At 44.0% G+C, this 237592-nt stretch overlaps 10 protein-coding genes across 26 annotated transcripts in view; 8 read left to right on the top strand and 2 right to left on the bottom strand.

Moving 5' to 3' along the window:
- Positions 1-8381: 8381 nt before the first annotated feature.
- Positions 8382-17630, bottom strand: tspan12 (tetraspanin 12). Its single transcript, XM_033614126.2, has 7 exons — positions 17015-17630; positions 15891-15973; positions 15192-15327; positions 12069-12134; positions 11037-11144; positions 10790-10933; positions 8382-9275 (listed from the first exon to the last, which is right to left on the bottom strand). The coding sequence occupies exons 1-7, from the start codon at positions 17078-17080 to the stop codon at positions 8943-8945; spliced, it is 936 nt and encodes a 311-aa protein (XP_033470017.1). The 5' UTR covers positions 17081-17630; the 3' UTR covers positions 8382-8942.
- A 3238-nt stretch (positions 17631-20868) lies between these two features.
- ing3 (inhibitor of growth family, member 3) lies at positions 20869-30626 on the top strand. 2 transcript variants are annotated; one of them, XM_033614862.2, is made up of 12 exons: positions 20869-21005; positions 21126-21197; positions 23610-23710; positions 23903-23968; positions 27126-27222; positions 27314-27385; positions 27877-27993; positions 28078-28215; positions 29059-29085; positions 29426-29618; positions 29910-29948; positions 30147-30626. In XM_033614862.2, the coding sequence occupies exons 1-12, from the start codon at positions 20978-20980 to the stop codon at positions 30184-30186; spliced, it is 990 nt and encodes a 329-aa protein (XP_033470753.1). In that variant the 5' UTR covers positions 20869-20977; the 3' UTR covers positions 30187-30626. The 2 variants fall into 2 exon arrangements, with proteins under 2 accessions (XP_033470753.1, XP_033470751.1); XM_033614860.2 differs by having other exon boundaries at positions 28078-28241; positions 28895-29085.
- Positions 30627-43013: 12387 nt separating this feature from the next.
- On the top strand, positions 43014-79412 carry cped1 (cadherin-like and PC-esterase domain containing 1). The gene is made up of 20 exons (XM_033614872.2): positions 43014-43989; positions 51800-51974; positions 53968-54062; positions 54153-54322; positions 55620-55767; positions 56177-56304; positions 60217-60289; positions 62135-62323; positions 62621-62725; positions 64750-64871; positions 64949-65016; positions 65315-65501; positions 65582-65750; positions 72700-72799; positions 72888-73024; positions 73110-73330; positions 73408-73509; positions 74679-74766; positions 74875-75021; positions 76768-79412. Exons 1-20 carry the CDS (start codon positions 43759-43761, stop codon positions 76987-76989), a joined length of 2877 nt encoding a protein of 958 aa, XP_033470763.1. The 5' UTR covers positions 43014-43758; the 3' UTR covers positions 76990-79412.
- A 700-nt stretch (positions 79413-80112) lies between these two features.
- Positions 80113-94556, top strand: wnt16 (wingless-type MMTV integration site family, member 16). Its single transcript, XM_033615159.2, has 4 exons — positions 80113-80488; positions 92658-92884; positions 93245-93534; positions 93653-94556. The coding sequence occupies exons 1-4, from the start codon at positions 80397-80399 to the stop codon at positions 94109-94111; spliced, it is 1068 nt and encodes a 355-aa protein (XP_033471050.1). The 5' UTR covers positions 80113-80396; the 3' UTR covers positions 94112-94556.
- A 2452-nt stretch (positions 94557-97008) lies between these two features.
- Positions 97009-148812, top strand: stab2 (stabilin 2). 2 transcript variants are annotated; one of them, XM_033614207.2, is made up of 69 exons: positions 97009-97098; positions 98551-98675; positions 98952-99067; positions 102162-102247; positions 102446-102512; positions 102696-102791; positions 102891-103013; positions 103135-103331; positions 104063-104190; positions 104270-104403; positions 106173-106252; positions 106423-106572; positions 107073-107216; positions 107297-107359; positions 109561-109677; positions 109760-109813; positions 109893-109973; positions 110172-110324; positions 111064-111126; positions 111208-111309; positions 111430-111516; positions 111644-111755; positions 111855-112032; positions 112212-112305; positions 112441-112599; positions 114526-114621; positions 114723-114815; positions 114901-114948; positions 116378-116511; positions 116599-116701; positions 116969-117046; positions 117154-117243; positions 117327-117434; positions 119054-119185; positions 119272-119400; positions 119498-119560; positions 123126-123224; positions 123310-123505; positions 123592-123687; positions 124387-124444; positions 125291-125364; positions 126150-126275; positions 126853-126926; positions 127016-127087; positions 129723-129842; positions 129974-130018; positions 130098-130190; positions 130374-130529; positions 130832-130960; positions 131113-131172; positions 131528-131704; positions 132154-132243; positions 132325-132471; positions 139004-139063; positions 139146-139269; positions 140018-140167; positions 140242-140346; positions 140427-140534; positions 140684-140877; positions 140956-141097; positions 141238-141371; positions 141454-141616; positions 142279-142385; positions 142790-142909; positions 142996-143142; positions 143753-143863; positions 144019-144150; positions 145135-145245; positions 148389-148812. In XM_033614207.2, the coding sequence occupies exons 1-69, from the start codon at positions 97012-97014 to the stop codon at positions 148446-148448; spliced, it is 7650 nt and encodes a 2549-aa protein (XP_033470098.2). In that variant the 5' UTR covers positions 97009-97011; the 3' UTR covers positions 148449-148812. The 2 variants fall into 2 exon arrangements, with proteins under 2 accessions (XP_033470098.2, XP_078021467.1); XM_078165341.1 differs by lacking the exon at positions 106423-106572.
- Positions 148813-150158: 1346 nt separating this feature from the next.
- ovch1 (ovochymase 1) lies at positions 150159-158414 on the bottom strand. 3 transcript variants are annotated; one of them, XM_078165342.1, is made up of 14 exons: positions 158252-158409; positions 154823-154934; positions 154541-154624; positions 153914-154097; positions 153759-153834; positions 153499-153688; positions 152338-152477; positions 152113-152263; positions 151993-152034; positions 151676-151901; positions 150963-151120; positions 150750-150848; positions 150472-150608; positions 150159-150353 (listed from the first exon to the last, which is right to left on the bottom strand). In XM_078165342.1, the coding sequence occupies exons 2-14, from the start codon at positions 154860-154862 to the stop codon at positions 150192-150194; spliced, it is 1689 nt and encodes a 562-aa protein (XP_078021468.1). In that variant the 5' UTR covers positions 154863-154934; positions 158252-158409; the 3' UTR covers positions 150159-150191. The 3 variants fall into 3 exon arrangements, with proteins under 3 accessions (XP_078021468.1, XP_033470375.1, XP_078021469.1); XM_033614484.2 differs by lacking the exon at positions 158252-158409 and adding an exon at positions 155426-157225; XM_078165343.1 differs by lacking the exon at positions 154823-154934 and having other exon boundaries at positions 158252-158414.
- An 84-nt stretch (positions 158415-158498) lies between these two features.
- Positions 158499-168261, top strand: parp12b (poly (ADP-ribose) polymerase family, member 12b). Of its 2 annotated transcripts, none has more exons than XM_033615189.2 (8): positions 158499-158943; positions 160040-160175; positions 162331-162583; positions 162677-162772; positions 163172-163298; positions 163381-163540; positions 164937-165057; positions 165163-168261. In XM_033615189.2, exons 1-8 carry the CDS (start codon positions 158618-158620, stop codon positions 165348-165350), a joined length of 1407 nt encoding a protein of 468 aa, XP_033471080.1. In that variant the 5' UTR covers positions 158499-158617; the 3' UTR covers positions 165351-168261. The 2 variants fall into 2 exon arrangements, with proteins under 2 accessions (XP_033471080.1, XP_033471082.1); XM_033615191.2 differs by having other exon boundaries at positions 158519-158943; positions 162710-162772.
- A 1836-nt stretch (positions 168262-170097) lies between these two features.
- On the top strand, positions 170098-204180 carry LOC117249494 (UPF0606 protein KIAA1549). 3 transcript variants are annotated; one of them, XM_078165077.1, is made up of 21 exons: positions 170098-170777; positions 172311-172525; positions 178466-179764; positions 179852-179934; positions 180429-180728; positions 183147-183333; positions 183519-183578; positions 183760-183911; positions 187225-187402; positions 187492-187676; positions 187751-187956; positions 188174-188301; positions 188540-188554; positions 188715-188911; positions 189007-189242; positions 189343-189478; positions 195945-196139; positions 196331-196383; positions 196465-196592; positions 196761-196915; positions 197100-204180. In XM_078165077.1, exons 2-21 carry the CDS (start codon positions 172372-172374, stop codon positions 197322-197324), a joined length of 4272 nt encoding a protein of 1423 aa, XP_078021203.1. In that variant the 5' UTR covers positions 170098-170777; positions 172311-172371; the 3' UTR covers positions 197325-204180. The 3 variants fall into 3 exon arrangements, with proteins under 3 accessions (XP_078021203.1, XP_033471078.1, XP_033471079.1); XM_033615187.2 differs by having other exon boundaries at positions 195945-196238; XM_033615188.2 differs by lacking the exon at positions 188540-188554 and having other exon boundaries at positions 195945-196238.
- A 2000-nt stretch (positions 204181-206180) lies between these two features.
- On the top strand, positions 206181-234988 carry svopl (SVOP-like). Of its 5 annotated transcripts, none has more exons than XM_033614492.1 (16): positions 206181-206307; positions 228166-228263; positions 228517-228608; positions 229213-229311; positions 229816-229887; positions 230785-230909; positions 231011-231074; positions 231701-231826; positions 232886-233014; positions 233094-233167; positions 233256-233452; positions 234050-234161; positions 234333-234414; positions 234521-234610; positions 234688-234801; positions 234880-234988. In XM_033614492.1, the coding sequence occupies exons 2-16, from the start codon at positions 228167-228169 to the stop codon at positions 234889-234891; spliced, it is 1485 nt and encodes a 494-aa protein (XP_033470383.1). In that variant the 5' UTR covers positions 206181-206307; position 228166; the 3' UTR covers positions 234892-234988. The 5 variants fall into 5 exon arrangements, 4 of the variants coding, with proteins under 4 accessions (XP_033470383.1, XP_033470381.1, XP_078021466.1 ...); XM_033614490.1 differs by having other exon boundaries at positions 228514-228608; XM_078165340.1 differs by having other exon boundaries at positions 228502-228608.
- Positions 234989-236437: 1449 nt separating this feature from the next.
- The window catches only part of LOC117249600 (protein-methionine sulfoxide oxidase mical3b-like), a 50903-nt gene continuing 49748 nt past the window's right edge, over positions 236438-237592 (top strand). For all 6 annotated transcript variants that reach the window (XR_013490390.1, XR_013490393.1, XR_013490392.1 and 3 more), the window contains exon 1: positions 236438-236494. The gene's annotated coding sequence lies outside the window, so the exon portion shown is untranslated. The remainder of the gene's footprint in view (positions 236495-237592) is intronic.

Raw genomic sequence — 237592 nt, 5'->3', positions numbered from 1 at the left:
CCCCATGAATGACAATTCATTTAACTTGAAGTTAAGAAGATTGGGTTCAGAAAAGTTGAGTTACTGCGGTTAAGTTTAGGAAAAGAAACATGAAGTTCATTTAAAGTTCACATGGTTCTTAACACCGCCCTCCTGGGGAAAGTCCATCCACCGCCCCAACCTGCCTCCTTAAAGGACCACTTCCTTCTTTACGCCACTTATTAGTCACATGATCACAGGCTTCCCAAATGTGTGGGTTATACATGAATTACTGGCTCTGTTTTGGTGCATTACTTTTTGTTGTAAAGTGTTTGAACTTGTGATGCATGTGTCGACCCACAGCCCGCAGGTTCCCTGGGTCGACCTTTGGGTTGGATGATTCGGATAAGCTTGGTAGAAACTATTGTGTGTTTCTGAGTATATTATAACCTACAGAAACATTGTGCAGTAATCCAGCTTCCACCTTCTCCTCCTGTCTTTCAGTCATCAGCGCTGTCACCTCAGGCTTTCTGTTATTCTGCTTTTGACCTGCAAAGTCTGTTAAAGTCCAATATAGCTAAATCTCTCTGGTCATAATAACATCATACATAGCAACAAACACAGAGACGTGAGCTTTCTCAGAGCACATGACTTTAGGACATAACAAAATAGTTAAATATATGAACTTAGTAGTTTGATTTTTAGCATTTTCTTAAATGTAGAGATGGATTTCAAGACTTTCAAGCACTCATCAAACTCGTTCCAGAGCAGCGGACGCCTGCAAGCAATGGACAAGCTAGTACTTTTAAGTCTTCTCTTCTTCCCAGTGATGAGATGTTTTTGCTGGTGTCATAAGCATGACCAGGGCTGCAGACTGGGACAAGCTCAGACAACCTTAAATTTGTTTTATGGATTACCTGGAACATCATACATGCAGTTTGATACAGATTTATCTCTGTGAGCCGGAGGAGACCAAAGCGATGGAAGAGAGGGCTTGTGGGGGCATTATATTTGGACCAAGACACAGCTCGAATGATCTTTTTTTGAAGACTTTATAATTTTTTTTAAATAGCTGGGGAAGGTATTGCTCCATATGACATTAAAGTAGTTGATATATGGTTCAAACAGAGTTTTGTACAGAGAAAGAAGTGCTGATAAAGGAAGGTGAGACCTTATTTTGAAAAAAAGACCAACATATTTAGATAATTTGGAAATTAAATGTTCTATATGCAGTTTAAAATTTAAGGACTCATCTATTGTTGAGGCTACTCGAGTTAACTCCTTATCATTTATTTTGAGACGTATGTGATCCATATCAGATGGCTTTTTATTGGATGTAAAGACAACGAAATTAGTCTTTAAATGTTGAGAGAGAACTTATTACATTTGAACCAAATATCCATTTTCTGTAATTCAGCATTGGGTAATTTCTGTAATTCAAATGTATTTGTATGTGACAAAAATAAATTGGTCTCATCAGCAAAAATGACTTTGTGTAGGATTTTAGAAGAATTTACGAAATCATTAATATAAATGATGAAGAGTAATGGCCCCAAAATTGAGCCCTGGGGGACCCCATATTTGATATCCATATTTTGCGATTTTTGGTTATTTATATTTACAAATTGTTGCCTACTAGAAAGGTTTAATGACCTGCTTGCTGTACATTATCCTGATTATCACACAGATGCTACAGAAATCAATAATTTGACACAAAATATTGATTTAAAAATGATTTAATTTCTCCCTCCAGAGTCTGTGATCAGACCTGCGTCCACAGCAACAGTCTGTTATTCATAGCCGTGCTCTGCTGTTCAGATATATCAGACCGCTGTAATGGACCAATCAGAATCAGCCTTGTAATAAGTTCTGATCAGATATGATTGATAAAAATAGAGGAGTGTGTAAAGTGAGACTCTGTGCCCATTGGACGGCTGGACTTCAGCACATTAACAGATGTATCGTCTCCAGAAGTCTCAGAGTGGAGCACTGAGGCTGAATGAACTATTAATACTGCGTACAGTGGTGGAGGTAGAGTTTCATACATGTTGGAGTCAGGAGCTTTTCACACTAACCAGCTGACACCCTGCCACCGTGTGTGTGTGTGTGTGTGTGTTATGTTCAGGGACAGCTGCAGGGACTGGAGGAATGTGTTGTAGGTGAGATGTTGAGTTTCAGACAGTCGATCGACTGTTTTCAGGCCTGAATGTTGATCTCAGCAGTTTGGATGGGAACCAGCAGCCAGTGATATGCTGAGCTTCTGCAGCTACATGTTCCCTCAACTCTTCAACAGCCACGACTCCACCGGCACAACCTCCAACTGTAACAGGCCGAGAGTCCTAGAAAATGTTTTATGCCTCGTTTCCAAACAGTTTGGTTTGTGTCTGTCGCTGTGTAGTCTGCGAAGTACACAAAGAAGTGCATCTCTTTGCTAAGGGATAAAAACGGCATTTTTATCTTTTCATCTTTTAAAATATGTTCATGGAGCAGCACAGAGACAGAAACAGGACCATAATGCAGGTATAAGAGAAATAACTGAGGAGGTCGGCCTGCAGGTGTGGAGCCGGCCCGTCTCACTCCCATCTCGTCGAATACCACCACTTTGTAAATGACTTCGGCATCAGAAACCGACCAGTTAACGCCTTGTTTCCACTGATGTATGTGTATGGAGAGTCAACAGGAGGTCCATTCACTCCTATAGGAATCTTTGTGATATCTGATGTACCTGTGAAACTCCTCCCCTCCATAATATTTCAGTCTAGACTTTGCCTCGAGTATGTTAAAACAATTGACCTATGGCTAAGCCCCGCCCCCCTCCACTCACTCGGACACACTATCAACATTCAGTGAGCAGCGCTATGGCAGGTGTCACAGTACACGACATTTCACAGGAGGCAACTGATGATTTTTGGGGACATAAGGATCAGATGTCATTGAGAAGTAACCAAAAGGGCCTAAACTACGCATTGGAGGGATATATTCATCATTTTATTGTTGAGAAGGTCGATGAAAAGCTTCAATTACAAGCCAGAATTTACAGGTCACAGTGTACGCTTGTGAACCGCATCTGGTTGCCGTCACCATCAAAGACAACAAGTTAAAGTGCCACTGAAGTTAAGGTTTTTGGCTCAGAATATGAGAAAAGGATAACGGCCTTTTTACCATCTTTACCAAGAGTGTCTCTCCGTTAGTTTGGTGCTACAGTATTTACACTGAATCATTCAGCATAACGTTTGCCAACCTTTGTTATCTCTGCCATTACAGATAAGTTAATGAAGCTAAGCTCCAGAAGTTAACGTTAGCTTAACTAGAGCCCTTTGGACAACAGCTAACAATGATGTACGATCACCAAAGTACAAAACTAGAACAAAATAGGCTAATGAACTCCCAGCAAACAAGGTGACATGATGAACAACGCAGCTAGGAGCTAACGTTAGGCTAACTTTAGCTAACGTTAGCTAGAGATGTTAAAGATAACTTTATATTTCTTTCCAGCAAAGTGACAATATGTTGCCTCAAACACAATGTTGACTTACCTTAGAACAGATGTAGACATCATTGTTAATCTTATTCACGTTGAGTTGATGTTGTGGTCTAACGTTACCACACAACTTTATCCAAAGGAGACACTTTTCTCGCTTGAGATGTGGTTTAAAGTGTAAAAAATACACCTGGTCGCCCAGCCTCTCAGGATACCTTGTGTCAGAGTTGCATGTACCCCATGCACACCGTTTGACCATTTTTAAACTTCAAATCTTCCTGTAATGCATTTCAACGGACGTCCAGGCAGAGGATGTTCGAGTGTATGGGAATGGCTATACGCACTGTGATTGGCTCATCGCGTTTGACCATGTGACCTTGTGCTAGCTTAGCTAACAGGCTGCTAACGGGCTAACAGGTTTTTCTTTCAGTTCAGTTTGTCTGATTAAAAAGAACATGTTTAACTAGATTTGACACACTGTGAATCTGAGTAATGTTATTCTACTAAAATATGGTCATACCTTATACAGTCAGAGTCAGATCGTCATTATGACTCGTTCAGCCGTTCATACATCTTAATGAACTATGTCACAGATCTTACTGAATACCTGGCAGGCCAGCATCTTCACTTATTTGTCGCCACACAATTCTGGTCCTGTTTTTGTCCCGGTAATGTTCCAACTGAATTCTTTAAATTACTGGGTGTCAAAAAACAAACAAAATTAGCCCCTCCCCCACGGCTACAGGTAGCTTCTCTGAGGTTTCGATCCATCTGTAAAGAAGTGCACTTCCTTGCGCCGGACACTAGAGGCATCATGTGTACATTTACAGATCTACACACACCAGTCACATACGTAACGCTAGTTAGTAATGAACTAGCGTGCAACACCGCAGCGGTTCCATTGACCGTCGGACCATGGAGGTGTTGGATTTTTCCTACTCGGGCGTTGACAAGATGGAAGAAATGGAGCATAACAGTGCCGGAAGTAGGAAATAAATTGCAATCGCAGTTGTAAACAAACAATATTTCATTTATTTATGCAAAAGAAAAATAAGCATAAGCTTTTTTTCCACTATTAAAAGTGATTGTTGAACATAGGTTGATTTCTATGTGGTTGATAATTACTCTATATTTTCAAATTTCGCGTTCATTTCTATATCAGCTCTTTCAATAGTACACTACTCAACTCGTCTCAGTTCAGTTGGTACAGTGACAGTCAACATGAGAGATCTTCGCAGGAATATATTGCTAGCTCTTCTGCTAGATGACTTCGCCAACAGCTCTCGCCGACAGCACACTAGCTAGCCGCCCGCATCTGGCCAGGTCTGTCAACAACGGAACCTCGCGGCATTGTTCTGGGGGTGGGGAATGCGTTGGGGAAATGCTTTGTTAAAACAGGAAAAATAGGTTGTGCACCCGGCGTAAGTGAAACCAAGGTGTAATTCTGACTCCACCAGCCACAACCGAAATCGTCAAACACCGTTGCTCTGTTTTGATTTCCAAAAGGTGTCACCATCAGCCGCAGATGGATGACCTACAACCAATCAGTGCAACACAATGTGACGTAGCTCTTCCTCACTATGCTAGTTTAATGTTCACCATCGTGTTGCTAGCACAAGGGTGCACAAGCCAAAAATAACATTGTCACGTACTTTGCATAAAGCACGAAGGTTTCACAAGTTGTCAATCACTGAATCAAACCTGCCCCATATCTGTTAACCACCATCACCATCATATTTTTTGAAGGGGGGCCAATATAATAACTTAACTGGTCAACAGCCAAACCAAGAAAAAATCCTCACCATCACAACCAGAAATCAACCTCAGAGATAAAATCTAAACTTCTCTAAAGTTCTCATCAGTAAAATAAAATCTCCAAACGTAGTTTCACAGAAGTGACGCAGATTACAAACACTGGCAGCATCACGTTAGTTAGTTAGTTAGTTAGTTAGTTGTGCTGCAGGGATCATCACGGGTCACAGGAATGGTTTGATCTGACTGGTGAAACATGTTGAAATGAACAGGCCAGTGACATATAGTTTTCACCCAACCCATCGTCAGAGGAAGTTGTGTATCGTACATTTCTGCAAAACGCAGATACATTACATCTGTAAGTTAGCATGGAGCAGATTATGTTTGAGCACATGCAGAATTGGTGCCACAAACATTGGTGAAAACATTGTGAAGCGTCGTTGGTGTTGAACAGCGTCTGCAGCTCGGCAGGCATCTCTCTGAGGTGTCTCTCCATCCGCCATCCCCTCCACCTGCTGATGACACAGTCAGCTCAGATACTGCGTCACTTTACAAACACTGAGATGATACTACGTATGAAACGTACAAATGTAACGTACCTGTGGTTTGCAGAAATGTACAATGCCAACGTTTCCCTCTGGAGACTGGACTGATTCATCATCACCGCTAGCTGATGTAAAAATGGAGCGCTTGTGGTTATTGGGAGCGTTCCTGTGTAGACATGGACTTTGGATTGGGACAGTTGGTGACTGGTGATACAGTTTGAAAAAATCTCAAACCTCCAAATTTGCTCCAGTGTTGTTTAATGAAGGCGGAGGATAAAGAGAGGCAGGTGTGTTTGTTTTTAGTGAAATCAACAGGAGGCTTCGTCCCTCCTCATCATGTTTACAGCAGTCCCCCCGCCCCGCTCACCTGGTGACCAAATCAAACGTCCACAGTTCGTCGTACAGACAGATCCTGCTTTAATGTTTATTGCAGAGAGAAAACGATCAAACATCATTAAATATAACACCATGCACATTTTCTCAAATACAACCTGACACTCTGAAAAACATGTGAGCTCGTCTCTTCTGACACGACTTGACACCCGACAGCAGCGACTCGCGTCTTTACAGTTCAGTCGACATGGAGATGATTCTGTGTCTGAACCCGAAGAGAAGACGTCCCTCAGACAGTGGTTGTTTCCATCAGTGCTTCAGTTCATGTTCTCGTCCAGTGACAAACCACAAAGTACCAAATAGATGGACCAGAGTCCATCAGGATCTATGACAGGACCCGCTCAGGGGTCAAAGGTCAGAGTTCATTAACAGTCTTCGCTCTGTGCCTCATCATCATCACTGCTGTCCTCATATCTGCAGTGAACTCAACTGTTCGTGAACTCAGTCATCAGTTCTGTCAGTAATCGTAGTACAACTCGTCAAGTTCATATCTGATATCACAGTGACATCACTGAATAAAGAACCACCAATCAGACAGAACGGAAACAAAGCTCGGTCATGCATCACATAAAGCTAAAATATAACTCTTAAGTTATTGAGTCATGTTGGGTCCTGGATCAGCGTGTCCTCACACAACCGTTCATAAGACGTCCTACTAAATATCGGATGGACACTAGAAAAAGTTACGTACTTAATGTAAAGTTACGGATGTTAGGTTTAGAAAACACAGTGATGATGAACCTTAAAATTACTTTAAGTTCACGTGTTTCCAAACACCGCTCCCCTTAAGGAAAGTCCTGTGCTTTGTAACACACCACCTCAACCTGCCGCCTCATACGACCACTTCCTTCTTTACTAGCGTTGGCCTTTTGGTCATGTGATGGTAGCTTTTCCAAACACGTGGGTTATGCACGTGTTTGGAAAAGCTACCAAACACGTGCATAACCCACGTGTTTGGAAAAGCTACCATCACATGACCAAACACGTGGGTCATGCACATGTTTGGTCATGTGATGGTAGCTTTTCCAAACACATGGGTTATGCATGAATTAATATTCATTTATTCTCCTGTTATGTACGAAAATAGATACTTCTTTTTCAAATGCTGTAAATGTCACCGCCCTCACACACATCATTACGTTTAGCTGACACACACGTGTGGTAACGTTTAGCCAACACACACACGTAGTTACGTTTCGCCAACACACGCACATGGTTACATTTAGCCAACACACACATGTGGTTATGTTTAGCCAACACACACACATAGATACGTTTAGCCAACACACACACGTGGTTATGTTTGGCCAACACACACACGTGGTTACGTTTAGCCAACACACACACGTAGTTACGTTTGGCCGACACACACAAGTGGTTACGTTTAGCCAACACACACACGTAGTTACGTTTGGCCGACACACACATGTGGTTACATTTAGCCGACACACACACGTGGTTACGTTTAGCCGACACACATGTGGTTACGTTTAGCCAACACACACACACGTGGTTCCGTTTAGCCAACACACACACGTGGTTACGTTTAGCCGACACACACATGTGGTTACGTTTAGCCAACACACGCACACATGGTTACGTTTAGCCGACACACACGTGGTTATGTTTAGCCAACACACGCACACGTGGTTCTGTTTAGCCAACACACACGTGGTTACGTTTAGCCAACACACACATGTGGTTACGTTTAGCCGACACACATGTGGTTACGTTTAGCCAACACACGCACACGTGGTTCCGTTTAGCCAACACACACACGTGGTTACATTTAGCTGACACACACATGTGGTTACGTTTAGCCAACACACGCACACGTGGTTCCGTTTAGCCAACACACACACACGTGGTTACGTTTAGCCAACACACACATGTGGTTACGTTTAGCCAACACACACACACGTGGTTCCGTTTAGCCAACACACACACGTGGTTACGTTTAGCCAACACACACACGTGGTTACGTTTAGCCAACACACACATGTGGTTACGTTTAGCCAACACACACACACGTGGTTGGGTTTCAGAAAAAGAACAGGTTTTGCTTTACAATCGTACAGGAAGTGAACCTCCTGGGCGACCAGCCATGTATCATGCTGACATGAAAGGATGGCTTTTTCCATCAGTGTCTGACGCTGGAAGTCACTGACCAAGCGCTGGTATCCGATGACTTCGGAGTAGAGGATGGCACTAGAGGACGGAGTCAAAAGTTTCACACAGCAACAAACGAGGTGAGGGTGGAGGAGATCGTGGTCATGTACCTTCAAACAGAGGTAGTGCTGTAGACGGTGGTGGTCTGTGAGGTTGTTAAATACATCACGACGTGTTGATGGCGAATTCTTTTCTCTATATATTATTTTATATTCCTGATTTGTTCCGTTGTGCCACTATTTAAATATCTTGTTCGTCTCCTACTGTCGTTTCTTACATGTACCACAATACACCACCTCCATGATCTGCAGGGGTTCTACTCTACACAGAGTACTGACAGAAGGCTCCGTCCCTCTCTAAAATCAAGCATAGACGAGTCTTACTGGCTTGTGATCGTGCGGGATTTGTCTGAATTTTGTTTTTCATAGGAAAAATGTACGAACAGTTTGTGAGCAGCCTGTGTAGATACATGAAGACGCAGAGTTTGTGTCTGGGATCATGCAGAGCAGTTGTCCGTGTCCTCAGATGTCAGTTGTGACCTCGTGGAGTCAAACGTTCTGATTTCTGACAGAACTGATGAATAAACTGATAAAATAAGACTTTAAATCCTTGGATGCGTTCAGGCCGCAGCGTGACGCCGTCTGCTACGACAGCCGCTCCATCTCAAACTGGAGTTCGCTGGGCTTGGCGGCAGCGGTGCTTGTCATCACGGCACAGCTCTTGTTAGTGCGGCCACAGCCTGACTGTGGAGCTTCAGCTGAAGGTCCGTGTGTCACTGTGAGGGGGGTGGAGTCGTCTGGAGCCGCCAGTGTGGTGTCCAGCTCTGGCGACTTTCGGCCATAGTAAAGCGCCCACAGCAGCGTGAGGGTGAGCGCCATGGCCAGGATCTGAGCCACGCCGATGGACACGCCCAGGAAACGCAGCGCCTGCAGCTGCTTCGTCCCTCGAATGAAGCTGTAGATCTTCGGACCGCAGCCCTGAAACACAAGCAGAGGAAAAACTGTCAGCGGGAATCATCACGAGGCATTTAGCTCTCGTTCTCAGGACTCTACGAACGCAGCTCAGCCTCACAGTTAGTGTCCCCCAAGTGGACACTCGTGGTACTGCAACAAAAAAATTCCCTGCAGCCCAGAAAACCTAAACTTTTGATCCATACAGGTTTTAAATTTGTAAAAGTTTCCTTGAGCAAAGAAAGGCGATTTAAAAATCATGATGTCATTGGAATGTAAAGTCTGTGAGTCGAGCAGGAATTCGTGGGTGGAGCCTGCAGGAGGAACACCAATGCTCATATTCAAAGTAAAGAGGTAAACCCAGGGTTTGAGAAATTTAGCTTTTCTATTTTTAGTTTTTGGGGGGTGAGGTTTGCTTTTTTATTTTTTTTTCATGATATTTTGCTTTATTCATTTATTTCCTTATATTTATTTTGGTGATATTTTGCTTTTTTTATTTATTTATTTTTTGTAAAAATTTAGCATTTTTAATTTATTTTTATCCATAAACAGTTTATTAATTGATTACATTTATCAGGAGGTATGTACTGATGTTTTGGGTTTTCTTTTTCTAGAAACAGTTTTGGCACTGGGCCAGCAGCTCCACTGGAATGACGCCATCTTGTCGTCCAATATCCATTTATTATTTTATATCTATGCTCAAACTCCAGGCTTCACGAATAAACTAAAGTCACTGTCACTTCCTTTTGTTCGCTCTCAAGCTTCTGTCAATCAGTTTAAACACTTCCTGTACAGACGCTTCACAATAAAAGCCTTCAGACAGCCCATAGAGAGCATCATCCTGTTTTCTCCTGATCGGCTTTTATTGTGAAATATCTGGAGGAAGTGTTGAGTTTGATTGACAGATGGTTTTAATGGTAAAGAAAAGAAACTACTAGATGTTGTTTCAGTCACAACAATATCAATTTTATCAGAATTTTTGTTGTTTTTTTATATATTTAATTTTCATATTTTTATATTTCATATTTGTAAAAAAAAAATCATCAGAAAGTGAAGTCTGTGAGCCGAGCAGGAACGTGAAGGGATAAACATGACTGTGTATATTCCGAGGGCCGCATACTGTGAAGTAAAACCTGGAAAAAAGAAACTGTTTGTGGTGTAAACGCTGACGAGTGGCGAGCGACTAAACAGGCGTCATCTTGTGGTCAGTTATGTAATTATTATACATGTGGCACTAATCATCCTCCATAGATCTGTCACAGTTTGATGACTCGGTTTAAATTCTTTATGTCTCGTCTTTCTGCTGCAGTGGAGTCACATGAGCAGTGGACGATGACAATGACGATGATGATGGCTCCACACTACCAGAGATGACAGATGAAGAGGAAGAGGAGGAGGAGGAGGAAGCTAACAGTCACAGCACACATAACAACAGGTGGACACAGTAGAAACCTGCTGTTACAGTGATGAACGTCTGTGATTGGACGAAAGCCCCTCTGACTCTGTCACCTGTCGTCCAATCAGAGGCGGCGGTGTCTCACCTCTTGGTGCAGGTCGCTGAGGTCGTGGTAGTGGGCGTGGCGAGCACATCCTGGATACTGATTGGAGCAGCAGGAGTCAGGTGGCCACTCCATCTCTGTCATCTCCAGCCAATCAGTGAAGTAGATCACACCGCAGCACTTAAACTGTCCACAGGTAAACACACACCTGTCAGCACACGGGTCACATGACCACCACAGTCTGTGTGTGTGTGTGTGTGTGTGTGTGTGTGTGTGTGTGACCTCTGACCTCGGTCTGGAAGCTGTTCCAGGTGTGTGTGAGCCACTGGTAACGCTGCAGGCCGAAGTTTGGCATCCGAGACTTCAGGCTGATCATATCAGAGCGCTGCACCGACGGCTGAACACACACCCACACACACACACACACACACACACACAGCTTCAGTCTATCTCAGAGAGGTGTCACACCTGCTCAGGTGTCTCCTCCTGTGTGTGACCTGAACCCTGCAGTGTGTACCTGAGGGCAGCAGAGGTGGGCGGGGCCTGTGATGTGATGGCCTGCGTTAGTGTGTCCCCGCTGATGTCACCAAACTGAACGTCTCTCTACAGTTTATGGACTGTGAGGTCATCACCTGTCCCCAGGTCAGCCAGGTGCGTGTGTGTGTGTGTATGTGTGCGTGTGTGTGTGTGTGTGTGTGTGTGCGTGTGTGTGTGTGTGTGTGTGTGTGTGTGTCAGCTCTGTGCTGATAAGAAACCATTCATCCTGACTACAATACCCACAACCCCCTGAGGCAGGTGAGGCCTGTAGAGACAGAGCTCAGGTGAGATAGTGAGGTCAGCCTGCAGGTAAACAACAAACAACAACAACAGCTGCTGCTGCTCAGTCTGATGATCTGATGCTGATGCTTCTTCTGCGTCTTAATTTAATGTCGTTGTTGACATGATTATAGAGCTTCATGTTGTGTAGTTATTGTCTACTTGTTGTGTACCTGTTGTGTCCTCGGTGTGTTAGTTGTGTACTTGTTGTGTCTCAGTGTTGGGGTGTGTAACAGGATCTGATCTGAGAGCAGCGTGTTTGACATTTCAGTTTATTCTTAGCAGTGAGACGTGTTTGTAACTGAACCCGTCTGCAGCTGCTCACTACCTCCTCTCTGATTGGTTCACTACACACAAGGGGGCAGAGCCAACACTCACTCAGTATTATCATGTTAGGAAAAAAAACTACAGCAGAGTGAGAGGGACAAAAACCTGTCACATCATCATCATCATCATCATCAGTAGTGTTGTCATCTGACATAACGTGATATGTGCATGTTGTCACCTCGTCATAGGTCCACACCGCGCTCGCCAGCTCCACGCAGAAGATCACCAGCAGACTGCAGAAATACTGAAACACAAAAACACACACATGTTCAGACTGTGTGTCAACGACCTTTGACCTCACACACACACACATACACACACACACACACAGAGGTAAGACTGCAGGTAGAAACAGTGGAGGTGAACGGTACACTGTCAGAGAATATTTACATGCTGAGGGTCAAAGGTCAGAGTCATCAGAAGGACGTATTTATAACTGACCTCAGATCTGCTGCATGGAAACATCACACAGTGACTTACTCCTGGAGGCCAGGTGAGTGACTGTGTGTGTGTGTCCTACAGGTGGCGCTACACTAAAACAGATTTAATCTATTATCGTTCTGTGTGAAAGGTTCACTCATGGCATGAAGCAGAGTCGTCTCATCTTTAAGCCGTCTGTGTTCAAGGGACAGGCGTCAGGACGGGATCATGGACAGGACAGGTGAGACGTTTGATGACATGTTGAACAGGATTTAACTTCTGCAGTGAATCAACACCGCACCTGCAGCGTCAGCTCTGAGTGGACACATACGCTACATACTCTTCACCGTAGCCTAAAGGTGCAGACACACCAAACCAACATCAAAGAACTAGCAGCGACGAAAGCCAACTGTTGCGTCGTCTACGTCGCCTCACGTCGCCCTGTGTCAGTTGCATTTGAACACACTACACGGACTACATCCGACGGCCAAGTAGCACGTACGTTCTGCGCCTGCGTGAGAGAGAGCGGAGTGAGAGAGTGGTACATCCTGTCAGCCGAGGGGTTTCCTATCTGTGCAGCCGAGCACCGCAGCACCTCCACGGACTATTACATCCAGACGGTCCCGGTGTTTCCTCCGCAGGCTCCACTTCACTCAGCTGCCCGATAAACCCGCTGCTTCTTTCCACTTTAACCTGAATAACAAACCAGGGCTCGGTGCTCCGCTTGGATCCAAACGGAGAGTCGGGGCTAGCTCAGAGACTAGCGGAGGCTAACTGGCTGTGCTTCCCTCCGGTCACGCTGCGGCTAACGCTCCGCTAGCCGCTCCCAGCTAGCTCCGGTTTGTTATTCAGGTTAAAGTGTGAAGAAGCAGCGGGTCTGTGGGGCAGCTGAGTGAAGTGGAGCCTGAGGAGGAAGCACCGGTTAGCCCCGGTTTCACTACAGGCAGATTCACTCGCTACAGGGGTGAGGAAATAAAACCTGAACAGCCAATCAGAGTGATCTCTCTCACCGACAAGCTCCGCCGACGATTCAACATGCTCGATCGGCTGAAAAGCCGCCGACGCCGAAGTGCCGACGGTGCGGGACACACCACAAAAACTAGGCCGACAGACGCTCACCGACGGCCCGACTTTGGTCGACGGCCGACCGTCGGCTTGGTGTGTCAGGGCCTTAACGTGCAGCTCCTCGGAAATGTAACCTCTCGTCACAGCGACACAGACTTCCTGTTTATGTTTGTAAACTAAAAACCACTTCCTTCAGTGGAAACGAAGATTTTATTTTCTTTGATTTCACAGATAAGAAACAACAAATGAAGTCCTGTGTGTGATTTATCCTGACTTCATATGAGTAGAGGAAAACTGTTAACCACAGGGCTAACTTATACCATGTAAAATGCCATAGGCTTATGCTAATAATGTTAGCATAAGTGTTGAAAACGTGTTTAGTATAAGACAGTTGTTTTGTCAGTGAACCTTGTGAGCTGTAATGGAGCCGAATTTTGTGACATTACCTTTGTTAAATGTTGCTGTTGTCCCTGGCTTCATATGAGAGGAGGAAAAGTCTGTTAGCTGCTAGGCTAATGTATACAATGTAAAATGCCATAGACTTGTGCTAATAATGTTAGCATGTTGTATTTGTGGGGAAAATGTGTTCAGATAAAGACAAGTGTTTGTCTGTGAATGCTGCGAGTTATGATTATAATGTTATTGTGGGTGATGTCGTCTCCCAGGTGTCTTTGCAGTGACTGAGGGACAGTGGGTGATGTTGTCTCCTGGGTGTCTCCGCAGTGACTGAGGGACAGTGGGTGATGTCGTCTCCTGGGTGTCTCCGCAGTGACTGAGGGACAGTGGGTGATGTCGTCTCCCAGGTGTCTTTGCAGTGACTGAGGGACAGTGGGTGATGTTGTCTCCTGGGTGTCTCCGCAGTGACTGAGGGACAGTGGGTGATGTCGTCTCCCAGGTGTCTTTGCAGTGACTGAGGGACAGTGGGTGATGTCGTCTCCTGGGTGTCTCCGCAGTGACTGAGGGACAGTGGGTGATGTCGTCTCCTGGGTGTCTCCGCAGTGACTGAGGGACAGTGGGTGATGTCGTCTCCTGGGTGTCTCCGCAGTGACTGAGGGACAGTGGGTTCACTTCCTGTCTCTGCCTCTTGCAATAGCTCAACAGACTGAAGCTGCTCTCTGTCTCCCATCGTCTCGTCTTTCAGGGACAATCTTATCTCTTCTCTGGGGGACAATGGAGACACCTGACACCTGGCCCCGCCCCCCCAGGTGACAGCAGACAGGTGATGCGTCTCACTGAGCGGAGCAGAGACAGACCGACCTGTGTTCAGAGTTCACCTGCAGCTCCTTTCATCTCTTGAACAGGTGACAGGAGGAACCAGGTGAGACACAGGTGGACGTGTTTACCTGCTCTGCTGTTACCTGGTTACTGTTTACAGTCATTAGTAATCTGATTACTCCTCTACTCCGCCTCAAACTGGGCCCTTCTGTCAGATAAAATGTGATGAGTGATTTTTGTCAGGAATGATTATGACAGGTTTTCTCCAACACTTTGTGTTTGTTCGTGAACAGGAGATCGACTGTCTCAGATTTGTGTTCATCATTTATCGTACATTTGTGAATAAAACAAAAACGTACGCACAAATGTAACTGCAAGGAGGAAAACTAATGGACATGTACATTTATCCTGCCAACACACCTTCATAGAGCAGTTCATATCAAATTGTATTAGCGCCCCACGAATGACGTCACATCCTTAATGTACAGCTGTGTGATTGACATAAAGTCACTGAGGTTCAGTTTACGGACAGAAACACGGTGACTGACAGTGGGTCATCTCTCAGCTGATTGGCCATACAGATAACAAGATGAAGACGTACCCAGGACAGCAGCAGCAGGTTGCATCTGAGCGTGCCGCAGTATCCCACCATGGCCACGATGATGAGGAAACAGCACACGGCGATGATGACGGGATGAACAGCTGGAGAATATGTGAGGACGGCTGCTTCCTCCAACCTGTACACACACACACACAGACACAGAGGACAGACGTTTATTCACTTACGGATTTATCTGTCTCTGCTGCTCCGACATGAGCCCAGCAGCTCGCACAGTGACCAGACACAGTTTGATCCAACATGGACGAGTCCTCTCTGGGTCCCCTTAAAGACTCTGTGTGACTGGAATCTACACAAACAATGATTTATCTCCACCTCTGTGTGAGTCATGCTGGACAGAGATCAGGGGGGCCGTGGGATGTTGGTGTCAGATGACCTGGTTCATGTCACATAGACCTCAAGGCTCCAGATCCATCAGGACTCTGGTCTTACTGGTTGGGACTCACCTGGTGTGTGTGTGTGTGTGTGGGACTCACCTGGTGTGTGTGTGTGTGTGTGGGACTCACCTGGTGTGTGTGTGTGTGTGTGTGTGTGGGGGGGGGGGGGGACTCACCTGGTGTGTGTGTGTGTGTGTGTGTGTGTGTGTGGGGGGGGGACTCACCTGGTGTGTGTGTGTGTGTGTGTGTGTGTGTGTGTGTGTGTGTGGGGGGGGGGGGGGGGGGGGGGGGGGGAGACACTCACCTGGTGTGGGCTGTCAGGGTCAGGACGGTGTTCAGAGAGTCTCTGATCCAGGCGGCCACTCCCAGCACACATGCTGACATCAGCTGGAGACACACACACACACGCACACGCACACACACACACAAATAAACACACATGGATCAGTTTCTGCTGCCCACAAATAACATCTCAGAATGTCAGACATGCTCTCAGACAGACAGACAGACAGACAGACAGACAGACTCATGGCAGCCTACTTTACTAAAAACTTCAAGATTTCTGTAAACTAACTGTAAACTTTACCCTGAACTGCTCACCTTAACTTCCATGAACACATTTCACTGAAAACATTATTTTTTACTGTAGACATCAACTTCAGCTGCAAACTGCAACTGCAAATTTCAGCTGCAAACTTTAACTTCAACTGCAAACTTCAACTTCAGCTGCAAACTGCAGCTGTAAACTCTCACTGCAAACTTTAAGTTTAACTGTAAACTTGAATTTTCAAAGCAAACTTAAAGGTAATTAAATGTTCTGTGTTCACCTTCTACAGAGGGACACATCAGGTCAAAGTGTGGCTCAGATTCAGTTTGTAACTTCCTCCGTTTTTAATGTGACACGAAACATCTTCAACATGTTCATGTGAAAACCTGACCTGAAATGACTCTGTGTGTGAGACAGCTGTTTCCATGTGTGATGTTTCACATTTCACATGTCAAATATCTCAAAATCCCAAATGTCTGTGTGTCAGATTATTACACACACACACACACACACACACACACACACACACACACACAGTTTCTCAGAGTGCACCGTGTGAGGTCATCACGTTTGAAACATTTCAAAATGATTTCACATGTTAAACTGAGTGACGTCACACATCCGACATGTGAAACCAACATCAGTCATTTGATTTAATCTCGTCTCTGTATTTGAATTCATGTCATGTTTAAACCACACGTGCATTAAAGTGAATTCATCCCAGTGACATGTGATGATGTCACATCGAGGCTCGTGCAGTTTTCACATGTGGAGTGTCATCATTTACACGTCACGTTCTGTTTGAATCTCCTCTGTAAAGACACATGTAGCTGACAGGTAACCATCAGATTATACACGTCATCCAGCAGCTGCTCGCTCACCCAGAACAGCAGGTTGAGCGCGTAGAGCAGACAGCGCAGACACCTCACCGCGTCCTCCCGAGCCATCCCGACCGGAGCTCCGCCGTCCGGCTCATCTGAGCCCGGGACACCATGGCAACATGCTCACTGCAAACACACAACACGGAGCGTGGAGACACGGCAGTGCAGATTATCACTCATTAGAGAGGAGCCTCTTCTCAGAAACTGCGTCTGCTCCGTGCGTAAAAGCCGCATTCCGCTGCCTGCGCGTCTCCACTCGGCTCAGTCCGGAGTCTGGTTTCAGCAGCTCGGGTTTATCCGTGAGAAGCTCCAGGAAACTTCCACAACAGGTGGTTTCTTACTTTCCCTCAGCCCCGCCGGGATGATGGAGTGTGCGGAGCAGCGCGCAGCGGCGGCGCTGACATTTCCAAATCAATCATCACTCACGGAGCGGGACGCGGCATGAAAACGCACCGTGCGGGTCACGTTAATGACGCGTTCTTCCGCAGAGTTACGAGTTGACAGGACTCTGCTTAGACGATCCAAAACTGTGAGCGAAACTCCCCCGCTGAAAAACACAACCTTTAAAATGAAAAGCTTTAAACCATCCAGCAGAGTGAGATAAATCCTCTCCAACGCGCTCCACAGCGACAACTTTGTGAGTAAACGTTTCCTCCGCTGCGTCAAAGCTCCAAACGGCCGAGCTGCGGTTCTCTGTGTCGGCTGTGAGTGTAGCCGGAGCCCGGGGCAGTGTGGAGGGGGCGGTGCGCTGTCCCGTCCCGTCCTGCCGCTTCTTCTTCTTCCTCCTCACTAATTAAATGCGCACAGCAGCAGCAGCAGCCTCCCTCCTCCTCCTCCTCCTCCTCCTCCTCCTCCTCCCCTCTCCTTCCCCCGTCAGTCAGTGAGTCCTGGGGGAGGACAGAGGAATGTGTCCGCCTCCAGCCGCAGAGCCGCGGGGTCAGCAGGCCAGCAGGCTGAGAGTGTTGTTGTGTTGAAGAGGATGAAGCTGCGCAGACACACGGAGGCCTCTGCTGGCAGACAGAAGGGGGACACACTGAGACAGACAGAGACAGTCAGGAGGACAAACAGACAAGGGGACAGGGGCTGGAAACTCTGTGTGTACCGACGGACACAGCTCCATACACAGACTGTGTGGACACAAAGTATCACATAACTTATTTCCTGTCCACATACTTTTGGACACCAGTTTGTGGACTCAAACTTCTACATAAATAAACTACATGGCCAAAAGTATGTGGACACAAACTGCCGTTTATTTATCTAGTTTTTGTCCACATACTTATGGCCAAAAGACCCAAACCACTGGATAGGTGGTGTGTTGTGTCCATATAATTCTGGTCATAAGTTTGCGGACACAAACTAATAAATAATGAAGGATGTGGCCAAAAGTTTAAGGACATCGCCAACTGACTGGCCAGAAGTATGTGGACACAAACTAATGTGTGTCTAGGAGTTTGTGTCCACATACTTATGGCCAAAAATATAGACTATACTGGATAGGTGGTATTTTGTGTCCACTTACTTTTGGACATCTTTATGTGCACACAATTAAATCAATAAAAGTGTGCACACAAAGTGCTCGATATATAGAGTATTTGGCCATAAGTATGTGGACAGAACCTTCTGTCTATCTAGGAGTTAGACGTGAGTGAACACCAGTGTGAGCATGAATCACCTGAGTAAAGTCATGTGTTCATAAATTAACCCGAGCTGACTTTATGTTTTAATGTCAGGCTGAAGAAAAGAAAAACATTTACTCACTTTAATAATCACATTTAATTATTATTATTATTATTATTATTATTCATTATTGTGCAGCAGACAGTTTCTGACGGACAGTCTTTTAATCTGAAAATATTTAAAATAATTATTATAGTACGAGCCATTGAAGGAGCTGCAGGGTTTGTCACATGAAGTTATGTCAACAACAAATTGTTCCTATGATGCAAATATACTTTTTAAAAATGTATTTATTCATTTATTTTAATTTATTGCTGCAAAATCAAAACAGTGGCGACATTACAAGGACAAAACTGAAATATATATTTGTATACACACACAGTGGCGCAAAAAGTGGGTATGCACTATATGCGGCGCATAGGGGCGCCGCGCTAGAGGGGGCGCCAAAGCGATGAGGGGACAATTATTTCCAGTCGGCATTTTCTGTATTTAACAGCTGTTTGTGCATGTGTAAATGATATGATCAATAACAGAGGCACGTCACTGATTAGACGCCCCTCCGCTCCTTCACCTCCCCTTTGGAGTCTTGGCCTTTAAATCCGTCATAATACTGAACGTTTTTTATCGTGATCTGTGGATTTACTCTATTCACTGAACTACTGAGGCACCTGAAGTAAGAATAGAAGAGTGTAGATCAAGTAAATAATGTGTAGATTCTTATTTGTGCATTTAGATGGCAAATGACCTAAAGGGAGAAAAAAGGGCTTAGACCTGTGAGGGTTTTTAACTAGATGGTGAATCATAAAACAGATAAATTATAGAACTTGGGAGTGATACACTTGAGTTTAAATGTCTTCACTCGGATATAACACTACAGTGTTATATCAGTTCAGCTCATATACAGTTCATGTATGAGCAATGATCGCTTGACCCAGTTAGCAGTGATCTCTATTGAAAACAGTGTGGCACGGTCTATTTCATTTGATGCCATTCTTGACAAATGGGCGAGTGCAAAGGCACGACATGTAACAATTTAGTGGTAACATTGTTACATAGAGAACAAACTGTTGTTCAGATGTCATAATTTCATATTTCCACTACAGAGAATATATTGAGCACTGGGTGCCGCTGCTGTTACATGTTATTACATTATTATGCATTATTTTTTGTTTTTGATTGAGCTGATCACCTGCTGTACTATGTAACTTAAAATAAAAGTCTGTACTAATAGTCTTATATTTTATAAGTCCATGAATCAATAAGATTTACACAGGTAAGCATTATGAACAAAATCCGGTCGGGGGGGGGGGGGGGGGGGGGGGCTGTAATGTGTCTGCATACCCCTCAGAAAGTAGGTAGTTGCGCCCCTGTACACACAAGAACAGACAAAGAAACTAAGGTGATGTACACTTGACAAGGTGTTTATACATGTACGTGTATAAATTACAGGTGCTTATCATTGGTATGAAATATTCTGTATGTCAAAAAATACAGTTTGCTTGAAAACAAAACCTTTTTTATGATCGTGGAAACAAAACTGAAAAGTCTGAACATTCTGATGATTTAATAAAAATTATTTTATTTGTCCTTCAAGCAGCAGAAATATAAATAAAACATTTAAAAATACAAATGTGAAAACAAGAATTAGCCTAACAGCAGCACATCTTCAGTGTTAAATTAAATACTTATAACTGTGATAAAGTTTCTTTGTGGGTTTAAAGATCTGTTAGAATATGTAAATATTTTATATTTATTCTCTAATAATTATTTCAAACACTGATCTTTTCGCAGCAGCAGCCTGTAGCTCTGCAGCTCTCACACACTGTACACACATCAACATCTATACACACATATTTAAATTAGAATATAATGAAATAAAACAATAAATACTTCATTGTTTTATTTTATATTTGTCCTACAGCAATTTGCAAATATATTTGTAAAATAATATTCATAAAAAAATAATTAATTTTTTGTTTGATGTTAAAAATGTGGACATTTACAATAACATAAAAAAATAATTAAAATAAAATAATTTTTCCACCAAAGAAACGATCTGCGCATGTGTCCAACTACAACTCCCATAAGGCATCTGTTCTGAGGACGCAAATCAACGCCCGCGTAAGATCCAGCCAATCAAAGCCCCGGCAGCCGTGTGCGTCATCATCTCTGACCTCAATATCTCGGTGTATTTTTTTCTGAGGGAGAAAGACGGATGCTGGCGGCGCCATATTGAAAGAAGAAAATTGTCACATAAAACGTTAAAACGCGAAAGTTCCCGCCATGTTGTACCTGGAGGATTACCTGGAGAGTGAGTATGGGACGGTACCGGAGCGGCAGCGGCTCCGTGGGCCCGTTTCTGACCGTGAAATGTGTGTGTGTGTCCGGCCGTTAGCCTAGCCGTGCTAACTGCTGTTTGTCCTCCTGGCAGTGATCGAGCAGCTTCCCATGGATCTCCGCGACAGGTTTACGGAAATGAGAGAGATGGACCTGCAGGTTCAGAGTAGGTACAGCCCGCCGGTTACCGGCGCATCACACCGGGACCCAACACACAGATACACACGTTACTAACACACACACACACACACACACACACACACACACACAGAGCAGCTCCGTAACGATTCATTCACACATGAAACATCAGACTCCATCACTCTGTGGTTAGCATGAGAGTTAGCATAGCATGCTAACAGCTAACAGACTGAAGTTAGAGTTTATTTACTGAACACAGCTGTTTGTTGTCTCTGCTGCATCACACATCACTCTGACGTCACCTGAGTTTATTTAACTCACCTCCATGATGTGGCAGCTGCACATAAACTGTAGACTTGAGGTGTGATGTCAGTATTTCTCACTGCAGGAACACTTAATGTGTTTGACTGTGGAGCCTTCATGTTTTGGACAAACAGCAGTCAGTGCAAACAACAACACAAACAATGGACATAAACTAAACTATAATCTCTTATGAAGATGTAAAATAAATGTTTCTCACTGCAGGAACACTTAATGATCTTGTGTTTAACTGTGGAGCTTTAATGTCCAATCAGTAACATAATGTTTCACCAAGAAGCTGCAGCAGCAAACAGGAGAAAACAACACAAACAATAAAGTAAACTAAATCAGTGGTTTTCAACCAAAGCACAAACCAAGAGCTCATCTCTGTGACTCTACAATGTGTGTTATTATCACTCTTATAACCACGTAAATGTTTGTAATTTAACAACCTTGATATAAGTAAATAAAAACATTTTTTTAGGAAGAGCTTGTCTCGTTGTGAGGAGATGTGTGTGCACAACACACTGATTACAAATCAAATTAAAATGAGAAACTCATGCAGGTCATAACATGTGTATGGGCTCAGTTGAGCATCTCAATAATAATGTGTGGTTAGCACAAAATCCCACGGCACACCTGGAGGCACACCTTGTGAGAACAGATGAACAGATGACCTCCTGTAACACAGAGGACAGAAATGATTTTATTTATTCTACACCTGATTATTGCAGCTCCTTATATTCATGTTTGGGCCCTGATCACACAGGACGTGTTGTGCAGGTTGTAAAACACAAAGCACACGGCACTGCCTTTTTTTGTTAATATAATGCTACTAGTAAAGCTTTTTATTGTTGCCAGGCAACCACCCCATCACCTTCTCACGCTAATCTTCCTGTGTCATCAATCTACAGTTTGTGTATCCTGCAGTAATCAGTGTGTAGCTGCTGCCATGTTGAGGCAGAGGGTGCTGTCTGTAGCTCTGGTTGAGGGTGAGAGGCTGTCAGCAGATAAACAGAGATCTGTGTGGGTACATGAGACCCTAAAAAAGAGGCTGGATCATGGGGAGTACCACCAGTTGGTCCAGGAGCTTCTCCTCCATCATGGATGTTTACAGGCAGATTTTAGGATGACTCAGGGGCAGTTTGACAATCTGCTGTCTATCATCAGGCCGTATAGCTCTGGGTATCCAGCAACCACTACCACCAGTTTCTCCTCCATTGTTTACCAACTATAAACTTGTTGTCATGACCACCACAGAAGCCCCGCCTCTCACATCATCCCGTTGGACAATGGGGAGAAAAACAGAGATGACATGGAGCGCTTTTCTGCTCTGAGTTGAAGTTTTTTCAGCTCGAGGAGTTCAGAGCGCAGGAACAGCAAGCAAAAATCTTTTATTTCATCATTCTCATTAAAACCGTGATATAAAAGTGAGCACGTCACACGTGTCTGAGCATCACGGCACCGCCTTCCTCTCCGTTTTAGAATTAATCTAAAAATGTTGTTCCTCACCTTTAAAGCACGACTCGGACCAGCTCCTGAGTTTATGATGGATGTCTTAATGAACCCAAACGTACTCTGACATCATCACGTCAGCCGTGTCTTCTGTTCGCAGGAAGGATTTAATAACCAGACGGTCTAAGGCACTTTCAGAGCGCACAAACTGTGGAGCGCACTTCTTGTTCAGATACCATCCTCTACATCTGTATCCACTTAAACACATGTTTATAGGTTGGCATTTCTATAAGGTCCCAGTGTTAACTGTCTGTGTATGTGTGTGCTGAAGTGTGTGCACAGAGCATGTGTGTGTGTGAAGGTATATTTACACGTTTGTTTTTATCACTTTACAGACTTACAGACAGTTTTATTGTTTTTGAAAGGTGCTTTATAGTTACATGTGTTATTATTATATTAATCCTGAGGAGACTTCAGAGGCTGTGTGATGCTGTCATATTTTCTGAGGTGGTTAACACATCATTGAACTCTTGTTGCAGCCCTGGATCACACAGGTCTGAGTGGCTGCTGAAGCTACAGATGCTGCGTTCTGTCTAAACTGAGTCATTGTCTATATTTTATAGGTTATAGATCTGATCTGATGTTAATGTTCTCTCAGTAACCATAAACACTGTGTCTCATTCAGACGCCACGGACCAGCTGGAGCAGAAGGTGATCGAGTTCTTCGTCAACGCCAAGAAGAACAAACCTGAATGGAGAGAGGAGCAGATGGAGGTCATTAAAAAGGTCAGAAACACATTTGATGACACGCTGCTCTGTGTGTGTGTGTGTGTGTGTGTGTGTGATGTCACATGTGATGCTCCTGATCTGTGTGAGTGTTGTCATGTTAAACTAACACACTGTCACAGATCATCATGTGAACGTTTCGTCCCTCCTCTGCAGGAAACAAAAGGTTCATGTGTCCTCACTGTGTTTCAGGATTATTACAAAGCTCTGGAAGATGCAGATGAGAAAGTCCAGCTGGCCAATCAGATTTATGATCTGGTGAGTGAAGAGTTAAAGTGTCCTCACTGTCCTTCTACATTATAATGTGTTGTAATAAGTGATGTACAGTCAGAGCAGATACTGATGGTAGGGTGCAGGATAATATCTGCATGTCACTGGTATCAGCTGGTGTTGGCTTTAAGGTGAGATATAAATTATGACACGTGAACATGTGGAAAACATCAGGTGAGTGATCCAGCACAGGTAACAGAACAACATGGCTGAGTCCCACAGTGCTGTGCTGTCCTCTCAGCATCCACCAACTCAGCTGCTAAGCTAGCAGGCTAAAGTCCACACTGGTTAAAAGTTGCTGAAGCAGCTAGCTAGATGCTAACAGGCTCCGTGTTTACAGTCAGTTCCTGTTATGTTTTAGTGTATTATCATGTCTCTGACTGTGAAATAATAAAATACGTTAAATAAAAGTTCAGATTGTTTGTAATCACACTCCTGAAGATGAAAATGTGATATTGATTGAGACAGTGATCCATCCTGATTGATCAGTGATCGGATTGATCACTTTAAATCTTCAGCAGGTGATGAAACATGTCGACAGTTGTTTGAGCTCTGTTTGATTTGTGTCAGTGTCACGGTGCGTCACGTATTCAGTGTGTCATCATGTGTTGATTATTATTGATCCATCACAGAGACGCTATTGTTGTTGTTACAGCTGGGGGGTATTCCATCAAGCAGGCTACAGGCAAATCCAGGCTTAAATGGCCAAGTCTGGCTAATGTGAGCCAGAGTTCTGTTCCATCAAAGTGGCTAAGATTAGCCTCACATCGGTAACCATGGAAACCATGGTTCTGGCTAAGCCTGATACATCGAGCGAAACTCAGGTTTCTGTTCCATCAACCTGAGCCACAACTCCGTTCCATCAAGGTGGTTAACCTGAATCCCAGCCTAGTAACCATGGTAACTTATGCTGCCGGGCAATCCTGGTGTGTAGCAGGATTAAGGTGAGGATTAGCTCCATTTATGATCAACACATGTTCAATAGACAAGAACAGACACCTAAAAGACAGTTCTGCCAGAGCTTTACACACTCACAACTGTCACGTGATGATAAAATAATATGTAGATCATAAAATATATAACATAATTAATAAAAAAAAACAAATTAAAATTTAATAAAAAATAAGATAATTAAAAAAAACACAACAGTAAAGCCAAAATCAATTTAATAAAAACAAAACTATAATAAAATGAAACTGAGGCATTAAAAAAAGATTGTACATGAATATGTGATTGCCCTCCATCCCCACCCCACTGTGTTTCCAATTGGCTAGCAAATTCACAGCCAATTAAGGTCAACTGACACCGGCCAGAGAAGGAGAGGGACACACCCAGAGAGACACAGAGACAGAGAAAGACAGAGTAAATTAGGAAATAATGGCATGACCCTTCATCGAGGATCCTGTTGATGAGGAGGCCCACATTGTCCAGAGCCTTCCAACCACCACCAGCCCCAAGGGTCTTCCAGGACAGGACCAACCCGTTGATACAGACAGACTCCTATCTGTGGGAGAGGTACCGGTTCAGCAGGCAGAGCATAGTGTATCTATGCAGTTTGCTGGAACCACACATTATAAAGGTCACATGCTGCAGCCAGTCTCTGACCACAGTGCAGTCAGTCTGTATTGCACTGAGGTTCTTTGCTAGCGGTACATTCCTGTATAGTGTTGGTGATGCTGAGAGGCTAAGTAAGGCAGCTGTTTGCAGAGAGGTAAAAAAGGGTGTATTTTCTATTCATTTTGATTATTTCTAGCATCACCATACATCATGCATAGGGCTTGATTTGTTCACATTAACATATGGTTATCTTTTATATTTATGAATTAACCATGACGCAAAGCAACCACATTAAAATGGGACACACACCATTGTGGTCTGTCTGTTCCTCATCCTATAGCACACTCCATACATTTAAGGGGATTTTCCTTATTTTGATATAATAAAGGACAGAGCTCACAGTTGACTCCCACATGATGAGGAATAGATCATTGATTCACTCTCACCTGCATTCACTTAATAGTTTTCCTCATCTCCACTGAACTGATGGATTTGCTAAATGTCATTTTCTACAATCAATAGATAAATGTAATGTGATTATTTCCTATAAACTGATCATTTCCGAAATGTCATAATCTACAATCAGTGATGTGATAAATGTGATGACTGACATAAAATAGTTTGATTAAATGCATCATCTGAACTTTACATAGGAATCAGTAGATAAATGTGATAAACAGTCTGTCACTAATATTAATTTACACGTGGTGAATTTCATTAGGCAGACTTGAACTGTCAGATTTAACAGGTGTTCTTATCTACATATATTTTGTCCCTTTGATGCAGGATTTATAGAACATGATATTATGCTGACATGCTGAATTTTCTTCGTCACTTGCGCGTTAAGCCTGTCGGAAAGATATATAAACACGCCACCTCCCTTGCTTTATTAATCGCTGCAGTATTGCCTTTGTTCCTAATCATGTCCTTATAGTCCTCATACTCTTCCATAAGGAGCGTTTGCTCTGCCGTAGAAAAAGCCTCTGCTCGCTCCTTTCCTTTGCTTTTTGACATTTTGCAACATGTTCGGCACTCGACTAGTTTGGGTTTTTTTTTTTCCCTGGGCGCGTGCATGAGTTGAGGCTTAACAGGTGAGGCTTGAATTAGTGTCAGTTGGAGCCAGCTGATTTCACTTGATGGAACGGGTTGGAGCTAGATTTGGAGTTGGAGTTTAGTCAGACTTCAAGATTACACCTTAGTCTGAATATTCTTAGCTACGTTGATGGAATACCCCCCTGATGATGATGATGATGATGATGATGTAAAGAAATAAACAACATGTGCAGAGTTGTTTGTCTTCAGAGTTCAGTGTTTGGCTGTTGTTGACTGTAACATCCAGCAGGTGGCAGTCAGAGACTTGATTCACTCCTTCACCAGGAGACACATGAACAGTTAAAATCACTCAGTAATGTTCAGACTGTTGTTTTGAACTCAGCTTTGTGTGTTTGTGACACCTGAACATGAGGTGACTCTGTCACAGACCGACCTGCTCGTGTTATTGATCGACAGATTGATCCTGTGAAGAGACGAGAGACGTCTTGTTGTCCTCTGCTCAGTGGTTTGTAATTTGATGTTGTTGTTTGTCCAGGTGGACCGTCACCTGCGTAAACTGGACCAGGAGCTGGCCAAGTTTAAGATGGAGCTGGAGGCCGACAACGCCGGCATCACAGAGATCCTGGAGAGACGTGAGTCACTCGCAGCTTTAGATTCATCAGACACGATTATTTATTTCAGAGAAGGTGTAGTCAGTTTAACTTCCTGTCTTCTTGTCCCCAGGGTCTTTAGAGATGGACAGTCCATCTCAGCCGGTCAACAACCATCACGTCCACTCTCACGCCACCGCTGAGAGTAAGTGTGATCTCTGTCTGTATATCTGGGTCAGTGTTTACCTCCGTCCCTCCAAGATGTTACCATCACACCCATTAACGTGAATTCAGCTAATCCCAGTGAGTTCTGCCCTGTGACCTCACAATATGAACACAAATGTGACTTTTTAAAACAGGTAAAATCTCATTTAATTCAGTGTCAGTGTGAGATCAACAGCTGCTGTGAGGTGTCTGCCCCAAACAAATACAACAAGTAGAGATGGGATCAGGTTGTCCTGTTTTAGCTCGAGCTAATCAGGCAGACAGAGCAGGAGGAGAGGGAGACAGTCTTCTGCAACAAATAAAAGAGTCTATCAAACATCACAACACACACTGCAGTTTCTGAGATTTCTCAGTGAAACCAGACGTAACAACTCCGCAGACATCCTGTGAGGTCCTGGAGGGACAGAGGACACTCTGTGAGACACGTCAGGTGTTGGACAGTTTGATTAATGAGTGTGGTGTCTCTGACAGAGAGGAAGTACAACGCTCCGACTCACCACACTACAGAACACGTTCCAGAGAAGAAGTTCAAGTCTGAAGCTCTGCTGTCCACGCTCACATCAGATGCCTCCAAGGAGAACACGCCAGGTGACCACACACACCTGTACACACCTGTCTCTGTTTGTCTCTCTCCTCTGTCTCTGTGATAACTGTAGATTATGTCCCCTGCAGGTTGCCGTACCAACAGCACGTCCTCGTCCACCAACAATGTGTACAGTGTGAACTCGTCTCAGCCTCTGGCCTCATACAACCTGAGCTCTCTGCCTGCGGGGCCCGGGGCCGGAGCTGGGGCCATCACCATGGCTGCTGCTCAGGCTGTGCAGGCCACCGCACAGGTCAGGAACTACACACACACACACACACACACACCTCTGGCTGGTCTTTCCTCAGGATGTTCCCTTAAACACTTTAATCCTCAGGTTGTGTTTGTATCTTACGTAATTTCTTAACATCAGTCGTCCTTAGCAACTTTAAAAAGAAACTTAAAGGAAAGTTTAGAGAACCATAATGGATACTGAACCTCAGCGAAGCGTTCTTTATCATTTTTCCAGTCTGGTACTGGGGAAGTTTTGGGTGGTGCATCAAGTCTCAGATGCTCTCAGTTATTTCCTGAACACCTTCATCAAGTTTCCACCAGAGCAGAGCACAATGCAGACTCCCAACATTTTCCTTCTACACTGGGTTCCCCAAACTGTGTGCGCATGTCAGCAGGGTTCCTACAGTCGTGGAAAACCTGGAAAAGTCATGGAACTGCAGGAACAGTAAAACCTTAAATCCTGATGATGAACTCTTGAGATGTGTCGTGCAGCTGGCCACAGTTTTCATATCCTGGATGTTAATCCTGTGACGTCCAAAGAGATTGTCATGACACTTATTTAAGATGATGGTCCGTCAAAATAAACTAGTCTTTTGTGTTTCGGACTGTTGGTGGATCAGCACTGTAATTTACAGTCTGTTGAATGTGTTGATGTGCTGGTGGTGTTTCCAGATGAAGGAGGGCCGGAGGACGTCCAGTCTGAAGGCAAGCTACGAGGCCATCAAGAATAACGACTTCCAGCTGGGCAGAGAGTTCGCTCTGTCCCGGGACAACACCGGATACTCCTCCTCTGCTCTGGCCTCCACCCTCACCCAGACCCTCACCCCCACCACCGCCTCCGACTCCAGGGGACGCAAGTCCAAGTAAGACACACACCTGCACACACACACACCTGCACACACACACACCTGTGTTTAATAAGCAGAAACTGGTCTGAACATAACTTGAGACCAAAAAGTTTAGTAAACCGATTTTTTAGATACAGATTTCATGGTCTGTGACTGACGTGTACATTTATAACAAACATGTCTTAAACTAACTGTGTATGTTCACATAGATATAACACCTGTGTCTATCAGGGACACCTGTGTTTAATTATTCTTTAATAAAACACACACAGGAGCATGTACAACACATGAATGAGAATCAGATTCTTGTTTCAGCTGATTAATATGGTCATTTCATTTCTGTGTTTTTTCCCAGAAGCAGCATCAAGTCTTCCAACCACCAGTCCTCTTCATCGTCCTCCTCTTCCTCTCTGTCATCCTGCTCTTCGTCATCGGCGCTGGCTCAGGAGCTTTCCCAGCAGGCCTCAGCGCTGCCCGAGGCGGAGGCCAACAGCCAGGTGGACTGGACCTACGACCCCAACGAGCCCCGATACTGCATCTGTAACCAGGTACAACCATTTATTTGTTCACCTGTCGGCAGGTAACCTCATCTAGTTATTCACCTTTCAGCAGGCGCTATCCTGGAATGTGCTGTATAAATCCAGTGTATCATTATTAGTGTTATTAAAAATCAAAGAGAGAAAAAGGAAAAATTTAAGGATATATGAGTGTAGAAATTTAAATATACTGTTTCCACCTGTACCCACAGCTCACACTGACCAGTCAGTGTGAGCCGTGGGTGTGATGTCACAGAGATCAATAGCTGTATTGATTGAGATGATGCTGTTTGATATTTGCAGGTTTCTTATGGAGAGATGGTCGGCTGTGACAACACAGACGTGAGTATCAGCTCAGCAGCTTCATTAAACACTTTCATTATAAACTCAGTATTATTTACATGTTTGACTCAAACTGTCTGAACATCAGTCATCAGATTGTTAATGACTTTGTTTGTCGTCAATATTGATCTTAAATTAACTGTTTGATCATTTAATAATCAGATATTATATTAACTTAATGTTTGTGTTGTTGTTCAGTGTCCGATCGAGTGGTTCCACTACGGCTGTGTGGGTCTGACGGAGGCTCCCAAGGGGAAGTGGTTCTGTCCTCAGTGTACGGCCGCCATGAAGAGGAGAGGCAGCCGCCACAAATAGACTTTAACCTCCAGGTCGTCCTCACAAACAACAACACCACCACCACAAAGGTCAGAGGTCAGAGGTCAACCGGCCGCTCACAAACAAGACACTAAAAACACTTCTCACAGTTCTCAGATTAAAACCACATATCAGCCTCCAAACATCCAACGCCACCACGAAACGCTCCGCCTGGCGTCTTTATCTCACTCTGTGGGATTATTTCAACATCCTGAATTTATTCAGCATCAGAATTCTTGATGTTCCACACTGAGATTAATCTCATAACTCACATGTTTTAAACACACTCCACCATTTTATGTTTTTCTCCTCATAAAACAGAACATTTAAAAACTCTCCGTTAATTCTGGAATGTAAAAATAACCACTGATCAGACGTCATCATGCATCTCATTCCAGTTTACTGAGGACGTAGTGACAATAACCTGAGGACGTAGGACGTAGTGACGATAACGTGAGGACGTAGTGACGATAACGTGAGGACGTAGTGACGATAACGTGAGGACGTAGTGACAATGACCTGAGGACGTAGTGACAATAACGTGAGGACGTAGTGACGATAACGCGAGGACGTAGGATGTAGTGACGATAAGGTGAGGACCTAGTGACGATAATGTGACGATAACGTGAGGACATAGTGACGATAATCTGAGGACGTAGTGACGATAACCTGAGGACGTAGGACGTAGTGATGATAACGTGAGGACGTAGTGATGATAATGTGAGGACATAGGATGTAGTGACGATAACGTGAGGACGTAGTGACGATAACATGAGGACCTAGTGACGATAATGTGACGATAACGTGAGGACGTAGTGACGATAATCTGAGGACGTAGTGACGATAACCTGAGGACATAGTGACGATAACGTGACGCTAACATGAGGACGTAGTGAAGACAATCTGAGAACGTAGTGACGATAACGTGAGGACGTAGTGACGAAAATGTGACGCTAACATGAGAACGTAGTGAAGACAATCTGAGAACGTAGTGACGATAATGTGAGGACGTAGTGACGACAATCTGAGGACGTAGTGACGATAACGTGAGGACGTACTGACGACAATCTGAGGACGTAGTGACGATAACGTGAGGACGTAGTGACGATAACGTGAGGACATAGTGACGATAATCTGAGGACGTAGTGACGATAACTTGAGGACGTAGAGACTATAACGTGAGGACGTAGGACGTAGTGACAATAATGTGAGGACGTAGTGACGATAATGTGAGGACGTAGTGACGATAACGTGAGGACGTAGTGGCGATAATGTGAGGACGTAGTGACGACAATCTGAGGACGTAGTGACGATAACGTGAGGACGTAGCAACGATAACGTGAGGACGTAGGACGTAGTGACGATAACGTGAGGACATAGTGACGATAATCTGAGGACGTAGTGACGATAACCTGAGGATGTAGTGACAACAATCTGAGGACGTAGTGACAGTAACGTGAGGACGTAGTGACGATAATGTGACGATAATCTGAGGACGTAGTGACGATAACCTGAGGATGTAGTGACGATAACGTGAGGATGTAGGACGTAGTGACGATAACGTGAGGACGTAGTGACGATAACCTGAGGACATAGTGACGATAATGTGAGGACGTAGTGACGACAATCTGAGGACGTAGTGACGATAACGTGAGGACGTAGTGACCATAACGTGAGGACGTAGCGACGATAACGTGAGGACGTAGCGACGATAACGTGAGGACGTAGTGACGATAACCTGAGGACGTAGCAACGATAACGTGAGGACGTAGGACGTAGTGACGATAACCTGAGGATGTAGTGACGATAACTTGAGGACGTAGTGACGACAATCTGAGGACGTAGTGACAATAACGTGAGGACGTAGTGGCGATAACGTGAGGACGTAGTGACGATAACCTGAGGACGTAATGACGATAACGTGAGAACGTAGTGACGATAATCAGGGGACGTAGTGACGATAACCTGAGGACGTAGTGACAATAACGTGAGGACGTAGTGACGATAACGTGAGAACGTAGTGATGATAACCTGAGGACGTAGTGACGATAACCTGAGGACGTGGTGGCGATAACCTGAGGACGTAGCAACGATAACGTGAGGACGTAGGACGTAGTGACGATAACCTGAGGATGTAGTGACGATAACTTGAGGACGTAGTGACGACAATCTGAGGACGTAGTGACAATAACGTGAGGATGTAGTGGCAATAACGTGAGGACGCAGTGACGATAACCTGAGGACGTAGTGACGATAATCTGAGGACGTGACTCAAGCTTTTTTGATCAAAAGATCAAATGTAACGTTGAGGCGGACCACACAGACGGACACGGAGAGGTCAGAGGTCAACCTGTCAGGTCAGCTAGTGTATTTAAATCCAACTGAAAACAGGCCGGCCGAGCAGATGATCGACATTTCTTAAAAAAAAAAAAAAAAAAAAAAAAAGGTCTGTTATGAGATTAATCCTGAAAAGTTTGGATTTAATGTCAGAGTGACAAAATGAAACTGATGAAAAAATATGTCGTCAGTAAATAAAGTTCAGACTTTATCTTCACGTCTGACGTCACTCAGAAATATTAGTTTGATTAAATGATCAGAATTCAGACTTTTTCCCTTCAAAACTCACTCACACTAGAATTTAATTCAGACTTTGAAAATCTCAACTTCATGTGATCAGAAGTCAGATTTGTTTATTTGTGTATATCAGTTCTTTTATTATTCTTTGTGAATCTTGAATTTATTTTTGTGAAGATTTTGAGAGTTAAGACTTTAAAAAGATTGACAAAATGTTGAGACCTCTCAAAAAAATTATTATTATTATTATTTTTTTATTTTTTTTTTTTTAAAAAAAGAGAAATCAAATCTGGGATTTTTTTTTTTTTGTTGTTGTTGTTTTTAAGATTTTGAGATTTAAATCTTGTTATAAACGGCATTTAGTTGTTCTGACCTGAATCCAGACTGAAGTTTATTTTTGTGGTTCGGACATAAATCACTGAATTCAGACGTCTTGACTTAATAAAATTTAATTTGCAGAATAAATTTAAACATTTATCTCTGGTGACAAAATTTGGAGGAAGAAAGTTTCTCAGTTTGAGTGGAACTCGTCCAGATTATGACTCCATATGTTTTTTAAAAACTGAGACTTGTTGAATTTCTGTGTAATATCTGAGAACAGTAACAGAAGTTAGTGACATCATCAATGATGTCACAGTGATGTGGCCGAGCTCCTCTCCTCTGGTGGGATGTAAAAAACTACAAACATGGCTGTTGGACTACAACTACAGGAGCCTGATGAACCTGTTTGAACCGTTAACATTAAGATGAACTGTGTGTGTGTGTGTGTGTGTGTGTGTGTGTGTGAGTGTACTGACAGGATGTTAAAAAAAAAAAAGGTCCAATAAAATCAGATGTTTTGGTATCTCCTTGACTTCTGTTTATTTGTGTGACTCTGTGGTGTCTGTGGCTCAGAGGCAGAGCGGTGGTTTGATCCCCGATTCCTCCCGTCTACATGTGGAAGCATCTGTGGGTAACATTTTAAACCTTACATCACTGAGTGGCACTGTGTACGGCAGCCTGGGCCACCAGCGTGTGAACGTGTGAATGTGACATGATGTCAGAGCACTTTGACCATCACTTTAGTTTTTATATGACACACACTTTTAGTAATGACTTTAAAAATATAGATTAATTTGGAGCGGATTATGTGAAGGTCATATATTCTAATCCTCACTTCCTGTGGGCTACAGCAACACTAAACCCCTGAGCTTGCCTGAGAAGGACTAAATGCACAAAGCTGCTATTTTTAAATATCCCATGGAGAGAGACTCTCACTGCAGCCTGTTCTATTTTGTTGTGAAAATGTGGGCGTGCAGCCTCGTTCTGTGGACGATAAACCAGGTGCAGACTTCCATCTGTGTCACCGCTGATGAGGAAATACAGCGAGTGCTGGACGGAGCAGTGAGTGACAACAACCCCGCCCACATTTAAGAGGACTGTCTGAACACACCGAGGGTCTAGGTACCATGTCTGAAGGCTTACTGCTGGTTCCACAGGGTTTGATGGAGACGGGCTGACGCAGCTCTGATCAAATCTAAACCCAGATTCGTCTCTGTGTTTCCTGTTTCTCTCCTCACATTTCAACAACATAATTTAACTTCCTGTCTAAGTGTCATATAAGATCGTTTCAAACAGAAAAGTTCACGTCACGTCACGCAGCAGTGGGAGCGTTAATTGGTCCTCTGTGGTGCAGTGCATTCTGGTAGTTGTAGGTGTTCTGCTTCTTGAGGAAAAGTGAACTTCACAGTCCTTCATCTGTTTCCTGTTTCCTGGGCTCATGTTGGACCAGTTGAACAGTATTTGTGTCTGTGCTGCAGAGACAGATCAGGTTAATGAACAGACGTCTGTCCTGAGGTGAAACACGTCTGTAACCAGAGTCAGGAACATCTGAGGAGGAGATCTGAATCACTGATGTTCTGACATGAAGCTGCTCGTTCTTCTCAGGCTGTGTGACGGAGGCGACTTCATGCAGCTCAAAGCAAACAATCTGAAGTTTGATTAAAGTGTGATGAAGTCATAAAATAACTATAACCATGACAGATAAAACTGTGATTAAACAGATTTAATATCTAATTAAAGACCTTAGTGATTATCATAAACAGACCCATCAGTGTACAGGGAGTGCAGCTCTCCTGCAGGTGCAGCCTGAGGCCACCAGGGGGCGCCACACACCAGGACCTGAAGGACACGTGAGTATTTGCTGTGGATTTTTATCATGACTTTGTCGAACCTCCCACTGATGCTCTGTGATGTCTCAGTGTTCTAGTCGTTAAAGATGCAGCAGTAAACTGTGGTGTTAAGGTTTAACTCAGAGTTCCTGTGTGTCTTATAGCGGGTTATATAGAGGTTAATATAAAGACAGACAATAACTGAACATGACGTTAATGCATTTTTATCATTAAACCAAACTATGACGTTTTTTCCCATTAAAGGGTTTTTTTGGGGAGTTTTTCCTGATCAGCTGTGAGGGTCATAAGGACAGAGGGATGTCGTATGCTGTAAAGCCCTGTGAGGCAAATTGTGATTTGTGATATTGGGCTTTATAAATAAAATTGATTGATTGATTGACTGAAGCTTCGGCTTGTTAAACCTTAACATTCATAATGTTTGTCAGCTCTCTTTAAACTAAACTGAGCACTAACAGGAAGTGACAAAGACTCAGGAGATGAACTTTATCCAATCCAACTTTATTTGTAAAGCACTTTAAAACAACCACAGAGTACCAAAGTGCTGTACAGAAGAATAAATAAAAGACAAAACAGCTCGCACAAGGCATAAAATACAAGTAAAATAAATTAAGAGACATAAAACATTTGTAAAAAAAAAAGAAAACAGCTATACAATAAAAACAAACAATAAAATAAAATAAAATCAACATCTTACAGGGTGTCAAAGGCCAGGGAGGAGAGATGGGTTTTAAGAAGAGACTTAAAAATAGAGAAGACGCCTGTCTGATGTGCAGAGGCAGATCGTTCCACATTTTAGGAGCTGCCACAGCGAAAGCACGGTGCCCTCTGAGCTTGCATTTAGTTTTTGGCACACTCAGGAGCAGCTGATCAGCTGATCTGAGAGAGCGGGTATGTGAATACATATGCAGCAGCTCAGAGAGGTAGGGCGGGGCACGACCATTTAGGGATTTAAAAGCAAATAAAATAATTTTAAAATGGATCCTAGCGTGTATGGGCAGCCAGTGGAGTGAGGCTAAAATGGGAGAAATGTGCTCATGTTTACGTGTGCCAGTTAAAAGACGTGCAGCAGCGTTCTGAACCATCTGGAGACGGATGATGGAGGACCCACTAACCCCCACATAAAGTGCTTTATGGTAATCCAGCCGAGTGGTGATAAAGGCGTGGATTACTGTCTTAAAGTGCTACCTTGGAAGAATTGGCTTTATTTTGGCTAGCTGCCTAAGTTAGAAAAAGCTTGATTTAACGACTGCTTTGATCTGATTGTCGAGCCTGAGATCAGAGTCCACTTTAACTCCCAGGTTAGCGATGTTCGGTTTGATGTACTGGGCCAAGGAACCCAGATCTAGACAGAGGGTTTCAGTGGTGCCACCAAAAACCATCACTTCTGTCTTCTTTTTGTTAAAATTTAGAAAGTTCAGAGCCATCCAGGCCTTTATGTCATCAAGACACTTAAGTAACGGACTGACAGAGTATGCTTCATATTTTTTAAGAGGCATATAAATCTGAGTATCATCCGCATAGCAGTGACATAAAATGCCATGCTTTCTCAGTATGGAACCAAGCGGGAGGAAGTACAGAGAGAAGAGAAGAGGGCCTAGGACTGAGCCATGTGGGACTCCACATGACAGAGGAGATTAACAGGAAGTTTTAAACTGACCTTGAGTTTTATATTTGTTCATCATCTTGTGTTTAAATCATTTTAAATCTACTGTGTGTGTCACACACTTTAATCTCTGTTTCCACAAACTAAGACACAGCTTTTATTTTACATGTGTTCAGTTTCCTGTTAGTTCATACAGACATGCTCTGACCTGAAACCTCCTGTGTGACGACACGCTGCTGTGTGTCTGTCCATCAGTGAGGCTGTGTGTCTGTCCATCAGTGAGGCTGTGTGTCTGTCCATCAGTGAGGCTGTTTGTCTGTCCATCAGTGAGGCTGTGTGTCTGTCCATCAGTGAGGCTGTGTGTCTGTCCATCAGTGAGGCTGTGTGTCTGTACATCAGTGAAGCTGTTTGTCTGTCCATTAGTGAAGCTGTGTGTCTGTACGTCAGTGAAGCTGTTTGTCTGTACGTCAGTGAAGCTGTGTGTCTGTACGTCAGTGAAGCTGTTTGTCTGTACGTCAGTGAAGCTGTTTGTCTGTACGTCAGTGAAGCTGTTTGTCTGTACGTCAGTGAAGCTGTTTGTCTGTACGTCAGTGAAGCTGTTTGTCTGTACGTCAGTGAAGCTGTGTGTCTGTACGTCAGTGAAGCTGTTTGTCTGTACGTCAGTGAAGCTGTTTGTCTGTACGTCAGTGAAGCTGTTTGTCTGTCCATTAGTGAAGCTGTTTGTCTGTCCATCAGTGAGGCTGTGTGTCTGTACATCAGTGAAGCTGTTTGTCTGTACGTCAGTGAAGCTGTTTGTCTGTCCATTAGTGAAGCTGTTTGTCTGTCCATCAGTGAGGCTGTTTGTCTGTACGTCAGTGAGGCTGTGTGTCTGTACATCAGTGAAGCTGTTTGTCTGTACGTCAGTGAAGCTGTGTGTCTGTACGTCAGTGAAGCTGTTTGTCTGTACGTCAGTGAAGCTGTTTGTCTGTACGTCAGTGAAGCTGTGTGTCTGTACGTCAGTGAAGCTGTTTGTCTGTACGTCAGTGAAGCTGTTTGTCTGTACGTCAGTGAAGCTGTTTGTCTGTACGTCAGTGAAGCTGTGTGTCTGTACGTCAGTGAAGCTGTTTGTCTGTACGTCAGTGAAGCTGTTTGTCTGTACGTCAGTGAAGCTGTTTGTCTGTCCATTAGTGAAGCTGTTTGTCTGTCCATCAGTGAGGCTGTGTGTCTGTACATCAGTGAAGCTGTTTGTCTGTACGTCAGTGAAGCTGTTTGTCTGTCCATTAGTGAAGCTGTTTGTCTGTCCATCAGTGAGGCTGTGTGTCTGTACATCAGTGAAGCTGTTTGTCTGTACGTCAGTGAAGCTGTGTGTCTGTACGTCAGTGAAGCTGTTTGTCTGTACGTCAGTGAAGCTGTTTGTCTGTACGTCAGTGAAGCTGTGTGTCTGTACGTCAGTGAAGCTGTTTGTCTGTACGTCAGTGAAGCTGTTTGTCTGTACGTCAGTGAAGCTGTTTGTCTGTACGTCAGTGAAGCTGTGTGTCTGTACGTCAGTGAAGCTGTGTGTCTGTACGTCAGTGAAGCTGTTTGTCTGTACGTCAGTGAAGCTGTTTGTCTGTACGTCAGTGAAGCTGTTTGTCTGTACGTCAGTGAAGCTGTGTGTCTGTACGTCAGTGAAGCTGTGTGTCTGTACGTCAGTGAAGCTGTTTGTCTGTACGTCAGTGAAGCTGTGTGTCTGTACGTCAGTGAAGCTGTTTGTCTGTACGTCAGTGAAGCTGTTTGTCTGTACGTCAGTGAAGCTGTTTGTCTGTACGTCAGTGAAGCTGTTTGTCTGTACGTCAGTGAAGCTGTGTGTCTGTACGTCAGTGAAGCTGTTTGTCTGTACGTCAGTGAAGCTGTTTGTCTGTACGTCAGTGAAGCTGTTTGTCTGTCCATTAGTGAAGCTGTTTGTCTGTCCATCAGTGAGGCTGTGTGTCTGTACATCAGTGAAGCTGTTTGTCTGTACGTCAGTGAAGCTGTGTGTCTGTACGTCAGTGAAGCTGTTTGTCTGTACGTCAGTGAAGCTGTGTGTCTGTACGTCAGTGAGGCTGTTTGTCTGTACGTCAGTGAAGCTGTTTGTCTGTCCATTAGTGAAGCTGTTTGTCTGTACGTCAGTGAAGCTGTTTGTCTGTCCATTAGTGAAGCTGTTTGTCTGTACGTCAGTGAAGCTGTTTGTCTGTACGTCAGTGAAGCTGTTTGTCTGTACGTCAGTGAAGCTGTTTGTCTGTCCATTAGTGAAGCTGTTTGTCTGTACGTCAGTGAAGCTGTTTGTCTGTACGTCAGTGAAGCTGTGTGTCTGTACGTCAGTGAAGCTGTTTGTCTGTACGTCAGTGAAGCTGTTTGTCTGTACGTCAGTGAAGCTGTTTGTCTGTACGTCAGTGAAGCTGTTTGTCTGTACGTCAGTGAAGCTGTTTGTCTGTACGTCAGTGAAGCTGTGTGTCTGTACGTCAGTGAAGCTGTTTGTCTGTACGTCAGTGAAGCTGTTTGTCTGTACGTCAGTGAAGCTGTTTGTCTGTCCATTAGTGAAGCTGTTTGTCTGTCCATCAGTGAAGCTGTGTGTCTGTACGTCAGTGAAGCTGTTTGTCTGTACGTCAGTGAAGCTGTTTGTCTGTCCATTAGTGAAGCTGTTTGTCTGTCCATCAGTGAGGCTGTGTGTCTGTACATCAGTGAAGCTGTTTGTCTGTACGTCAGTGAAGCTGTGTGTCTGTACGTCAGTGAAGCTGTTTGTCTGTACGTCAGTGAAGCTGTGTGTCTGTACGTCAGTGAGGCTGTTTGTCTGTACGTCAGTGAAGCTGTTTGTCTGTCCATTAGTGAAGCTGTTTGTCTGTACGTCAGTGAAGCTGTTTGTCTGTCCATTAGTGAAGCTGTTTGTCTGTACGTCAGTGAAGCTGTTTGTCTGTACGTCAGTGAAGCTGTTTGTCTGTACGTCAGTGAAGCTGTTTGTCTGTCCATTAGTGAAGCTGTTTGTCTGTACGTCAGTGAAGCTGTTTGTCTGTCCATTAGTGAAGCTGTTTGTCTGTACGTCAGTGAAGCTGTTTGTCTGTACGTCAGTGAAGCTGTTTGTCTGTCCATTAGTGAAGCTGTTTGTCTGTCCATCAGTGAAGCTGTTTGTCTGTCCATTAGTGAAGCTGTTTGTCTGTCCATCAGTGAAGCTGTTTGTCTGTCCATTAGTGAAGCTGTTTGTCTGTCCATTAGTGAAGCTGTTTGTCTGTCCATTAGTGAAGCTGTTTGTCTGTACGTCAGTGAAGCTGTTTGTCTGTCCATTAGTGAAGCTGTTTGTCTGTACGTCAGTGAAGCTGTTTGTCTGTCCATTAGTGAAGCTGTTTGTCTGTCCATCAGTGAGGCTGTGTGTCTGTACGTCAGTGAAGCTGTTTGTCTGTCCATTAGTGAAGCTGTTTGTCTGTACGTCAGTGAGGCTGTTTTTTCTGTCCATCAGTGAGGCTGTGTGTCTGTCCATCAGTGAGGCTGTTTGTCTGTACATCAGTGAGGCTTTTTGTCTGTCCATCAGTGAGGCTGTGTGTCTGTCCATCAGTGAGGCTGTGTGTCTGTACGTCAGTGAAGCTGTTTGTCTGTACGTCAGTGAGGCTGTTTGTCTGTCCATCAGTGAGGCTGTGTGTGTCTGTCCATCAGTGAGGCTGTTTGTCTGTACGTCAGTGAGGCTGTGTGTCTGTCCATCAGTGAGGCTGTTTGTCTGTCCATCAGTGAGGCTGTGTGTCTGTCCATCAGTGAGGCTGTTTGTCTGTACGTCAGTGAGGCTGTGTGTCTGTCCATCAGTGAGGCTGTTTGTCTGTCCATCAGTGAGGCTGTGTGTCTGTCCATCAGTGAGGCTGTGTGTCTGTACATCAGTGAAGCTGTTTGTCTGTACGTCAGTGAAGCTGTTTGTCTGTACGTCAGTGAGGCTGTTTGTCTGTACGTCAGTGAAGCTGTTTGTCTGTCCATCAGTGAGGCTGTTTGTCTGTCCATCAGTGAAGCTGTTTGTCTGTCCATCAGTGAGGCTGTTTGTCTGTACATCAGTGAAGCTGTTTGTCTGTCCATCAGTGAAGCTGTTTGTCTGTCCATCAGTGAGGCTGTGTGTCTGTACATCAGTGAAGCTGTTTGTCTGTACGTCAGTGAAGCTGTGTGTCTGTACGTCAGTGAAGCTGTTTGTCTGTACGTCAGTGAAGCTGTTTGTCTGTCCATCAGTGAGGCTGTTTGTCTGTACGTCAGTGAAGCTGTTTGTCTGTCCATTAGTGAAGCTGTGTGTCTGTACGTCAGTGAAGCTGTTTGTCTGTACGTCAGTGAAGCTGTTTGTCTGTACGTCAGTGAAGCTGTTTGTCTGTCCATTAGTGAAGCTGTTTGTCTGTACGTCAGTGAAGCTGTTTGTCTGTCCATTAGTGAAGCTGTTTGTCTGTACGTCAGTGAAGCTGTTTGTCTGTCCATTAGTGAAGCTGTTTGTCTGTCCATCAGTGAGGCTGTGTGTCTGTACGTCAGTGAAGCTGTTTGTCTGTCCATTAGTGAAGCTGTTTGTCTGTACGTCAGTGAGGCTGTGTGTCTGTCCATCAGTGAGGCTGTTTGTCTGTACATCAGTGAGGCTGTTTGTCTGTCCATCAGTGAGGCTGTTTTTTTTGTCCATCAGTGAGGCTGTTTGTCTGTACATCAGTGAGGCTGTGTGTCTGTCCATCAGTGAGGCTGTTTTTTCTGTCCATCAGTGAGGCTGTGTGTCTGTCCATCAGTGAGGCTGTGTGTCTGTCCATCAGTGAGGCTTTTTGTCTGTCCATCAGTGAGGCTGTGTGTCTGTCCATCAGTGAGGCTGTGTGTCTGTACGTCAGTGAAGCTGTTTGTCTGTACGTCAGTGAGGCTGTTTGTCTGTCCATCAGTGAGGCTGTGTGTCTGTACGTCAGTGAGGCTGTGTGTCTGTCCATCAGTGAGGCTGTTTGTCTGTCCATCAGTGAGGCTGTGTGTCTGTCCATCAGTGAGGCTGTGTGTCTGTCCATCAGTGAGGCTGTTTGTCTGTCCATCAGTGAGGCTGTTTGTCTGTACATCAGTGAGGCTGTTTGTCTGTCCATCAGTGAGGCTGTGTGTCTGTCCATCAGTGAGGCTGTTTGTCTGTCCATCAGTGAGGCTGTGTGTCTGTCCATCAGTGAGGCTGTGTGTCTGTCCATCAGTGAGGCTGTTTGTCTGTCCATCAGTGAGGCTGTGTGTCTGTACGTCAGTGAGGCTTTTTGTCTGTCCGTCAGTGAGGCTTTTTGTCTGTCCATCAGTGAGGCTGTTTGTCTGTCCGTCAGTGAGGCTTTTTGTCTGTCCATCAGTGAGGCTGTTTGTCTGTCCATCAGTGAGGCTGTGTGTCTGTCCATCAGTGAGGCTGTTTGTCTGTACGTCAGTGAGGCTGTTTGTCTGTCCATCAGTGAGGCTGTGTGTCTGTCCATCAGTGAGGCTGTTTGTCTGTCCATCAGTGAGGCTGTTTGTCTGTCCATCAGTGAGGCTGTGTGTCTGTCCATCAGTGAGGCTGTTTGTCTGTCCATTAGTGAGGCTGTGTGTCTGTACGTCAGTGAGGCTGTTTGTCTGTCCGTCAGTGAGGCTGTGTGTCTGTCCATCAGTGAGGCTGTGTGTCTGTCCATCAGTGAGGCTGTTTGTCTGTCCATTAGTGAGGCTGTGTGTCTGTACGTCAGTGAGGCTGTTTGTCTGTCCATCAGTGAGGCTGTGTGTCTGTCCATCAGTGAGGCTGTTTGTCTGTCCATCAGTGAGGCTGTTTGTCTGTCCATCAGTGAGGCTGTTTGTCTGTCCATCAGTGAGGCTGTGTGTCTGTCCATCAGTGAGGCTGTTTGTCTGTCCATCAGTGAGGCTGTTTGTCTGTCCATCAGTGAGGCTGTGTGTCTGTCCATCAGTGAGGCTGTTTGTCTGTACTCTGATCGCTCTCTGCTGATGAAAATAAAAATGTTTCCTCCTCAAACCTCTCCACAGTGAGTCCAGTGTGGAAATATGGACGAATAATAACAGATATCTGTAATTAATTTAAGATCGTCTTCTGTCCCATCTGTTTTTTTTTTCAACTTCGTTTTTTTCCTGTTTTTTAATGTTAATTATTCCTTCATGTATTAACAGGTGATTATTAATTATATAAACGTAGATCATGAGGACTTTAATTTACTCTTTAGTGTCACTGCACGTGCTCCAAGACTACACTCACCACTGGAGGGAGGAATAGAGTTGGTGTGTGTGTGTGTGTGTGTGTGTGTGTGTGTGTAAAACACTGAGAGACAGTTTCATTGACTTTAACCCCCAACACACACACACACACACACACACACACGTATATATAAACAGGGTGTGTGTGTGTTTTCCAGAAATAACTCAGCCTTCAGAGTGTTTCAGCGGGAGGGAGGAGGAGGAGGAGGAGGAGGAGGAGGAGGTGCTGACCTCCTACTGAGCAGCAGGATCAGAGTTTTACAGTCCAGACTGAAGACCAGGACGCAGACTGATCCTGGATCAGAGGAGAGGAGTTAAAGCAGAGAGGAAGAGGACTGAAACCTGACCTCCTCCTCTTCTCCTCCTCTTCTTCTCCTCCTCCTCCTGCTGCTGCTGCTGCAGACTGAGAGTTAACTCAAACCAGATGGTCTCTGTTTTTAACTTCTCTGTGACGACACAAACTTCTCTCCGCGCGGAGCCGTGACCGCAGCTCAGTCTAACGGAGTGTGTGTCCTGATCAGCTGACAGGACGGAGGACAGAGACAGCAGACACTGGGACACAGCAGGAGGACACTCCGAGGAGTCTTCTGTCCATCTCTAGAGCACATGATGTCCATGAGGAGGAGGCAACATGCAGCTCGGCTGCTCTGATACCAGCTCCTCTGCTCCTGGGATCAGCCCGCTGCGCACCCAGACTCCGCCTGGACTATCACTGATTTAAGACCGGACTCGGTTTTTACCGGACCCTCTTTGGGTTCACATGAGACTGGACTCTGTTTCAGACTCTGAAGGATCCTCCTGTAAATTCGGCTCCGGTCTGATCCATCAGAAACCTCCTTATCTTCCTAACTCAACAGTCCCGTTACTTTGATGTGCGGAGGGAACTTTAGCGAGGAGCCTTCAGAGAGGAGATGAAGGAGATGAAGGAGATGAAGGTGATGAAGGTGATGAAGAGGAGGGAGGTGAAGTGATGCGGTGCCTCCTGGCTTCAGCCGGGATGCTGCTCCGCCGCCGCTCCTGCTCCTGCTCCGGGCCGCTGCTGCTCCTGCTCGGGGTGTCGGTGTGTCTCTTCTACCAGACCCTGATGGTGGCCCGGAACCGGCTCCGCTCCGGACACCAGCAGCCCGCAGCCGCCCCCGACACCCGGGTCCTGATGGAGGAGGAGACCAGGAGGGTCATCGCTGCTCTGGAGACTCTGCAGGTGGGTTTACCTGGCCTCCAGGTGTGTGTTCACCTGTGAAGATGCTGATGTGACCTGCAGCAGATGTTTAACTGTCACACTCCTGACTGAGTTTTTAAACTGCTTCACCAAACTCCATTTAAATTTCTCGCATTTAAAGGTTATTTTATTGATAAATATACGATATGACGTCATCACATCATCGGATAGTATCGTTTTACAGTCCTTCAGATCTCCTCACAAATTCTGCTTCTTCCACCAGCAGCCTGACAGATTTTTAAAGAATAAATGAACTCCCAGTTTTAAAGAAACTCCAGGTGTTTAATGTGCAACAGTTTTCCAGAGCTTTCTGCTGAGGAAGACTGTGGAACTGACTGAAAGCTCTGGGAAGAGTTTGAGTTCACTTGTTGTAGTTTTATCCAACTCCAGCTGTTTGACACACACACTGACTGATTCATCACTGTACTTATTTAATTTCAGCATTTACCTTTAACAAACTTAACATGATAAACGTGTTAATCACCAAACCTCACTGACAGTCCTGACGTTTTAAAATTAGTTTGGTCGATGCAAAGTTTTTCTTGCACTGACGAGCTGAGCAGAGACTTTGTCAGACTCTCATGGGTCCATCTGTGAATTCAGCTTGAATATAATGCGTCAATATCATTTTTAATTTCAACTAAACCAACTAAATGTGTCTCCATCATGCAGCTGGACTCACTCACAGAGCTACTGTGGCACCAAACCTCATCTGGAAACAGGACATTTTAGGATTTTGTAGACCTGTAAATATGGAGTCAGAGACATTTGGCCTCAATATAATAATAATAATAATAATAATAATAATAATAATAATAATAATAATAATAATAATAAAAAATTATACATTTATTTGATACAGCAGCTTTCACAGAAATGGAATTCACAAAATAAGATCAATAAAAACAAAACACAGAGCAGATACACATCAGGAGACACACAGAGGACAGTTAAGGGTGGTCTTTAAACTAAACCAGTCACTAAAAAACACTGGCTGAACTATCATTAGCCCAGTTTCGGGTCAAACTGACTTCTGTCACTCAGTGTAATGTTCAAGTGTGTTGGTGAAACAGTGGACGCCACAGTCTGACCTGCGTGATGACATCAGAGTCGATGAAAAACCTGCTGCACAATGTTTCAGGTTGGCGACCGAAACAGACGTAGCGTTAACGTTAGCTTGTGGTCAAGATGGCGGAGCTGTGTCCTGCTGCTGCCCCGTTAAACATGTTAATGGAGCACCGGTGTCTCTGCGCGGCAGTCCCAGCTCACTGACAGCGCCGGGTAACATTACTTAAAACTGATGTTAGTCATGTGGTGACGTTACACTTTAGCAGCGGTGTTGAGATGACGTTAAACAAAGCACCAGTTTCACTGGCGCTGATATCTTAGAATGACTAACGTTAACGTAACGTTAATAAGGCCTTTGATCCCACTGATCAAGTGTCTGACGTTAACGGATAAAATAACGTAAATGTAAAGAGAGGGTTAACGTTAGCGACTGATGTACACCAACCGTTAGCTTAGCTGACTGATGCTAACGTTAGTAGATTATAAAGACTTTGGTTCATTTAGTGGAAATTTATTTATATTAAAATCGGCCAATCGTTAATTTCAATCAGTAAATAATGTGAGTTTAACATTAACGTACGTTCAGCACACAGCTCTTCTCACAATTTGCACGATGAAGGGGTGGAGTCAAGGCGGGAAAATGACCCAGTGATGGTGAAGACAAACCAGTCACATGTGTACTGGGCCAACAGGTCAGAGATGTGAACCAGTGTTTGGATCATTATTCATTTAGAGTTTAATCTCTGGTCTGATGAGAGCAGCTCAGTGGATCTGTCATCCTGTCAGAGACATGTGTTGAGCCTTTAACCCTTAAACTGACAGATTTGAGGACGGACCTCTGAATGGACAGTGTCCCTCAGGAGGACAGACAGTGTCCCTCAGGAGGACAGACAGTGTCCCTCAGGAGGACAGACAGTGTCCCTCAGGAGTATAAAGAGGCATCATGGTGGTCCGTGCTGCCTTCAGGCTCCTCCTGTCTCATTGTTGCAGTATTTTTAGATGGTGACAGATCAATGGCCGCGTGCAGCTGGGTTTTATTTTACCACAGGATGATTGACAGCTGCAGGGACCAATCAGATCACAGTATCCCGTCAGTATTTGTGTGCTGGGTATTTTAAGTGTGTCCTGCTGCTCAGTGTCCCTGATATAAATATTTGTGTCATTAATCAGCCCAGGATCCAGTTACTGACAGATACTGAGTGTAAACTGACACACACACACACACACACACACACACACACACTGTCAGGTTGTTAATCTTGTCAGTTTAGTTGGTTAAACTGGAGCTGATCCTGTTTTATGAGCTCTGTGACTGTGAGGAGACGTCAGCTCTGTGAACGTGTGTGTGTGTGTGTGTGTGTGTGTGTGTGTGTGTACACGTGCAGGTTTGAGTGTGTCCAGGTGTGTTTTTACACCTTAAACATGTGAGTATTGTCCTCTACGATAGGTGGAGATATGCCCCCTTTCAGCTTGTTAGTATTGGACCTTTTTCCTGTTGACCTATTACGTCACAGACCAAACAATGGACAAACAAGTTAGCTACGGTTAGCTAGCAGCTAACTGCTACCATGGTGGACAACTTTACAGCTCTGTACATTTGGTCCGTCCAAAAAGTCACGGCTCTGGATGTAGATTTCTCCATGTTGTTACCGGCTTCTTCTTCTCTTACACATTTAATGCTATTGGACTTCCGGGTCAAAGCCCGGGGCGGAAACTGTGGAGCATGCTCAGAGCGCCTCGGCCAGTTTGGGTCTGATTGACTGTATACATGCAGGAGTCACATGATCTGGGTGTGTTAGTCCCACTGTGACACATTCACTGCAGGAACATTTCACTCACACTGACATGTTTACGTCTGTTTTAAAAGTCCGGTTTAAGTCAGACTAACATGTTTACGTCTGTTTTGAAAGTCCGGTTTAAGACACACTAACATGTTTACGTGTATTTTAAAAGTCCGGTTTAAGTCGCACTAACATGTTTACGTCTGTTTTAAAAGTCCGGTTTAAGACACACTAACATGTTTACGTCTGTTTTGAAAGTCCGGTTTAAGTCGCACTAACATGTTTACGTGTATTTTGAAAGTCCGGTTTAAGTCGCACTAACATGTTTACGTGTGTTTTAAAAGTCCGGTTTAAGTCGCACTAACATGTTTACGTGTATTTTGAAAGTCCAATTTAAGTCGGACTAACATGTTTACGTGTATTTTGAAAGTCCAGTTTAAGTCACGTTAACATTTTTACGTGTATTTTGAAAGTCCGGTTTAAGTCGCACTAACATTTTTACGTGTATTTTGAAAGTCTGGTTTAAGTCACATTAACATTTTTACGTGTATTTTGAAAGTCCGGTTTAAGTCGGACTAACATTTTTACGTGTATTTTGAAAGTCCGGTTTAAATCGCACTAACATGTTTACGTGTATTTTGAAAGTCTGCTGTAAGTCGCACTAACATTTTTACGTGTATTTTGAAAGTCTGGTTTAAGTCGCACTAACATGTTTACGTCTGTTTTGAAAGTCCGGTTTAAGTCGGACTAACATGTTTACGTCTGTTTTGAAAGTCCGGTTTAAGTCGGACTAACATGTTTACGTCTGTTTTAAAAGTCCGGTTTAAGTCGGACTAACATGTTTACGTCTGTTTTAAAAGTCCGGTTTAAGTCGGACTAACATGTTTACGTCTGTTTTGAAAGTCCGGTTTAAGTCGGACTAACATGTTTACGTCTGTTTTAAAAGTCCGGTTTATGTTGGGACGTTTAAACCAGTTCAGAGTGTTTTCACAGCTGCAGCTGAAACTGGTTTCACTCTCTGATGTCTCACCAATAAAATCATGTTCATATTCTAACTTGTACTCTGCAGGAACTCAAAGCATCAGAGGACAAACTAAATATTTGTGTCCTGGGTCAGTGGGAACTCTTCATATGTCTTTATGTTTAATAAGTTTAACTGATGATGAATGTAAATCTCTAAATCTCTTTCCTCAAAATATCAGTAAATACCAGTCAGTTTGATATTAAACTGTTGACATGTTGTAAAGAGATGATGACGCTTGGTGTGAAACAGGAAGTGAACACACAGTTCAGGTCAGATTTTAATACACACTGTAAACACACACACACACACGCACACACACACACACACACACACACAGAAACATGACGGAGGTCTGTTAGAGACCTCAGATCAGCGGCTGTAGAGTCAGCCGAGTGCTGACAGACAAGTCATGTGACCAGAGCCTCAGGTCATGTGATGATGATGATGAAGACTCGCTTCATCAGTCAGTGGAATGAGACCTCATTAGAGTTTCTGTTGGTGGACACAGAGTTCAGCTTCGTCCTCCTTCACGGACTGAACGCAGTACGATTACTCTGATTGCTTGTACTCTGATTACTTTTACTGCAGGACATGTTCAGCTGCAGTTTCTGGTTCACACTTTTAATCTATAATCAATAATCAGGTCATTTAACATGAACTACAACAAGAACTTATTTAACAGAACTGAAGTTAATATTATGTTTTATGACTTTATTCTTTACATGTTTATCATGACTGATTAATGACTGAATGATTTGAATGTTTATCAGTTGAACTGATTTATTTCTGTACTTAAATCAAACTCTAAATTTCTCAGGTTCAGTAACTCGTTAAAATGATTCAGAAATGGCCGACGTGTTAAAATAAAGAATATAAACATTAAATTATTTTAATGACACGTTTGAGTCCCTCAGTGTCTCTGCGAGAGTGTGAAGAAGTCAGACAGGAAACAGTTTGACTGCCAGCGTCTGTGAACTGACCTCAGATCTGATCTGAATACTGAAACACACACAGAGTGGAGTAAACAACAACAAGTCAACAAACAAACATGTCAGAGCGCTCCTTGTCTGTCTGCAGGGGAACTTTCTTCTTCTGTGGTTTCAGACTAACTGACGCTCTCTGGTGTTTCATGTCTTCCATCAGAGACTGTGACGACGTTTAAAGGCTCAGTTTGTCAAAGCAGTGTCACTGTTGAACTACAGCACACGCACACACGCACACATGCACACGCACACTTACATACACACACACGATACATATTAACACAGAGTGTGTGGCCTGTATCTGTAATATTATTTTTCAGCCAACAGATGTTTAGTTATCGACCTGGAGTGTGAAAGTGTTTTTTATGTTGCAGATGAGCTCATTATACAGTGAATGAGTGAATGAGTTCTTACACAGTCACAGTGACTGGCAGCAGGTCAGAGTGAGCGGGGCTACAGGAGCTGTTGGCTGTTGTCACTGAATCCCTCAGGACTTATATTTAGACCCTGTTATCTGAAACACACACACACTGAGACACACACACGCACACACACACACACACACACACACAGTCAGTTTAATTTCAGGTGATTAAAATGATTGATCAGGTTAAATCTTCAGCACATTAACACTTTATATTTGATCATTAACGCTGATATTAATCTGTTCAACATATTTTAGTTTAAATATCTCAAACAGCTGAACTCCTGATTTGACTCATTCATGTCTGAAACATGAGGAGCAGCATGTTAACATGTTAACAGAGTGTATTACAGACACATAACAACATGGCTGATTATTTAGATCAGTTAAATTCTTCCTGTTGAAACAATAAATCAGTGAAATTAAAAAGTAAACAGAGTTTGTTCTGAGCTGTCAACTAAAGTGTCGCAGCATGCAGAGCGTGATAATCCTGTGTCATACCTGTAAATCATCCTGAGGATCATGTGTTAGTCAAACAGCAGACATAAGGTCAGGATGAAGCTCCGTCCTCGTCTTCATCACCTCCTCCTCTGACTCCTGCAGGACAGGATGTCTCATTCTGTCTCGTCTCTCACACATCTGATCCTAAATGTCAAACTGCAGACCGCCGCTCTGTCAGAGACACACTGAGTACTCAGCTCCAGAGTAACTAACACAACACAGTCAGAGTACTGCTGTAACAGGAACAGGTCCTGCATCAAAGTAAAGGTTCATGGGTACTGTCAGGGACGTGTGGTTAAAGTATGTTTCCTCTGTTTAAACGAAAATATGAGAGAAGTTTAGAGGAACCCCTGTCGGCCCTCTCTCAGCTCTCTGTCAGCCCTGTGTCATCCTGCTATCGGCCCTCTGTCGGCCCTCTGCTCGCTCTCTGTCGGCCCGCTCTGTGTCGGCCCACTGTCGGACCTCTGTCTGCCTCCTGTCGGTGCTCTGTCAACCCACTGTCAACCCACTGTTGGCCCTCTGTCAGCCCTCTCTCAGCTCTCTGTCAGCCCTGTGTGGTCCTGCTATCGGCCCTCTCTCGGCCCTCTGTCGTTCCACTATCGGCCCTCTGTCGGCCCTCTGCCCGCTCTCTGTTGGCCCGCTCTGTGCCGGCCCACTGTTGGACCTCTGTCTGCCTCCTGTCAGTGCTCTGTCGACCCACTGTTGGCCCTCTGTCTGCCCTCTCTCGGCTCTCTGTCGGCCCTGTGTTGTCCTGCTATCGGCCCTCTCTTGGCCCTCTGTCGTTCCACTATCGGCCCGCTCTGTGTCGGCCCACTATTGGACCTCTGTCTGCCTCCTGTCGGTGCTCTGTCAGCCCACTGTCGGCCCTCTGTCTGCCCTGTGTCGTCCTGCTATCGTCCCTCTTTCGGCTCTCTGTCAGCCCTCTGTTGTTCCGCTATCGGCCCTCTGTCAGCCCTCTGTCGTTCCGCTATCGGCCCTCTGTCGGCCCTCTGTCGACCCACTGTTGGCCCTCTGTCGGCCCTCTGCTGTCCCTCTGCTGTCCCTCTGTCGGCCCTTTGTCGGCCTTCTGTCTGCCCTCTGCCGGCCCTCTGTCGGCCCTCTTCAGCAGCCACGAGGATTAAATTAATTTTGACTCATAAGTATGAATAAAATTTGTTGACAACAGCCCCGTCACAGAGTGTCAGACTCTCCTAACTCCGTCACGTCATGAGCCCACACCCTGGTTTCCTCTTAGTTTCTCTGTGTGATGTTAAAGTGATAACAGGTCAGCAGGATAATCTGCAGCTTGTGTGTTAACATGCCGTTACGTCATTGTTCCACCGATATCATTAAGTTATAATTGTTGTTGTGGTCATCTGAGTGGACGCTTCAGTCTGAGCTGATATGAACAGACGTTTGTTTTATACTCAGAAGAAGAAGAAGAAGAAGAAGAAGAAGAAGAAGAAGAGAGAGCTGGAGTCAGTTCAGAGTCTGTTGACCCACAGAGATCAGTGTGATGGAAACATGAGGAGGAGGAGCAGGAGCAGGAGGAGGAGCGTCCACGTTTCCTCTCACATGGAAACAGTTAGTGAGCTCTGACAGATTGACCAGAGTTCAGACTGAAGAATCTACGTGTGGTTTTTACTGCTGAGGAGCTGCAGACTGGTTCAGCTCAGAGAGACGAAGATTATCAGTGACTGAACATCAGCTGTTTGTGTCTTTAATATGTTTACAGGAAAAAGATCCTTCATGTAGAGTGAACAAAAAGACAAATAAAAAACAGCTCAGATTGTGTCTCCTTCCTGTCAGTAACCTGCAGCAGACAGAAGTCAGACCTCTGACACATCATCATCATTTCAATCACTCTGCAGCAGCAGTCGCTTTTTTTATTCCTCCAGTCTGTGTGCTAAGCTAGGCTAACAGTTTCCCTCTGCCTCCAGTCTGTGTGCTAAGCTAGGCTAACACAGGGTATCAGACAGTGAGCTGGGGGTTTGTCAGGAGGGTGAATAACAAGCATCGCGTCTCTCCTCAGGTCCAGGTCTGGTCCCAGCAGCCCCCCCGGCGGCGGCGGGCCGTGGTTCTGACAGGTCGTCACCAGCTCTCTGACCCTGAGGTCCAGCTGTACCAGCAGGTCCTGAAGAACCTGGACTACCAGGTCCAACTGTCCAGATACGCTGAGACCAGCAGCGTCCTCACAACCAATCATGGTAACAATCACACACGCTGCTGTTTTTATATTTAAATGAGTGAACATGTGAAAAATACAAAGGCTGCAACTCCTGGACTGAGACACATTATAACATTCACCAAGGTCTGATGGGAACTGTAGTCAGACAGGTTTATTCTCAACAGAAACAAATATATAAATGTAAAAATCAAACTGATATTTTCTGTTTTTACATCATTAAGTTTCTAAACATTTACACAGAAGTTTGATTCATGTTCAGACACACTGATGTTTGTCTCTACAGATCTGAGGCCACAGGAAACACTTTACTGTGTGTGTGTGTGTGTGTGTGTGTGTGTTAATGTGTGTCCTGCAGGGTGGAGACTTCCTGTCAGCAGCTGCAGGACAAAATGGAGACACAGTTTAAAGCTTTGTTCAACAGAAACAGCAGAAAGTTTAACTGTAGTTCATAAAAACATTTTAAATCTTTATTTAAAACGCCCGTCAGAAATCAGGTCTTTATTTAGTGTCTGAAAACGTCTCATCAACAAACTGTCCTCTGAAACACACTCTGACTCTGAACCCACCAAAACATCATAAACAACAGGTGTGTAAACAGAGGGGGCGGGGCCTAATGCTCCTACCAGCAGGTGAAGAAGAAGAAAGAGTCTTTATGACCTCATAAATCACAGAGAGAGCAGCTGCTCCTCACTCACATGGTTCAGTCCATCACTGACAGACCCTCTGTGGTCACATGGTTCCGAGGTCGACACTTGTTTGTTTTGCTATGGAAGCTAACGTTAGCTAATGTGCTAAAAAGTTAGCGTTGCAGAGAAATCCAATCTTCCTCTTAATCCCTCCCCAGTTTCTGATGAGGTGGACATGATAACCCTTAATACACATAACCTTATTCATCCCTACAACAGGAAATACTTTTTCCCTAACCTGATATGAAGTGTGCGCTGCACATGTGAGCATTTTTGATGATGGCCTCCGTCCAGTCCTTTGGTCTTATCACATTTAACCATAGTTGTCTTTGTTTTTGTTGACGGGCAGTGGCGGCTGGTTTTGAGTGTTACTGGTGTGTAACTGTGGTGTTACTGGTGTGTAACTGTGGTGTTACTGGTGTGTAACTGTGGTGTTACTGGTCCTCTGCAGTCTCCCTCTGTGTTGTTGGAGAAACTTCTCTGCAGAGACCAAAACAGTGGAGTCTTGAGCCAAAGCTCACAGCAGAGCCTTTCCTGTTTCCTCCACAATCACTTCCACATGTTCCCTCTGTGTGTGTCTCCATATTTGGTCAAAGTGTTTCCTGTTTCTCTCCCTCTTTGTGTCTGCTGTTCTTTTTTTGTCTAAGCTTTACCCTGCGTCTGTCGACAGTGAGCTGAAATAAAGGTTGTTAACTTTAATCACATGTTTCAGACCAACGTTCATGTCGTCATCTCTGTGTTTTGACTGTGAGACGCAGTGAGAGGCTGAACTTTAATCCGTCTGCTCGTCTTTTCTTTACTTTCATAGTGCTCATTTTAACTTAACGTCCTTAAACTCATCTAAATAAATAGTGTAGGAGCAGAAGAAGACGGAGGAGGAGGGAGTACTCTGATATAAAGTAAAAGTACAAACACCACAGGGTACAAATACTCTGTTCATCAGTTTCTGGAAAAAACTGATGGGTCAGAAACACGACTGCAGTGTTTTGTGGGAAAACTCCATTAAAGTACTTATTTTACTTAACTGCAATGTCTGAGTAAATGTACTCAGTTACATCAACAGTTGGCTGCAGAGGAAGAATCTGCAGCAGTGATTCATTCTCTGTGGTTACAGGTGTAACTTCCTGTCTGTGTCTCCGTGGTTACAGGTGTGGTTACAGGTGTAACTTCCTGTCTGTGTCTCCGTGGTTACAGACGTGGTTACAGGTGTAACTTCCTGTCTGTGTCTCCGTGGTTACAGGTGTGGTTACAGGTGTAACTTCCTGTCTGTGTCTCGGTGGTTACAGGTGTGGTTTCAGGTGTAATTTCCTGTTTGTGTGTTTCCAGGTGTGAGTGGGTGGAGCCTGCTGCTGTGTCTCAGTAGTTCGGAGAGAAGCTGTCTGAGGAGGATCTCCTTCTCTCACGTGCAGCACCATCAGACGGTGAGACTCACCTGTGCGCCACAGACTGACTGATGGTCACATGACGTCACCTGAGTCACTGTGGACTCACCTGTGTCTCTGTGTCTGCAGGTGAACCTGTTGCCGGGGGTGATGGAGGCGTTCTCTGATGCAGGTGGAGGTCTCTGTCACTTCTACACTCGCTCACACCTGACAGGGTCTGAATTACCCATGAGGCCACATGCCTGTGGATCGATCAGTCAGAAGCTTCAGGTTCCTGAGGACTCAGTGGGAGGCGACAGGTGAGAATATTGTCAGAGCATCACAGGTGAGCTTCACCTGACAGGATATCACAGGTGAGCTCCACCTGACACAGGTGAGCTCCACCTGACAGGATATCACAGGTGAGCTCCGCCTGACAGGATATCACAGGTGAGCTCCACCTGACACAGGTGAGCTCCACCTGACAGGATATCACAGGTGAGCTCCGCCTGACAGGATATCACAGGTGAGCTCCACCTGACACAGGTGAGCTCCGCCTGACAGGATATCACAGGTGAGCTCCACCTGACACAGGTGAGCTCCACCTGACACAGGTGAGCTCCACCTGACAGGATATCACAGGTGAGCTCCGCCTGACAGGATATCACAGGTGAGCTCCACCTGACACAGGTGAGCTCCGCCTGACAGGATATCACAGGTGAGCTCCACCTGACACAGGTGAGCTCCGCCTGACAGGATATCACAGGTGAGCTCCACCTGACAGGATATCACAGGTGAGCTCCACCTGACACAGGTGAGCTCCACCTGACAGGATATCACAGGTGAGCTCCACCTGACACAGGTGAGCTCCACCTGACAGGATATCACAGGTGAGCTCCGCCTGACAGGATATCACAGGTGAGCTCCACCTGACACAGGTGAGCTCCGCCTGACAGGATATCACAGGTGAGCTCCACCTGACACAGGTGAGCTCCGCCTGACAGGATATCACAGGTGAGCTCCACCTGACACAGGTGAGCTCCACCTGACAGGATATCACAGGTGAGCTCCACCTGACACAGGTGAGCTCCGCCTGACAGGATATCACAGGTGAGCTCCACCTGACAGGATATCACAGGTGAGCTCCACCTGACAGGATATCACAGGTGAGCTCCACCTGACACAGGTGAGCTCCGCCTGACAGGATATCACAGGTGAGCTCCGCCTGACAGGATATCACAGGTGAGCTCCACCTGACACAGGTGAGCTCCACCTGACACAGGTGAGCTCCGCCTGACAGGATATCACAGGTGAGCTCCACCTGACACAGGTGAGCTCCGCCTGACAGGATATCACAGGTGAGCTCCACCTGACAGGATATCACAGGTGAGCTCCACCTGACAGGATATCACAGGTGAGCTCCACCTGACACAGGTGAGCTCCGCCTGACAGGATATCACAGGTGAGCTCCACCTGACAGGATATCACAGGTGAGCTCCACCTGACACAGGTGAGCTCCACCTGACAGGATATCACAGGTGAGCTCCACCTGACAGGATATCACAGGTGAGCTCCACCTGATCTCCTGAGAACTGTTCCTCTTCTATTGTCTGACAGTCACTCACCTGTTGGAGCTCCACCTCCTGCTCTGGTTGCCATGGTGAATGTTTACATCCTGGTGACCTCCATGAAGCCACTTACTTCCTTCCTGCATGACATCAGTGTGGTAACAACCAATCAGGAGCAGCAGGGACGACCCACAAAGGTAGAACACCTGGATTTGTTTTATTTTATCATATTTATTCATTTTGTTTTAATTTTTTATGTTTCATTTGTTTATTTTTTGAATCAATATTCTTTTCTCTTATTAATTTAGCTTTTAATTTATTTTATTTTATTATGTTTTATTTGCTCTTTTATTTTTTATTTTTTGTTGTTTCATTTGTTTGATTTTATCAGTTTTCTTTTACTAATTTTGTTTTTTATTTATTTGCTTGTATTTATTTTATCTTACTTATTTTGTTACGTATTATTTTATTTATGTGAGTTTGTGTTTTGAATGAACTGAACCTTTTCCTCTGCTGGTCTCTGCCGCCCTCTGTTGGTCTCTGCCGGTCTCTGCTGGTCTCTGCCGCCCTCTGTTGGTCTCTGCTGGTCTCACCTTCACCTCTCAGCTCAGGAACTTCCTGCTGCAGCAGGTGGGCCCGACCACCTCCCATGAGGCTTTGGGGCAGGTGAAGAAGGTGATAGGTGAGGTGCTGCAGGCCGCCATGTTGACCAATGAGAAACAACAAATGAACGGGTAAATCATCCTCTCTGTACTTCCTGTTTTAATCATCAGCACCTGAGTCCACTGTCCAATCAGCTGCATCAGTTTGATTGATCTCATTAAGGTCGTTCAGAGTTTCTCTGATTAATTAGTCCCGCTGAAGACTGTGTTTTATTCTGAAGGGCTCCTGTAGGTGTGATGAACTCTGTGAGCTTAATTCAGGTTTTAGAAGTTCAAACTCTGAATAGCCAGACAGGAAGTATTGAATGAATTTCAAAGTAAACGTCAGGAGAAATGTTGTTGTTTATTTATTTTTTTGTGTCTCTAAAACGTGTTGCATCAATGAAAGCAGAGACATTTCTCTAGACTTTTACTTTGGCGGGACGCTGCTTCCTCATCCTCACTTTGATGAACAGAAAAACTCTATAATGAGAAAAAGACTTTTATTTTGACAGGAACTGTGTTAATGTCTCCTTTGGTCCTGTTTTTGTTTGTTTTATTTTGAAAGTCTGATCTCTTCCTGCAGCAGCTGAGGGATGTTGTGGATTATTGGTGGATTATTGATGGATTATTGATGAATTATTGATGGATTATTGATGGATTATTGGTGGATTATTGATGGATTAATGGGGGATTATTAATTAATTATTGATGGATTATTGATGGATTATTGGTGGATTAATGGTGGATTATTAATTAATTATTGATGGATTATTGATGGATTATTGGTGGATTATTGATGGATTATTAATTATTGATGGATTATTGGTGGATTATTGATGGATTATTGGTGGATTATTGGTGGATTACTGATGGATTATTAATTAATTATTGATGGATTATTGATGGATTATTGGTGGATTATTGATGGATTATTAATTAATTATTGATGGATTATTGATGGATTATTGGTGGATTATTGATGGATTAATGGTGGATTATTAATTAATTATTGATGGATTATTGATGGATTATTGGTGGATTAATGGTGGATTATTAATTAATTATTGATGGATTATTGGTGGATTATTGATGGATTATTAATTATTGATGGATTATTGATGGATTATTGGTGGATTATTGATGGATTATTGGTGGATTATTGGTGGATTACTGATGGATTATTAATTAATTATTGATGGATTATTGATGGATTATTGGTGGATTATTGATGGATTATTAATTAATTATTGATGGATTATTGATGGATTATTGATGGATTATTGGTGGATTATTGATGGATTAATGGGGGATTATTAATTAATTATTGATGGATTATTGGTGGATTAATGGTGGATTATTAATTAATTATTGATGGATTATTGATGGATTATTGGTGGATTATTGATGGATTATTAATTATTGATGGATTATTGGTGGATTATTGATGGATTATTGGTGGATTATTGGTGGATTATTGATGGATTATTGGTGGATTATTGATGGATTAATGGGGGATTATTAATTAATTATTGATGGATTATTGATGGATTATTGGTGGATTAATGGTGGATTATTAATTAATTATTGATGGATTATTGATGGATTATTGGTGGATTATTGATGGATTATTAATTATTGATGGATTATTGGTGGATTATTGATGGATTATTGGTGGATTATTGGTGGATTACTGATGGATTATTAATTAATTATTGATGGATTATTGATGGATTATTGGTGGATTATTGATGGATTATTAATTAATTATTGATGGATTATTGATGGATTATTGGTGGATTATTGATGGATTAATGGTGGATTATTAATTAATTATTGATGGATTATTGATGGATTATTGGTGGATTAATGGTGGATTATTAATTAATTATTGATGGATTATTGGTGGATTATTGATGGATTATTAATTATTGATGGATTATTGATGGATTATTGGTGGATTATTGATGGATTATTGGTGGATTATTGGTGGATTACTGATGGATTATTAATTAATTATTGATGGATTATTGATGGATTATTGGTGGATTATTGATGGATTATTAATTAATTATTGATGGATTATTGGTGGATTATTGATGGATTATTGGTGGATTATTGATGGATTAATGGGGGATTATTAATTAATTATTGATGGATTATTGGTGGATTAATGGTGGATTATTAATTAATTATTGATGGATTATTGATGGATTATTGGTGGATTATTGATGGATTATTAATTATTGATGGATTATTGGTGGATTATTGATGGATTATTGGTGGATTATTGGTGGATTACTGATGGATTATTAATTAATTATTGATGGATTATTGATGGATTATTGGTGGATTATTGATGGATTATTAATTAATTATTGATGGATTATTGATGGATTATTGGTGGATTATTGATGGATTAATGGTGGATTATTAATTAATTATTGATGGATTATTGATGGATTATTGGTGGATTAATGGTGGATTATTAATTAATTATTGATGGATTATTGGTGGATTATTGATGGATTATTAATTATTGATGGATTATTGATGGATTATTGGTGGATTATTGATGGATTATTGGTGGATTATTGGTGGATTACTGATGGATTATTAATTAATTATTGATGGATTATTGATGGATTATTGGTGGATTATTGATGGATTATTAATTAATTATTGATGGATTATTGATGGATTAATGGTGGATTATTGATGGATTATTAATTAATTATTGATGGATTATTGATGGATTATTGGTGGATTATTGATGGATTATTAATTAAGTATTGATGGATTATTGATGGATTATTGGTGTATTATTGATGAATTATTGATGGATTATTGGTGGATTATTGATGGATTATTAATTAATTATTGATGGATTATTGATGGATTATTGGTGGATTATTGATGGATTAATGGTGGATTATTAATTAATTATTGATGGATTATTGATGGATTATTGGTGGATTAATGGTGGATTATTAATTAATTATTGATGGATTATTGGTGGATTATTGATGGATTATTAATTATTGATGGATTATTGATGGATTATTGGTGGATTATTGATGGATTATTGGTGGATTATTGGTGGATTACTGATGGATTATTAATTAATTATTGATGGATTATTGATGGATTATTGGTGGATTATTGATGGATTATTAATTAATTATTGATGGATTATTGGTGGATTATTGATGGATTATTGGTGGATTATTGATGGATTAATGGGGGATTATTAATTAATTATTGATGGATTATTGATGGATTATTGGTGGATTAATGGTGGATTATTAATTAATTATTGATGGATTATTGATGGATTATTGGTGGATTATTGATGGATTATTAATTATTGATGGATTATTGGTGGATTATTGATGGATTATTGGTGGATTATTGGTGGATTACTGATGGATTATTGCTGGATCATTGATGGATTATTGATGGATTAATTGTGGATTATTAATTAATTATTGATGAATTATTGATGGATTATTGGTGGATTATTGATGGATTAATGGTGGATTATTGATGGATCATTGGTGGATTATTGATGGATTATTAATTAATTATTGATGGATTATTGATGGATTATTGGTGGATTATTGATGTATTATTAAGTATTGATGGATTATTGATGAATTATTGATGGATTATTGATGAATTATTGATGAATTATTGATGGATTATTGTTGGATTATTGTTGGATTATTGCTGGATTATTGCTGGATCATTGATGGATTATTGATGGATTAATTGTGGATTATTAATTAATTATTGATGGATTATTGATGAATTATTGATGGATTATTGGTGGATTATTGATGGATTAATGGTGGATCATTGATGGATTATTGATGGATTACTGGTGTATTATTAATTAATTATTAATGGATTATTGGTGGATTATTGATGGACCCTTGGTGGATCATTGATGGATTATTGATGGATTATTGACTGATCATTAACTGATAGCTGACTGTGTTTCAGGTGTGTGTTGTGTTACCAGCTGTTGACCTTCACTCTGCTGTTCAGCGGCTCCGTCACACCTGTCGTCGTCCAGGTAACACACACACACACACACACACACTGTCAGACACATGGTGTTTCAGGTTGTTTCATTAGAACAAATGAAACCAGCTGATGTTTGACGAGTTCAGACAGAGGACAGATGTGTCCGTCAGTCATGTGACCTGTCAGAGGGGTCTCCACCCTCAGGTTGAGAACCACAGTGACTCAGTGTAATAACTATAAACACACTGAGCTCTGATCTCTGTCCTGCTTTTATTTTGAAAACACCCTGAGCAGGAGCCTGTTTGTTGTCACATGAAGATGAAGATGATGATGATGACTTATTGAAACAGAATAAAGAGTGTGTTGTTCCTGTGACGATCACAGCTGATCTGTGATCAGTGAAGCAGCTGAAGAACATCATCATCATCCCATCATCATCATCATCATCACACAGACGAGGGTTGTGGTGTCCCTCAGAGACTCAGTCCTGGACACTTTGTCTCGTCTCTCTGTGAACACACCGTCCTCTGCTGTCTGCACGTGTGTTTCACCAGACGCAGCGGAGAAATGTTAAATCACAATTTGCAGAAGAGACTGATTAGGCAGTGTCACCGTTGCTATGGTTACAGAGGCTCTGACCTGCAGGAGCACCATGAGCGCGCTCACTGACCCACTGACTGACCCGGGTGTTAAACTACTGAGTTTATGGATTAATAAAGTCTCACGTGTGTCTGATTCTGTTTCCGTATGTCAGTCCGTGTGGCGCTGGACGCACATGTATGAGCTCTGTCACTCTCCCACAGTGAGACAGGAACTGATGCAGAAACCTTCAGTCAGTGTGCATGTGGGCATGTGTGCTCGCTCCACCACTCAGCAGAGCTGTCAGTTACAAGTACCGTTTTACAGACGGTGCAGGACATGTGTGTCATCACAAGATGAAGAGCAGCGACAGAATGGATCAGATCTGAGCGACATTAAAAGGACCATCGTTTATTAATGTCTCTAGATTGACTCGTTTCACTCAGTCAGAGAACACTAGGAGAGCGTCAACATTAAATTATTGTTCCCCCATTCAGGTTAGCAGAGCACTAAACAGGAAGTAGACAGCTCAGCCAGGGGAAGTCTCCAGTGCACCTGATCTGTGGGGCCTCAGGAACTGAGTGCCCCCTAGTGGCCACTGACAGTACTGCAGTAACTGGTATGATGGTATGATTATGCGTGTGTGAACTTTACACACAGGAAGTTGAACTTTCTTGGCTTCATGCACCACTGAGTAACTCTGAGTGAAATGAACAAGGTCCTGCCTCCAACGCCGTGTCCAGGTCTCTTCATACGTCCATATGTTCCAACTCTCTGACTGTGATGACTGAACCTTCTGGGTACCCATAGTGCACTTTGTCAGGGTCAGTGTGGACGCAGAGATGCAGCATTACATCATCTTTTAATAACTTCTCAAATCTGCAAACACAAAGGATGCATTCACTGTCCCTTAAGACCTTTCCTCCTCTCCTTTCCTAGCCTTCTGTGTCGCCTCCTTCATTTCCTAATTCCTCATTTTCTTATTTGTCCTGTTCTTTCCTACTTCCTTCTGGTCTTTTCCTTTCCTTCGTTTCCTTCTTATTTCCTTCATGAACTTGTCTTCCCTTCTTTTCTTTCCTTTCCTTCCTACCTCCTGATAGACTTCCTTATCTCTCCTACCTCCTCCTTTGCTTCCTTCTCTCCTTCCTCTTTTATTGACAGATGATGAGTATATCATTATTTTACATCTTCAGGTGGACAGACTGTCCTCAGATCAGTTCTCCTTCAGGTGTACCGACGGTAAACGTCCAGCAGAGGTCAGCGAGTCCTCAGCTGCTCTGTGATTGGTCAGCAGGATGTCTCTGTTCTTCTTCAGGTGGAGACTGACCTGACGTTTTCTTCTCTGAGCGACGACACGTTTGACGGACAGATCACCAAAGACCTGATCCTGGAGGACACGCTGCACTTCCTGCTGCCCACGCACGCCCACCTGTCCTCAGAGACTCACCTGTCCTCAGAGACTCACCTGTCCTCAGAGACACACACTCAGACGGAGGGGAGACAGGTGAGAGTCAGTTTCATTTACAGTGAAAAGAAATAAATTATTTTTTAAAATGATCTGAAATAGAATAAAAAACTTCTCAGATCAGGTTTTTTTTCTCAGTTTCAGGATGTTTTAATATCAGTTTGTTAAAAATAAATATTTATTTATTTATTCTAGAAAATAAAAATGTTAGAAAATCTTTTTAAAGCAGATTTGTGTTTACAGATTAAAAAAAAATAATTAAGTATTAAATTTTTTAAAGATGCTGAAGAAGCTTAAAGTGTATTTGTTTTGTTCTGTCTGTCTGTGTGTGCGCAGTACGGTGGCTGCAGAGGGACACACGGGGTCTGTCTGTCAGAGAACGAGTTTCTTCTTCTGCTCCAGTTTCAGAGACAGATGAAGATGCCTTCAGGTTTCCAGCTGGTAACGAACATTTGTTTATTTTAATGTGAAAAATATGTGTTTTATTTTGACGGCACAGTTGGATGATGATGTCATCATACAGTACATGCCAAAAGTTTGGACACACCTTCTCATTCAATGCGTTTTCTTTATTTTCATGACTATTTACATTGTAGATTCTAACTGGAGGCATCAAAACTATGAATGAACACATGTGGAGTTATGTACTTAACAAAAAAAGGTGAAATAACTGAAAACATGTTTTATATTCTAGTTTCTTCAAAATAGCCACCCTTTGCTCTGATTACTGCTTTGCACACTCTTGGCATTCTCTCCATGAGCTTCAAGAGGTAGTCACCTGAAATGGTTTTCCAACAGTCTTGAAGGAGTTCCCAGAGGTGTTTAGCACTTGTTGGCCCCTTTGCCTTCACTCTGCGGTCCAGCTCACCCCAAACCATCTGGATTTGGTTCAGGTCCGGTGACTGTGGAGGCCAGGTCATCTGCCGCAGCACTCCATCACTCTCCTTCTTGGTCAAATAGCCCTTACACAGCCTGGAGGTGTGTTTGGGGTCATTGTCCTGTTGAAAAATAAATGATCGTCCAACTAAACGCAAACCGGATGGGATGGCATGTCGCTGCAGGATGCTGTGGTAGCCATGCTGGTTCAGTGTGCCTTCAATTTTGAATAAATCCCCAACAGTGTCACCAGCAAAACACCCCCACACCATCACACCTCCTCCTCCATGCTTCACAGTGGGAACCAGGCATGTGGAATCCATCCGTTCACCTTTTCTGCGTCTCACAAAGACACGGCGGTTGGAACCAAAGATCTCAAATTTGGACTCATCAGACCAAAGCACAGATTTCCACTGGTCTAATGTCCATTCCTTGTGTTTCTTGGCCCAAACAAATCTCTTCTGCTTGTTGCCTCTCCTTAGCAGTGGTTTCCTAGCAGCTATTTGACCATGAAGGCCTGATTGGCGCAGTCTCCTCTTAACAGTTGTTCTAGAGATGGGTCTGCTGCTAGAACTCTGTGTGGCATTCATCTGGTCTCTGATCTGAGCTGCTGTTAACTTGCCATTTCTGAGGCTGGTGACTCGGATGAACTTATCCTCAGAAGCAGAGGTGACTCTTGGTCTTCCTTTCCTGGGTCGGTCCTCATGTGTGCCAGTTTCGTTGTAGCGCTTGATGGTTTTTGCGACTCCACTTGGGGACACATTTAAAGTTTTTGCAATTTTCCGGACTGACTGACCTTCATTTCTTAAAGTAATGATGGCCACTCGTTTTTCTTTAGTTAGCTGATTGGTTCTTGCCATAATATGAATTTTAACAGTTGTCCAATAGGGCTGTCGGCTGTGTATTAACCTGACTTCTGCACAACACAACTGATGGTCCCAACCCCATTGATAAAGCAAGAAATTCCACTAATTAACCCTGATAAGGCACACCTGTGAAGTGGAAACCATTTCAGGTGACTACCTCTTGAAGCTCATGGAGAGAATGCCAAGAGTGTGCAAAGCAGTAATCAGAGCAAAGGGTGGCTATTTTGAAGAAACTAGAATATAAAACATGTTTTCAGTTATTTCACCTTTTTTTGTTAAGTACATAACTCCACATGTGTTCATTTATAGTTTTGATGCCTTCAGTGAGAATCTACAATGTAAATAGTCATGAAAATAAAGAAAACGCATTGAATGAGAAGGTGTGTCCAAACTTTTGGCCTGTACTGTATATGTCATCATAAACAAACACAGTATAAATACTGTAAGTGAACTACTTCCTCTTTAGACAGGTAAAGTATTCAGATAATAACTGATAGTCTCGTGTTTGGACTCAGAGCACAGACAGAGGGTTTAGTGAACATAACGATGATGTCATCAAGAGGAAACGTTTTATTTTATATGTAAACTCGTTATTTATAATCATTATATATATAATGACAGTTAAAGTGGTCCCAGTGTGGAGCCCTGTGGGACTCCACAGTGAATCACAGAGGGGTGAAGCACAATGACTGATCATATTATTTGTTCTCTCTGTCTCTGTAGTTGTATCCCAGCACCTTGTCCTCCTCTTCCTCCTCCTCCTCTTCCTCTGGTCCCCTCAGTGTCTCAGATCTTCAGATCAGGATCAGTCGTCACTACGAGCTTCAGAGGAACCAGAGTCACAGGTGAGGATCAGTTGGCTGATATTTATCTCTGTTGTTGTTAAAGACGTGTGATGAAGTTTATTTCCTGTTTCCTGTAGAACCAATGAGACAGAAGAACGGACCAATCAGGAGTCAGCTCTGTCCTCCTCACAGGACAGGTCTGAAGGTGAGACGATAGTCTATTCAGTAATTATTAATATGTGAGACAGCTGGAGTCCAGATGTGGACCGCGGGTCAGGTCTGTCCTCAGCAGACAAAAAAACTTTATTCTGAAGTTTGATGAAAAAAAGATGAACGAACACAAAGTGCTTTTATTTTTAAGTCCAGTTTCCTGCTGTAGCATGCAGAGGAATCACACTGATTGAGTGAAGAAGAAGAGGAGGAGGAGTTTATCTTCGTCTCTTCTATGATCTCTCTGCTGCAGCTCCAACAGCTGACTGACTGACTTCCTGTTGTCCTCTCAGGTTCCTGTGTGGACCCCCACCTCAGACAGATCTACACCGACCCCCCCCTCACTCTGACTCCGCCCTTCAGCCCCTGGGTGAAGGAGTATCGTGCTGAGGTCACCTTCGACACTGTGACGGTTCGGATCCGACCGCAGCCCGTCAGCTCGGCCTGCAGGGTTCACCTGGACGAGCACCGAGGGCCCAGGTGAGAAGAGACACCTGACCCTTGAACCCTGACCTCTGACCTCACAGCTCAGACTACTGAAGGTTTCCTTGTATGTCCAGGATGGCGAACTACCCGGTTGGCCTTGGAGACAGCAGGATCAGCATCCTGGTGACAGACACTGCCGAGCCGGAGCCCGTCGTCATGACGATCTACACCGTGCACGTGTACCGTGAAAGCCGCCCCAGTCTGCCCATGTTCGGGGATCATGTGATGTGCAGCTTCCTGCAGGTAGGTCAGCTGTTATTGGCTGCTGGACTGTCGGCGGGGCGGGATGTGATTATGTCACATCATTGCTCAGACTAAAGGTGTCTTCACACTGACACTATGCGAGTTTTTCACACAGTGAAATTACAGAGTCAAAGCAAAGACACAAATAGTGCATCTTCATGTATCGCTGTGATTCGCATGATGCTGTGATTCGTGTGATGCTGTGATTTATGTGACGCTGTGATTCATGTAACTCTGTGATTCTTGTGATACTGTGATTTATGTGACGCTGTGATTCATGTGACGCTGTGATTTATGTAATGCTGTGATTTATGTAACTCTGTTATTCGTGTGACGCTGTGATTTATGTGATACTGTGATTTATGTAACTCTGTGATTCCTGTGACGCTGTGATTTCTGTGATGTTGTGATTTATGTGACGCTGTGATTCCTGTGACACTGTGATTTATGTGACGCTGTGATTCCTGTGACGCTGTGATTTATGTGACTCTGTGATTTATGTAACTCTGTGATTCCTGTGACGCTGTGATTCGTGTGACACTGTGATTCGTGTGACGCTGTGATTCGTGTGACGCTGTGATTCGTGTGACGCTGTGATTTATGTGACACTGTGATTCGTGTGACGTTGTGATTTGCGTGACGCTGTCATTTATGTGACGCTGTGATTTATGTGACACTGTGATTCGTGTGACACTGTGATTCGTGTGACGCTGTGATTCGCGTGACGCTGTGATTCGCGTGACAGTGATTCCTGTGACGCTGTGATTTATGTGACACTGTGATTTGCGTGACGCTGTGATTCGTGTGACACTGATTCGTGTGACGCTGTGATTTATGTGAGACTGTGATTCGTGTGACGCTGTGATTCATGTGACACTGTGATTCGTGTGACGCTGTGATTTATGTGATGCTGTGATTCATGTAACTCTGTGATTCGTGTGACACTGTGATTCGCGACACTGTGATTCGCGTGACGCTGTGATTCGTGTGACACTGATTCGTGTGACGCTGTGATTCGTGTGACACTGTGATTCGCGTGACGCTGTGATTCGTGTGACACTGATTAGTGTGACGCTGTGATTTATGTGAGACTGTGATTCGTGTGACACTGTGATTCGTGTGACGCTGTGATTTATGTGATGCTGTGATTCATGTAACTCTGTGATTCGTGTGACACTGTGATTCGTGTGACACTGTGATTCGTGTGACACTGATTCGTGTGACGCTGTGATTCATGTGACACTGTGATTCGTGTGACGCTGTGATTTATGTGATGCTGTGATTCATGTAACTCTGTGATTCGTGTGACACTGTGATTCGCGACACTGATTCGCGTGACGCTGTGATTCGTGTGACACTGATTCGTGTGACGCTGTGATTCGTGTGACACTGTGATTCGCGTGGCGCTGTGATTCGTGTGACACTGATTAGTGTGACGCTGTGATTTATGTGAGACTGTGATTCGTGTGACACTGTGATTCGTGTGACGCTGTGATTTATGTGATGCTGTGATTCATGTAACTCTGTGATTCGTGTGACACTGTGATTCGTGTGACACTGTGATTCGTGTGACACTGATTCGTGTGACGCTGTGATTCATGTGACACTGTGATTCGTGTGACGCTGTGATTTATGTGATGCTGTGATTCGTGTGACACTGTGATTCGTGTGACACTGTGATTCGCGTCATGCTGTGATTCGTGTGACACTGATTCGTGTGACGCTGTGATTTATGTGAGACTGTGATTCGTGTGACGCTGTGATTCATGTGACACTGTGATTCGTGTGACGCTGTGATTTATGTGATGCTGTGATTCATGTGATGCTGTGATTCATGTAACTCTGTGATTCGTGTGACGCTGTGATTCGTGTGACACTGATTCGTGTGACGCTGTGATTCATGTGACACTGTGATTCGTGTGACGCTGTGATTTATGTGACACTGTGATTTGTGTGACGCTGTGATTTATGTGATGCTGTGATTCATGTAACTCTGTGATTCGTGTGATGCTGTGATTTGCATGATGCTGTGATTCATGTGACGTTGTGATTCGTGTGACGCTGTGATTCCTGTGACGCTGTGATTCGCATGACGCTGTGATTCATGTGACTGTGTGATTCCTGTGATGCTGTGATTCCTGTGATGCTGTGATTCCTGTGACGCTGTGATTCGCGTGATGCTGTGATTCCTGTGACACTGTGATTCACGTGACGCTGTGATTTGCGTGACGCTGTGATTCATGTAACTCTGTGATTCGTGTGACGCTGTGATTTATGTGACACTGTGATTCATGTGACTCTGTGATTCGTGTGACACTGTGATTTGCGTGACGCTGTGATTCATGTAACTCTGTGATTCGTGTGACACTGTGATTTGCGTGATGCTGTGATTCATGTAACTCTGTGATTCGTGTGACGCTGTGATTCGCGTGACGCTGTGATTCGCGTGACGCTGTGATTCCTGTGATGCTGTGATTCATGTGACGCTGTGATTTGCGTGACGCTGTGATTCGCGTGATGCTGTGATTCATGTGATGCTGTGATCGTGTGACGCTGTGATTCATGTAACTGTGATTCGTGTGACACTGTGATTTGCGTGACGCTGTGATTTGTGTGACGCTGTGATTCCTGTGTCGCTGTGATTCATGTGATGCTGTGATTTATGTGACGCTGTGGAGAACAGAGAGCCACTGATGCAGTGTGGCCTCTGATCTTTGATGTTAAGATCAAAAGCTGCTGACGACAGGAGGAGCAGAACAAACCTGAGTGAAGCTGTTGGCTCGTCCCGTCTGACCTCATGTCCTCTCTCCGTCTGTCTCTGTCCTGTCCTCAGTGTTGTCTCAGGACGTCTCTGTGTTTGTCTCCTTTAAAGGAAGCAGCAGCTTTTATAATCTGATGACTTCATCGGATTATCGTCCAGGTTTCCTCAGAGTCCTGTCAGATCAGATCTGAGATCAGCTCTGAGATCAAACACAGGATCACCATCACATATTAAACTGAGAAAATGTTTTTCTTCTGTTTGACTGTCGAGAGTTTTTTGTTTCCAACAGTTTCGCTCTGAATAAAAATCTGTTTCATAACTGCAAACTTTTTATCTGACTCCAGGTGTATTCATGAAGCTTCCTCGTACACAGAGTCGCTCCTGGTGACGGATTTGTGACGTTTTCTTAAACTTTCCCCTTGAAGCTAAGACGAGGTCCTTGATAAAGATTAAAGTTATTCACAGAGCGTCTCAGACCTTGAAGAGCTCCTGAGGAGACAAACTGTTGGGAGCAGCAGGAGGAGTTTAAGAGATTCTGAATCAGAGGAGAAAATGTCAGAAACACAAAGAGGTCAGAAATATTCTGCAAACACTGGACGACAGAGGAAATGAAACACTACAGATGAGATCCTGCAGAGAGAATATATGTGTGCTCAATCTAATCAGGGAGACGCACACATTTCAGAAACAAAATGATGACATCATCACTGAGGTATGTGAGGTCAGAGCAGCAGTGATGAGTTGAGTCTGTCTCAACCTTCATCAGCAGTGATCACACTAACACTGACACTGTCACAGTCTGCAGTTCATCTCATGTCCACTGGGTGTCCTCACACCTTACAGCCTCACAGAGGGGCGTGTCTCTGACAACCAATCACATCACACCTAGCAACAGAGTCGACCACACCTCCTCACTGAGGTCACAGTTTCTGAGAACTTTCCTGAATCACTCCTGAGCTCTGACTGTGTGACGGAGTCAGAAGCTCTGAGGATCCTCAGAGTGTCTGAACACGACCTCTGATCAGCTGCGATCTTTGATGTCAGTCTGTCTTTATAAAATACATCATGTTGGTTTCAGTCCTCGCCAGAGTCTGTTTCATTATTCACAATATCTGCTCTTTTAATCGCTCTTTCACCAAGAAAAAACAAACAAAACTAAAATATAAAAAAATATATAATATTCTCACAAAATAAACCATTTACCAAAAATAAAATATATAAAATAAACCCACAGCAAATCAGCCAAATAATAAAATATAGACCACCAAACAACAAACTCATTTGATCCTGAAACAACAACAAAAATACAGTTTATATGTTTTTCCATTTAATATAATAATCTAATATATGTACATGAAACTAAACCGCAGGCCTAATTAAATAAAATAAATCAGCCTTGTTTATAGTTTGAAGACAAAAACGTAGAACGTCATGCTGTAAATATGAGTTTGAGTTTAGTGACATGACGTCTGCTGCTCTACATCATTGACAGATAATAACTATTAATATAATAAACTTTATTTGTGCAGCACTTTTTAACCTCTTGCACTCCACCCCCATTTTGTAGCAAAAACGCCTAAAATGACATACCCAAATTAAAATGACTGTAGCTTCTGAACCGCTCTGACTACATGCATGCATGAGGTCTTGCCAGAAAGAAAACTCCCTGAAGTTTCTTGTGAAAGTGTCAGAAACACTCTAGGTGATATAGAGACAGAGTAATGGGCCTCTGAAGTCAGTAAAAAGTTGAAGATTTTGCCTAAAATAAAATAAAAAGTGTGTTTCAGGATGAATAACTGTCTGTGGCTTCATCTGAGCAGGTAAATGACACTGTGGGGCTGTAGGCACACTATCAATGAACACTTGTTTCAAATTTGAAGAAGACTGCTCAAAGTATGACCATTCTACAGTGTTTTTACCATGAAAAGATCCAGGCGGAGCTCCAAATGACAAGTGGGTCACTCGGCTTCAAAACAGTACTATCAGTGATCAAACAACACTCAGCCAGCTTCAAACATTGTACCTTATTGAAATCAGGTGTGATTATGATAGCTGATGTTGTTTATGACACAGAAACACCATAAAATATCACCAAATAAAGCCATATGAAACGTGAAAGTTATGATCCCACTTTCTAGACGGTATATCTCAGCCAAAAATAGTGGTAGGAGTGAGACTCTTACCTTTTATAAACCAGCTAAGTCCCCGCTAACAGCTCCACATAAGATCGCGACTAATCCTTTAACTTTTCCTGTCAAAAAACGGCATGACATGACTTGTCACCACTCATCATGATTGTGGGCTTTGTGTGTTTAGGCTGCTCTGGTGTGAAATACATAATAAATAAAAGAAAAACGATGTTATTTTTGAAAAGTCGAGAGCTTCCGGAATCCAGCAATACCAAACATCACATGGTTTGATGATGTAGTGCGCCTGGGAGATACCATTTAACAGAGGAGGGGGGGAGCGAGGACGTCAGCGTCCTGGTGGAGTTAAAGTGCTTTATGAGACAGATAAAATAGATAAAAACATTGATCATAAGAGCTCATAAATCAGAGTGTAATGAAAATAAATAAATAATACATTTGATAAAAACAGATTTATTGTAAAAACCTTCCTGTAAAGTTTGTTCTGAACGCAGACTCTGAGTGTGCTGACCTCACTTCCTCAGGTGAGGAGATCAGCTGCGGCGACGCTCCAACAGAAAACACCTGGTTTCCTTTGGTAACCAGGCGAGCTGTAGGAACAGGTGGGAGAGTCGCACCTGAGGAGAGCAGGCGGCGACTGGGCGTGAGTAATGTGTGTTGGAGCGAGGTCATGTTGGGCTTTAAGAAGGATTAGTAAAAGTTTAAAATCAGTTTTATACATTACAGGACGCCAGTGTGGCGTCGAAGGGTGAGAGTTATATGATGTGGTCTTGTTTCTTAGAGTTTTGAATGAGCTGCAGACAGGAAGTGGCCTTGAAGTTACAGTGATCCAGACGTGACGAGATGAAAGCATGAATGACTTCTTCAAGGTCGGCTTCAGATAAAAAGTATTTTACTTTGAAATATTTCTAATTTGATGAAAGCACCATTACATGACCTCGTTTATTTGTATGTTGAAATGGAGCTCAGACTCAAAGATGGCGCCCGGATTGTGGGCAGAGTGCTTCACAATGGAGGACAGGCTCACAAGGGTCAGAGGTCAGAGGCCAATAAAGGACCTCAGATCAGAGACTGTCGGAGTCACTGCGGAGCATAGCATGAAGTTAAAGTGAGAGATATTTAATAAACGACCCTGAGTCCAGGTCACGTTGTGTTCATGATAATGACCTCGTTCTGATCTGATGTTTGTTGTCAATAAAGTTCTCCCCGGAGCTCCGTCAGGCATCGGACCCTTGTGGAGCCTCCGTCATGTGACCATGTGACCATGTGACGCTCTCTGAGCTCTCAGTCGGCCTCTTGTTGGGGATGAAAGGCGGCGGCGGTGTTTTTGGTGTTCCTCAGTGAGTGTCGGCGTGTTGTGGTGGCGTGGCGGCGGCTGATCTCAGAGCAGCGTCCCGTCTGTTTGAGCGCCGACTCTGAGCTCAGGTACGAACAAGAAAATCCCTGTTAAGTTTTCTTGTCGCACTTTGTTGCTAGCTGCGACGCCACCGTGCAGAATGTGACGCCTTGGCGCCAAAACCTGCAGCAGAAGAAGAAGAGTGTGTGTGTGTGTGTGTGTGTGTGTGTGTGAGGACGTGTGTGTGCGTGGTGGCGGTGTCTCTGTAGTCGGGGCCAGACGTGGCGGCTCCCACGGGGCCCCCGAGCTGAGCCGGTCGGGTTTATTTGACCTCTGACCTCTGACCAGGAGAGGATGGAGCTCACCACAGATTTGTGATGAAGGAGAAGAAGGCGTCCATGATGAAGACAGGAAGAGAAGAAGAAGAAGCTGCTCAGATATAAAACCATGCTCCTGATGCATTCTGGGAAATCTCTCAGTAAATAAGTTGTTTATGTGATTTAGTGATCGTCTGCAAATTGACTTTCTGGACCTGTTGGCATGTCCCGTCCTGTCTCATCCTTACCTGTCCTGTCCTGTCCTGTCCCATCTTGTCTTGTCTTGTCTTGTCTTGTCCTGTCTCGTCTCGTCTCGTCTCGTCTCGTCTCGTCTCGTCCTGTCTTGTCCTGTCCTGTCCTAACCCTGTCCCGTCCCTCTGTCTTTCAGGACTGTGGACTGCTGGTCCAGCCCAGTCTGTCCTGTGGGCTCCAGCCTCTCGTGGACACTCAGAGTTCACTTCACGCCTGCAGCTCAGGACACGCCCCAGGTCTGATGTCACTTCCTGTCTCCTGTGAGGACACAGTAACCTATCTGTCCATCAGTCTTTGACTCTGTCTCTGTCTCATCTGTCCCAGGGCGGTGGGTTGTCCCGTGTCTCAGCTGCTCTGACAACAGGACATGTGATTGGAGGGAGGTTGCCTGGCGACCAGACAGCTGTTACCATCCATTAGTGGACCGCCTCCTGCTGCAGGACTGTCTGACGGACAGGAAGGTGAGCTCAGCTGATCAGACGTCACACTAGCGTCCTCCTGACGGTGTCTCACCTGTGGGACGTGTCTCCTCCCGTCTGTCCTCAGGTGCTGTTCATCGGCGACTCCACCAACCGCGGGATGATGTACTTCCTGATGGAGCGCGTCAACTCCAGTCTGGAGGACTGGGGGAAGGCTCACGACACGCTGGTGTACAGGAACCTGAACGGGGGGCGGAGTCAGGTCAGCTACTCGTACTATCCTCAGTTCTGGTTGGAGAAGACGCAGAGACCCACTTTCAGACAGGCGCTGCTGCAGCTGATCGACAGGTGACGGGAAACACTCTGATGGACGACTCAGGTAAGGTCATGTGATCATCATGTGCTGACCAGTGTCTCCTCTGAAGGTCACGACCTCTGGTCAACTCCAACCGGACAGTGCTGGTGGTGGGAGGAGTCCAGTGGCTCAACACCAACCACCTGAGGATGGTCAGAGAGGTGCTGGACAGGTGAGCAGACGACACGTCAGGTAACACCGAGACAACCGAGACAGTCAGGTTTTCATGTTGATTAAAGTCAGTTGAGTTTAATTCTAAATTATTTCAAGTTTTATTTCCAGTTTCTTTTGATCCAGAATGTTTGAGATGGTTTTTGGCGTTTTACTGAAAGGAAATGAGAAGGTGAGCAGATCGATCCCAAAACATCAAGACCCTCGATTCTACACTTTTATTTTGGAGACTGATCCTGCAACAACAGGATCAACATCAACAGGGATCAGTTTCCGTGTCATCAGATTTATCTCTGCAGCAGTTTCTCAGCTGTTTCTGTTTGATACATAACCGGTGGAAAATCTTTGAAGTATCCCTTTAAGGTCTCAGGGTTCAGACCGTAGATGTTTTAAGAGACCTGGGGTCTCATTTATAAAACCCAGACTAAATATGTCCGTACGAACAAAAGCCAAAAAATATTCAACAGTTTCTACGATCAGGCTCCACCTCACCGTCTGTGTCGCTGGTTTCCTGTAAGCAATGTTTATAAATGAGAGACTTGGGTGCAGCGTTGGAGGCGGGGCCCTATTCAGAAAGTTGCTCAGTGACACATGAAGCCAAAAAAGTTCAATTTCCACTGTATAAAATCACCTGGATCTTCCATATCATTCGGCCCATAACATGACCGCACCAGGAACTTTCACCTGCCGAGCGGCTGACTTCCTGTTTAGCACTCTGCTAACTTGACCGGGGATAAAACGATTTAATCTTGCAGACTGAATGGATCAAACCCTGATAGTGGGAGGAGTCATTTCTCGGGGTTGTGATGCTCAAAAAAATGATCCACTAATTTAGTTGTCTCGTTCAGGATGGGAGTCAATGGGAAAAAGTCTGTTTGGGTCGCAGGGTGTCACATGACAGAACAGGAAGTGGTAATATCATGTTTGGCCACTATGTAAGATTGCCTTTAAAGCCCGGCACTGATCCAGGTGCCTGGTTTGGACTCTGGTTGGGTCCAGAGTCCTGCACCAGGTTAGGTACCTACAGGTACCTGACTTAGTTTGGACCAAGGTTGGGTCTCCTGAATCCTATCAGTCCTACTGTCAGTCAGCACAGGTATCAAAGTCAGATTTGTGGTTACTATGACAACACATGGTGACTGTCTCCGTCGTCCTCCTCCTCCTCCTCAGAGAGTCTCTCAGTGACATCCTGGTGGTGGTGAAATCTTTGGGGATGGGTTTCCATCTTCCTGTGGACGGGATCCGGTCTCTGAGTCTGGTATGTTTCTACTTCCTGTCCTAACACACGGCAATAACAGAATTATTAATCGTCACAGCTCTTTATCCTCACACTCTTTAAAGACTGAACCTGGATCTGATATTTCAGCCAGAGATCCAGGATCTGTACAGAGAGAACCAGAACATCATCACCACAGCAAAGCATCATGGGTACGAGGTCATCGACACCTTCAGCATCACCATGGGTCGATACAAAGAGTTCCTGCAGGGAAGATGTGCCTGCCACTTTCATGAGGTAACGCTGCTTCATACATCAGATAATAACAAGTTTATTCATCTCAGGAACATAAAGAACCTGATGTGGAGTTCCTCAGGGTACAGTACTCGGTCCTCTGCTCTTTAATCTCACCTCAGAGTTTACAGAGTGCACCAACTGTTTTCTAATGTGCAGTCTCTACAGAAAAATGACAAATTAAAAATCCAAACAATGTCAAAGTTGAGAATATTTTATTCACTTGTCGTAACTTCTTTGGCTCATGAAGTATTACAGAGAGACTTATTTGGAATAAGGAAATAAAACACCAAAATAAAAGTGATGTACCGAGGCCTGTGTTTAAAGATAAGTTAAATTTGAATCTGTTTATTTTTGAGGAGCAGCATGGACCACACAGACCACAGCATCCTCAGCATGAAGCTGTTTCAACATTGTTAAGAGATAAAAAAAAACATTTCTATGAAACAAATAAAAAGAAATAAAACCAGCTGTTTCCGTTGACTCAGGAGATCAGATCTTTCCAGCAGTAAACACTCAGATTCAGCACTTCCACTTCCTTTTAAAACTGTGCTTTGTGTTTGTATTTTCCCATCAGATCAGCCGGCGTGGGAACGTTTAATGACCAATTAGGCTTTTACTGGTTCATAAAAACCAAACTGGGAGCAGCTGCTCTGTCCGAGGGGAGAAAATACATCTGATGTCTGCAGAAATGTTCACGTTGTTTTAAAGTCGTTTGTGTTTTGTAGTGACTGGATTTTATTATAATTTAACTGATTTATGTTTAAAATAAATGTTAAAAGCTTTGTTGGATCCGTAATATAGTTTTTCTTTGTTCATTCTATCCTTCTCTAAACACAAGGTAAATATTAATATACTCATGCACTTATCAAAACTGAAAACAGGGTGGAGCATTGTGTGTGAAGGACCTACAGGTGAGCTCCAGGTGATCAGGTGTCTGAAACAGGAAGCAGTTTTTGACCATGTTATGTGAGCGTGTTGTGAAAAGCATCAAGTATTTGGGTGGAAAACTGAATTTGCTGAATGACATAATGTTTTGAATATGGACAGTGCTGCTATATTATGGTGCGCATGTGTATATTGTACTGAGAATAAATATACCGCTAAATCCAAAGAGACAAAGTGTACTGGACATAAGTTGATTTTCAGCCCCGAAAACATGTCCGGAACAACTTTACCTGTTGGTCCCTCAGTGGCTCGTTTAGGCATTTTATTTTGTTAAAAAGTCACAACAACCTTTAAAGTTTTAAGTTTTAGGATGGAAAAATGTTGTAACAATGTTTTAAGGTTGTTTTAAACGCTGTTGAATGAACAGAACCTTCAGAACTAATCCGACTGAACTCAGGAGAATCTATCTATCTGTAAAATTAAACGTTATTAAGGGAAATGTGTATGCAGTCCCTGTGGGAGATATTATGACACAGCATGATGTCAAACATCACTTTACACACATATTTGACTTTATTTTTACATTCATACTGAGGTTTTTATGTGCAAATTAAAAATGTGAATAAAAACAGGTGGCCGGAAACAGCGTCTAAACTGCAGCTGTAGTTTCAGCTTCACTGACGAGAACTTTCGACCAGTGAAGTCAGCTTTCATCTCATGATTCAGAAACATCCAGTGAGAATCAGCTGAGCCTGACGAGGATGTCCTGGACCAATCGGAGGAGGTGTGATGTCATGAATCAGTCTCGTTAACATACACTAAAGACCAGGTGTGTCTCTTCTTCTGCTTCTGATGTGACAGGTGGAGAAGTTTTGGTCCTCCAGGACTTCAGACGACACGACGTCCACGACCAACAGAACCAGATCCTTCAGAACTGCACCTGAACTCAGCAGCCAATCAGCAGTGCAGGACCTGGATCAGGAGGCGTGGCCTAAAGCCTCGTCCTATCATGTGAGAGGACCAGTGAACCAGGTGTACTCTGAGATCCTGCTGAGCCGCCTGTGTCCGAAAACCAGGAACTAAACACCTATGTGTGTGTGTGTGTGTGTGTGTGTGTGTGTGTGTGTGTGTGTGTACCTGAAGGTCAGAGGAAGTCAGTGAAGCTGAAAGAAGAAACAGGTGTGACTGTTGTTTAGTTTTTTTAGAATAAATGAAGACTCTCACAGAGACAGGAAAAGAAAAGCAAAGGTTAAACGTCCTCAGATGGCGCCTGAGGTCGGAACGTACAGTAACTCGTCTCTCTATGCAAAACAGAACCAGACACAACATCACCATCGTCAGCCTTTAAAGCACCTGAATTGTTTCCTGGTGTTAATGACTCATCACAAACACTGAGGAGTTTCTGTCGCTCAGCAAGAACTCTGCTGTGTCTCTTGTTTCTAACGTCGCTGCTTCTTACTTATGCAAATATGTATTATATTAAAACGCACACAGATTCTCTTCAGATGCACCACAGCTGCTTTCTGCTGTGCGTCAGCTGCTTCCTGATCTGAACCGACCAGTTTCTGCTGCTTTTAGTCACAGCTGCTGCTTTCTTATGAGTATTTACTGGTTTCTATTGAACACCAGCTTTTTTCTATTGTGTATCAACTATTTTCTGATGAGTATGAACTAGTTTATAACGCAGACTGTAAATAAGAGTTGGAGCTAGTCTTAGTTCACACCAGCTGTTTTTATAATGTGCAGTATTTTTTATCTGAGGTGCAGAAACAATTTCCACTTTTAAAGTTCACCACTTACTTTCGACAAAACGCACCAATGTTTGATCTTTAAGGCACCACAGTGACTTTCTGTGCTAACTAGTATCTGATGTGTACTAACCAGCTTCTAGTAGCCTCCAGATAGTTTCGTATGTATACTAACAGGTCTCTATACTGCACTAACTAGTCTCTGATGTACACCAGTAAATGTGCACTTGCTAGTTTTCTTATGTGCAGTAACTAGTTGCTAAAGCATGCTTACTAGTTTCTTATCCATACTAGTTCCCTATGTGTACTAACTAGTTTCTGACGTGCATTAGCTCATTTTGGTATGCATACTAACTAATTCTCTATGTGTACCAACTAGTTTCTGATGCATACTAACTAGTTTCAGATGTGTAGGCTACTAGCTAGTTTCTTATCCATACTAGTTTGTGATATGTATAAGTTTTTGTATGCAAAGAAACTAGTTCCTTATGTGAATGAACAAGTTTCTGATGCTTATTAGCCAGTCTTCATATGTATACCAACTAGTCTCTGACGCACACCAGCTGCTGCCACCTGTACACCAGCTAGTTTTTCTATGTGCAGTAACAAGTTTACAAAGGAACACTTAGTAGTTTCTTGTCCATACTAGTTTGTGATATGTATTAGTTTTGTTATGCCTGCTAACTAGTTCCTTATGTGAAATAACCAGTGTCTGATGCATACTAACTATAGTGTGCCACCTAGTTTCTGATGTACACCAGCTACTGTCTAATGTGTACTAGCTAGTTTTCTCATGCGTAGTAAATAGCTTATGAAGCATGCTAGCTACTTTATGATGCATGCTAACTCATTTCTTATCCATACTAACTAGTTTTTATTGTGGACTAACTAGTTTATTTTCCTTACTAGCTTCTGTAGTGTATTAGCTAGTTGCTTATGCATGCTAACTAGTTTCTGACTAGCGCACTAGCTAGTTTATTATCCACACTAGTTTGTGATAAGTATTATTTTTTAAGCATACTAACGTCTCTGATGTACACCAGTTACTGTCACGTGTTCTAGCCAGTTTTCCTATGTGCAGTAACTAGCTTCTGCATACTAACTAGTCCCTGACGTACAGAAACTAGTGTCAGTGTAGAATAAGTCTGATCAGTTTGTGTGTCTGATGCAGTAACTAGCCTCCTGATGTCAGACAGTGTTTGTCTCTCTGTGGTCAGACGAAGGTCGTTGGTCGTATTAATCATCAGATCAGACTGATGTTGTGCCTCAGTAAGCTCCGCCTCCTCGTGTCTCTGTGCCTCCTCCTTCTATATTTATATTTATATACCTCAGTCAGTAAAGTTAATGTGTATATATGAGCTGATACTCAGAACCAAAGACTGGATGATGTTTATCATGTCACAGAAGAAGTCTTATTTGTTTCTCTGCTCATGTTTCTATATTTTTCTACAGATGTTTTTATTGTGTCTTTAATCTCTGTAAACATGTTTACAAACAACAGATATGAATATTTATGTGAATGTTAGGATCCGCTCTGCTCCATGAAATATGACACACACACCATTTATCACAATGTGAAGAACAAAACTTTTTATTCAGTTTATATTATTCAGTTTAATAATCTTCTTCATCATCACTGCAAAATCTGTCTTTTACTTCAATCTCTCACAGATTCACCTTTTTTATTAAAAACAACTGTGTAAATTGTGTTTTTATATATTTTAATATTTCCTTTTCCATAAAAGTTTTATCACCTGCTGCTCTTCTCGTCCTCCTCTCTGGTGTCACTCATCTTCATCACTTGGTCACTTCTGGGTTTTGATGGGAAACAACAAACGAGAGGAGCTCATCTTCATCTGATGAACTAAAAAAATTTGAAAAAAAAGCTTAACGTCAAAGTTTCCTCTTTGACACTTGAAAAAAAGTTGTTCTAATAAAAAAGAAAAGTCAGTTGAAGTGAAAACTCTGAAAACAAAAAGCTAGTTGGATAATAAACTATTTAATAATTAATATAATAATTAATGAATTGGTTAAAACTGATAAAAAAAATTGTGGTTAAAATAAGTACTTTGTGATTTAAGTGATTCACTTCACATGTAATTTAACTACCAACATTTACACCAAACTTCACTCATCAAACCATTTTAAATGTTAAATTAATTCTTTGGAGAAACTGATTAATTTTGTCAATCATGACGTCACAAGTGTCAAATCAGCAGATGAATAATGATGCAGGCAGAGCAGAATTCACCACTAACTCCCATCAACTCATAAAATATCTGAACCTCAGTCCTACATTTTAAACTTAACATCACAAAGTTAAATTGACAGAAATCTGAACGGACTTTGGTTTGGTGTTTTGGCTCCTGCAGTGTTCTGTCATTGGTCTGAACCTCAGCACCAAACTCCATTCAGAAATCAAACACTTTAAAGTTTTGTCACCTCGGTATAAAAACAGTCCTCAGTTTGTCTCTTTGATCCTTCTGTCCGTCCAATGAGCGTCCGGCTGTGACGTCAGCTGCCGAATATGATTCTGGTCCAATGAGAATCCTCTGGGACTCGGACTGGTCCGCTCGGCTCCGCTTCTTCTCCTGCAGAGCCCAGACTGTCTCCAGGAGAGACTTCATCGCCATCATCTTTATTAATGTCCCTCTGAGATCAGGATTCGGTATGAGACAGACAGACGGATGGACAGACTGAGATCAGGACTGAGACCCGCAGCCTCACATAGATGAAGAGGTCATGGAGAGACGGAGCTGTGGAGTCCGACACATGTGCACTCTGAGCCTGCTGCTGGTCTCCGTGTGTCCGCTCTGCTGCAGAGCCTCCTGGATGTGAGTATCAACCCGGACCCGGTGCCGGATCCGCTGCGCGCCGCTTTTACGCACCAAACTCCTTTACAGAAACATTCAATTTAAGCAAACCAGCTCCTGCACACAGCTCATAAACCGTCTCCATCTGGATCCAAATAGTCTTTGTCCGTAAAAACACAGAAACAAACTGAATCTGTCCTATGGATCACATGGATCACATGGATCAGGTGGATCAGGGTGTGTTGGTCTGATCTCAGCCGGACCCGGAGCGCGCCGCTTTTACGCACCAAACTCCTTCACAGAAACATTCAATTTAAGCAAACCAGCTCCTGCACACAGCTCATAAACCGTCTCCATCTGGATCCAAACAGTCTTTGTCCGTAAAAACACAGAAACAAAGTGAAGTTAAAAAAAATAATCTGTCCTGTCGGTCCAGATGGACCTGGTCTGGTCTGGTCTGGTCTAAAGCTTCCTGTGTGTCTGCACAGATTATAATTCTCTCCGCACCCGGTCCTGGAGAGATGATCTTAAATCTGACCTCCATCAAATCTGTTCAATGTTTAATAAGTTATCAGAAACGAGTCCGACGGCTGGATGTTGAGGTGCCCGCGGTGTGGATTTATGAGCCTCCTCAGGCTCTCTTAACTCAGCAGGAGCTCTGCTGAAGACAAACTACATTTCAAGGCCTCCCTGAGAGTCTCCTCCTGCAAACACCTCCTCACATTGTTCTTTAGTTTATCAACTCTGTCTGAAAGTCACACAACGTCTCAGGAGGAAACACTCACAATATGGTGAACTGGTTTATTCATTTGGACACGAGCTGGAGGCCGCGCGCGCGCTACGCTGTTAACTGGAGGTCTGAAAAATAAATAAATAAACAAATAAATAAATGATCAAACGTGAAATCTTTCTCTTCATGTGCAGCCCTCCACGTGCAGCTGCTTGACACAGCCCGTTTTACACTGGTTATTTCCGGTTTTATAAAGGATGATGATGATTCTGTTTATTACGTCATTGTTTTAATGATTATTTGGCGCCTGATTTTTTATTTATTTAACCCCAAAGTCCCAAGAGAGAGCTGACCGAGAGCAGCCAATCAGAACACATTAAAATCAGATGTAATAATCTGGTTTTATATTCTGTGTGTGACGACAGGAAGACTTTATATTCTATTTTATTCTTTTTAAAGAAATGTCCATTTTAAGGCTTGTTGTGTCTCTGATCTGTTCGACACTATAAATATTATAAATCAGTGCATCATCAACTCGTTAACTCTGCACATGTTCGGCCTCGTGCTTTAATAAACATTCAGTATTTCCCTTCAAATAAAAAATAATAATGACTTTAACAAAAAAGTCACATTTATTCACAGCTGATATAAAACTGTCTGTTTGATTTAATAAATAAATAATAAACCCGGTTTGTTTACGGTCCAGGTCCGTCCCAGTGTCACAAAGTCAATAACACAACCTGTCTGTTGTCTGTTTATCTGACAAACATTAAAAGTGATTTGTATCTGTGTTTTGTTTTGTGTCCACACGTCCAGACTGAAAGACATGGACACATGACAAAGACACGGAGACAAACTGCCTCCTGTTGAACTCCGTCAGTGACAGAGAAAATAACCTGCACAGACCGATGAACACACCAGGAGACAACAAGTCTTCTGATCCATGTTGTGACTCGTCTGTCGTGTCGTTTACTCAATCCACTCAGAGACATCTGTAAAATATGTTACTGACACTTTTTATCTTTATCTCAAAGCTCCTTTAAAGCAAAACTCAAATCTGAACCAGGTTTGAAAATTAAGAATTTATTAAATAAATACAGAATATATCTGTCTGTGAGCGTGTCTGGGCTGAAATATGACTTTACTGCAAATACACCTTCAGATGTGACGAAGACAAATTAAATGTTCACTGATGTCAAATTTATCTTCTGAGCCAGTCTGGAACAGACTAGAAAGAACTTTATTCATTTTAAATTCAGCTGTCCAGCAGCTCAGGGTAAAATAAAATACGTTAAAATAAAGTGAGGGCACAAATAGACATGTTCTGTAACTCAGCTGTTTCACACAAAATCACAATTATTTCAATAAAATCCTCCCTTTATTCTTCATTATCATCCCTTTATTCTTCACGATCATCCATTTATTCATTATCCTCCCTTTATTCTTCATTATCATCCCTTTATTCTTCATTATCCTCCATTTATTCTTCATTATCATCCCTTTATTCTTCATTATCCTCCCTTTATTCATTATCCTCCCTTTATTCTACATTATCATCCCTTTATTCTTCATTATCCTCCCTTTATTCTTCATTATCATTCCTTTATTCTTCATGATCATCCATTTATTCTTCATTATCATCCCTTTATTCTTCATTATCATCCCTTTATTCATTATCCTCCCTTTATTCTTCATTATCATCTCTTTATTCTTCATTATCCTCCATTTATTCTTCATTATCCTCCATTTATTCTTCATTATCATCCATTTATTCTTCATTATCCTCCCTTTATTCTTCATTATCCTCCATTTATTCTTCATTATCATCCCTTTATTCTTCATTATCCTCCCTTTATTCTTCATTATCCTCCCTTTATTCTTCATTATCCTCCATTTATTCTTCATTATCATCCCTTTATTCTTCATTATCATCCCTTTATTCTTCATTATCCTCCATTTATTCTTCATTATCATCCCTTTATTCTTCATTATCATCCCTTTATTCTTCATTATTATCCATTTATTCTTCATTATCCTCCCTTTATTCTTCATTATCATCCCTTTATTCTTCATTATCCTCCATTTATTCTTCATTATCTCCCCTTTATTCTTCATTATCCTCCATTTATTCTTCATTATTCTCCATTTATTCTTCATTATCATCCCTTTATGCTTCATTATCCTCCCTTTATTCTTCATTATCCTCCATTTATTCATTATCCTCCCTTTATTCTTCATTATCATCCATTTATTCTTCATTATCATCCCTTTATTCATTATCCTCCCTTTATTCTTCATTATCATCCATTTATTCTTCATTATCCTCCATTTATTCTTCATTATCATCCCTTTATTCTTCATTATCCTCCATTTATTCTTCATTATCATCCCTTTATTCTTCATTATCCTCCCTTTATTCCCTTTATTCTTCATTATTATCCCTTTATTCTTCATTATCCTCCATTTATTCTTCATTATCATCCCTTTATTCTTCATTATCCTCCATTTATTCTTCATTATCCTCCCTTTATTCTTCATTATCCTCTCTTTATTCCCTTTATTCTTCATTATTATCCCTTTATTCTTCATTATCATCCATTTATTCTTCATTATCCTCCCTTTATTCTTCATTATCCTCCCTTTATTCTTCATTATCATCCATTTATTCTTCATTATCCTCCCTTTATTCTTCATTATCATCCCTTTATTCTTCATTATCCTCAATTTATTCTTCATTATCCTCCCTTTATTCCCTTTATTCTTCATTATCCTTCCTTTATTCTTCATTATCCTCCATTTATTCTTCATTATCATCCCTTTATTCTTCATTATCCTCCATTTATTCTTCATTATCATTCCTTTATTCTTCATTATCCTCCATTTATTCTTCATTATCCTCCCTTTATTCTTCATTATCCTCCATTTATTCTTCATTATCATCCCTTTATTCTTCATTATCCTCCCTTTATTCCCTTTATTCTTCATTATCCTTCCTTTATTCTTCATTATCCTCCATTTATTCTTCATTATCATCCCTTTATTCTTCATTATCATCCCTTTATTCCCTTTATTCTTCATTATCCTTCCTTTATTCTTCATTATCCTCCATTTATTCTTCATTATCCTTCCTTTATTCTTCATTATCCTCCATTTATTCTTCATTATCCTCCATTTATTCTTTATTATCCTCCATTTATTCTTCATTATCATTCCTTTATTCTTCATTATCCTCCATTTATTCTTCATTATCATCCCTTTATTCTTCATTATCCTCCATTTATTCTTCATTATCATTCCTTTATTCTTCATTATCCTCCATTTATTCTTCATTATCCTCCCTTTATTCTTCATTATCCTCCATTTATTCTTCATTATCATCCCTTTATTCTTCATTATCCTCCCTTTATTCCCTTTATTCTTCATTATCCTTCCTTTATTCTTCATTATCCTCCATTTATTCTTCATTATCATCCCTTTATTCTTCATTATCATCCCTTTATTCCCTTTATTCTTCATTATCCTTCCTTTATTCTTCATTATCCTCCATTTATTCTTCATTATCCTTCCTTTATTCTTCATTATCCTCCATTTATTCTTCATTATCCTCCATTTATTCTTTATTATCCTCCCTGTGACCAGTGGATGTGAGTGATCTGTATCAGCAGCTCAGTGCACTGTGATGTCTTCTGTTATAGTTAGTTTGCTGACATATACGTAACAACTAATTTGGCCAGTATTTATATATCCACTTTTCCCCTCCTAATGTCAGTGATCATCATCAAGTCTCTGCTGCAGATGAATTAACATCATATTATACACACAGACTGTGATGGTGACGGCCCACCAGCAGGTGGAGACATGAAACACTGTTCAGTATCTGTGATATTCAGTCATTGTGCACAATAAGAAAAAACAGTCTGTCGGCTGATCCTGACAGTTCATTTTAAAGCTGATATCAGCTGATACTGATGACGTGCTGATGTTATCATTCATCCCTAATTCTCGTACTCATACTCATCATCCTCCGCTTATCCGGGTCCGGGTCGCGGGGGCAGCAGCCTCAGCAGAGAAGCCCAGACAGTCCTCTCCCCAGCCACCTCCGTCAGCTCTTCCGAGGGAACCCCGAGGCGTTCCCAGGCCAGCCAGGCGATGTAATCCCTCCAGCGTGTTCTGGGGTGGCCCCGAGGTCTCCTCCCGATTGGACATGCCCGAAACACCTCCCAAGGGAGGCGTCCAGAAGGCATCCTTACCAGATGCCCGAACCACCTCAACTGGCTCCTCTCGACGTGGAGGAGCAGCAGCTCTACTCTGAGTCCCTCCCGGATGTCCGAGCTCCTCACCCTATCTCTAAGGCTGAGCCCAGCCACCCTGCGGAGGAAACTCATTTCGGCCACTTGTACTCGCGATCTCATTCTTTCAGTCACTACCCAAAGCTCATGACTATAGGTGAGGTTTGGAACGTAGATCGACCGGTAAATCGATAGCTTCGCTTTCTGGCTAAGCTCCCTCTTCACCACAATGGACCGGTTAAGCGCCTGCATCACTGCTGACGCCGCCCCAATCCACCTGTCAGTCTCCCGCTCCATCCTACCCTCACTCATGAACAAGACCCCAAGATACTCAAACTCCTCCACCTGAGGCAGGACCTCCCCCCGACCTGGAGTGGGCAATCCACCCTTTTCTGGCTGAGGACCATGGCCAATGCTGATTCTCATCCCAGCCACTTCACACTCGGCTGCGAACCGTCCCAGCAAGAGCTGAAGGTCACTGTTCGATGGAGCTAGGAGGACCACGTCATCCGCAAAAAGCAGGGACGAGATCCTCCCATCACCGAACCTGACACCCTCCACCACTCGGCTGCGCCTAGAAATTCTGTCCATAAAAGTTATGAACAGAACCGGTGACAAAGGGCAGCCCTGGCGGAGTCCAACCCTCACCGGGAACAGGTCTGACTTACTGCCAGCCACGCGAACCAGACTCGTGCTCCTTCGGTACAGGGACTGGATGGCCCTTAGCAAGGGGCCACCAACCCCATACTCCCGGAGCACCCCCCACAGGATGCCCCTGGGGACACGGTCGTAAGCCTTCTCCAAATCCACAAAACACATGTGGACTGGTTGGGCGAACTCCCATGCCCTCTCCAGCACCCTGGCGAGGGTAAATAGCTGGTCCACGGTTCCGCGTCCGGGACGAAAACCACATTGCTCCTCCTCAATCTGAGGTTCAACTATCGACCGGACCCTCTTCTCCAGCACCCTGGAGTAGACCTTACCGAGTAGGCTGAGGAGTGTGATCCCCCTGTAGTTGGAACACACCCTCTGGTCCCCTTTCTTGAAAATGGGGACCACCACCCCGGTCTGCCACTCCATAGGCACTGCCCCTGATGTCCACGCAATGTTGCAGAGACGTGTCAGCCAGGACTGCCATACAGCATCCAGAGCCTTGAGATATCCTGGGCGAATCTCATCCACCCCCGGGGCTCCGCCTCGGAGTTGCTTCACTACCTCAATGACTTCTGCCCCAGAAGTTGGACGACCCGCCCCCGAGACCCCCGTCTCTCTTTCCTCACTGGAATATGTGTTGGTGGGATTGAGGAGCTCCTCAAAGTATTCCTTCCACCGCCGGACAATGTCGTCAGCAGCTCCCCGTCCCTACTGTAAACAGTGTGAGCAAGTTGCCGCCTTCCCCCCCTGAGGCGCTGGATGGTTTGCCAGAACCTCTCTGGAGCCGATTGATAGTTTTCCTCCATGGCCTCACCGAACTCCTCCAACGCCTGAGTTTTTGCCTGCGCGACTGCTGCTGTTGCGCTCCGCTTGGCCCGCCGGTACCCGTCAGCTGCTTCCGGAGACCCACAGACCAACCATGCCCTGTAGGCCTCCTTCTTCAGCCTGACGGCTCGGATTACCGCCATGACTGGCCCCAGCGGCCTTGCGGCCACAGCTCGCAACCACCGCCTCGACAATGGCAGAGCGGAACAAGGCCCATTCGGACTCAATGTCCCCCTCTGCCCTCGGGACGCGGTCGAAGCTCTCCCGGAGGTGGGAGTGGAAGATCATCTGGACAGGTTCTTCCACCAGGCATTCCCAGCAGACCCTTACTGTTCGTTTGGGCCTGCCAGGTCTGTGCGGCGTCCTCCCCTGCCACCTGATCCAAGTCACCACCAGGTGGTGATCAGTTGACAGCTCTGCTCCTCTCTTCACCCGAGTGTCCAGAACATATGGCCGCAGGTCAAATGATACGACTACAAAGTCAATCACTGACCTGCGACCTTGGCTGTCCTGGTGCCACGTGCACCGATGGACATCCTTATGTTTGAACATGGTATTAGTTAGGGCCAAACTGCGACCCGCACAGAAGTCCAATAACTGAACACCACTCGGGTTCAGATCGGGCAGGCCATTTCTCCCAATCACGCCCCTCCAGGTCCTGCTGTCATTGCCCCAAGTGAGCGTTGAAGTCCCCTAGCAGAACAATGGAGTCCCCGGTCGGGGCACTGTCCAGCACCCGTCCCAGGGACTCCAAAGAGGGCGGGTACTCTGAACTGTTGTTCGGCGCATAAGCGCAGACAACAGTCAGGACCCGTTCCCCGACCCGAAGGCACAGGGAAGCAACCCTTTCGTCTACCGGGGTGAACCCCAACGTACAGGCAGAGAGTCTGGGGGCTATCAGAAAGCCCACCCCGGCCCTCCGCCTCTCACCCGGAGCAACTCCAGCAAAGGAGAGAGTCCAATCCCTCTCAAGGACTTGGGTTCCAGAGCTGGAACTATGTGTCGAGGTGAGGCCAACTATTTCTAGCCGGTAGCGCTCAACCTCTTCCACAAGCTCCGGCTCCTTCCCCGCCAGAGAGGTGACATTCCATGTCCCAAGAGCCAACTTCTGTAGCCGAGGATCGGACCGCCAAAGCCCCCGCCTTGGTCTGCTGCCCAATCCACATAGCACCGATCCTGCATCCCTAGTTATAATGCAAAATTAATTTTATACATATATAGGCAACCATCAAACCTCAGTTAACAGCCTTAACAGGCGATTATTAGCTTAAACCAGGCCTTCATTAGAGACAGGCCTTCATTAGAGACAGGCCTTTATTAGAGACAGGCCTTCATTAGAGACAGGCCTTCATTAGAGACAGGCCTTTATTTGAGAGAGGCCTTTATAAAAGACAGGCCTTTATTAGAGACAGGCCTTCATTAGAGACAGGCCTTTATTTGAGAGAGGCCTTTATTAGAGACAGGCCTTCATTAGAGACAGGCCTTTATTTGAGAGAGGCCTTTATTAAAGACAGGCCTTTATTAGAGACAGGCCTTCATTAGAGACAGGCCTTCATTAGAGACAGGCCTTCATTAGAGACAGGCCTTTATTTGAGAGAGGCCTTTATTAGAGACAGGCCTTTATTTGAGAGAGGCCTTTATTAGAGACAGGCCTTCATTAGAGACAGGCCTTTATTTGAGAGAGGCCTTTATTAGAGACAGGCCTTTATTTGAGAGAGGCCTTTATTAGAGACAGGCCTTCATTAGAGACAGGCCTTCATTAGAGACAGGCCTTCATTAGAGACAGGCCTTTATTTGAGAGAGGCCTTTATAAAAGACAGGCCTTTATTAGAGACAGGCCTTCATTAGAGACAGGCCTTTATTTGAGACAGGCCTTTATTAGAGACAGGCCTTCATTAGAGACAGGCCTTCATTAGAGACAGGCCTTTATTTGAGACAGGCCTTCATTAGAGACAGGCCTTCATTAGAGACAGGCCTTTATTAGAGACAGGCCTTTATTTGAGAGAGGCCTTTATTAAAGACAGGCCTTTATTAGAGACAGGCCTTCATTAGAGACAGGCCTTTATTTGAGAGAGGCCTTTATTAGAGACAGGCCTTTATTAGAGACAGGCCTTCATTAGAGACAGGCCTTTATTTGAGAGAGGCCTTTATTAGAGACAGGCCTTTATTAGAGACAGGCCTTCATTAGAGACAGGCCTTTATTTGAGAGAGGCCTTTATTTGAGACAGGCCTTTATTAGAGACAGGCCTTCATTAGAGACAGGCCTTTACTTGAGAGAGGCCTTTATTTGAGACAGGCCTTTATTAGAGACAGGCCTTCATTAGACAGGCCTTTATTTGAGACAGGCCTTTATTAGAGACAGGCCTTCATTAGAGACAGGCCTTCATTAGAGACAGGCCTTTATTTGAGAGAGGCCTTTATTAAAGACAGGCCTTTATTAGAGACAGGCCTTCATTAGAGACAGGCCTTCATTAGAGACAGGCCTTCATTAGAGACAGGCCTTTATTTGAGAGAGGCCTTTATTAGAGACAGGCCTTTATTTGAGAGAGGCCTTTATTAGAGACAGGCCTTCATTAGAGACAGGCCTTTATTTGAGAGAGGCCTTTATTAGAGACAGGCCTTTATTTGAGAGAGGCCTTTATTAGAGACAGGCCTTCATTAGAGACAGGCCTTCATTAGAGACAGGCCTTCATTAGAGACAGGCCTTTATAAAAGACAGGCCTTTATAAAAGACAGGCCTTTATTAGAGACAGGCCTTCATTAGAGACAGGCCTTTATTTGAGAGAGGCCTTTATTAGAGACAGGCCTTCATTAGAGACAGGCCTTCATTAGAGACAGGCCTTTATTTGAGAGAGGCCTTTATTAAAGACAGGCCTTCATTAGAGACAGGCCTTCATTAGAGACAGGCCTTTATTTGAGACAGGCCTTTATTAGAGACAGGCCTTCATTAGAGACAGGCCTTTATTTGAGACAGGCCTTCATTAGAGACAGGCCTTCATTAGAGACAGGCCTTTATTAGAGACAGGCCTTTATTTGAGAGAGGCCTTTATTAAAGACAGGCCTTTATTAGAGACAGGCCTTCATTAGAGACAGGCCTTTATTTGAGAGAGGCCTTTATTAGAGACAGGCCTTTATTAGAGACAGGCCTTTATTTGAGAGAGGCCTTTATTAGAGACAGGTCTTTATTAGAGACAGGCCTTCATTAGAGACAGGCCTTTATTTGAGAGAGGCCTTTATTTGAGACAGGCCTTTATTAGAGACAGGCCTTCATTAGAGACAGGCCTTTATTTGAGAGAGGCCTTTATTTGAGACAGGCCTTTATTAGAGACAGGCCTTCATTAGAGACAGGCCTTTATTTGAGACAGGCCTTTATTAGAAACAGGCCTTTATTAGAGACAGGCCTTTATTTAAGAGAAGCCTTTATTAGAGACAGGCCTTCATTAGAGACAGGCCTTTATTTGAGAGAGGCCTTTATTAGAGACAGGCCTTCATTAGAGACAGGCCTTCATTAGAGACAGGCCTTTATTTGAGACAGGCCTTCATTAGAGACAGGCCTTCTTTAGAGACAGGCCTTCATTAGAGACAGGCCTTTATTAGAGACAGGCCTTTATTAGAGACAGGCCTTCATTAGAGACAGGCCTTTATTAGAGACAGGCCTTCATTAGAGACAGGCCTTTATTTGAGACAGGCCTTCATTAGAGACAGGCCTTCATTAGAGACAGGCCTTTATTTGAGACAGGCCTTTATTAGAGACAGGCCTTTATTAGAGACAGGCCTTCATTAGAGACAGGCCTTTATTAGAGACAGGCCTTCATTAGAGACAGGCCTTCATTAGAGACAGGCCTTTATTTGAGACAGGCCTTCATTAGAGACAGGCCTTTATTAGAGACAGGCCTTTATTTGAGACAGGCCTTTATTAGAGACAGGCCTTTATTAGAGACAGGCCTTTATTTGAGACAGGCCTTTATTAGAGACAGGCCTTTATTAGAGACAGGCCTTTATTTGAGACAGGCCTTTATTAGAGACAGGCCTTCATTAGAGACAGGCCTTTATTAGAGACAGGCCTTCATTAGAGACAGGCCTTCATTAGAGACAGGCCTTTATTTGAGACAGGCCTTCATTAGAGACAGGCCTTTATTAGAGACAGGCCTTTATTTGAGACAGGCCTTTATTAGAGACAGGCCTTTATTAGAGACAGGCCTTTATTTGAGACAGGCCTTCATTAGAGACAGGCCTTCATTAGAGACAGGCCTTTATTTGAGACAGGCCTTTATTAGAGACAGGCCTTCATTAGAGACAGGCCTTCATTAGAGACAGGCCTTCATTAGAGACAGGCCTTTATTAGAGACAGGCCTTCATTAGAGACAGGCCTTCATTAGAGACAGGCCTTCATTTGAGACAGGCCTTCAGTAGAGACAGGCCTTTATTAGAGACAGGCCTTTATTAGAGACAGGCCTTCATTAGAGACAGGCCTTTATTTGAGACAGGCCTTCATTAGAGACAGGCCTTTATTTGAGACAGGCCTTCATTAGAGACAGGCCTTTATTAGAGACAGGCCTTTATTAGAGACAGGCCTTCATTAGAGACAGGCCTTTATTTGAGACAGGCCTTCATTAGAGACAGGCCTTTATTTGAGACAGGCCTTCATTAGAGACAGGCCTTTATTAGAGACAGGCCTTTATTAGAGACAGGCCTTTATCTGAGACAGGCCTTCATTTGAGACAGGCCTTTATTAGAGACAGGCCTTTATTAGAGACAGGCCTTCATTAGAGACAGGCCTTTATTTGAGACAGGCCTTTATCTGAGACAGGCCTTCATTAGAGACAGGCATTTATTTATCTTAATGTGTCACCACACGGGGCAGTAAAGAGACTGTCTGATGTATGGTGTGTTCTTAATGTGACAATAGTTACCTTCAGACTGTAAAATGTTCCTGATGTCTTATTGGTTGTAACGTATTTAAGCCAGAGATATTGGATAAAGCGAGATACCCCACTCAGCTCACGTCCTGATTCAGTGACGTCAGCGCCACGCCCCCGTAGGAGACTTGCGGCAGCTCTGAATGTATTGTCGTCAATGAGGAAAATGAACGTGATCACAATTTATGGTCAATTCTTTCGCCTTATAGTCACTAAAGTAAATATTGGGTTCGTTTTCCACAAGCCACACATCTTACCAACATTCTGACACTAAAGCTGCATTTTTCATCCGCACAGATCAAGAGAAAGTTAACTTTGTTTGAGCCCTGTCCGTCTCAGAAAACAAGTTCTCGCGAGATCTTGTGATCTTGATAAACAGGCGGTAAAATCACAGTTAGCTTACAAACAGTTATTTACCGCTAGTAATAAATAAAAAATGCCCAAGCTTTGTGCAACAATAGGCTGCAATAACAGGAAGAATGTATTTTCATTCCACCTGCTTCTTGATCCACATACACAGACATCCACAGAGCCTCTGTTCAACACTGTGGGGGGGGGGGTTGAGAGAGAACAGGCTCTGATTGGAGGGAGAGCTGACCACGCCCACTTAGGAGACAGGAAGAGTAACCGTTATCTTAACATTGGATAAGCCTACAGTGGGGTATCTCCTTTATCCAATATCTCTGGTTTGACCCTGTCCCCTGTGATGCAGTGTGTTTATGCTCCACCCCCTGTGATGCAGCAGGTTTTATAAGGTGTGTTATCGTCCTCAGGTGGTTGGGCGTGACCTCGGCGGGCCTCCCAGAGCAGCGGGGCTGTTCTGACCTCCCTCTGAGCCACAGACAGAGAGAGCTGTGCCGTAAGAAGCCCTTCCTGCTGCCCAGCATCCAGGACGGCGCCCAGCTCGCCATCGCCGAGTGTCAGAGTCAGTTCAGACACGAGAGGTGGAACTGCTCCACCACAGAGCAGCCGTCAGTGTTTGGATACGAGTTAACCAGCGGTGAGGAGCGTCAGGAGGTGTTGACTGACTGTCTGTGTGTGTGTGTGTCTGTCTGTGTGTGTGTGTGTGTGTCTGTGTGTCTGTGTGTGTGTGTCTGTGTGTGTCTGTGTGTGTGTGTGTGTGTGTGTGTGTGTCTGTGTCTGTGTCTGTGTGTCTGTGTCTGTGTGTCTGTGTGTCTTCTTCACTCGCCCTCAGCAAACACATTTAGTTTGATCTTAAATTCAAATATTTGAGGTTCTTCCTCCTGGATCAGGACTTGGTGATGTGTGACATCACTGTGATGTCACCCCGACCCTCTGTGATGTCACCCCGACTCTCTGTGACGTCACTCTGACCCTTTCTGTCTCTCTCGTCCTGTAGGAACCAAAGAGACAGCGTTTATCTACGCGGTGATGGCGGCGGGGCTGGTCCACGCCATCACACGCTCCTGCAGTCAGGGGAACATGACGGAGTGCGGCTGCGACACTCGGCTGCAGGGCGGCGGCTCGCCGAAGGAGGGCTGGCACTGGGGCGGCTGCTCGGATCAGGTCCAGTACGGCATCTGGTTCAGCCGCAAGTTCATCGACAACAGTGTGAAAAACACGTCGACCAGCAGAGGAGGGTACACGCTGAGCACCTGCAACCAGCACAACAGTGAGGCCGGACGACAGGTGACGCCGCCGCCGCCGCCGACAGGAAACACGTGGTCATTTTTAAATTCATAAAATAACATGGTGTTTGTTGTTGATCAGACTCTGACAGGTGACGTCTCCGCTCTCTGTCCTGCAGGCGATCGTCAGGACGATGTCCACGCACTGTCGCTGTCACGGCATCTCCGGCTCCTGTGCGTTGAAGACGTGTTGGAAGACGGTGGCGGCGTTCGAGCGCGTGGGCGTGTACCTGAAGGAGCAGTACGAGGAGAGCGTTCAGGTGTCGGACCGCTCGAGGAGGAAGACGAGGAGGAAGGATCGGCACCGCCTCGCCGTCGATATGCATCAGCTCATCTTCTTCAACAAGTCGCCAAACTACTGCGTGGAGGACCGGCGGCGGGGCATCGCCGGCACCAGAGGACGCCGCTGCAACCGGACGTCCACAGGCTCGGATAGCTGCGTCCTGCTGTGCTGCGGCCGAGGGTACAACACGCACCTGGTGAGACACGTCCAACGCTGCGAGTGCAAGTTCGTCTGGTGCTGCTATGTCCGCTGCCGCCGCTGCGAGAGTATGAACGACATGCACACCTGTAAATAACAACAACAACACACCTGTAAATAACAACAACAACACACCTGGAGAAAATGATTAAAGAAGACAGGAGACAGATGGGAGCCTTTAAGGACAAACTGACACGTCATGTTTGGACGGACGTTATTGGACTGTCCTTTAACCCACTGGGAACGTTTCTATGGAAACAAGCTTTTTAAAGTGATGATGTCATCACTGAATGGACCAAATAAGGAGGATTAGAAAGACATTTCGGTTCATGCGGACCAACGCGTCTCATCCCAGCTCATCAAACACCACCGCTCTGTCAGAGGACGTACACATCTCAATGTGACGTTCAGGGATGACGTGTTGATTTAAGCTTGTTACACATGTTGGGTCTTTTCAAAATAAACTTCAGTTTTCACAGGAAATGTTCAGTTTCTGCTCGTTACTCAGACTCTTTCAAAATAAAGTTACTCTGTAAGTGAAACACTTTGGGTCTCGTTCATGAAACGTGAGCAGATTGAATTTGTGTGTAAACTGTTGTCAGAAGGAAATTTATTCATCATGTTCGTCGCTCCGATGTTTTTATAGGAATTAATAACTGACTGATCGTAGTGTCGACAAGATACTGAACAGAAATGTTGTTAGTCATTATTAGAAATTACAGTTTTTGCTCTGTAACGTTCACAACACACAGATGTGTGTGAAACACATCAAACATGATAGAAATAAAACACTTATTTAAAATGACTTAAAACAAACGTGTAACACTAAAATAACTTCTTTGGCCTCTGAACGCAGCACAGTCCCAAACTGCAGGTGATTCTTCTTTAATGATCACAGAAGAAACATTATTTCAGGTTTGGTTTAATAAGACCTGTGGATGTCTGACTCCGCCCCCAGCGGGCAGCGTGTGAACCTGAATCTGTCAGAGAGCTGGAGGGTGATCCTGTGATGATGAGGGTCACTGTGACATCACACTGTCATGTTTTGATAGTGCTTGTCTCTTTAACAACAGAGACAAACGATGCTGAGGCAGAGACGTCTCTCTGATGATGTAAGCAGAACACAGCTGAGTGGGCGGAGCCTCCTGTAGCCGTTGTGCTTTGTTGCATCAAGTTTCATGTTGAACTATTTTAGTTTAACTTTTTGGACGGTTCTTCCAACAGACGACACAGAGTTGACGCACCTGTTAGCTCCTCCCAGGCGTTTGGTTCACTTGTCCCTGTCACTGCTAACAGAGGAAAATAAAACAACACTTCAGTCTCAGTGTCGGAAAAGCTTCTCTCTCTTTACTGGCTCCAAGTGTTCGCAGGTCAACAGGATGCACCTGTCCATCGTAGTTATCACCTCCTTATATGGTCATCACTGGATATTCATGGACGGGGCTGTATGCTAATCACTGGCTAGTGAATAGGCTCCTTCCTGATGACTGAATATAAAAATACATTTAATTTTTGTCAGTAATCTTCATGTACATCTTGTGTGTCTGACAGTGTGTAGTGATACAGCACAGTGATGTGACACCTCCGTGATGAAGAGTGAGAGCAGCAGTTTAAACTGACCTGATCAGACTGGTTTCAGGTGGAGGAGTCTTCATCACTCTTCATCCCTCTGCTTCCTCCTGCTGGACAGACGGAGCAAAGACACCACTGACAGACGGACAGACGGAGACAACACTGACGGTAAAACACACACTGTCTCACACACAGTCCTCAGCACTCGGACCAAATTCATCAACAGCAACAACCTGTTCATAAAAAAAGAGGAAGCATTAAAATGATCACAAAGATAAATCAGATTTTATAGTTTTATTTTTTCTTTATCAACCATCATCATCATCATCATCACCATCATCATCATCATCATCACTTCATAATGATTCATAATAGCAGCTCATTCTAAATGATGTAGTCACGTTCAGGCTCCTGGATGTTTCTGACTGTGGAATTTATTTCAGAGTGATTTATGATGATCTCTGTGTTTCTGCTGCTGTGTGACGAAGCTTCAGTGATGATAAACTCTCTGATCATATGATATGATATATATATATGTGTGTGTGTGTGTGTGTGTGTGTGTGTGTGTGTCACTGCTGTCACACAGAGCTGACAGTAGTTTGGATCATGTGATTAATGATGATGAGTTTAAAACAAACAACACCGTCCTGTTAGTGCGACCACTCAGCAGAACACACTCTGTGTGTGTGTGTGTGTGTGTGTGTGTGTGTTTGATGACGGAGCAGAAAGTTTCAGGAAAGAGAAAACCAGCGACAGATTCGTTTTACAGTCCAGGATTTCCTGCTATTCTCTGGACACACACACACACTAACTGTGATGCCCTTTGATTCTTGATCAATCACAAAAGTGACTAAACACCAAAACATTTTATAGAAACATCAGAGAGTTATTGTTGTTTGATATTTTTGTGTCCTCAACTGTCAGATTTATTTTTTCATCTTGACACGTTTCAATGCTGCAGAAACACTCTTCACACTGAGTTCATAAAGTCCTGCAGACACAAAGTTTAATGTTATTATTATTCATATAGGAGGAGCAGTGAAGGAGGTCTCAGCACGAACAGATGCTCCTCACAGAGAGAACGTTTTTATGTCACTTAAACTTTTCTGTCACGTTCATAAAAACAGTGACGTCGTCAAAGATTAAAAAACAAAATGTCGTTTTTCTGTAAAACATGAACTCAGATTATTTTTGTTTGGTTACGAAGAATTTAAAAAAAGAAACATGTTGATCTTCCTCGTCTGTGTCGGTGTGTAAAAATAATCTGACTCAGCAGATTCCTCTGAGTCTCACTGGATGTTCAGGAAACACATGGAGGGAGAGGAGGAGGAAGAGGAGGAGGAGGACCTGATGGAGGAGGAGCAGGGGGAGGAGGAGGATGAAAAGGAGGAGAGCCGGTGACAGACAGAGCTCAGATCAGACGTCATGGAGTGCTGTCGGAGTTTGAAGCTGCTGTTTGTCCCTCTGATGATGATGATGATGATGAAGATGAGCTCAGCTGCGTCTCCTCAGGTACAATCTGATCTTCATCTCTGATTTTATCATGAACGTGTTTGACAGCAGGTACAGGAACACCATCATTAAATATAAAGTTGGTTAATTTTCTTCAAAAGTAAAAAGATGATTTTTAATATTTCAGCTCAGTGAATGTGTTTGTGTCAGCCTTCATCATCATCATCATCATCAGCTGCAGCATCTTCATTTAGAAAACAAGTTTTAAACTTTATCTGATACTTTGGAAACTATAAATCTGACGTAGAGTGCTGCTGTGAAGTCTTCCAGGTCTGTTCCAGGTCTGCTCCAGGTCCTGTGTGTGTGTACGAGTGTGTGTGTGTGAGTGTTTCCTGGGTGGATCAGATGGAGCTGATAACCACAGCAGTTGTTCCAGTAGTTTCCTGTTTACGCTCCATCACGCTCCACATTAACATGTCTGATGTCTGTGATCCTGGAGGTCCTGGAGGTCCTGGAAAAACACTGTCTGTTTCTTTGTATTTTAGAATGAAAAAGGACAGACAGACAGTTCATGTGACCTGACTCATATCTGAAGAGTTAGAGTTCTCAGATCTTTCTGGATCAAGTGTAGGTCCAGATGTTGATGGAAACATTTACACTTAAAGTCGTGGTTTGTGCTCAGTGAGCAGAGAGTGTGAAACTGACCTGTGATCAGTGAGCAGAGGCCGAGCGCTGCTCGTCAGATCAGATCTGTTTGTTTGTTTGTTTGTTGCAGCATCAGATTCAGAACATGTTTACAGAAAACACTGAAGCTGATGTGAAGCAGTGTGAACATGAAATATATCGTTCTGGTTCAGATGAATCCTGGAGCAGGTTTTAATGTGGACGAGTCAAACTTTAACATTTAAGTGTGGCTCATGAACGTGGTTTAAATCAGGCTCAGTCAGAGTGAGACTGTGGACTCTCAGACTAAGTGACAACACCTGGGTTAAAGCTCATGACCTTCAGTACAGGCTGATGCTGTTGGTCTCATGTGACCATAAAGACCAGTGATGGGGAGGAAAACACCATTACTGGTGTGAATGTGGAGACCGAACTGAGGCAAAAAGAATTTGTCAAAATACAAACTGTGTCAAAGTGACAGTAAAAAGCAAAGTGCTGCAGAGCTAAAGAGGAAGTGACCGAGCTGCAGTTTGAGTTCAGTGTAAACGACAGAGAACGACAGCTTCAGGTGAGGTGTCCTCATAATTATCTTTACTTCATATTTCTTACATTAATGTTTTAATATCCTGAGTGATATCTGCCTTTATAGACTCTGCGGAAGAACCTTTTTCACATGTCATCCTTTTTAAACAAACTGAACTCAGTCCTCTTAAAGTGCACCAGAAAGTGGAGCAACAGAAAAAGGCTTCAGTCCTCTTTATATATATATATGTCACATTATATTATATTGACATAGTTCTGTTCTTCGCACTAACGATGATAATGATGATGTGACGCTGTTTGTTTCAGAACTTCTGCTCCAACTCGACGGTGCTGAGGACTCGGACGGCGTGTCACTCGTGCAGCATCAGCATGTTGATGCCGTGTCCGTCAGGATATAAACAGACGCCACGATCCACCGCTCAGGACTGCAAGTGAGTTTTTTTACAACGCTCCAACAAAAGCACCTGCAGAGAAACAACACAGAGGTTCAGACATCATCACTCACTACAGACAGTGTTACACACACACACACACACACACACACACACACCAGCTGATTCACATTTAGATCCAGTTTAAAGTTAGTATGTGTTCTCTCAGCTCCAGAGTTCAGTTCTGCAGCAGGTTTATTACCTGGAGATGTTCTGATGTAGAACAGGAATAAATCCTGATTGTGTGTGTGTGTGTGTGTGTGTGTGTGTGTGTAGGTACCACATCAGGACTCCCAGTCTGAAGCTGCTCATCAGCGGCTGCTCCTTCGAGTGTTACCGGGACGAGGAGGTGAAGACCTGCTGTCCTGGTTTCTGGGGTCCGGACTGTAACGGTGAGAACACAGACACATGATACACTGATGGAGGTCTGAGGTCCAGATACCTGCTTGTGATGCCTCGATCAGTGTTCACTGAGGCTTGATGTCGACCTGTTGGTGGCGCTAAACAACCAGAATACATGTTGACATCATACATACGTTTCTGTAAACCGCAGATATGTTTCAGTGTTATGTTGCAGATATGTTGGAACTTTGTGTTCTTACAGCTCTGTGGTTAACATGTGGTTCTGTTCAGGCACAGAAACCTCTCAGTTTGGGTTAGAAAAAGATCAGGTTTTGCTTTTTGGAGGGAAAAATCTCAGCTGGAGAAACAGTGACAGGAAATAAAACCATCCAGTGTTGTGTGTTGGTGTTGAACAGTGTTTCCAGCTCGGCCAGTGTGTCTCTAACATGTCACACCATCCACCGTCCCCTCCACCTGCTGATGACACAGTCAGCTCAGATACTATGTCACTTTAGAAACACTGGTATGATACATATTAAACATACAAATGATCTGTGGTTTCCAGAAACGTACAATGCCAACATGTTGCACATGTGCAGACCGTGCTGCTGTGGGGGACAGCTGACGGGGTCATTAATGTCCTGAGATCAGTGTTAATTTAGACCTGCTGTAAAGAGCAGGGGCACCAGGTACTAGCCCTGAGGTAGTCCACAGTGGGTCTTTACATGTGGGGTAACAGTGAATCAAAATGGACACCACGTCCTGTCTCCTAGCAACAGTCAATGTTGGTTTCTTTCGACCACCTACGTCTACCCAAAAACTGTCTGTGCCAAAACCTGACCAAACTTTAACCACACAGCTGTCGTCAGATTATTATCAGGAACTCATTCAGCAATTGTTCGGCTCCACTGATGGAACATCTGCTGATTGAAACCTATCGAGATATTGATCTTTAACACTCTTACTTTTCATCATAATAATGAATGAATGAATGAATGAATGAATGACTTTCTTTTGATGAAAACAAAAACTAAAAACAAAAAAAACAAAAACAGACATGATGAAAAGGAAGAAGTGAACTCTTCTATAATCCTCCTTCTCTTATTTAAACATGAAATTGTCAACAACTCTCCCAAACTTATTGAACCAGCTGTGTATCATGCCTACGCGAAAGTCACTCTCTGACCCTGGAAGTCACTGACCAAGTGCCGGTTTTTGGTGACTTTGGAGTGAGACCGCGTTGATTTTAATGTTTTTTTTAAATTTAACATAGATCATTAATATATATGAGAGAATTTTGGTCCCAGTACTGACCCCTGGGGTACACCAGAGGTACTGTTACTACATCATGATTTAAAATAATCGCATGAGTGAACTCTGCAGCATCCTGAATGTAAGAGGCCAGCCACCTGTAGAGTCACACCTGTGGAGTCACACCTGTGGGGTCACACCTGTGGAGTCACACCTGTGGGGTCACACCTGTGGAGTCACACCTGTGGGGTCACACCTGTAGAGTCACACCTGCAGAGTCCCACCTGTGGAATCACACCTGTGGGTTCCCACCTATGGGGTCCCGCCTATGGGGTCACACCTGTAGAGTCACACCTGCAGAGTCACACCTGTAGAGTCACACACCTGTAGAGTCACACCTGAGGACCTGAGGCTGCTCTGATATATAAGACTGAATCCGTAGACAGGATGAGCTCAGTGACAGAGGAGGCGTCCAGGTGACACCTCCTCCTGTCACATGTGGAGTGTGCAGTCCTGCAGGAAGCAGATGGTCCTGCAGGAATCAGGACTTCCTTCCTCTCTGCAGTGTCTCAGTCAGCAGCAGGACACAAATGTGCTGACGGTCACACATGGAGCTGAGCGACCACCTACGACCATCAGTGTGTCACCTCCTCACCATGTCTTAACTCATAAAGACCACTTTGTTTTAACCCTTTGAAACCTGACAGCAGACTGGCCTGATTTATTTTAGAAACATGGGAAGCAGACAACGAGCAACCAAAGAAAAAATGGCCCCAAAAAAAATAGCAAGAAATTATAAGGAGAAAATTCAAAAGAAGAAAATTTGAAAAATTTGCTCGTTGCCTTTCTTCCCATGTTTTTGAAAGAAATGGCACCAACCTGCTTCAGCAGTAACAACAACAAGACAACACAACATCAAATCATCGCAACAATAAAACTACAACATGAGGATATAACAAGATATAGTGTTAGCTCAGGTGATTTCATCTTAAATGTAAAACCATCAAAGCTGTGACACTGTCTGACCTCACCTGGGACACAAACACACTGACTGATGTCGACCAGCAGCTCCTAAGATCACTGAGGTTAGTCTGGCTGTGACTAGAGCAGAGATCCGTCTCACTGTCAGCTGAGTTCACAATAGTTTAATGTAAATGGGTTTGTGAAGTCCAAGTGTCTCCTTTATAAAACAATATTTACGATCCATACTAAAAATGTACCTACAGACAAAAGCCAAAAACGGTGTGTGCCAAAAAAATATTCAACAGTTTCTACAATCAGGCTCCACCTCTCTGTCTGTGTTGTCAATTCCCCGTCTCCAAGACGTCTGTAAGCATGAGTCAAAGTTTCTCCCATCAGGTCTGTTTTTATAGATCACAACTCCTCTGTGGGAAGTGGCGTACGCCTCTTTCAGGTCTCGTTTGGTACGTACAGTGTTTATAAATGAGAAGAGAGATGATTCTGCAGCAGCTGTGTGACGGTCTGTGAACTGATGTTTTGATGTAGTTTTGCTGTTGTTAAAGGTGGACTGAGAGAAAAACCAAATATTCTCCATGAACTCATCGTGGGACAGGATCAGTAACTGATATACAGATGGTCATGTTGTGGGTGAACTGTTCCTTTAACTCAGACACGTCCACAGGTAGACACAGTGTTAACTCGTCCTGATGACAAGTGTTTGTTCTGAGAGGAGGAGGAAACAGATCTGTGGAAGAAGTGATGACTCGTAGAGATAAGAGAGGAAGAAGATAAAGAGAACGAAGAGAGGGAAGAGGTGGAGGAAGGAAGTGGAGGGATGGATCTGTTTCCTCACAGAAAATACAAGAACAACGTTGTCACAACGCTCCGCAAACGTCTGCTGACTGTTTCCTGTTGTGGATGTTTGTGTTTCAGAGTGTCCTGACAGTGCTGACAGACCCTGCAGCGACCAAGGAGTCTGCTCTGACGGACTGGGAGGGAACGGAACCTGCAGCTGTCAGGTGACCCACATCCCGCCGTTAGGTTCTACCTGATCTCTCTGAGGAGGTTCTGTGGTTTCATAGTGGTAGTCAACATTCAAGATGTTCTAGTTCCCACTGAAGACATTCTTGCACGTAGCAGTGTATGTAATGTAATGTTTTCCTGACATTAGTGTGTGTGTGTGTGTGTGTGTGTGTGTGTGTGTGTGATGATCTCAGGTGGGTTTTGCAGGAACTGCTTGTGAGGATTGTGCACCTGGTCGATACGGAACCACCTGCAGCTCAGGTAACGTGTTATGACATTAATAAATAAATCACATCAATTAATTCTTCGCATTTATTTCTCGTGTTCTTCTTCTGTTGTCTCTGCAGTGTTCTTGTGTTCTTCTGTTATCTCTGCAGTGTGTTCATGTGTTCTTCTGTTGTCTCTGCACTGTGTTCATATGTCCTTCTTCTGTTGTCTCTGCAGTGTGCTCATGTGTCCACGGTCTGTGTGACTCTGGTTTGAAAGGTGACGGTAGATGCACCTGTTTTTCTGGATATAAAGGTCCAAACTGTGATCAAGGTCAGTCGCTCTGTTGATGTCTTCACACTGATTATTATGGAGTCTTTATTTTACCATGTGGTTGCCAGGATGTCACCTGTAACCTGTGTTGTGTTTCAGAGTTACCTGAGTGTGCCGCCCTCAGCTGTCAGCAGAACGCTCGCTGTATGGAAGAAGCTCTGACGGGACAGCTGGTGTGTCAGTGTCTCCCTGGTTACCAGAAGTCAGGAGCTCAGTGTTTATGTGAGTTTATAAAGAATCATCAGGCAGTCTGGTGTCTCATAGGTGATGTCCAGGATGTTTTACAAGTGTCTGTTCTTTACATTTTAAGACCGGGATGTCGTTGTGATGTTTGTCTCCTCAGCAATAAACCCGTGTGTCCAGCGGGTCTGTCATGTCTACGCCTCCTGTGTCCATACTGGTCCTAACCAGCACGTCTGTACCTGTAATGAAGGATACAGCGGGGATGGACGAGTCTGCATGGCCATCGATCCGTGCCAGAGCAAACAGGGAGGCTGCTCCGCCGAGTCGGCACGCTGCATCTACGACGGACCAGGGAACGTGAGGACACACTCTGGTCAGGGACGAGATAAAGATCAGGAGCAGGATCAGGATCAGGATCAGGAATCAGATCGCAATCATGACCGATAAACAGGACCAAGATCAAGTTCAGAATCACAAGATGTTTCAGCAACAGATTCAGAAACTAGAACAGAAATATGATCGTCAGATTTATATTTATAAAGACAAATATCACAAATCACGGTTAGCCTCCAAGGGTATTAGAGTGTACAACGTCCCACTGTCCTTGGACCCTCTGTCCTTGAACTTTCTGTCCTTGGACCCTCTGTCCTTAGATCCTCTGTCCTTTGATCCTCTGTCCTTAGATCCTCTGTCCTTTGATCCTCTGTCCTTGGATCCTCTATCCTTGGACCCTCTGTCCTTGGACCCTCAAAGCGGATAAGGAAAAACTTCCCCAAACAATTAACAGGGAGGAAATGGAAGAAAGGAATCAGGATTGAGGTCTAAGAACAGGACCAGCAGTAGGAACAAGATTAGATTTAGGAACATTAGTGGTATCAAGATTAGGAGAAAGATCAGGAAGAAAATAAGGTTCAGGATCAGAAACAGGATGAGAATAAAGAACAAGACTGATAATAAAGAGCAGCTATGTGTTAATATGAGATGATTTTATTGTCATATTGTTTTACGTGTTCATGTTGTGGCTGTAATGACCACTGCAGCCTGCTGGGGGCAGCAGAGGAAATTAACCCTGTGTGTTTCCTGTTCAGTCTCATTGTGAGTGTCTCCCTGGTTTTGATCACCTGTCGAACGGCGGCTGCAGCCTGAAGGATTCCTGCACACCTGCTTCCTGTCACAAGAACGCCAACTGCACCACGGTGGGACCAGGACAAGTCGAGTCAGTCACCTTCTTTACTTCTCTCCTGTTATCTGCTCGTTGTTTACATATCTTTAACATGTCCAAACATGCCCCTCAGCTGCACCTGTCTCCAGGGTTACCTTGGTAACGGTAAGGTCTGTTACGGGGACATCATGGAGCGTCTGAACAGTCTGAACACGAAGCCTGGAGGACAGTGGAGCGGTCAGCTGAGCAACGCCATCACTCTGTTCGGTAAGAAGAGAATTTATTTTTAAGTAGGCTACGTTTCACTGGACAAATGTTTTTGTCCACATGGGAAGAGACGTCTGTAGGAACATTTAGATTCTTTGATGAAACAGATGAGACAGAAGGTGTTCATCTGTGAACTTTTGACGTGTTGGATAGAGCCAGGCTACCTGTTTCCCCCTGTTTACAGTCTTTATGCTAACCTAAGCTAAGCTAACCCATAGCCTGTATTAAGAAGTGGACGTAGCACCTGTCTCTGACAGGTGATGTCAGTGCCGATGTGCCTTAAACCTGCATTCTTTCTAATGTCCAGCAGGGGGCACCTCTATGAGTCTATGAGTAAATGAGTCTATGTCTCACTTCATTTATGACCTCAGTAAAAGTTTTCTTGTGGTCTCAAGATTTCTTTGATACAGCTCAATGTTCATTTAGTAAATTATGGTTCCAATTACAGTAAAACACCATAAATCAGGGGAGTAGCTACCTTCTGATTGACAAGTCACTACCATGGTGACCCCGCCCATTCTCACTCCCAGCTCTTTAAATACCGCCACCTTGTTAGCTGATCTTGGTGTCAGACACTGACGCACCAAGACACTCTTCATGGCACTGGGCAGCAGCTATTTCTGAGTCAAACAACCTCCAAATTTTCAGTCAGCAACCCGCTGTTTGGTTCCTGTGTGAAACCAAAAGTCAGTGCAGTTATTTTATTGAAAACGTAGTGTGCTCATATGTGTAGCGTGCCACTCTAGTGACAGATGTCATGTGAGGTTACATTAGGAAGAATCGCATGTACTTTAAGCCAAACAATGATTTTTCTAAATGTAACCACAAACTTTTGTTGCCTGAACTGAAGGAAGGAAACATAAAAACAAAGTGTTTTACCCACATTGTAAGTTTATTTAGAAAAAGACACAATGCATGTAACAGGCGTAAATTTGACTTGCCGTCCCTGAACATCCAAAACAGACGTAGGAGGACACCTAAGCTAGTGTGTCATATTTTGATGTGACAGATGAACACATCCTCACTGCGACCTTGTCACATGTCCACGTTTGGTCATGGACTTTCCACGTCCACATATGACGTCCAAGGTACCCTGGGTGTGTTGGTTGTTGACGTTCTGGGACGCCGTGTCAACTTCAGCCTGTTACATGCATTGTCTGTTTTCAACATACACTTCTCTGCACCCTTTCAATGTTGTCCTGCTGCCTTTCTTGCTGACGCTGACAGGTGCTGTTAAACAATAACGGCAACCAGCTGTGTATCATACAGTTTTTGTTGGTGTCTGACGCTGGAAGTCACTAAGCAATCACCATATTTTGACAACTTCAGAGTGAGACCAAGTTGGACAGAGCACTGGTGTTTGGCAAGTTGGGATGAAAACATGTTGGGTGACCTGTCAGTCAGAGTAGAGGTGTATCAAAGCGTATCCATGGTGACACTGTATACATTCAAATTGGTGTGAACTTGTGTTTCTTGGGGGTGTTTTCTGTATTTTCATCTCAGAACTTTGATTGATTGATTTGATATTGTCTAAGGGTAGAGGCTCTTCCATGAGCCTGTTTAGTTCATACGTGTGTGTGAGATCATGTGTGTTTGGATTCAGGTTGTTCTGTTTCAGACGTGTCGCTGCAGATTCGTTCATTATATTTCACTGGCAATATAAACAGAACTGATTGACTGAACTCTACCTGTCTCTTCAGTTTTTGTCACGTGAAGTCAGCCTGACGTATCGTCAGTAATAAAACACAAACTGTCTTTGTGTGTTTCAGGTTCTGTTTCGTGGTCTCTGCAGAATCTGGGTCCTTTCACAGTTTTTGTCCCGATCAACAAAGGCTTCAGAGGAACCTCCGTAAGATCTCGTCTGTCTGCTCTTTATTCATTCAGCCAGAGTCAACGCTCGTTATACTTCCTGTTGGCTCAGACAGTAGTTTAATTTGAAGTTTCATTCAGATTACATCTTCACAAGGACATTGTCTGAATAAAAAATAAAAAGCACACCTCTGTCCGTCTGTTGAGCAGGTGAGGACTCTGACAGCCGACTCGTCCAAAGCTAAGTACCTGTGTAAGTTACACCTGGTTGCCGGGGTGATGCCCTTTGACACTCTGAAGAAAACCGATGTCTTCTACACTTTGACTGGAAAATCAGCACAGACTGACACATCGGAGGGGGTGAGACACACGGACAGGCTTCGTCCATCAGCAGGAACATTTTAATAATGACGATAATGTTCTGAATAAGTTTTCAGGACGAACAAAGGACGAACTCAGATGTTAGAGAAACTTTAGAAACAAACAAAATGAAGCCGTCATGAGGAAAAAACAAAAGTACTTTCAAGAGATTATGAATTACATTTTTCTCTCCTGTCTCATGTCTCAGTTTAAATCTTAATAGCATAAATTGGATTATTTAACTCTTTAATGTGTGTTTCACCAACATGGACCCTGAAAAGGAAACAGACACAAGGTTGTAATAAAAGTTACTAATGAATGAATAAGTTCTTTAACACAGTGATCTGAAGCAAACTCAGACTTTAATGTTGTTAAATAATTCCTGTCATTAGAGAAGTTTCACGATTGTCTTCTTCGTCTTCTTCTTTGTCCTCTTCATGACCTCCACATGTTTGGATCATTAAACACGTCTTTAAACCATCTGTGTTGTTCTCTCTCAGGACTCTCAGACAAAGATCCGCATCCACGGCAGCAAGAAGAGAGGTGTGATTGTCCAGGCCGATTTCCTGGCGTCCAATGGCATGATCCATATCATCAATAAGGTGATGGACAGCGTGGCGCCCACCGTGGAGAGCGATCCACAGGTGAAACCATGAACTGATGAACTGTATGTGTCAGTAAGTCACTCGTTCATCGGCTTGATCGCTGACTTGTGTTCTAACAGGAGAACCTGATGAAGATCATCTCTGACTACGGAAAGTTCGACAAGTACAAGTCGTTATTAGAGGTACGTACGCTTCAGGTTCAGGTTCACGTTCGGAGTCGGGTCTCTCTGCTGACTCTGACAGACGTATATAAATCTGATAACATATTAAACATCCTAATCACATCAAGGGAGCATAAAGTTCTGATGTTTCCATCATATGAAAATCATTCTGATCAGTTTTAAGTTAAAGTTCTGTGATCATCAATATTTACTGAAATAATGAGGCTGAACACACGGAGCAGTAAAACTCAACAACGCTGAAATATTTCACTGATTAATGTTCGAAAGTAGCTGCAACTGAAGAAGGGTGCAATTATCATCTGTGTAAAATGTTTCAATATCTGTACCTCTGAAACTCTGTATTTGCATAGCTGTGATCAGTCTCTTCCTCCTGTTATCGAAACTGATCTGAAGCTGAATCCTGAGGTTGGTCTTAAAGAGTTTTCCAATAAGTAATCAACAAAGCAACATTTGTTCAACCTGAAAATATCAACTTTTAATAAGACACCACCCATTTCCTGTTTAAGACAAACCCACTTCCTGTTCAGACTCTTATCTACTCAGAATACAATACACATGGTGGTTGACTTGCTCACCCCTAAATGAAACTCAAGGAAATAATTTGTCATGAATTTTTGTATATGTATGTATGTATATATGGCTTTATGTAACCATGTAGGTTTGTCGGCTAAATGTAACCACGTGTGTGTGTTGGCTAAACCTTATCATGTGTGTGTGTGTTGGCTAAACGTAACCACGTGTGTGTGTTGGCTAAACGTAACCACGTGTGTGTGTGTGTTGGCTAAACCTATCCACGTGTGTGTGTTGGCTAAACGTAACCACGTGTGTGTGTGTTGGCTAAACCTATCCACGTGTGTGTGTTGGCTAAACGTATCCACGTGTGTGTGTGTTGGCTAAACGTAACCACGTGTGTGTGTGTGTGTGTGTGTGTGTGTGTGTGTTGGCTAAACGTAACCACTTGTGTGTGTTGGCTAAACGTAACCACGTGTGTGTGTTGGCTAAATGTAACCACGTGTGTTTGTTGGCTAAACGTAACCATGTGTGTGTGTTGGCTAAACGTAACCACGTGTGTGTGTGTGTTGGCTAAACATATCCACGTGTGTGTGTTGGCTAAACGTAACCACGTGTGTGTGTGTGTGTGTTGGCTAAATGTAACCACGTGTGTGTGTTGGCTAAACGTAACCACGTGTGTGTGTTGGCTAAACGTAACCACATGTGTGTGTGTGTTGGCTAAACGTATCCACGTGTGTGTGTTGGCTAAACATAACCACGTGTGTTTGTTGGCTAAACGTAACCACGTGTGTGTGTGTGTTGGCTAAACGTAACCACGTGTGTTTGTTGGCTAAACGTAACCATGTGTGTGTGTTGGCTAAACGTAACCACGTGTGTGTGTGTTGGCTAAACGTAACCACGTGTGTGTGTTGGCTAAACGTAACCACGTGTGTGTGTGTGTTGGCTAAACGTAACCACGTGTGTGTGTTGGCTAAACGTAACCACGTGTGTGTGTGTGTTGGCTAAACGTAACCACGTGTGTGTGCCGGCTAAACATAACCACGTGTGTGTTGGCTAAACGTAACCACGTGTGTGTGTGTGTTGGCTAAACGTAACCACGTGTGTGTGTTGGCTAAACATAACCACGTGTGTGTGTTGGCTAAACGTAACCACGTGTGTGTGTGTGTTGGCTAAACGTAACCACGTGTGTGTGTTGGCTAAACATAACCACGTGTGTGTGTTGGCTAAACGTAACCACGTGTGTGTGTGTTGGCTAAACGTAACCATGTGTGTGTGTCGGCTAAACGTAACCACGTGTGTGTTGTTGAAGGAAAAAAACATCAGTTGGTGGTGTTGTACTGACGTAGTGCTTTTATTTTGAAAGAGACTGTATCAAACTGTACATTTCCTGTGAAAACAGAAGTGTATTTTGAAAACAGACAATGCATGTAACAGGCTGAAGTTGACACGGCGTCCCAGAACGTCAACAACCAACACACCCAGGGTACCTTGGACGCCATATGTGGACGTGGAAAGTCCATGACCAAACGTGGACATGTGACGAGGTCACAGTGAGGATGTGTTGGACAACAGCTAGTGAATAAAGGAGTGTGACAGTGACTGAAGGAGAAGTCTGTACTGTGAGGTGGATGTTTTGAGGTCTGTGAACTGTGAAGCCTTCCCACAGTGGATGTTGTGTTTGTGTGCAGAAAGCCGGCCTGGCGTCCGTCCTGGACCGACCTGGTCCAATGACCGTCTTTGCTCCCAGCACTTCAGCCTTTGACTTGATGCCTGAAGGTCACCTGCAGCACCTGAGCAGTGCTGAGGTCAGAAACTACTTTATTTTAATGAACACTTTAAATCTAATCCACCAGAGTGATTAAAGAGTCTTTTATTCTGAACCTTCAGGGTCACTACAAACTGGTGGAGCTGCTGAGGAACCACATCGTCTCCTCCACCACGGTCAGTCAAACTTTGATTTAGTAAATCTGTTCTGTGTCCATCAAACATTGTGATGATGACTTATGTTCTTTGTTTGAAGCTGGAAGTCTTTAACGCCGTGTCCAACCCCACTATCACCACGATGGCCAATCAGATCCTGAGGATTAAAGTGACAGAAAATGTAAGTTTGGATCTTTCTGTCCGTTTGACTTCATCTCAGGGATACTTTGAGTCGTTCCCTCTGTTTTAATCCCTGTTACCATGACAGCAGCTCGTTATCCTATATCAGGACTGCCTCCAAACACCAGTCTGACAGTACGAGTAGGGACGAATCAGACTGGTCCTCCATGTTTGTTTGTTTGTTTGTTTTCTTGTTCAGGGTCAGATTTTGGTGAACGGGGCAGCGGTGTTGGAGGCAGCAGTGGAAGCTAAAAACGGCCGTCTGTATCTGCTGGATGGAGTTCTGACTCCACCCTCCATTGAACCTGTGCTGCCCCATAGATGTGACATCACCGAGAACAAGATCGTCAAGGTGAGCTTCAGCGGTAGCCATGTTTGTTTTCAGTGTTCCTGTTTACATCCTTGTTTTTTTACAGCGTCCATTTTACTGTTGATTTACTCATAGAAATCTGATGTCCAGTCTGCGGGTCTTCACGTTTTTTTCATTTGATGATTATGAAATGTCAGCGGCTGATGTGTTTGTTGTTGTTTAGGTGATTTACTCATATGACAAGTTGTTGTAAAGCGTTGCTCCTCATGGTTCCATTAATGGTAAACATTTGAAGATCCAACCACCACAGCAGGCTCAGTAAACACTTCTGTCAGACAAACGACAGCAAAGAGCTCCTGACCTTTTGATTGACACCTCACTGAGCCAATAGGAGCTTCCAGTGCTGTTGTTAAGGCCTCAATAGCCAATCAGAGCTGAAGGGACACATTTCCTGTAGTTTTAAACTGATAGGGTCAACGGTCAACTTCACTGTGACATCATCATCATCATGTCATGTAACAATCAACAGTCAATCAATGGATCCATTTTATCCAAACCTTCTTCTGGAACTTTTTTATTCCAGCCTCTCAAATGTGACGTCTTCTCATGGCACCAGAGATTTTTAGAAAGAAACCTGGGATGGAGTCCATTTTTGGTTCTACATATTTCTACATATTTATTCTCGTGAGAGGAGCCTCATGAACGTACGACTCCTTCTGTCCCAAAAAACGGAGAATACTTTTCACCATCTGAGATGTTTGACAGTATCTTTTGTTTCCAGGGAGAATGTGTGAGCTGCTCTAAAGTCAAATTGTCTCAGTGCTCGTCAGGAGGAGTTTATATGGTAAGACATCTCACTCTGTTCATTTTCTCTGTGTTTGTGAGAGAGTCTGTGATCATGACAGTGCATCTCTTCATCCATCAGGGCTCCTCCACCTACGGATGTGTTTACATCATGTCCATCAGCACACCGACTATTCGCATCCCGGCCACAGGTTGCTCGCCGCGCTGCAACACCACCGTCACGGTAAAGTGACACAGCGATACGAAGAAGATTAGATCATATAAGAATCAGCTGTGATGAAGATGACTGAAAACAAACGTGTGCGATGTTCTGACTCTGTGACGTGTCTCTGTGTTTGTTCAGACTCCTGCATGTTGTAAAGGTTTCTATGGTCCAGACTGTAGACCGTGTCCTGGAGGATACCAGACCCCCTGCTCCGGACACGGTCAGGTCAGAGTCAACATCCACACATTGCAAACACCAAGGTCATGTCCTCTACACGCCCTCATCATCAATATATATATACAGTTACCATCACAGAAGGTTTCTGAGGAAATGAAGTGTGTTTCTGTCGTAGTGTTCGGAGGGTCTCACAGGAAATGGAACGTGTATCTGTGATCTGAACTTCGGAGGCTCTCGCTGTCAGTACTGCACCTCCTCCAACAAATATGGACCAAACTGTGACAGAAGTAAGTCTGTCTCCTCTCTTCCTGTGACCTCATCCCGGTAGATGTGATGTCATGATGATGAAGACTCACCTGTGTTAAACCTCACCTGTGTGTCCGCAGCGTGTCCCTGTATCCATGGACAGTGTGACAACCATCCAAACTCAGACGGGCGGTGTAAAGTCGACTCCTGTCAGATGGGTTTCACCGGTCCGTTCTGTGAACGCAGGACGGCGGCGTGTGGCGTTGTTCAGTTTTGCCATGCCCATGCAGACTGTGACTTCAGCCAGCAAACCCCCAGGTAAGCTCATCTGCATCAGACTCAGGTTTACGTCTTCATCGTTAGATGACGAGATGTTTCCTGTTTCCGTCTCAGTCTTTTATTTTGTTGAAGTCTTCTGTGGTTTTTGGTTGTGCTGCTGACGACGTTCACTGCTCACCTTCTTCATGATGACCTCATTATACTCTGCGTGTTCTCAGGTGTGTGTGTAAACCTGGTTACCAAGGAGATGGTATCACCTGTGTGGAGTCCGACCCCTGTGCCCCACCCCTCCGTGGCGGCTGCAACATCAACGTACGTCAGATTTAATAAAGTTTTTAAAAAAGGAGGACATTAAAGACAAGCTTCTTTATACGAACCTCCGATGTCCACTCTGTCCTTTGTCCTCACTGCTGTGTCTGTGTGTCTGCGTCTTTGTGCCCCCTGCAGGCTAAGTGTATAAAGACAGGAGCAGGGACACACACCTGTCAGTGTCTGACCGGGTGGAGGGAGGACGGAGATGACTGTCAGCCAATCAACAACTGTGACGGAGCAGACAGAGGAGGCTGTCACCCCAACGCCACCTGCATCTACGTGGGACCTGGACAGGTGATGTCATCTGACCCTGTAAACCCTTTCTGTTCAGGTTCGTCTCTGTCCTCTGTTGTCTGACTCAACTCATGAGCCATGACAGAGGACAGAAGACACACGGTGTCTGTCTGTAGTTTCCCACCAGGCCCATGAAACACATGATCTCCTTCTTCTGAGCAGGGGGAGGAAACTGTTCAACAGCTCGGATTCTTTGTTTTACTGGACAAACTGAACTCAAACCACCCGACCTTAGTACATCTCTGTCGCCCTCTCAGACTCACACTTGGTGAGGCTGACAGCGAGATGCTTCTCAGCCAAGCAGCTGAATGGAGCATGGATGAGCTCCACATGAGAAGTCCACGTATCTGAACAGACAACAACATCGTCTACAGTTACAGTCCAAATGATCAGCCCTGACGAACTGTGGAACAATATCCGGAAATTCTGCCCAATGTTTGCATCATTCATAAAACTTTACATAGCAAAACATTCATCAGTGTTCAAAACACCCAAACATTACCTAAAGGACTCCAATGAACAGGACTATAGGCACTGGAAGACTTGACTGAGACGGACTGCTCTTAAATTCTTGATAAGAAGTAATTTCATCATGTCAAAAAGGAAAGAAATCAGTCTGGAACTCAGACAAAAGACAGTGGATGCTCATCTTAAAGGGGGAAAGCTGAACTGCCATTTCCAAGCGTTTCACAGTGTTGCACAAGGACACAAACTCTGGTAGAGACAAACCTGAGCATGGTCGAAAGGTTTCAGAAACTTAAGAGAGGAAAACAGTCCGAGACGTCTGCAACAATCCTCAGCTCTCTGCCAAGATTGTTGCTGAACTGGCCTCTTCTGGACTTGGAAGACTGTTGTGAGGGTTCTTCATTGTGGTGGGCTTCGAGGTCATTGTCCAAGACAACGGCACACTGAAGTTTGCCCGTGAGCACTTAAAACATAGACATGAGTTTTGGAAGTCTGTCCTTTGGTCTGATGAGACTTAATTTGAGCTGTTTGGACACATGGATGTTGACTTTGTCTGGCGGAGGAAGGGCAAGGCCTTCAACCCTGAAGAGTTGCCACAGTTAAACATGGTAGGAGCGTGTTGCTGTGGGTCTATTCTGCTGCTGTTCAGGTTGAACGAAATACGATTATGTCGACATGTTGAAGAATAATGTGAAGAAATTTGCTGCCAGTCGAGCCTAAGGACATCACTGGGTCTTCCAGCAAGACAGTGACCCGAAGTATATACCCAAGTCAGTCCAGAAGCTTTTGAAGGACACAAGAATAAAGGTCCTGGAGCAGCCCTCTCAGCCCAGATCTCAATCCTGGTGAGAATCTGTGGCGAGAGCTTAAGGTTCATGTTCATGCTCGAAAACCACGCAGTTTGGATGAGCTGGAACAATTTGCCCTGGAAGACTGGGCCAAGACCCCTCAAGAGACATCTGCTGACCTAGTTTAAGTTCTTGAAAGGTCACACTATTGACTGTTAAATGTCAGAACTAATCATTTTGGCCACGTAGTCATTCTTGTTTTTTCCTCTTTCAGTTCAGGTCATCATTAAAATATCTCAATCAAGTTTAGTGGAGATTTTGTCTTGGTTCTTTTGGAAGCAATTAAACTATAAACACTTTTGGTTCTGGTCATTGCCATAGAAGAGTTTAGAGTTTTATTTAATTTCATAAAGAGGGTTAATCATTTACCTGTGAACAGACTGTTCGTCCCTTCAGATCTCTCAGAACTCTGGTTACTAGCTTCAGAAATGTTGCGGAGCATTACGCATCCTAGAGACCTGACGTTAGAGGAGTACGACCTGTTTGGTGTCACAAAGCTGCTCAGAAATACCTCCAGTGTTTGAGTATAAACCATGTCCGATCAAACATGTGCTGTCAGTACTGTCAGCTGACACAGATCTTCCTCCTCTTCCTCTTTTTCTCGACCCAACAGAGCGACTGCACCTGTAAAGCCGGATACAAAGGAAACGGGCGAGACTGTGAAGCTGTGAATCAGTGTGTGACCGTGAACGGAGGCTGTCACTACCTGGTGAGTACCAGAAACCTTCAAAACCATCAGACTTATAACAGACTGGTGATGATGATGATGATGATGATGATGATTAAGACAGTAACCTATGGTGTGTTCAGGCCAGCTGCCGCCTGCTGTCCTCTCAGTGGACGTGTGTCTGTGATGAAGGTTACGTTGGAAATGGACGCTCGTGTTACGGTACAGTCGTTCAGGTGAGAGACGTGATCAGCGTCTTCATGTGTTCATGTTTCTGTATCTTCACCAACAAACCTGAGTCTGTGTTCCTGATGCATTCAGGTGCTGATGGATCTGCCTGACGTGTCCGAGTTCTTCACGTGGACCACAGTGAGTATCAAACCTCCGAGTCTGAAATATAAAACTCGCTGATCAAACCAGAATTTATTTGTTTTTTTTTTATATAATTTGTCAGCTAAATATGAAGACGGACAAACATGTGTAACTCAAAGATTATCTTATCTGACTGTAGCTAACGGAGAACGTATATCACAGGTTTATATACGTATGATAGTGAAACTCACTGAGCACTAATCACACATTTACACAAATCACATGTATCTCAGATTAAAACATTTATATATGTGTGTACAAACATTTGTGACGCAGAGTAATGAGATCATATATCACAAATTTATGTGTCTAACAACAACTAAACTGCGATGTACACCCTAATACATGCCCATTTAAGGTGTAACATATATACAGATTACATACAACTTAAAGACAGAGTCCAAGGAAAAAACAACTTGTTGTCGTATTAAATATCATTATTATTAATAATCATCATATTATAACCGTCTTATTTGAAAGGTGGCGTCCGTACCACGCCTGAAGTCACTGAGCTCTTCAAAATGACCCATGTTGTATCACAAATGTTTGCAGATGCAGACTGCGAGGCTAGGTGCTTGATGTTATTCACCTGTGGTAACGAGTCTGATTGAAACTCCTGACATACAGTGTATGTTTGTGTTTAATGCATAAAACACAAACATACATTTGTATGTAACAGTAACTGTGTGTGAGTCATGTGAGTGAATCACATGTAAAGTTATGTAAAGACAGACAGCGTGAGGGATGCCACATGAATGACTCAAAATATGTAGACTAAGCAGCACCAATAAAGCCACTAGCACGATTTTGCATTGTACACTTGTTTGCAAGAGCTTTAAAAACGCTAATTTCAGTGACCAATTTGTGCCACAATAGCCAATCAGCACTGAGATCCTCCAGGGACATATGACGCAGAGGACATACCAATGGAAGTTCATTCACTGATTCAGCGATTTCAAGCGCCTATGACGTGTCAACACAAAATATTCCAACTCTCAAACTCACATGAGTAATGCAACGCTAAGTTTGCGTCCTGTTTGGTGTGAACACATCATAAGAGTCCAACGTCTTTTTGACGTCACGTTAACACCCGGTGCCAGCTCAGAACGTTATCAGTGTAAACACAACAAAATGAACTTATATCATAAATATACACACATGATGTCAAAGGTGTGAATATTTAAAGACATATGACACTAATCTGCAGACAGAGATGAATGTTTTGTGTCTATCACAGATATATATATACATACACACATATATGTATTTATATATTTATATATATATATATATATATATATATATATATATATATGATGTGCACGTACCAGCAGCTGTTTATTAAGATTTATGTTGAGCTCATGTTTTTAGCCTCAGTGAGTCTTTCTGCTGGTCTCGGTCTCAGAGATGATCTCTTATATTCCAGGACTCGGGTCTGTCCTGGTCTCTGTCGGATCAGAACGTCACCCTCCTGGTTCCGTCTTCAGCCGCTGTCGGCAAGATGTCCTCAGAGGACAAAGCCTTCTGGACAATGAAGGGGAACCTGCCGAGTCTCATCAGGTGACACCGCCACCACAAACTGACATTTAACGAGCCTCATGTTCTGATGTTCAGAGTGTTTTATTAACCATCTGTCCTGTTTCACAGAAACCACGTCATCCCAGGTAACTATCCGTTATCCAGTCTGAGCAGAACTTCCTCTCTGACGTCCCTTCTCAAGACAACACTTCCTGTTTCAACAACCAATGAGGTGAGTCCACAGAGGAGATGGTTTCATGTTGTGTCTGCCCACTAAACCAGATTAAAGTTTCATTTTAAATATAAAACTCAAAGTCTGACTGTTACCAAACGTCCTGTCACCTCTGCTGGTTTCATGTAGTTTATTAGTTATTTATTTATAGAAGAAACCGACTCTGTGTGTGTGTGTGTGTGTGTGTGTGTGTGTGTGTGTGTGTGTGAGAAGGTTTTATTTTGTAACACTGATGTTCAGATTTGATCAGAGTGTTTGTTCTCTCAGCTCACAGCTGTCGGAGGAGCAACCATCATCACATCCAACGTAGCTGCTACCAATGGACTGATCCATGTCATTGATAAGGTGCAAAGCTAACGATGCTAATGATGCTAATGATGCTAACAATGCTAACGATACTAATGACGCTCTAAGCCGACAGCCTAGTGGAACTTGTGTTTGTGTGTCTGCAGGTTTTGGTTCCTGACAGGAAGCGGAGTGAGGGTCTGCTGGCGACTCTCGGTCTGAGGCCAGAGTTCTCTCTGTTCACATCGTATCTCATCGTACGAACACACAAACACCTTGTTTAACTCTGGGGTCACATCTGTGATGTTTGTTTACAGTGTTTCTCTGTCGTCTTCTTCAGGATTACAACTTGACGGACGAGATCGAACAGGCGGACGAGTTCACCGTCTTTGCTCCAACAGACGCTGCTGTTACTGATTACCTCAACAAAATGGCTGCCACTGCCCTGGTACAGTACAGCAGGATGAAACATGTTGAGGAGTGTATTCACGATAAACTGGACAGGGTCCTCGTTAACCCTCTGAGACCCACATTGACCCATTTATGTATTATTTTGTGGGAGACAGCAGGTCAGCATAGAAGTGCTTTACATCACCTTAAAGATGGAAACCTGAAGATGAATTTGAGATGCAGCTCAGCGTTGTGTGTCAAGTTTTTATACTCGTACATCTGTAATGAACATTTTGTTTTGGTTCGGCATCTATTCAAATTGTCAACGTTTAGAGTGTATAAGGGCTCAGATCATTATGAGGAAGTATATGACAGCTGTTCCAATGGTCATTTATGTCTCATAAGCTGTTGCAGCAATTTTTGGATTGCTACTATTTGTTACAGAGTTTGGGTGTGAAATTTAAGTGAGTTTTTATCCCTCAAGAACTGATAGAAATGTTCAAAAATCTGCTAGAATATCACATTAACACTGAGACCGAGAGGAACACCACAGAAAAAAAAAATCATTAAAAGAATGCATTTGTAGTTTGTGTCTGTGATTATGCTCAAGGTCACTAGAGGTCATTATATACACGCAGGCCAAGTTTAAAAGAAATGGTACCACTACAATAAGATGGCTGCTGTGGGGACTAACATCATCACACATCAATAAAACTGGGCTCATTGAATCCACAAGAGTCTCATCTTTCCAGTCAGACCTGACTGATGTGATTCCAACACAGTTTATGGAGCCCAGTGAGATATTCAGTTACAATAGGTCAGAACCACCGTATGAGACTAACATAAAGTGTGCATGTCTGTAGCTAGGCTAGCATAACAAATTCCTCAGGTCTTCTAGATTCATATTATACCTGTATCATCATTTTATCTTCCTCCAGTTGGACAGTTTTGTTTATGTTTGTTACAGAAGTGTAACTTGAGACGACTCCAACTGATGCTAGTGAGTAACGCAGTGTACAGGGCAGAATACACTGAAATTTTACTTCGTAACAACTCTGTGGTTAACGTGTGTTTAGGTTCAAAGCTACCTGGTTATAGTTAGAAAAAGATCATCTTTTGGCTTAAAGTACCTGGTGTAGGACTGTCCCTGCTGTGAGTGCAGCAATGTCTTGGTAAAACAACAACTACTTTTTTTTTTATGACAATATGCCTGCTGGACACATGGTGATGTTTTTTGTTCCACAGTCCCCGCTGTAAACACAGCGACAAATTGCTGAAAAACACCCATGTTTGAAGGCTAAAAAGCCACTGGAAACACAGCAAAATGTCTGTAAAAAAACCCAACTGGTTCAGTAGTTTGTTGGTGCTGAACAGTGTCTGCAGGTGTCTCTCCAGGTGTCTCTCCAGGTGTCACACCATCCACCATCCCCACCACCTGCTGATGACACAGTCAGCTCAGGCACTACGTCACTTTAGAAACGTTCTGCATTTAATGCAGTGAAAAAAAATATTTTTCTATCTTCTCTTTGTTCATGAGCAACTTCTCAGGAAGATTTTGATGCTGGATTAACAAAGTCAAGTTGGTCCAAATGAAGCAAAAATAAAGTATAAGCAGTGATTGAAAGCTGTGATGTGTACATAAATGTGTCTGTGCTTTTATTTTGATGGCGTAAACAGGATGTGAATACGACTCGTTACCATGTGGTGGCGTCGGAGCGTCTGCTGAAGACCGACCTTCAGTCTGGAGGGTACAAACAGACGCTGCTTGGATTCTCCTTCCAGCTCGGCATCTTTCCCCGAGACGGAAAGGTCTGATCAATAATCTCTCACATGATCACATGATCAGCTGATCGATACGATCTGACCTGTGTGTGTGTGTGTGTGATTCTCATCAGCTGTTTGTGAACGAGGCTCAGATAAACTCCTCCAACATCCTGAGTGGTAAAGGAGTGATCCACGGCCTGTCGGCTGTCCTGAACATCAACAGGAACCGCTGTGATGACGCCACGTACAACAAAGTCCTGGTGAGGTCATCACATGTCACATCACATGTCATTATCAGTGTGACTGTGAGTAGTTTCACACTGACACCAACTGAACTTTGTCTCTTCTCTCCAAAAGGGAACTTGTGTCGACTGTTTGTTCCCGCAGGGTAAAATCTGTCCCAACGACACCGTCCCAGACGTAAGATTTATGACTAACACTCAAACACATGACATCATATTATTTATATGATGTTTAATTTTGTAAATTTTGACAGTAGTCAAACAAACAGTCCAACAGACTATCAGACTGTACGAACAAAAGTTTCAGCAGCTGTTAGATTTTAAACTCTCTAACAGGAGGTGTTGTTACAGTTCGTCCTTGATCACATCTGTTAGTTTTATCAGGATTTAAAATTTTGGCTCATAAAAACCAGAGCAAACACACAACAGGCAGAAAAAAAACTCAGTTTATATGCAGACGACTTGATTTTATATTTAGGTGAGCCCAGTCTCACTCTGAAATACAGCACCTAGGCAGTGACTTGCGGTGTCAGAAACAAAAAACGGCGTCCTTTAACATCAGCATGATATGTGACCAGATGCCATTATAGTTATTATGGCGGCATCAGGGGAAAACACAGCGGGACAAGGTCGCAAGTTAAGGCAGCAAAAGTCCAAATGGTTACGTTTAGCCGACACACACACGAGGTTACGTTTAGCCAACACACACACACGTGGTTACGTTTAGCCGACACACACACGAGGTTACGTTTAGCCAACACACACACACGAGGTTACGTTTAGCCAACACACACACGTGGTTATGTTTAGCCAACACACACACGTGGTTACGTTTAGCCGACACACACACGAGGTTACGTTTAGCCAACACACACACACGTGGTTACGTTTAGCCGACACACACACGAGGTTACGTTTAGCCAACACACACACACGAGGTTACGTTTAGCCGACACACACACGAGGTTACGTTTAGCCAACACACACACACGTGGTTACGTTTAGCCGACACACACACGAGGTTACGTTTAGCCAACACACACACACGAGGTTACGTTTAGCCAACACACACACGTGGTTATGTTTAGCCAACACACACACGTGGTTACGTTTAGCCAACACACACACACATGATTACGTTTAGCCAACACACACACACGTGGTTACGTTTAGCTGACACACACACGTGGTTACGTTTAGCTGACACACACACACGTGGTTATGTTTAGCCAACACACACACACGTGGTTATGTTTAGCCAACACACACACGTGGTTACGTTTAGCTGACACACACACACGTGGTTATGTTTAGCTGACACACACACACATGTGGTTATGTTTAGCTGACACACACACACACGTGGTTATGTTTAGCCAACACACACATGTGGTTACGTTTAGCTGACACACACAAACGTGGTTACGTTTAGCTGACACACACGTGGTTACGTTTGGCCAACACACGTGGTTATGTTTAGCCAACACACACACACGTGGTTATGTTTAGCCAACACACACACGTGGTTACGTTTAGCTGACACACACACACGTGGTTATGTTTAGCCAACACACACACACGTGGTTATGTTTAGCCAACACACACACGATTACGTTTAGCCAACACACAAACACGTGGTTATGTTTAGCCAACACACACACGTGGTTACGTTTAGCTGACACACACACACGTGGTTATGTTTAGCCAACACACACACACGTGGTTATGTTTAGCCAACACACACACACATGATTACGTTTAGCCAACACACACACACGTGGTTATGTTTAGCCAACACACACACGTGGTTACGTTTAGCTGACACACACACACGTGGTTATGTTTAGCCAACACACACACGTGGTTACGTTTAGCTGACACACACACACGTGGTTATGTTTAGCCAACACACACACACGTGGTTATGTTTAGCCAACACACACACACGATTACGTTTAGCCAACACACACACACGTGGTTATGTTTAGCCAACACACACACGTGGTTACGTTTAGCTGACACACACACACGTGGTTATGTTTAGCCAACACACACACACGTGGTTATGTTTAGCAAACACACACACACATGATTACGTTTAGCCAACACACACACACACGTGGTTATGTTTAGCCAACACACACACGTGGTTAAGTTTAGCTGACACACACACACGTGGTTATGTTTAGCCGACACACACACACGTGGTTATGTTTAGCCAACACACACACACGTGGTTATGTTTAGCCAACACACGTGGTTACGTTTAGCCAACACACACACGTGGTTACGTTTGGCCAACACACGTGGTTACGTTTAGCCAACACACACACGTGGTTATGTTTACCCAACACACACACGTGGTTACGTTTAGCAAACACACACACACGTGGTTATGTTTAGCCAACACACACACACGTGGTTATGTTTAGCCAACACACACACACATGATTACGTTTAGCCAACACACACACACACGTGGTTATGTTTAGCCAACACACACACGTGGTTACATTAAGCTGACACACACACACGTGGTTACGTTTAGCCAACACACACACGTGGTTACGTTTGGCCAACACACGTGGTTACGTTTAGCCAACACACACACACGTGGTTACGTTTGGCCAACACACGTGGTTACGTTTGGCCAACACACGTGGTTATGTTTAGCCAACACACACACGTGGTTACGTTTGGCCAACACACGTGGTTACGTTTGGCCAACACACGTGGTTATGTTTAGCCAACACACACACGTGGTTACGTTTAGCTGACACACACACGTGGTTATGTTTAGCCAACACACACACACGTGGTTATGTTTAGCCAACACACATACACATGATTACGTTTAGCCAACACACACACACGTGGTTATGTTTAGCCAACACACACACGTGGTTATGTTTAGCCAACACACACACGTGGTTACGTTTGGCCAACACACGTGGTTACGTTTAGCCAACACACACACACGTGGTTATGTTTAGCCAACACACACACGTGGTTACGTTTAGCTGACACACACACATGTGGTTATGTTTAGCCAACACACACACACGTGGTTATGTTTAGCCAACACACACACACATGATTACGTTTAGCCAACACACACACACGTGGTTATGTTTAGCCAACACACACGTGGTTACGTTTAGCTGACACACACACACGTGGTTACGTTTAGCCAACACACACACGTGGTTATGTTTAGCCGACACACACACACATGATTACGTTTAGCCAACACACACGTGGTTACATTTAGCCGACACACACACGTGGTTACGTTTGGCCAACACACCCACGTGGTTACATTTAGCCGACACACACACACGTGGTTGGTTTTAGGAAAACAGAACATGGTTTGGCTTTACAATCTTACAGGAACTGAACACTAGCCTCCTGGGTGAAAGTTAGTGGTTGTTTGACCCATCCACCGGCACTCCCACCCACCCTCCTCGGACTTTCACCACCCGAACTTTTGTTGTCCCGCTGCGTCTTCCCCTGACACCGCCAGGCGCTGTTAAACAATAACAGCTTTTTTCATTGGTGTCTGATGCCGCTGGAAGTCACTGAGCAAGTGCCAGTATTTGACGACTTTGGAGTGAAACCAGGTTGAAAACTAATGTTGATGCATGATGAATAATAGAAAATGTTGGATTTTTGTTTCTTAATTTACGGGCTAAGTTATAGAAGAGAATTCGAGCTGCCTTGTGATGACTTCCTGTCGTCTGCAGAAATCAGTGAGGAGGAGGAAGTGTATGTTCACTCGGATGTTTGAAGAGGAGCGGCTGCTGTCCATCGGTTGCAGAGCCACCTGCCTCCAGAAGAACATCGTAAGTCCCTGCTGCTGCTACTGGTCAACAGAAAACTAAAGCATGTATCAAAGAAGAAGATGAAATAATAAAAACGTGTTTTCAGGTGCGGAGGTGCTGCAGAGGGTTTTTCGGGGAGCACTGTGAGCCGTGTCCAGGGCCAAAGGGTCAGCCCTGCTTCGGTAACGGAGCGTGCTCAGACGGGACGAATGGGACTGGAGTGTGTCAGTGTGATAGAGGTTTCACTGGGACCGCCTGTGAGACCTGCCAGAGCGGCAAATATGGAGTGCACTGTGATCAGGGTCCGAACCCCTCAGACTGTAAACAGGAAATACAGAGTACATGTGTCTGTGTCCTCTGATCTCACCGTCACTGTGTGTCTCTGCAGACTGCGGCTGTAAAAATGGCCGCTGTAACGAAGGGCTGAAAGGTGACGGGACGTGTGAGTGTGATGTTGGCTGGAGAGGAGTCCTCTGTGACGAAAGTACGAACCCTGAAACCTCCGAGACATTAGCCCCTTTTCCACCAACATTTCCAGGAACTTTTAAAATGTATTCAATCAGGCTGATGATGTAGATGATTCAGCGTGTGTCCTGTATTTGGCTCCGCCAGCTCATTGGCTGGCAACATCAGTGCTAGTGTGAAGAGTTGGGCTGTTTGTCTCAGCCAGCAGCTCAGTGTAAAGTCTTTTAAGTGTCAAACTAAGTTAGTCTCCACACAGACAGCTGTCATTTGAGCTTATTAGGAACAATTCACTATCAGCTGAACTAGCGTGCTGTCCTTGTGTCAGACATATTAGGTATAAAATCATGAGCTCATCATCTTTTATCATCATTTATACGTCATGTTTTTATACATTATATATTCATACATTATGTTAATATGAATTATTCATCATTGAATTTTAATCTCTCTGAGAAAACATGTATTGATAAAACCTGTGACCAGATATTGAAGTCAACATCTTTATAATATTCAGACTTGTTTAATTCAAATGTTTCATTTTAAGATACTTTGACTTAAATACTTAATTCTTTATAACTTTTTGTCACATAAATTTTCTGTTTTATTCTCAAAATATCCCAAATTTTCTCCATAATTTTTAAAGATCTGACAGATGACACTTTGTTATTTTGAACCTTTATATTTTCTGATTTGGTTCTTTGTGTGTTTGTTGTTGCAGAGATCGAATCTAAAGCTGATGAACTGTGTGGATCAGTCAAATGTCACACCAGCGCAAAGTAAGTCACACACACACACTTCTTCTGTTTGGTTGAAACTATTCATAAATACTTTGTTACCTGAGAATCAGTCACAGCGTTCAACCAGGAAACTCAGGTCATGATGTCAGAGACGCAGGGGGAGGAGCCAGAGTTTGGAGTCATATCACATTATAACTATCTTTGTTGTTTCAGCTTTGATTCTAAAATCCTTCAGCCAAATTAAAAACACACATTACCTGATGGTTTTATCGAAATGTTGAGCAGATCTCAGATCTGTCTGTCATTACAGGAGAAAGATGTGATTGGTGTCCTCGTCCATCACCCGTCAGAATCATCAGTAACATGCTGCACTATTAACCATCTGATATCTGGGCTCATGTATGTTTCCTCAGATAGCTTCTATATGTTCATTTCCTCCTCCAGAGTTGACAGACAGACGCCATGATGACAGCGTCTGTGGGGCTGAGTGTGTTGTGTTGAGTAGATTAAAGTTAGCAGCAGGTGTAGCTGGTTAAAGTTACCTGTTGTAGTTCAGGAGGTGACCTGTACTAATGTTCAGGATTATAATGATGCAAACTAACTGTATAATCAAATGTTTTCATTCTGTATCAGACGTCAGCGTTAGCAGCACGTTATTTGCCAGGTGTTAAAATGAGAGGTCATTAACGAGGAGGAGGTGATCCCATCCTTCTCCCATGACTCCTCCTGCACTCTCAATGACTTCATGAGCCTTTCCTTCCTTCATAGTCTACCTTGTGTTAAACCAGGAGGAAGTTGTGTTTGAGTCGAGATGTTTTAGCTTCTTCCACCGTCTGTGTTTCTGACACTAAACTGATCCATCACTCTGACTCTGTGGTCCGACAGTTGTGTGATCAGACCGTCCAGTCCTCAGTGTCTCTGCGCCGCTGGATTTGAAGGAAACGGGACATTTTGTCAAGGTAACAACTCAATTCAGTTTTATTTAAAAAGCCCAACGTCACAATTCACAAATTACCCAGGGGGCTTCACAGCAGACGACACCCCTGTGTCTTTAAATGCCTCACCAGAGAGTGTGGTCTGAGTTTAACATCAGGAAACTGGAGCTCATCCAGGATTTTTTGTTGTTTATGTCTCTTTTGAAGTTTAGTTAATTGATTACTTTCTTCTGGCTTCATAGATAAATACAACTGAGTATCATCCGCATAACAATGGAAATTTATAGAGTGATTTCTAATGATGTTACCTAAAGGAAGCATATATAGAGTAAATAGGATTGGTCCGAGCACAGAACCTTGTGGAACTCCAAAACAAACCTTAGTACGTAAGGATGATTCATTATGAACGTCAACAAACTGAAATCGATCGGATAAATAAGATTTAAACCAGCTTAGTGCAGAACCTTCAAATGTTCCAGTCAATTTAATGGTGGGTTCTGTCTAATAATAAAACAAGTGCAGAGACGAGTCCTGACACCTGAACACCTTGTTCGTCTCACCTGAATAGTGATCTGTGTCTCCAAGGTGAACGAAGAATCTAAAAACGAACGATGAATTAAAGTAAACACCCTTCACATTTAATTACAGCTATGTATCAGACCCAACACACAAAGGTGGAGCTAAAGATACTGTAGTCTGATTGGTCAGTAGAGTGGGTTTGATGATGATGATAATGATGATGATGATGATGATGGTGATGGTGATGGTGATGGTGATGATGATGATGATGATGATGGTGATGTTTCCAGCCACAGATCCATGTGCGGTGGATAACGGCGGCTGCAGTCTGTATGCCGTCTGTAAGAGGACTCGACCCGGGCGGAGAGACTGTGTCTGTAACCGTGGTTACTCCGGAGACGGACTTGTGTGTGTTGGTGCGTTCACTGTATTTATTATATCTTATCATTTCTGTGTTTAAACAGAGCTGATCTCTGAGTCAGGGCGTGTTCAACCTGCTGCTCCAGTCTGAGTTATTAAGAAAATCTTTTGTTTCAAAATAAGTAAAGGAAACACGTTTAAATCCAAATTAAATTCATTTTAAATTATAAATGAATAACGTTTTAAAATTAAGATGTATCAATCCAAAAAAAAACAGAATGAACGGATACAAAATTTAAAGTGGACTGAACCAAAATTACAGCCAGGTGATGAAAAAGTACTGCAACACAAAATACTGCAAAGGAAAGCTAAGTTACTGGAACTTCATGTAAAAATAAACTACTGTAAGTATTGTAATAAAATGGAAACATTTTATTTGAGAATGCAGAAGTACTTCAGGTACTGCAAAAATATCACAAGATAACAAAGTACTGTGACGTAATGTGAACAGTATTTGAGGTTGAACCATTTTGAATTCTATATGTATTTAACACAGCAGTGTGTACTTCAGGTTCTTTGAATGGGCTGTGTGATGTGTTCGAGTGCTGCAGGACTTCTGTGCTTCTCCTACAGAAATAAATCCCTGTCTGGAAGGAAATGGAGGTTGTCACACCAACGCAGAATGTGTTCACGTCGGACCAAACAAAGTAAAAAAAAGATTCACTCTCTGATTTTAATAGAAGCAACTTCTTTTTATTACTGTGGTCATGTTTGTGATTGAATTCATTTTGTCCAGACTTCCTGTGCGTGCAGTGAAGGTTACTCAGGTGATGGACGAACCTGTAAGATGATCAACTTGTGTCGAAAGGTGAGTTTGTCTGAACTCTGAATGGATTTAAACTGAGTGTGTGTGTGTGTGTGTGTGTGTGTGTGTGTGAGGGAAAACATAAGTATTCAGAGCAGTGGCGGCTGCTGGTCTTTCAAGGAGGGGAAGCTAATTTTCGGCCTACATCATAAAATGTGTCCATTTATTTATATGTAAATTCTACCCTCCGTTCCTTTTCAAGAAAATGATCTGTGACCCTGTCGTACCAACTAGGCGTCTTTTCCAGGGACTTGACCAGTGCCCTCTCAATGGCCAGCAGAGCTAGGCTGCTTAAACGGCCTTGGCCCATTGTGTTGCGGGTGTAAGACTTGAGCTGCTTTAAACAGGAGAAGCACCTCTCTACACCTGCAGATGTAGCTCCAATTGTTGCCACTAACAACAGTTTGTACAGCTGAGGCATTGCATTATCCAACTCCATGTCTTTAAGAAACAGCAAGAAATCACACAGCTTTGCCCTGTTGCCCTGCAAGTCCTGGTTTGAATATAGGACTTGAAGTTCAGACCTCAGTCTCCCTGAATCAAAGAACTGGCCATAACTTTTCAGGACACTTTGAAATGCCTCCTCTGGAAACACTTGTCTCATCTCATCAAATTTCCCTGGATTGACTAATTCCAAGAAGCGCATGCTTTCCAAATTTGCAAAATGCCGAGGAATCTGCTCTGTGAGATTGTCTAGGATGGCCATGTACAGATTTCTGTAGCACTCCTTGGGATCCTGCAGTTGTGACAGGCGGCGCTTTCTCATGGGCTCAGCTTGTGGGTCTGATGTGAGATCTGCTGCTTTGGCATAAACAGCTTGGAAAGCCCCCTCTGACCTCTTCTCTTTGACAAAAGCAAGAAGAGACTCGATTCTTTTCTTGCAGTACAGAACATCCATAGCCCTCTGCTGGACAATATCAAACACCACATCAGTCTCAGAGAAGATTTGTTCATATGTGTACAACATGAACACAAACTCAAAATCATCCTCCAGTTTCATCACAAAGTCTTTGGCACAATCTAATGTGTCATCATCCATGGTCTTATCTGCAATGATCTTCTCAAAAGTCTGCAGGAGGGCATCATAATTGTTTGCCACAGTGCTCACTATCCGTGATGTGAAATTCCATCGAGTAGGAGCATTTCTGGGCAACCTTGAACAGCCTGCAGACTCAAGAAAAGACGTCCTCTTTGTGGATTTTGAGAAAAATGTGGCAAACCCAGAGAGTGATGCGAAAAATATTCTGCACTCAGACAAGCATTTAGCCCCCTGAGAGAGCACCAGATTCAGTCTGTGTGCATAGCAATGCACAAACATTGCACTGGGAGCTATTGCTTTAACTTTGGCCTGCAAACCATTGAGAGCTGAAGCCATGACAGCAGCCCCGTCATAGGTTTGTGCCACAAGTTTCTCCCTGAAATTGTAGCCCTGCATGTTCTCATTCAAGACCTCAAAAACAGACTGAGCATCTCTCCCCCCAGAAACATCAAAAAATCCAATAAAGCGCTCCTGAATTTTACCTGCGCTATCCACATAGCGAACAATGACAGAGAGTTGGGCACGGTAAGCTATATCAGTTGTTTCATCCACCTGCCATGCAAAAAAGGGAGCAGCCTGAATTTCATCTTTGATCTCATCAGAAACAGCGGCTGCAAGAGCAGAGATCAAGTCATTTTGGATTGCATGGGACATACCAGAAAACACAGCTGATGACTGGAATTGTGTGGCCAGGACAGAGTTATATTTAGCTAATGTTTCTGTAAACTCCCTGTAATTCCCTTGTTGGATGATTCACCACTCTCATCATGTCCCCTAAATGACAGCTCCTGACGGCCAAGCAAGGAAGTCACATCAATAAGGCGGTTTAGGAAGGTCCTGTTTTGTTTGACTGTTTCATTATGTTTTGCCACTTGAATGCGAGCACCTTCATTGATTGCATGCTCAACCCTGACTCTGCCCAGGCAACTTAACCTTGCACATGCACTCACATGTTCATTGCTCTTTTCATGCCTTTTGTATGCCCTGTCAAAGTTAGATAGATCCCCAAAACCCACTTTTGACCAGACAACACATCCCTGAGATGGTTTCATCAAGAGGCATGGCCAACAGTACATTTTACATTGCCCCATAGACCCCCAGAGACGCTGAGCGTCCGATGGGCGGGACAAAACCGAGCATTTATCCAATGACTGTCTAGTTTCGCTGCAGTGGAACAACCCACTCTATACTTCCCCAGTGAAGTCTTTGGATGCTGAGCTTCCACTGTTTTAATGCACTGTGACGCTACGGGAATGAATGAGAAGAAAGTCGCATTAGTGACCTGTGATAAGTAGCTGACTCTGAACAGAAGTTGAACGCGTTCTAGCGCATATTAAGTCAATGAAATGTAAACACAACAGTACATATTTGACCACTTATTTTTTGACATTTTAGGGGAAGCTGAGCTTCCCTTGCAGTCTTAGAGCAATCGACACTGATTCAGAGGTGATGTAACAGTGTACTGAGGGGAACAGTAAAGTACTGCACAGGACCAGGACAGTACTGTGAGTACAATGAGTTTTATTAATCTAGACTGAAACCACATGTACGATCACAGTACTGTTACTCAGTGACGTCTTCTGCTTCTGATGTTCCCAGAAAAACGGCGGCTGTCATCAGTACGCCTTCTGTAACATGACGGGTCCAAGTGTTCGTACCTGTGCCTGTAACAGAGACTTCATTGGAGACGGCGTCACCTGTAAAGGCACCGTGGCAAAGGTCAGCTCATAGATTTATGTCTGATTCAGATTCAGATTCAGAATACTTTATTAATCCCCGGGGGGAAATTGTTTATAGATATATGTACAGTAGCTGGAGGACTGTGATGTATAATGACGGACTTCTTGCAGGAGCTCCTGGGGAGGAAGCTGAGAGACTTTTACCACGGTCTGATGGTGAGTGACATCACACCGTTGCCTCCTGCAGGTATAAAACCAGACAAACTCAGAGATAATAATAAACCTCTGATTTCAGATAGCGGAGATTTCTCTGAGAGGTCGTGGCCCATTCACTGTATTCCCACCGAATGCTGAAGCCTTCGCCACAGACAGAAGGAGAAGCAGCACAGTGAGGATAAATGTTTTGATTCAGACATTTATTCAAAGTTAAAATAGACAAGTTTTCTCATCATGAAGTGTGTGTGTGTGTGTGGGGGGGTCTTGATCCTTGTTGGGATAGAGGGGTAGGGTTTTTTTTTTTACAAAAATCATCTGATCTCTGTTATGTCTTCCTGTCCTTTCATGTCTGCAGTTGCGATCGACGATGATGGAAAAGGGCAAAGAACAGTTCGGCGCCGTCTTGCGCAGCCATATTGTCATGTGTCACACACTGCTACCTGCCGATCTGAGCCGACCCAGAAACCTGACATCTCTGTCTGGGTTCGTCCTGACCACCAGGTCCATCCAGGTGACCAATCAGAGAGCAGAGTCACAGTCTGGGTTCTGAGGCTAACAGCAGAGACTAAGTTACAGTTGATCTAATAAGAATCTCGACTTAGTGTTTCTAAAACTTTGTTTCATTTAATGCAGTCTGGATCCATTTAATCTCCCTTAAAAAAAAAAACTTAATTCTAATCCATGAAATAATACCTTAAAGAACTCCTGATGTTAGCTGTACGTTTAATCTGAATTTAACGGAGAAGTTAAAGATGTTGAAGTTATGAAATGAAGTCCTTTGGTCTTGAATGTTTGTATGATGGATATTTTCAGGGCAGCATCTTCATCAACGATGCTAATGTGACATACAGCGATGACATCAGCGTTAACGGGATCTTCCATGAGATCGACAAGGTTCTGTTTGCTCCAGACCTGGACAACAAAAGACCACCAGCTGCTCCTGTAAGAGCACAACTCAACAGTCTGAAAATGTTGATAATGTTTGAGATATTTATCCGATAAATGGATCAGTTTGTTTTTAATGATTGTCTGACTGTCTGTAAGTGAACTATCCAATGACATGTCAAACTCCTTTACGTGAATGTTTTTCTCAGATGAACCTGACGGATGTGGCAGAAAGTCACGGTTATCAAACCTTCTACAAACTGCTGGAGGTGAGGAAATCAAACTCTGTTCTTCACTGAAACAATAAAATGTTTAAATCTGTTGAAGAAACCTGACGAGGTTAATGTCGACGTGTTTGATGATTTGTTCCTTCAAAACATTTTATTTTTTCTCTCTGTGGACTGACTGGATTTCATCCAGGTTGCTTTGGATCTGAGATCTGTGGATATGCTTCAGGTTTTAAACTCTTAAATACGATGTTGTGGGAGCTCTGACAGACTTTGGATATCAGATTGTTTCACAGTAAAACTCTCCACATGTCAGGTTTATTTCCTTCGACCTTCAGGAGAATAAATTCGAACACGGAGCACGCTAATTGTTACTGGACCTGTGCGTTTGTTTCAGGAGACAGGTGTGATGGACCTGGTGAATGATGGGATGTACCAGCCAGTGACCGTCTTCCTGCCCTCAGATGGAGTCATGGCGTCTCTTCCACTAGAACAGAGGGACTTCCTGCTCCATCCAGGCAACCGTCCACAACTGGTGGAGTACCTGAAGTACCACATCCTGCAGGCCCAGAAGGTGATTCAAATAATGGCCAATGAGAACTGTAGGTCAGCTTTGTGACTCACTGGTCTAGACTAACTTAGAGTCAGTTTATAGACCAGGACTGAACTGGTTCAGTTAAGTGGTGATTAAATTTAATTTCAGATCGAACACTATACCAAGAGTTTTATGTACAGGTCTAATTTGGCAGCTGTGACTTCTGATAAATGTGCGGAGGAACAATAACAAGGACAGATGTGAAAATTAGTCAGCATTTTAGCACTCTCAGCTCTCTGGATTTTTAATTTGGTGTTTTGTTCTACAACATAAAATCCCTCAGTTAATTATCCACTCTGAATTTAGAAGCTTTTATGTGTGTTAAAAAAGATGGTTGCTAACAAGTGTCTAAATAAGACTACAGAATGTCACCTGAATCTGACACTTTGAAACTTATGTTAACTGACACAGTGAGACTGTTGTTACAGATCTACGCTGAAGGTTTGATCCATCTGGACTCAGTGCGGACTCTGCAGGGCTCGCCGCTCTCATTCACATGTGGAGGGACAGACAACATCGTGAGTACAACAGAGACGTTATAAACAGAAGAAGAGGTGACAGCGGGCGCTCATTGATGCATTTGTTTCTTCTTTGAACAGGGAGAAATCTTTATTAACGACGGCAAGTGTCGGATCATTCAGAGACACCTCGTCTTTAAAGGTGGGATCGCTTACGGGATCGACTGTCTGCTGACTCCGCCCAGCCTCGGAGGACGCTGTGACCTACAGACGACCTTTGACCTTCAGGTAAATCCTCACTTCACAGGCTCTTGGTAACAGCAGTAACGACCGACTCCGTCTGCTGCCTCCTGCTGAAGGTTTTTCGGCTCTTTAAGTTTCTCCTGTGTTCATTTACCAAACCAATAAGATAGTCTTTATCAGCGATGCCTTTCATGATAATGGTACACAAAATAAATTGCTTGAAAATTTAAAAATAAACAGCCTGATGCTTGAGGTTTGTACCATAGTTCAGATTCAGCTGCGGCCTTTGTTGAATTTCATGTTATCAGCTGGAGGTGCAGCTGCCTCTCCCCCACAGGGCTGTAGGCTCCATAGGAGTGTTAAAATGTGTTTGTCTTGTTGTGTTATTGGGAGCCAGAATAGAAGGAGTCATGGCTCAAAACCAGCCGCCACTGCCCGTCAACAAAAACAAAGACAACTATGGTTAAATGTGATAAGACCAAAGGACTGGACGGAGGCCATCATCAAAAATGCTCACATGTGCAGCGCACACTTCATATCAGGTTAGGGTGCGTTGGTAAATTCAGTCTGACGCTCTACACTAAAATGAGAGCCCTGTTGGTGGAAGAAACGCAGCGTTATATTTCTACATGAATGAACCAACGGTCACTCCGCTCGGCGCTCTGCTGCTCCGTCTCCACAGACAGAGTGTCCAGAGTGCGCTCTGCCACTCTGAGAGTGCGCTGCTCTGGATAACCCAACGCTACATTCAGACAGCGCTCCCAATTTATCAACGCTCCAGTTTGTGTCAGAGCGCACTCCCACACTCAGAATGAGTGTTTCTGAACGCACCACTCACATCATCTTCCTCCATCGTCTAAAACAAGACAACACAACTTGTTAGCTAGCGCTAGCTAATGTCTGTGGAGAACTGTTTTGCCTCCAGCTAAGCCCCGCCCACCAAAAAATGTCACACTGTTTACTAACAGTAAAAGGACCTATATTTCGGAGCGTATCTATGTTTCCCGGGTTCTGTGTTCCCTGCTTAAAGGGATAGTGCACCCAAAAATGAAAATTCAGCCATTATCTACTCACCCATATGCCGTTGGAGGCCCTGGTGAAGTTTTAGAGTGCTCACATCACTTGCAGAGATTGGCGGGTGGAGCAGCTAGCACACTTAATGGTAGACGGTGCCCCAGACTAACGTCCAAGAACACAAAATTGAATCCACAAAGTATCTCCATACTGCTCATCTGTAGTGATCCAAGTGTCCTGAAGCCCCGACATAAAAAGTTGTTTGGAAAAACGTCATTTGAACTCTGTTTTTAGCCTCATTGTAGCCTGTAGCTCTGACTGCCTCTCTGGGCACCGCGTTCACGTGTGCGTGCCTGCGCGAGACCAGCGAAAGCATGAGCTTTGCTCACCCATGTTTACATCACGTGACACGTGCACTGCAGGGAGAGACAACAGTAGCCACAGTCGCTAAAAGATAATTTGCACTACGGTCTTTCAGCAAAGTACAGCCCAACATGTCTGAAGACTTTGCAATTGAGGAGGAACAGCATTTCTTTGTTGAGCCGTATTTGTTTGAGCCCGAGTATACGGACGGAACTCAGGCTACTGGACGAAGCAGCCGCCGCAGCTCATGAGCCTCAGCCAGCCGCAGAATACCGGAGTCGAGCACTGGAAACCTGGTGGTGTAGTTGTTTCAAATGCAAAGCAATGCCAACGGATGAGGAAAGTCTTTGCTGCTCAGACTGGGAATTGGCGATGCCTGCACTTGAGAATCTTGACATCAGTACTGACAAGACTGCTGTTCTTCAGAGACTGTGCATCACCGATCACCCTGAGCGCGCACACGTGAGCGCAGAGCACAGAGAAGCAGTCAGAGCTACAGGCTACAATGAGGCTAAAAACAGAGTTCAAATGACGTTTTTCCAAACAACTTTTTATGTCGAGGCTGCAGCACACTTGGATCACTACGGACGAGCAGTATGGAGATACTTTGTGGATTCAATTTTGTGTTCTTGGACGTTTGAATCTGGGGCGCCGTCTGCCATTAAGTGTGCTAGCCGCTCCCCCGTTGATCTCCGCAAGGGATGTGAGGACTCTAAAACTTCACCAGGGCCTCCATCGGCATATGGGTGAGTAGATAATGGCTGAATTTACATTTTTAGGTGCACTATCCCTTTAACCCTGCAAAAAAGGTTCTATGTTCCCTGGGTTCTTTTAGTAAGCGGGAAACACTGAACCCTTTTTGGTTGAGCGGGGAACATAGAACCTGGGAAACATAGGGATGACCCCTTTGGTAAAGTGTCTGTCAGTCAATCAATCAATTTTCAATCAATTTTATTTATAAAGCCCAATATCACAAATCACAATTTGCCTCACAGGGCTTTACAGCATACGACATCCCTCTGTCCTTATGACCCTCACAGCTGATCAGGAAAAACTCCCCAAAAAACCCTTTAACGGGGAAAAAAAATCGGTAGAAACCTCAGGAAGAGCAACTGAGGAGGGATCCCTCTTCCAGGACGGACAGACGTGCAATAGATGTCGTACAGAACAGATCAGCATAATAAATTAACAGTAATCCATATGACACAATGAGACAGAGAGACAGAGAGAGAGAGAGATGCAGGTAATGACAGTAGCTTACAACAACATTATTGAAAGTAATAATATTATAGTTATAGTTCTGGCTACTGTGGTACAATATGTTGAAAGTATGTATTAATATCTGGCAGTATACATGTGTGACAATAGTCATATGTGTATAATAACAGTAGAAGTATGACTAATGACTAATGATGGCAGCAGCAGCAGGAGGCATCTGGCAGGACCACGGCAGCAGCACAACCACACACGTCACACTGTCCAGGCACCGCTGTGATATGAGTTAATCTGAGAGACAGTGGAGCACAAAGGCTCCGGAGAAGAAGCCGAGTTAGTGACATCCAGAATGGCCAAGTTAGCAAGATGCAGTAATAGAATACGAGAGAGAGAGAGAGAAGGAGAGAGAGAGAGAGAGAGAGAGAGAGAGAAGGAGAGAAGGTGCCCGGTGTATTATAGGGGGTCCTCCGGCAGACTAGGCCTAAGTCAGCCTAACTAGGGGCTGGTACAGGGCAAGCCTGAGCCAGCCCTAACTATAAGCTTTATCAAAGAGGAAAGTCTTAAGTCTAGTCTTAAATGTGGAGACGGTGTCTGCCTCCCGGACCGTAACAGGAAGATGATTCCACAGGAGAGGAGCCTGATAGCTGAAGGCTCTGGCTCCTGATCTGCTTTTGGAGACTTTAGGGACCACGAGTAACCCTGCGCTCTCAGAGCGCAGTGTTCTGGTGGGATAATATAGCACTATGAGCTCTCTAAGATATGACGGAGCTTGACCATTTAGAGCTTTATAAGTTAACAGTAGGATTTTAAATTCAATTCTGGATTTTACGGGGAGCCCGTGCAGAGAAGCTAAAACAGGAGAAATATGATCTCGTTTCTTAGTTCCTGTTAGTACACGTGCTGCTGCATTCTGAATTAGCTGGAGAGTTTTTAAGGACTTACTAGAGCTACCTGATAATAGAGAGTTACAGTAATCCAGCCTAGAGGTAACAAAAGCGTGGACCAATTTTTCTGCATCTTTTCGGGTCAGGATAGGCCTAATTTTCGCAATATTACGCAGATGAAAAAATGCAGTCCGTGAGGTTTGCTTTAAATGAGAATTAAAAGACAAATCTTGATCAAATGTTACTCCGAGGTTTCTTACGGTAGTGCTAGAGGCCAGAGCAATGCCATCTGGAGAAACTATGTCATCAGATAAAGAGTCTCTGAGTTGTTTGGGGCCAAGAACAATAACTTCAGTTTTGTCTGAATTTAACATCAGGAAATTGGTGCTCATCCAGGTTTTTATGTCTTTAAGGCAGTTATGGAGTTTAGTTAATTGATTACTTTCTTCTGGCTTCATCGATGAATACAACTGTGTATCATCAGCATAACAATGGAAATTTATAGAGTGATTTCTAATGATGTTACCTAAAGGAAGCATATATAGAGTAAATAGGATTGGTCCGAGCACAGAACCTTGCGGAACTCCAAAACAAACTTTGGTACGTAAGGATGATTCATTACGAACGTCAACAAACTGAAAACGATCAGATAAATAAGATTTAAACCAGCTTAGTGCAGAACCTTTTAGGCCAATTAAGTGATCCAGTCTCTGCAGTAGAATTTGATGGTCAATTGTGTCAAACGCTGCACTAAGATCTAATAAAACAAGTACAGAGACAAGTCCTTTGTCTGAAGCAATCAGAAGGACATTTGTAATTTTAACTAGTGCTGTCTCAGTGCTATGATGCACTCTAAATCCTGACTGAAATTCCTCAAATAAATTATTATCATGGAGAAAATCACACAGCTGGTCTGCGACTACTTTCTCAAGGATCTTTGACATAAAGGGAAGATTAGATATTGGTCTATAGTTGGCTAACACCTCTGGATCCAGGGTGGGCTTTTTTAGTAGAGGTTTAATTACAGCTACCTTAAAAGACTGTGGTACATAGCCTGTTAATAGGGATATATTGATCATATCTAATATATGAGTGTTAACTAAAGGAAAGACCTCCTTAAGTAGCCTAGTTGGGATGGGGTCTAAGAGACACGTTGATGATTTAGATGAAGAAATCACTGCGGTCAATTCTTGAAGTGAAATTGGGGAGAAGCAATCTAAATATATATTAGGTCTTACAGCTGTGTTTGAGGTTAGATAGGTACTATCTGAGGACAGGAGGTCATGAATTTTGCTCTAATAGTTAGAATTTTGTCATTAAAAAAGCTCATAAAATCATTACTGCTAAGGCCTAAAGGAATACAAGGCTCAATAGAGCTTTGACTCTCAGTCAGCCTGGCTACAGTGCTGAAAAGAAACCTGGGGTTGTTCTTGTTTTCTTCTATTAATGCTGAGTAATAGTTTGCTCTGGCATTGTGGAGGCCCCTCTTATAAGTTTTGAGACTGTCTGTCCAGACTAAACAAGATTCTTCCAGTTTGGTTAATCGCCAATTCCTTTCAAATTTTCGCGATATTTGTTTTAACCTACGGGTTTGAGAGTTATACCAAGGAGCGAACTTTCTTTGCTTTTTTAACTTCTTTTTAAGAGGAGCTACAGAGTCAAGTGTTGTTCGCAGCGAGCCTACGGCGCTATCGACAATATGATCAAAGTCGGTACAGGAAACCTCTGTTACTGAAGGTATTGGTATTGAATTTAACGACGGAGTAATCTTTTCCTTAAATTTTGCGACAGCACTATCTGATAAACATCTAGTATAGTAACTGTTGCTGAGTGGCGTGTAATCGAGTAAAAAGAAATCAAAAGTAATCAGATAATGATCCGATAGCGAGGGATTCTGTGCAAAGACTTTTAGGTTATCAATTTCAATTCCATACGTCAGAACTAGATCGAGGGTATGGTTAAAACAGTGAGTGGGTTCATGTACACCCTGACTGAAGCCAATGGAGTCTATTAATGAGATAAACGCGGTAGCCAGGGAGTCATTATCAACGTCGACATGAATGTTAAAATCGCCTACAATAATAACTTTATCTGATTTAAGAACTAAACTGGATAAAAACTCTGAGAATTCAGATACAAATTCAGAATACGGGCCAGGAGCACGGTACACTATAACAAATAAAAGTGGCTGCGAGGTTTTCCAGGTCGGATGTAAAAGACTAAGAACGAGGCTTTGAAATGAATTAAAATCTAGTTTAGGTTTAGGGCTGATTAACAGACTAGAGTTAAAAATGGCTGCAACTCCCCCTCCTCGGCCGCTGCCTCGAGGAATGTGGGTATTATTATGACTGGGAGGAGTGGATTCATTGAGACTGACATATTCATCTTGACACAGCCAGGTTTCTGTGAGACTGAGTAAATCAATATGATTATCTGATATTAATTCGTTTACTAACACTGCTTTAGACGATAGAGACCTGATATTTAACAGTCCGCATTTAATTCTCCTGTTTTGTCTTTCTGTCACAGAAGAGGTTTTAATTTTTATGAGGTTGTTATGCACAACTCCTCTTTGTTTAATTTTAGATTTAAATAATTTAGGTGGTCGGGGGACAGACACCGTTTGTATAAAACTATGAAAACTATGGCTAGGTAACTGAACTAGAAGCTCAGAGAGGCGTATAGGACTGCGACTCTGAGTCCTGGTCTCAACTCTGGGTTGTCAGGGATTTAAATTACTAATAACGTCTGCCAGGTTTCTAGAAATGAGAGCAGCTCCATCCAAAGTGGGATGAATGCCGTCTCTCCTAATAAGACCAGGTTTTCCCCAGAAAGTTTGCCAATTATTAACGAAACCCACATATTTGCTGGACACCACCTGGACAGCCAGCGATTAAGTGATGACATGCGGCTAAACATGTCATCAGTGGTCAGATTTGGGAGGGGTCCAGAGAAAACTACGGAGTCCAACATCGTTTTTGTCAGTGAGGCCACCAGGGGGCGCTGCTGCACAGAGGACTTTAAATGCTTGGGAACTCTTTGATGATATGAGTGGAGGTTTTATTGATCTCATTTCTGTGTGGTTTCTTCTTCTGTGGTAGATGAGCTGCGGACTGTGCACCACCTCGACCACTCGCTGTCCCAAAGGGTCCAAACAGAAGGTGAGAGTCCTCATCAGGTGACACAGGTACAGAGTAAACCTCATCCATCAGTGTGTCTGACTCCTCTCTGTTGTGTCTGCAGGAGGTTCAGAAGTGCGACCTTCCCTCCGTGTTCGTCACTAAGAACACCGGCTGTCGCAGCGTCTGCACTGTCAACTTCTGGCAGCCGAAGTGTTGTCCTGGTTACCACGGACGAGACTGTCTGGGTGAGATGATGCCGACATTTAGACCAATTGATAGAAACACTGCCAACCAAAGAAAGGATCCATGATCCAGAGAACAGTTTCTGACTGAACAAACTGAAACAGATGAGACGTTAATAAAAACAGCTCAGTATCTTTTTACTTAATTCAAAGTTCTGAGATACAGTAAGTCCAGTCTCTATAAACAGCTATGTGCATGTGTAGGTTTACAGACTGTAGGCGAGGTTACCAAACCAGGCTGAGATGCCATACTGCAGGACGCTCTCAACTAAGGCACAGTAGAAGAGGAGCAACACTTTCTGGCTGACTCCAAAGGCCCTCTGCCTGCGGAGGAAGTGTGGGCGCTGCTGGACCCCAGTGAAAACTCCATGTTAGTTGCACTATAGGAAGTCTTGGTCCAGATATCAACACCAGAACCCCCAGTACCAACCCCCAGAAGCTAAACTGTCTCATAGTGTGTTTGACTGTTGTTTATGGTGGATGGTGTTTGGCGGTGGGCAGGGTGTAGCGCGGAGAGGAGAGTTGATGATGGCTGCACTCATTGTGTCGGAAAAAAAAACAGCTGATGTGAAACAAAGGATCCGATCAGACTTGATATGACTCGATAAAGTGAACCTGGCGCTTCGACAGCCCTGATTTGTATTTTGTCATAACTGTCGCATGATGTTCATTTGGTGTCACATGACTATTATGACATCATGAATATGTTAATCAGATGCCATGTTGTGTTTGTCTCTGTCTGCCTTCTCAGTCTGTCCCGGTGGAGTCGGCTCGCCCTGCAGTAACCACGGGAAATGTGACGACGGTCACCTTGGCAACGGTACATGCACCTGTGATGCAGGTTTCGGGGGTGTGGCCTGTGAGCTGTGCGGTTTCGGATTCTATGGAGCATCCTGTAAAGGTGAGCAGCGGTCAGACCACTTCCTGTTTAATGTCTGCAGGTGTCCTAACAGATTGTTTCCCTCTGGTTCTCAGCCTGTAACTGTTCAGAACACGGGTCATGTGACGACGGACGTAAAGGTACAGGTTCGTGTTTCTGTGAGGCGGGCTGGACCGGAGAGCGCTGTGAGATGCCACAGGGTGAGTTCATCAGGACGCCGTGTCGGTGTGTGAGGAGCTGTGTGCGTCATCTCTACAGGTCGTGTCTTTGTCCCCTCCAGGTGAAGTCTTCGAGTGTTCTCCACCCTGTTCTCCAAAAGCCGTCTGTCAGGAGAACAACACTTGTGTTTGTCAGCGATTCTACGAAGGAGACGGACTCACCTGTACAGGTAGATACACAAACTATACAGTCAGTCCAGTGTCCAGAGGAAAATGTTTTCACCGTACGTTTCTGCAAACCGTGAATACGTTTGTTTCTTACGTAGCATCTCGATGTCTGTCTGTGTGTCTTCCTGTCTGTCCATCTGTCTGTCCGTAGTGATGGACGTGTGTTCCACCTGGAATGGTGGTTGTGCTAAAGGAGCCAAATGTTCTCAGACGGGAGAGAAGGTGACCTGCACCTGTCCTAAAGGTTATTCCGGAGATGGCTTCACCTGTCAGCCCATCGACCCGTGTGTCTCCGGGGTCAACGGCAGCTGCCACGAACACGCCACCTGCACCATGACGGCTCCGGTGAGGACAACACGGCGTGTGTTTGACATGTTGGGACCGTGAGTGTGTTGTAGTAATGTAACGTATCTGTGTGAGCAGGGGAAGAAGAAGTGCACCTGTAAGGACAACTACATCGGAGACGGACTCACCTGTGAGGTCAAACAGCTGCCAATCAGCCGCTGTCTCCAGGACAACGGACGATGTCATCAAGACGCCAAATGTACCGACCTCCACTTTGAAGGTATAAAACATCATGACAGGTGCTCAGAAGGAGGGGTTTAAGTCTCATGTGGACATCCCCGTGTGTGTGTGTGTGTGTGTGTGTGTGTGTGTGTAACTATAAAATGAGTGTGTGTGTTCTGCTGCTGTGTTTGTGTGTAGACGCGAAGCTGGGCGTGTTTCATGTTCGTTCAGATAAAGGTCAGTACAAGATGAACTTCAGTGCAGCTCAACAGGCCTGTGACACAGAGGGCGCCAGCCTGGCTACGTATAATCAGCTGTCCTACGCTCAGCAGGTCAGTGAACACACCACAGACACAACACCTGCTCCTGCTCAACACCTGTAGAAACACATTTACCTTTCCTCGCCTTCCTCAGGGCGGGCTGAACATGTGCTCCGCCGGCTGGTTGGACCAGGCCCGGGTGGCGTACCCCACCACGTACTCCAACCCCAACTGTGGCTTTGGACACATCGGCATCGTGGACTACGGCGTCCGCAAGACGAGCGAGAAATGGGATGCCTTCTGCTACCGGATGAAAGGTGAGACAGGAAGAGGAGGGGCCACAGTGAAGAGCGCAGTGTTCAGTAGTGATGTAATAATAATAATGTAATAATATCCTGAGAGGGACATCAGACGGCTTCAGAACTCAAACTGGTGTGACTGTGATGTATCGATTGTCAAAGTCAATCAATCAATCAATCAATCAATTTTATTTATAAAGCCCAATATCACAAATCCCAATTTGCCTCACAGGGCTTTACAGCATACGACATCCCTCTGTCCTTATGACCCTCACAGCTGATCAGGAAAAACTCCCCAAAAAAAACCCTTTAACGGGGAAAAAACAGTAGAAACCTCAGGAAGAGCAACTGAGGAGGGATCCCTCTTCCAGGACGGACAGACGTGCAATAGATGTCGTACAGAACAGATCAGCATAATAAATTAACAGTAATCCGTATGACACAATGAGAGAGAGAGAGAGAGAGACAGAGAGAGAGAGAGAGAGAGAGACAGAGAGAGAGAGAGAGAGAGAGAGACAGAGAGAGAGAGAGAGAGAGAGACAGAGAGAGAGAGAGAGAGAGAGACAGGTAATAACAGTAGCTTACAACAACATTAATGAAAGTAATAATATTATGTTAAGTTCTGGCTAGAAGTCAGCAGATAGCAGTCAGTCTGTTGTTTGTTTGTTTGTTTGTTTCAGAGGTGAAGTGTGAGTGTAAACCCGGTTACGTTGGAGACGGTTTCAGCTGTACAGGAAACCTGCTGCAGGTCCTCAGATCCACACCGACCTTCTCCAACTTCCTCACAGTGAGCCACAATTTAACATGTGACTGTTTTAAGATGAATCACATGATGATACAACCGACCAGAATATACAGGAAGTGTTTTTAGTTTTAATCTTTGTCAGTTTGGTCATGAAGTCTGAGGAGGCGTTGGGTCAGATAGAGACTGGAGGTCCACATGACCAAATCATGTGTTTATTCTGTAACTAAAAATCAACTATTAAATTAAATGAATAATTTATTTCCTTTGGTATTTTTTATATGCAGATATTTAATGATGATTGTTGAGTAATATGTACGTTGATGTTAACCAGTGTCAAGTCTCTGATCATGTGACAAGACGATATGTGCACGATCGCATCAGCACCAGGGCCCGTTATAATAACACACCACTGGTGGCCACTTATTAAACTTTATTTCCTCCTGCAGCAAATCCTGAACTGCTCCCAGGTGTCTGATTCAGGGAAACACTTTCTGAAGCGTCTCAGTAACCTGACGGTCCAGTCAACACTGTTCGTCCCCGACAACACCGGACTGCCTGAAAACCAGGTGAGTCATTCACAGAGGTCTGTCAGCAGGTGCTGTATCTCTGCCTGTTCATGTGTCCTCACCTGTCCGTCCCTGTGTCCTTGCAGACTCTGTCTCTGAGGGACGTTGAGTTCCACCTGTCGGAGGGTCAGGCGCTTCCTCTCAGCCAGCTGAAGAACGGCAGTCGCATCAGGACTCGTGTCGGCAGTCTGACTGTCCTCGGAGTCGCTGACCTGCTCAACCCGTCGGCTCTGGTCAGATTTATTACTGTGACTGATCACTAGAGGGCGACACCATCCTGTCCCATGAATCTATCATCTCAATTAGTGGTTATAAATATCTGATCAATCAACTGTCAGGATACTCACCACAGACACTTCACTGTGTTGTCACATATCATTTACATGTTTGACATTTATCCTTGATGTCGTCCCAGAGTTCTGACTTTAGTTCAGTCACATCACTCACATTCAGTCACTGTCAAGAGATTCAGTTTAACCTCTGCATGTTGTAGCACAGGTCAGAGTACAGGACGCAATTAGCAAAGTGACACTGGTTTAAAATGGCCAACTTCTGATAACCTAAATGTAGCTGGGTGTCAGCAAACAGCTGCACATCATGATCATCAGCCACCCTCATGTGTGTCAGAGGCAGTAACAAGCAAACAGAAACCACAACAGCTGACTGTGATTGGCCGAGACTCCTGTCGATCAAATCAAACATGATTTCCTTCAGTGAGTTCTTAATGTAACAAAGATTGTGTAAAAACAGGAGCTGGTGTCGATGGTTCAGGTTCAGGTGTCAGACACAACAGATACTTTAAAGAGTCTCCACTTAAATGTTTTTTATTTTTAATCTCCTCAGTCGTCCTGTTATATCAGCGGCCGCTTCGTCACCAACTCCGACATCCTGGCTTCAAACGGCATCATTCATGTTCTCCAGGGACCACTGAAAGCCCCGCCCCCTCGCCAAGAGGCAAGTGATGTCACAACAAAACCATATTTACTAATAATAGTAACGGTGTTTATTAATCTGATAGATAACCTGAGTTTAACAGGTAAAAGTGTCCTGGTTTGTTATTGTGTTTTCCGTATATGACGACTGACGCTGGTCTCTGATTGGCTCTGCAGATGCACGTGGCTCACAAGGCGGGGCTGGGGGTTGGAGTGGTGCTGCTGATTGTTGTGGTGGCAGCAGTCATCTTTGTAGGATACCATTTCTACACCCACAGCACCAAACCATTTCAGTTCCACTACTTCAAGGTCAGAGTTCAGTTTGTCTGTCGACCTGACGCTGCGCTTACATCATCTGTCAGTGACACATGTCTGATGGTGTCAGGAGAACATTAGTGTTAACACTGATCACCGTCAGTGTAGTATGAACACATTAATGATTCTTTTAATAATATTATTGTAAACATTGTTCCGTTAGTTTAATATTTATTATGATAAATCTTTGATCATTTGATAACATTAGTGTAAACAAGTCTAAACAAGATACAGAAAAACTTGTTCATGCTTTCATTTTCAGCAGGCTGGACTATTGTAACGGTGTCTTCACAGGCCTGAGTAAAAAATCAATCAGACAATTGCAGCTCGTCCAGAACGCTGCTGCCAGAGTCCTCACCAACACCAAGAGAGTGGAGCACATTGCACCAGTGCTTAAATCACTGCACTGGCTTCCTGTGTGTCAAAGGATAGACTTTAAAATCTTGTTACTTGTCTATAAAGCACTAAATGGTCTCGGGCCTAAACACATCTCTGATATACTTGTACGTTATGAAGCATCCAGACCCCTCAGATCATCTGGAACAGGTTTACTCAGTGTTCCCAGGATCAAAACCAAACAAGGTGAAGCAGCCTTTAGTTTCTATGCTCCCCGCCTGTGGAACAAATTTCCAGAATATCTGAGGTCGGCTGAAACTGTCAACTCATTTAAATCAGGGCTTAAAACATTACTATTTACTGCAGCTTACCAGTGAACTAGATATGTAACTTATTGTTAGGATAATCTGTAGCTATTGTTTTTATATTTGTCTGCTGTTGCTTTATGTTTGCTTTTTAAATGCATTTTCTGCACTGTTTTTAACTATTTATTGTCTTGCTTTTAGCTTTTGCTTTTAATGATCTATTGTTTTTAATGTATTTCTCTTGTAAAGCACATTGAATTGCCTTGTGTATGAATGGTGCTATATAAATAAAATTGCCTTGCCTTGCCTAAGATGTTTTTCCTGGTGTCTCTGACAGGAGGATGAAGAGGAGGAAGAAGCTCCGCCTGCAGACAACAGCCACAGCATCACTAACCCGGTTTATGAAGCGACTCCAGAACCTGTTGGGTCCAACACGTCTGATGTCACAGTGAGTCATGACCACTGACCCTCAGTAAACACATCAGTCATCCGTCCATGAGTCAGATCAAAATGTTGGTTCATAGCTTCCAGTTCCTTCAATGTAAAAAAGTTCCTGCCGGTTGACAGGAAGTGACCGCCATGAGACGGTGTATCATCTCTAGTCAACAGCTCTCTGTGCTTCTGATCTGTAACGTCGACAGGAAGTGACCGCCACGAGACGGCGTATCATCTCTAGTCAACGACTCTCTGTGCTTCTGATCTGTAACGTCGACAGGAAGTGACCGCCACGAGACGGCGTATCATCTCTAGTCAACGACTCTCTGTGCTTCTGATCTGTAACGTTGACAGGAAGTGACCACCATGAGACGGCGCATCATCTCTAGTCAACGACTCTCTGCTTCTGATCTGTAACGTTGACAGGAAGTGACCACCATGAGACGGCGCATCATCTCTAGTCAACGACTCTCTGTGCTTCTGATCTGTAACGTTGACAGGAAGTGACCGCCATGAGACGGCGTATCATCTCTAGTCAACGACTCTCTGTGCTTCTGATCTGTGACGTCGACAGGAAGTGACCGCCATGAGACGGCGTGTCGTCTCTAGTCAACGACTCTCTGTGCTTCTGATCTGTAACGTTGACAGGAAGTGACCGCCATGAGACAGCGTATCATCTCTAGTCAACAACTCTCTGTGCTTCTGATCTGTAACGTTGACAGGAAGTGACCGCCATGAGACGGCGTATCGTCTCTAGTCAACGACTCTCTGTGCTTCTGATCTGTAACGTTGACAGGAAGTGACCACCATGAGACGGCGCATCATCTCTAGTCAACAACTCTCTGCTTCTGATCTGTAACGTTGACAGGAAGTGACCACCATGAGACGGCGCATCATCTCTAGTCAACAACTCTCTGCTTCTGATCTGTAACGTTGACAGGAAGTGACCGCCATGAGACGGCGCATCATCTCTAGTCAACAACTCTCTGCTTCTGATCTGTAACGTTGACAGGAAGTGACCGCCATGAGACGGCGTATCATCTCTAGTCAACGACTCTCTGTGCTTCTGATCTGTGACGTTGACAGGAAGTGACCGCCATGAGACAGCGTATCATCTCTAGTCAACAACTCTCTGTGCTTCTGATCTGTAACGTTGACAGGAAGTGACCGCCATGAGACAGCGTATCATCTCTAGTCAACGACTCTCTGTGCTTCTGATCTGTAACGTTGACAGGAAGTGACCGCCATGAGACGGCGTATCATCTCTAGTCAACAACTCTCTGTGCTTCTGATCTGTAACGGTGACAGGAAGTGACCGCCATGAGACGGTGTATCATCTCTAGTCAACGACTCTCTGTGCTTCTGATCTGTAACGTTGACAGTAAGTGACCACCATGAGACGGCGTATCATCTCTAGTCAACGACTCTCTGTGCTTCTGATCTGTAACGTTGACAGTAAGTGACCACCATGAGACGGCGTATCATCTCTAGTCAACGACTCTCTGTGCTTCTGATCTGTAACGTTGACAGTAAGTGACCGCCGTGAGACGGCGTATCATCTCTAGTCAACGACTCTCTGTGCTTCTGATCTGTAACGTCGACAGGAAGCGATCGCCGTGAGACGGCGTATCATCTCTAGTCAACGACTCTCTGTGCTTCTGATCTGTAACGTCGACAGGAAGCGATCGCCGTGAGACGGCGTATCATCTCTAGTCAACGACTCTCTGTGCTTCTGATCTGTAACGTCGACAGGAAGCGATCGCCGTGAGACGGCGTATCATCTCTAGTCAACGACTCTCTGTGCTTCTGATCTGTAACGTCGACAGGAAGCGATCGCCGTGAGACGGCGTATCATCTCTAGTCAACGACTCTCTGTGCTTCTGATCTGTAACGTCGACAGGAAGCGATCGCCGTGAGACGGCGTATCATCTCTAGTCAACGACTCTCTGTGCTTCTGATCTGTAACGTCGACAGGAAGCGATCGCCGTGAGACGGCGTATCATCTCTAGTCAACGACTCTCTGTGCTTCTGATCTGTAACGTTGACAGGAAGTGACCGCCATGAGACGGCGCATCATCTCTAGTCAACAACTCTGTGCTTCTGATCTGTAACGTCGACAGGAAGTGACCACCATGAGACGGCATATCATCTCTCGTCAACAACTCTCTGTTCTTCTGATCTGTAACGTTGACAGGAAGTGACCGCCATGAGACGGCGCATCATCTCTAGTCAACAACTCTCTGTGCTTCTGATCTGTAACGATGACAGGAAGTGACCACCATGAGACGGCGCATCATCTCTAGTCAACGACTCTGTGCTTCTGATCTGTAACGTTGACAGGAAGTGACCGCCATGAGACGGCGCATCATCTCTAGTCAACGACTCTCTGTGCTTCTGATCTGTAACGTCGACAGGAAGTGACCGCCATGAGACGGCGTATCGTCTCTAGTCAACGACTCTCTGTGCTTCTGATCTGTAACGTTGACAGGAAGTGACCACCATGAGACGGTGTATCATCTCTAGTCAACAACTCTCTGCTTCTGATCTGTAACGTTGACAGGAAGTGACCGCCATGAGACGGCGTATCGTCTCTAGTCAACGACTCTCTGTGCTTCTGATCTGTAACGTTGACAGGAAGTGACCACCATGAGACGGCGCATCATCTCTAGTCAACAACTCTCTGCTTCTGATCTGTAACGTTGACAGGAAGTGACCACCATGAGACGGCGCATCATCTCTAGTCAACAACTCTCTGCTTCTGATCTGTAACGTTGACAGGAAGTGACCACCATGAGACGGCGCATCATCTCTAGTCAACAACTCTCTGCTTCTGATCTGTAACGTTGACAGGAAGTGACCGCCATGAGACGGCGTATCATCTCTAGTCAACAACTCTCTGTACTTCCGTTCTGATTTGCAGCTTTTCAGACTTATTTTATGGCTGAATATAATTTGTAGCTTCTTAAAATCTGAATGAGGATAGTGATAGTGAGATACTGGCTACAGTGAAGCCAGTTCAGACCGCTGACACTTTTCTCTGCAACGTTCTAAAACTTGGTCTGAACTCTTTGGTCTGAACTGTTTGTTTTTTTAAAACGCAGCATTAAACAAGATGACAGAATTAAGCAGTGAGGACATTTCCTTGTGTGTTTGCAGGCGGAGGACAAACATGAAGTGGTGAACAGTGGATCGTACGACCTGCTGTCAGAGAGCTGAGTGGGAAACTGTTGGGGATCAGGTCCTCACACCTGTCGTATACCTCTGTGATCTCAAAGTCCTCCAACCGGCTTCAAACTGTTTCATCTCAGACTGTCGCACCAGGTTTTATTTTCTCCTCTGATAACAGACAGCAGCTGTTCAGTCCCAGACTCTCAAGGTTTGTCTCTCTGAGCACTGAACTGAATCATGATGTGTTCAGGTTCTCAGAGTCAGAGTCAGACTGTGAGGTTTTTATTCCAGAACATGAAAGGAGTCATTCTACTGAAAATAAATGTGTTTTTAGATTATCTGCAGACATGAAAAGTTACGTGAAGAATCTCAACTGTGAAGTTAAAACTTGATTAAAAGAGTGTTAAAGGTTTGTGCTCCAAGTTGTTTCTACTGTTTGTGTCGTGTTAAGTAACATTCACTGCCTGGTTTATATTCAGTTTTACTTAAATCACAATTTGCCTCAGAGGGCTTTACAACAGTCCATGTTTAAGACACCAGCAAATCTCATTGGTGAACTCCAGTGAATATCCTGATGTAGGAAATATGTCTTTGAATGAGTAAATATGAAGATGATTAGTTGGAAGACTGATAAATAAAACGCATCATCATGTATCGTAAAAACATTTCAAAATTTCAACCTAAAAAGTTCCAGCTGAATGATCCTGATTAGACGACTTTCTGTCAAAGTTTAAGACTGTAAAGAAAAATAATTTAGTCTAAATCAATGAGCCAAAACCAAACAGAACTGAGTTTATTAATTTGACCATGAGAATATTTTTAGTTCTGTCAGTGTTTTTGTTTTAAAGAATTTTTTTGTAAAAGTGCACCAACAATCCTTCAGGCTGCTGTCAGCCCTAGAGTGGTCTCCTCTGGTCTGAATCAGGGACTCATGTTGTTCCAAAGTTGTATAATTGCCTAGAGTTGGTTCGTGTTCTCACGGCAGCATTTACAAGAGGACCAGATCAAATGCCTTGTGTGAGAAAGCTGCTCTTGATTGGTCAGAATTTCCATGTGGGAAAAATCCAGGAAGTAAAGCAAACGTTGAAGAAGAGTACACTTGCAAGATAAATGTGACACTTTCTAATGTCACAATGGAGGGACAACTACGCAGGTTGATTTTAGCGCTGCTCATCGTGGACTATATTGCTGTCATTGTTCATTTTAGTCAAACCATACAGTTTGAAAACGAGGCGCGGCTCCAACTAGAAAACAATGTTTTGATGCATTGGATGTGCTGAATGTGCATATAAGGCAGTACAGGAGGAGGTGCACATTAATAATCCTCCAGGACTGTAACATGCTCATGTTTAACCCAAACAATGTGTCATGTGACTGCATTTGCTTCACATCCAGGTCGGAACACCTTCTCACCACAAACCAACCGCACCAGAGTTCCTTTGGAACCAGACTGAGACCACCTCTTCAAGAAGGTCTCGGTCCGGTTGTTTTGGTGTGTTCACACCTGCACAAACGAACTGAACAGGACAGGTGTGAACACACACCCAGTCTGAGCCAGAAACAAACCAAAAATAATCTGAACACTTTTCCCTCCTAACTCAATGTTCACTCTCCTTCTCCAGAGCTTATATTTTAATACTAATGTCATAATCAAATCCACAGCTGTCTGATGAAGATGATGTGATGTGGTTGAAAGCTCCAGAGAAGCTGATGAGTGAACTTTGAGTCTCCGTCAGTTTAAAGATGACAAACAGCTTCCAGTTAAAAGAGTTTATTCTCCAACACAAACGTTCAGATGTCTTCAGTCAGCTCAGTAATCCACGAGTGGTAATCAGATACTCTGGAGAAGATGGCCGGTTTGTCTGCATCACACCGCCTGCTGCCCCACGTCACCACGCCAAACAGGAAGTAGGCACCACGTTTCCGACACAGCAGCGGAGCTCCAGAGTCGCCCTGCAGACAGAAACCAAACATCTGAATCTGAATACTCGACTCTATTGATGACACCTTTTGTGTTGTCATGGACTCTGAACATGTGATCAACGGTCTGACAGGGTGTGGGCGGAGCTACCATGCAGGAGGCGGAGCCTGCAGGATGTGTACAGATGTGGGAGTCAGTGATGAGTCCTCCTCCCCATTTCTCCCTGCAGCTCGTCTGGTTCACCAGAGTCAGCATGACGTGATGCAGCCGCTCCGGATCAACGTCCGCTACACGAGAAACAAACGTTATCTTTGTGTCATGACGCTGACGACGTTAGAGGACGTCAGTCTGATCGTCTCTGTCGAGGATTCAGCTGTTTTATCTCACTAAGTCTTTTGATCGTGTTTCCTGTTGTGTGTGGAGAGTACCTGTTGCTCTCGGGGTTCCCCAGCCTGTCGTGACACAGGACCAGCTGTCATCGAGCTCCTCGTCTTCATCAGGGACACAAACTGGAGACACGTCAGAGCCTGGAGACAGTTTCAGTGTTTTATAAAACACATGACACACCTCACACAGTACCTGGTGTGACACTACAGAAATCTGGAAAATGTAGGTGTGCTTTATGTTTCATGTGTTCCTACTGAATCTGGCGGGCACGCTGAGGCGGAGCAGCGACAGGTCAGATTTCGGGGGGAAGCTGCCATCCTGCGGCAGGTTGAAGACCTCGTCCACAGGGACGGTTTGAGACGATGAGAAGCGGAGGTCATGAGCTCCCAGAACCACCACGTCCTCTTTAGCTCTGCAGGGACAAAGAACAGTCAGCAGGGACAGCAGCAGAAGTAGGACTCGTGACCAATGTCAGAGACGGAGATGGGCGGAGCCTTCTGTCCGAACTCTGCGTTCATTTTGTCCATATTTGTGCACGTTTTCTGGAAGATTTCAGATACAGATGAAACAGGGCAGAACCAGCAGAGATCGTGGAGGCAGTGCAGCGTATTCAAAGATGATGAAGACATTTTGAAAATGGTGGAACAGAACGACTCGGTAATGTAGAGAAAATATGTATTTAATGACCTCACAGACCGCCGCCATCTACCATACGGCCTCTGTTCATAGGTACAATATAACGACTTCCTCCACCGTTGCCTTGTTTGTTGTTGTGAAACTTCTGACTCCGCCCTATAGTGCCATCTATTGGCTGCATCTATGACATCATAAAGGGCACATGGAAGTATGAGAGTGGAGATGTTTACAATGTTTAAAACTGACAGATTTATTTTTGCATTAAAGGAGGGAATAAATGAGCCTGTCATAGCAGCAGTAGGAGTCGTAGCTGTAGTTGTAGTGGGTTTACCTGGCACTGCAGTGCTGTGCGGTGAGGACCCAGCGGCGGTGGATCAGTGCTCCACTGCAGTAGTGGCGTCCGTTGGATTGCAGGCTGACCTGCCAGGGCCAGAAGAAGGGGCAAGACTCTGTTAAGTTCCCCACAGACACGTCACCGTCCTGGGACACTGAGAGAACAGCGAGGCCTGGAGGTGTCTGACAGCTGGACCTCTGCTGCTGCTTCCCACACCTGTTCTCTGTAGTCCAGGTGGACAAACAGTCACACTGAGGGTTAGATCATGAAGCTGGACGCTGGATTCTGTCTGCAGAGTTTAAATCAACACCAACCTTCAGCTGTGATTTCATCAGCATACATGATACCTGGATCACCTGTGAATGAAACACATCATGTGACCCGTCTGTCTCAGGTGAACTCTCAGGTAGGTGTTGGTTACCTGTGACACATACTCATGATGTCAGACATCCACTGAATTTGTAGCTGGAGTCTGGCGTAGACTCCTGGTCGCCTGGCTCGTCCACAGCCGATCCCCCAACTCACCAAACCTGCCAGCTCGTACCTGCTGCCGGTGAAGCAGGACAGAGGACCTCCAGAGTCCCCCTGAGACACAGACAGGACCGTGTTAGAGACACCATGAGACAGTCATGGGACACGATCTGTCCCTCAGGTTGTACCTGGCACGCATCAGCTCCTCCTTCTTCCCTCCCAGCACAGAACATGGAAGGTCTCATCCTGCCGCGGTAGTAGTGGTTACAGACATCAAGGGGCAGGATGGTGACGTTCACCTCCTGCAGTCTGTTCACTCGAGCTCCATCTGAAGAAGAAGAAGAAACATGGAGAGACTTTGGACCAGCTTCAGATGCTGTCTGAAACCCTTTGCCACCAGATCAGCTCTGGGTCTTGAATTGGGTCTGTTCAGGACTCTCTGAAGGTTGGTGCTATGTAGAGAACCACGTTCCTACCTGAATCATTGTAATTGAGGATGTGTCGTCAACAGAGGGCATTGTACAACAGGGGTAATCGGTAGTGCCAAGATGGCAGATCACATTGTTTACCTGTAGACTTTTGATCTGTTACTACAGATGTTTGTTTTGATCTAAAGACTGAGACAAACGGTGCTTCTCAAAGTCCAGGATGGATCCTTTAACAGCTGAATGTCAAGGAAGACATTCAGCCGAATCCCACAGAAAGTCTGTTCCAATGTCGAGGATCCTTCGATTTCTGCCATGGATGAGTCTTTCTTTGAGAGAATTTTCAAGGATGCAGTTTTGTATCCTCACTGGGCATAAAGTACCCACAATTCTTTGTGCACAGTTTGCCAGAATTGAAATGGAGCCTCTTTAATAACCTGGGCACTTGCTAGCCTGTTCCAATGTGTGTTCATTGAATGCTGGGAGGGAGTCTTGTCTAGTGTCTGACTTGGAAGGACCCACCCTACCAAGGAAACATGCTTGACTTTGAGAAGCACTGGTGGAACCCTAACCCACCACATGTACTTTGGTTCTTGAACCATTTCTGTTCAGGATTCTTGGAACCTTGGTGCTATCGAACAAACCAGCTAGACTTTCCACCAGCTTTGAGCTGAATCTTTGTAATCGAGGATGTGTCATCAACAGACGGTGTTGTACAACGTAAGTAAAGCGCTGTACCAAGATGGTGTCATTTACCTGTGAACTTTGTCCTGAAATTACAGATGTTTGTTTTTATCCAAAGACTATAACGTACAATTTTTGGTGCCACCTGGGGAGCAGCTTTTCAGGCTCTGAACCACTTTATTTGAAGCTGGGACAAAACCAGTCTGATGTTGGTGTAAAGGGGTGTGAACAGGTCCTCACTCTCTCGGGTGGAGCCCCAGCCGGTGATGGTGCACTTCTTGAAGGGCGGCAGTGGGGTCAGCCAGATGTTGATGGGTCTGACGAACTGGTTGAAGACGAGCGGCTGCTGCAGCTTCAGCAGCGCCATGTCTCTCTCTTTGGTGCGAGTGTTGTAGCCGTGATGGTTGATGATCATGGCGACTCCAACCAGCTGACAGGAAGTGAAGACTGGAGTCAGAGCTGATCCTCTGACAATGCGTCAGAGTGTTAGTGTGTCTCACCTGTTGTCCCGGTTCGTGAGGATTATCCAGGTCGTGTTTTCCAGCCAGGACCGTCCAGAAGGAAGCTTTGTTGTACCTGCACACAGGTGAGACAAGACGCATGTCATTCTCAGGGTGGGTTTAATGGACCTGTGCAGCTGCTGATGACCTCTGACCTCTTGAAGCAGTGAGCGGCAGAGACGACCCACATGGAGCCGATGACGGCTCCTCCGCAGGCCGGCATGGAGGCGAAGCAAAGAGACACCTGCCAGGGCCACGAGTGAGCCCAGGCCTCCTGACCCCCGATGATCCTGGACTCCTGCTCCTGCTCCGGACTGAAGGGACGAACCCCCGACAGCTCTGAACACCACATGTGCAGGTTTTTATTTTTTTATATATATATGTATATATATATATATATATATATATATATATATATATATATATATATATATATACATACATACATACACACACACACACTTGACTCAATTTATATTAAGTGTGTGTGTGTGTGTGTGTGTGTGAGAGATGGGGTTTCTATATAATGTTCAAGTTCAAACAAGTTGTTTTAATATCACATTTCATATTTTTTAAATATATTTTTTTAAATCATTCCAACAAATGTTTAAAATCAGAAGTTGGTTTTTAAAAATTGTTTTAAATTTAATAATCACTTTTTTATTAGTGCTGAGAAACATTTGATGATAAAATGTGACAGTAGTTAAATCAGAGGACGATCAGAACGTTTAGAATTAGATCTGACGAGTGAATCGATAATTATTGATTATTGATTAATGTACCTGTGAATCCAAAGAGTCCAGAGAACGTCTCATGTCCCTGCAGAGTTTCATTCACTGTCACATTCAGATGATTCGACGTCACGTCTGAGGAGATGGAAAACAAGAGCAAACAAACACAAACATGTTGATCATATGAACAGTAGCATGTGGATGGTATGGAGGACATGATGAGGACAGCAGCAGCAGCTGATGAGTTTGATGCACAAACACATGAAGATGTTGTCATGTGTAAAAACAAAACAGGTGTTAAATGTGTTGAGAGAGTAAATGTATATTTCTGACCTGAGAGCAGCAGACACATGACAGACAGCAGCAGCATCATGACTCACTCATCATCTTCATCATCATCACTCTCACCTGATCTCACCTGAGGTGGAGCTTTGACGAGTCTCACCTGTGTGTGATCACGCACACACACACACACACACACACACACACACCCACACCTGCAGCTCATCATCAAGGTTTCACAGTGAGCTCAGAGTTCAAACATCAGCCACACTCTGAGGCTGCAAAATAAAACCTCTGAAACAAACAGATTTAAAATCAAACTCAGATTATTATTAATCATGTGTTTGATTTTAATGTCTCATCGGTCCGTTAGAAACATGATGTCAACTTCACTTTCACTAACACTAATAACACTAATAATGAATCAATGAATCAATGAATCAGTGACTTCATTTCAAGCAAAACAAACAATAAAAACAAAGAATACATGAACATGATGAAAAGGAAGAAGTGAACTCTTCTATAACCCTCCCTCTCACTATTCATCTCTTATTTCAAAATGAAACTGTCAACAACTTATTGACAAACATTAATATAGATAAATAAATAAAATTAAATAATAAATAAATAGTCTCAGATATTAAATACACAAACCTCGTCTCAGCAGAGCTGCACCAGCACTCTGTGTTTTTAGATTTAATATTTAAATGACATCTCAACCGTTTTTAATGTTGCTCAGAAGTAAATTATCTCTTGTTTTAACAGGAGCAGTAGATGGTCACAGTGATCTATGGTCCAGTGTGAGTCTGGATTTTCCCATGATGCACTGCTCCCTGACAGCTTTGGCTGAATGTGATCCCGAACTGCACACACCTACACACTTTTTTTTTTTTAATGACATCATTTTGTTTTTGTCAGACTCAGTGACAGTTTGTTGATGTCTGTTGTGATCTGTGTCAGAAGCAGCTGTCAGTCCTCTCAGGAACATTAAATATCAGTATCAACCACAAATAACACAAACTTCAATGTTTGTGTAACCCGACACACAGGTCATTAATATATAACAGAAACAGTCATGGCCCCAGTACTGACCCCTGGGGGACACCACAAGTAATGTGACCACATGATGACTTACATTCACCCATCTGAACAAACTGATGGCTGATTTTAATGTGATCAGTCATGTCAAAGGCTTTTTGTAAGTCTATGAATGTTCATGTTGACAACTGATTCTTATTCAAGCTGTTTATTTCTTCTGTCAGTTCATGTGTTGGTGCTGAATCCATCCTGATGGTCACTCAGCAGTTTGTGTCTCAGTGAAGGGCGGGAGGAGCTTTTTAAAACTGTGACAGTCGTGAAACCGGCCTGTAATGATGATGATGATGATGATGATGATAATGTTCGCAGGTCCAGACCAGATGGGACACGGTCTCTGGGTGCACACGGTCTCAGTGTCTTTACTGAACCTGACAGAGTGACAGCCATGAACGAGTTCAAAGGACGTCTCTTTAACTTTGTAAACAGCAGATTTCTGCCAGGAAGACACCAGATTTATTTCCCAGCTTCTGCCCTGAGCAGGTTTGATCCAGGCTGCTGTTACACGTGGGGCGGAGACACAGTCCGTCAGTCCACCAGTCAGGAAGGATGTGTTGTGTTGTTTTAACAGGAAGCTGGTGAAACACAGAGTTTTCCTGTGGGTGTGTCAGCGTGGTCAGTGAAGGTGTCACAGCAGGAGGTGGACAGGTCTGGTCTGTACAGAGCATGATGAGCCCAGAGGGAAACAGCTGATGAATGTTTTCTATCCTCACTGAACAGCTGATTTACCATCTCTGATGTTCTGTCACAGCACCAGAGTTGGGTATAACGCGTTACAAAGTAACACAGTAACGAGTAACCTAACGCATTAGTTTGCTGTTTGAGTAATCAAATACTTGAGTACATTTTCAAACAAGCCATCAGTTACTTCCGTTACTTTTAGAACGCTGGTCCTTCAGCTCCGAAACAGCAACGGCTGTCTTTTGTTTCTAATAACGGAGATAACGTTAAACCTGTCAGTTCGAAAGAAGTCATGAAGCTTGTGGCTCGCTATGTGGTCGGAGAAATGCTGCCGTTGTCTACGGTGGAGTCTCAATAGGTGGAGTAGGACTCGCTGACAGACAGGTCAGACTCAGGAGGACTTGCATTATGCCTGGTACACACTACACGACTTTTCTGCCCATTTTGAAAGTCACTGTCACATTACAACATTGTGGAGTCATAAAATCGTGCCGTGACTTGGCCGACAGACATGACACACTACACGCTGGTACTCACCAAAATTCCCGCTGGTCGTCTTTCATGGCGTGTGTGATGTCATCGGGTTATTCTTGTCCTGTTTTTATCACTTTCACTATTATTTGAGTCACTGTGTGTGTTCATGTGCCAGCCGACATGTTGTTGTAGTCACCTAAAAGCGTCAGCAGATGGCAGGAGCTACATTTGAAGTACCACACGTAAACTATCAAGCTACTGTATCTTCCAAAGGAAGTTCTGACAAATGTTTCAGAATAAAAGCCTATTTAGAAAATGGAGGGATTCTCTCAGCCGAGGTTATAAGGAGCTTTTAATTTGAAACAAGTGTTGAGTTTGAAATGACGGTGCGATATGTTAACTTTATAAAGACAACGGAGCGGATAAAAAGTAAATATATAAACACACAGAGGGATTAATAAATAACGGACCGTCTATAATGTAGTTTGTTTCAAATGAAGCTGGGAGCCTCTGCAGTTGTGGTGAGTAAAAGCCCCGCCGCTATTTGTTAATGTTATTACTTTATGTTCGACCGTGAGGATGTACCATTGTTTGCTAGCTTGATGCTAATGACAGTAACATTAACTCAGCGGGTTGACAAAGTGCCTCTGCTGTTTCACACCATCATTTCACCCTTTTACTGTGTGTGGTAACATCCCTAGAGGAAATATTAAAAACGCTGGGGTGTTGTTGTCATACAGTTGTCTACGGCAGCAGGTCGTTGTGTGTTTCTACTGGTCAAAGTGACGGCTGTGATGGGAGAACTGGATCTCAGTGAAGGGCAAGTGGTCCATAACTTTAATTTTGGAAACAAAATAATGTAGGCTTAGCGCCCTGTGGTCCATTGGCCAATAGGAAATGTAGAATACTCAAAAGTACTTTAAAAGTGCTTGAGTTACTTTTTTTTTTGAAAGATATTTTTTCGGGCATTTTTAAACCTTTAATGTATCGGACAGACGCGTGAAGGGGAGAGAGAGAGGGAGCCACACGCAGCAAAGGGCCACAGGCCGGAGCTGAACCCGGCGCGATGGCAACAGCCCTGCACATGGGGCGCCCGCTCTACCACCAAGCCATCAATGCCCCAAAGTGCTTGAGTTGCATTTGTCAGGGAGTAACGCAGTAAAGTAACTGGTTACTTTTTTAAAAAGTAACGCAGTAACGTACTTTGATTATTTTTAAAGTAACCCTTACCCAACACTGCACAGCACACGTCCCTGTAGTTCCATATCAAATATAAGTGTCAGAGGAGCGTCATCTGATCAGTGTCACTCAGCAGAATAAACCTTGTCTTCATTCAGACTGATTTGTTTTATATATTGTGAGTTTTGTTCCGGAGCAGTTGGTCCTGTACAGACCAGACACTGCTGCACTTTGTTCCTGCTTCTGTTTACTGTTTATTTATAGTCAGACAGTGACGTCACTATCAGCTGCTGTGCCTGTGTTTTGGAGGTGTGCTTTTACTGTGACAGTGTGGAGGCGGAAGTGTTGTGGGAGGTGTACCGGGCTGCGGGTACAGACCGGGCTCAGTCTGCCGGGGGAGTCCGCTCAGAGAGCATCATGTCCGAGTACAGCCGGGAGGTGCAGCTCGCCACCAGCTTGCTGTGCAGCAGCTCCGGGTCCATGGAGCTGCTGCAGCTGCACCGGAAGCTGCTGCAGCGCGTCGACATCACCGTGCAGGAGTTCCGCTTCATCGTCCAGAAGTGTCCCCGCTTCCTCCTGGTCGGCGGCCCCGCGGCGGGCCTCACCGTGGTGGCCCAGACGTCCCTGCGGCTGTGCGGTCGATACGGTCGGGAGGAGAGCGGAGGCTGCAGCCAGGAGGACTGTCCACACCTCCACCTGTGCAAGTTCTTCATCTACGGAAACTGCAGGTTCGGCAAGGGCAGGTGAGAGCAGCGCGCACGCGCACAGAGTGTCACAGTAACATGTACAATCAGTTTGTTCTGATGAAGTTATTAACCGCCTCCAGGTTTCCGTAGATCTAAAACAACACGCAGAGACTGAACTCATCACCTGCATTAATTTAACTGTCTGTTTCCTCCGCCGCGGAGGGATACACTCCTCCTGCAGCAGTGAACAGGCCAAACGAAACTTAAGGAAACAGAAACCTGCTGCAGCTGCGCATTAAAGGAGCATTACACCACAAAACCATCATCATCATTATCATCATCATCAGGACTCTGTTCACCGTGGGACCGACACACAGACGATCTGTAATTAGTCTCATTAAAGTGTGTGACATCGTAACGTTGTACCTTGGACAGTTTGTCAGCTGACAGGAAGTAAACAGGGACCAAAGCTGTTACCATAGCAACACCATAGCCATGAGAAGGTGTCATGTTACAGTGAGGTCATAGAACAGCTGACTGATTCCAGGGAAATGAAACTGATGGTGATGATGATGGCATGTGCTCACCTGTCTGAGTGTTTCTGATCATGTGTTCATATCTCAGGTAGAATCTGCTCCTCGTCCTCATTTGTATGTGGACAGGTGTCCTTTATTAACCTGTAGTGAAGCTTCATCAGTCCGTCCTCGTCTCAGCTGCAGTTTGTTCCTCAGCCTGAATTTATTTATCTCACAGCAGCTGTTTGAAACGTGTCATGCATGTTGACATGTTTTCACGTTTGTTTGTTTCAGCAGCTGCTGGAATTTGAATAAATAGTTTTTCCCCTCATTAACTAACTAGTGTTTACCTGTTTGTCACTGAGGATCTAAATATTGTGTCGTCAGGTGTTTGAGCTGCACCACATACACCTGTAACTGTTCACACCTGACCACTGAGCGAAACCTGAAGACTTTAATGTTATGATTTATGAATCCTTTTTATTCAGCTGAATCCAGAGTCGGCAGGTATGTTCTGTTGGACTCATTCTGCAGCAGGTTGTCATAAAGTCAGGACGCAGCAGACTGGTGATAAATATTAAGTATTGATTATTGATCACTGATGATATGAAGACGTGTGATGTCATCGTCTGTCGCAGGAAGCCGTGTAAATTCTCCCACGACATTCGTTCGGGTCGCAACTTTGACTTACTGAGAGAGTGCACGCTGCATGACCTCAACGAGGAGCAGCTGTTCCTGCTACTGCTGCAGAACGACCCCGCCCTGCTGCCAGAGGTAACACACCTGAGCCACACCTGAGATACACCTGTAACACACCTGAGATACACCTGAGACACACCTGTAACACACCTGAGACACACCTGAGATACACCTGAGCCACACCTGTAACACACCTGAGACACACCTGTAACACACCTGAGATACACCTGAGCCACACCTGTAACACACCTGAGATACACCTGAGACACACCTGTGATACACCTGTAACACACCTGAGACACACCTGAGACACACCTGTAACACACCTGAGATACACCTGAGACACACCTGTAACACACCTGAGATACACCTGAGACACACCTGTAACACACCTGAGATACACCTGAGATACACCTGAGACACACCTGTAACACACCTGAGATACACCTGAGACACACCTGTAACACACCTGAGACACACCTAAGCCACACCTGTAACACACCTGAGACACACCTGAGACACACCTGTAACACACCTGAGACACACCTAAGCCACACCTGTAACACACCTGAGATACACCTGAGACACACCTGTAACACACCTGAGACACACCTAAGCCACACCTGTAACACACCTGAGATACACCTGAGATACACCTGAGACACACCTGTGATACACCTGAGCCACACCTGAGCCACACCTGATATACCTGTGATGTACCTGAGTGTTCTCTGCTGTTAAAATAAACATCTTTGGGTTTTGGACAGTTGAAGACGTCAACAAACAAAACAAAGGACAAAAAAGGAAAAAAAAAAAACGAATAAAGGGAAAAGAACAAAAAAAGAACAAAAATTTAAAAAAGAACAAAAAGGAAAAAGAACAAAAATTTAAAAAAAAAAAAAACAATACAGGTGTGGAGGTGAGTGATTGAGTTTTCCTCAGAGGTAAAGTAAAAGCATTTTGTTTCTGTCAGGTTTTATTCATCATGACTAAACATCTCATGCTCACAACCACATCATTTATTAATACAACATCCTTTCATTTGTTCATCCATTCATCAAAATCCTACAGTTGAAAATTCATATTCATAGAAAAAAGTCATATTAATAGAACATCACATTAATCACACTTTATTGAAGAGTCTTCTCAAATTACATTCAATATTATTAAGTTTCATGTGATAGATTCTCTCTGTCTCTTTATTCTGTATATCTAAACTTTAACTCTATATATTCCCACTGTCACTCCTAATGTCCAAACTTTAATTCCATATATTTAAATTTAACTCCATATATTCCCACTATCATTCCATACACTCAAACTTTGATCCTATGTATTCCCACTTGTATTCAATATGTTCAAGTTTCATTCCATACATTTTAATTGCGTTCTGTATATTCTGACTTTTAATCCATATAATCAAACTTTGATTCCATTATATTCCAATGTTCATTCTATAAACTGAAACTGTTTATTTGATATAACCAAACTTTAGTTCTATATATGCTGAGTTTCATCCAACTTTCATTCTTTATATTTAAAGTATCAATCTGGCATTAATTATATATAGTCAAACTTTTACTCTATACACTCAAAGTTTCATTCTATATTTTCGGGCTTTCATTATCTATATTCAAGTTTCATTCCATATATTCAAATTTAATTCTGTATATTCTTCTGTACTTTTATTCCATTATATTCCAACTTTCATTCTATAAACTCAAACTTTCATGCTGTATATTGTGACTGCCACTTCATGTACTCAGAGTTTTGTTTTATATATTCTGACTTCCATTCTGTATATTTAAGTTCATTCTAAGTATTCTGACTTTTATTCCATACACTCAAATCAAGTTTTATTCTATATAACCAGACTTTAATTCTATATATGCCGACTGTCACGGAACATTAATTCCGTATATTTAGACTGTCACTCCATATGCTCAAAGTTTCATTTTAGAGTTTGTTCTTTGTGTATATTCTGACTTTCGTTCTATAAACATCACATATATATATTTTACATATAATCCATAAACACAAACTCTTTTTGTTGTAATTCTGAAAACACATATTTACAACAAACGTCCACCTGTAATCGTTTATTAAAAGATGATTTATTATGGGATTTTTAGTCATGATTAAAAACAAACATTAGATTTCTTCAGTGTAATGTGTTTCTCAGGTGTTTCACCGCTGGCTGTGTCACTTCCTGTTTGACTTCCTGTCTCAGGTGTGTCTGCACTACAACAAAGGCTGCGGTCCTCACGGCAACTGCACCTTCAGGGAGAGCTGCACCAAGGTGCACCTGTGTCAGCACTTCGTCCAGGGCGACTGCATGTTCGGAAGCAAGTGTAAACGCCAGCACGCCATCGACCAGGAAAGCCGCCGCATGCTGGAGGAGAGGGGACTGAGCGCTGATGTCATCCACGAGCTGCCTTTCATCTACAGGAACATCCACCACCTCACTGCCGCCGTTGCCACAGGTAACAATGACACACCTGTTTACACCCGCTCAGTATCAGCATTGTATCAGACGGCGTGCAGGATGACTCTCAATGTGTCCGTGTGTCTGTCAGAGATGTCTCCTGATTTGTCGTATCACGCTGTAGATCAGACGGATGAGCGGACAGAGATCTGTCTGCACTTCACCAGAAACAGCTGCAGGTTTCAGAGTGAGTTCACATTCATTACTTCATCGTAACCTCACCATCACCCTGTCATCACACATCACTTGGTTATTTAAACTCCACCAGATGGCAGCGGAGTTTAAATACTTAACGTTAGCTGAAAACCAGGTGTTTGGTGTAACCAGACCAGGCCTCTAATGGAGACAGGCCTGTCTTTGTCTAAACGTGCAGCTGCATCGGGCCGGTTAAAGAGACTCTGGTCCATGCAGGAGGATACTCTTATTTGTGTTGTTATTTTTTATGAACCTTAAAGAGATTATTAAATGGTGTGTGATGTCATCAGGTTAATCATTTCTCTAACGTCACTACAGGAGCAGATTTCTTTAAATGAAACCACAGCCTCTCTCCGCTTCAGTCTCACATTGTTCTGTTGTTTCTGACCAGACGAGTGTCGCCGTGTTCACTTCCACCTGCCCTATAAGTGGGAGGTGTTTGATGGCTTCACCTGGATGGACCTGCCACACATGGAGGACATTGAGCAGGACTTCTGTGACCCGTCTAAGATGCACAGGTCGGAGGTCACATCTCACCTTCGTCCAGGTGAGAAGATGATAGTGGATGAGGTGTTGACTCAGACTCTTCTCTGTTTTCAGCTGTGGCATCAACTTTGTGACGATGACTCAGGAGTCGCAGCCCGTTCGCCGCCTCTCCACAGTTTCCTCGGTAACAAAGCCGCCTCACTATGTCCTGACAACCGAGTGGCTGTGGTACTACAAGGGAGACCACGGGGACTGGGTGGAGTACGGACAGCCGGTGAGTCAGACCGCTGGAGGAAGGTTAACCATAAAGGTCAGGAGGGTCTGAAGGGTCAGGAGGTCAGGGGGTCAGGAGGGTCTGAAGGGTCAGGAGGTCAGGAGGGTCTGAAGGGTCAGGAGGTCAGGAGGTCAGGGGGTCAGGAGGGTCTGAAGGGTCAGGAGGTCAGGAGGGTCTGAAGGGTCAGGAGGTCAGGAGGTCAGGGGGTCAGGAGGGTCTGAAGGGTCAGGAGGTCAGGAGGGTCTGAAGGGTCAGGAGGTCAGGGGGTCAGGAGGGTCTGAAGGGTCAGGAGGTCAGGAGGTCAGGGGGTCAGGAGGGTCTGAAGGGTCAGGAGGTCAGGGGGTCAGGAGGGTCTGAAGGGTCAGGAGGTCAGGGGGTCAGGAGGGTCTGAAGGGTCAGGAGGTCAGGAGGGTCTGAAGGGTCAGGAGGTCAGGGGGTCAGGAGGGTCTGAAGGGTCAGGAGGTCAGGGGGTCAGGAGGGTCTGAAGGGTCAGGAGGTCAGAAGGTCAGGGGGTCAGGAGGGTCTGAAGGGTCAGGAGGGTCTGAAGGGTCAGGAGGTCAGGGGGTCAGGAGGGTCTGAAGGGTCAGGAGGTCAGGGGGTCAGGAGGGTCTGAAGGGTCAGGAGGTCAGGGGGTCAGGAGGGTCTGAAGGGTCAGGAGGACGTTTATCTGTTCACTTTTACGAGTAGGCTATTGACCCCCTATAGACTTCAATTGTATTCGCTAAGCTAAGCTGCAATGCTAACCACTGAGACCCAGCCACTGGACGTACAGACACAAAAAAGATATCGATCATGTTGTCTCAATATGAAAATGATAGAGAAAGGGCAGAACTCCCAAATCGTTGGAGTATTCCTTTAAAGGAAAACCTTTTGGTGTTTGCCCTTAACAACTGAAGTTTGCTCTCATGTGTTGGCAGAAGGTTTTCAGGAACCTTCAGAACATTTGAAGGAACCAACCAGAGTCTGTTTAAAGGTTAATAATCAGCGGAACATGAGACTGTGGTTCAATTTATGTCGATTGAAGAGGAGGAAGAGATGCAAGACACATTATTCAGCTCAGGTAAAACCAGGTAAACATGTTGATGCTGTGAGCGATGAGTTCACACCGTCAGTCTGCCCTCAGAGTCTGCTGATGTGTGGGTGGAGCTCCTCCTCCTCCTGTTAGCATTAGCACAGTTAGCATCTCTGGAGCTAGCCGAGGGAATGGAGACAACCTGAGAGTTGCTCCTAAAGGAACCCCTTAACTTAACTTAAGGGAGTATTCTTCCTAAGGGACAGGGTTGAGTGTGAACCTTTGGACTCAGAGACCAGCTCCTGAGGTGAGTCTGATGGCTGAAAGTCTTTGAACCTGTAACTGATCAGATCAATACAAACCTGGACCATCTGCCCCCCTCAGGACGAGAAGCAGCGCACCACGTCAGTGACATCACGGACTCTGGAGGAGGCGTTCCTGTGTGACAGAACCGCCGAGGTCAAAGTGGTGAAGGGCCGCAGAGAGTACGTCGTCAGCTTCACAGGTACTACTTCCTGTCACTTCCTGTCACTTCCTGTTTAACCACAGAGTCTGATGTCTGCTGAGCGAACTGAAGACAAACTCTTGTTGTGCTTTTTGATGGTTGCAGACATGTACCAGAGGAACCACAAGCACAACACCAAGAGGAGGATCTGCCGGCGGCCTCGCTTTGTCTCAGTGGCCCAGGTCCAGAACCAGAAGACAACCCTAAACCTAGTCCTAGGTCTGTCTGGTCAGACTGGACCTGGTAGCCCTGACAGACATGATGGACCTGATACAGTGCCTTATCTCAGTTGAACACACCTGGACTCAGACTGTCTCTGACGTCACCTCCTTACTGGAAATATCTTCCTGACTTGACCTGACAGACCTGATGGACCTGACGGACCTGATGGACCTGACGGACCTGACGGTCCTGATGGACCTGATGGACCTGATGGTCCTGATGGACCTGATGGACCTTACACACCTGATGGTCCTGACGGTCCTGATGGACCTGATGGACCTGATGGTCCTGATGGACCTGATGGACCTTACACACCTGATAGACCTGATGGACCTTACACACCTGATGGTCCTGATGGACCTGATAGACCTGATGGACCTTACACACCTGATGGACCTGATGGACCTGACAGATCCAAACTCAGTGATTCAAACTGGTACTCTGTTACTAAATACTATCTTACATAATACTATGTTACAGGTCAGAGTCTGAACTGAAAATGTTGCTGCAGTAAATATGAGTCAATAAAATCAGGAAATTGTAACTCAAGTATTAAAAGTACTTTAAAGTAACTGACCTAAAATCTAACAGCAAAATGTTTGTCAGAAACAGTTTCCAGTTAATTTCCTGTCAATCAGCTGATTGATTAATTTTTTCAGCTCCACTGTTGTTTAGTTTAATTTATAATCATCACCATATTTTATAAACTCAGCGTCAGATTTATGACGTGAAGGAAACGGTCCAGTGTTTCCCTCTGAGGTAAAAAGAACAGACTCAGTAATAGTTCCTTAAATTTGTACTTAAGTTACGTGATTCAGTAAATGTACTTAGTTACAGCACTGGAGGGAGCTCACAGGGCTGACGTCACAGCAGAGAGAAGGATGGAGTGATGAGTGAAGGAGTGAAGGATGTAGGGATGTCCCGATCCAGCTTTTTCCACTTGCAATCCGATACCGATATTACAGCCTTGAGTTTGGCCGATACCGATCTGATCCAAGCGCGTATTATACATATTCACTTATTTTGTTGTCAGTCATGTTAGAAAAGGTTTGATCAAGCAATATTACTCTAACAAGAACAACTACTTAATCGGGTTAGTTAGAATGATCCACAACAGTTGGTATGAGAAACTGACCTGTTTATTGTTAACAGGGTTAAATAAACAAACTTTAAACTTGAACTTTAACATTAAATAAAAAATATAGCTGGTTTGCTTTGGCTGCTTTGGCCCCTTAATAAATAGAAAATAAATCAACACAAGAAATCTTTAAAATGTCTAACATTGAAATTAAAATAGCAGCAAGACTCCACACACTTGTGCTTTGGCCCCCTAATAAATAAAAAAAAGATTAACACCACAAGACATTGTTGACATTTAACAAACAATGCGGACTTTCCTTTTCAGTTATATTTATAGTGTCAGTGCCAGCCTGGTGCTGCTGTTTCCTGGGACCAACAGAGGGGACAAAAAACCACACACAATATTGTACAACTGTTTGAACAAGCAATAGTCCATCCATGGCTCCAATTTCACTAATTGTGCCCAAAACAATGCCATCAGTGCTCTTTACTTAAACAGTAAGAGTGTAAACCAAATAAAAATATCACTCTCAAAAAACCAGAGCAGAAAACAAATAGTCAGTTAACTAAATTGACCGCTACTCCTCCTACCCTACCCTCCGTGTGTGTGTCTGCCTTCTGCATGCTGGCCTGGTGGATTGATAGTAAGAGCTGGGGCGGATCACTGGAATGGACTGCTTGAATCGTGGAGCGCTGGGCTGGTCGGAAAACCTGGATCGGACTCCATGAAAAACTGGATCGGAGTTCTTGGATCAGCATTTTTCCATGCAGTCTGATCCGATGCCGATGCATGTTTTTTGCTAATATCGGCAGCCGATACCGATCCGAATATCTGATCGGGACATCCCTAGAAGGATGGAGTGATGAGTGAAGGAGAGAAGGATGAGTGAAGGAGAGAAGGATGGAGTGAAGGAGAGAAGGATGGAGTGAGGAGAGAAGGATGGAGTGATGAGTGAAGGAGAGAAGGATGGAGTGATGAGTGAAGGAGTGAAGGAGAGAAGGATGGAGTGATGAGTGAAGGAGTGAAGGAGAGAAGGATGGAGTGAAGGATTGTGGGAAACAGTTAAACGTGTGGCTTCACTGTAGAAAGGCAAACAGAGACGAGACAAAGTGTTTTAATGGACGTTAACGAGCTGCAGAGTGAACGTCAGACGGATCGACCATTGAAGGCAGCACGCCGTCCGTCTAATGTGTCATCAGTCAGCGCCTCGCTGTGACCTCAACAAGTCACCTCCTTTTGTTTTTAATACTTTAGAATCAATAACAGATATAGCCTGGAGAGATTTAGAGTCTGGGCCTTACCGATACACCCTTCCTACCCAAGGGGCCGCACTGGCTCAGGCATATTAAATGCCGCCGCACACAACTGGATAGCACGATGGCCAATCAGAGCAAATAACAAGGTGAAGTATTCATTGCACTGAGCCCCATTGGTTTGCTGTTTACTTTTAGACTCCTACGGCGCAGCGCTGTCCTCATCATGTTACGCCTGCCCAGAGCCCGCCTCTGTCAGATAGACTGATCTGATTGGTCCGATGGCGATTCAGCAGGCTCTGCTCGTCAGGGTCAGATCCTTTATTGATCCTGTGTTTTTATTGATCCTGTGTTCTTATTGATCCTGTGTTCTTATTGATCCTGTGTTTTTATTGATCCTGTGTTTTTATTGATCCTGTGTTCTTATTGATCCTCTGTATATCGGTGTGTTTTAAGGGGTTAAAGTTTTTCATGTTTCTTCATGTTTCTTCTTCTGCCTTTGATAAAAACAAAACAAAACAAACAAAAAAATATTTTTGTTACTGTGTATTTTTACGGTTATTTTCAGACTTAAGAATTAAAATGTTCCTCGTGGTCATTTTTAAACATCTCCACAGATACGTTTAAATAAACTCCACACAACAGAAACATGATGTGTTTCATTTTTATTCACCTACAAAACTGTGACTGAGTTTCCAGCTGTTCAGCAGTCTGACCTGCGTCCCAACAACACACGTTTTTTAAAGTTTGACTGATTTAAAACAAACACTAGACATGACTTAATAAAGACATGATTTTATTATTTGTACACACAACTGTAAAAAATCCAAATAGTAAAAAGGAAAAATCAGGGAGGTGGAGACGAACCAGACTGATACAGACAGACCTTAACTGGAGGAGAAACAGATAAACGAACGAAACTTATAGAGAAAATAAAGTCCAACAGGAAGCAGACTGAGCAGTCCGTGAGAAATAATCCAATAAAAACCAAGAAATATAGAAAACAGCGCAGAGAAAAAAGAAGTAAAGGAATAATTAGACATGATGAATTAAATATAATGAAAATGTCCTCTTAAATGTGACATAGATAAAGATTTCTGACAACATGCTGCACATCTGAGGGAGGAGTTCAAACACAAATCAGCTTCACTATAACTCGCAGCATTCACAGACAAACACTTGTCTTTATCTGGACACATTTTCCCCACAAATACAACATGCTACGTTATTAGCACAAGCCTATGGCATTTTACATTGCATAAATTAGCCTAGCAGCTAGTGCAGTTTTTCGCTACTCATATGAAGCCAGGGACAACAGCAACATTTAACAAAGGTAATGTTACAAAATTCGGCTCCGTTACAGCTCACAAGGTTCACTGACAAAACAACTGTCGTGTGCGATGCAAATGTTCATGTTGCGTTACACGTGCGAGTTTGAACACGAGAATATTTTGTGTTGACTTGTGTCATGTGCATGAAATCGCTGAATCGCTGAATGAACTTTGTCGCAGACAAACACTTACCTTTATCTGGACACATTTCCCCCACAAATACAACATGCTAACGTTATTAGTACAAGCCTATGGCATTTGACATTGTATAAATTAGCCTAGCAGCTAGCAGAGTTTTCCTCTACTCATATGAAATCAGGATAAATCACACACTGCGTTGAGTCGACGTCCCCTCCTCCTCCTCCTCTGGAATATTTCTGTCTAGAATTTACCTAAAAAAAAACCAAACGTTAGCGGAGGATTTCAGAGACACCATATGACAGTGTGCTAGCTAAGGTAACAGCTAAGCTAACTAGCTAACAGGATGTTTCCTTCAGTTCAGCTTCCTGCTGATTGTCACTGTTGTATTGGTCCTGTTTCTGCCCTTCACACTACAGGATGGTGAAACAGGGACTAAATTAGCCCCTCCCCCACAGCCACAGGTGTTTCTGTCAGGTGTCTACCCACCTGTAAAGACATGCACTTCCTTGTTTTGGACACTAGGGGCATCATCTGTTTTTTTTACAGATCTACAGACACCAGACACAGAGAGGAAACGAGACGTCAGTTATTCTCCCATCCTAAACCTCACTGTCCTCACATGTCCACGTGTCCTGATGTCATAGATACAGCCAACAGATGGCAGCACAGGGCAGAGTCAGAATTTTAAGACACCAACAAACAAGGTGACGAAGGAGGAGGTTAGACCTTTGAAAAGAGGCAGTGTTGTAGACAGCGGTGAGGTCATTAACCACATGCCGACATGTGGACGGAGACATTTAATATTTTATTACAGATCGGTTTCTCGCTTTACCTGAGCTTCAGCGCCTCCACAATCTCCGGCTGTTTCATCTGTAAACGTTGAGAAACACAGACGACATAAACGCAGAGTACGCACGCTGTTCGTATTTAACGTTTAAAGAGCTGAATCTCAGGTGTGACGTTGATTCGAGCAGGTGCATAAATCCTGTTAGCAGTGAAGCCACCTGATGTTGTGAGTTTTACTCCTGTGGGGGCGCTACAGAGTCACAGACTGCAGCTGGAGGAAGAGGCTCCTCTGGGACACCGTAGATTGATGATGATGATGATGATGAAGAGGAGGAGTTATTGATGATATTAATGATAATTGTTGATGATGATCAAACTGTGACAGATTTTTGTTTTGATGACTGATGATGTCACAGGTCACAGGTGATTGGCTGGTTCCGTGTTTCACACTCTGCAGGTCAGAAACGCACTGCTGGTTCTGATGGTCCCGGTCCTGTCGGTCCTGATCCTGCAGGTCTGATCCTGGTTCAGCTCTGTGTCTGTGTGTGAGGAGGAGGAGGAGGAGGAAAACAAGATGTCGTTTGAATTGTAGATTTGGATCATTTGACGCTCAGCAGCAGCAGCGGCGGCGGCGGCGGGAGGCGGAGCCGGGTTGGACTGGTACCGACACCGACACCGGGCCGTGCTGTGGATGTGAGGCTCCGGAGGCTCAGTCCGTATTTGATTCCCGTGAGGAAGAGGAAGGCATGTGGAGGTGAAGAAGACTGCGGACACAGAGAGGAGGAGGAGGAGGAGGAAGGTGTGATTCTGCAGGGACTCTCCGCCTCCTCCTTCCCCGCGCAGGGAGCGCGCCGCGCGGCTGAGGCAGAGGCGTGACGCGCCCGAACCGCATCTCCAGGATGGCAGGTAGGTCTGATCTGAATGAGCCGGTACCGACGGCCCGGCCCAGCCCGGTCCGGCTCGGCTTGGTTCGGCTCCCTGTCAGTATGAAGCGTGTGTGTTAACTGTGTGGAGGAGGATGAGGGGGGCGGCTGCGGATCTAGTCCGCAGCGCCGGTGCTCGGTGTCGGTGTGAAGCAGCATGGAGGCTCCAGCTGCGGCTCACCGACAGGAGGGAGGCGGCTCCCGGGCTGAGCAGCATGAGCACGGTCAACAGCACCGGACCGGACCGGAGCCGGTAACTAGGGCAGCTGTACCCCGGGACGAAGACTGTGGGGCGGGATGAGAGCAGCCGCTATGTCCGGTGTGTTCACGGAGCAGAGACCGGAGACAGACCGGAGACAGGCCGGGAGGTGTTAGAGGGCTGCCTGTCCGGTAATGGGGTCAGTGTGAGCCGAACTGAACAGAGCCGAGCCGAGCCGAGCCGAGCCGTGCAGGGCCGGCGGAGGTGTGAGCGGCCTGGACACGGTGAGGCAGAGCAGCAGGGCCGGGGGGGGGGGGGGGGGGGGTGTGAAATTTGTTCTAAATGAAAAGTGATGATGATGATGATGATGATGATGCAGCAGTGAAAGTTTCTGCAGTCAGTACTAATACTTCAGTCAGACCAGACTGCAGCTCATTTATTATTAATTTTATTAATTATTTTCATCAATCAGATCATTTTAGAGATTATTTGTTTACTGTTTGATCTATAAAACATAATCATCATCTCAGTTTGTCAATGTTATACCGTATGTATATATCTATCTATATCTATATCTATATATATATATATATATATATATATTAATATTTATATATATATATGAATTGATTGTTTGTGTGATAAATGTAAATGGTTCTTCACAATAAGATTTTATCACAGTACGATATTATTGTGATTTTAAATGTGTTGAGATTGTGATAAAACAGTGATGTGTTTCCTGTTTTTAAATCTGGGTCAACATGTGTTTTAATTAATAAAGTTTCAGTCTGTTCATCACATTTTTATTAACAGCAGTAAAATGTATCTGATGGACTGAAGAACAGCTGATTATATCATAACATAAGTTTCATTTATTTTTGTCACTTTAATAATTTATATCACAGAATGTTTCCACAGTGTCTGTGTGTTACTGCAGCTAGAGTTTGAACCTGAAGGCATCGTTTCACATGTCTGTTGGTTTAATGAGTCAAAGTCAAAACTCCAGAGAACAGGACTCCATGTCCTCCGTGTTCTCCGTGTCCTCCATGTTCTCCGTGTCCTCTGTGTCCTCCATGTTCTCCGTGTCCTCCATGTTCTCCGTGTCCTCTGTGTCCTCCATGTTCTCCGTGTCCTCTGTGTCCTCCATGTTCTCCGTGTCCTCTGTGTCCTCCATGTCCTCCATGTACTCCCGTGTCCTCCATGTCCTCCATGTCCTCCATGTTCTCTGTGGTTCCTCTTGTGTCTGATTAAATCAAATCAAGTCAGTATTCCCTCAGAGACCTGAACCTTGAGCTGACTGTCCCTCTTGTGGTCCAGGTCCTCCTGACGGGCCCTCGGCTCTCTGTACTGGGATCAGAGCGGCGGCCCTTTGAGGACGATGGACCCTGTAATCCCGCCGGGCCCCACCTCCAAGACCAGGACCAGGAGCAGGATGGAGCCCAGAACCTCAGCGTGCAGACGCACACTCGGTGGGATCCTGCTGGTGGCCGGCATGCTGGTTTCCATGGTGACATCAAGCTCACCTGCTGCAGGTAAGTTGTCCTGGTTAGTCCTCCTCTGACTCTGATGAAAGACACCACCCACGTGCATCATGGGAAACGTAGGCTCCAGTGTTTCTGGAGTAAGACATCAGAGAGAAAAACAGCACATCAGGTCTGACGGTTAAAGGACTCAGACGCAGGACATTCACATACTTTTGGTCATAGTGGTTGTTGTGTGACCTCTGAGCTACCTGCAGGAAACAGGAAGTTCCTTATAAGAAGATGTGAAGTTTGCCTGTGCTGTTATTGGCTGCTGTGACACACACACACACAGTCCTGTGTGAACGCAGACTCTGTCTCAGGGGTCAGGGTCTTAGTAAAGCTGCTGGATGTTGGACACAGGTGTCCTTCCTGTCCTCTACCACCCAGACTGGTCTGAAGTGAATCAGTGAGTCGGTCACAGGTAGACTGACTCAGTCTGAACACCTGGTCGAGGCTAACTGTTAGTGTTAGCATCAGACGCTATGCTAGCTCGGAGCTCTTTGTGTTGATGTGATGTTATTTCAGAAATAGAACCTTCAGAGAACGCTGCTCCTATCAACAGTTCCATCTGGACATTCTTTAAATGTTAATGTTCCACGTGTGTGTGTCGGCTAAACGTAACCACGTTTGTGTGTCGGCTATACATAACCGTGTGTGTGTTGGCTAAATGTAACCACGTGTGTGTGTTGGCTAAATGTAACCACGTGTGTGTGTCGGCTAAACGTAACCACGTGTGTGTTGGCTAAACATAACCACGTGTGTGTAGGCTAAACATAACCGTGTGTGTGTTGGCTAAACGTAACCACGTGTGTGTGTCAGCTAAACGTAACCATGTGTGTGTGTGTGTTGGCTAAACGTAACCACGTTTGTGTGTCGACTAAACGTAACCACGTGTGTGTGTTGGCTAAACGTAACCACGTTTGTGTGTCGGCTAAACATAACCACGTGTGTGTGTCGGCTAAACGTAACCATGTGTGTGTGTGTGTGTGTTGGCTAAACGTAACCACGTGTGTGTGTTGGCTAAGCGTAACCACGTGTGTGTGTCGGCTAAACGTAACCATGTGTGTGTGTCGGCTAAATGTAACCACGTGTGTGTTTGTGTTGGCTAGATGTAACCACGTGTGTGTGTCGGCTAAACGTAACCATGTGTGTTTGTGTGTGTGTCGGCTAAATGTAACCACGTGTGTGTTTGTGTTGGCTAAATGTAACCACATGTGTGTGTCGGCTAAACGTAACCACATGTGTGTGTCGGCTAAACGTAACCGCATGTGTGTGTGTTGGCTAAACGTAACCACGTGTGTGTTGGCTAAACGTAACCACGTGTGTGTGTGTGTTGGCTAAACATAACCACGTTTGTGTGTCGGCTAAACGTAACCACGTGTGTGTGTGTGTTGGCTAAACGTAACCACGTTTGTGTGTCGGCTAAACGTAACCACGTGTGTGTATGTGTGTTGGCTAAACGTAACCACGTTTGTGTGTCGGCTAAACGTAACCACGTGTGTGTGTGTGTTGGCTAAACGTAACCACGTTTGTGTGTCGACTAAACGTAACCATGTGTGTGTGTTGGCTAAACGTAACCACATTTGTGTGTCGGCTAAACGTAACCGTGTGTGTGTCGACTAAACGTAACCACGTGTGTGTGTGTTGGCTAAACGTAACCACGTGTGTGTGTGTGTGTTGGCTAAACGTAACCACGTTTGTGTGTTGGCTAAACGTAACCACGTTTGTGTGTCGGCTAAACGTCACCACGTGTGTGTGTGTGTGTGTGTTGGCTAAACGTAACCACGTTTGTGTGTTGGCTAAACGTAACCACGTGTGTGTGTGTTGGCTAAACGTAACCACGTTTGTGTGTTTGCTAAACGTAACCACACGTGTGTGTGTGTTGGCTAAACGTAACCACGTTTGTGTGTTGGCTAAACGTAACCACGTTTGTGTGTCGGCTAAACGTAACCACGTGTGTGTGTGTGTGTTGGCTAAACGTAACCACGTTTGTGTGTCGACTAAACGTAACCATGTGTGTGTGTCGGCTAAACGTAACCACATGTGTGTGTCGGCTAAACGTAACCACGTGTGTGTTGTTGAAGGAAAGAAACATCAGTTGGTGGTGTTGTACTGACGTAGTGCTTTTATTTTGAAAGAGACTGTATGCAAACTGTACATTTCCTGTGAAAACAGAAGTGTATTTTGAAAACAGACAATGCATGTAACAGGCTGAAGTTGACATGGCGTCCCAGAACGTCAACAACTGATGCAGGAGGGAATCAGATAGTCACAGTTTGATGTTTAGGTCGGCTGAGGAAGCAGCAGTGTTTGATGAGATGGACTGAGAACATGTCGGCGCAGTATGTGGATGTATGTAGAGTTCCTACGAGGCTCCTGCCCCCCCAAATAAGAATTTTTCCCAGTGGACCAACAGTCATCATTTAGGTCCATTAGTCGATGAGTCGCCCGCAGGTTTACAATCTTAATTAACTTTACTTATGTGAAGACGTGCACTTTAATCCTAATGATAATGATTAACCACATTAATTCATCTGATATTTAAATCACATGTTCAACCAGGAGATAACAGTCCTGCAGAGCGCTGTCATGTCAGGCAGATTCTTCAAACAATATATATCTTTAAATATTTTTATTATATTGTTTGTGCTCGATATCATCTATCTATTATCTATCCATCCATCCATCCATCCATCCATCATCATCTCTCTGTGTATTTGAGGGCGTCGCCTCCTGAATACCAATGACTCGTCTCCGTTCAGCACGTGATGCTGCCGCAAAGCACAGCGTCACCACGGCAACAAGGCCAGCAGCACATGAGAGAGGCTCAGTGAAGGCTGTGTGTGTGTGTGTGCGTGTGTGTATGTGTGTGATGACACAAAGACAAATAGGTTTAAAGAGACTGCAGAGGAAACAGAAAAAAGAGGCAGAGAAGAAGAAGGAGGTCGCTGTGTGATGAGTCATGTGACCATCTGAACTCTGATCAGCTCAGATTCATATTAACAGGAAATACTGATGTTGTTTTATTACAGATTTATCTTTATGTGTCCCAAACTCTGGCCTCATTTTCAGTTTCTCCTTTCAGCTGTTCTTCTTCTATTCTTTATTTATCTCCTGAGTTTTGTTTTGTCATTTCCTCTGTGAGGAAGGAAGAGGTATGCTGCTGCTGTTGGAGCGTCTCACTGATCAGCCTATATAGGACAGTTTATTCTGGAGAGGAGGCTCCAACCTTCAGGAAGAGCAGTGTGGACTCTGTCCTGGTTGTGGAACAGAGGGGTCCTGGGAGTTTGTCCATCCAGTCTACATATGTTTTGTGGACTTGGACAAAGCTTACAAACCAGAGAGTCCTGTGGGGGGTACTGCAGGATTACGGGGTACGGGGGTTATTGATATGAGACATCCCGTCCCTGTATAACCAAACTGAGAGCTGTGTCTGAATACTAAGCACAAAGTCAGACATGTTCTCAGTGGGTGTTGTTCCTCTTCCAGCATCTTCCCTTGTCTCTGATCCTGTTTGTTATATTCATGGACAGGAACTGAAGGTGCAGCCGGGGGGAGGAAGGGGTCTGGTTTGGGGACCTCAGAATTTCATCTCTGCTTTTTGAAGCTGAACGTGTTCTGTTAAAATGGAGCATGAGGTAAATCGGTGGTTTGGTGCGGTATGATGTGGGTGCTGCGCCGGACCACCGTGGTTTAGAGAGAGCTGAGCCAGAGGGCAAAGCTTTTGATTTCCTGGTCCATCTCCGTCCCAACCCTCACCTATGGTCATGACCTCTGGGTAGTGACTGAAAGAATGAGGTCACAGATACAAGCGTCTGAATTGAGCTTCCTCTATAGGGTGTCTGGGCTCAGCCTTAGAGATAGGGGGAGGAGTCAGACATCTGGAGGGAGCTCAGAGTAGAGCCGCTGCTCCTTCATGTTGAGGTGGTTCAACATCTGATCAGGGTCTTCATCATTGGTCAGGTTCCTCAGTGTTGGTCAGAGTCCTCAGTGTTGGTCAGGTTCCTAAGTGTTGGTCAGGTTCCTCGGTGTTGGTCAGGTTCCTCAGTGTTGGTCAAGGTCCTAAGTGTTGGGCAAGGTCCTCAGTGTTGGTCAGAGTCCTAAGTGTTGGTCAGGTTCCTCAGTGTTGGTCAAGGTCCTAAGTGTTGGTCAGGTTCCTCAGTGTCGGTCAAGGTCCTAAGTGTTGGTCAGAGTTGTCAGTGTTGGTCAGAGTCCTCAGTGTTGGTCAGGTTCTTAGGTGTAGGTCAGGGTCCTCAGTGTTGGTCAAGGTCCTAAGTGTTGGTCAGAGTCCTCAGTGTTGGTCAACATCCTAAGTGTTGGTCAGGGTCCTCAGTGTTGGTCAAGGTCCTCAGTGTTGGTCAAGGTCCTCAGTGTTCGTCAGAGTCCTCAGTGTTGGTCAGTGTCCTAAGTGTTCGTCGGAGTCATCAGTGTTGTTCAGGTTCCTAAGTGTTGGTCAGAGTCCTAAGTGTTGGTCAGGTTCCTAAGTGTTGGTCAGAGTCCTCAGTGTTGGTCAGTGTCCTAAGTGTTAGTCAGAATCGTCAGTGTTGGTCAGAGTCCTCAGTGTTGGTCAAGGTCCTCAGTGTTGGTCAGGTTCCTCCGTGTTGGTCAATGTCCTAAGTGTTGGTCAGGTTCCTCCGTGTTGGTCAAGGTCCTAAGTGTTGGTCAAGGTCCTCAGTGTTGGTCAAGGTCCTAAGTGTTGGTCAAGGTCCTCAGTGTTGGTCAGGTTCCTAAGTGTTGGTCAAGGTCCTCAGCGTTGGTCAAGGTCCTAAGTGCTGGTCAAGGTCCTCAGTGTTGGTCAGGTTCCTCCGTGTTGGTCAAGGTCCTAAGTGTTGGTCAGAGTCCTCAGTGTTGGTCAAGGTCCTCAGTGTTGGTCAGGTTCCTCCGTGTTGGTCAATGTCCTAAGTGTTGGTCAGGTTCCTCCGTGTTGGTCAAGGTCCTAAGTGTTGGTCAAGGTCCTCAGTGTTGGTCAGGTTCCTAAGTGTTGGTCAAGGTCCTCAGCGTTGGTCAAGGTCCTAAGTGCTGGTCAAGGTCCTCAGTGTTGGTCAGGTTCCTCCGTGTTGGTCAAGGTCCTAAGTGTTGGTCAGGTTCCTCCGTGTTGGTCAAGGTCCTAAGTGTTGGTCAAGGTCCTCAGTGTTGGTCAGAGTCCTCAGTGTTGGTCAAGGTCCTAAGTGTTGGTCAGGTTCCTAAGTGTTGGTCAGAGTCCTCAGCATTGGTCAAGGTCCTCAGTGTTGGTCAAGGTCCTCAGTGTTGGTCAGAGTCCTCAGTGTTGGTCAGAGTCATCAGTGTTGGTCAGGTTCCTAAGTGTTTGTCAGAGTCCTCAGTGTTGGTCAGTGTCCTAAGTGTTGGTCAATGTCCTCAGTGTTGGTCAGGTTCCTCCGTGTTGGTCAAGGTCCTAAGTGTTGGTCAGAGTCCTCAGTGTTGGTCAAGGTCCTAAGTGTTGGTCAGGTTCCTCCGTGTTGGTCAAGGTCCTAAGTGTTGGTCAGGTTCCTCAGTGTTGGTCAAGGTTCTGAGTGTTTGTCAGGGTCCTCGGTGTTGGTCAGTGTCCTAAGTGTTGGTCAGAGTCCTCAGTGTTTGTCAGGGTCCTCAGTGTTGGTCAATGTCCTAAGTGTTGATCAGGGTCCTCAGTGTTGGTCAGGTTCCTAGGTGTTGGTCAAGGTCCTAAGTATTGGTCAGGTTCCTCAGTGTTTGTCAGGGTCCTCAGTGTTGGTCAGGTTCCTAAGTGTTGGTCAAGGTCCTAAGTGTTGGTCAGGGTCCTCAGTGTTGGTCAGTGTCCTCAGTGTTTGTCAGAGTCCGCAGTGTTTGTCAGGGTCCTAAGTGTTGGTCAGGGTCCTAAGTGTTGGTCAGGGTCTTCGGTGTTGGTCAGGGTCCTCAGTGTTGGTCAGGGTCCTTGGTGTTCATCCGGGACAGTAGTTAATGTAGAGATATTTAATCCCTGTCTTTGTCTCACAGGTGTGCTGGACTTCAACAGGACGACGGAGTCTTCATCGCATCCGTCATTACCCTCCTCCTCCCTTATCAGACCTCCGGCCGCCAGCCCCCTATCAGACTCCGGTTACCATGGTGACAGCGGTGGCACAGGCTCAGCAGAGGACTCAGACTCTGGTGCTCAGGGGATCCACCTCCTGCTGAGACCTCCAGACCTCCTGTCCCCCAGCCTCCCCCCACCCCTGCCCCCACACACCCAGCCCACCCTCACCCCACCTCCCCCCTGGGAGCAGGGCCCCTCCCTGGAGGAGGCCTGGGGCTCTGGAGACTACCTGGAGACTCTGTCCTTCATGGTGCCTGACGGCGAGGAGCTGGCCCTGGCCACACCGCTGCCCAACCACCCCTACGACGACGTAGGGGGAGACTGGGTCTCCTACGACACTGCCTTCCCTGCTCGTCCCACCATCCCCCTATCTTCCCGCCTTCCTCTTTCACCCTCCTCCTCCACCCCCAGCATCACCCTGCACACTCGCCCCACCCATCCAGATGTCTTCCCCAACTGGGACGAGGACTACGACCTTGAAGACATGATGCCTCTAGAGCCGACGGAACTGCTGCTGCCGGACATGAACAGTATGGAGTACTACACCAACCTGCTGGCCCGGGAGAGGGAACGGGAGCGGGACAGAGACAGAGACCAGAACAGGGACAGGGAGCGGGACAGGGACAGAGACAGGGAAAAGGACTGGGTCAACCAGACCGACTCCAAACCCCCCATCACTTCCACAACAACCCAAACCTACCTCCCCCCTTCATCCCCATCTCCGTCCCCGAGCTCTGGTCCTCCTCCAGGTAGGGAGCCCAAGCGTCCCCCAGAGGGACCCACCCCTCCCCTCACCCTCTCACCTACTCTTACAGGCGAGGATGAAGAGGAGCCACCTCCACCCTCCACCACCATCAGAGCCCCTTCGACTCCTCCTCCTTCCAAACCCAAAGACCACGTCCCGGGCCAACACCCTCCGCGTCCCCCTTCCAACACTACCGGCCGGGTGCCTCCCCCTCCCCCACTAGGACCGCCCACCCGTCCTGACAGACCGGAGAGGCCTGCAGTGGTCACAGACAAGCCAGTGAAGGCTACCCCCACCAGGATCACCACCACCAAGGCGACGACCACCACCACCACCATCACCACCACCACCCAGATCACTGCCATCAGCCTGACCAGAGCCCCCCCAGTCACTACACCCAGAGTGGCCCAGACGCCGCCCACCAGACAGTACCTGTGTAATGTCACCAAGCCAGAGATGTACCTGGTCAGAGTAGGTGAGTAGGTTGTGTGACAGGAAGAGGAAGTGCTGCTGAGTCACCTGAGCAGGTCACCTGATCTCTTCTTCTTCTTCTGTCCTTCAGTCAGCTCCAAAGGTTCGTCAGCTGGATTCAGTCAGGTCAGAGATCTGCTGAAGAAAGAGTTCAACCGCTCTGTCGAGCTGCAGGTACAGGCTCCGCCTCCATCTCCACCGACATCGCCTCTTCCATCACTTTCAATTTCTCTACCACAAACACCTCCACAGCATTAGATACCACCTCCTCCACCACCTCCACCACAGACACCACCTCCTCAACAACAGTCACCTCCACCTGCACAGAAATCGACTCCTGCACAGACGCCCCCACTTCCACAGACACCACCTCCTCAACAACAGTCACCTCCACCTCCACAGAAATCGACTCCTCCACAGACACCCCCACTTCCACAGACACCACCTCCACTAAAAAGCCCTATCACATAACCCTGTGTTAGGTCATTTCATTACTGTTGTTGTTTCTGGTCTCTGGTTTAAATATTGGTTAATTATTCTCACCTGTCGTCCTGAGTCTTCATTATAGCTCTGAACACAGCTTCAACTCACCTTGATGATGTCACATGTATAACTGTATGATGTCACATGATTGACAGCTGTCTGTCACCTTTCTGCTGCCTCATCAGTTCCTGAGAACTCCATCCAGTTTTGCCTTCCGTGTCGTGTCGGGATCTTTGATCTTCACCGCCATGTCCGTCATCAACGCCCTCCGCCAGCAGCCACGCAGCTTCGGCCCCATCCCCACCGTGTCACCGCTCTACACCGTACCTGACCTCAGGTACCAGATCCACTCTGTGTTGCAGTTTGTCCCCGCCCACGTCGACGTCAGAGTCTGTAACTTCAGTGAACGAGTCGAGAGAGGGCTGGTGATGGCGTACAGCGAGACCCGGAAACGATCGCATGAGGCAGGAAATGTCACCATACAGGTGAGTCACCTGTTTATAGTAACGTCACTGTACAGGTGAGTCTGTAACCTGTTTTTAGTTAACGTCACCGTACAGGTGAGTCTGTTTCCTGTTTATAGTAACGTCACCATACAGGTGAGTCTGTAACCTGTTTATAGTTAACATGTCACCGTACAGGTGAGTCACCTGTTTATAGTTTACATGTCACCGTACAGGTGAGTCTCTTTCCTGTTTATAGTAACGTCACCGTACAGGTGAGTCTGTAACCTGTTTATAGTTAACATGTCACCGTACAGGTGAGTCACCTGTTTATAGTTTACATGTCACCGTACAGGTGAGTCACCTGTTTATAGTTTACATGTCACCGTACAGGTGAGTCTCTTTCCTGTTTATAGTAACATCACCGTACAGGTGAGTCTGTTTCCTGTTTATAGTTAACATGTCACCGTACAAGTGAGTCACCTGTTCGTAGTTAACATGTCACTGTACAGGCGAGTCACCTGTTTATAGTTAACATGTCACCATACAGGTGAGTAACCTGTTCATAGTTAACATGTCACCATACAGGTGAGTAACCTGTTCATAGTTAACATGTCATCGTACAGGTGAGTCTGTTTCCTGTTTATAGTAATGTCACTGTACAGGTGAGTCTGTAACCTGTTCATAGTTAACATGTCACCATACAGGTGAGTCACCTGTTTATAGTTAACATGTCACCATACAGGTGAGTCACCTGTTTATAGTTAACATGTCACCGTACAGGTGAGTCTGTTTCCTGTATATAGTAACGTCACTGTACAGGTGAGTCTGTAACCTGTTTATAGTTAACATGTCACCGTACAGGTGAGTCACCTGTTTATAGTTAACATGTCATCGCACAGGTGAGTCTGTTTCCTGTTTATAGTAACGTCACTGTACAGGTGAGTCTGTAACCTGTTTATAGTTAACATGTCACCGTACAGGTGAGTCACCTGTTTATAGTTAACATGCGATCGTACAAGTGAGTCACCTGTTCATAGTTAACATGTCACTGTACAGGCGAGTCACCTGTTTATAGTTAACATGTCACCGTACAGGTGAGTCACCTGTTCATAGTTAACATGTGATCGTACAAGTGAGTCACCTGTTCATAGTTAACATGTCACTGTACAGGCGAATCACCTGTTTATAGTTAACATGTCACCGTACAGGTGAGTCTGTTTCCTGTTTATAGTAACGTCACTGTACAGGTGAGTCTGTAACCTGTTTATAGTTAACATGTCACCATACAGGTGAGTCACCTGTTTATAGTTAACATGTCACCATACAGGTGAGTCACCTGTTCATAGTTAACATGTCACCGTACAGGTGAGTCTGTTTCCTGTTTATAGTTTACATGTCACCATACAGGTGAGTCACCTGTTCATAGGTAACATGTCATCGTACAGGTGAGTCTGTTTCCTGTTTATAGTAACGTCACTGTACAGGTGAGTCTGTAACCTGTTTATAGTTAACATGTCACCATACAGGTGAGTCACCTGTTTATAGTTAACATGTCACCATACAGGTGAGTCACCTGTTCATAGTTAACATGTCACCGTACAGGTGAGTCTGTTTCCTGTTTATAGTTTACATGTCACCGTACAGGTGAGTAACCTGTTCATAGTTAACATGTCATTGTACAGGTGAGTCTGTTTCCTGTTTATAGTAACGTCACTGTACAGGTGAGTCTGTAACCTGTTCATAGTTAACATGTCACCGTACAGGTGAGTCACCTGTTTATAGTTAACATGTCACCGTACAGGTGAGTCTGTTTCCTGTTTATAGTAACATCACTGTACAGGTGAGTCTGTAACCTGTTTATAGTTAACATGTCACCATACAGGTGAGTCACCTGTTCATAGTTAACATGTCACTGTACAGGCGAGTCACCTGTTTATAGTTAACATGTCACCGTACAGGTGAGTCTGTTTCCTGTTTATAGTAACGTCACTGTACAGGTGAGTCTGTAACCTGTTCATAGTTAACATGTCACCGTACAGGTGAGTCTGTTTCCTGTTTATAGTAACGTCACTGTACAGGTGAGTCTGTAACCTGTTCATAGTTAACATGTCACCATACAGGTGAGTCACCTGTTCATAGGTAACATGTCATCGTACAGGTGAGTCTGTTTCCTGTTTATACTTAACGTCTCCGTACAGTTTCATTTTCAAGTTCAATTTTATTTATAAAGCCCAATATCACAAATCACAATTTGCCTCACAGGGCTTTACAGCATACGACATCCCTCTGTCCTTATGACCCTCACAGCTGATCAGGAAAAACTCCCAAAAAAAAACTTTAACGGGAGAAAAAATGGTAGATACAGGTGAGTCTGTTACCTGTTGGATTTAAACAGGTAACAGAACCTATAAAACTGTGATGAGTTTCAGCGGCTGTACGTCCGTGTGTCTCCTCCAGCTGTTGAACATCACCATGGGAACCCGGCTGGCGGCAGCAGAACAGAAGGTTTCCGTCGACATCGTCTTTGCGGTGCGTGATGGGCGGGACTTCCTGCCGGGGTCAGAGGCCAGCGAACACCTGAGGAAGCTCAGCCTGGTTGAGTTCAGCTTCTATGTAGGATATCCTGTCCTGCAGATCGCAGAACGTACGACAGACACACACACACACACACACACACACACACACACACACACACACACACACAAGCACACAGAGTTTGTTGTTACCTGTGTACATCATGTGTTAAAGGAGTGTAGGTCAGGTGTTTACCACACATGAACAGGTCTCACTCTGCTCAGGTGTTAAACATGTGACATGTTTGTGTTACAGCATTCCATTACCCTGAGCTGAACACGTCCCACCACCTGCGCTCCACCTGGGTCCGTACAGGTGAGGACACACCTGGGCACCGCCCACCTTCAGTACAGATAGTTTGGGATTGTGTGGAGACAGATGGTTGGTGTTCTTCCACTTTACTAACCTCCGTAACACTGAGATGGATTATTGTTATTGTTGTTAGAGCAACAGCAGAGCTGACTGTAGTCTGCGTGGGTGTGTTGGTGTGTTTCAGTTCTGTTGGGGGTTCAGGAGCAGCAGGTGACTGAGAGAAGTTTTAAAGCTCGTCTGGAGAGACGTCTGGCTCTGCTGCTGGAGGAGGGACTGCAGACCACCAACAGGAGGCGCCTGAGGAGAGCTACAGCTGTGGGCAACAACAGTCTGCAGGTACACACACATCACACAGGTATATACACACATCACACAGGTATACACACACATCACACATGTATATACACACATCACACAGGTATATACACACATCACACAGGTATACACACACATCACACATGTATATACACACATCACACAGGTATACACACACATCACACATGTATATACACACATCACACAGGTATACACACACATCACACAGGTATATACACACATCACACAGGTATACACACATCACACATGTATATACACACATCACACAGGTATACACACACATCACACATGTATATACACACATCACACAGGTATACACACACATCACACAGGTATACACACATCACACAGGTATACACACACATCACACAGGTATACACACATGTCACACTGGTATACACTCACCTCACACATGTATAGGGCAGCACTAACAGTGCAACAAATGGCATCATTGATGCTGTGGATAGCAAACAATGTTCTATCAAAAGCATTTGATACAGTCGATCATAAGATCTTGATCAATATGCTTCTTAACATTGGCGTGTCAAAACAAGCAGCATCCTGGTTCACAAACTACCCATCTCCTTTCTGACGGTATCTAAAGGCGTGCCTCAAGGTTCTGTATTAGGACCCATATTGTTTTGTATTTTTGTCAACAATCTGTATGAAAACTTACCAAATGCTAAGTACCTTTGGTCTTTGGCCTTTGGTCAGGCAGCCTTCTCGGTGAGAGCTACTCACACCTGGAATATTCTTCCAGCGCAGCTCAGGGAGTATGACACTTATCTTTCTTTTAAAAGAAATTTAAATCTATGGTTGAGAGATGGTCAAGTATGTGACCATCTGCTCTGAAACTGTAATGTATTTGTATTTTATTGTATGCACTGTAATATATTGTATTGTAATATATTGTATACCATGTATTTTATAAGTAGGCATAGTACTGTTTTATTTTTTTTTTATTATAGTGCTCAAGTCACCTGCCCCAGAGACTACGGTTGAAAATTAGCCAACTTGGCTAAACCGGCATGTTTACAGAAATGTTTATTAATGTGCATTGTCTCTGTATATTTAAACCAATAAACTAAACTAAACTAAACTACCACTTGCAGTCAGGTCCATAATTATTTGGACAATGATACACTTGTCGTCATTTTGGCTCTGTACACCACCACAATGGGTTTTAAATGAAACAATGAATACCTGCTTAAAGTGCAGACTCTCAGCTTTCATTTAAGGCTTTTTTCAAAAATGTAGTATGAACCGTGTAGGAATTACAACCATTTCTTCACACAGTCCCCCGACTTTAAGGGCTCATAAGTATTTGGACAAACTAACATAATCATCAATTAAACAGTCAGTTTTAATACTTGGTTGCAAATCCTTTACAGTCAATGACTGCCTGAAGTGTTGGACACATAGGCATCATCAGATGCTGGGTTTCTTCCCTGGTGATGCTCTGCCAGCCCTTTACTGTAGCTGTCTGCACTTCCTGCTTGTGTTTTGGGTGTTTTGCCCTCAGTTTTGGCTTCAGCAAGAGAAACGCATGCTCAATTGGATTCAGGTCAGATGATATGACTTGACCATCACAGAACATTCCACTTCTTTGCCTTAAAAATGTCTTTGGTTGCTTTTGCAGTATGCTTCAGGTCAATGTCCATCTGCACTGTGAAGCATCGTCCAATGAGTTTTGAAGCATTTGGTTGAATCTGAGCAGATAATGGTGCCCCAAACACTTCAGCTTTCATCCTGCTGCTCTTGTCAGCAGTCACATCATCAATAAATACAAGAGAACCAGTTCCACTGGCAGCCATACATGGCCATGACATAACAGTACCTCCACCATGCTTCACTGATGAGGTGGTGTGCTTTGGATCATGAGCAGTTCCTTCCCTTCTTCCTTCTCTTGTCTTCCCATCATTCTGGTAGTTGATCTTTGTTTTATCTGTCCATAGTATGCTGTTCCACAACTGTACAGGCTTTTTTGATGGTTTTTGACAAACTCTAATCTGGCTTTCCATTTTTAAGGCTAACCAATGGTTTGCATCTTGTGATAAACCCTCTGTATTTATTCTAGTGAAGTCTTGTCTTGCTTACAAGAGCAGCAGGATGAAAGCTGAAGTGTTTGGGGCACCATTACCTGCTCAGATTCAACTAAATGCTTCAAAACTCATTGGACGATGCTTCACAGTGCAGATGGACATTGACCTGAAGCATATTGCAAAAGCAACCAAAGACATTGGCAAAGAAGTGGAATGTTCTGCAATGGCCAAGTCATATCATCTGACCTGAATCCAATTGAGCGTGCGTTTCTCTTGCTGAAGCCAAAACTGAGGGCAAAACACCCAAAACACAAGCAGGAAGTGCAGACAGCTGCAGTAAAGGGCTGGCAGAGCATCACCAGGGAAGAAACCCAGCATCTGATGATGCCTATGTGTCCAACACTTCAGGCAGTCATTGACTGTAAAGGATTTGCAACCAAGTATTAAAACTGACGGTTTAATTGATGATTATGTTAGTTTGTCCAAATACTTATGAGCCCTTAAAGTCGGGGGACTGTGTGAAGAAATGGTTGTAATTCCTACACGGTTCATACTACATTTTTGAAAAAAGCCTTAAATGAAAGCTGAGAGTCTGCACTTTAAGCAGGTATTAATTGTTTCATTTAAAACCCATTGTGGTGGTGTACAGAGCCAAAATGATGACAACTGTATCATTGTCCAAATAATTATGGACCTGACTGTATATGCCAACTATACTATAATTTATTGTTGCTCTCCATCTGCAAATAATTATATCAGAATGCACAGTACCAGTACAAACAGCTCACAGTAAATGATACCAATATGTACAGTATCAGTACAAACAACAGTAGACACAGTGGAATTATACCAATATGCACATGTAAACAGTCCCCATTCTAGAATAAACGCTACCGTATGGAAACCATGCGGCCGGTTGGAGCTCAAATTGAATGGGAAACAAAGTCCAGTGTTCACTTAGCTGGGCGTAACTTAGCTGGGCGATGTCCGTGGATAGCTGCCTCCGTGAGAAGAGAACAGAAGGAAGGGAGGGGGGTATCACTGTCCGAGGGCTGCCGTAGAATGGCAACCAGGATGTCAGCCGAGCAACACTCGCTACCCGCTCCCTGGTTGCGGTGATTTGCAATGCTGGCCAGCTAGGAATGAACTAGCAGCCAAGTGAAACCAAGTTTAGACCAAGTTCAAATCAAACTGAAGAATTCTGGATTTGTGATGTATCAGAGTTTGAAATGTAAATGAATAATAATTCTGTCTCACCTGTGGTGTCTCAGGTGGTGCGGGTGGCGAGGCTGTTGGGGTCGGAGCGCCCCCTGGAGGTATATTATTTCGTAGAAGGTCCAGGTGGTGAGCGGATACCTGCCGAGGCCACGGCCATCACCCTGAACCGTCTGGACCTGCAGAGAGCCGCCATTGTCCTCGGACACCGAGTCCAGAGACCACTCGCACAACGTAAGTCAAGACCTGAATCTAACCTCACCTGTGTCTCACCTGTCTCCCCTGTCTCACCTGTCTCCTACCCGTGTCGCACCTGTCCTCAGCTGTGGACACCCTGTCCGTCCCCCCAGCAGAGACTCAGAGCAGCAGCATCTGGCTGATCGTTGGCGTGGTCGTCCCCGTCCTGCTGGCCGTCTTCATCATCATCATCCTCTACTGGAAGCTGTGCGGCTCTGAGAAGCTTGAGTTCCAGCCAGATGCCATCAACACCATCCAGCAGAGGCAGAAGGTCAGAGGTCAACAGGAAGTGGTTAACTCCTTCCTGTCGTCCACACAAACAGCTGATCGTGTGTCCTCTCTCAGCTCCAGGCTCCGAGTGTCAAAGGCTTCGACTTCGCCAAACTCCACCTGGGTCAGCACAGCAAGGACGACATCATGGTCATCCAGGAGCCCGGCCAACTGCCTGCCCCCGTCAAAGAGGCCACGCCTTCTGACGGCGGAGACCTAAACACCCCCAAATCCAAAGGGTCATCCACCAAGGTGGCACGGTCCAGCCGACGCAGGGGCAGGTCAGAAGTTTGCATGTTTAACCCCACCTGCAAAAATGTACTTTTAAAAATGGCGGCAAATGTTCAAAGTTTCAAAAATGTTTTTTTTTTTCCAGAAACGTCCAAAACTGAATTTCCAGAAATGTCTACAAATATTCTTAAATTTCAAAATTGTTTTTATTTTACAAAAATGCTGGCGCTTATTTGGCCTCAGACTGTGATTATTCCTTCTTGTCAGGCTCAGCCCATCAGACGGCGACTCGTTAGGCAGCGACCAATCAAGTGGCAGAGAATCGGCAGAGGAGAGCACCCGCCCCGTGGCCACGCCCAGTGAGGGGAAACAGCACAGGAAGACGCCCAAAAATGGTCAGAGACACAGTGACATCATCAGCTGAACTGTTTGATGTGTGTGTGTGTGTGTGTGTGTGTGTTGCAGTGGAGCGTTAGAGTCAGTGTGTCGACAGGAAGTTTAATTTAATTAGGATTCATTAAAACAAATCAACGAGAGGAAGAGGAGGATGAGGAGGAAGAGGAGGGAAACAAAGTTCAGGTTCATTTGTAATCAAACATCTGTTTTTTTTCTCTTTGATGCTACTGGATGAAGGGAGGAACAAGATGGGTATGTTTATGACATCCCTTCCTGTCTGACACATAAAAGCTGCTCTAATCAATAACTTCTTGTCAGTGATCGATCTGAGATCAAGCAGAGACGATCAGCTGATCAGACTCAGAGCGTCGCCACAGTAACACAAACTTTGTTTCCTGTGTCACTCCATCAGGCAGCGCTCCGGATGAGCTTCTGTCCTCATCCTCCATCTTTGACCACGTTGACCGCCTCTCTCGTGGCTCCTCTGACGGCACACGTCGCCAGGCTAACAAGGTGCAGCTGATCGCCATGCAGCCGCGACCAAGCCCACCGCCGCTGCATGCCCCGCCCCATCCGAGCCCCTCGCTGACAGAGAAGGTCAGCACGGAGGTGAGAGGCTCAGGAAAACAAATAACACCCTTGCCGCCTGTCGTGACGTTTAAAACCTGTCTGACATCATCAACCCTCCTGTGTTGGTCCTGCAGGTGGCGCTGAGACATAAGTCGGAGATCGAACATCACAGGAACAAACTGCGGCAGCGCGCCAAGAGGCGGGGTCAGTGTGAGTTTCCCTCCATGGACGACATCATGGATGCTTTTGGGGATGGACCAGTGCAGAGCGAGGTGGCCCAGCGTCTCTATAGCTCCGCCCACGACCACATGGACTGCATCCTGCAGGCCGACGCCCACTCACCCCCGACCCCCACCGACTCCAGGAGGAGGTCAGAATGATTTGACAGTCGTCGGCAGAATCATTTTGTTTATTTTTTATTATTTACAACATTCATTCATAAACCTATTATGGTTATTTCTGTGTCCCAGAGGGAGGCGCTCTCCGCGGGGTCGGCGGACTCAGCCAGGACCTGGAAGTCTTCCTGATACAGACAGAGACCGGCTGCTCACCGATCACAGCGCCACCTACAGGAAGTACCCAGGACTCAACAACGTGGCCTACATGGTGAGTCAGCTCAGATCTGTCGCCTGCTGAGACTCAGGATGGACAGGAATCATAAACCCTCTGTAGATTCAGTCTCATCCATCAGATCAGTTTTTCTCAACCTTCAGGGACTTCCTGTTTGTCCCTAGACACACAGAGAATAGGTTTTACTCCTTATTCAGAGTAAAGTGAGGCGGATGTGAGTCAGAGTCACAAGAGTGAAAGTTTTCTCAACAACCTTCGAATTAGTTTTAATCGTGCAGTGAAATCTCATCAAACACAGGTCAGTGACCGTGAACATGTTTATAACTGTCAGGGTTCTTGCCACGGAACTTCAGTATCAGATCACATGCTAGTAGGGCTGCCCCCAAATAGTCGACCTAGCGTTAGTCGACCAAGAAGTCATTAGTCGACCTAAATTTCATTGGTTGACTGGTCAAAGAAAAAAAAATGAAAAGCTAGAGGGCCTTTAATTTGAAGGGCCAGATACAGGAAGTTGTTACACTCACGGTCAGTTTTTTTACACGGCTAGTCCCTGCAATATCGCGATTGTAGACAGTAACTGATGATATAATGTCGGGCAAGAAATCTAAAATCTGGGATCATTTTGAAAAGAAAAAGGACGACCCCAAGAAGGTAACATGCAAACTCTGCAAACAGACCTTCGCCTATCATTCGTCAACGACGAACATGATGTATCATCTAAAACATGTAAGTAGCTACTTGCCTAGCATGGCCGCCCTAACATTTGAAAGCCGAGATAAATAATACATTTTAATATTGTCATGCGCTAGTATAGGCTTACTGGGGAAGCTAAATTATCCAGCTCTCTCTACAGGCGCATCCACTTTACTGCGGAGATGACACGGCACCCTCCACTTCAGCATTGACACAGCAAAAGCTTGTTATGAAACCCCCTCTTTCCGAAAAAAGGAAGAGAGATATAACGTTAAAAATAGCGGATTTCATTGCGCTCGACATGAGACCAGTAAATATTGTCAGCGGTGAAGGTTTTAGACAATTGATTGAATTCCTAGAGCCAGGATACAGCCTTCCTAAACGTGAAGCTGTAATGCAAGCGATTACTACCAAATACAACACTATGAAAGAAGCGATTCTGGACAAGATTAAAAGCTGTACAGCACTCAGCTTTACAACGAACATCTGGACATCTAACCAGATGGAGAGTTACATGACAGTCTCTGCACATTTCATTTCTGACGACTGGCGACTGCATTCATTTGTGCTGGAAATGAAAGTTTTGGAGGTGAGCCACACAGCTGCTAACATAGCAGAGCGACTCAGCCAGGTAATGGCAGACTTTAGGATCCCTGCAGAAAAGAGGGCCGCTGTTGTACATGACAATGCTGCGAACATGGTGTTGTGCGCGGATCAGCTATCTCATAACCCGTCCTGGGGTAATGTCCAGGGAGTTCGCGGTGCGGGGCACACTTTGCAGCTGTGCATAAATGCGGCTCTTAAAAAAGATCTAATCTGCCGAGTCATTGCAGCTGCCAGACGTCTTGTGGGACATTTCAAGAAAAGTGCCAAGGCTACAGCAGCTCTTACTGACAAACAAAAACAACAGAAAGTGGCTGAACACAAACTCATCCAGGATGTCTCCACACGCTGGAACTCCACTTACTTAATACTGGAGCGTCTCCTGGAACAGAGGTGGCCGGTCACAGCCGTGCTTTCCGACCCCGGTACTACCCACCGGTCTGACTGCGATCTGGATCTCACCACGGCCCATTGGAGGATAGCGGAGGACATCGTCTCGGTGATGAAGCCGATGGTCACACTCACGGAGCTGCTTTCACAGGATGTTAATGCGTCTCTGTCTGCCACGCTGCCCATGCTCATAAACATGAAAAGACGCCACCTGTTGCTGCACGATGATGACAGCACGACTGTGACCGCACTGAAGAAAACGCTCACTGAAGAAATTGACACGAGATGGGAGCTCAGAGGGAATATCGAGACTAGCATTTACATCCAAGCTGCTGTCTTGGATCCACGATTCAAAAGCCTGTCATTCCTCGAGGTAGAGAAACGGGACAAGGCTTACACGACGGTGTCGGATTTGGCTGAGAGTTTATCTCCACCAGAAGAAGCTGATGCTCAGAGAGAGGACAGGGACAGCAGTGGAGATGAAAGTGAGCCCAGTCTTGCACCAAAAAAGAAGCGGGAAAAGCAGGAGGAGATATCCATCTTGATGGCTATGGCTACAGACGAAGAGCAGCAGACAGAAGGACGGAACAATGAAATGAAACAATACTTGGAGGACAGAACAAAAGTTGATTCGGGACCGCTAACATGGTGGCAAAAAAATGAGGACTGCTTTCCCAAGCTGGCCAGAGCAGCCAAGTGTGTGCACTCCATCCCATCCACGTCCACGCCATTGGAGCGCATCTTCTCCAAGGCCGGCTTCATTGTGAATAAGACACGGAGCTCACTTCTCCCCGACAACGTGGATAAACTTGTGTTCCTTTCTCATAATATGAGAAAGCTAACTGAGAGCCAGGGGATAAAACTGTGAGTAAGGTGGTTGCGTGAAATGAAATGTGTGATTTAGCCTACATTTTCATTTGCGTTCTGACTTCAGAAAAAAATGTAAAGTTGAGTTTTCATTCATGTTGAGGCTAATTCTCTGTTTATTTGCACTGACAATTAGGCTATCTTAAGTGTTTCAGTTTGCTTAATACTTAATTATTCGTTTATTCATTTTGCCTATTTTATTTCCATTGTGACCTAATTGAAGTTTTATTTCATTTTAAGGCTATACTTCTCCATTGGTCTGTTTATTTGCACTGATTGCTGAATGCCTATTTATTCATTTTTGCTTATTTTATTTGCATTCTGACCTAATTTAAGTTTTTATTTCACGTTGAGGCTACTTCTCCGTTGTTCTGTTTATTTTTGGAATGACAGCCTATATTTTTCTTTTAATTGTTTTAGATTGCTGTAGAGCTATTTATTCGTTATCTACATTTTAAAAAGAAACGAAAATATACAGTACAGGCCAAAAGTTTGGACACACCTTCTCATTCAATGCGTTTTCTTTATTTTCATGACTATTTACATTGTAGATTCTCACTGAAGGCATCAAAACTATGAATGAACACATGTGGAGTTATGTACTTAACAAAAAAAGGTGAAATAACTGAAAACATGTTTTATATTCTAGTTTCTTCAAAATAGCCACCCTTTGCTCTGATTACTGCTTTGCACACTCTTGGCATTCTCTCCATGAGCTTCAAGAGGTAGTCACCTGAAATGGTTTTCCAACAGTCTTGAAGGAGTTCCCAGAGGTGTTTAGCACTTGTTGGCCCCTTTGCCTTCACTCTGCGGTCCAGCTCACCCCAAACCATCTGGATTGGGTTCAGGTCCGGTGACTGTGGAGGCCAGGTCATCTGCCGCAGCACTCCATCACTCTCCTTCTTGGTCAAATAGCCCTTACACAGCCTGGAGGTGTGTTTGGGGTCATTGTCCTGTTGAAAAATAAATGATCGTCCAACTAAACGCAAACCGGATGGGATGGCATGTCGCTGCAGGATGCTGTGGTAGCCATGCTGGTTCAGTGTGCCTTCAATTTTGAATAAATCCCCAACAGTGTCACCAGCAAAACACCCCCACACCATCACACCTCCTCCTCCATGCTTCACAGTGGGAACCAGGCATGTGGAATCCATCCGTTCACCTTTTCTGCGTCTCACAAAGACACGGCGGTTGGAACCAAAGATCTCAAATTTGGACTCATCAGACCAAAGCACAGATTTCCACTGGTCTAATGTCCATTCCTTGTGTTTCTTGGCCCAAACAAATCTCTTCTGCTTGTTGCCTCTCCTTAGCAGTGGTTTCCTAGCAGCTATTTGACCATGAAGGCCTGATTGGCGCAGTCTCCTCTTAACAGTTGTTCTAGAGATGGGTCTGCTGCTAGAACTCTGTGTGGCATTCATCTGGTCTCTGATCTGAGCTGCTGTTAACTTGCGATTTCTGAGGCTGGTGACTCGGATGAACTTATCCTCAGAAGCAGAGGTGACTCTTGGTCTTCCTTTCCTGGGTCGGTCCTCATGTGTGCCAGTTTCGTTGTAGCGCTTGATGGTTTTTGCGACTCCACTTGGGGACACATTTAAAGTTTTTGCAATTTTCCGGACTGACTGACCTTCATTTCTTAAAGTAATGATGGCCACTCGTTTTTCTTTAGTTAGCTGATTGGTTCTTGCCATAATATGAATTTTAACAGTTGTCCAATAGGGCTGTCGGCTGTGTATTAACCTGACTTCTGCACAACACAACTGATGGTCCCAACCCCATTGATAAAGCAAGAAATTCCACTAATTAACCCTGATAAGGCACACCTGTGAAGTGGAAACCATTTCAGGTGACTACCTCTTGAAGCTCATGGAGAGAATGCCAAGAGTGTGCAAAGCAGTAATCAGAGCAAAGGGTGGCTATTTTGAAGAAACTAGAATATAAAACATGTTTTCAGTTATTTCACCTTTTTTTGTTAAGTACATAACTCCACATGTGTTCATTCATAGTTTTGATGCCTTCAGTGAGAATCTACAATGTAAATAGTCATGAAAATAAAGAAAACGCATTGAATGAGAAGCTGTGTCCAAACTTTTGGCCTGTACTGTATTTAATTTGTATGTTTGTTTTTTTTACAAAGTTATTGTGTTGCATCAAGTTCAGAAGCTGTGTGGTGTGTTGAAATAAATAATCAGAATGTTCCGACAGTCTCCTTGCTGATTTTTCTGACGCATTCAGAATTAGAATCTGAAATAATTTGCCGGTGTCATTAACAGGCGGCTGACTTTGTGCGCGGCTGCGCACACTTGTAAAATTGATAGTTTTAAGGCTCATAATTTATAAGTTATTCAGTCGCCGAGGTTGTAAGATGCTACAGTTATACTATGTAATTGAAAATCAATTAAATGTTCAGTCTCCTCTCCTTGCTGGTTGTTCTGACACATCACAATCATTACCGCTTTGCTGCAGGTCTCATTAGCAGGCGGCTGGCTTTGTGTGTGAGCTTGTAAAAAATAATAACCTATTTTAAAGGCTAATTATTACTGCTTTGTAGGCCTATTTCTCGGTAATGTAGCAAGCAAACTGTTAACAATATTACTTAACATTCTATCTCAGCCCTGGAATTCAAACTGTCTTGTTGCTCCCCGAAATCATTATCTGCGACGATTAGTCGACTAATGGCCCTAAATGACGACTACTGGTCGACCAAGAAATTCTTTGGTCAGGGGCAGCCCTACATGCTAGTAGTTGTCTGATTTTGTATCTACTAAAGGTGGAGTTCCTCAGGGTAGCGCTTTGGTTCCTTTTTATTCTTATTGTATATTAATGATTTTAAAGTCAGCCTGTCTTTTGATTTTATTTTGAATAAATTTTTGATAACAGTGTAGACCCATACCCTACACTGTACCCTACGCCGTAGACATTCACCTCGCCAGAAATGTAACTACACGACACAGCGACGCAGACCTCCTGTTTATTCTTGTAAAGTGAAACCATTTCCCTCAGTAGAAACAAAGCTTTGATTCACTTATAGTGTTCCCCCTACCATTATATAGGGGGAACACTACCCGCCCCCCCCCCAACAACATCACAACAGAAGTCATTTAAGGTTACCATTCCTGCCTATACCTTGTCTGTTTATTAAACTAACTAAATACACACACGTGCATACACACACACACACACTCACAGGTGAGCACACTAAAATGTGGCTCAGTCTGCATTTTCCTGACCGAACCCGACCCAAGTCCGAAACAATTAAAACAACCCCGATCCAAACCCGGCAGACTTTCTGATTTTAAGTCCAAACCCGACCCGAGCCCGACGCAGTTTGTTATCTGACAAAGTTACTGAAATGGACAGTGTGTAAATGACCATTAAAAGACTGCTGTTATGCACAGTCAAACACGGGGCTGGCACAGCAGTGCAGCACAGCACTGTACACACACTCAATTGTCACGTACATAACAAATTCCAGCACATGAATAGGCCATAGCACAACACAGCAGTATGTCGAGTGGGCTGAACCCGAGCAAAATTTTTGATTTGTTATCCGATGAGGAGCTAAAACAGGAACACTGTGGGGTTTTAGTGTGCTGTGGTGATGCAGCTGCAACCTTAATATTTGACCAAACCCTGATGTCTGTGACCATCATGTGTTTCTGCATATTATGAACAGTCCATCTTTTTTTATAGATTTATAGTTTAAAGTAAAATCAGAGGTCAGGAGGTCATCAGGAGCAGACTGTACTGAGGTAGAGGAGTAGTCTGAGACAATGTCGATGGATACAAGAGAGTGACGTCACCATAAAAACAGACATAGATTTGGAGAATAAACATACATCACAGAGGACCCAGTACTGAACCCTGTGGAACACCTTTGTAATAACCATATCTGATCGGAACCACACTTAACACCTGTTCTGTATTCTCTCTTTCCTCTCTTCATCAGTCGGACCCTGACCTGCCCCCGGACCATGGCAGCCCCTCTCCTACTGATGAGGTGTTTGACTCTGCCCCAGCCCCGCCGCCCTACATGCCCCCCCAGCCCTCCATCGAGGAGGCGCGGCAGCAGATGCACTCCCTTCTGGACGACGCCTTCGCCCTGGTGTCGCCGTCCTCGCAGGGCAGCGCCGGGGTGAGCGGGGTAAGCCCTGCTCTGCCAAGCCCCTCCCCCCAACCCCGCCCCCCGGGCAGGCAGTGGGGCTCTTACCCAGCTGCCCCCTCTCACAGCCCCTTCTCTGCAGTGAGTCAGTCGTCCTGCAGCTGAGGACATTTTCAGTCCTTCAGGAGTCCATGTTCAGTTTTCATTTTCTTCTTATCTCCCTCTTTCTGCAGAGGTATGCAGAGCTGGGGATGTCTCCCACGTCAGTCCAGGGTCTTCTGCAGAGGTCAGTGTCGGTACACCTAAAACCAGGTCCAGGTCTGTCATCTGGACCAGAACCAGTACTGACTCTGTGTGTTCTATTCAGGCAGGGCCTAAACTCAGGAGGGTATGTTTCTACTGGAGACCAGCTGCAGGAGTCGGTGTACTCCACCAGGGGGCAGTACGAGGACCCCCCCTCCTCGTCCAGACCACGACCTGTAGGGGGCAGCACAGGTACAGTCATCTGCGCGCACTAAGGACTTTCACTGCTGTGTTTGACATGATTCCACATGTATGAGATCAGTAGTGTGTGTTGTCCATCTGCCTCCTGAAACTCAGCAGCACTCTGTCCTCCAGAGTGGACGTTAATTTGTTGTATCTGTTACATCTGTTGACCTGCAGGTGCACAGCTCCACCACCTTACTCAGGTGGGTTTGTCCAGTCAGATTGGGGCGTACCCTGGGGTGGGTCGCAGCATGTCTGGTCCCACTGGCTCCAGCTGGAACCAGCAGCACTCAGACCAAGACTTGTCCAGACCAGGAGCCAGCAGAGAGAGTGTGAGTCCACTGTGGGGAGTAGTAAAATCAGACCAGTTTGTACAGGACTGGTTGATTTATAAGTTTCTTTCACATTGTTAAATCACACCGAGGCTGCTGGTTGTTAATCAATTTCTTTGCTATATCTTTTATCGGATTCATTTTCTGGTCTCACTCTTTGTCCCTGTCTCCCCTCTCCCTACAGGTGCTGTCATTTCCTGAGTTCTCCTCTTCCTCTGTTTTCCAGATGCCCAGCTCCTCATTGCGGGACCCGTCAGCCCCACCACTCCTCCTGACCTCACCCACTCCAGAGTACCCGCCAGAGGACGCCTCACCGTCTGCCCACACCTCCGCCTCCCTTATAAAGGCTATCAGGGAGGAACTGCGACGTCTAGCCCAGAAACAAGCTGCAGTGACCAGCTACCCTTAGACTGGTCTGGGCCTGTTTGGATCAGGACTCAACTGGTTTCAGCCTGTAGAGACTGGATTACAACCACAAAACTAACTGATCCACACTCTGGACTCTCTTGAGCTAATCTATGTCTGTGCCGCTAAATCCAAAATGACACTGGACCACTATCCACGTCTGAAAAAAGACTGTGTGTCCTGACTGAAAGACCTCCGGTACTTTACAGGGTCCCGTCCGTCTGTACGTCATCCTTCAGCTCAGTGTTTCATTACATGGAGTTTGACTCTTCACATTTCCATTGAAGTGCTTCCTGGCGTGGATCATTTGATGATCATCCCTTTTTAACTTCTGGAGTGGATCGCCCCAGAATGATGTCCACCTGTACTTCTGGCATGGATCATTCCTGTTGATCATCTCATCTGGAGTGGATTGTCTTGGAACATTGTCCCATTTGGACTTCTGGAATGGATTGCCCTTCCACAGTGGATTGTCGCCTCTGGAGTTCTGGAATGAATCCTCATTCCCTGACTGGAGACTGGAGTGGAACATTTTTTCTGACCTTCTGGAGGGAATGATCCCTCTTGGAATCAGTTCAAGATTGTCCTTTCTGGACTTTTGAAGCAGATCATTCCTTCTGACCCTCTGGAGTGGATACTCCCTCCTGACGTTATGGGGAATTTCATCCATCCTGGAGATTTGGAGCACATCATCCTTCCTGAAGTGGCAATTTATTCCTAAAAAATCTGGAGTGGATCATCTCTCCTTACATTCTGGAATGAATAATCATTCCCTGAGTTCTGTTGTGAATGGTCCCACCTGGACTTCTGGAGTGGACTGTCTTTCCAGAGAAGACCATCCCTCCTGGAGTTCTGCAGTGGATGCTCCCGACTGACCCTCTGAGGTGTATTGTCCCTCCTGAACCTCTGGAATGGACCCTTATTCCATGATTGTCTTGAGTGGAGCGTCCTTCCTGACCCTCTTGGAGTGAATGGTCCCTCCTGATGTTATGGAGCATTCATAATGGAGTTTTGGAGCACTTCATCACTCCTGGCTCTCTGGAGCGGCAATCTATTCCTGAAAATCTGGGGTAGATCATCTCTCTTAACCTTCCAGAATGAATGACCCTTCCTTGAGTTCTGGAGTGAATGGTCCCCTCTGACAGTCTGGAGCAAATCATCCCAGAAGTTGTCCCTTCTGACCTTCTGGGGTGGATCATTGACAGTCCAGGTAGATCGTCTTTCCAGACTTTCTTGAGTAGATGGTTGCTGCTAACCTTTCAATTGGATGATCAATCTCAACTTTCTGGAGGGGATGGTCTCTCTTGAAATTCAGTTTCAGAATGTCTTTCCTGGACTTTTGGAACAGATCATCCCTTCTGGCCCTCTGGAGTGGATCATCTCCCCTTACCTCCCAGAATGAATGATCCTTCTTTGAGTTCTAGAGCGAATAGTCCCTCCTGACCATCTGGAGCAGATCGCACCAGAAGATCGTCCCTCCTTGACTTCTGGAGTAAATGGTCCCTTCTGACCTTCTGGGGTGGATCATCCTACCTGGAGTTCTGGAGTTGATGAACTTATGGAGTGGATTGTTCCTTTTGAACTCCTGAAGCGACTCTTCTCTTCTGCCAGTCTGGATGGATTGTCCTTCTAGACCTTCTGGAGTGGGTGGTCCCTCCTGTCCTTGTAGAATCAGTTGTCCCTCCTGAAGTTCTGAAGTGGATTGTCCCTCTGGACCTTCTGTGGTGCTAACCGTCAGCCTCATACCATCTCCTCATTGACCACTTATTGCCTTCCACTCTCCCATCAGCCACGGAGCTCAGGTCTCCGCTCATAAACCATATCAATGAAGTCTTTGCACTGTTGACAGCTGGAGGTGGCGTACCTTTCCTAAGACAAAGGGACGCAAAACAGAAAAAAATATATATAAATATCTATACGAATGAATATAAATATCTGTAAAGAGATAGAATCCCAATGAGCACAATATTAATGTCAGAGTTATTATTGGAGTATTGAGATGTTACTTATTTTTTATTGCTTATATATGAAAGTATACTTTAAATATTTTTATTTTGATCAAAAAAGACCAAACTACTGTTCTATGGTTGTATTCCTCTTGTGTTTGAGCTCGCTGTAGATTTTGAGCCAGCGCTTGTTTCTCTGTGGAGACGTTGCTTAGCGTAGCTGCTCACTTGTGTGTTCATGTATCGGTGGCAACAAAAAAAAACTTAGCTCTCATGCATCGCTTTGATATCAAGTTCTTTCATTGCTGATATGTTGCATCCATCAGTTTGTGGGCAGAACGCTATAGAGGAGGTAAAATATATTAATAACGATGCAGAGACGGGAAACCAGCCGTTCATCACAACCAGGGACGAAAGCTAAAATCTACACATCAGCTCCCCCTAGAGGCTGCCGTGTTTATCACGCACAAAAAAAAAAAAAATGGGACCCAGGATGGAGCCCTGGGGTGCACCGCAGCACAGAGCTGCAGATGACATATTACTAATACAACAGTGACCGCCTCATTAGTGTCCCTCAGGCCATTATGTCCATTACACCTCAGAAAACAACTCCATTCTTAGCATTCCTCATTAGCAGTGAGGTGAAGCCAAAACTCAAGTGCCAAAATGTGCAGTTCCTCCAATGTCCACTAGAGGCTGTCTCCCAGAGGAAATCAGTCTCCACAGACCTCCATGTTAACATGCAGAAATAAACATGTTTACAGCCTGTTTGGTCTCTGTAGATCATTTCAACATTCAGGACTTTCAGGACAACTTTTATAGAACTCTATTTCTGCAGTTTACATCTTATTCAGGCTTAAAGTTATACATAATTATGGGGGTGGGGCCTCTTTGAGTGACAGGCTGTCTGCTGATATTGTCTTCAGCTTCTCTGTCAGATCCACCCTCTCGTCCAAATATGGTCACTTCTGGCTTCAAAAAACCAAGATGGCGACGGCTGAAACACCAAACTCCAGGCTGTAAAATGGGAGTCCATGAACCAATGAGAGACATCACAGTGGTTACATCCATTATTTATAGTCTGTGGTCTGGTCCTCCTCCCCTTTGGACAAATGACCATCAGGCTGAGACGAGCCGGGCCAGTCACAACTGTTTATCTAATACTGGGTGTTAGAGACGGAGACCGTAAAGAAAAGTGCCATTGAGGCATTCTGAAATTCAATAAAGGAAAAAAAACAAGATGGCTGCAGCTGATGTGAAGCTGCTGTGGCGTAGGGTCGAGCGGAGTCACGGTATACTGGTACACCAGGATATTTAAAAGTACCAACAGTATGATTTCCAAAAATACAGACACTTATCTCTCTGTTTAACTCAGACAGACGAGCTGTGATGAGGATGTTTTGTATGTAGTTCACAGCACGTGCTGCCAGAGGTCAGGCAGTACTGGTGGAGCAGGCAGATCAGCTGATCATCATGGTGACTGTGAGAGGTGGGGATAACGTTACAGGACTGTAAACAACTGACAGCAGAAAGAGACTGTGGGGAGAAACAACTCGGTAAATGAGGGGTTTATTTTGACCAAACAGGAGTCTGTGATTGTTGGAACGGTGGAAAGACTGAGCCAGTTTGAGCTATCGTCTGTCTCAGTTTGGTGACAGAGAGAAATTTAAATTAAGAGGATGTACAGTTGTATCTTTATCTTTAATAAGGACAATAGGTGTCAGAATATTACCTTTATTAACATGTTGTTGTGAGTTTATATTTCTTATTACACTGGAGAGCTCCTGCACACAGACACTGTCATGTACCCTAAACGATGGGGTGGGGGATAAAATTGATATGTCATTGTGTCATAATACTTTGTGTGGCAATATTGTATTGATACAGAGATGCCAAGTATCAATTTTTTTATCATATAAATTATTAATATTGCAAATATGAAAGCAGATGTTGACAGAGTTTCCTGTTGGGGAAAAAATTTGTGCTTGAAAAAAGAGTAATAAGTCACATTATCATCGCAATACTCGACATATCACAAAACATTTAAAATCGCAATAAAATTGTATTGTGACTTAAATGTTGTGATAATAACATATCGTGGGGCCTCTGGTGTTTCCCACCCTACTGTATGCCCCACTAAAATAAAACAGATACCACCTCACCTCGAGCGTCAGTGCGGTCGACCTTCACTAAAAGACAAACGATCGACTGCACTGAACAAAGACGTGTTTGCCGAACTCACGATAGGATCTATCAGAGTTTAATATCAGAGCTCGTCCCTGTGAGCTGTTGTCTGTTTGCATCCGCCTGTCGCTCAGATGTTGTTTTTCCAGCAAGTCCCGCCCTAATGTGCTGTGATTGGCTGGTCCTGCCGTGCTGTGTGGTGATTGGTGCAGACCTGGTCACTGGTCGCTCAGTGCTTTGTCACATGTTGGTAACATCTGTTGGAGATCAGAATGATCGGTTGATGCAATAGTCTCTGTGGCTGAATCTGAACGTCACTTCGGTTATACTTCAGTGATACGTATATCGACATGTTTACCGTCATCTCGTCATGTTCGTGAGATGAAGTCTTGCTGCTCGTCCTGTCATTATCCTGTCAGCCCAGTGTTTTTCTCTGAGGTCCGTAGTGGTGTTGATGTCAGTATCAAACGTTAAGCACGTTTTCTGAAAGCTTACAGATTCGGAAGAAACGTAGCAGAACCACCAGCGATCATGGAGGCAGTGTAGAGTTGTTCAGGTGAGATATGACCAAATGAGACGACAAAGACATTTTAAATAACAGCGGACGAATTGGTGACATAGTGAAAAGAATTCTGCGTCCTCATGTCAGGATGTATTTAATGACCTCACAGTCCACCGCCATCTACAACACTTCCTCTATTTAAAGGTCAAATATTACAACCTCCTCCACCATCGCCTCGTTTGTTCTTATCTGAAACATTTGACTCCGCCCTCTGGTGCCATCTATTGGCTATGTGTATGACATCATAAAGGACACATGGAAGATCTGTTGGTACATAAAGGGAGAATAAACATGAACGGGTGGTTTCCTGTCTCTGCTGGTTTCTCTGTGATCTGGTTTAGGTGTGAGAGGATGTGTTCGTCTCTGCTTTCTGCTGCTCTTCAGCATGTTTGACTCAGTTTGAAGCTTTAGCTACTCGTGATGTTCCAGTTAATGTTAGCATGCTGCTAAAGATGTTATAACAGTGAAGAGTTGTTCCACATCGAGTTCAGAGTCAGCGAAGAGTGATTCATGTCACAGTGCCATAAATCCATCCACCATCCCAGAGAAAAAAAAAACCATCATGAAACATCCTGTTTTTTGTTTTGCGTTTGCTGAAGATATATTTTAATGGAAAAGAAGATGGTGACAGTGACAGTGTGCATTGATGAATAGAAAGCATTATGAATATATAGAAAATGTTTTATCTGTGATTGCTCAAAGATCTGCCCGGCGACAGCCCCAACACATCCTTCACAGAACTCTTCACCGGCTGGAGACTTTATGATTGGACCTAGCACCTGTCAGTCAAGCTGTAACGACTTGGCCTCGCCTACAGGATCACATGGTGCTAACGACTTGAGGTGTGTCCGAAACTCGTCACACGCCAAACACAAACACGAACTCCTGCAGCGTGGCGGCGTCCTGATTCAGACTCTGCAGCTTCACTAACTTCTCCTGAATGTTTCCTTCAGTGTTTTCTAGACTTTGTGTCTTTTCTAGATCTTCAGTGAGTATCCAGCAGACGACCCGGCGACCTGCTGACGCTCGCTCATGACAAAACTACGACTCAGAGTGGGGTCACTCACCTGGGCTCTCATTTATAAACGTTAAGGGGCCTGAAAGATGCGTACGCCACTTAACACATTAAAGTTGTGATGTCTATAAACAGACCTGGCGGGACAAACTTTGACCCGTGCTAACCAGCAGTTTGGAGACAGGAAGTTGGCGACGCAGATGGTGAGGTGGAGCCTGATTGTAGAAACTGGCGAATATTTTTTGGTGCACGCTATTTTTGGCTTCTGTCCGTAGGTACATTTTCAGTCTGGATCTTACGTATCGTTTTATAAATGAGACGTCCTTTGATCCTCAGCACACCTTGGATTTTATAGTTTGTTTGCACACTGTACTAACTCGTGCAAATGACACGCTGACATGTGCAGACAGACGGTAACTTGTCTGCACCTGTGACCTGAACTGGTGTGAACGATGTAGAAACGAACGTCGTAACTTCCTGTCACAGCAGACCAAAACTCGTTCCCAGACAATAAACACAAAGCTTCATTTTTAACCTTCGTCGTTCAGGTTTCCCGAAATAGCTGATCTGATGTGGATCAGCTGATCTGATCCACATCAGATCAGCTGATCCACATCAGATCAGCTGATCCAGCAGGACTCACTGTGCACCTGCATCTGAGTTCAAACACCTTTTGAAGGTGTTTGAACTGATCAGCAGTCCCGTTCTCAGATCTCATCAAACGCTTTGAGTCGGTCGTTGTGTCATGAACGAACTTCCGTACAGTCGAACCACATTCCTGTTGTTCCTCTCTGGACCCTGATCCATCAGACTGTTTCACTGAGCTTAGACCAGCTGAGACCACCTGAGACCAGGTGAGGTCACATCACTCCAGGTGTGATTCAGCTGTGACCCAGGAGTGACTCAGTGCAGCAGCCTGATGGAAACAGGTCGGAGGAGAAGTAGTTTTCAAGGTCACGTCAGTGAGCTGGACACACTGCCAGCAGCCTCACCTGTTCGCCAGGCGCCAGGTGAGTCGTCAGCTGATCTGACTGTGTCACATGACAGGACTGTGTCACATGACAGGACTGTGTCACATGACAGAGCTGCATCCTGTGGTGTTTCAGTCTGACAGGTGTGTTAACAAACATTAAACAGATGTGTTCAAACGTCACGCTGTCGCTGCTCGTCTTTATGCTCAAAGTTCAAACTCAGATTCATCTGTTAGATATTTAATGATCATAAATCTGCTGTGTTCAATTAAATAGTTTATATTTTTCCTTCAAAAATCACAGAGACCAAACAAGGTTCTGCTTTTATCTGGAAAAAAAACATGATAAGATAAAACATGAAAAAAGGTTCATATTCAGGATGTTGACAGCTTTTTGTCCAAATTACATTTTGTTTCAGGCCCTCGTGTCAAATATTTTTATATTAAAAAGTCCCAAAATTTCAAGGTGTAAGTCACAATATTGAGAATAGTTGCAAAATATATTGGAATATTTTGGAATAATTTAATATTTGAACAGGAAAGCTGAAATACTTTGAGAACAAAAGTCATACTTTATTTAAGAAAAAAAAAGTTTTATAAAAAAAAACAAACTAATTTATTCATTAGATTAGACAGAACTTTATTAATCCCTTGGGAAGACTCCCTCAGGGAAATTAAGATTCCAGCAGCATTGGATAGCAGCACACAGGGTAAAGAGCTCATAGGGTATCAAAACTTAAAAAAAAAGTAAGTAATATCGTATAGTAATAATCGGCACCTTTGAAGACGCTCAGGATCACCTCACAGGTGAAGACAGAAAATAACAACAGTTGAATAAAGTCACGAGATGACAAAAAATAAAATAAATAATAATATTTGTAATATTTCAGCAGTAAAACTTTATTATTTCAAACTATATTGTTTCGACTTTAGTTTCTAAATTTCAGATTTTAACATTATGATGACATCACAACTGTTCATTGGTCGATATCAGTAAAACTGAATCATTAAACAGGAGGTAATTTTGACCCAACAGGCCTCCGTACTGAATGTCCAGGTACAAACATCTTCCTCCTCCTCCTCCTCCTTTTTTTCTTTCAAAACTTTATTTAACACACAGGAAGTTAACAGAATGCAAAACATTACACACATATGTCATATATCACATATGCCAGGTGGGATAAGAGTTTACAAGAAAATATTAAAATTATCACAAATATTAATGATTGTCTTTTGATTAAGGGAAAATTTAATGGAGTCGATGTACTGCTTGACCTCACTGTAGAAAGGTTTTCTATGTGTAAACTTACATGTGTGAATGTGAAATCTTGATGATGAGATTAATAACAAATGTTTCATTGGGTTTTGCCGCATTTCTGTTTTTTCAGTCAAAGAGTTCAAACAGCTTCAATTCTTTTTCAATATTGTCAGCAATAAAATTACAAACATCACTCCAGAGGCTTTTGACAGTGGGGCAGTGCCAAAATAAATGAGTAACAGTTTCAATATTTACAGAACAGAAAGTGCATTTCACATGGATTTAACAATGTGATCATTAGATAGATAAAATCTATGAATTATTTTAAAAGAAATTCCTCTAACTTTGTTGGTCAACAGGTATCGCTGGGAAGGAGCCAGACCTTTTTCCACCATGTATTTATTCCAGTGTGAGACCGCATACAGAACTGTAATGACAAGAATCTAATCAATTTATTGTTTTCACCATGGGCACAGGACAGACAGATTCTACCAGTTGGAGTGTCAGTCAAGGATAACAGGGATAGTTGTTGGGTTTACACTGGTGGTTGAGATCTAAACAACATGCAAACACCAGAAGACTTTTTCAAAGTCTCCAGGTGACACAAGAACATTGTATTCTGCTAGAAACTCATTATAAGAGTAGAGAAGACGTCCCTGTTAAATAACTGAGCTGCATACACAATGTTATTATTAAACCAGTGTTCAGTAAAAACACTATGTTCCATAGATAATATTTATGGGCTGAAAAGTTATGTTTGAAAATGAGAGACCATGAGAGGAAGGCCTGGCGGTGAAAGGGTGACATTTTGTCAATACTGAAGTTACAGGCTAAGAAAAAAGTCTCCTCCTCCGTCCTCCCCGTCTTCCCCCTCCCCCCCTCCTCCCCTCTTCCTCCCCCTCCTCCCGCCCGTTTCCCGGTGACGCTGACGTCACAGCTGCTTCCTGATTCACCTGGGCAGGTCAACAACAGGTAGAATACCGGAATAACCTGTAGAAGAAGTGATGTGTGTGTGAACAGAATGATCAGAGACACAGAGGACAGACAGCACTGTGAGTACCTTTATTCTTGAAAACAGAAACACTTTAACGCGCAGGTGAGCTCACCTGAGCGTCCGTCGACGTCCTGCAGGTAAACTGAGGCTAACATGAAGCTGATGTCAGTGTGAGTGTTCTGACACCTGTCCGCAGGTGCTGCTGTGATACGTCACACTTTATGACTCATATTAAACTTTAACACTCCGTGTTTCTCCTCAGAGAACCCGGAGGAGCCGTCCCGCCAAACTCCGTTTAAAATCCGGCGGTTTAAAGATTTCTTTCTAAAACTCGCTGTGAACTGAACAAACATGATAAAAACAGGTGAAGAACTATTTACAGTGTGTTTCTGTGAGATTCGGCTCGGACATGGTTGACCTTTGACACCTGTGTTTACTCTACATCCGGTTTAGTGAGCCGGTTAAATCGGAAGCAGCAGGTTTTTTGTTTTTTTTTTGTTAAGTCATCTTTATTGCAAAAAGTGGTTTACAGTTCAGATGTGACTTACAAAGATAGATATATATAATAGTGAACGAATATATAGAATACAAATAAGCACAAGTGAAGCTTTGCCAGGGGAGGCTCATAAGTTATTATTAAGCAGCAGGTTAACAAACAGAGCAGACCTGCAGGAATCATCAGAGATCTTTGGTCTGTTGGAGAGTTTGTTTCTACTTTCAAATCTGTCAAGTCACAGAGGTTTAAAACTCAAATGTTTCTGACAAAGGACAAAATTAAATTAACGTTTGGTTTAAGTTCATCTGCGTCCAGGAAACAACCTGCAGGAGCCACACTGATTACTCACAATTACTCAGTGTTTATATGAATATAACATCTGTTTTAATAATAATAATGATCATAATCAAACAGGAGGAGGTGGAACAGTGAGACGTTTTCAGACATCAGAGGGGTATTCCAGGTAGGAGGTTCAACAGACTCTGAGTTGATTTACCCTGAGATGGGAAACTCTGAGTTACCGGTTCCAGAACAGCTGATTTGAGTTAGTTCAGTCAAGTCTGATACCCCGTTTACACGTAGGAAAAACGCACGCGGTTTGGCCTCTTGTTTACACGGAAACGGAGTTTTTTTCACGGAAAACGATCATTTGTAAAAACTCCGGCCAAAGTGGAGATTTCTGAAAATGTGTTGCCGTCTAAACTGGGTGCGACGGGGTTTTAGGTTCTGAAACGTCACAGCATGCGCCAGCAAATGCTTGACGTCATGTGAGCGACCTATGTTTACACTTTGTTTGGCTACTGATCATGGATGCTGTTAAGGTGGTAGTACTCATTTTTACGTTTGTGCAAACGCTTTGTTACGGCCTTTTTCCACCAGATGCGTGTTGGTTGCGTCTCTGCTCCGGCACGGCAGCGGAGCCGATAGGATTCAATTCCAGTCAATGTGTGTGTTTCCACCGGCTGCGGCTGTGCTGCGTTCCGGCTCCGTCTCAGCTGCGGCGCTCCGGAGCAACAGATACGCAGGACTACTATTTTTGCCGGACGCCGGAGCACAACGCAGCAATTCAGCACAGAGCAGATCGTGCGGGGCAGGAAGTCGAGCACACAAACAAAATAAAACATCCGGTTAATTTTCAAAATAAAATACACAGTGTTCACGGCGGATCATATTTCCCTGCACTACACCTTGAAAACTACATAATGGGCAGAGGCAGGCCTGAAGTCAACAGGTCAGAGGTTTTCAGACGTCATTTCACCCCGTGAACACCATGGACGAGGAGATGTTAATCATGGCAGTGCACCGAGATGTCTTCCCAAACGCAGCCGGTGGGTATTGACGGATGGCGGAGCACGCAGCGGATAACCAGCGCTGCCGTTCCGCAGCGGACACGCATCCAGTGGAAATCCGGCGTTTAAAGCGACATTTAGGAGTAGCTCCACTTCACTGTCAGTCCACACAAACGAACCTCTTGCCATGTTTACTGTTTTGAAAGGAACAGGAAGTTGCGCCTTATTCGTCGTTGTTGTTGTTGTTGTTGTTGTTGTTGTCGATTCTGAGGATTCCGATTGGCTTGCATGGCTTCATCCTTCTCCCTACACTGTCGCCCATAGGTTTGGCATAGTTATGATGGCGCTCAACGGTGTATTTATCTGGGTTCATGTAAATGAAAAAACAACATTTTTGAAAACGATGTTGTGTGCACGATTTTATTATTGAAAACGGGGGGGGGGGGGGGCGGTATTCGTTTCTCTAAATACCCGGCTATGTGTAAACGTGGTGTGAGTATGTTCACTCTGAGTTAAGCCGACAATAAAAAGCCATCATCAATGGAGCTCCGACTCCACGATTCACCATGGCAACAGGTAAATAAAAGACAGCGCCTCCATTTTAATCCAGTGGATGTAGAGATATTAATGCATGTGTAGCAGACGGTGCACGTTTATCTTTAAAAGAAGAGCCTGAGTCAGAGCGAGGAAAGTGTCAATAAGTTAACCATAAAGTTAATAAAAAAGTTTACTCATCATTTATCAGACTTACATTTCCTTAATGAAGATAAAGTGGTGGAATCTGACTGTGTATCAGGCTGTAGATACATTACATTATATTAATAATTAGGGTTCTAACCCCGAAGGGGTAGAACCCTTCTAAGATTGTAGCGGTTTATTATTATTATTATTATTATTATTATTATTATTAGGGTTCTAACCCCGAAGGGGTAGAACCCTTCTAAGATTGTAGCGGTTTATTATTATTATTATTATTATTATTATTATTATTATTATTTGTTGTCTGCCGCTTGAGCTCAAATTCCCGTGAGCTGGAATGAGCCAGAAACCTGAAACTTGGCCCAATGATTGGAAATGATGTGCATCAACTTTTATTAAAATATGAGCCCATTCGGCCACATGGTGGCGCTGTAATTAAGGCTTAAAAATGACTTTTTTGGGAGGCCACGCCCCTCACACCATAAGTCTGATTGACTTGAAATTTGACACACAGGTCCAGCTCAATGTGCTCTACAAAAAAGCCTCTGGGACCACTAAGCTCCGTCTGACTAGATTTTTTGCTAATTTGCATAATTTGAAAAACAGTAAAGTGACATAAACTTTTACAATTTTGACTCCATCAACACCAAATTTGGTACACGGCTTTGGGGGATGACAAGACACATTTCTATTATAAATGAGCCAGATTGGTCAAAAAACATGGCCGCCACGACCAATGAATCTTTGCTGTGGGCGGAGCTTAGAATTGATTGGCCATAACTCCCACACCCTTTGACCTATCATCACCAAACTTGGTGGGTAGGTCCACAATGAGACTTGGAAGCTGCCTACCAAAGCATTTTGAGCTCAGCCTATAGGGGGCGCTATAAATGCCACACATCTGTATCTCAAAGACCATTGGATGGAATTTCACCAAATTTGGTATGCATGCTCTAGGGGTGGCTATTAACTCATATCTTGAGTGCCATGTTGATAGGTGAAAGTGGGCGTGGCCTATTCGTCATTAACCGTCATAATTTGCGTTTTATTAATTTATGACCAGCTGGAAGGACCTAGGGACATGAAACGTGGTACATGGACTATAAATGACATCCAAATACTGCTCAAAAAATTTAGTCCCAATCGGCCTTATGGGGGCGCTATAACATAGAGTGTAAAGCTTGAAAGGCTCTGCCCGCCGCACCACAAGTGCTATTGACTTGAAATTTTACACACACATCCTCCTGATAGTCCTCTACAAAAAAGCCTCTTGCACCATGAATGCCGCCCTTACAGAATTTTTGCTAATTTTAATAATGTTAAAAACAGTAAAATGAATAAGCTTTTGAAATATTTGGGCGCCACCGCCAAACCGTTTTCTCCATTGAAAATGAATTACGGAATCTTCAAAAATCACAAAATTTCAAACGGTAACTACGGATTCATACTTTCAGCTAGAAACTCCATTCAAACTGGAAAATATTCAGCAATTCCTTGACTTTTTACATATGATTCAACTTTTCAATCCCATTCAAACTTTCCAAAATATTCAGCGTTTTCTGAAACTTGGTTATAATGGAAGTCAATGAGAAAATCCTTCAAACTCACTCATCTTCACCCACACTTCACGAACTCATACATTCACGTAGAAACTCCATTCCAGCTCTGAAATGTTGACATTGCCATCGACTTTCAGTGACTGATTCATATTTTCCATATCTCTTTTAGTTTTTCTACACCAGCTGTTTAAAAATCATGAAATTTTCAGCCCTTCTCAGAATTTATAATGGGTGTGTATTGCGTGGAATGTTGAGAGTTAGAGTGGGTGATGTCATCACTAGAGTGCACAGCACCTCTGAAATCATCAAGAAATTTTCTCTTAAACTCGCTGGTGCGGCCACATCGTTCACTCTACATACACAAATTGTACACCAAATTGTAGGAAAAGCCGTTCCGGTTGCAGAGGTGTGACCGCTGAAGAAAATGGATTTAGGGTTTTGGCTGCAGGTGGTCTAAAAGGACAACAAGTCCAACCAACTGCCCCATTCACTCCCATGTTAAGTGAGAGCCCAAATTTCTGGAAGAAAGCAGACCATTCCACTTATGTCCATCATGGCTCTGGCCTCATTTTTCACACCACAGAAATGAAATTTACACCTTTGTGATCCGCATCCTGTCCTCTCGCTCACGGTGTGCTTTTTGTAGCTGTAGCACTTACGGTTTTTCATTAAACAGTTGGAGTTTGAGAGGAACTTTTGGCTCAGTTTCTGCCTTTTCTTGGTGTATTTAAATTTGACTGTGCCATTGCCAACTGGTGATTGGCTGAATCAACTCCAGCCGTTCGGCCAATCGTCTGTGTGTCACAGCACAGTCAAATTTGAATATTTCAGCAACCTGACTTCTTTGCAGTTAAAGCCTCATCATACAGAGGTAATTACATATGTGTCAGTCTGCCTGTCTGGGTCTGTCTGTCTCTGTCTTTCTGTGTCCATCTTGGACATTTTAGACTGCAGTCTTTTTTAGCTGTTAAGTTAAGCTGTTTTTTCTATCTGTAAGTGGACATACACACAGACAGACAAACAGACTCACACATACACAAACGCGCAACAGCACATGAACATACACACATTCAGGCATGCACACACACACAGACACACAGTGATACATTTACTGCTATTAATAATTAGCATATTGCTATGGGGATACTAGTTGGCAGCGAGCATCAGGCACACTCAAAATTTCATGTGAAATTTTCTAGTTCATTCATTCACTCATTCATTCATTCTTGAAAATGAAAATTTCATTCATGAAAATTTCAAATGCTCTGCAGAGATCAGATGAAGGCCACAGGATTTGTTTAAAGCCAATTTCCCAATTGCATATTTGAACCTAGCAACAGCTTTCTTTTTAATTTCACTCTCAGGTCCATGTCTTGATTTACCAGCGATAACCCAATTTTTAAAAGCTTCTCTGGCTTGCTGGTGGAGTTCATCCACATACTCATTCCAGCCTGGCCTGAAGCTGTACTTCTTTGCTTTTCTCTGAATGAGTGGTTTACTAGCCTCATTCAGACCCTGCACAATTCTGTCATATAGTACACATAGCTCTTCTTTGTGATTTGGCATACCACAGTTGAAATTATCACACATTATAGCATCATATGGAATTTCAATGTTACCTATGGTCTTCTCAGTCAAGTCATGATAATGTAGCAGGTCGTTCTCTGAGAGTTTAGCCCACTCAATTTTCCCACCATGATTAACCTGATTATCATCCGTGGTCATTGTAGGTAGGTTTTCTACATTGAGCATAATGGAGACAGGCATGTGGTCCATTGTTGCAAACCCATACAAAATCTCAACTTTATCCACACATTCATGGGCATCAGCTGTGCTTACACAATGATCTAGCCAGGATGTTGTATTCCAAGCCTCACTGACATACAGTACAGGCCAAAAGTTTGGACACACCTTCTCATTCAATGCGTTTTCTTTATTTTCATGACTATTTACATTGTAGATTCTCACTGAAGGCATCAAAACTATGAATGAACACATGTGGAGTTATGTACTTAACAAAAAAAGGTGAAATAACTGAAAACATGTTTTATATTCTAGTTTCTTCAAAATAGCCACCCTTTGCTCTGATTACTGCTTTGCACACTCTTGGCATTCTCTCCATGAGCTTCAAGAGGTAGTCACCTGAAATGGTTTTCCAACAGTCTTGAAGGAGTTCCCAGAGGTGTTTAGCACTTGTTGGCCCCTTTGCCTTCACTCTGCGGTCCAGCTCACCCCAAACCATCTCGATTGGGTTCAGGTCCGGTGACTGTGGAGGCCAGGTCATATGCCGCAGCACTCCATCACTCTCCTTCTTGGTCAGATAGCCCTTACACAGCCTGGAGGTGTGTTTGGGGTCATTGTCCTGTTGAAAAATAAATGATCGTCCAACTAAACGCAAACCGGATGGGATGGCATGTCACTGCAGGATGCTGTGGTAGCCATGCTGGTTCAGTGTGCCTTCAATTTTGAATAAATCCCCAACAGTGTCACCAGCAAAACACCCCCACACCATCACACCTCCTCCTCCATGCTTCACAGTGGGAACCAGGCATGTGGAATCCATCCGTTCACCTTTTCTGCGTCTCACAAAGACACGGCGGTTGGAACCAAAGGTCTCAAATTTGGACTCATCAGACCAAAGCACAGATTTCCACTGGTCTAATGTCCATTCCTTGTGTTTCTTGGCCCAAACAAATCTCTTCTGCTTGTTGCCTCTCCTTAGCAGTGGTTTCCTAGCAGCTATTTGACCATGAAGGCCTGATTCGCGCAGTCTCCTCTTAACAGTTGTTCTAGAGATGGGTTTGCTGCTAGAACTCTGTGTGGCATTCATCTGGTCTCTGTTCTGAGCTGCTGTTAACTTGCGATTTCTGAGGCTGGTGACTCAGAAGAACTTATCCTCAGAAGCAGAGGTGACTCTTGGTCTTCCTTTCCTGGGTCGGTCCTCATGTGTGCCAGTTTCGTTGTAGCGCTTGATGGTTTTTGCGACTCCACTTGGGGACACATTTAAAGTTTTTGCAATTTTCCGGACTGACTGACCTTCATTTCTTAAAGTAATGATGGCCACTCGTTTTTCTTTAGTTAGCTGATTGGTTCTTGCCATAATATGAATTTTAACAGTTGTCCAATAGGGCTGTCGGCTGTGTATTAACCTGACTTCTGCACAACACAACTGATGGTCCCAACCCCATTGATAAAGCAAGAAATTCCACTAATTAACCCTGATAAGGCACACCTGTGAAGTGGAAACCATTTCAGGTGACTACCTCTTGAAGCTCATGGAGAGAATGCCAAGAGTGTGCAAAGCAGTAATCAGAGCAAAGGGTGGCTATTTTGAAGAAACTAGAATATAAAACATGTTTTCAGTTATTTCACCTTTTTTTGTTAAGTACATAACTCCACATGTGTTCATTCATAGTTTTGATGCCTTCAGTGAGAATCTACAATGTAAATAGTCATGAAAATAAAGAAAACGCATTGAATGAGAAGGTGTGTCCAAACTTTTGGCCTGTACTGTATGTATAGCTATCTGTTGGCAAATGGATCTTACTTGTTAACAAGAGCTTATTATCATGACAAAATTCAACTAGGTATCGGCCAAACACAGACTTCCTATCAGAGATATCTGCATTCAAATCACCCATTACATAAATACGGGTACATTCATTTTCCTCAATAAAAGAGCCAATAAAAGCAAGCTTTTGAAGATATTCGTCCTCGTTACTGGAACATTCATAAGGTGTGTAAACATTCAAAATGATAAGAACATTACCATTATAAGAAACTTTTATTGCAATACACCACTCTACACTCAATCTAATCACACTGATCAGAGGGTCATATTTTTTATGCCACATAATGGCCACACCTCCAGGTATTCTGCCTTGAACCAACCCCAAGCTCAAATCTGTGGTTGACTCCCCCACCCCATGGAAGTTACTATGAACAGAGTTGAGCTTGTCCAGGTCCTGTTTAGCAAGAAAAGTTTCTTGTAGACAAAGAATGTCAGTTTCATCAAGGAGTTTGTCAACAACAAGTCACTGTGCCTTATCCGCTGCATTGTGTCCTAGACGCAGGCCGCGTGTGTTATATGACACAATTCTCATGAGAAGTAGACAAATCTTATGCATGTCACCCAAGTAAGCAGCGATGGACAAAATGATTACTGCATGTCATTTACCCAAGCTTTCTCTTTACATCATGTTTCTCTCCACTCTCCTTTCTGCTTACATGTATAACTCCTTGTATGTTCACACAGTTGATCCTGGGTTCCAACTCCAATGTAGTTACTCAGTCTTGTTAATCATTAATGACATAATGCAGATTTTAAGTTTAATACTATTATGGCCAGGACAGTCTGACAGACTGACAAACAGACATTGCAGGTCTCTCTCACTCTGTGAGTTTTGCTAATATTTGATGACTTCCCATCCTACAACATAAGTGAAACAAACATGATGTCAGGACATTTTTTACCCTTGAAGAGGGCGGCACATGTAGGCCTATTTTAGATTTAGTAAAATGCCACAGATTAGCCTATGTTTTTGGAACTTCACCTGGTTGAACAATATGGTAAATAGGCCTACTATCATTTTGATTTCATTTGATTTGGAAACATAAAACATTACATAACATTTTTATAGACTAGTGGTTGTTCAGGTGGGGTTAAGAAAGATAAACACAAAAAGCAATGTTGTAGGAATTGAGCAGAGAGAAAACAATGACATAGAGTACTGGGCCTATCCTATTTGTACCTAGCTAATGCATCTGGGTCTCGTTTCAATTTGGTTTTTCCGTAATTTGGTTTTGAAAGAGAAAACGGGAAAACGGAAGCACTTCCGTTATTTCGTTTTGTGTCTCAAAACGGAATAACGGGAAAACGGCCGTATTTCCGTAAATCCGTTTTATTTTGAAAACAAAATATCAAACTATCAAAAGGTACACGGACCCTCAGTACCACATAATACCACTTCATGCAAATGAAGCTATTATGTCATGTTTGAATAAAAAAGCCTGCATGTGCACATGTTGCTATAGTTATGTGACTTTTGAGGTCACGTGAATATATTTAGAATGGTTTGATAATTTGCCACTTAGACCATGGGGAGGAGACCAGCTGAGTAAACTGATCTGTGGATGAGAAACTTGCAACTGAAGAAGTTACCCCCACCCCCCGGCCTAGACACTGGGGAAAGTAGGGAATCTTGAGGTGACCGGATGAGGGAACTTCTCATTTGAAGATCCAGATTAAGACAGTCTGTATCTTGATGGAGGTGGTGCAGGGGTGGAGGTGGGCTGGGAGTTTTGCTGAAATGACAGCTGGATGACAGCAGAGAGAGAAATTTGACAGCTAATGACGGATTGGTAGAGAACAGGGAGAGGCTGGCAGACTGTGACTTGTTGAAATATGTGAAGAAGGGTGGAGCAAGAGGATAGTGGGAAAACAGAGAAGTGGCTTTGAGGTATACTTAAGGTAAACATTAAAATACCTATTGAAACTTTGAAATACGCATCAATAGGTAAAATTTCAATTCATGTTTTGATGTTCAAATGGAGTCTCTATGTGAAAGTATACCACAAATGTTATTAGCATGTAGGCTAGCTGAAAACCCGATTTCAAGAAATGTGTGACTTGGAAAGAGTATGTATTGCTTGGAGCTTTCAGGGACAGAGTGGGGAACGTCTTGCACTACGGCAGATGAGGGTCACGGTGGGTGGTGAGGGTCACGGTGGCTGGTTTGGGGCGGAACAGGTTAGAACCCGCAGATTGCCGCTCGCGGCTATATTATATAATAATATATTTGTTCAGATTTAATCTGATGGGGAAAAACACAGGAGGCAGAAGATTTAAAACATATAGGCTAGGCTAGGCTTGGTCAGAGGAAGCAGCAAGGTCTCAGAGCTCCTGACTCTCCTACCTTTTTTAACCTTATTTTATCCTTTTTAAGCTTTGAAAATTCTATATATATTTGTCAGTTTTTCTTGCAATACAAGTCAGGTAGTACATTAAACAACAAAAAGCTGTGGATGGTGTTCGCAATTCTGGGATATTTGGTAGATTCCCTCTACCCCGGCCTAGTCTCTCTGCTGCGTTGGATCCAGCATTGGCTGAGGGAGCAGCTAGCCATCAGCTGAAGACGAGTCTGCAGCAACAACCTGAGGGAAAGGCCTAAGGCCCGGGTCCAGGCTCCCAGCAGCAGTCAGGCTCCTAAGCCCAGGCCCAAGCCTCCACCAGCAGCCAGGCTTCCAGGCCCAGGCTCATCATCCACCCATCCATCCAGCATCCAGCAACAAGTACTGTATATTGCTTATTGTTGTTTTATTTTTTGCCTCTTTTTTGTCCATCATGGGGCCCAAAAAAGTCAACCAGGAGGAGGAATCCTATTCATTGACTGTGATTCATGAGCTACTTGATCAGCAAAAATCATTCTTTAAAGACTTAATTGAGCAACAGGAAAGAAACTTTAAGACCTTTGTTCAATTATTTATGGGTCCTACCAACCAAAGGATGGATACCATCATGAAAGATGTACAGGACATCAAGATCAGTTTCCAATATTCACAAAAGGATGTAGACGATCTTAACAAAAGACTTTCTGACCATGCCATCGGTCTCAAGAACATTTCAAGTGAGTTTGCATCTGTCCAAGCTTCTTTTGATAAACATTCTGGAAAATCAGAATATCTGGAGAGTCAATCGAAGAAGAACAATATCATCATTGATGGAATCCCAGAAGAAAGGAGTGAATCATGGCAAATCACAGAATTTAAAGTCAAACAATTATTGGCTGACAAACTGGAACTTGATCCCAAAACAATTGAAGTTGAGTATGCACATCGCAAGGGAAAATTTGAAGAGCAAGCAATCAGGCCAAGGCCTGTTGTGATGGAACTGCTCAGACTCAAGGATAAAGAGGAACTTCTAAGAAGAGGAAAAAAACTCAAAGGCACCAAGATCTTCATCAGTGAGGATATTACAGACAATGTGAGACTGAAACGAATGGACCTGCGGCCTAAACTTAAAGAGGCACATGACAAGGGGCAGATTGCATGTCTACGGTATGACCAACTGATTGTTCACCAACCACGTTCTTCTTCAATGATTTGATTTGATAACTTGCTCATATTCTCATCTTGGTAACTGTCTCAGAATTCATTCTGTATTATTATGAATCAAAACGACACATCAAATATAACATATTTCCAAGTGATCTACAGTACATGTAAAAAGAGTATAAAAAGCTCAGTATATGAATGTGGTATTTGCAAAAGAGGTTATCATTTCAAATGTACATGCTTGAATTATTCAAAGGTATTAGACTGGGTAAATTGGACCTGCCAAAAATGTACATCAGAGTTTCCTTTTCATGGTCTCGACAATAATGATTTAATTTTGGTAATCAATGTTAAATCACTGAATGTTGATGACAAAGCTTCTATCTTTTGTCCATTAAAAATAAATAGCACAAGTTGTAGATATAATGACCATGATCCTGATTCAAATATTCTAACCTTTTTGCAGAGACCAGATACATGTAAATACTATGAAGAAGAAGAGTTCAAACTGTTATGCCAAAGCTTAACACACTCTGCTACATCCAATCCATTTTCTATTTTTCATCTCAATGTTAGGAGTTTATCTAAAAATTATGACAATTTGACTCATTATCTCTCATCTTTGGATCATAATTTTGCAATTTTAGCTTTAACTGAAACATGGCTTCATGAATCTGTGGTTTCACTATATGAACTGCCTGAGTACGAAGCCATTCATTGGATGAGAGGAATGAGAACTGGTGGAGGTGTATCTCTCTTCATCCACAATAGTTATCAGTTTGTCAGCAGAGATGATCTTATGACTTTTGAAACCAATGTTGCAGAATCTATTTTTATTGAAATTACTTCATGCCCTTCAGTTGGGGGGAAAAACATAATCATTGCATGTATCTATCGACCACCCAATACAGATGTTGATCTTTTTAATCAACAGCTTTCAGATGTTCTAGAACTTATATCAAAAGAGGGTAAAGTTTGTTATCTCATAGGTGATTTTAATATCAATCTTTTCAGGGAAGAGCATCATCCACAAACTGCAGAATTTCTAACTACTTTGTATTCAAATTATTTTTATCCCTTAATTAATATGGCAACTAGGATTTCCATTTCATTTGCAACCCTTATTAATAATATCTTCACAAATTCTTTTGACTGGGAACCCAACAGTGATATACTATATACCGACATTTCTGATCATTTACCTATTTTTAGTCTGGTTCAAAAAAATCATAAAACAAATAAAATATCTGACATTTATTACTACAGAGTATACAATAAGAAAAATATGAACAATTTCAGGTTTGAGATGGCAAATGTCTCATGGGATAATGTTCTTCATGAGAAAGATACTGAATTAGCTTATTCAAATTTTATGAATTTATCCGATAGTTTATTCAACCAGTGTTTTCCTCTAAAAAAGACAACAAAAAAGAGGAATGATGATCTCCATAAACCTTGGTTTACGCCAGGCCTTAAAAAATCTTCCTTGACAAAAAATAAATTATACAAAAAATATATTCTAAATCCAACTCCTTTAAATTCTAAAGAATATAAAACATATAAAAATAAATTTGTGCACATTTTACGCTCAGCCAAAAAAACATATTTCTCAAAGAAACTCCAAGAATCAAGAAATGATATAAAATCTACATGGAATATTATTAATCAGTTACTAAATAAAAGAAAGAAAACCTCATCGGTTTCAGTCTCTCAGTTTCACAATGGAGATAAATCAATCGCCGCTCCATATGACATCGCATGTGGCTTTAATAGTTTTTTTGCAGATGTGGGTGCTTCTCTTTCTAGCAAAACTAACAATAGTTTGGGTAATCCTTTAGATTTTTCAGAAAAACAATATCCATGTAAGTTGCAATTTGAGCCACCACAAATAAATTAAGTAAAAGAGATTATTAAAAAGGGCTAGGCTATAGATCAAAGACATAAAGACATGACTGTAAACTCACAGTCTGACCCAGTAATAATATGTTTGGTGATTTGCACTTGAAAAGACGTTGAGGTTAAAATACAGTAGATTTTAAAATGTTGCACATCTATTTGTATCTTGACTCAACAGCATTCAGTGACTTTATTTCAGATACAAATGTAGTAAATTTAAAGACACTGAAATGCTGCACCATTGCTCACTCAGAAATATGAACATATAATCCCCAATATTAGGCTATAGGAATTATGTTCCATCAGTACGACCAGTGACATCAGTGATAGAGATCATTAGTCATTGATACTACGTGTCTGAAGCTTCATACCCATTTTTAAAATTTAAATAATTAGACCTACACATTATGTGCAATAAACATTTGGGAGCTGCTCTAACAGACTAACAGTCTGATCCTTCAATCAATCAATCAATTTTATTTATAAAGCCCAATATCACAAATCACAATTTGCCTCACAGGGCTTTACAGCATACGACATCCCTCTGTCACTGTGCACAAAACTTATAAGAGGGGCCTCCGCAATGCCAGAGCAAACTATTACTCAGCATTAATAGAAGACAATAAGAACAACCCCAGGTTTCTTTTCAGCACTGTAGCCAGGCTGACTGAGAGTCAAAGCTCTATTGAGCCTTGTATTCCTTTAGCCCTTAGCAGTAATGATTTTATGAGCTTTGTTAATGACAAAATTCTAACTATTAGAGGCAAAATTCATGACCTCCTGTCCTCAGATAGTACCTATCTAACCTCAAACACAGCTGTAAGACCTAATATATATTTAGATTGCTTCTCCCCAATTTCTCTTCAAGAATTGACCGCAGTGATTTCTTCATCTAAATCATCAACGTGTCTCTTAGACCCCATCCCAACTAGGCTACTTAAGGAGGTCTTTCCTTTAGTTAACACTCATATATTAGATATGATCAATATATCCTTATTAACAGGCTATGTACCACAGTCTTTTAAGGTAGCTGTAATTAAACCTCTACTAAAAAAGCCCACCCTGGATCCAGAGGTGTTAGCCAACTATAGACCAATATCTAATCTTCCCTTTATGTCAAAGATCCTTGAGAAAGTAGTTGCAGACCAGCTGTGTGATTTTCTCCATGATAATAATTTATTTGAGGAATTTCAGTCAGGATTTAGAGTGCATCATAGCACTGAGACAGCACTAGTTAAAATTACAAATGACCTTCTGATTGCTTCAGACAAAGGACTTGTCTCTGTACTTGTTTTATTAGATCTTAGTGCGGCGTTTGACACAGTTGACCATCAAATTCTACTGCAGAGACTGGATCACTTAATTGGCCTAAAAGGTTCTGCACTAAGCTGGTTTAAATCTTATTTATCTGATCGTTTTCAATTTGTTGACGTTCATAATGAATCATCCTTACGTACCAAAGTTTGTTTTGGAGTTCTGCAAGGTTCTGTGCTCGGACCAATCCTATTTACTCTATATATGCTTCCTTTAGGTAACATCATTAGAAATCACTCTATAAATTTCCATTGTTATGCGGATGATACTGTTGGACTAAGAGTCTCATCCTACTCTCCAATGTGCTATGTGTGAGCTCAGTCCTGCGTGTTCTTTAATGAAGCAATAGGAGAAGATATTCGGTCTCAGTTAATGTAGTTTATTAAGCAGTAAAGGAATATAATTACAGAGTTCTGGGTCTCAACTTCACGTCCCTGACGAACAACAAAGGTGTGTCAGTTCACGAAGTCTGACCTCCTGTCCTTTCCCTGACCCAGTATATTTGAGCGTAACAGAGTGTCATTGTGCACGCAAGGCGTTGTCCTCTTCTCATTGGCAGTTCCACTTCCTCCTTCACCACACCACGCCCCTGCCTCCTGTTAATCTGACTCCTTCCCGCTGGCGGTGGGGGTGTGGTTCCTGTTTTGAAAGACGAGAGAACAACACAACTCCCTACACGTGCTGTACCTTACTATCTGTATATCACTTTCTATTCTTTTTACCATATATGAAACTAATTATCTAAGCATTGCGGTATGTGCTCCTCAGACTTCATGTCTCTTCCTCTCCTGTACTTCTCCACTTCTGCAAAGCAAACACATTCAGATCAGCTGAAATCATCTCAGTATTCTCATTGTTCACACATCTAAAACTTATATAGTGAAACACAACTTATAGTAAAACACATAAAATCATTCTATTCCCAACAATACACAGTTGTATTTATCGATGAAGCCAGAAGAAAGTAATCAATTAACTAAACTCCATAACTGCCTTAAAGACATAAAAACCTGGATGAGCACCAATTTCCTGATGTTAAATTCAGACAAAACTGAATTTATTGTTCTTGGCCCCAAACAACTCAGAGACTCTTTATCTGATGACATAGTTTCTCTAGATGGCATTGCTCTGGCCTCTAGCACTACTGTAAGAAACCTCGGAGTAATATTTGATCAAGATTTGTCTTTTAATTCTCATTTAAAGCAAACCTCACGGACTGCATTTTTTCATCTGCGTAATATTGCGAAAATTAGGCCTATCCTGACCCGAAAAGATGCAGAAAAATTGGTCCACGCTTTTGTTACCTCAAGGCTGGATTACTGTAACTCTATTATCAGGTAGCTCTAGTAAGTCCTTAAAAAATGTGGGTTTTGTTAATAATTGGCAAACTTTCTGGGGAAAACCTGGTCTTATTAGGAGAGACGGCATTCATCCCACTTTGGATGGAGCTGCTCTCATTTCTAGAAACCTGGCAAATTTTATTAGTAATTTAAATCCCTGACAACCCAGAGTTGAGACCAGGACAGAGAGTTGCAGTCCTAAACGCCTCTCTGAGCTTCTAGTTCAGTTACCCACCCATAGTTTTCATAGTTTTATATAAACGGTGTCTGTCCCCCGACCACCTAAATTATTTAAATCTAAAATTAAACAAAGAGGAGTTGTGCATAACAACCTCATAAAAATTAAAACCTCTTCTGTGACAGAAAGACAAAACAGGAGAATTAAATGCGGACTGTTAAATATCAGGTCTCTATCGTCTAAAGCAGTGTTAGTAAACGAATTAATATCAGATAATCATATTGATTTACTCAGTCTCACTGAAACCTGGCTGTGTCAAGATGAATACGTTAGTCTAAATGAATCCACTCCTCCCAGTCATAATAATACCCACATTCCTCGAGGCAGCGGCCGAGGAGGGGGAGTTGCAGCCATTTTTAACTCTAGTCTGTTAATCAGCCCTAAACCTAAACTAGATTATAATTCATTTGAAAGCCTCGTTCTTAGTCTTTTACATCCGACCTGGAAAACCTCACAGCCACTTTTATTTGTTATAGTGTACCGTGCTCCTGGCCCGTATTCTGAATTTGTATCTGAATTCTCAGAGTTTTTATCCAGTTTAGTTCTTAAATCAGATAAAGTTATTATTGTAGGCGATTTTAACATTCATGTCGACGTTGATAATGACTCCCTGGCTACCGCGTTTATCTCATTATTAGACTCCATTGGCTTCAGTCAGGGTGTACATGAACCCACTCACTGTTTTAACCATACCCTCGATCTAGCTCTGACGTATGGAATTGAAATTGATAACCTAAAAGTCTTTCCACAGAATCCCTCGCTATCGGATCATTATCTGATTACTTTTGATTTCTTTTTACTCGATTACACGCCACTCAGCAACAGTTACTATACTAGATGTTTATCAGATAGTGCTGTCGCAAAATTTAAGGAAAAGATTACTTCGTCGTTAAATTCAATACCAATACCTTCAGTAACAGAGGTTTCCCGTGCCGACTTTAACCTCTCCCAAATTGATCATTTTGTTGATAGCGCCGTAGGCTCGCTGCGAACAACGCTCGACTCTGTAGCTCCTCTTAAAAATAAGTTAACAAAGCAAAGAAAGTTCACTCCTTGGTATAACTCTCAAACCCGTAGGTTAAAACAAATATCGCGAAAATTTGAAAGGAATTGGCGATTAACCAAACTGGAAGAATCTCGTTTAATCTGGACAGACAGTCTCAAAACTTATAAGAGGGGCCTCCGCAATGCCAGAGCAAACTATTACTCAGCATTAATAGAAGAAAACAAGAACAACCCCAGGTTTCTTTTCAGCACTGTAGCCAGGCTGACTGAGAGTCAAAGCTCTATTGAGCCTTGTATTCCTTTAGCCCTTAGCAGTAATGATTTTATGAGCTTTGTTAATGACAAAATTCTAACTATTAGAGGCAAAATTCATGACCTCCTGTTCTTAGATAGTACCTATCTAACCTCAAACACAGCTGTAAGACCTAATATATATTTAGATTGCTTCTCCCCAATTTCACTTCAAGAATTGACCGCAGTGATTTCTTCATCTAAATCATCAACGTGTCTCTTAGACCCCATCCCAACTAGGCTACTTAAGGAGGTCTTACCTTTAGTTAACACTCATATATTAGATATGATCAATATATCCTTATTAACAGGCTATGTACCACAGTCTTTTAAGGTAGCTGTAATTAAACCTCTCCTAAAAAAGCCCACCCTGGATCCAGAGGTGTTAGCCAACTATAGACCAATATCTAATCTTCCCTTTATGTCAAAGATCCTTGAGAAAGTAGTTGCAGACCAGCTGTGTGATTTTCTCCATGATAATAATTTATTTGAGGAATTTCAGTCAGGATTTAGAGTGCATCATAGCACTGAGACAGCACTAGTTAAAATTACAAATGACCTTCTGATTGCTTCAGACAAAGGACTTGTCTCTGTACTTGTTTTATTAGATCTTAGTGCGGCGTTTGACACAATTGACCATCAAATTCTACTGCAGAGACTGGATCACTTAATTGGCCTAAAAGGTTCTGCACTAAGCTGGTTTAAATCTTATTTATCTGATCGTTTTCAGTTTGTTGACGTTCATAATGAATCATCCTTACGTACCAAAGTTTGTTTTGGAGTTCCGCAAGGTTCTGTGCTCGGACCAATCCTATTTACGCTATATATGCTTCCTTTAGGTAACATCATTAGAAATCACTCTATAAATTTCCATTGTTATGCGGATGATACACAGTTGTATTTATCGATGAAGCCAGAAGAAAGTAATCAATTAACTAAACTCCATAACTGCCTTAAAGACATAAAAACCTGGATGAGCACCAATTTCCTGATGTTAAATTCAGACAAAACTGAAGTTATTGTTCTTGGCCCCAAACAACTCAGAGACTCTTTATCTGATGACATAGTTTCTCTAGATGGCATTGCTCTGGCCTCTAGCACTACCGTAAGAAACCTCGGAGTAATATTTGATCAAGATTTGTCTTTTAATTCTCATTTAAAGCAAACCTCACGGACTGCATTTTTTCATCTGCGTAATATTGCGAAAATTAGGCCTATCCTGACCCGAAAAGATGCAGAAAAATTGGTCCACGCTTTTGTTACCTCTAGGCTGGATTACTGTAACTCTCTATTATCAGGTAGCTCTAGTAAGTCCTTAAAAACTCTCCAGCTAATTCAGAATGCAGCAGCACGTGTACTAACAGGAACTAAGAAACGAGATCATATTTCTCCTGTTTTAGCTTCTCTGCACTAGCTCCCTGTAAAATCCAGAATTGAATTTAAAATCCTACTGTTAACTTATAAAGCTCTAAATGGTCAAGCTCCGTCATATCTTAGAGAGCTCATAGTGCCATATTATCCCACCAGAACACTGCGCTCTGAGAACGCAGGGTTACTCGTGGTCCCTAAAGTCTCCAAAAGTAGATCAGGAGCCAGAGCCTTCAGCTATCAGGCTCCTCTCCTGTGGAATCATCTTCCTGTTACGGTCCGGGAGGCAGACACCGTCTCCACATTTAAGACTAGACTTAAGACTTTCCTCTTTGATAAAGCTTATAGTTAGGGCTGGCTCAGGCTTGCCCTGTACCAGCCCCTAGTTAGGCTGACTTAGGCCTAGTCTGCCGGAGGACCCCCTATAATACACCGGGCACCTTCTCTCCTTCTCTCTCTCTCTCTCTCTCTCTCGTATTCTATTACTGCATCTTGCTAACTCGTCCATTCTGGATGTCACTAACTCGGCTTCTTCTCCGGAGCCTTTGTGCTCCACTGTCTCTCAGATTAACTCATATCACAGCGGTGCCTGGACAGCGTGACGTGTGTGGTTGTGCTGCTGCCGTGGTCCTGCCAGATGCCTCCTGCTGCTGCTGCCATCATTAGTCATTAGTCAAACTTCTACTGTTATTATACACATGACTATTGTCACACATGTATACTGCCAGATATTAATACATACTTTCAACATATTGTACCACAGTAGCCAGAACTATAACTATAAATGTTATATATGTTATAAAAAATAATAAATATAAAAAGGACAGAGGTTTGATTCTGAGCTGAGGGTGAATTCTCGCTGTGTAATATTTGAATGTTAAGACAAAAACTGATGTCCAAAGAAATGATTGATGTGCATAAATTCAGTAACTTAAGACAGTCCTGAGTAACAAACTAATATCCAGCAGGATTTAGACTGTGACAGACGGTAAATCTCCGCTAATGAATGCGCTTCGATACAAGCTTTGACACGGACTGAATGAATGAGGAAATGAAACAGCATGTAAGAGGGAGGAGACAGAGAAAAACCTAACCAGCGAGCAGGTTAGGTTCACAGACTCAGTTGCCATGGTGACTGACTCAGAGTTTGATTTACCTCTCTGCCTGGAACTGAAAACCCAGAGTTTCCCTCATTTCAGGGTTAACACACACTGAGTTTTCACTAAACCCGCTTTCTGGAATACCCCTCAGGTCACTGATTTGAACCAAACAATATTTCAGCTTTTAGTTCAATGAAATAGTTATTTATTTATTTATTTATTATTATTATTATTATTATTTAATTGACTCATAGTAAACAAAATGGCTGCAGCATCAGTGAGTACACTGCCATGTATTAGAGGAGCAGCAGTGACAGAAACTGTAGGACAGATTAAATGTGTGTCAGACACAGTCATGAATTGGAAATGTAAATACAAAACTTGTCAAACTGATAATATATAACATAATATGACATGTGCTCCTCCTCCTCCTCCTCTGAGAAACCACACAAGACTCTGACTTTAAGTTAAACACACACATGACAACATCCTGGTCACCTGGGCAGGTAAAAACATCTCACTAATTATTCAATAAACTAAAATATGAATCAGACCAAAAACACTTTTTAAAGCCCCTGCAGGTCAGAAATTAATAAAACATTCAGAAGAGGTCAGTTTAAAAAACAATTTAATTCAGCATCTCATAGAAAATGGACGCCGACTGAAAGTAGATTTATCACATGTTTATGAAACAACTTTGAGTTACAGGTGACACAGTGAAAGAGAAACAACAACTGAGGACTGGAAAAGTTCAGGAAGAGAAAACTGTAATATCACGCAGTGTAAATACTGCAGGAGTCTGTACAGTGAATATGAAATGTGTTTTTATCCCTGAATGAATATGTAAATGTTTCACCTCAGGCAGAACTGACTGAGACGACGTGGAGAAACAACAGGAAACTATAGTCACAGCTGTTTCCTCTGCTCAGGGTTACAGCTCTGTGAGACCTGCTGAAGAAATCAATATAACTCATATTAGACTTAATGAAACCTGTCAGATAGAAAACATTAATGAGGTGAACACATGAAGTGAATATTTATTATAAACTGTGTGAGACTGACAGGAAGCAAAAACCCATCAAACTAAACTCATGAAAACAACAGAAGAGAGAAATAAACTTTAACAGTCAGAGAACAGGTTTTATTTTCACAGATGGCGATTCATTATTGATTATTGATAATTATTATTATTAATGATGACATTTTATTATTTTTTAACTATCAAACTGTAAACTAATAACAAACAACAACTGTCCACAAAACAAACAAAAAAGTGCACTGAGGGAAAATTCAATAGATACGTAAAAGTAAAATAAAATATAATGAGGGGGATTGTGATGATGCCCCAAGGGATAGTGCAGGGATAGTGCACCCAAAAATGAAAACTCAGCCATTATCTACTCACCCATATGCCGAGGGAGGCTCAGGTGAAGTTTTAGAGTCCTCACATCACTTGCAGAGATCCAAGGGGAGAGGAGGTAGCAACACAACTCCACCTAATGGAGGCTGACGGCGCCCCAGATTCAAACGTCCAAAAACACATCATTGAAACCACAAAATATCTCCATACTGCTCGTCCGCAGTGATCCAAGTGTCCTGAAGCCCCGACATAAAAAGTTGTTTGGAAAAACCTCATTTGAACTCAGAGTAGCCTCACTGTAGCCTGTAGCTCTAACAGTTAGAGCTACAGGCTACAATGAGGCTAAAAACAGATACAAACAACAAACAACAGTTGTTGTTGTTTGTTGTAAAGCCTCTGTGTTTGTTTACAACATGATGTCAGCGGCGGTGGATCAGAGACTGTGGACAGAGCTCATTAAAACTTCTCTACATGTTGCTGATCAGCTGTATTGATAAAGTATTGGCTTTTTTTCTCGTGGAGGTTTTATTGCACTCACAGTAACAAGTGTATTCATCGTCAGCTCAAGTTATCTTCACTTCCTGTCTCCACCGCGTCATCTTTAGTCCGTGTTTGTGTGTATCTGTGTGTGCACGTAAAAGTGAGGCAGCAGCCCTGACGCTCAGACAGCAGCAGGAGGAGGAGCGGCTGCTGCAGCACGATAATACACCAAAACAAAAACCAGTGAACTAACAGCTAAGTGCTAACTGCTAACAGTTACAGCTAATGCTGTTGTGTTACATGTCACGCCACTTTTGACTTGGTGGTGTCATCATATTGTCTGACATCACACACTGGAGCCACATGATCCCGCTGTCGTTTGGTTCTGTGTAAAGACGTGACATCACCGTCTGTGTGTTTGTTCTCAGGATGGGGGATTATATGAAGACTCAGCTGGTGAGTGCAATCCAGCTGCAGGAGGTGGAACTGCAGGACAACCAGCAGGACAGCAAGAAGAACAATAATGGTGAGTCTGAAATCAAAAATCAATGAAGTGTCTCATTGATGAGAGCCTGGAGAGTCAATCTGATCAGTCAGCAGGTAATTGTTGTTGGTTTTTTTTTCATCTTCAGACATCAATAAATAATGTAAACAAGTAAAACAATCTCTCTTTGGATCAGCTGATACACACGTGTGTGTGCTTTGTTCTGACGGGAGAACCGTTTGTAATGTTCTAATGAACAAATAATAAAACTTTATTTGAACTGTGGGCGCAGCAGCAGACAAGACGTTCACTGTGGAGGAAGCTGTGGAAACAATCGGCTTCGGACGCTTTCATGTCCTGCTGTTTGTCATCATGGGGAGCTCCAACGTAAGTTTACATCTACTGTACATTGAAACAGTACATTTATATGTTATATACAATCTAACATGCTGTTGTAAACAGATCCGTCTGATTATTACAGATAAACTAACTAATGAATCTTATTTAAGATTAGGCAGTTAGAATTTCATGTGAAAGAACAGAAGTTAAATTTCTACAAAATGAAGTTCATCAAATTAAAACTGCAGATCTTCGACACATTTACAGAACTTTTATTGATTAAGAGAGCAAACAGATGTATTTTATATTCTGTTTGTTAGAGTGAATATGAACATGATCTCTGCTGCGTTAAACTGTGATCTCTGCTGCGTTAAACTGTGATTGCTGCTGCTTTATATATGCCTAATGTCACAGTCTAACTCAGCAGAGATCACAGCTGCAACAGGCTGACACAGTTAATGTGATATCTAAGTATATACGTCTGCATTGAGCTCATGTTGTCGTTTAAAGTCATTGTTAGTGTCAATGAAGATTAAAGATTCAACGTCCTTTTATTTGATTTCAGTTCTTCCAATAAAAGAAAAAAAACAGTTGTGAGCAGAGACTCTGTAACTGTGTGTGTGTGTGTGTGTGTGTGTGTGTGTGTGTGTAGATCGTGGAGGCGATGGAGATCATGCTGCTGGCCGTAGTTTCTCCAGAGATCCGATGTGAGTGGCATCTAGACGACTGGCAGGTCGCTCTCGTTTCCACCGTGAGTCACAGCTCATTAATATTTCATTCATCAATAAGAGTTCTGAACATGATTTAATTATTAACAAAGAACAAATGATATTTTACACACAGCTGTGTTTATTTTTATTTTTTATCATTTTTTTACTGTGAGATATGAACGGTCATCTCTCAGAGAGAAACTCATATGGATCTGTCCTCCTCACACTTCTGATAAACATCAAGTCTCATATTAAATACCCACAATGCCTCGTCAGGTCAGGTGACATCACACTGACTCATTATAAACATTCCTGATCCAGGTGTCTATTAATACCTGACCTGACTACACCTGTTCACACCTGACTACACCTGATCAGACCTGTTTACATATTAAAGATCATTGTAATTATAATTAGACACCTGTTTGTTCTCACCGTGGTGTTTCAGGCTCTTTAAAATATCCCAGAGTGAAACCCGGTGATTGTCACATGCTGAAGCTCCCCCTCCTCCCCCTCCTCCTCCCCACCTCCTTGTTGTGTCTCAGATGGTGTTCCTGGGTTTCATGCTGTGTGGAGTTTTGGGAGGATACATCGCTGACAGATACGGACGCTGGAAGGTCAATAACTTCTTCATTATATATGTCATTATCAACAAACAGCCAAAACATTGTGACCACTGACAGGTGAAGTGAGTGACATTGATCATTTCATTACAGTGCAGTGTTCTGCAGGGAAACCTTCGGTCCTGGTATTCATGTGGACCCGCCTCTTTACACACCCATCTAAACATTGTTACAGACCAAGTGCCCCCCCCCCCCCCCCCCGACTGCAGCAATACCCCCAGTAGCCCCCCGACTGCAGCAGTAGCCCTGGTGGCAGTACCCCCCCCCCGACTGCAGCAGTAGCCCCCCAGCAGGACACTGCACCACATCACACTGCAGAATCTGCTCAGGAATGGTCCAAGGAACGTGACAAAGATTGAACTTAGGCATCGACCCAGCTTTCACATTCCCCAGACCCCAATCTGATCAAACATCTGTGGGACAAACCAGAACCCTAGAGGTCCTTTGCCCAGCCTCGACAGGTCAGAGCCAAGTCCAATCTATGATGGGGTCTCTGACCTGTCGGGGCCTGGAGACAGGACCTCTGGGGGTGTCCTGTGGTGTGTGGCACCAAGGTGTTGTTGACGGATCCTTTGAGTCCTGCAGGTTGTGAGATAAGGTACCAGCATGCCCACTTGAGCTCTTAGTCACATCCCCCGGGGTCGCTCCTGACCAGTGTTTGTGGTGTGACATGGTGCATTCTCCTGTTGGGGTGGCGCACTGCCATCAGGGAGTGGAGTTGCCATGGGGCGGGGGGGGGGTTACCTGATCTGTAATGGTGTTCAGGTGGGTGGAGCACATCAGGTGGCATCTACATCAATGTCTGGACCAAAGGTTTCTATATAATATGTTATTGATATACAGTGTCATGTTACAGTATGTGTGTATATTGTTGTGTGTATGTGTTGTCAGGTGGTGTTTGGCGGCTTTGTGTGGAGCGCATACTTCTCTCTGCTGACCTCGTTCGCTCCGTCGTACAGCTGGTTCATCTTCCTGCGCAGCATGGTGGGCTGCGGCGTCGCTGGGGTGTCACAGGGGTCAGCACACACACTGACACACACACACACTGACACACACACACACACACACACACACACACACACACACAGTGTGAGTGACGTCCATGTTATTGTTTCAGGTTTGTGTTGAAGACTGAGTTTATTCCTGCAAAGTACCGAGCGTCTCTGCTGCCGCTCGCCTCTGTGAGTCTGACATCACTCTGACATCACTCTGACATCACTCTGACATCACTCTGACATCATCCATTCATCCACACCTCAGCTGTTGTGACATTGATGATATTAATAATAAACCATCAGTGTGACAGCTGACATTAAAACCAGGATCTGATCCTTATCAGTTCTAAAGACCTGGATCATACCTGGTCCTGGTCTCTGGAATCAGACCTGGTCCTGGTCTCTGGGATCAGAACAGGACGTCCTCAGTAAACAGTATCAGACTGAGATCAGGTCCCTGAGGGTCTCCAGTCAGAACCATCAGTCACATATTGTCTCATACTGAGTCTGAAGATCCAGATCTGAACTCATGTCTCCCATGTCTCTGTCCAGCTGTCTCAGTCCTCCATGTCTCTGTCCAGCTGTCTCAGTCCTCCATGTCTCTGTCCAGCTGTCTCAGTCCTCCATGTCTCTGTCCAGCTGTCTCAGTCCTCCATGTCTCTGTCCAGCTGTCTCATCTCAACACTGATAGATTCTACTGATTTAAGTCAAAGTGTTCTGATGGAACAAGAGACTCAAGGTTGGTTAATATGTCCCATCATGCTCTCTGTCTGTCTGTCTGTCTGTCCTCTATCTGTCTCTCTGTCCCTCAGATCTTCTGGATGACAGGCTCCATGTTGATCATCTTACTGGGGATGTTGGTGGTTCCCAGTCTGGGCTGGAGGTGGATGATCCGGATCTCCGTCACTCCCAGTATCATCCTCATCTTCCTGTTCAAGGTGACACGTCCTCCTGTCCTCACCTGTCTGTCTCTCTGTCCTCACCTGTCCTCATCTGTCTGTCTCTGTCCTCACCTGTCCTCACCTATCTGTCTCTCTGTCCTCACCTATCTGTCTCTCTGTCCTCACCTGTCCTCACCTATCTGTCTCTCTGTCCTCACCTATCTGTCTCTCTGTCCTCACCTGTCCTCACCTGTCTGTCTCTCTGTCCTCACCTATCTGTTTCTCTGTCCTCACCTGTTTATCTCTCTGTCCTCACCTGTCTATCTCTCTGTCCTCACCTGTTTATCTTTCTGTCCTCACCTATGTCTCTCTGTCCTCACCTGTCTATCTCTCTGTCCTCACCTATCTGTCTCTCTGTCCTCACCTGTCTGTCTCTCTGTCCTCACCTATGTCTCTCTGTCCTCACCTGTCCTCACCTATCTGTCTCTCTGTCCTCACCTGTCTGTCTCTCTGTCCTCACCTATGTCTCTCTGTCCTCACCTCTCTGTCACCTATCTGTCTCTCTGTCACCTATCTGTCTCTCTGTCCTCACCTATCTGTCTCTCTGTCCTCACCTGTCCTCACCTATCTGTCTCTCTGTCCTCACCTATCTGTCTCTCTGTCCTCACCTGTCCTCACCTATCTGTCTCTCTGTCCTCACCTGTCCTCACCTGTCTGTCTCTCTGTCCTCACCTATGTCTCTCTGTCCTCACCTGTCCTCACCTATCTGTCTCTCTGTCACCTATCTGTCTCTCTGTCCTCACCTATCTGTCTCTCTGTCCTCACCTGTCCTCACCTATCTGTCTCTCTGTCCTCACCTATCTGTCTCTCTGTCCTCACCTGTCCTCACCTGTCCTCACCTGTTTGTCTCTCTGTCCTCACCTATCTGTCTCTCTGTCCTCACCTGTCCTCACCTGTCCTCACCTGTTTGTCTCTCTGTCCTCACCTATCTGTCTCTCTGTCCTCACCTGTCCTCACCTATCTGTCTCTCTGTCCTCACCTATCTGTCTCTCTGTCCTCACCTGTCTATCTCTCTGTCCTCACCTGTCTGTCTCCTTGTCCCCCTGTCTGTCTCAGTACATCCCAGAGTCGGCTCGTTATAATGTCTCAGCAGGAAACGTCGGCGCCGCCGTTGAGACTCTGCAGCGAATCGCTCAGATGAACCGAGCGTCTCTTCCCCCGGGACGCCTCGTGGAGCCGGTGGTGGTATGTTCAGTGACATCATCAGCTGAGTGTTTGCGATAAGTGATGATGTCATCATGTCACGTGACGGCGTGTGTTTCAGAGGGAAAGAGGAAACTGGAGGATTCTGCTGAACTCGTCTTTCAGGAGGACGTCTGTCCTGCTGTGGTACTCCTGGTAACATGTCACTTCCTCCACTTCTGTTTCATCACCTGTCCGATAAACACGCTCCACATCTCACGTTGTGGCGTCTCTCGTCCGCCAGGTTCGTGGCGTCCTTTGCATACTACGGCTCGGTGCTGAGCAGCTCGGAGCTGCTGGAGAAGAACCTGTTGTGTATGACGGATGCCGACCAAGAGCATCAGGTCAAACACCGCCATGAGGACGGGCTGTGTTACTGCATCCCCTTCCAGTTCAGCGACTACCAGACGCTGCTCATCAGCAGCCTCGGCGAGGTTGCACGTAAGACTCAGTGACATCACCATCAGACACGCCCACAGACCTAACGACCAGCCGCCAATCAGACTGTTTAATTTAACAACTACCAGACGCTGCTCATCAGCAGCCTCAGCGAGGTCACACATATGAGACTCCACCCTCACACTGAGACTCCACCCTCACACAGAGACCCCGCCCTCGCACAGAGACCCCGCCCTCACACTGAGACTCCGCCCTCACACAGAGACTCCGCCCTCACACAGAGACCCCGCCCTCGCAGAGACGCCACCCTCACACTGAGACTCCACCCTCACACAGAGACCCCATCCTCACACTGAGACCCCGCCCTCACACTGAGACTCCGCCCATCTGAAACCTGACGACCAACCAGACGGTTTAATTTAACAAGTATTTAATTAAAGCCACAACGTCTCATTTTATTTATTGAACATCCTTTTCTGTTCTCCTCTGTTCTCCTCTGTCCTACTCTGTCCTCCTGTCCCATGTCCTCTGTCCCCCTCTGTCCTCCTTTGTCCTACTCTGTCCTCTGTCCTCTGTCCCTCTCTGTCCTCCACTGTCCTCCTCTGCCTTCTGTCCTCCTGCCCCCCTCTGTCCTTTCAGTGGTCCCATTAAACATCTGTCTGCTGAACGTGGTTGGACGGAGGATGAGTCTGACGGTGGTTCAGCTGCTCGCTGCCATCGTCTTCATGATGATCAACATCTGCACCACCATGTAAGGATCTGTCACTGCTGGAGTCTGACTGGGGACAGGTTTATGAGGACACCTCCAGGTTTATGAAGACATCCAGTCTGACTAGACACAGGTCTATGAGGACACCTCCAGGTTTATAGAGACATCCACAGGTCTATGAGGACTCTCTGACCCTGTTTTTGTCTCCTTCAGGTTTGGGTTCACGGTGTTGCTGTTCCTGCTCCGGTCTCTGGTCTCCATGAACTTTAATGTGGTTTATATTTACACTGCTGAGGTACGTCCACACTGTGCTGGTGTTGGTGGGTGGTGTTACCTGTCATTGATCAGGTAACAGTTGTTTATGGACCAGGTCTCAGGTGTCAGGTGGTCTCGTCCCTCAGGTGTACCCCACGGTGGCGCGGTCTCTGGGGATGGGCTTCTGTACGTCGTTCAGTCGCATCGGAGGAATGATCGCTCCGTTTATTGCTCAGGTGAGTTCATTGTCTCCTGCCACAGAACCTCCAAGATGAGTCCTCAGGTGTGTGACATCATTGTGTGTGTACTTCAGGTGCTGATGTCTCAGTCTGTGATTCTGGCGCTCACTCCGTTCGCCGTGGCGTGTGTGATCTGCTCTCTGGCAAACTTCCTGCTGCCGATAGAAACTAAAGGCCGAGCTTTGCTGGTGAGAAACATGACACCGTTCACACTTCATATTAAAACTTTATTTAATTTTATCTTAACTTTATTTGTTTATTTTCAGCAAACCTCCTGACGGCGTCTCCAAACAAACAAAGAAACAAACTGTTACTGCGATTTTATTCTTTGTTACATCTGTGATATAAAAATATTAAATATGTTTGTGACATCAACTGATTCTGTGCTTTTGTTCACTCTGCTCAGTTATCAAGGTTATCAATCAACGCTTGTTTATTACAAACAATGCAGTTACTAACATGTTAATAACACATTATTAACATAGTCTTGTTATCGTGTATCTAAAATAAAAACCATAATAACGAGAACAGTCTTTCTGCAGCAGAACGGTTTCTGTCCTCATGTCATCACGTTGTACACTCATGATGACATCATTGCATCACGCTGTGTGGTCAAAGCCATGTGAAAATGTGCAGTGTTGCATCCCGCAGTGTGACACCAGAAGAACAAATGAGCACCTTTTCACTCTGCTCCAAAATGATCATATCTCAAAGACTAATTTTGTTTTTTTTACTTTTGTATTTTTGGTTTGTTTGTTTTTAAGATCATGTGTCTCAGTTTTGTCGTAAATAATGAAACATCAAACTAACTGAACTAAATAATGCACATAATTCAAAAACTGATGGAAGTGTTAAGAAATGTTGTGTTAAGGTTTCTACATTTAAAAATCTTTTGGATCAAAATATTTTATATATTTTAAAATCTGAAGAAAAACCTTTTTTTTTAACAACACAACACAATAACACAAAAACAATTTCAATCCTTTTATCAGTGATTCAGGTTTAAGAACTTAAAAAACCTTTCAGCTCAGGTTGTTCAGATTTTATGGATATGAAGTAAGATAAGATATACTTTATTAAGTATTTTAAGTAACTCCAGGAAATGACATCACAGATCACAGTAAGCAGAAATACCCCTGTAGGCTCTGGAGGGTTATTTCTACTGCAGAGTTCAGGGTTAAAGTAGAATAAATAATGTTTTCATGACGACTGTCACAGAGTGAGACGACACGTGGACATGAATTACCTGATTACGAGACTCATCTGATCTGATCATATTCAGGAAGTGTCGATGCTGAAGAGCACCAAGTCATAAACAGGTTATTGATGTCAGTGTTGCAGTGAGCAGTGTTGATCAGCAGAGGGAGCTGACGCTGCTGCTGCTGAGTGAGGTGTAAATAAAGTTTCTTTTAATTCACAGTAAGATCAGTTTAAATATAAATTCATCCTTAAAGTGTGTTTTAAAAATGTAATAATAATAATTATAATAATTTACACAAACAGCAGGAGGACAGTGTGACAACAGGAGTGAAACAATGAAGCTGTTGAGACAGAATAAAGAATAAAAAGAGTCACTAAATCATCTTTAATGATTTTTATAACAACAGTCAGTCTGAAGGTGGCGCTGCTGCTCTCTGAGGATGATGATGATGATGAAGCTGATCTCTGGCTCCTGATCTCCTCGGGTTAATCTCGTTAGCTCAGACACACTGAGAATACAGATTACTGTCTGTCCTCAGGGGGCGGGGCCTGCTCTGCACTGACCCCGCCCCCTTGACCTCAGACAGTGTGTGTGTGTGTGTGTGTGTGTGTGTGTGTGTGTGATTAGAGTGGATTTGGATGTCAGCCTGCAGCAGTGTCAGATAGAGAGCTCCGAGAGATGTGAGTACACACTGATTCATTTAATAACTCTTTATTATAACCTGTGTGTGTGTGTGTGTGTGTGTGTGTGTGATTTTCCAGTCCTGGAAAACCTGGAAAGGTCCTGGAATTTTGTTATGTTTAATGAAATTGTTACAGCTGATCATATTCCACATAATGTAACATAACAGGTGTGTTTTATTATCAGACAGGTGTGTTTTATTAACAGACAGGTGTGTTTTATTAACAGACAGGTGTGTTTCATTATCAGACAGGTGTGTTTTATTATCAGACAGGTGTGTTTTATTAACAGACAGGTGTGTTTTATTATCAGACGTGTGTTTTATTATCAGACAGGTGTGTTTTATTATCAGACAGGTGTGTTTTATTAACAGACAGGTGTGTTTCATTATCAGACAGGTGTGTTTTATTAACAGACAGGTGTGTTTCATTATCAGACAGGTGTGTTTTATTAACAGACAGGTGTGTTTTATTATCAGACGTGTGTTTTATTATCAGACAGGTGTGTTTTATTATCAGACAGGTGTGTTTTATTAACAGACAGGTGTGTTTCATTATCAGACAGGTGTGTTTTATTATCAGACAGGTGTGTGTCATTATCAGACAGGTGTGTTTTATTAACAGACAGGTGTGTTTTATTATCAGACGTGTGTTTTATTATCAGACAGGTGTGTTTCATTATCAGACAGGTGTGTTTTATTATCAGACGTGTGTTTCATTATCAGACAGGTGTGTTTCATTATCAGACAGGTGTGTTTTATTATCAGACAGGTGTGTTTTATTATCAGACAGGTGTGTTTTATTAACAGACAGGTGTGTTTTATTATCAGACGTGTGTTTCATTATCAGACAGGTGTGTTTTATTATCAGACAGGTGTGTTTTATTAACAAACAGGTGTGTTTTATTAACAGACAGGTGTGTTTCATTAACAGACAGGTGTGTTTTATTATCAGACAGGTGGGTGTTATTGACAGGTGTTTTTTTTTATCAGACAGGTGTGTTTCATTAACAGACAGGTGTGTTTCATTAACAGACAGGTGTGTTCTATTATCAGACGGGTGTGTTTTATTATCAGACAGGAGTGTTTTATTAACAGA

This window comes from Epinephelus lanceolatus, chromosome 23, assembly GCF_041903045.1.
Source record: "Epinephelus lanceolatus isolate andai-2023 chromosome 23, ASM4190304v1, whole genome shotgun sequence".
Taxonomy (NCBI): domain Eukaryota; kingdom Metazoa; phylum Chordata; class Actinopteri; order Perciformes; family Serranidae; genus Epinephelus; species Epinephelus lanceolatus.
This window is presented reverse-complemented; position numbering and strand designations above follow the sequence as displayed.

What these genes read in the sequence shown, in the direction of transcription:
- ovch1 (XM_078165342.1), bottom strand. Translation starts at nt 154,862, where the DNA reads ATGATGCTGCTGCTGTCTGTCATGTGTCTGCTGCTCTCAG. An exon ending in GTGGATGTCTGACATCATGA is followed by an intron (nt 152,035 to 152,112) that starts GTATGTGTCACA and finishes TTTCATTCACAG; the next exon opens with GTGATCCAGGTATCATGTAT. An exon ending in GCACAGCACTGCAGTGCCAG is followed by an intron (nt 151,121 to 151,675) that starts GTAAACCCACTA and finishes TTGTCCCTGCAG; the next exon opens with AGCTAAAGAGGACGTGGTGG.
- cped1 (XM_033614872.2), top strand. Translation starts at nt 43,759, where the DNA reads ATGCGGTGCCTCCTGGCTTCAGCCGGGATGCTGCTCCGCCGCCGCTCC. An exon ending in GACTCAGTGGGAGGCGACAG is followed by an intron (nt 54,323 to 55,619) that starts GTGAGAATATTG and finishes ATTGTCTGACAG; the next exon opens with TCACTCACCTGTTGGAGCTC. An exon ending in TGCCTTCAGGTTTCCAGCTG is followed by an intron (nt 62,726 to 64,749) that starts GTAACGAACATT and finishes CTGTCTCTGTAG; the next exon opens with TTGTATCCCAGCACCTTGTC.
- LOC117249494 (XM_033615187.2), top strand. Translation starts at nt 172,372, where the DNA reads ATGGACCCTGTAATCCCGCCGGGCCCCACCTCCAAGACCAGGACCAGG. An exon ending in CAGGAAATGTCACCATACAG is followed by an intron (nt 180,729 to 183,146) that starts GTGAGTCACCTG and finishes TGTCTCCTCCAG; the next exon opens with CTGTTGAACATCACCATGGG. An exon ending in TCAACAACGTGGCCTACATG is followed by an intron (nt 189,479 to 195,944) that starts GTGAGTCAGCTC and finishes TCTCTTCATCAG; the next exon opens with TCGGACCCTGACCTGCCCCC.
- svopl (XM_078165340.1), top strand. Translation starts at nt 228,167, where the DNA reads ATGGGGGATTATATGAAGACTCAGCTGGTGAGTGCAATCCAGCTGCAG. An exon ending in TCCTCATCTTCCTGTTCAAG is followed by an intron (nt 231,827 to 232,885) that starts GTGACACGTCCT and finishes TGTCTGTCTCAG; the next exon opens with TACATCCCAGAGTCGGCTCG. An exon ending in TTTATATTTACACTGCTGAG is followed by an intron (nt 234,415 to 234,520) that starts GTACGTCCACAC and finishes CTCGTCCCTCAG; the next exon opens with GTGTACCCCACGGTGGCGCG.
- stab2 (XM_033614207.2), top strand. Translation starts at nt 97,012, where the DNA reads ATGGAGTGCTGTCGGAGTTTGAAGCTGCTGTTTGTCCCTCTGATGATG. An exon ending in AACCTGCCGAGTCTCATCAG is followed by an intron (nt 116,512 to 116,598) that starts GTGACACCGCCA and finishes CCTGTTTCACAG; the next exon opens with AAACCACGTCATCCCAGGTA. An exon ending in CCCCGCCCCCTCGCCAAGAG is followed by an intron (nt 143,864 to 144,018) that starts GCAAGTGATGTC and finishes TTGGCTCTGCAG; the next exon opens with ATGCACGTGGCTCACAAGGC.
- parp12b (XM_033615189.2), top strand. Translation starts at nt 158,618, where the DNA reads ATGTCCGAGTACAGCCGGGAGGTGCAGCTCGCCACCAGCTTGCTGTGC. An exon ending in GACCCGTCTAAGATGCACAG is followed by an intron (nt 163,299 to 163,380) that starts GTCGGAGGTCAC and finishes CTCTGTTTTCAG; the next exon opens with CTGTGGCATCAACTTTGTGA. An exon ending in GGGTGGAGTACGGACAGCCG is followed by an intron (nt 163,541 to 164,936) that starts GTGAGTCAGACC and finishes TGCCCCCCTCAG; the next exon opens with GACGAGAAGCAGCGCACCAC.
- tspan12 (XM_033614126.2), bottom strand. Translation starts at nt 17,080, where the DNA reads ATGGCTCGGGAGGACGCGGTGAGGTGTCTGCGCTGTCTGCTCTACGCG. An exon ending in ACCTGCTGCTGCTGTCCTGG is followed by an intron (nt 12,135 to 15,191) that starts GTACGTCTTCAT and finishes TTTGTGTTTCAG; the next exon opens with TATTTCTGCAGTCTGCTGGT. An exon ending in GGAACAGCTTCCAGACCGAG is followed by an intron (nt 10,934 to 11,036) that starts GTCAGAGGTCAC and finishes ACCTGTGGACAG; the next exon opens with TTTAAGTGCTGCGGTGTGAT.
- ing3 (XM_033614860.2), top strand. Translation starts at nt 20,978, where the DNA reads ATGTTGTACCTGGAGGATTACCTGGAGA. An exon ending in CACAGAGATCCTGGAGAGAC is followed by an intron (nt 27,223 to 27,313) that starts GTGAGTCACTCG and finishes TCTTGTCCCCAG; the next exon opens with GGTCTTTAGAGATGGACAGT. An exon ending in CTGTGCAGGCCACCGCACAG is followed by an intron (nt 28,242 to 28,894) that starts GTCAGGAACTAC and finishes TGGTGTTTCCAG; the next exon opens with ATGAAGGAGGGCCGGAGGAC.
- wnt16 (XM_033615159.2), top strand. Translation starts at nt 80,397, where the DNA reads ATGGAGAGACGGAGCTGTGGAGTCCGACACATGTGCACTCTGAGCCTG. An exon ending in TGCTGCAGAGCCTCCTGGAT is followed by an intron (nt 80,489 to 92,657) that starts GTGAGTATCAAC and finishes TATCGTCCTCAG; the next exon opens with GTGGTTGGGCGTGACCTCGG. An exon ending in TGGATACGAGTTAACCAGCG is followed by an intron (nt 92,885 to 93,244) that starts GTGAGGAGCGTC and finishes CTCGTCCTGTAG; the next exon opens with GAACCAAAGAGACAGCGTTT.